Source organism: Colius striatus, chromosome 11, assembly GCF_028858725.1.
Source record: "Colius striatus isolate bColStr4 chromosome 11, bColStr4.1.hap1, whole genome shotgun sequence".
Classification (NCBI taxonomy): domain Eukaryota; kingdom Metazoa; phylum Chordata; class Aves; order Coliiformes; family Coliidae; genus Colius; species Colius striatus.
The window spans coordinates 25,488,376-25,704,488 of record NC_084769.1 but is presented as its reverse complement, the minus strand read 5'-3'; the positions used below and the strand labels follow the sequence as shown (position 1 = coordinate 25,704,488).

At 40.2% G+C, this 216,113-nt stretch overlaps 3 protein-coding genes and 1 pseudogene across 9 annotated transcripts; 3 read left to right on the top strand and 1 right to left on the bottom strand.

Annotated features, from left to right (window-relative positions):
* Positions 1-9,898: 9,898 nt before the first annotated feature.
* Positions 9,899-24,109, bottom strand: RBM45 (RNA binding motif protein 45). Of its 3 annotated transcripts, none has more exons than XM_062005011.1 (10): positions 23,674-24,109; positions 22,091-22,213; positions 21,854-21,980; positions 20,554-20,664; positions 20,039-20,218; positions 18,995-19,124; positions 18,744-18,840; positions 18,239-18,405; positions 16,664-16,861; positions 9,899-12,520 (listed from the first exon to the last, which is right to left on the bottom strand). In XM_062005011.1, the coding sequence occupies exons 1-9, from the start codon at positions 24,049-24,051 to the stop codon at positions 16,669-16,671; spliced, it is 1,506 nt and encodes a 501-aa protein (XP_061860995.1). In that variant the 5' UTR covers positions 24,052-24,109; the 3' UTR covers positions 9,899-12,520; positions 16,664-16,668. The 3 variants fall into 3 exon arrangements, with proteins under 3 accessions (XP_061860995.1, XP_061860997.1, XP_061860996.1); XM_062005013.1 differs by having other exon boundaries at positions 18,239-18,402; XM_062005012.1 differs by lacking the exon at positions 9,899-12,520 and having other exon boundaries at positions 16,299-16,861.
* A 6,274-nt stretch (positions 24,110-30,383) lies between these two features.
* LOC133626342 (cytochrome c, somatic-like) lies at positions 30,384-31,616 on the top strand (annotated as a pseudogene).
* Positions 31,617-36,197: 4,581 nt separating this feature from the next.
* On the top strand, positions 36,198-181,737 carry PDE11A (phosphodiesterase 11A). Of its 5 annotated transcripts, none has more exons than XM_062004893.1 (20): positions 36,198-37,371; positions 59,915-60,073; positions 101,192-101,281; positions 103,301-103,441; positions 106,949-107,013; positions 111,868-112,003; positions 114,359-114,434; positions 115,878-115,945; positions 116,286-116,378; positions 118,970-119,020; positions 140,212-140,358; positions 140,463-140,570; positions 145,647-145,756; positions 148,739-148,829; positions 151,838-151,938; positions 156,032-156,109; positions 157,477-157,540; positions 160,693-160,767; positions 163,363-163,446; positions 176,544-181,737. In XM_062004893.1, the coding sequence occupies exons 1-20, from the start codon at positions 36,556-36,558 to the stop codon at positions 176,703-176,705; spliced, it is 2,715 nt and encodes a 904-aa protein (XP_061860877.1). In that variant the 5' UTR covers positions 36,198-36,555; the 3' UTR covers positions 176,706-181,737. The 5 variants fall into 5 exon arrangements, with proteins under 5 accessions (XP_061860877.1, XP_061860880.1, XP_061860879.1 ...); XM_062004896.1 differs by having other exon boundaries at positions 163,383-163,446; positions 176,544-176,626; XM_062004895.1 differs by lacking the exon at positions 176,544-181,737 and adding an exon at positions 162,965-163,054 and having other exon boundaries at positions 163,363-163,418.
* A 2,023-nt stretch (positions 181,738-183,760) lies between these two features.
* LOC104562922 (intraflagellar transport protein 70B) lies at positions 183,761-186,326 on the top strand. Its single transcript, XM_010209206.2, has one exon. The coding sequence runs from the start codon at positions 183,828-183,830 to the stop codon at positions 185,823-185,825; it is 1,998 nt and encodes a 665-aa protein (XP_010207508.2). The 5' UTR covers positions 183,761-183,827; the 3' UTR covers positions 185,826-186,326.
* The last annotated feature ends 29,787 nt before the right edge of the window (positions 186,327-216,113 follow it).

Genomic DNA, 216,113 nt, shown 5'->3' with positions numbered 1-216,113 from the left:
CGCGGCGTCAGCACAGAGCAAGGCCGTCAGCAACTGCCCTAAGATTGGTCCCTACATTGGCTTGATAACATAAGTATGGTACCTGACATCGCATCACACTGTCCCCCTCCCCGCAGCTTTCATTGCATTAGCTGATTTGGTCTTTGTCATCCAATAATGGGAGGTTGTTGAAAAAAAAAAAAACCCAAAACCCAACACATTGCATTATATTACTGTTTAAATCTGTCAGACACATTACTCCCTTAGTTTAAGCTGTATTAGCTTTCTTTTTTCTCTTTTATTTTTTTCCCTATAGATCCTCTATTACATCTTTCATGTCATCCTCCATAGCACAGGCACTCCATTGGAAATGGGAAGCTGAACTGTTTTGTGCAGAAAAGCTGCTGTCACCCTTCTGTGGAGGAGACAAGTTGCAGACTCACCTACCTGGTTAATGACTCACCTCTGGCACCCAAGTCCTTTTGCTCTCCCTGTTCCCAGGGCTGGCATGCTGGCCTGTCCTCAGGGGATGGCTCTGAGGCCTCTCTTAACAGACTGGACTTCTCCTAGCTGTCCTATTTAAAGCCTCCAATTTAGCTCTGCCGTCTGGTTTGTGGTAACAAGATGGGAAAGCAATATCTTGTTGTCCACGAAAATCAGTTGAGATCTCTGGAGAGCTGGACGTCACTGCCAGCAAAATTTCAACAGGGGAAGAGGGAAAAATAGCAAATTCCTTAAAAAAGTAGAGACATTTACAAGATTCTAAAAATCTGATTTCGACCCTATACTATTCACTAAGCAAAGACAAAAATTCTGTGTGATTCTGTTTCTCAAACTGACAGTTCCAGATTGGGCAGCACTGTTGTGCAGCAAAGGATCATTCTGGGGACCCTGGCATACAAAAAGCCATGGCTGTTTTCCTGTCAAAGCAGACCTCCAGAGAAGATTCCCTTGACACAGTGCAGCTTTTAGGATAAGTTTCTCAGAAAAAGAATACTTTATTCTTTCAGCTGAACCTGAAAGTCTCATTCTGAATGTCGTTGAATAAAGTTAGGGAGCTCATTAAGTAACACACTTTGTTATTTTTGGTGCTCAGTTTCCAAGAGCTGAAGCAGGAAAAACATTAAGTGGGATTTTGGGAGGTGTCAGTTTTCATATAAATTCCATGGAAAGATTCAGTAACAAGCCATGTACCCTATGGAAAGCTTAATAATATCAGTAGCATAGTCACTTATTTTTCACCTAAAATAAGTATTAGGAGATAAAGCACGAAACTCTCAATTGTGTTTTAAAGACACCATTCAACACCACCATTACTCATTTCAGTCAAGAGGCCACTCAGCATCTGTGACCTGAAAATGCAAACCACAAAGAAATTGGAGAAAACTGTGTTGGTAATGAGCTGACCTGTTTCTTAACTTATTCTCTAACATTCTCTGATGATCATGATACCAAATTCCTAAGTGACTATTCCACAGAGATTTTTAATGTATTTTATTTAATTTTATATTTATTTCATTTATTTTACCAATTCTCCTACACTTAAACTAAGTAGTAAAAAAATGTAGAAAGGCAGTTTAAATGTTTTGTTTAAATGATACAGTTATGTTACATTATGGTGGATGACAAAATGCTAGTAAAGTGTATGCACACACAGATACCCTCCTCATTTTCTAAGGGCTTTTCTATGTAAAACTTTAGTCCTGAAAGAAGCCATAATTTGGATGGATTCCTGTGGACATTTCTTGGATAACTGCAGAAGATTATAACTATATAACTTCAGAAACACTGGCAAAAAAAGCTAATATAAGCTCATCCTATGCAGTCTTACAGAAAACCTTTTGAAAAATCAGTGTGTTACCCAATGACATGAGAATTTTTTTTCACTGATTGTTACAAATTACACCATTGTGAGCAAAGGTTTGAAATGTTGATGAAATGCTGAGGTAAGAAAGTAAACATGGGAGAGGAGCTATATTCTATTTTGTCCATCCTAGAATTTGACCTATCTTTCTCAAGTTTTGTCTCGTTAGTAGTTGGGAGGCATGTTCTCCAAAAGAAAGCTATATAGTTTGATTGTCCATGCAAAGGTAAAGCCCCCATGGGTTAAACCTGCAAAGAAAGGTTTAACCTTTAAACCTTTAACCTGCTGCCTTTAAGATGGTCCACTCTTTAAGTTGGGCAGCAGGGAAGTTTACTAAACATAATATGAAATGTTTGCTTACCACCCATACACAGAGGATAAACAGATCTATGGACATTGAAAATATTTACTTACCAAATCTTGAGAAAATATTTTTATTTTCTTCTGTAGTGGCAATATTGTTGCTTCTTTACTACCATTCATTGTTAGGGTTTGTGTGTGTTTGACAAAATAGTACCCTTAGGCAAGGCATAGGTAGCAGGCACTTTGTTGTTTTGTTTTGTTTGTTTTTTGGGGGGTTTTTTTGTTTGGGTTTTTTTTGGTTTTTTTGCAAATTACATCCTGTCTTTTTTTACAAATGGATTCAAATCATGCAAAACTGTCAGAGTACAGCAGTACTAACCAGTAAACTGGAATTGTTTTGAATAATGAGGATAAGGTAGAGCACCACAGAGCATTAAAGAGTGTCTGATAATAAAACAAATTAAGCAGAGGAAGAACTCAGGAGGGAGTGGGAGGCTCATAGCTGGTGGGTGCTGTAAAGGCAGCAAAAGGCAAGTACCAATGAGGTGGAAACTGGATGTGCCCTGGAGTATGGGAGTGCCAAAGAACTGAAGGCTATCTCCAAGAACCAGAAAGAACAGCTGCCTTCAGGACCAACATTAGGTAACTCCATTCTGAGTAGGAAAACAGATCAATATCCTCTTTCTTTCACAGATACTGACCACTTAGTGCAACATTATTTGCTTTCTTCTTTGAGTCCTCCTTAGTGCTTAAATTTTAAGAATACTCTTGGCCAAGCTCTAGTGCACCTAAATAGCCTAAAATTACTTGTGTGAGAGCCAGGAATATTCAGAGTTTCCTGATCATGCAAAATTACTCATGGCAAGCAGAACAAATGCTGACTCTTGAGCAGTTGTAGGGGAATCTGACAGTGATGGAGCAATGAGACAACAGCTGAAAGTCTTGTGTCAATAACAGTAAACTAATGTAAACAGTAATGAAAATAATCCCAACTAAATATAAACAATAATAGGCCGTATATTAGCCTTTATCATTTGGAATCATTGTGAGTAGTTTTATGCAAACATTAGCTGAGTACAGAAGCAGTCCAAAAGGAAAACAGTGATAGAAATTACTCCAAAAGCAGATGAGAACAAAGTAGAACAGCTCATTACATCCCTATGTAAATCTCTTGTACACTTGAGTGCTGTATATAGTCTAGTTTCTTCACACAAAAATTCAGAACCATAAAATGCATGTACACAGCTAGAAGAATAAATGCAGAGGTATAGGAATACATTTGTGTGAGGAGATAACTTCTAGCTGGAGAACAGACTGTAAAAGGATTGTCTTCTGATCTATAAATTCCTAAATGATATGTAGGAAGCCTACAGGAAACATCACATGCTATTTTTCATCACACAAGACTTCAGGAAGACTCGGTAAACAAAAAAGTAGTGGTTTTAAAATGACGGCTGGGAAGAACTTTTCCATACAAAGTGTTATTAAACAGGATCGCTTGCTACTAGACACCACTATGGAATAAGAGACAAATGTTTTAAGCAGGGATATACAAATGAATGAAGGATAGCTGTAGCTGCTAAGCACAATAATTTCCTTTGCCATTCCTGCTTAACAGGTGCCTACCCAAAGCCTGCTGGGAGTCACCTGAGAAAAGCCATCCTTTATCTGCCCTGTTTCAAAGCTCTTCCGAGCACCAGTTTCCTGCCACTTGTGGAGAAGAGGACATCAGATTGAATGGACTTTCATGCTGGTCCTGTATGGCCACACAGTTGCTTTATTATTTTCTTTCTGCTCCATTAGGTGTCAGAAACCAAGGACAGGCAGCACCTCTAGGTATGGAAGCATACTCTTGCCTTTACCTATTTTCCCTGTGAGTAAAATCAGACTCTTGGTACATGATCTCGCCCTTTGGGTGCTTTTCCACTACCTTAAAGAGAATTTGGAAAAACTGTTTTTATCTTCTCAACATTCTGCTCTTCAGTTTCAATAGTGGTAACCCATATGCACTGATCACAGAATGGTAGGGCTTGGAAAGGGCCTTTAGAGATCATCTAGTCCAACCCCACTGCTCAAGCAGGTCCACCTAGATCAGGTCACACAGGAATGCATCCAGGAGGGTTTTGAAAACCTCCAGAGAAGGTGGTCAATTCGTTTCAGCATAATTTTTTTTTTTTGCTATCCTTTATACAAGACTGAGACAACACACAAGAGAAATCCTAAAGTGTAACAAAGATATGCACAGTACATAATGAAAATACTTTCCATATTCCTAGATCATCACAGGAATAAAATCTAAACTTTTCTCGGATATTCTGGAAGAGAAAAGGATAATGATTTCTTCTCATTGAAGAAACTCAAGGGGACATAAAGCATGCAGAGATGCTTTAAAACTCAAATTACTATCAGGTAGACATATGACATAGATAAACACAAACTTATTGGAAGAGTTTTATTAATAACATCCCAATTAAATACACAAAACTAGAAATCAGAAAAGCAAATCTGAAATGCAGTTTTTAAAGAAGAAGAAGAATCCCTGAAGACAAATATATGATGAATCAGCTGGAGTGGTTCAATCTCACATAAATAAAATCCATGTGGCTGATTGAGGGAAGATAGCTAGCTATACAGACTAAGATAAGTTTGGTTTGTATTTGATGTCACCAATTAATTGTAGTAATAAGATAGTAGTATTTCATTTATTTTTCCAAAGCAACAGATTTTCTGTTGTCTCTGTTATTTGTGACCTGTTGGGATGCACCCAAGAGTGCTGAGGAAGCTGGCTGATGTGGTTGCTAATGTGGTTCTCCATCATTTTTGAAAAATCATGGAAGACAGGCAAGGATTGGAGAAAGGCCAATGCCACTCCAGTCTTCGAAAAGGGAAGGAAAGAGAACTCAGGAAACTACAGGCTGGTCAGCCTCACCTCCATCCCTGGAAAGGTGATGGAATAACTCATCCTTAATGTTGTCACCAAACATATAAAGGAAAAGATGGTTATCAGGGGAGTCAACATGGATTCACCAATGACCAACCTGATAGCCTTCTATGAGAGTACAACTGGCTGGCTAGATGAGGGGAGAGCAGTGGATATTATCTACGTTGACTTCAGTAAGGCTTTTGACACTGTCTCACATAACATCCTCATCAGAAAGCTCAGGCAGTTTGGCTTGGATGAATGGACAGTGAGGTGGACTGAGAACTGGCTGAATGACAGAGCCCAGAGGGTGGTGATCAATGGCACAGAATCAAGTTGGAGGCCTGTGGCCAGTGAGTTTCCACAGGGATCGGTTCTGGGGCCAGTTTTGTTCAACATCTTCAACAACCTAGATGAGGGGACAGAGTGTACCCATCTTTGTATCCTCATCCTTTAAACATGCAAAGGAAAATCCTACCATGACACTTGTGTACAGATAACCTGTGTCAAAAATTCTGGCAATAATTTTAGTAGCTATTGTTATGGGGAAATGCTGCAAATTCTAGTTGTCCTCCAGCATTATTTTAACACAAGTGAATTCTGAATATAAGTTAATTCTGTGGGCCTGATTAAAAGTTAAAAATGTCAGTGGGTCAAGAAATAACAGTGCATGTTCTCCGATGATTTCATTTTGTTGTTTAAATATAACTCACTTCTGCTATCCTTAGCTGTAACAGATGCATTAGGATGGGGGTTTAGTGTGCCTAGGATGTGGACAATCAAAATTCTGATACTTCCAGCAATCTTACAATTTTTGTTTGTGAAGTTGCTTGTAATTTAAATTTCAGAACATATTTCCAGTATGTATTTGTATCTCCAATAGGAGTTTTGATGTTCACGTACCTGAATATGCTGTTAACATTGTACTGTATTTCTTAAACTGGCATCTGAAAGAGTTGCTCGTTAGCACTTTCCGAAGACAGAACTTGGTCAGAAGAGTTGGAAGAATTCCCAGGCTATCTTCTGTACTCCCATACTCAAGATTTGTAAACATTTTTTTCTAAATATAGCATAGGGTCTGGTCAGCAGTTAACTCTTCAGTCTTAGTAAGGTCTTGCAGATATTGAATGTTAGCATTATATTAAAACACTTCATGTTGGGTGAAGCTCCACCTTTTCAAGCTCCACAGAGTTTGCAGACTTTCAAGAAAAATTAATAAGAGAATTAAGGCTTGGGAGCAAGCAGATACATATTTTTAAAGTAAATGAAATAAAAGTATTATACCAATATTTAATTAATCTGATAATGGTGTGTATAGTTCAAAGCAACAGGCTCACCATCTATGAGATATGTGGTTTGTACACTACTGAAGTGTTATTTTCAAGCTGCGATTTACAACACTGATAAAGAACCAAGGCCATAAAGGCCATCATCCCTCTGAAGAGCTCCTCTTTAAAGCTTTCTTTAGAGCATTTCTAATCAAGCAGAGCAAGCAGCTGAACCTTGTTTTATGTTCAGCTGCACACTTCTCTCCCATCCCCAGCAGAGCTGCCTGACACAGAGCTGCCTCCTTTTGCCCCACCAGCTTCAGCGTCCAGAGCCGTCTGAAGCGTCTGGAACCACTTGGAATTTTTTTAGTGTAATACAATATCACACTGGCTGAAGGAGGCCTGATCCTGTCCATGACCCAAGCTTCTGCTCCTGTGCTCATCCCTGACAAAAGCAGAGGCTATGGATGAGCAACCTGATGCATATTTGGGCAGCAAGTTGTTCAGTGAACTCCAGACAGCTGAAACTGGGAGTTGGATGTCAACACAAGGGAAGGGAACATGGCCACCACCGCATAGCAGAGAGATGGAGAAATTACCCAGCAAGATAAAGGAGCTTAACAGAAAGCACCCACTTTTGAATAACAGATACTGCTTTAAAAGCAATTGTGGTGCCATAATATTCATTATGTGTGACAATGTATTTCAAAACAAAAGAGGAATGCGACACAAAAGTGATGTTACTTAAGATCATCATAAGGCCTTCTGTAGATCATTGTGATAGACATCCATCCAGAAGGCTCCAAATCCCTACATCCAACCTAATCTTAAAGTGTTTGACTTCCAAAGCATCACAATGTCTTTTCTATCTTGAGATATGATTCACTTGGATTATCCTGCTTTTTACAATATCTGAGTTGACTTTCCCTCAGGAATGCTCCCATGCTTTGCCTCTTATTAGGCTGTTTTCTGTTCTGTTGTCTGAAAATCAGAACTCCTTTTTTATCATCTCACTTATTTTGGGGATGTTTTTGTCCCTCTGTCCTGTTTTTCTTCCTAGTTCTTGCTCTTCATTTCACTAAATCTTTTACAGAGGAATCACACAATGCCAACGTGTTTTCAGGTGTCTCATGGCAAATTTCCATACTGGGCATGATAATTTTAAAGCTATTTGGTTACTCTTGCATTTGCAAAACTATAAAGCGCCTTGGGAACAGCAAGCAAAAAAAAAAAAAAATCAGAAACAGACCCGCGAGACTTGTGTGAGCAAAACCAGATCATTTGCGCTTGGAAACTCGGAGGGGAAGAGGAAACGGATGGTTTAACAAAATAACTCGTCGAAAAGATGCAAGTCAATAGGAGTCTGTCTTCTGTACATACCTTTAGATTAATGAATTATGTGATAATGATGAAAGTCGATTAAAGCATTTTAAACTGTCTCTGCAATTGCCGCAACTCCCGACACCCGATGGCACCCGCGGGCCGCTGCACCCTTTCGCCCCTCCCCCACCACGGCCTTTCGGCCGCTGCCGCCAGTCCGAAGACCAGCGCCCTCTGCTGGACCCGGCGGGCACCGCCGCGCTCTGCGGCGGGCACCCGCTGTCCCTCCGCTACCTGGACTCGGCAACACCGTTAACCCTCCTGCTTTCACGTATAATAGCTTCTCCCGGTTTATTTTGGAAAAAACTTACCGGCCCAACTGCAGTGCAGATATGCCGTTATCTGAAACGCTCAAAGGGAACCTTTGACAAAGTTTCAAGTGAATGTTTAACAAATAAAAATCGAAAGATTAGAGAAATGTTACAGTGAAAAGATGAAGTGGGTAGTTTTCCTGAACTACACCTATGCACATAATTGTGCGCTGGTTTTCACCATCAATAGCTTCCACTTACATATAATTATTCTCTCTTCTGTCTCTCACTTACTGCTACAGTATTTGAAAGAGTGTCTGGCATTACAGACAACAGATGGTATCTCTGTAGATAGAACATAAATTACATGACAAGAGCACCCTGCATCAGGAAACGGGTGGCTAACAGGAAGAAAGAGGAAGGATGCAAAGGAAATCCAATTCCATAGCACAGTGCAAACCTGGGCTCTGACCTCACGAGAGGTACTCTGATACTGGTTTGTACCACCAAAGGGCTCGAGTAGGAGTCTCAGGGCTCAGTGAGGGGAACTAATTGCAATCACAACATGCAGATGACATTCAGAATGCACAGCCTTCTTGAAAACAGCCTTTTTTTTTACTTAATGATCAGAAACACCCTAATGTAGACATTCAGGCAACATAAGCAAATTAGTGTCTTTTCTCCAGTTACTCAAACAAAAGGCTCCTCTGCTGACCAAGTGGTTATGACTCAATAAATGGATAAAATAAATTTCTACTGGGCATCATTTAGCATAATGTATGAAATCTGTATTACCTCATTTTCAATGGACAGAAGAGCCCCATTGAATGATAACAGAAACTGTGGCTGACAGAAACAGCTAAAATGTGAGTCACTTACAGACAAGCATACTAAATTCGAGTTACGAACATTAAAGCCCTAATACTGCAAAACAACACACACAAAACCAAAGTTTTGCCCAGTTCACTATTTTTTTTTCCTAGAAAAGCAGCTTGTCACTTCTCTGTAGTGCTATGTAACAACTTAAACAGGGAATAATAAATATCATAATCAAAAATTCTAGGGCACTTCAAAATAACAAAATATATTTACACAAACTAGTATTTAGCTGGAGACTAGTACATCAATGCATTCAGGGAAGACACTGAACTCTGAGGAGAGAAATAATGATTTTGCTTTTAAGGATTTATTTTTAAGTGTTACTGGAACACTACAAATGACTCCACGTGAGTCACCTCATAGACTGTTTCAATAATAACTAAAAGGGAAAGATACCACCTGCTTGCAGATTGGCTTCTTAGGGCATCTTGAAGCCTCAATACTGAAAATGGGGAGATTTCTTTCCTTTGAGTATCAGCCAAATTCTCTTCAGTTTAAGACCCAACTGAACAAGCAGGCGAGAAAGCTCTGTAGCCTGAAGCACAACTATCCACAGAGCACTGATCTTCCTTGTTCAAGGGAGCGTAGCGGCCCACTATTCCCACCAACATACAGTAATAAAAACAGAATTGAGAACAACTAGAAAATGGCACCATTATTTCAAGTTGTAAAAGGTATCTTTTAATCCTCTGTGTGTATTGAAAGCTCCCTCAATCAGCTATAAGGATCATTCTAATACGATTGTTCTCTTCCAACTTTGGTGGCCAAGCTCAGACACCAGTCACTTCATTTTGAAGTGTTTACACTCCTGAGGATGTTTACATCACCTAAACACACTCACAAACAATCTCTGGGCAAGAGTCAGAGGTAGGATTCCAGTTCTCTGGGCTCAATCATAAACCTGTTTTGTTCACTATGCAATTTCTGACATCTACAAATTAGGCAGGAATTTTACAGCCTGCTTGAACTGAGCAGCCCAGATTCAATCTCCTTCTTAGTGCTGAATGAAACAATTGCTCTTGGGGAAAAATGCTGCTGGTGAGTCATCAAGGACTGCATCATAACATGTCCTAGGGGAATGGAGAGAAGGCAAAGGAGGTTTCTTAGGCAACCTTTATTCTGCAATGTCCTCATGTTTAAGCATTTGAATTCTAACATTCCTTTAACATAAGAAACAATATTGCTTTGTGGGTTTTTTTAAAATACAGTTTCTGGCACTTTAAATTTAAACTTTGGAAGCAACTGCAGTGACAACACTTATTTTCATATACCCTCATTAATGCAAAAACCCCAATTTTATGGATACTTCTTTTTATAAAAAGCAGGCAATAAAGACAAGACAGTTGAATATGGCTGTATCTTGTATTAGGGCCCCATTTACTAAATGCTTCAAAATATTTTCTGTACAAGAAACATTATGTACACTACATGTATTATTCTAATCTCATTAATCCAACAGTAGGGAAAGTCACATGACATTATTAGCTGGCTAGTCTAGGTTTGTGCCCTATCAGTATTCTTAGCTGACTGTGAAGCCCTGAATGGCAAAGTTGTAAATTTTAAGTAGGCATATATTTCAATTGAAAAGATTGTATCAATCTTTCTGCTCCTTCTTCTTTCCCCTGACTCTCCAAATGCCAACCAAGGGCACTGCTTTAATGGGTACATATATTTTGCTGTTGGAAAACAATGGAGAAAATTAAACAGAGTTTTGCTTACATCTTTCAGCTACTTAAAATTGGAGTTATTTTCAAATACCTTCTTGATTCCTCCTTCTCTTTCAAAAACAAAGAAACAAAAAAACAGGCTGTCCTGGGTAAAAAACACAGCTTAAACTAATGAAGATACACAACACAAAAATCACTACTTATACGATGCTGTGCTTCTGCACTCAGTATTGAGATTGGTAAGGTACAGGTCTTGGAGCATCATAAAAGGTGGTTGCAAGGAAATTTTCCTGGTTAGAAGTAGAGATTTTAGAACAAGGGGCTGGAGAAACAGAAGGTTAAGATCATGGAAGAGGAGGATGATCCTGGAGCTCAGTGAACTGCATAGAAATCAATGCCAAAGGCTGCTCAAGGACAGTGGCCAGCAGGACCCAAGACTGGTGAGCGAGGAGCTGTGCAGCACAAATGGAACTTTTGCTCAACCCTCCCGACACCAGCAGTATCTGAACTAGTAAGGGAACCTAAAGCTACATGAAACTAACACTGCTGAGAGGGGATGGAGAAAAGCAGGTAAGTGTATGAAATCAGTCAGGATAAAAGCTCAAATCTTGTTGGTCCTTAAGTAAACTCCACTAACCAGATTACTATGGTCTAGCATTCACTCTGTCTCCCCAGGACCAAATCCCCCTTATCAGTGTAATTAACTGTCACATTAAAATTGCATACATTGGCCATGTCTACTCTGAAACCCACTTCACTATTCCATGCCTGGTAACTCAAGAGAGTAAGACATGCATTCTCACCCCTATCTTCCTGTGAGCTCCTGGAAGGAAATCTTCCTTAAGGTGCTCAGAGCCAGAGCAAGTTACCAGGATGCTCCACTGTCTCTCTCCATACTGATGATCAAGGGACCAGGATGCGAGACTCTGGGAAGCAGGATGCGAGACTCTGGGAAGCAGGATGCATGCTTGTGCTCTAGAGTGCATACAACTAGAATTTATAAATTTTCTCTGTATAAATTACTTTAATAACCAAGATATTTTCAATTTAACAAGTACTGTTTAGGAATACACAGAAAAGTATTTAGCATTTGAAAATTATCTGTGCAAATACTTATTCAAACTTCATTTAATCTTCATTTACTCTTCATCAATGCTGAAAACCTGCTGAAGCTGCTAAATTCTTAAATTCTTATTTAAACAATATATGCATATTTGCATTGAAAGCTTCTTAAAAAAAACCCACAAAAACACACTAAAAAAAGAAAAAAAAACAACCCTGAAGACCAAAAGAATCTCCAACCCTCCAAAACAAAAAGACAGTCATAGACTCCATACTTTCCCAGCAGTTATAACCAAAAGATCCCAGGATAAGAGAAGATAAATGTAAGTAGCTCTAAGTCTGACCCACAGTCAAATGTCCTTTTCACTAAACAGCATACAAACTTTTTGGCCAAAATCAACAAAATATTTAAGAATGTGCTTGAAAAATTGTCATGATTACAGTTATTTTCTTAAATCTAGCTTAATACTGTCAAGGATTGCTAGCAGTTTTTTTAAGAGTTACTTCATTTTCTTTGCAGTTACTGCTGTACTTTTGTATTCAATGCAATTTAGATCATCAAAATGTCTTTTATTCTAACAGTTATAATCTGAATATAATCAATTAAACAGTTAAACCACAAAACGCTGTCTCCTTTATTTCCTCCATCATTGTAATTTCCATCTTAGAGGAGGAATTCAGTTAAACACAAGAGAGAGGTTTCTGTTATACAAGATCAGACTACTACAAGAACATCCACCAATTCACAATTTTTAATGCCTAGATAATTTTCAAAACTATTATGTCTGCATTTTCAAAACCAGAAAGTACCATATATATGGATATCAGCTAAATAAATTAAAAAAAAAAAAAAAAGCTGTCACTGTCCACAGGAACCATGTCTAGTCACGTTTTCAGTCAGTCAGTCAGCCAGTCAGATAGCTGAGGGTCATGTCATTATTTAGTTTCTGTAGAAAAAACACAAGTACAAAAATAGTATCAAAAAGCAATGTACCTATTTTTAGTTTATTATACATGTAACAAAAACATAATTGTTACAACAGCATATAAGTAAAGTCTTTATTATTTAGAAGAATAACATTAAGATTTTATATATGTTTCTCTTGACTTAAAGTACCTCGTTTTCTGAGCAGTGTGTGAAACCCATACATTTTTCTGCAGTATACTGTTGATACAAAACATGGTTAACTTTTTTAAATTCTGGAGTATATTTCAGCTACAACACAATTACTTTAAAAAAAAAAAGTTTTTTACAGATTAATCAAATATACATGTTAAACTTCACTATTTTAATGAAGTTCTAACTAAAAAATGAATGCATCAGTGACTCAAGGGTTCTTCAGGACAAAGATAAAATACAACAATAAACAAACATTTCATGACAGAATGTTTTTCAACTTAGTAACTAAATAGTTATTTAAAACCAACATGAAACATTTTCAGAAGGGGAAAAATGCCACAAATCTCTGGTGCAAATGAAAAGCCACTCAATCAGTGACGATTACTGAGAGCCACAGAACTCAGCTGCAGAGATTTGTGTTTGGTTCTAACATAGTGCTAGTTAGAAGCTCTGCTTTCTGGGCACCACTTGAAAGCTTTGTGAAAAATGTTTGGAGTGGCTTTGGGTTTGTTGGGGTTGGGATTTTTTTTGGGGTGGGGACAGGGGTGATGGTATTTAAATAGAACTGTTAGGCTGCAATGAAGAGATTAACTGGAATTCTACAATACATTCTTCTGAGAGATATAAAATTCTTTCCTTCCTCTTCTGAGTGACATAATTCACACAACAAGCATCAGACAACTGCCGTGAGAATGTACAAAAAATATACTCAAAGCAGTGCAAAACCCTGAGTATATAGCACAAGCTGGTCAACATCAGTAACACTACGACAGCTTCTGCTTTCAGCACCTGGCTAAAGTAGGAATCATAGTTGTATTCTCAAGCCTATACTGACTCCCAGCAAGAAAGTTTAAAGAGATTATTTCAACCATTAATACTTAGTGTAAGAAGGCAGAACCTCACTCCCCTCAAAAAAAAAAAAAAACCAAAAACAACCAAAAAACCTTACATTAGAACTTAAAAGTGGTTAACAGAACCTTATTGGTCAGTATTTCCATGATTTTCCTGCTACTTTTAACTACTTATATACACAACTGAATTTTCAGGACTGGGAGAGCCAAAGACTGTAAAGTTCATTAGATGAATTAGAGTACTAATACACACACTCAAATTCTCCTGATAAACAAAGGCTATTGTAAGACTGCCCTTAGGATCAAAAGTTTACATTGTAAATGGTGGATGTCAGGAGGTTGGGACATCCCTTTTTTCTGTAATAGCTAGCAACAGGACAAGTGGTAACGCGATGAAGCTGGAACATAAAAAGTTCCATTTAAATATAAGAAAAAACTATTTTACTGCGAGGGTGAGGGAGCAGTGGCACAGGCTGCCCACAGGGGTTGTGTAGTCTCCTTCCTTGGAGGTCTTCAAGACCTGCCTGGACACGTTCCTATGCGACCTCATCCAGGTGAACCTGCTTCTGCAGGGGGCTTGGACTGGATGATCTCTAAAGGTCCCTTCCAATCCCTACCATTCTATGACCATTATCAGTGGCATATCATTACCACAAAACATTTTTAAGAAACAACTTTTGTAAGTTATATTTTTAAAAAATTGTTTATGTAAAAAAATCTATTTGGGATTAAAAAAGTCAGATAAAAATTATGTTGAAATAATAAATATTTCAAAATAAATATTTCAAATTTAATTAAGCAATTGCATTTGCTTTCTTTTCATATAGATTGTATTTAATTCACAATCTTATATAGAAAAGATTATTGCAGAAATCCAGTCACATGGTTCGAGATAAAAGGCAATACAACAGACTTAAAGGTTTTTCTTAAAGAGGCAATGACTTCCTTAAGTGTATATACATAGAAGTTTTAGCTAAGATTATTTCCTCCAGCTAAAATTCAAGAATAATCACATCTCACATCTTAAAACAAAAAATCACAGTATTTCAGAGGTAGAGACAGTTCTATCTATGCACGTGTTTATGTGCATTACCTGCACAACTTAAAGCTTCAACTGAAAGCAAAATATAAGTCTCTGAACTGCTGCAAAACCTTTTTTCCTCAGAATCAGGAACTTGATGTACAGGATGTAACAAGAGTTTATTAGTTGATGCTTATGGCCTGTGAAACTTGGCTGAGCTCCTGGAGTAAATTTATAAAGCTGGAACTTTGCATATGTAAGAAGATGTTTCTTCAACTGTGACCTTATTTTCCCCAATTTCTAACTAGGCAAAATGGCACAACAGCAAATGTGTACATCTGATCTCCACCTTGTAAGGCAGTTCAAGTTTCTAAATAGTCAATAATAGGTATATATTTAGAATTATCAAACATCATTTGAAATACAAAGTAAGTTTTAGCCTTCTGAAAATCCCATTTGTTGACCAACTGCACCATTTGTCAGCTAGAGACCTGGTATCTCCTCAAAAATCGCACTGGAAAAATGTGTGCACACACATATGTGAATTTAAAAAAAAGAAGAGTCAAGTTTAGACTGACAATCAGAACAGAACCTCTCTGTCCTCTCAATTTACCCTTCTTAGAAACAAAGAAAGAAAAAGTAAGAATAAAACATCTTTCTAATTTTGGATGCAGATTATATCTACACTTTTCTAGTAACAGTTAGCATTTCATCACACTTCCCATCATTTTTTTTTCCTGTAGTAACCAATAAGCTGGCCTTTTATTATTGGAAATTAAAGTCACATTAAAAACAATCAAAACCTTTGTCCAAAGATAAAAGCATAGGTACAAGTTACTCAAAATTGCGTTCACCAGAGCTGCTGATTTTAAAATGTTTCAAATTATTTTTAGCTATATTTAATGCAGAAAAAGAATACTCAAAATCCCTTTTTTAAAAAATAAGAGCAAGTTGTGTATAAAGACTAAGGGCCACCTTTAGCAACTGTTGCTTCTCAAAAATAACAACATGAAAGTCTGGGGAAAAAAGGAGGAAAATAACATTGTGAGCAAAATCTTAATTGGTCTTTACAACAAAGAGGATCTACACAAACAAAGGTACGGAGAGTGAAGCTTAGAAATAAAATACTGATGTAAAGAGAGTCAGGATTTCATATGATGTTTTCTGAATGAGTTAAAGCAGAACTGTATGGCCCCACAAAGCTAATACAGTTATTGAAATTATCTGGAAGCTACAGTAATATGTGGAAGTTATTCTGTAGAAAACAGGGCTTAGCCTTTCCTCCCCCAACTATATTTCTCTATCAATAACAGTCTAACGTTAAAAAAAAAAATCATATTTTTAATTACTATAATTTGAATCACACAAGTGTTTTTAAAAAAGTCCCTGAACTCTATAAAACCTCTCCAGGAGCTCAGCCAAGTTTCACAGGCCAGAAGCATCAACTAATAAACTCTCCAACTAATTATCTTAAACAGACACCTCAGTCCCTCCACAACAGATTCTGCAATATTTTCTTCCCTATCACACATTCCAGTTATAGTTGATTTCTGAGAATCCAGATGACCCAAATACCTCAAAACCTTTGGTTTCACCTGGTAACCTCCCCAACATCCTTTTTATATACCCTTTCCTTCCTCTGCCCTTTGAAGGGCTGAACTCTGCATCCTTACCCAACACCATTGTGAGGGCATGTATTTTTAATGAAAGAAAGACACAAACACAAGCTGATCTCAGTTCCATTGTTTATTTTTGCATAGTCTTTTCAATGTTAACTGACACTCTTATGTACATAAAATTAACATATTTAATATATATGAATATCCAGATTAATTTTAACCAATTGGTTCATATTTGTTCAAAAAAAATACAAAAATAGACTTTTACCCAGATAAAGTGTATGTGTGCATATAAAAGTGTACACATACCCATATATACACACACACACGTGTATGCACACACAAAAATTAATTTTCAAGTTATTAGCTAAAAATGAAGTTTATCATACATGATCCCATCTAACTTCAAAATACTTTGCCTATTGCTATTTCAAGTAGATGAACTCCACTTTAAGTAACAACTCAGACTGGGTACTCACCCTGATCAGTAAGTTCTCTGTCGTTTGTTGGACTCCTCTGTAGGTGAGTCTGCCAATCTTACTTTAAGCCTGACACCGTTCACAATCTTGCCATGCAACGCAGTTATAGCATCACTGGCACTTGCTCTGTCTGCAAATTTTGCATAGGCCACATTTTTTCCAGCCACAAGGTAAACTTTTATCAAGTGTCCAAATCGACTGGAGGGAATAAAAAAAAAAAAGATAATTTACATTTTTTGCTGCAACATGGAAAATAATTATGCAACACCAAGTTTACAGAATTTGGTAGCTGCAAAAACTACACTCTCATGGGTATGCCACACTTTCCTGAGATGTCCTCTTTGAAAACTCCCAATTCTCATATACTCTTCTCTATAATGCCAGACAGGAATAGAAACATACCGAAAAGTTCATAGGCAGTGTTTTCTATGGAATATTCCCATTCATCCACAAGCACCAGTGATTTATCTCTTACTTAAATGAATATGTAAAGCTAATCAATACCATAGTCTCCAAACACTATGTAGCATTCAAAAAACTCCATAAAAACAAAAAAAATCCCCAAAACCTCAAACCAACCAAATATACACACAAATCATCAGATAATTTAGAGGTTAAAATTGCATCTCACTTAAATGAACTTGCTCAGTTGTGATTTATCTTTGAAAAGGTCTCACTGAAATGACTCAGAACAGCTAATGCTTTCAGGAGAATCCCATATTTCCAAGTCCTCATGAGACTCTTAGGCAGTTGCCTAAAAAAAATGTTTTTAAAATATCCATTACATAAGTGTCAGGGCTAGGATACATTGTCTTTTTCTTCTCCAGTAACTGATTTTAAAAATCCAGTATATCAAATAAGTACAGTTTTAAATTCCACACAAGTGTACACTGCATCTTTTCCTTAGTGCTTCGAAAATATTTTGGCTTTCCAAAGATTTACTGCAAATGCCAGCTATCAGAAAAGAGGAAATGTCTTTTTCTTCAGTATACTAAAAAAAAAAAATAATGTGGAGAATACCTGAACTATAGACTTGTTTTAAATAGGGAAAAAACTGTCTCTTAAATCTTTGCTCCTCTTATGGAGTTAATGTGAAAAGACAGATGAAATAGTGTCAATAAGATCCAAAACATTAAAGTGTCTCAGGTTGTATCAGAAAAAAGCCTCCCTACATTTACTTTCCTAGGTTACTGTGGGAATTTATCAAAATACTTAAATTCCTTACAGAAACGTGTACATGCCAAATAAATCCAGCTACTAGAATCAGATGTACTACCTTTTTGGGTAAAAAAAAAATGTTAAGACATTAGACATTTTACTTCAGATTACATTAATCAATAATAAAGCTGCTGTACTGACAACATTGTGTCTATGCCTCAAGGTGAATTGTGCTACACACCTCTTTCAAAAGTAAATGTTACCTACTGGTCACTTACTACTTACTGATCATTGTGCACTGTCATTTATGGAAAGAGTTTTCAAGACGACAATCTTCTTTATTTTCAACACTTATTTTTAAATAAGTCATGGTTATTTTTCATATTAGACAACAGTCATTTGTAAGCTGAGTCTTACCAGAACACATCCTCCAGTACATTTACAGGTAAAGGATGGGGATGAAAAAGTATGAAAAGCCTTTCCTTCACAGAAGTATCAGGTGGAACTTTTTTTTTCAGTGGTGGAAGTATGGCATCTGTTTGCGGCTGAATTAACTGTGAGCCACAAGTTCCTCCAAACGTCTGCTGAAATAAGGGTAGGGGGGAAAAAGGAAGTAAAAAAACTAACTCATGTGGGAAGAAAAAGTAATTTTTCCCTTTTAACAATTTTTGTCCCCATCATAGGACATAAACAGGCTCTGCTAGCTCTCAATTAATTTGCTTACTTATTTAATTAAATCAGGTAAGAAATTCAAGTAAAGTCAGGCACGCTTACAGTGAATAAAAATGTACAAATCAACTACAGGTATATCTTAAAAATGTAGTTTCTGAAACAGTTACAGAAGAAAGTGAACAGTATAGGTCTTTACTGACATACAATCCAGAAGAATATTAACAGTATCCATTATATTGCATTAACTTACAGGAGGTGTTCTGTACTGCTGAACAATTGCATTGTTATTCCGTAACACAGATGACACGTGAGCTGTTACCAACTGTGTTGCCATTTTTCTGATAAGGCTGCAAGCAGAAGTGATAATAAAGTACTTTAAAGGAAGAGCTAAGTTACTGTAATCTCAAATACAGTAAGAGAAAAGAAGTTTTAACAAACATTTAAAAGTATTTCCTTTACTTTCCAGAACACAATACTCTATCTCTGCATATGGGTACTTACTCTGAGCTATCACTCCCATCTTCCAGGAAAATGACAGTTAATCTATTTCCAGGAGGATACTCAAAACCATGTAATTTATACTTGGCATATATGGCTGAGGCAGCAGTACTGTACTGAATCACAGCGTACCCTGCAAATACAGTGCATGCAGTTTCAGTATGATATGGGTAAACACTAACAACAAACTATGCTTTTACAAAGTAATATGACTAAACCGCTCATTAAACACTGATGACACAAAATTCTTAAGTCTTTTTACCACGTATCACATTAAGTAATAGCAACATCAGTAGCATTTGTAAAGAAAACTTCAGTGGAATTAACTAGTGACAGATCATCTATATTTATGCTGATGTGAAAAGCTAGTAGTAGAGTGAAAATGTGCCTTCTCTAACCCTGAATTAGAAACACACACAGTTTCATTTTTAAAATGCAGTTCTCTCATCAACAGTGAGCTACAGGTATTGTAAAGGTAGAATTTAAGTCTCTGAATCATTTCCACTTGAAGCTTCTTGGAGAAGAGACCTCTTTCACAATTTTCTCAGCAACAGCAAAACAAGGCAAACCTAAACAATCTTTCCAATACAAAACATGATTTGCTTTGGAATGATTTAACTCAGCTTACTGATGTGAGCTTCTAAGCACAGACACACATACCCTCATTTCAAGATGAAAACTCAAAAAAAACTGTTTAGAGAACAGATTTAAACTACATGTCTAATAACTTTTGAAACTTCTCCATTTTCTCTGCCAAAAATTATTCATTTCATTGGACCAAAAAAAACACTTCTCGTGGTTTTGATTCTGTCCTTCTTGAGATTCTATTATCTGAAAATAAAGGTATTTAAGGCCATCTGTAAGCAAGGGTTCAAACAAATGCAGAATTTTGGCACTTATGCATCAGTGATAGCAGCTGCCATTGATACATGAAACATTAATTCTTTCCAGTAAGTGTACTGCATTTTGCAACACAAAATCCCAAGTATAATTAAAAGGCATACTCTTCACAGAAAGAAAAAAAAGTCTTTCTGTACTTTTACTTACCACTATTGGTATGAGGATCTCGCTGAACATCACAATATTCCAGTCCCGGAACTAGATCAAAGAGGGCAAAAAGCTGCTCCTGGACAAAGGGAAGCCGTGACACCACTGACAGACGTTTAGAGACTGACTCCTGAATTCTGCTCTCATTTTTTTCAAACCCACAAAACTCTGGGTGTCCACCTGAAGAATCAACATAAAAATAAATAATTCGAGTCATCACACTAGCATACCTTTATTTACTACATATTTTTCATCTTTTTTTTTAAAGCAATCTAATTCAATTCTATACTCAAGGCAACATGTTTATTTCATCAATGCAGGTCACAAATAATTAGTCAACTAGAGCTAAGTGAGCTGTAAAAATACAGAAATTAAATGTTTCGATCATTTCTAACTCTTAACATCCAATCTACTATTTGAGCTTCTGTTAACTTCCCTTCTTGCAAGCTGCATTCTTACTTTGTGACCATACTCAAGACTACAAGTCATTTTTAGTATAAAAAGCTGTGACTTACAAAACAGAAGTGTATTTCCTCTTGGTTCTTGCCTCGTATTATTACTATAATAATCATGTTCAAAAGACTCAGATGACTTATTTTTAGGTTCGGCCAAAATGGCCCTGTAGCCTGAAAGAAACAGCCACACATAGACCAGATCTTCATTCTGCAGGTACCGTATTTAGAAACATATTATTCAGTAAACCCAGTAAGTGCTTGCTTTAAGAAAATACTATATAACTCCTCAAGTTTGCTGTAATTGTGTGAAAGTTAACAGCTTCCACATGGAATGACTCCTAGTCACAAGTTCAGCACAACAAAGTCTACTTGCTGCGAGTGACTGAAGCAATGACATGAACTTCTGTGCTATAACAGCAGTTTAGATATGTTTTGCACTGATCTAGCTTTTGTTTTTATGAAAAGAAATAGGTATTACTCTCAGGCTATCCAACTAATTTCATTTTAACCTCAAAACAAAATAAAATTTAACTGCTAAGACTCATATTCCTATGCGAGAATTGTCACAAATGTATTTTTTTGTAGCACCACTGATGAGAAATACAATGTAGAGCTACCACATATATTACTGGAGAAAAAATGAAACACACAAGAATAACAAAAACAACCCAACCACACCCACAGACCAAGTTGCTTCATATTTGTGATTAAGCAAACTTCAACAGGAGATTAGACTGAAAGGCTGCTGTTAGGTTTCTCCATAGCCTTTCTTCCGGATAAGGACGGTCCACTCCCTCTGTCTCTTCTCACAAGTCACACGTTACAGCCCCTGATGACATTGATGGCCTTCCACCCTACTCACTCAAATTCACTAACACATTTTTGGTACTACAGCATAAGTGGTAAATGGTTAGCATTAAACAACACCAAACAAACAAAAACTCCCAAACTTCAATTAGGATTAATTTGATCTTAAATAAATGTAAGCATAAAAGATAAAAGAATCCCTACAGATTAACAAATATTTAATATAAATTCTTTTTTTATCAAATACACACGATTAAAAAATGCATATTGCCAGAAATACACTGAAGTTGTGTTTTCCTATGTATGAAGCCTACATTGAAGGCCAATAATGCATGAAAGAAAATCTGTTGTACTGATCTTACTTACAGTTTGGTCCTGCAAGAATGTAATCAGGTAACTATTCTTAACAAATGTTAAGAATATTACTTTTTGAACTTGGTTTCAAGATATGATAAATAATTTATCTGAAAAACAACCCTAACAAGTAAAGGTACATTAATGATGATACAACACTTATTGTGAAAAACTTGAGAGAACTCAGTAAGATTCTTACTTCGATCACACTCTTCAATTGCTCGGGCCGCTTGCGATGGTTTTAAATACCTCACATAGCCCAAACCTTTACTTTCTCCAGTAGTCTTGTTTTTAATAATGCTGCAATATTCAATGTCTCCATACATCTAGAACAATTAAAAAGTATATTAATTTACAGTATTTGAAAATGCCTTAAAGTTCCCTGTGTTAAGCCCTTCTGATAAATTAAGACAAAGGCAATTTGAAATAACAATACCTTAAACTTCTCTCGCAGATCTTCCTCTGTATAAGATTTTGGTATCATAACAAAGATTCGTGTAAGCTCCTCATCTTCAACATCTCGGTGGCTTCCAGACGCTCTTGACTGTGCGATAAACACCTAATGAGATAATTACATAGACATTAAGTACCGGAGAAAGGGTCTTAACCACATTATCAATTTATTAAGACTTCTTAAACTATTTTATTTGCATTTATCTTTAACATAACCTAGTTTTCTTAACACGGAAAAAATAACATCTCTGATCACGGATGCACCTGTGACAAAAGATCTTCAAAATGGTTTCTCAAATAGGACAGAGACCAGTACAAGTTCTCATTGGAGATAATGAAGAATATCAAAGTCTGATTCAGTAATATTGCCAGTGTCACAGGTGGCATTACTGCAATAGGCCTTGTATAGCAGCAGCAACAAAAAATAAGCAAGCAGGCAAACAAAACAGCCTAATAGCTTATTAAAACCTTGTAATTGCTCACTGCTCTGTTGAGCTGAAGTCAACAGGGCTAGTGCTCTAAGAAGGACTGTAATTGCCCACAACTGTTAAAATCCTTTTTAAAATCTTTGAAATAATTGTACCTCAGAAGACAATTTAAAAAATCCACAATAAAAAACACCCAAACAAGTAAATCCAAATCAATCAAATAAGAAAAATAAAAACAACCATCAAAGTAAGTCTCTTATGCAGAAGTAGCAACTAATTTCACAAAGTTCTAATTTTTTTTCTAAGATTAAGCAATACAACTCTGATCTTTTGGTTGCTAATGGTAAGTTCCTCAGAAAAGATTTTACTGACTCAACTGCATTTTCAAACGAAACATGCGGAATCTTCTTTCACTGTTCAAAGTCACTCCTATCTTCTTAGCACTTGAGGAACATGAAAAGAAGTGGACGAAACCTGACAGTTCCATAGATTTAAAAAAACCCCACAGAATTGTGTTGAAAAACTGTACACAAGCTACAACACCAATATATGCTTAGAGACCTCTATTCACATCGATTTTGCTTAGAAAACTTGAAATATACCAGTTTTGTATCTTTCACTGAGACTCCCTCAAGGTTAAAACAAACCAAAAACCAGTCTCTAATGTCCAGGTACTGCATGTTCCCCAGGCCTGCTGCAGCTTAAGGCACAGGTGGGATGTTCAGGCCAGGGTGGCACCCACTGCGGCTCCTCCCGAAAAGCATCGCTAAGCCTGTAAGCCCCACAGCCGAAACCGCCCCGGGTTTGACCCACGAGGGTGAGAGCATCAGCAGCTGCGAAAACAGGCCGCGTGTCTGACGCTCTCTGCAGCAGCTCCTGCCCCCGCCCGGCAAGCCGGCCCGCTCGCTGCGGGTTCTCCCGGCGAGCCTCGGCCCCGCCGCTCCCTCCCTACCTAGGGGCTTCCCCTTGCCCCTTCGCACACCTTCGAGCGGCGAGCTCTCGGCGCGGCGGCCGCGGCTCATCGCCCTTCGCGCCCGCCATGCCGGGAAGGGAGGGGGGTGCCGCGCGCCGGGCTCCTCTCGCTCTGTCGCCACCAGCCCCACTCCTCGGCAGGAAGCGGGCGGCGCGGCGCCGGTACCTTGATGGGTTTGGTGTCTGGGACCAGGCTGCGGCCGTGCATTTCCTCCATCGCCCGGCAGGCCTGCGAGCTGCGAGCGAACTTGATGAAGGCGATGCCCCGTGACTCGTTGGTGCGCTTGTCCCGCAGGAGCCAGATGTTCTGGATGTCTCCGAAGGGGGCGAAGCGCTCCCGGATCACTGCCTCCCCCGTGTCCTTGCCCAGCACCACGAAGATGCGGCTGTTGGGCGGCTCATCCAGGCACTCGGCCGAGAGGCGGCAGCCACTGCCCTCCTCCATAGCGGCGCCGCCAGACTCGCGAGCCACCGGGGACCGCTGGCTTTTCTCGGAGGCTGGCGGGGAAAGACCACTGCGGCCTTTGCGCCGGGGAGACAACATGTCCTCCGCCGCCGCCTCCTCCCCCGCCACGCCGGCCGCGCCTCTCTCACCTCCCCGCGCCCAGTCAGGGCCGCGGCTGCTCCCGCGGCGGGCGGAGTCTCCCAGCAGCTCCACGCCCAGCCCTCGGACTGGGCTCCGCAGCGCCTGTAGCCGGCCTGTCTGCCGAGCACGGTCGGGGCGGGCTGCTCGGCCTGCTCTGTATCGGCGTGCCGGCCCTGAAAACAGCAGCACCCGCCCCACGGCAGCGGGCGGGGGTGTGAGACCAAGCGGAGAGGGATTGGGGGCTGGTGGCGAAGAGACGCGCTCCCGGGCTCCCCCTCTTCCCGGGGGCAGTGTCTCAGAGACGCCGGCCAGGAGAAACCTCCGGAGGTCGGCGGGGCCACTTCGTGCAAGGCGATCGGCAGCTGGCTGCCCCGGGCCGGGTCCAGACGGCTGTCGAATGTCTCCTAGGATAGAGACTCCACAACCTGTGCCGGTGCCCTGTCGTCTTTACTGTAGAAAAAAAAGCCAAAGTGTTTCCCGATGTTCAGATGGAACCTCCTGTGTTTCAGCTTGTGCCCTTTGCCTCTGGTCCTGTCCCTGGGCACCACTGACAAGACTATGGATACATTTTCTTCATTCCATCCCTTCAGCTATTTAGACACACTTGATGAGGTCTCCTCTGATCTTTCTCTTGAGCTTTCTCTTCTCTGGGCTAAATATTCCCAGTCCTCTCAGCCTTTCCTCGTAGAAGAGATGCTCCACTCTCTTGGTCACTTCATGGCACTTTGCTGAACTCTCTCCATTATGTCCATGTCTCTCATACTGGGGAGCCCAGAGGTGAACATGGTACTCCATGTAGAGGGAATGAGTCACTTCCTTTGTCCTGCTGCTGATATCCTCCTAATGTAAACTAGGATACCAGTAGCCTTCTTGGCCACAACAGTGGATTGCTGGCTCATGTTCACTTTGTTGTCTGCCACAATGCCAAAGTCCTTTTATGCCAAGCTGCTTTCAGTCAGTTACCACTCTATGTGCTGGTGCATGGGGCTGTTGCTTCCCAAGTGCAGCACTCTGCACTTCCCCTTGTTGAACTTCTTGATGCCTCTGTCAGACTATTCTCCAACCTGTCAGGTCCATCTGAATGGCAGCATTGGCCTCTGGCATATTGACCATTCCTCGCAGTTTTGTACTCAGTGTCACTATTTCCCTAACACACTTCTGCTACAATAATTTATTTTCAAGAGTCCTCCTTCAACCAGAGACTCATTACACTACATGGTGACCCACCTCCTTTGAAACAGACCTATTGTCATAGAGTTCCTCTATGAAGAAAACATTTTAAAGGCCTTCACTGATACAGGCAGCAGTGGGGCTTAACGTGCATCTTGTGAACTCCCAGGATACATAGACCCAAGCAATTCAGTGTATTTTGTGGGAAAGAAACACAAAAAATATCTAGGAAAAATAACTTTCTGTATGAGAATAAGCATGTAGCTAATAAAATGTGAAGACCGCAATGTTATCATAAAGATCATCCCATCTTTAATAGTTTAATGTTTAAAAATGAAGAATTCCTCAGCTGAACACAAGAGCTGTCAGTGCCCTAGGTTGCAGTGGCCCTGACCACTGCAGATCAAGGGGTTAGTGGTCCAAGGTATGGTTACCCTGGCCAGGCAGGGCCTTGGGCTGTGCTGAGTTGTGCCTTCAGGCCACACCATGCTGCATGTACCCCTTGTCCACAGAATAAACTCAGCCAGCTTGTTGTTACAGAGGAGCCTGCAGACAGCTCACGCTTGGTACTGGCAATCACACCTCCCACTTGGCCTTGCCTTTATCTCACGGAGTAGCAAGGTCTTGTGAAAGCCTAGTTTCTGTTTTGACTGTAGAAATGACAGAGCTGTTTCCTTTTAAGAAAATCTTCTAAAAGCTTATAAAAGACTGAGAGGGGAGAATCTCTGATATGGAGGAGGTTTACACACCATGCTGTGTGTGGGCCCGTGGTCTGCACAATGCTCCACCACCTGGGCCTCCCACAATCTAAAGAGACATGAGATCATCTATGCCCTTCTGTTAGCATTGTAAGTAAGTACCATTGCAGATGATACATTACAGAGTTTAAGTGCCATTACTTACTCATGAAGGACTCATAATGGACCAACATCTCCTGGTGCAAGGTGGAATTAAATGAAGAAATTGGGTGATTGAGGTGTGCACGTTCTTTCTGTGGTTTTCCATAAGCAAATTAAATACAGAGAAATCCCCCCTCTTGTAGACACATGCAGATGTCGTCAAGTGTGTACCTACAAAGTTTTGTGGAGGCAAGGTCTGGTGATCTGAATATCTGGAGGCAGTATTTTAAGCACTGTGCAGTCCTCGGAAGTAGCATCTTTGAGGGGGGTTAAGTGGTGTCCTGTTTTGGGAATGTAATGTAGAAAGCTGGTGAGTATTTTTAGAGCAACATACTTTGGACATACTGGTTGGGTTTGGTTCCATGCAAAGGAATATTTTTTAAAATCTAGTAAGCTGTTTCTTTGCACACCAGTAGGAAGTCTTCAGAGAAAAGCAAGCACTCAGCTAAAAGCACATTAGGAACAGTGTTTTAGGGCTAAAAGGTGACATTTCTTCGAGCACTGAACTCTGCACACATTTTTCCCCAACTCCTGGTCACCATTTTTTCCTGGCACTGCAAAGTGAAGCAATGACAGGGTCACACCACCACTCACAGTGAAAAGCAATTATTTCTGCATGGGGAACATGCCTTCAGAGGGAGGGTGACATGACACTGCCATGTCCAGCCTTCCCCAGGTGTTGGGTTGGGACCACTGGCATACTAGCATTGACACCCGACACCTCCCGCTCCCATCAGAAAGAATGGCATGATCCCCAATCCTGCCCTGTGGGCCTGCAAGGAACTATCAGGAGAGAAGGTGCTGAGTTGCTCTCTGCAACTACACACCGCTTTGATAACACCTGCTTTATGGCAAGCAGCGGTGTTCTGGTTTAGCAAGGAGCAGCTTTTGGCTTAGTAACAGGGGGAGCGGGTTGCAGTGAAGACCCGGTAAAGAGTTGGCGGCCTCTCCCCCGGCTCCTGGGTTCAGACCCACCTCCGGCCCGGCTGGGCCAATCTGGCGCCTCTGCCAGCACTATTTAGGGGACGGGAATTTGGAATGCGAGTCAGGAGGTGTAAGAGTGATACAAGATGGAGGTGACCATGCAGGCCCTTCAGCCAGAGAAGGAGGAAGGAAGGAGAAGCAATAGACCAGAGACCCCTCTGCAAGCCGTGGCGAGAATGCAGCTGTGCCCCTGCAACCTGTGGAGATCCATGGCAGGACTGAGAGTTACCAGCAGCTCCATGTGAGTGAGCCTGGACAGGCGAGGGACTGTGTGGGGAGATGGCCACGGCCCAGGCCGTGTTGGAGAGCCTGCACGCCGCAGAGCAGCCCCTCACGAGAGGCAGAGAGGAGCTGAAGCCTTTGGAATAAGTGCACGTTGGAGCAGCCCGTGCAGGGCTGCCATGCGTGTGAGTTACCCCACGGACTCGCAGGGAGGACTGGTGTGGAGTTCACCCGTCCTGAGGAGGGACAAACGGCAGAAGCTATCAGGAACAGACTAACTGAAACCCCCACTGCCTGCCCCCCAAATCGTTCGGGGGGGACAGGGTAAAAACTCCGGGATCAGGGCTCTGAGCCCGGGAAGAGGGGAGGTGTGGCAAGAAGGTGTTCTTAAAAAGGCTGGTTGGACTCTTCATTAATGTATTACTCTGTTGTTTCATTTTGGTTATGTTTTGGGTTTTTGGGGGTATGTTTTAGTTGATGTTGCATTAAATTGGTTTTTTTTCTGTTTTCTTCCCCAAACCGAGTGGCCTGGTCTGTTTTGTCCTGAACCTTAAGCGGCAATTAAGCTCTCCCTGCCCTTGAGCAATTCTCAGCCACTTCGGTACTTGAGGCTAATCGTGGTCTTTGTTCCCTGATGGGCCTAAACCACTCATGGGGCTTCAGAGGGGTAGCCAATGCCCAGGTGTCAACAGCAAGTAGCGAAGTGGACAGTGGACGTGTTTTTCATGCCCTCAAGGTCCAAAAGGTGCTCTACTCTCCTTCATGCCCTGGCAGACATGGGCCTGAGGGCAGACTGTGATCTGTGATCTTTACCCTTACCATAGATGTAGCTCTAGAAGAGCATTCAAAGAACTTAAACTTACATTAACCTCCAAAGATAAGAATAACAAATTCTCTAATTCTGTACATCTTAAAGATGCAGCAAAAAACACTGGGGTGCTTTTTCCCAGCTCTAAATTGGATAACTTCATATTCATAGAATCATAGAATGGTAGGAGTTGAAAGAGACCTTTAGAGATCATCTAGTCTTGTCCTGTTGCTAGATACCATCGAAAAAAGGGATGTCCCAACCTCCTGACACCCACCATTTAGATATTTGTAAATATTAATGAGATCCCCTCTCACTCTCCACTTTCCTAGACTAAACAGCCCCAGTTCCTGCAGTCTTTCCTCATAAGGAAGATGTTCCAGTCCCCTGATCATCTTGGTGGCCCTATGCCTGATTCTTTCCAGAAGTTATCTGTCCCTCTTGAGCTGAGGAGCCCAGAACTGGACACAGGACTCCAGAAGAGGCCTCACCAGGGCAGAGTAGAGAGGGAGAAGTACCTCCCTTCACCTGCTAGCAACCCTCTTCTTGATGCATCCCAGGATGCCATTGGCCTTGGCCACAAGGGCACATTGCTGGCTCATGTTCAGTTTGTTATCAACCAGGACTCACAGATTTCTCGCTGCAGAGCTGCTCTCCAGCAGGTCAACCCCCAGCCTGTACTGGTGCATGGGGTTGTTCCTCATGAGTTCCAAGACTCTGCACTTGCCCCTGCTGAACCTCTTCTTTGCCCAGCTCTCAAGCCAGCTGAGATCCTGCTGAATGGCAGCTGAATCAGCCAGTCCTCCAAGTTTGGTGTCATCAGTGAACTTGCTGAGGGTACACTCTGTGCCCTCATCCAGGTCATTGATGAAGATGTTGAACAAGACTGGCCCCAGAACCGACCCCTGTGGAAACCCACTGGCCATGGGCCTCCAACTTGATTCTGTGCTATTGATCACCACCCTCTGGGCTCTGTCATTCAGCCAGCTCTTGATCCACCTCACTGTCCACTCATCCAAGCCAAACTGCCTGAGCTTTCTGATGAGGATGTTATGGGAGACAGTGTCAAAAGCCTTGCTGAAGTCAAGGTAGATGACATCAGCTGCTCTCCCCTCATCTAGCCAGCCAGTTGTACTCTCATAGAAGGCTATCAAGTTGGTCAACCAGGATTTCCACTTGGTGAATCCATGTTGACTCCCCCGATAACCATCTTTTCCTTTATATGTTTGGTGACAGCATTAAGGATGAGTTATTCCATCACCTTTCCAGGGATGGAGGTGAGGCTGACCAGCCTGTAGTTTCCTGGGTTGTCCTTCCTGCTTTTTTTGAAGACTGGAGTGGCATTGGCCTTTCTCCAGTCCTTAGGCACCTTGCCTGTCTTCCGTGATTGTTCAAAAATAATGGGAGAACCACATTAGCAACCACATCAGCCAGCTTCCTCAGCACTCTTGGATGCATCCCATCAGGACCCATTGATTTATGAGCCTTAAGCTTGGCCAACAAATCTTTAACCGCTTCCTCTACCCAGGGAAATCCTCTGCTGTCCAGGCCATCCTACTGTCCTTGATGGACTGGGCTTCCCAAGGGCTGGCCTTGGCTGTAAAGATCAAAGCAAAGAAGGCATTTAGTAGTTTTGCCTTCTCTGCATCCTCTGTCATCAGGGCACCCTCTGTTTTCAGAAAGGAGCCAACATCCCCCCTATTCTTCCTTTTGCTGCTGATGTACCTGAAAAACCCCTTCTTGTTTTCCTTTACTTTCCTGGCCAAGTTTAATTCTAAAAGGGCTTTAACCTTCCTGGTTGCACCCCTGCATGCTCTGGCAAAGTTCCTACACTCTTCCCAATAAACCAGGCTCTGTTCCCACCTCTTATAGATGGCTGCTTTCTTCCTGAATTGTCCCAGCAGATCTTTGTTCATCCATGGAGGCCTCTTGCCTCCTTTTCCCACCTTTTTTTTTTTCTGCTTCATAACCACTGACAGCCAGATCATGTTAAGAAATCATGCAGCTTAACAGTCTTACAAACTTACCTTTACAGTTAAATTCACATAAAATTTTCATTCCTTTGCAACACATTATGTTTTATCACCATGCAAGGCAGAAATATTTTATAAAACTGTAGATGGAGATTGTAAATGTGACCAACAACTGGGAACTTTCCTGTAATATCAAATTTCCCGTATTTTTTAAGATTTTTTATGCAGATCAAAATGGGTGATGTTGAAAAAGGCAAGAAGATCTTTACTCAGAAACGTTCTCAGTGTTGAACATCGTTCAACAAAGTTGAGAAACAACGGAAAACACAAGGCAGAACCAAATATATGCAGTTTCTTTGGACATAGAACAGGACAAGTTGCAGGATTTTCTTACTCAGGCAAACAAGAACAAAGGTAAAATGAACAGGTGATGTGGATGCAGTGTTGGAGGGGATATATATGAAAAAAACAGTTCCTCTTTAGAGGTACAGTAGGAAAACTTACAAGGAGTTACTCTCACAACCATCTACTTTGCATTACTGCAGCTGAACCTGATCTGTAGCTTCAGAAACAAAAATCCTTGGCCCCTATATATAAATAAATATGTATTGTCTCCTATATATAAAGAAATGTTACCAAAATTCACCACTCCATGTCAAAAAATATATAGCTTTCCCAGAACTTTGTAGTATCAATGGGTATATTTTCATTTCTCTTTCTTGCGTGTTTTTAGATTTTGTTTGCTGGTCACTACCCTCTACTGGCATCGTAGTGTGCTGCAGTTGTTTTGCTTAGAATACTTGACTATCTTGACCTAATAGTAAGCTATGACTTGAGTCTTTCATACACACAGGCTTGAAAAGCAGTGCAAAAACTAAGAAGAGAAAACCATTCTGTATGGGTTTCACTCTTACACTATTTGAAAAGAAATTGTATTATTTGTAAACAAATTATAAGAAGTAAGATATTAATTACAAATACAGTCATGCGGTTTGTTCTGGTGCTTCAGAACAGTCTGACTTCTTAATTTTTCTGTGATTCCTAGGAAATGCTTTGTGACATTGCCTTTATACTGGGACTTTTTTAATATAAAACATTGTCAACATTTATTAACTGTTTCTCATTTAAAAAAGTGACCAAATCATACAGATGTTAGTACAGGTTTTTAAATTAAATACAATAAAGTGGTATCTAAATCCACTTTAGACAACAGGAAGAGTCAACTCTGGAGGACAGAAGAGAAACTTCAACATATTGCTACAGGTTTTCAGGAGTTTTGGTTCTGGTTTTCAGGAGTTGTCTGGACTCAGAATATACTGATAGAGTATTTGGCGAATCCTAAGAAATATAAAAATTCTTTCTGCTGGGATTAAAAAGCAGAGTAAAAGAGCTGATCTTATTGCATACTTGAAAAAAAGCCACTTCATGAAATATTGCTGCAGCAGCTGGAATGTCAGTGAAAATTGACTAACTCCTACATGAAGTTTTAGTATTTTTATGTTAATTATTCATTGGGGACTGACCTTAGCAAAATCAAATAAGGATATGTCTTAAGGTACCATGTCCTAATAAACAACATTGGGAGGTGAGCATTATTGTTATATATTTCATAGACCTTTGTGGTGTATATGACAGATGGGCTGTTCCTTTCTACAGGGAGGTCTGAGAGCCCAATTCTGTAACTAGTTATCAAAAGACCCATAGAAAATAATATTCAATTGTGTCAATGTAAGTAAGAAAGTGCTTGTAAGTATTAGAACTAACAATTAAGTTTTTCTTGCTAAAAAAAATCTTCATCATTATCATCTGTGAAGGAAAGTACCATACGTATAGATAATAAAGCACAATGTTATATTAACAGAACATTATATAAGGGTGATGGAAGTGGAATATCAAGAATATCAGTTATTTTCAGGGGACAAGTAACCTATCAGTAGTCATGTTGACCTAAAAGAATCTTGTGCAGATACCCAAAAAGCCATGACCTTTTTTGGTTTAAAAATATAACCCTACTCCTGGTACTGATAGTGTTCTTTTGTGTATTAAAAAACTATAATCACCCACTGGTCATTTTTCAGAGTTGTGGATTTTTTTCTCCATTTGAGGCTAATATATTAAAGTATCCTTATCATCTAATATGTAGAATGAATGAAGGCTAACTAGCTCAAGCAAATGATAGCAGCAGATATTTTCACCAGTACTACCGAAGAAGGTTATAAAGTCCTCCTAAAACCTCCCCATGAACCTCTACCACTTAAATAATTATTTAAAATTTAATTCTCTGTTTACACAAATGTAATAGAATAAAACATGCTTTACTCAAGCAAGGTTTCCTCATGTCATTGTATAAGAGAGCATTAGTATAAAACTAATTTGCTCTAGCATCTACACCCATTTATCGATAGTGTTCCAATGCCTACCCACCAGCATCTTTAACACAGTGTCTTACAGAGCTCCATAGAGCTGAACTGCAGGTTTAAAGTAATGGAAAGAGTGAGAGTCGGGTAAAAAGTTCTGTGATACCATTGGATGAGTACCTGCTTTTTTTTTTTTTTCTTTTGTGCTGTAGCTATCAGATACTTCCTCCTTTTAGTCTGTCAGGACCTATTCTGTTGACTGTTTAGACAATTAAAGCACCTGCTTGAATGACAAAAAATTTCTCAAGTGCTTTTCTCAATTGCAATTTCCTAGTAGTGAAACACAGTCCACCTGAGAAGTACATTGACATTTCTCCCTGTGATTCTTTCAGGGCATCTCTGTATCTTTGTACCTGAGGAGACCTGATGAGACTGGCTAACGCCTGCCCGGCTGAGTTAGCACTGTGCATCCACACTGACAAAAGGTGCATCATACACATGATACATCAGATAAAAGTCACCTGTACTTCACTGCAGCATACCCACAGAATTACGAAGGCAGCACAATCCCATGGCTCTGATAAAATCCATTTTCCTTTTTGTCTCTCCCATGAAAGACTGCAACTAATTCATCTCAGGCCCACACATGAAGCTGCAGTCTAGTGTACAGAGCACTTGGTTTGTGCACCTTGCAAACAGAGATATAGTTTGACATGTTCCAGAACACACAGAGACAAAAGTTTTTCTCCTAACATCCTTCAATGCACAGCAGGCCAGCCTCCTGAAGCAGATTTTACCATAACAGAATGTCAAAAGGCTGCACAGATTACAGAACTGACAGACCACTGTGATCATCTTTGTCATATTTTGCCTTCAAAAGAGAGGATTCTAGTTAATACACAGATTTGGGGCTGCAAAGTCCTTTATGATTAAGGCATTACAGTAAATTGTTTGCTATGTATTTTATGCAATGAAGACAATACTGCTTTTACTTCCTTCAGTCTTGACTCTCCCATTTGGGAGACTGTCAACATGCAGATTTCTGCTCTAATCAAAACCCATGCATAAAATCCCAGCAAATAAACTAAAGATGCCATAAGACTGTTTGAACAAATGGTAAGGAAAGACCTTGTTTATAGCTAGGCTTAGGGAAATTACTAAATTGCTTGAAGTGTTTACATACAAAACTGCTACACAGTAACCATTTTATAGTAAACACTGGTGTGAGTGCTCAGAGCAAACTTTACTATGGTGAGAAGGTAAGAATTACTTGACAAAGCAAGTCCTGGCATAAGCTGCCCAGAGAAGTCTTCTCTGGAGGTTTTTAAAATGCACCTGAATGTGTTACTGTGTAACCTGATCAAGGAGAACATGCTTTAGAAGTAGGGTTGGGCTGGATGATCTCTAGAGGCTCTTCCAACCCTTAACATTCTTTATTATTTGCATACAATTACTTCACCTGTGTGCAGATGCCCAAGGTCCTTGCTTGGGAGCTCAGGATACGTGCCTGCCATGCTTTCAGCAGCTTACGCAGTTTGTGTAAGTGGAGTCTTTTTGCCAGTGCTGCAAAACTGCAAATGCCATTAGAAAGGCCATACAGCAATTAATGGCTTTGGGCAAGCAGGTGCCCTTTGAAGGTGATGGTGACGCAAGTGCCAGCAGCTGAGGACAGCTCGGCAGCGGCACAGGCCGCAGAGTATGGATGAGTGCCAATAGCGTGAATGCCGTGAGAAGCAAGGGTGGCACCTCCGCTGTGTCCTCCCTAGGGCAGGGCCTCTGTCGACAACGTGGCAGTCACTGGCATGGGCTAAGCTGTTGTGCCTTCTGCCGCCCGTGAAATCCCTTCACTTTACAGCCCTGGCACTGTGTCAGCCCTGCAGCTTCAGAGTATTTCAGTCGTCCTTGCCCTTACACTCGCACGACCGAGCTACCTCTGCGGAGAGAGCTTCCTTAGAGGTGCAAGCAGCTCGGGGACGGCGTTCTCCGACGTCTCTGCTTTCTGCCCCCTGGCCCAGCACACCGCTCCCGCGCAGCCCCGTCCGGCGGCGGCGGCCGCGGCACCAGCGACACGGCGCGGCTGCGGGGCCTACCCCGCCAATGCGCACGGCCGCGGCAACCCAGGGCCAGCCGGGCCACCTCCCCCCCGGCCCCGAAACGGCAGGGCTGCCGCTGTGGGCCGTGCTCCCCTAGTCCTCGTTGTCTGCGCGCCTGCGCGCCCCCTCCGCCTGCCCGAGCGACTAGCAGATGCCGTCGGTGGGGAGATTTCTGAATGGCGAGCCGGCCTCCTGCGGCAGCTTCGTCCGCGGCGGGGGCAGACAGCGGAGCGGAGCGAAGGGCGGGCAGGGGCACGGAGCTCTGCTGCAGCGACCCGGGGCCAGCGGCTGCGAGGGAGATGCTGCCCAGCCTGCAGCAACGCAGGCACCCAGGCCGGGAGGGCTAAATCCTTTGTCTGACGCTTCCTATGCAGTCTCGGGGCTGCGGGAGCTACAGCACTTGCACGGAACTCTTCCTTAGCCTCGACTGCTGCGGGAGAAGTGGCAGCCCTTTGAGCACGCACGTAGCTCTCCCTTCCCGACTAACACCCACTCATCCGCTTGCACTATCCACACGCGTCCCGAAATCGCTCCCTCCTTGCAGGCTCTGCCCGGACCCCCGCGCCGGGAAAGGCTGCTGCAGGGACAGGGACAGGGTCGGAATCTCGTTTGGCTCGATCTGCCAGTGTGTTTCCCCAGCCACGCAGATTCCCATTCATGAATTTCTGAGGCTGCCTTCATTCAGTCTTTGGTGAGCGCATGAAAGACATTTTTCACGTGTTAAGATCCGTGACTCCAGTTTTTCAATCGCTTATGCGTAGGCATCGATTTAGCAATAAAACGTGCTCCACGTGCGCATAAAAATAACGGCGCTCCGTCTGCCTCGGTTGATGCGGCCGGTTTCCGTCTGGCAGCCGGTGCTGCAGAAGCGGGCACCCAAGAACGCCTGGGCACGCCCAGCCCCGAAGGAAAACGACTCTGGGGCAGAACGTCCCGGGTGCCTTCTGTGGCGGCGGACAGAAGCCCACTCTCTGCCCCGTTTACACAGCCACGCCGTGAAACGCCGCATGTGAAACGCCGAAAGTGTGCGCTGGGCAGAGCCAGGGCTCCGCACGGGAGAGGCTGCAGGCGTCTCGGCTCAGGGATTCAAGAAACGGAATTTATTTGGTCCTTCTGAAAGGGCTCTGGTTTTCTACCTGTCTCTTGAAGTATCAAAGGAGCACAAATACTGTTATAAATTAAACATGTTTAACGGGAGCGCTCGCGTTACCTTCCCCGCCTCCTCCCGCAGACCACGGGCGGGAGCCGCGGCTGGGCTTGCCCCATCCCTCCAGACGCAGACAAAAGGACCCTCCCTTTCCCGCCGCACACTCCCCCCATGCTCCTGAACGAGGCGCAGCTCTTCACTGTTCGGGGTTCCCCTGTCAGAGGACCCTGCGCGCCTCGCCCCTCATGCTCGCCCAGCCTCACTCTCGCGGAGGCTGCCGTGGTGGCTGCTGCCGGGCGGGCGGCGGTGCCTCCCCCTCCCGCTGCATCGGGGCTTGCCAGCCCTCCCTCCTCCCCGCCTGCCCCCCCGCCTCGGCTCACGCGTCCTCCCCTCCCTCCTCAGTGGTCCGCCGGCTGGGTTACGCAGCAGCCGCCGCCAGCACTGACAGCACTTGGCAGAAGGGGTTTGCCCGAGCGCTCGCGGAGCATCTCCAGAGGCGCGGCGGCAGCGCCTGCCTGGCTCACCGGGGGAGCCCGCTCGGCACCAGGGCCCGGGGCCAGAACCAGAGAAAAGCAGAGGGACGGGGAGCAGAAAAATATCTAGTATAATACGAATAATTATAATAAAGAGTGGCAGGCAGGAAAAGGAGGTCGCGGGGGGAAGAAGGGAGAAGGCACGTCTCTGAGAAGGGGCCCCTCGCCGGGGCCACTGGCAGTCCCCCGCGCCCCGGGACGGCCGTCAGCAGCATGTGGCGGGGCATGGCCACCGCGGGGACTCCCGCGGCTTGAGCCGCCCTCGCCGTCGGCACCATGGCGGCTGCCGCCGAAGCCGGCCTCGACGTGGCGGCGGTGGAAAGTTTCCTAGAAAGACACCCGGAGCTGGTGGAGAAGTGGCTGAAGAGGAAGAGCTCACTCCCTAAAGCACCTGCTGCCCCCACCGCCGGCCCGTCGGAGGAGCGGCGGAGCGGCAGCGGGCACGGCCCCGGTCCCGGCGGCGGCTGGGGCAGCGTGGGCGGCCCTGGCGGCCCCAGCCCCGGCGGCGGGGGGCTGCAGCGGCGAGCCTCCCAGAAAGAGCTGCGGAAGAGCTTCGCTCGCTCCAAGGCCATCCATGTCAACCTCACCTACGACGAGCACGTCCATGCCCGGGCGCAGGAGCCACTGAGCAGCGTGAGGCGGCGGGCCCTGCTGCGGAAAGCCAGCTCATTGCCCCCCACCACTGCCCACATCCTCAGCGCCCTGCTGGAGTCCCGCGTCAGCCTGCCTCAGTACCCTCCTACTGCCCTGGACTACAAGCGCTACCTCAAGGAGCACAACGAGCGCCAGTTCTTCCTGGAGCTGGTCAAGGACATCTCCAACGACCTGGACCTCACCAGTCTCAGCTACAAGATCCTCATCTTCGTTTGCCTCATGGTGGACGCCGACCGGGGCTCCCTCTTCCTCGTGGAGGGGGCCGCTGGTGGCAAGAAGAGCCTGGTCTCAAAGTTCTTTGACGTGCACGCCGGCACCCCGTTGCTGCCCTGCGGCTCCACCGAGAACAGCGACGAGGTGCAGGTGCCCTGGGGTAAGGGCATCATCGGCTACGTGGCAGAGCACGGAGAGACCGTCAACATCCCCGACGCCTACCAGGTAGGAGCCAGGCACGCTCCCCGCGCTCCTCTGCCCCCCCTGTCCCCTGGACCGCAGCGGCAGAGGCGCCTGCCAAGAAGCCCTGCCGGTGCCCAGCTATGCCTCCTCCCGGGGCATGCCTTCCACCGCTCAGCTCTACCTCTGCCAGAGCCATGCCTCCCGCTACCTTATCTCTCCTCGGGGTATCCCAGCCCTCCCCAGGGGTGTCTCTTCCGCCGGCCTGCCTCCCCCTCCGAGTGTCTCTACCTAGCGCCGGGGTGTCTCTGCCTTCGCCCTGCCACCCCCCAGCATGTCCCAGCCTCGCCCTGGTGTGTCCCTGCCGGGGCGGCAGCGCTGCCAGCATCGGGGCTCCGGGGGCCGCGCGTAGCGGTCACAGCCGTGCTCGCGGCAACTGTTGACCGGCGGGGGGACACAGCCGTGGAGGCAAGAGGGAAAGCCTCTACGGAGTAGCTGACAGAGCAAAAGTAGCCATAAAATCAGTATAGCAGTGCTTCGCAGGCATGGTAAGCGGCTTCCTGCGTTTTCAAAACGTATTTTGTAATCGGCTGAAGAAAAGTTAAAAAAAAAATGCTCGTGACAGTCCCAGTGATAACGTTCTTAAGTCTCTGCTTCAATCCACGGTCCCAGCCTGCCCGCTGCTGAACTAATCTCATTGCTTTCAAAGAGCACATATATTTTCACCTTTGCCTATGCCCACTCAGCGCACGTGGCATGTGTTTTCAGACTTATTTCTAGGAATGATGTAACGGTCCTGTTATTCCCCTACAAAGACTTTCTTCACCTTTTACGGAGGCTTCGGTGTGAATTGTGAAAATGTAGTCCTGGCTTCAAGGCAAAAATTCCCTTTGACTTAAGCAGGGACAGACGTGCCTCCGTCTGTGTGTGTTAATGCAAAACAGTGCATTCAGTTTACTAGCTCGAAATTTACCTCTCTCAGTCCTAGGAGCTATTTGTAGTGTTTCATAGTGTGAGACACTATCAGCAAGTTGAGGTTTTTGAGAAAATTTAGAACCACAGAGCAACAGATTTTCTAAATTACGATCTTAGAAAGCCATGGAAAGGTGGGAGATGCATGTCTTTAAGAATTTTAGAAATAACCATTGCCCAATGTCTAATTTTGATATAGAGTAATAGCCAAAACATTAAACAAAAAACGAATGATACTTTATAACAAACCATACAAACCATAGCAAACTTGAAGAAGATTGGGCTATTTTTGTTCAAAATACAAAAGAACTAGGGTAATTTTTGGGATTTATATTTATTTATTTGTCAAGTAGTGAAAAATACTAAGCACTTCACAGATGCAGACTGACAGAGGTTTCCAACACACAGAGTTCAAAGGAAATGAACAGAGCTTGGTGAATGTGCTGTAATATTCAGTCTAAAATGATTGAATGTCAGATCACTTGTTCAAAAATCTAAGCTTGCTTTCTTCCTTTGTTTTTCCTTTTCTCCTTTACATGTTTTCTCAGCATCTGAGTTTTTTCTTTCACTTCCAAAACTGTATTATTCCCAAAATATGTGCTGTTGGGAGTCAAGCAGAAGATAGTCTCAATAGTCCCAACTGGCTAAACAGATAAAGGACATCTGAGTTTGGCTGAGAAAGAGCTTGATGTCTCCTTTTAAGTCTGGATAGGCCCAGCCACCCTTTTTCTGAGGTGAAAATGCCACTGGAAAGACAGAGTGTTTTTCTAGTCCTAGAGGACTGTATTATTTTTCTTCAATGTTCGTTCACTTTGTGATCACTTCCCTGTGAAAAAGCCAAGCTACTTTAAACAGTTTATTGTCTGTTGCATTTGCAGAGAATCCATCCAGTTGCCATTCCCAGTATTATTTATATTATACATTTGTTTGGCTCCTATTAAAAATCTATTAAAATAATAAAAAAATATAATTAATTGTATATTTCAGCCAAAAGTACATTAGTTACAATGAAGGAGAAGGTTCTAAGCCAAATTCATCCAGTAATTATATCAATTGCAACTTCCCTTCTTTCAGTGGAGTTACTTTTGATTAGCTCTAGTGTGAAAGAAACTTAAGAATTTGCAACTTCAGTGAAAGTTTTGCTTGATAATAAAATGGAGTATCTCCTTTCTGATATGTTTCTGAGTTAGTACAGTTTATCTTCTCTTACCTGGCACATATATACCCATTGTACATCATTAAAAGGAGACCTTTATAGTTTAATAGTGTAAAGAGCCCTGTGGAAGCCCAGGTACATGAGCATAAAGAAGTGACCAATGTTCCATTTCAAATCATTGTAGTGCTCGCAATACAGCACTTAAAAAAATAATAAATATGACATTATGATTTTTGTTAGCATTCCCACTGATGGTGGAAGTGCTTAATCAACCATCAGGTATGAAAAAAAAAAGCACCACCAGGAAACTTTTTCAGTCTGACAAAGAGTTGGAGAAGAAGGGTTGACAGGACAGCACCATTTTGTCCAGTGAAGAGAGTTGTCTACATGGATGCTACCCATTTGGTAAGAAAAGTCCATATCTTAGATTAAAGTAATATCTCTAGGTTAAATTAAAGTTTTTTGGCTTGTTATTTAAATTAAAAAAATATTTAAAAAGAAATATATTCCCATAAAAGAAATAAAGATATTCCCATATCACCAGTTAGCTAGTCTATAGTATTGGGAAATTTGTTTTACTATCCTCCAGCCATGTTTATTTTCTCAGAGCCTGTTCAAATACCAATTGGAATTCTACCATTGACTTGTCCTGGTTTCAGCTGGAACAGAGTCAGTTTTTTCCCTAGTAGCTGCTACAGTGCTGTGCTTTGGCTTTGGTGCAAGAGTAATGTTGATAACACACTGATGTTTGAGTTGTTGCTTAGTGGTGCTTGTTCTAAGTGCTGGATTTTTCCATTTTCTATGCTCTGCCAGCAAGGAGATGCACAAGAGGCTGGGAGGGAGCATGGCCAGGTCAGCTCTCCCAAACTGGGGGGAATTAGTGGGGAGGGGTGGATTGCTGCTTGAGCATCAGCAAGTGCTGAGCAGCTGCATTGGGCATCACTTGTCTTTTCTTGGGTTTTATTTCTCTCTCAATTAATTTCATTATTTAATTTCATTGTTATTATATTCAGTCTCTATTATTAAACTGTTCTTAACCCATGAGTTTTACTTTTTTTGTTTCCGATTCTCCTCCTCATCCAAGCACAGTAGGTGTGGAGTAGGTGTGGTGGAGGTCAGCGAGCAGCTATGTGGTGCTTAATTGCTGGTTTGGGTTAAAATGAGACATGAGTACAAATCAGATTGCCTACTTGTATCATCAGCTACTGCTGACATTAATGAGACTTCATTGTGATCAACGCTACAGTTAAATCCCCCATGTCTTGTTATATGCTTTACACAGGCTGGCCCCTGGGCCGCTGCGCAAACTGATTGGTTTAGGAAATACTTGTAAATGACTTTCAGTGTAACCTTCAGAAATAGCATAAGTTTTCAATTTAATTTTTTTGTTCTAAAGATAGAAAATACTAAAAAATGAAATAAAAAAATAAGCTGTGGCTTTTCCACGATCCAGATGATCATCACTGAGTGTGACTTTCAAAACCTGCTCATGTAAGCAATCTTCCTTAATTCAGTAAACAGATACAAGGTTTTGAATGAATATTATTCATTGAAAACTGTGTAATAATCACTTTTTTAATACTGAACAGTAGATATATAACATCTCATGGTAATTTGTTTTATGAAGTTCAGTGATGACTGAAGAAACTTTTTGGAGGTTGACAGCATCTGAGAATTTTACAAATAGTGTATGGACAGGTTTAGGTGAATGTTTTATGACTGATTCAAAAGCTGCACAATTTCATTCACGTCATTAAAAGCTTTATTACAGTGCAAAGTAATGTGATAAGAGTCAGTTTATAAGTTTGTAAAATTTATGATCCAATCTGTAAGAGCACAACTGAGGATCTGACAACAGAAAAGGAATTAGACCCTTTCTTTGATTTTAGAAGCCAGTCTAAAAAGCTTTCTCCTGGAAGTAACCCTGTTGACTTGTAAATAAAACTCCTGATCAGTTTCAGTTTTAACATAAGGCCTTGGGTATTGTGACTTCTTATGTGAATAATGCCTTATGTCTTGAGCACATGTGTTGGAAGAATCTAGTCATACCATCAAGGAAATTTGGGACTTAAATGTCAGTTGACCTTCAAGCAAGCATAGATGTAGCTTTTGCAGTGACATATGAAGATTATTAAGCATATTGCAAGTACACAGGCAGAGAGGCCATTAAACCTTTATCAGCAGTTCTTATGAGTTGTTTAAAAATTTAAGGGTTTTTTCCTATTTAAAACTATGGATTTTAAATGTCATCCCTTCTTTTCACGTCTTCTATGATGTTTAGCTGAAATTACTAATAATTTAATTTTCTTTCCATATTTTAGAGTGGTATTTAAATAATGAAAAATTTAAATCACAAATAATATTGGATTATTGTTATGTCTTTAGCTGTGCAAAAATTGGGAGATAATTTGATAGCATCCCAGGTCCTTCTAACTAGTGAAAAAATGTCTTACTCCTTAGAATATTAAGCATACATCAAAAAGTAGTGAAAAATATGTTCTCCCATTTGCCAGTATCATCTGAATAAAGTTTATGTACATCTCTCATAAAGTTTTGAATTTTAAAAGTAGCTTTAAAAGACAGAAGAAAAAATGGCTTGCCAGATGGATGTCTTAATAAAGCGGAGAACAATGGGAGGAGAAACATTAAATAGAATCGTGTTAGGAGATGGGTATTCCTGAGTTGGAGACAGTTCCATAAAAGATGATCAGAAATTATTTTTTTATACAGTTTAAATTTTTAAAAAGAAAACTTAACTGCATTATTGGAACTAAAATTGGGCAAAAAGGAGAGACAAATCAACCTCTCTCCAGTTTGAACTCTCCTGTCATCTCTTTCACGCATAGGCCAAGTGTAATGTATTAGGTTAGTGGCTGGACTGTATTAGGTTTGTGGTCGGACTCAATCTTAAAGATCTTTTCCAACCGTAACAGTTCTATTATTCTAATGCACACACAGTTCTTTACAGTAAATTTTTAATATTGCTGAGCACCTAGGTACAGGCATAGATAGCATCTTTTCCAGCCCCTCCAGGTGAGCTGTGAGCATTCATTGTTTCCTGCTGTGCCAGGATGGCATTAAAAAGTTCCTGCTCAGGGATGCAAACCCTTCCACCTGTAAGCACCTGCTTGGGATTGGCTGTTAGTGTAGGAGGTCACGAACAGGCAGGAGCCACATTTCTTTACACAGGGTAGCTGTTGGTTATCATCAATATTAACAGTGCATCTCGTTCAATTTTAAAGAGCAGTTAAAGCATTAAAATCCTGGGTCACTGGAGGTTCAGTTCTGCAATTGGGAAGCTCCTAAGCACTGTTTTATTCAGCAGCACTTGAGCAGGAGACACCAACAATAGTCAGATTCATTTCAGTGCTGACTCTTAACAAGGACAGAGATTGCTCTTTAGAAAGCAGAGAGCATGAAACTTGGCAAGCAGAATAAACATTTTTTTAAAATTCTATTTGACACAGAAAAATGAGATAAAACAATTTTTGCTGTGCATTAAACATGACTAGGAAATACTGTAGAGAATGCAGGAGATAACTGCAACAGTAAAGAACTAAACTGATCTAATATGCTTTCCACAGAAGGACACTGCAGCCCATCACACAAAATTTAGGAAAACTTGAAATTTTAACTATAAGTCAGTAAACTGGTGAATGGATGTTGTAATTATGCTCAAATCTGCAACCCAGCAGAGACAAACACATCCTTCGCATCGCAGGGGCACTGGCTTGGGAGAAAGACATCTCCCTACAGAAGGCAGCACCTTCCTGTATCTCCACAGCAAAGAGCCCTCAGTGCAGTAGCTGAGGAGGTCTCCTCACCTATTGTCACCTCTTTTGCTCTGTTATGTCTTCTTCTCAGGGTACAGTTTCTGATTGATGTGTAAAATATCCTGAGGCCTTCCTGGGCTACACCACTACCTCTTGCATCAGGGATGTGTGGATGGGCACATGTCCAAATCTACCTGAGGACTCAAACACAGTTTTGTGTCTCCATGCTGCTGCTCAAGTGGATTGCCAGGACAGACAAGGCTGCGTAATGCAGTGTACACTGCTGCTGATATAACCTAGTATCTACATTCACTTGGAGCAGGTGAGGTTATCTCACCAGCCAGGCAGTGTCCTGTGCTCCAGGGCTGCCCAGCAATTACTCCATGAATCATAGAATCAATTTGGTTGGCCATCATTGAATCCAGCCACTAACCGTTACCTAGCCCATCACTAAACTGTGGTCCTCAGCAAGGATGGATACTGACTACCTGTGTGCTGCTCTAGGTGTGCCTGCACTGGCTGTCTCTTTGCTTGAAACGAGCAACAAGTGGGCTGGGGATGGCTGGGCAAAGAGTGCCCAGGTCGGTCTTATTTGTTGCAGGTCCCCGCAGCAGGGTGGCAAAGAGCTGAGAAGAGGGAATCTGCCCATAATCATGTATAATTAATTTTTCCTACAAAACATACTCTCAGTAGCCTGGTGCCTTTGGTTTCTCCCAAGGAGCAGCTGTAAGGCCTGGCTCTCCATTTCTCTCACCTGCATCAGGCCCCTGGGTTGTGGTCATGCAGAGCTTGAGTGGGAAGAGCTTTTTGATGAGCTGAAGTAGTTTTACTGCCTTCCTGTAAGACCATGTTTTGTTAGGCTGACAGACCTTAACTGGTCTATTGCTCAGCCAGTCCATGAGTTTGAAGAAAATAAACACTTAAAGGTTTTTGCCCCTCAGATGCTTGTAAAATTTCCTTGTGAAACTGGTGCCGCTGTGGCCTGTAATTTGCTTGTGGAAATACAAATATTTCATTAGAGTGTCTGTGAGATGAAATTGCAGGATTAAGCCATTCAGACTTTAGCTGAAATCATGTTACAAGCAAAAGCCTGAGCAAAGCTATTGTTTTGCTTGGCAAATGATTTTGCTGTGTTTGGTTTTCAGTTGTTTTAAACAAATTGATATCTTGTCATATTTCCAGTTGTATGCTATTGCATAGTTTTTCTATAGACTAGTGAACTTAAGCATGCATATGTACATCATTATGCAAGTTAATTTGTTTTACTTTTCTATAAAACCCCATTGAAAAACTATGAAATATAAGCAACTCAAGCTAATGGCTCATCAGAATTGTGTGTTAACAGGGTAACACCAGCTGTGCACAGTATGAGTTTAATATTTCTACAGTGCATTTTTAAAAGGAGTGTGGCTTAGTTAATAACACTACTGCTTTGTCACAATAAGATACTTTTAATTTATTATTCAAGAAACATCCTATACTGCTTCTGTAACACTCAGAGCTGTATGTTGTTCACCTGAGTAATTACCTGCAAGTGTTAGCCCTAAACTCATCCACAGACTTCTGTTGAAGCACCCAGGAGTCTTGTTGGTTTCTTTGCTCAGAGGACTATCAGCTTTTAATAGCCACCCTCTGTGTACATATATATATTTATATTTTATATAAATAATCATTAGTATTTAGGACATCAACACTAGGACGTGAAAGGAAGGTTGGAGTGAGATGGGAAGGAAGATGGACATAGTTGTGATTGGTTCCAGAGCAGAATGTCACTCAGGTCCAGTACAGAAGGGCACATAGAGCCACTGTAATTGATCTCTAAACATCTAAAATTAGAAGGAAAATATTTTTCTTTGTAAACATTTTTTTTTCTTTAATAGTGATACAAGCAGAGCAGAAGTACGCAGAAGCTGTCATATATAAGACCACAATTTGTTTTATTGTTTTGCTATTGGTGATCTAACAGGAGTTTGTTTGGAAGGAGGAAAACAAAAACCCAATGTGATGGGTCTGGATGGTCTCCTACAGAAGAACCTTTTCTGATATTTCTCTGTTGCTGATAAACTCAGACTATGAAGCGTGAAATGTGATTGTGCCTAATAGTTTGGCAGTCACACCTGCAAACATGCTAACACTTATAATGTTATTTACTCCTGTAAGAAAGTTTACCTATACTATTTTTCCCATTAATTTTTTGAAAGTCATAAGTAGACAATATGCATTCTTACTGATATCTATTGTCTAACTAATAAACAGTGGTCATAAAAGGATATAGATGATATAACACATTCCTACCAATAAAACTAAACAAAAAGGCCCAAACCACTGACATTGAACAAAAACCAGAAAGGTATTCATTTGCAATGATGCAATGCTAAAGTTTTTTTTGAGTTATTTTGGTTTAAGCCAGTTTTTATTTAGTTCAAACTATATATGGACTTATTTAGTTTTAAATTTGGAAAATAAGAATTTTTGAGGGTCAGTTTTTACTTTTAAAAGGAATTGTGTTTCAGGTGAAGGAATAGAGTTGGCTGACCTGTTTTGTGCTTTCTTATCTGTTTTATTTACTTTATCTTATAAGAAATATTGCTGTCATTACATAAATAGTCACAATATGATTGGACTGTGTGCTTATTGGGAGAATTAGGTTTGGGATGCTGGTGAATGGTACTAGTTTGTTCTGCTTGTGTTTCTGAGGCATTAGGGATTTGGGGGGAGTTGACAGGAATGGCTGCAGCAGTCCATATGTGAAAGTCTCTTCAGAGATTGCTTTATTGCTTGTTTTTTTTGTGTGAGTTTTTCCTGTATAAGGTTTTCCCTGTATCTACTGTACTGGGTTATTACTTGGTTTCTGTTTCCTGTTTATGTATAATGTAATTTATACCATATGTAATTTTTAGAAAACAGTATCTAGAACAGACTGAATGCTTTAATTTTTTAATTTATATTTAATTTTTTAATGTTGTGCTTTGAATCTACATAACTTGCTGTCTTCTGGATTGCTCTTTTTGTTTTCTATAGCAGTTTATGTATTATATACTCAAAGGAAGAGTGATTAAGAAATTTAGTAGGTCTCTTTCAACTTATATCTGTGAATGCAGGGGCTTCTGCAGGATGGCTTTCTATAAATTTAATCAAAAGTACATTAAATCATTTATCTATCCTATGCAGTTTAGTAGTACGGTGATAAACATATTCATCTTATTATCCATTTTTTATGCAACTTGTCTTACTCAATCAGTAATTTAAATACAATATATTCACAGAAATCTTGCTGCGTGTTTCTTCTTTTTTTTTTCCTGAGCTCTTCCTAAGGGAGAAAAAAAAAAAAACTATGCAGTGAACTGAGAGAGAACCCAGAGAGAGACCTGGGAGTCCTGATTGATAATAAGCTAAATATGAGCCAGCAATGTGCCCTCCTGGCCAAGAAGGCCAATGGCATCCTGGGATGCATCAGGAAGAGTGTGGCCAGCAGGTCAAGGGAAGTTCTTCTCCCTCTCTACTCTGCCCTGGTGAGGCCTCATCTGGAGTCCTGTGTCCAGTTCTGGGCTCCTCAGCTCAAGAGGGACAGGGAACTGCTGGAGAGAGGCCAGTGCAGGGCCACCAAGATGGTCAGGGGAATGGAACGTCTTTCATATGAAGAAAGGCTGCAGGAACTGGGGCTGTTTCGTCTGGAGGAGATTGAGGGGAGATCTTATTAACATTTATAAATATCTAAAGGATGGGTGTCAGGAGGTTGGGACATCCCTTTTTTCTATAGTAGCTAGCAACAGGACAAGGGGTAATGGGATGAAGCTGGAACACAAAAAGTTCCACTTAAATATAAGAAAAAAGTATTTCACTGTGAGGGTGATGGAGCACTGGCACAGGCTGCGCAGAGGGGTTGTGGAGTCTCCTTCCTTGGAGGTCTTGAAGACCCGCCTGGACATGGTCCTATGCAACCTGATTGAGGTGAACCTGCTTCTGCAGGGATTTGGACTAGATGATCTCTAAAGGTTACTTCCAACCCCTACCATTCTATGATTCTAATGGATTTTTGTCATTTTCTGTTTCTATCAATAAGACAGTTGACTTGATTATTTTGGGTTTTTTTTTTTAGTCCTTGCCCAATATCTGTGTAGCTCTCCTCAGATTTACAGACTAATCTTATTAAAACACATTAATCTGAAGGACATGATGTATAGGAGATGGACGATATTTGCTTAGGTTCTGATTCAAGTTGCTTGAAGACTCAGGTCTGTCAAGATAATGATTATCTTATGGGATCAGAGCTCATAGGCATGGCCAATATTCTTAGTTTTTAACTGATACGATAAAGGCGGGGGATCTGGAAAAGTGCATTTGAATATACCAACTCCCTGATAAGAATTCATGTTGCTTGCAACTGCACAGTTTCTAGCGTTTCTGTTCCTTAGATTCTTGATTACTTTCAAGTCATACTTTTAATGTTATCCTCACAGTTACAGGAACCAGAAACTTTTTTTTTAAAGGAAGTTGAGATTCAGATAATGTTGTGATTCCAGAACCTGACCAAAAAACTTGTCTATAGATGAATCTGATCTTTTATGAAAGAAAAGCATGATGATGTTTGATCTCATTCATTGACAATTTTAAATATGTCCAAAAAGAACCGGGACTGCAGTGTCACTGTACAGGCAGCTGAAATACCAGCACTTGGATGGATGAATCAAGCCTACTCTCTTCTGTCTTTTCTTGATTGAATACCACATTTTTCAGGGTAGTGTTTTCTCAAAGAAGAATTTACAATCAATAAATAACTTGAGACAAGGATAAGGTTTATCCTGTAGAATAGCTTTTCCTTGTTGGCAGTTCTGAAATTCCAGTTAAAAGTGCCTCAGTCTTTACATGTGGAATGTTTCTAGCATCTAGTAAATCTCATTATATAGAACCAAAGTAGTAAAACTATGTTTTTAGTAATGTTCCAGTCAGTGGAAGATTTGTAATTATTGAGTGTTCTTACATGAAACTGTACTGCCAGTACAGTTAAAATTACTATGAAGACTCTCTCTTAAAAGTATATCTTGTATCTGCTCTGTTTCTAGTTTCTGAATGTAAGTCTTGATTGTAGAAGAAACTTAAAAGCAAATGCTATGTATGTATCATCAACATTGATACTCCTTACTGCATGATGCAGATGAGGACCTTGTGCTGCGGACTGTTCTAACATGCAGGATAATACAGTTTGTATCTCAAAATGTGTGCAATCTGGCAGAGAGCTTCTCTATGATTTAGCAGCTTTGTTATCAGCTGCTAAACAGGCCTTCTTGCTCAAGTTTACTACCCTGTAAGGAGGGGTAGACGTAAATTTTGTACAAGCATCTCAGCCATCACAGTTCACACTTGGGCACTGAGGCTTTTATTGATGCTCTTAAATGTAGTAAAACCTCTGTTAGATCCTCCCACATACATCCTATTGTGACAATAAGTGATGGAATAAAGGAGGTGTGAAAATAACAGATTTGGAACATAATCTAAGTCATCCAGTCATTCAGTTCTCTTATGTATGCATTGCATGATTCAACAATATTAATGTTGCCAGAAACAGTATTTTATTTTGTTCACTTACATATCTTTTCTCATTTTATTGTCATTTCAGTTTTTCCCCGTGTACTCGGTTTTGAACAAAATTAGTAGAGCAGGGGTTGTCTCTTCATTAACAAAAAGCATGTTATCAGTATTTCAGCAACAATAGCTAATTCTAAACCATAGTAGTTCAGAAATTACCAGGAAGCAGTTAAGAAATTATATTTAATCATTGGTGTAGTGCAGTGTTATAACTGAACTGCATTTCATTTTCTTCTGTTGTAGAAGAACCATCTCTTTCTAGGCAGGATTCTAGTCAGTGCAGAACAGTTCAGCTTCCTTTGAAGCTGATATAGAAGTATGTGGAAGTATATTAGAAGTATGTGGAAAGATCATGAGATCAGGCAGGTCTGGGTCTTTGATGCTGTTATTAAAAAACATTCATCATAGGGATTCTAGTTCTCCTAAGCAAGTTTTTAGGCACAAACAATTTGAGGGACTCCATGTTAGTAATCTGGTCTTTATGGATGCAAAGACTGTTTAATAGGCTTCAGAGGCAGAAATAGGTCTAAGGAAGAACAACTCCTAGTGAAGTTGTAGAGTTGGAACAAAAGACAATAGTATAATAAAAAAAATCCCAAGAGTTTGATACTCGGTGGCAGAAGAGCACTCTAAAATGTTGGGATAAATTCCTTGTGGTTGAAAGGTATGAAAAGTTGCAGCAAGTAATAAAATAGCCAAATATATGTGTTAATCTTCATGATGAGTGAGTGTAGAGCATTTCTAAATCATGTCTCTAGAGGTGACCAGAACAATCTATTTCTATAGCGTCTGCAATCCACAATAGGGATATAAAAATAGAAATAAAAGTACCAGAAAAAAAAAAATCCATTTTTAGCATCAGACAAGATTTAATGAATTCTCCTTTTCTCACCACAATCAAACCTTATCTTAGATTAAGGACTGTATGGCTTGTTTCCATCAGACAAATATGGATATTATTTCACAGCCAATATTGCGTAAACTTTTGAGAACAAAAATTGTGCTCTTTTTTACAGAATAGCTCAGTTTCCTCGTATTAGGGAAGTCAGAACTGGCTGTAACCATTGTCTGCAGCATAAATGATAACTTCACCCTGGAAGAATGGAACTGTTGCCGGTAAACAGCACTAATACCCACCCTGTCTGATAGAATTGCTGTTGAAGACTATTCTTGACCAAGATGAACCAAAATGCTGTTAGCACTACCTCTTTTGAATTTTTCAGTCTCTTTTGAATCACTTTATAATCTGCAGTTAGAGTTGTACTGTTCTAGAGAATGATTTCTACACAGTGCCATGTAAACAAATGACCCATATTTAGTTCATTTCCTGTTAGTTTTTATCTGTCTACATTGAAAGTAATTTTCTGCTAATATATGGATTTTGCTCTCAGCTGTTGGCTTACTACAAATATTAATATATTTAAGAAGAACTTCAGACTGTTTGATGATGAAAAGTACTGTAAGCTCCTCTTACTGTTCTGGTAAACATAAAAAATTGTATGAAAAGATATTTAGTACATCTTTTAAACAGTTCTGTTTGTATAGACAGTAATCCTTCTCAAGAGGTAACCAGCTGTGTACATCATGGAGAAGAAGGTTAAACAAATTGCAAATCCAAACAATAAACTTTTTGAGTCAAGTCTTTAGCTAAGCTGTATGCTTAAGTAGGGACATTCCTGTACTTGGTTTTCCAGAAAGAGCTGAGGTTTTATTGTTTTTCCTTGAAAAAGCATTTGTACCTCATTGGAATATTAGCTCAAATAGCAAGTCTTATTCAATGTACTAAATTTAAAGTGCAAGAGACAGAAGTGGGACCAAACAGAGTCCCCGTCTACTCATCAGAGAAATTGTGAACATCTACAGAATATGAATGTGAAGTGTTATCATGGCCTGACATAAGTGTGTACGTATGGTCATGCTGCACACTCTAGATACCATTCTTCGCTGGGTGTCATTCAGTAGAAGTGTTCTATGAAGTGATTATTTTTTAAATAGTGATCCAATTAAGTTTGATCTCAAAATGTAATATTTTCACTCTGTATTTTTGCACTACTAATTGTGTTTTTGAAGATGATAGTTTACCATCTCTTACAACGTACTGCATTCTGAAATTTTTTAAAGCACCTGGGTTTTCGTGAAGACACAAGACACTACTTCTAGTGCTTTAGTGTAAAATGTGTCAGTTTTGAGGAAAGAATTGTCTAAATGCAACTAAAGTAAATTTTTTTATGCCCTGAGATTAACAGCACTGCTACTAAGACTTTAGTACCTAGAGGTATAAACACACTTTGCAGCACTGTGACTCAATATAGAATAGGAATGACAACAAGAAATGTGAAGCAAATCTAATTTTAATAAGATCTGGCTTTTGCACTGAAAAGTGAAGTTGCCTTTGAATGTGATGCAAGAATCTATTTCTTATGTGCAGCCCTCAATAAATATGTGTAACCCTAGACACATTTGATGCCTTAGGAAAAAAAAATTCCAAACCAAAATACTTGTTGCTGTTACTTCAAAGAGCATCTTGTTGTTAGTATCTCTGCTCTTCAACATATTTTATAAATGTGTTATTATTTGGTTATAAGAAATGGATTTTTGTCATTCAGTCGTAAGAGAGGTCAATATCTGGTCTGTATTTCTTTTGAGACAGTGCATGCTTTATGATCAATAGGATTACACTTAATATTTTTATTCAAGAATTAAATAACTAAAAATGTTCATAGTTAATGATGCATTAGCATTGTTCATAAAACATAATTGCAGGTGGATACATGGTGACTTCCCAGACAGGGATAGTCTAGAAAGTAGTATATACCAGATCTGTGTTGCTCCTTCCCCTCTCTGCATCCTCTGGTTAAGGTGACACAGGATTCCTTCCAGCTTGTTACTTTTTTCATAGAAACCCCAGCATCTGCATACTTCACACATTATAAAAGGATGTCTGATGGACTGCAGACAGCTCTTTCATTAGCATATGCCTTGGAGGAGCTTTGGGCCCTCACCAGTGCCTGCTTGGCCCATGTGGGTATGCACATCTTTGCTGGCAGGAAAGTTTGACAGCAACATCTTCATCAATGACCTGGATGAGGGCACAGAGTGTACCCTCAGCAAGTTCGCTGATGACACCAAACTGGGAGGACTGGCTGATTCACCAGAAGGCTGTGCTGCCATTCAGTGGGATCTCAACCAGCTTGAGAGTTGGGCAGAGAGGAACCTCATGAGGTTCAACAAGGACAAGTGCAGAGTCCTGCATCTGGGAAGGAACAACCCCATGCACCAGTACAGGCTGGGGATTGAACTGCTGGAGAGCAGCTCTGCAGAGAGAGAGCTGGGAGTCCTGGTTGATAATAAACTAAATATGAGCCAGCAATGTGCCCTCCTGGCCAAGAAGGCCAATGACATCCTGGGATGCATCAGGAAGAGTGTGTCCAGCAGGTCAAGGGAAGTTCTTCTCCCTCTCTACTCTGCCCTGGTGAGGCCTCATCTGGAGTCCTGTGTCCAGTTCTGGGCTCCTCAGCTCAGGAGGGACAGAGAACTGCTGGAGAGAGTCCAGTGCAGGGCCACCAAGATGATCAGGGGAATGGAACATTTTTCATATGAGGAAAGGCTGCGGGAACTGGGGCTGTTTAGTCTGGGGAAGAGGAGACTGAAGGGTAATCTTATTAACATTTATAAATATCTCAAGGGTGGGTGTCAGGAGGTTGGGACATCCCTTTTTTCTATAGTAGCTAGCAACAGGACAAGGGGTAATGGAATGAAGCTGGAACACAAAAAATTCCAATTAACTATAAGAAAAAAGTATTTCACTGTGAGGGTGACGGAGCCCTGGCACAGGCTGCCCAGAGGGGTTGTGGAGTCTCCTTCCTTGGAGGTCTTTGAAGACCCGCCTGGACATGTTTCTATGCGACCTGATCTAGATGACCCTGCTTCTGCAGGGATTTGGACTAGATGATCTCTAAAGATCCCTTCCAAACCTACCATTCTATGATTTCTATTATTTCTATGAATATAGAGAGACAGTGAAGCAAGCAGTATTAATTAAGGTTGAAGAAGCTGAAACTGCGAAGGAACATGTGGTGGGCAGGAACCAGACCATAACTTCAACTACTGATAGTTTCCATAGCTGTGAAACCTGTGAAAGCCACAAGCAAGATAGCTCTGACCATCTATGGCCTGTGACAAGACCTGTGTTGCTGTCACTGAGCTGAGGAGGACCTTATGCTCATAGATGGCCCTAGAGCCATAAAAAAGGCACATTCACAGTGCTGAGCTTTGAGTGTAAGGAGCTTGTGCTTTGTCAAGGCATAAAATATGTTTACACAGTCTCTATTGTAGGCACAGACGTAGCTTGGACCAGCCAGCTTGAATAAAGATGGTAGGGATAAGTTAATGCAGCTGGCATGCTACTTCAGAAACAGGTGCTGCAAGTTAATCAATTGGGCCCTGGGTGATCTCATGGGCAGAAGCAGCATATAAGGAGGTAGCTAGCAAAGGAAGGGTGGCTTTGGGTCAACTCTGGTGGTTGTACTGTGTTGCCCCTGTATGTCTCTGCACGTGCATTACTTAGACCCTCTACGTCTTTGAGTGAATATTGCTTGCTCAACAACAACATTTGGTGACCCCGACGTGATTTGCTGATCCTCGGCAGAAAGCACTTGGATTCCTGCTGGAAAAGGCAAGTGATCTGAGTAAACTGATATAATGGGAAAAATGCTAAGCAAAGAGGAAAATCCTATTGACACCCTCCAGCATATCCTTGCGGAAAAAGGATTCAATTATGAAAGAGAGCCTTTGCTAAGACTTGTAAGATGGGGATAGGAAGTAGGTCTCTTTGTTTCCCCCCAAGAAGTATATGAAAAGGGACACTGGGAAAACCTAGGAGACATGTTGAATAATGCTATTGGCTTGTGTAAATTGGTATCATCCATTATACACCAGCTAGAAGCTGAGCGTGCTGCCGCTGCTGCCATGAAAGCAGAAGCTGCTGCACCATCTGCATTCCCAGTAGATGCTAAAAGATTCTTTGGAGGTGGTGACTTTATAGTACCATCGGCTCCACCTCTAGAAGAAAATACTCAGAGACTCTTCGGAGGGGATAATGTCGTAATACCCTCGGCTCCACCTCTGGAAGAGGAGAGCATGGATGTGAGCCCACCTCCCCCAGAACCCCCTAGAGCACCGTTCCAGGAGCCGAATACACGCATTGCTTTTCCTCCCCTCCCACCCACCCTTCACCATCCCGCCCCATCCCATCCTTCTGCTATACCTGAAGGAGTACCTGACAGAGAACGAAAGGTATGTTTTACAAATGATACTGTGGATATGCCGTTGCCCCTGAGCTCATCAATCCCTGAGTGTATTCCTCTGCCATCATCACCCCCAACATCTAGTCAAGATCAACAAAGACAATTATTAAAGGAAGAGTTAATACAACATGGAGAAGATATGAAACACACTTTGGCCCAGTTGGAGGAACTGATAGAAAAACCAAAAGCAACAGCTAATCAACTGTTGGAACGAATTAATGAATTAACCAAAACAAAGATTAAAGTTTCATCCCCACAGGTACTCAGAGACCCTCGGCCAGATGACTATGATCCGGCTAAGAAATGGAGAGGCCTCATACGTGATGCAGTAATCGAAGGCGAATTTATTCCAAAAGCCTTTCCAGTAATAACAGCACAAAGAAAACGACAATGGGCACCTTTAGATTGGAAATTGGTAAGAGAAGGCCAGAAAGCGGTAATGCAATATGGCTTGTCCAACCCATACGTTCAAACGTTACTGGATCATATTTTCGCCAGTGGGTTAATGACTCCATTTGACTGCCGGAAGCTTGCAGAAACTTTCCTGAAGCCCACTCAGGTATTACTATGGGAGTCTGAATGGGAAAAAAGAGTTGATCTGACAGTGGTGGAAAACATGGACTTAAAACAGGGAGATCCGCGGCGAGTCGTCACAGCAGACATGATGCTGGGTAAAGGACCATTTGCTGATCCTCAGGTACAAGCCCGACTGCATGAAGCTATCTTGCAGCAAACACAGACAGTGGCTCGCCAAGCATTTAAGATTGTTCCTGATATGGGGGTGCCAGTTCCCTCATATACAACTATTATTCAAAAACCTAATGAGCCTTTCATGACCTTCTTAGACCGTCTAAGAGCAGCTCTGGATTGTATACCAAACATGTCGGCTGAAGTAAAGGCGGAAATAGGGTTACACGTAGCAGTTGCTAATGCTAACCATGACTGCACAAAGATCCTGCAGGCTCTCCCGCGGACAGCAACTTTGGTCGACATGATAGAAGCCTGCTCTAGGGTAGGATCGTCAGCACATTTAGCTGAGGCAATGGCAACAGCATTGAAACCTTTAGTTCAAGCCCACAAAGGAGATCAGAGGCCAAAGTGCTTTAACTGTGGAAAAATAGGACACGTGAAAAATCAATGTCGGTCCAGACCATTGGTATGGACAAACAGCTCTGCCAGGCCATCTGGGTCCAATGGCAGATTTCATGGCAATTGTTACAGATGTGGCAAGTTTGGCCATAGAGCCACGGAGTGCCGCTCTCGAGTGGCCAGGCATACAGTGCATAAGGGAAACGGGTTGACGAGCGCAAAAAGAGTGAGCGCGATGACACAAAAACGCCCTTCAACACCAAGAGCTGCCTGGATGGCCTCAGATCAGCCACTGCAGGAAGCGCAGGAGTGGATGTGGAAACAGCAGTAGATGTAACCATCCACAACACAGAGGTAACAATTATCTCCTCTAACGTTAATGGACCCCTTGGCTATGGTTTAAGTGCTTTACTTTTAGGACGGGCATCGGCCTCTCGACAGGGTATTTTTGTGCTCCCCGGTGTAATTGATGCAGACTATGAAGGAAATATTGGAATAATGGTTAAAGTTTGGCAGCCACCAGTTCATATACCTAAAGGAACTAAAATAGCGCAATTAGTTCCTTTCAGAGCTAAAGTTCCTTTCGCAGGAAGTCGTAAGCGTCGAGACGGTGGTTTTGGATCCACTGGAGTACCTGAGGTAAGACTGGCGGTGCCGCTTTCACAGGGAAAGCCCACTCAGACGGTTGTATTCCAACATCCAAATGGGGAACACATGGTTGGGTACAACACATTACTGGATACGGGAGCAGATGTTACTATTGTTCCATTATCCTATTGGCCAAAAAGCTGGCCTTTAGAGAATTTAGACACCCCTGTTGTTGGAGTAGGAGGAATACAGATGACAAAAATTAGCACAGACCTGATTTCGGTATGCATACAGGGCGAAGAGAATAGATGTGTGCAAATTAGGCCCTATGTAATGAATACTTCAGTTTGGCTTTTGGGTAGAGACGCCTTAAGCCAAATGGGCTTTCGTTTGTCAAATGAAAATTTTTAATGGCGGCCATTGATGGGCGACCAATCCTGAAGTTAACTTGGCTAACAGATAAACCAGTTTGGATTGATCAATGGCCGCTAAGCAAAGAAAAGCTCGCCCACGTTCATGAATTAGTAAATGAACAACTAGAGAAGGGTCATATTAAGCCATCCACCAGTCCATGGAATACACCAATTTTTACTATCCCTAAAAAATCAGGGAAGTGGAGGCTGTTACATGATTTAAGAGCTGTTAATGCAGTGATGCAGGACATGGGTGCTTTACAGCCAGGATTACCCTCTCCTGCAATGCTTCCAAAAGAATGGCCCCTGTTGGTGATTGACTTAAAGGACTGTTTTTTCACAATTCCCCTACATGAGGATGACAGTGAGAAGTTTGCCTTTACAGTACTATCGATTAACAAACAAGAGCCAGCAAAACGATATCAATGGACTGTTTTACCTCAGGGAATGAAGAACTCGCCAACTATTTGTCAAACTTATGTTGCCTGGGCGCTGGCACCTCTGCGTAAAAAATACCCTCGTGTCTTATTTTACCATTATATGGATGACATCTTGATTGCAGGAAAAGACCTGGACCAGCATCGCATTCTACAAGAAGTGAACCGGCAGTTAAGCAACTCCAGGTTGGTGATCGCGCCAGAGAAGGTACAAATGCACGCCTCTTGGAAATATTTAGGTAATATTATCACTGATGCTCGCATTTATCCTCAGAAGGTGGCAATTAAAACAGATATTGCTAACTTAACAGACGTTCAAAAGCTGATAGGTGATATCCAATGGGTCCAAACCATATGTGGTATCACAAATGAGGATCTTGTGCCACTAATGCCTTTGTTAAAGGGCTCAGTAGAGGCTGATAGTGCGCGAAAACTGTCTCGGCAGCAAATCCAAGCAATAGAAAAAATAGGAAGCAAGATAGTCAATTACAGTCATCGATATGATCCTGACTTGCCAATTAACATTGCTGTGATAAGTCAAAACCAGCATGTAATGGCAATCTTGATGCAATGGGATTCAGTAGCGAAAGACCCATTGAGGATCTTGGAGTGGATATTTTTGCCATATAATTTACAAAAAACAATTACCACGAGGCTTGAGGCAATTGCAAAAATAATAGTTAAGGCGAGGAAACGTCTGCTGGAAATAGCAGGGATTGAGGCAGACATTATTTTCGTTCCTCTCACAGATGAGTTCTTGAACTGGGCACTGCAACAATCTGATGAATTACAGTGGGCCTTATTGTCATATCCAGGAACTATAAATAATCATTATCCGGCCCATAAATTGTTTTCTGTTAAATTTCAAATGGAAGACCGGCCGTTGAGATCAGCAGGACCTGTTAAAGGCCTGACTGTTTTTACCGACGCCAGTAAGATCCAAGCCAAAGCAGGAGTGGTTTGGTGGGAAAATGGAAAATGGCAAAATCTAACTGTTCACTCCCCAGGCAGTTCAGTTCAACTGCTGGAACTGATGGCTGTAGTTAAAACTTTTGAGAAATGGTCAGACGTCCCATTAAACATCATCTCCGATTCCCTCTATGTGGTCGATGCTGTCACTCGATTAGAGAGAGCGCTGTTGAAAGAAATCTCTAATCAGAATTTGTATAACTTATTTCTGCGACTCTGGCATCAGATAAATGAACGGCAAACTGCTTATTGGACATATTCGAAGCCATTCGGGCTTAAAAGATGGCCTATCAGTTGGCAATGAAATTGTTGACAAGATAGTGGCAGCTCGTTTATTGATACCTACGGGGCCAATAATTGACACATTTTCTCAAGCCCGAAGATCGCACGATTTTTTTCATCAAAGTGCGAAAATGCTGGCGAAGCAGTTTGACCTGACCATATCAGACACTCAGGGTATTGTTTCCACGTGCCCTGCATGCCAGAATCAAATCGGCCTAGGAGTAGGAGTCAATCCCAGGGGTCTGGCACCATTAGGTATATGGCAATCAGGTATCACTGTCTATGCTCCTTTTGGGCGATTTAAACGTATACATGTCACTATTGATACTTATTCAGCCATGGTTTGGGCCACAGCCTTAACCAGTGACAGTTCTCGAGACGTCATAAGACATTGGAGGAGTTGCTTTGCTGTCCTTGGTGTTCCAAGAGAGATAAAAACCGATAATGGCTCGGGATACATAGCCAGTAAAACACGTAAGTTTCTAAACTTATGGGGTGTTAAACATACTACTGGAATCCCAGGAAATTCCACCGGTCAAGCCATTATTGAACGGACACATCAAACCTTAAAAGGCCTTCTAGAAAAACAAAAAACGGGGGAAGAGGGGGTGAGTCCTCAAGACAGACGAATGAAAGCCCTTTATACAATGAATCATCTCAGAATTGTGGCAAACCGGAATGAACCACCGGCATTAACACACTTTGCCCAAATGAGTCGGGATTTGGATTTTACTGACAAACCTAAAGTTTGGTATAAGAATCCCACTACTGGAGAGTGGCAAGGACCTGCAGATCTGTTAACGTGGGGAAGAGGCTATGCTCGTGTCATTACAGATCAAGGTCCCCGATGGATTCCGGCAAAATGGATCAAGCCACATCAACAGAAAGGACTTAACTGTAAGACCAATGGAAAAAACAATCTTGAGGAAAGAACCAAGTGATCCACCCTCAATCCATCACTCTGTTAAAATGTAAACACTCGCAACTGTGGCACCACGTACGCTGCTGTAAATTCCTTCAGCTATAAAAGAATTAAAGAACTTAAGATGACCAACAGATGAAGAGATACTTCCATCTTACTGATAATGCTCACAGATCAGCATGCTAAAGGATCTGAAGAAAAGTCCAGAACTACATCAGGAAAAAGAAATATCAGTGGAGCTACCAAGACCTCATCCCTTCCTGCCAGTGTGCGTCCCTCCTACCAACACATATCAGATTGTTTATTTTGACTTTATGGATTTCTGTATTGTATTGTTCAGCGATGTAGCTGTTATTGACCTTTTGTTGTAAACTCATGGCCATGGGTAAAAATATTTATGTTTTCTTCATGTACCTTTAATTTTGAAATGTGTTGCTAAAGGCTGGCTGGTTCAAAAAAGAAAAAGGGGGGAATTGTAGGCACAGACGTAGCTTGGACCAGCCAGCTTGAATAAAGATGGTAGGGATAAGTTAATGCAGCTGGCATGCTACTTCAGAAACAGGTGCTGCAAGTTAATCAATTGGGCCCTGGGTGATCTCATGGGCAGAAGCAGCATATAAGGAGGTAGCTAGCAAAGGAAGGGTGGCTTTGGGTCAACTCTGGTGGTTGTACTGTGTTGCCCCTGTACGTCTCTGCACGTGCATTACTTAGACCCTCTATGTCTTTGAGTGAATATTGCTTGCTCAACAACAACACTCTATCCCATTTTTTCTCTTCTCATATTTACATTTCTTTTATGTTTAACTTACATGTTTTCCTGGTAGCCTCTTTGCTAGTTATCCATTTGGGTAGGTCATTCTTCGAAATGGAGAATGTGTAAATGTGGGACTTCAGTGAATACAACCTTGTGTTGGTCTGCTAAGAATTATTTTTTCTTAACTGAGAAACAGCAACTGATAACAATGAGGTAATAGTAGAGGAGTAACAATGTAATGCTACTGAAACTACTACTGAAGACATTGAACATCAAGTACTTTCTGCCTGAATAAATCTTAAGTGTATGGCATGGATGTTAATACTTATTTTCCTTTGAAGGATCGTCGCTTTAATGATGAAATCGACAAACTGACTGGATACAAGACAAAGTCACTCTTGTGCATGCCCATAAGAAGCAGTGATGGAGAGATTATTGGTGTTGCCCAAGCAATAAATAAGAATCCTGGAGGTGCCCCCTTTTCTGATGATGATGAAAAAGTAAGAGAACCTTTTTTTTTATATTTTTTCTTCCATAATTTAGGAGAATGTATATTTTTGTTGTTCTTAACATAAATTGTGTATTTGTTCTGTAAATGTGGGAGGTCCTGTGACTGAAACTTCAACTTAATGGTCTCTAAGTCTTATATAGACTTTTTTTCATGTAGTAGATCTTAATGAGGGGAAAACTGTTGACAGAGACAAGTGATTTTAAGTTAATCACCTTTAACATTTAGAGTGTTGTGCATATTTTTCATTGTTTGAAACATTTTTTTTTGTGAGACTAAGAATACGAATAATGTCTGTAAGTGGCAGCATACTCTGATTTGCTGTCCTGTGGCAGTAATTAAAAACTGATTGCCTTTTTTAAGTTTTAATATGTGAAGGAACCTTTTGCAGTCCAGGTAGGACAATTTTTGCCAAGTGAAATATTAGTGAGTGTGTTAAAGTTATGAGAGAGTAAAAAAAGGAGTACTGATTATTTTATGCCTTGTATTAGTTATAATTTTTCTGCCAATAAAAAGTTATAAGCAAGTATTTATTGCTATTTTTATTAGATTATTTAGCATAGCACAACTTTGCTCACAAGTGGAGATCTTCCAGCAGTTACTCTTAACACCTATTTACACGTGAAGAGCCAGCTTGCTTGCTCCTTAGCACTGTTTGCTTTTGATGTTTTCCTTAAATCTGTTTCAACATTATATTATGATCTGATGTGCTCTTGAGCTGCTTATTGACTTCTTGTTAGGCTTCAAGCTTCAGATTCTCGTTAAGACTTAGCCATTTGGATCCCAGTTGAAAGACTTGAATTATCTATTTTCTTTAAAATAGTCTCAATAAATAAAAGGATAAATTAGGCCACCAGTAAGAATAGTTTGACAGACTAACAGCTCCCCAACTATGCATAATACTGTATAGCCAACTTTAAAAAAAACTTGTATAAATAATAAATGTGGTTACACCTCATACCAACACTATTAGTAATTTTCTGAAACTGGAAAAAATAGTTACAAGAACAAGACTTGTTGTCATCTGTAAGGATATCTGGCATCGTTTTTCCCTTTGATCTTTTCTTCTAAGCGTGTGTTGAGTTACAAGGAAGAAAAAGTCAGTCCTACCTCTGTTAGTATCACCTATTCTAGCACCACATTAACAATGACTTACCTCTTCTGTGAAAAGCTCATAAAAACCTTTTTCCATAAAAATAACTTTCTATTTTGGTTTCTATTTTGGTATCTGTATAACTGATTCAGCATAGTGATTTAGTTTGAATCAATCAACTTTAAAAATAACTCTCAATTTTCAGATGCCACTTTTTCAATGATGTCCCAGTAGTTAAATTGTTTCTTTGTAAGTTACCTAAACTTGTGTAACTGTTAGATTGCTTCTGAATTACTTTTGATTCTTGAAAATCTCAGATATTGATGTATTAGCATACCATACAAATCTGGCAGTGTATGCTACAATGGGTAGCTAAGTGCAAATTCTTTGAATAGGCTTTTCTTCTGCACTTTTTATTAGTACTCTCTGTGTCTGTGTGAAGGGAATTATTTTTAAAATGCAGCCTTTATAATGGATACCCCATTCAATTAGCATACATTCAACTAGGAAAACAACGTACACATGTGAATTGTGTATTTGCATAACCATGTTCATGCAAATATTTGATGCCAGTACTGAGACTGTGACACTTGCTTCCATTCAGTGACTGCTAAATATTACTTATAATGAGCAAGTCGTCCATACTTTAATTGCCATCTCTATATTATTAGCTGTTTAAATCACTGTTAGAATGATAAGCCTGTATATTAGAACTCTTCAAGAATATATTATATGATTTTAGACATATAGAGTTTATGGAAAAATGAGAATATTACCATTATCACACTCTGTAATAGATCTTAGATTTAATGAAGCCTGACAGTCCATGTGCTGTTATTTCCAAATCTGTGCTTTTGAGTTTCTTCACTCACTGATAACCTAGAAATCGTGTTATACCCCTGGGAAGCAAGAGAGCAGACACTTCCAGGAGAATGTCTTGCAGAATTGGCAAACAGACTTTTTTATTAAAATATCATCAAAAGTGATTGTGAGGAAAGAGAGCAAGAGAAAACTGGAAAATCTTTCCAGAATAAGAAAAGAGCCATCGGAGTATCGAGGTGGTTTGTGTAGAAAAATGAGATGAGGTGAGTAGCTGGCAAAAGACATTAATTCAGCTTTATGCTGATGTTACAGTTTCCAAGAATTAGAATGGTTAGAAAATGTAAGTTACTCTTCATCCTCCTTGCCTCCAAGTCCTCTCAAAGAAACATCAGTATCATTTAAGTCTGATTCTTGTTTGCAAGTGTCTATCCTATCTTAGTATTAAGCAATTAAAATAATCTGTTGGGGTTTTTTAGCAAAGCTGAAAGACTATATTGTATAATAAAATGTCACTTGGGGGCACCACTGTCTTCAGCCAGTAGGAAACAAAGAATTATGTTTTCAATTAAAATTAAGTAGATGCTAGCATCATTTTTATGTACTCTTAGTTATTTTCAGGAAGTTATGAGCAAATAAAATATTTAAGGTTTTAGGGGTTTTTAATGGTCCCAAGCTGTAACCAAGTTTATATTTTGTAGTATGTAAAATGGAGTATTAGATTTCAAAGTTTCTCTAGTTTTGTTTTTCGTGGCAAATTTTAGGTTTTTCTCTTACATCTCTGACCATGATGATAACACTACTGCAGTAATAATTAAGCAAAGTGATTTTTCCACAGGTAAGGGTTGTTTCCCACTGCAAAACTTCTTATCCCTTTTGGTATAATGGATGTTTCAGCAAATTCATTCTTTAAGTGTAGAAGTAGACTTGACAGCCACTGACATGAGGGAAAATGTTCTGTCTCACAATGTGTTTTATCTCCCCAACATTGGTGGCTCTGTTGAACAAACTGATTTCAGAGATTTCTAGTTTGAAAAAAACCAGTAATGGAATCTTATTATTCTTGTATAACAGTTGTCACTGTTACATTATGTGGTGTAGTTGCTAGCTTTTTAGAAAAATAGGCAGGTAATATACGTCTACATGTATTTTGCAAATGAAGATACCAGTTCATCTGCACAGACATCAAGTGGGAAGATTAAAAACCCAAAGTCCCGGAAGAACTGTGTCTTGCGTGCATTCCCAGTACTGTCCTGAAGATTCATTTAAGTATTTGCGCTGTTTGCTGGTGAGTCATACTTGTTCTAGGACTGTCGGGAACCTCATCCTAACAAGAGCTTGAGAGTCTGTAGTTCAGATTATTACATGCCCTGTACAATCTTCTGAGATGCAGTGTCAAAAGAAATCTGATACTCCATCAGAGAGGCTTAACAGCAGCAGCAGCTCCACTGTCACTTAAACTGGTATCCTGGTTCTCTCTGGCTTTGATGTCCTCCTATCATGAAAGTACTGAACTGACTGTGGGGAAACTACCTAGGGCAGCGAGCTTGAATTAAAACCTGCTGCTTTTCCTGAAAAGCAAGAGTTTCAATGCAGTGAGACCGCTCCTGGGAAGGGGAAGGAAGGACTGGATTTGGTTGTCTGTGGATAGTTTTATTAGTTTGATTCTGGTCTCAAGTTGCATCAGGGGAAGTTTAGATTGGATATTAGGAGGAACTTTTTCACTGAGACAGTTGTTAGGCACTGGAATGGGCTGCCCAGGAATGTGGTGGAGTCTCCTTCCCTGGAGATATCTAAAGACAGTTTAACAGGTAAAGCAAAAGCTGTGTGTGCAAACAAAGCAAAATGAGGAGTTCATTGGCTGCTTCGCATCAGCAGGCATCTGCCTGCTGTTCAGCCATCCCCAAGAAACTGGGATTCTATGAAATGTAATGGTTACTTGGGAATAAAAATGCCATAACTCTGAACATCTCTCCTCTTCCTGCTTCTTCCCCTAGCTTCATATGCTAAGCATGATGTCATATGGTATGGGATATTCCTGGGATCAGTTGGGGTCAGCTGTCCTGACCATGTCCCCTCCCATTTCATGTGGACCCCTAGCCTAGTCACTGGTGGAGTGCGAAGCAGAAAAGGCCTTGACAGTATAAGCACTACTCAGCAATAACGGAAACATCCCTGAATTATCAACACTGTTTCCAGCACAAATCCAAAACATAGTCCCACACTGGGTAGTACTATCGTGGCCAAAACCAGAACAAATTGGCATAATCCTCAAAGATATCATGTAGCCCATATGTTACTTACACCCCAATTCAAGAGACAAATTTGCTGAAAGAAGGCAGAAAATAACAAAGACATTTGAAGGACGAAGGTGCTGAAGTGCTACAACTCTGGGAAAACTCTAATGGTCTATTAGGCACAGTTCTAAAAAAAGTACCTGCTACACAAATTAAATCATAGCAACTGAATCCTCTTGCTAAGGAAGTTTAAAACAATTTGTCACAAGGATATTGGTTTGACATGACTGGTTCACAACCAGTAGCACCAAATGACTGCAGTGACAAATATTTGAATGGACTTCTTTCAGTCTTGCATACATTCAGTCATACTTTCAAGTTAAGCTGAAAGTCTAGATTTCCTTTTAATTACAGAACTCTTTAAGTCTCAAACACACACACACATATTTGTGTCAGTACCTCTGTTTTGACACTGGCAGTTAATATTTGAATTGGAACCTTTATCACTGAGGTATCAAAACACATCTTAGATGTCTCTTGCATACTATTTTAGCGAACTGTTTATACAAATATAAATATGTCCTTTCCCAGGATCAAGAGCTAATTTGTTGCAGTATGTGTATGGTATGTATTACCCTAAAGCCTTGATACCTATTTGAATCCTCTAGATGCTATCATAAAACAAATAAGCATGTTTTCAGATTTGGAATCAGGAAGGGTTTATCTATAGAACAGGTTAGTGAAGATTTTAATGTTTTGTTTTGGGTTTTTTTTTTTGTGGGGACTGGAGGGTTTTTTTCCTTGTATGATGGATGGGAGTGAGGAAGGTATCTGGATTCTTGCTACAATTGCCAGCAGGAATCTGAACTTGTTGGCTCTTCCCATATTTCCTTTGCTTCCATCGTCTTAATACACAGAGACTTGGGAAAAAAAAGCTCTTGCCTGAAAACCTAGTCTGCCATTTGGCTATTGATCGTAATATTTGACTCAGACCTCAATAAACAAAACCAAAGAATCTCTGCTGACTTCATGGGCTTATAAACATCAAACCCCTGTCTGTTTCTACCACAGGAGCATTTAATTAAATGCAGACCCCCAAATACATTTTATGGAGTTTAAATTCATCTGAGTCAGATCACTGTATAGAACTTTTGACTTCTGTATCCTTCTGCTGAGTGCAATTGGGCTCCAATAGGCTGAATGCAGTTTTTGTGGTAGACTGTGCCACTGATCAGATACGTCTCTGATATCTCTATTCATTACACATAAAGATGACTGCTTAATTCCTTTTTTAAACATTCACTGAAAGGTCAGAAAACTGGAGAGATTGTTATGCTCCCCACTCCCCTTTCCCACACCCTCCCCCCCGCCCAGCATAACAATGGTTAATATCCTTCAAGTTAATTGTTTTTCATAGGATATTTTTTTTTCAGCTACTTAGCGTCTGAAGTCAGTTCTGAGCTTGAAAAAGGTGATTAGATTTAGAAATAGTAGTCTGTCCTGGAAAATGAGCCATGAGATAGAATAAAACTTTAATATTTGTTGGGTGCCTGTGGTTGAAACAATCTGGTTGGCACACATAAATACCCTGTATTCAATTCTTCCCATGATAGACCTAAACTCTGTTCAGCTCTGCAAGAACTGTGTTGAATTTAACCATAGGATGGGAGTTGCTGTTTTTATGCACCCAAAGCTATGCACAGGTTATGTTAAATCTATCCAGTAAATGCATTAGCTGTTCTTTGTGTCTGTTTGATCAACTATTTCAAATAGATTAGAGAATCATCAGGGTAGCATTGTTGTTAGGTGACCTCTACAAGTGTGTAAGGACTTAAGATATTTTCTTTGTCTAAAACAGGCACACAGAGCCCTGAGCCTTTAACAGCCTGATGGTAATAGTGCTTTACAGCCTGAGTTAAGTTTTTTTACTGTTCTGTTTGGCAATTTGTGGAAGCAGCCTGATTTTCCTGGGAAATCACAGCCCTTTTCAGGTGTATGAAGGCATTAAGTATTTGTATCTACTGCAGCATTTGAGAACATGTTGCTGCTTTCCTTCATGCTTAGTTCAGTCTTGTTATAAAAACCTATAGTTGCAATTATTTTTATTAATTATGTCCCTGTTTGACAAAACTCCAGAGTAATTATGAGGATAAGTGATCCATTAGAGACATTAATTATGAAGCATTCAGTAATACCTTGGGTCTAAGTCTTACTAAGAGACTTCTGAGTCTCCCTGCAAATTCTGAAGCATAAAAATAGCCCTGGAGCTTGTGCTCTGTTTTCCTCTTTCATTGGTATTCACAAGGGGTTGCAGCAGGCCTGGAGAAAGGAGTCCAGATCTCTGCTGATCAAACACATGAAGAGACTTTGCAGGAAGACAGGTAATGCAACAAAATGCCACTATCATGGATACCTTTGTGCAACCATACTATGTTGTTAAGTAAGCAGCAGAGTAGTGTAAAAAAGCCAAGAATTCTGCAGTTATGGTGGTAATTTTCAGACACTTTGCTAACTGGAAGCTGTGACATTAATATTACTATTGTCTGTGGTTTTTTAGTACTGTGTTAACAGAATTTTCACTTAAATCCTTTGAATACCAAAACAAAAATAATAGAAGGGCTCAGGAGGATTAGAACTTTGTTTGGTTGATCTGTAAGCAGAAAAACAGCTGGCCATAAAATAGTTTGAGGCCTTTAATGTGTATTTATGTCACAGTGTAACTCTTAGGCACTGTCTATATAAGAGATTGATTGTCTATATAAGAGCTTGCTTTTTTGGAGAAAACTTGTGTTATTATATTACCTAAGGAATAAAGTTTTATGTTCAACTGTCTTCATTTTCTTGGTAAAACTCCTTTAAATCAACTTAGCTTATTTTGATCAAATGGCTCATTAGAAAAAATCTTGTTTACTTCAAGAGAAATCTACCCTCGGGCCTTGTTATGGAAGCTTGTAAGAGGAAACCTTTCTGGTTGAGAGCTGGTGAAGCCTTCATTTCTGATAGCTACTGGAGATACCTACTTCTGATACCTACTCTGTGGGCTGGATAAGGGGAGGACTTTGTCCCTAGTGAAGTGTCTTCTGAAATTCTGTCAGTCTGTTCAGTTCTCCATTGCTGTTCCTCCTAGTAACTTCAAGATTTTACATACTTTAAGAAAATAGCATTTCTCATCTCCTGTGAATTGCTTATCTTTCCTGAAGCAGAGTGAAATGTTCGTACAGCAGTTTCTGCCATCAAAAGTATTTCCCACTGGAATAGTGATGCTGAACCTGTCTGTAGTTATAGGTTACATGATAAGATACTGAAAACTGCTTAGCAAATAATTTTGCTAAAAATTAAGGCAACCTCTGACCTTCAACATGTTATTACAGACTTTATAAGAAAGTGTAATTAAAACAGTATTTTCCTTCTAGCACTGACTCGGTATGCCCTTGACCAAATCGCTTTACTGTGGTCTCTTTGGAAACATAATTCTAAAAATGACACTAGGTCGTTCCATATATGCCATCAGACTTTCCATTTCAAGTATTCTTAATTTGTAATAAGGACATTATTTTGAAGCCTTGTTGAATGCTTTCTTTGCATGCAGCATCTGTAATTGGGACAGATGTGATTACAAAGCACCAACACACTTTCAAAAATCAGTTTCATCTGTTTGTTTAATAATCTTAGCTTTACATATAATATTTCTCATCTCCATGAAAATTGTGCCACCCTTCTGTCTTTGACTTGCGAAAGTGTAACTGGTCTTCATTGATGAACTCTTGATTGTACGTTAGAAGAGACTCAGTCTTCCTCCATGCTGTCTTTGTAATTGCCAACCTAAGAAATTCATGTCTGCATCCCAACAGCTGGAGTATGTAAGCAACAATGTAGCTGTAATGCCTGCTAGGGATGCATAGGTATGCATTTGCCTAATAGCGGGGAAAATGGCTGGTTTAGTTTTTTGTGGCCACAGAATTAAACTCTTGTCCTCTTCTTTCATAGGAGTGTAAGAAAAGGTCACTGTCTAACCCAGTGACCTTTCTCTGTCAGCTGTTAAAAGCAAATGCCTGGGATGGAGCAAGCCCAAGATGGTATTTTTTTCACATTCTTCACCAGTTTTCTGTGATTTGCAGCTCAGGGTCAGACATGGTATCTCTGCATTTAATACCGCCCCAGGGTATTCTACTTACGAATTTATTCAAGCATTTCCTGAAGCAAGACAAACTTCTAGCTTTGACAACATCCTGCACATTTTGTCAACTGCCACATGACTTCCATAATTTCACGTTACTCCTCCTTGTTTTGCTTTTAGTGAGCACAGCAGTGAAGAGTCATTCCCTGTTCATTTTCATGACAATTGTTTTGCCCTAAAACCTCCAGCCTCTAAAAGATTAGAAGTTCCAACCTGGTGCAATAGTCTTTCCTGCATCTGCTTTGGTAGGAGGGATGCCTGCTCTCCAGAGCCCTGGGCAGTGCCTCCAGTCTGCTATGACAGCCAGTACTTTCCACGTCTGGAGAAGTGAAAGGCATTTGAGCCATTGTTTCTGTATACTCTAGCCTGAAATCCAAGAACTGCACTTTTCCTAATGTTTTAAAACTGTCTGTGTGGTACGCCCAGAAGGCTAGCCAGGGCAGGTCTTCTTTGCTTGTTAGCATCTTGATGTCACTACATTACCAGAACATTAAAAAAAAAGCAAAAAAAAAAAAAGCTTTGTTCATCATCTAACCTAGCCAGTCTGCTTTGCACATTGTTAATTTTAGCAAAACCTGTTACTGTTCTTATGAAAGATTCCAGAGCTCCCTGAATCGCTGTGGAGGATAGGAAGTGGTGTGTTTTTAATTAAAAAAAAAAAAAAAAACAAAAAACCCTGGCAAAACAGAAGAGACCTTGCAACAAAGCATGAAGAACACATCAGGTCAACAATGAAAGTTAGTCAACAAGATTAACAGTTACTGTGCAGCAAGATTACATGTTCCAGAGTAGAGCTGGCTGGAATTATGAAAGCTAAAGTAGTTTAACCAACTAATGATAATGATATAGCATCTCTTGCTTAGTTGACAAACACTAAACTAGGGTTAAAAACAATATAATGATTTTTTTTCAGTTAGATCATTGTTGGAACTGTCAGATAATTGAGCTACATTGTTCATAATCAGTGATTGGAGACTTCAGCAAGGAAATTATGCATTGTACTTCAGGTAACTCTTAACTGGGTAAGCAAACTGTGTTTAGAAAAATATTTCTTGAGAACAGCATAGTGATGCAAGCAGAGGCACCAGGAAGAACACTTCATTTGAAAGTGCTTTGTGAAAGCTGTGGAAAAGCTCCTTAATTGTCAATGCAGTCTGTGGAGAACCCTTTTACTTAGAATTTTTATCCACATACATTTTTAGTGAAACAAAAAATGACGCTTGTACTGGCAGCTGTCAAGGTTACAGTCTTTGGACAGAACTTGACTTGGATTTAACCTTAGTATTAATTTGCAGGCAATTTTCTATCTGTGTCGTAGAGTGGATAGAAACAAATCATAGTTTTGCTTTGGATGTGGGTATTTTCTTCAAATAGGCTTTTGCCGCATAAGACAGACTAGAGTTTTGTGATGCTGGTGTCATGGTTACAAGGCAAATTCAATGATAATAGCTGTCTGGCATGATAAAAACTCTCCAGTGTTGTGGCATGCTTTTGAAGTGGGAGGTGAGTGGAAATGGCCTGGAGCTGTAGTGGACAGAGCCCAGTGTGTAGGACTGTATTCTGGGGTTCCAGGTGTGGGGAGGGAAGTGTCAAGTGGTGGTGAAGTTGAGAAGATCTGAGAGGTGAGGATGTCCTGTCTGCAATGTGGTGAGGTATCTGCAGGGATGCCTTGTAGAACAGCAGGACCATCTGGAGCAGCCCTGCAGACTAGTCTTGCTGAGAAGAGTAGCTGTGAATATGGAACCACTTTCTGCAAAGGAGAAGAGGTTTTGAAAGAAAGAAGCTTGCCAAGACACGTTACCATAAACACAGCCTGAATTCTCCTTTTATGTTACATACAGTGGAAAACATGTTTAGTGTGGTTGGAAGGGGAATGTACTTGCTTCTGTGCTTCAAACACATAGTGTTTAGTATGTAGTGTCTGCTTGAAACACAAAGGTTTGTACTTTGCTCTAGCCTAGGGTTTCAAGACTTCTCCTTTAACTCAAGGCGTAGAGGCATAACCTTTTAATCCTGTATGTCCAGAAATTTTGGTTCTCAGTGATGGCAAGGGTTGTTGCTACCCTACTGGACATGCACAGCAGCTCAAGCTTGATAATGCACCTGTTACAAGGGTAACGTCTGATTTCTAGTCTCTTAAAGGATATTGAATAATTCTGAAATTCAAGAGGTTGGTAAGGTTTGACAGAGCATTAGAGATGTGCTTGGCTTGTAAAAGCTGAAGTCCACCTGCAGAAGTGTTAAACCAGAAGGCTGGCAAGAAGGTTCTCACTGTCAAATTAGAGTAACAACATACTGCATTTAATGGAAGTTTTGCAAAAACATGTAATGTAGAGTATAATATTCCTTGTAAATGGAGAGATGACCTCTGTTTTTGTGTGATCTTACAAATATCTGACAAAATCTGACCACAGTGATAAACTCAATAGCTGCTGCCAGCCCAATCAACTCATATACAAATGAGAGCATTTTATTTTTCTGAAGTGGGTTTCATGAAATGAACACACATAGGAAGCAGAGGCTATTCCAGTGAGATGGGGAAAAGTTTAGGCCATCATAAGAGCCTGTAGGAATGAGCTTGAGTGTTTCATGTGCTCAGCTATCAGTGTTGTGAAGTTGAAGTTGCTGTGTTGATGTTTACATTTGGAAGAATAAAGATAGGGGGAGTTTCTTGTTTTCTCTTACAGTTTTTCACATTCTCTAAACATTAGGTACCGCTTTTAGTGTAGAAATAGTGGAAAATAAGGGTAAGAAGCTTACTTTATAAGCCTCTGTGTTCTATGTAAAAGGAGGATTTAATGTATGTTAGTCATTAAATTGAATTCTTCCACTGGCTAACTACTCGGTGATCATCTTCCTCATTGATGTAATATTAAACTAGTATGTCCTGAACATTAAAATGTAATATTTCAATTATTGTTTCATGACATACTTTGACTTTTTCTTTTCATGAAATCTGAGCTAGAGATGAAGAATTTAGATTGATTCTAATTTAATTTATTCTAGTTTGCATGGCCTTCTGTTTTGCTTCTGCTGTCAGTTTTGTGGATTTTATGAGAATAGATATGTCAATTCAGATACTAAGATCTATTCTTGCTTATATAAAAATTAATTTAGATGTTACATGCTTGTAGAACGTGATATTGAAGCCGGAAATATTTACCTGTTAAAAATATCTATGAGATACTTTTTTGAAACAGAACCTGCTTTCCTGGAATAGTTGCTGTAATTCTGATGTGCTTAATCAGGCAGTGTGTGAATATGATTATGAAAGCTATGAAAGTGAGTATCAGGAACAATAACTGAATGTTGCCTGTCTGGATGCACGTTCTACCGTGGCAGAGTTACAGCAGCAGAATCATGATGGTTTTCTTTTTATAATGAAATTGTTTTGCATTTACTTTTCTCTTAATATTTTCCTTTTTTGAGTGAATCTGCATTCTGCTTTTCCTGGAGGACAGAGGTGTCTGCCTGACTGGCAGCAGCTGCTACTGCTGGGAATATGCTGTGCCTAATGATATGGTTGTCATGTCCCTTTTAGCCTAGCTTTGGGACTGCTGAATTAATACTTAAATTTGTGGTCTGATGATTGGTATTGTTGCACTAAACAGAGCTGCAGAGTGATACGTTATCACTTTCGTTTCCAATTACCATAAAAAAAAATCCCGAGAATAACATTCAGAAGCACATGCAGGAATGCAGGAGCTGTTATCTCTTTAAGACAGGTTTTTCATCAGGGAGAAGAGATGTGGAGGCTGGAAAGGACGGGTCTGGGGTGGGGCAGACCCAGCTGAGGGCACAGCAAGTGATGCAGAGAGCATCCTGCGCTCCGGCGTTTGAGCGTAGCACTCCTGTGCCACCAGTAAAGGGTCTCGCCCCCTCTAGCGGCTCGCATTCCTGCTTGGTTCTGATCATAATATAAAATTAAGTGAGCATATACAACTAGAGCAGTACCTCACAAAGATAAACTGTGTCTGTCCATTAGCTTAGTGTTTCTGGTGTTTTTAGTACTGGAAGATGTCAGCATCTTTTGTAAGCCTTAATTGGATATTAATCAAGTTCTCCATCTCCACGGTCCTTCAGCGTTTTCTGCAGCGTTTACTCGACTCCCCGTGAGCGCAGGCCGGCATTAGGCTCCGAGTGCTGCACTGTCCGGCTCAGGCAGGCGCTTGGGGCTCGCAGGCGGGGGCAGCAGGCCGCGGCGCGGCGGCCTGCTCGCACTGCCATCAGGTGGACGCCGGACAGTACGGCACCGGCGCTGGTGGAAGCCTGGCCGCCGTGTATCACGTCAAATTCTTAAGAAACCTGACTTCCCTTGCACGGCCGATTCTGACAACACCTGCAGACCTGCCCCCCTTCTGCCTGCAATAATAAAGAGCCGGAGGTAGGTCTCTAAGATCATGTGCTTACATGGGAAGAGAAATCAAGACTCTATAGTCTGCAGCTAACTTGTGATGAGAAGCTCATTTTGATATCAGTTTCCTTTTCACCTGTGGATAACTGAGACTTCATTTAATTTAGACTGAAGTACTCAAACATCAGTAACTGCCAAAACTGAAGTTTTGTTCACAACTGCATAGAATTTTCCATGGGTCATGCTCACTTTGTCAGCAACATTTTGCTGTTTCTTCTCCTGTGACATTGTATAGCCTCCGATCTTTTTTGCCTCCTGCTTTTTCAGTGTTATTCTGAATATGACAAGATGAGGACATAAGCAGATACAAAAATGGTCTCAGAGACCTAAAGCAAGAATTTCGTTGTACTTCAGGCATCTTCACTCAAAAATAGTTGTATGGCTACCTGATCCAAGAAATGCCTTGCATTCAGTGGCTACCTCCCGGCTCATCGATGAAGTTATCCAGTGTGTCTGCAGGCATTGATGCTCTAGTCTTGCCGCATCATCAATTATTAAAAATGGAACAACCTTGTCTTTTGTTAGATGGAGAAAGTAGCAGAACATTTTCCAAGAGGATACTTCTTTGATTATTTATAATTGTATCCCCTTTTGGATGTTTAAGGTAAATGTTTCCATGCTGATTTTTTTTTTTCCTCAGGTAGAAACTCCTTTGAACTTTGCCTTTTTTCTTTTAATTTGCTCAACATACATTCTTATGAAACTATTTTTGAAATTGTTTTTCTTTGTCTAGCTATTGCACACCAAAATTCTGGAAAGTCTTGACATTTGTTTGTGAGCTGACATACACATGGCTGGATCCACCTCACAGGTGCTGTGAGGAGCCAAATATGTCCATATGGTTTTTAAAAAAAGTAATTTTTAATTGTATTCTGAGAACTTTGTCATTCAGCTTTCTGGTTTATTGCTCATTATACACGTCTCATTTTTTTCTCTCACTTCAACAGTTGCATCATTCTTTCTGCAACACAGTGTGCCCTGTATATGAAGCCTGCCTTCCGTCAATGTATTCCCTTTTTAATATCTAGTCGTTATCCTTTTCCTAATGTCTGTTTTTTCTCCCTGCACTTTGTGCAGTTGGATGCCTTTGTGAAAGGAGTAAGAGCCTTGAGAGATTTGCTGTTTGGTAGACCTCAATGTCTGTCACTTCTCACTCAAGACACTGTACAGATCTGAAAAAGTAATTCCACAAGGTCTTTCAGTGTTAGAAGAACTTCTGCATATCCAAAGGACTACTATTGAGACTTTCTTATTTACTAAGCCTTTTTACCATTTTATTTTAGTGTTGTTTATAAATGTCTTTTGTTTTGCTATCCTGTCTGTTTTAATTTTTATTCACATAATACTGATTTATTTATGACTCATTTTTCTGCAATGCAAAGGGATTTATTTTCCTCACTTTTTAGCTTTCTTATCTTTGTCATGCAGGAATCTAATGATAGCAATGCAGATGAAAGATACAACACTGACAAAAACCCAACACAACAACCATAGACAGAGTAATAAGCTAATAAAGAGGAAAATTGAGTGTGGGAAGTACAGACGTGGTGACTATCCCTTGCCAAGACAGAGTGGACCACTTAAAGATAGATCAACTGAACGACTCCTCATCTGTTAAACAAAAGCAGAAACTAAAAAAGTGGAAGGATCCAACAGATAAAAAGATAAGTAGTAGCTCTGATCATGATAGCAGTAGTGGAGGACGTGCATCACAGCATCTCTGGTGGAGATAGACAACACAGAATGGTAGGTTATCTTCTGCTTTCCAGTCTAAATGATAGCATAGCTGAGGGACAGGTCATATACTCTTAAGCATTCAAGTAGAGGGAGTGTAATGTGGAGGAAAAGAAAGTAGAAAGAGGAGGGAAAGCAAACATAAAGAACCAACAGGCCAACCATGGTAAAAATTGAACTTGTATATAGGTTAACTTTATCTTGAAATAATATGCATAGCCTCAGGAATCTTAGTAAGATAATATTTTCTTTCACACCTCCCCTTTAAGAGGCAAAATTGGTGACAACATAATTTCAGTTTAGTCTTTTTGGAAATTAGGTTAGGAAATAAATGTTTCTCAACTTTTCTTGTCATGCTTTGGTCAGAACTAAGAGTTTCAGAAAGCATTTTTGCTAAATGCAAAAATATTTCAGGGTAATTTGGTTTCTGAGCTTGATTTTTAACAAAAATGCTTCTAACATCATCTGTTCCTTGACCTTTTATCCTTTAGCCATAGTTATCTGCTGCAGTGGTAACTCGAAGTTTCAGACAAGTGGTAACAAGGCTTCATGCAAGCTCAGGAAATTCTGCAGGAAGTCACCTCTTCATTCTTCCTTTTTTACTAGGAAAAAAAACCCCACAACCTTTTTACCAGCTTTGATTATCAGGGACATTAATGCCTTTTCCAGAACCCCGTATTTCAGATTTTTTTTGTGTTTTGTAAAGATGAGACTACTTCCTGCCCTAGGTTAAATTGGGAGGCTGAGGGGAAGGGTATATGAAAGGGAGAAATATTTGTCAAAAAGAGGCAATCCATAAAATAAAGAGATAGATTAGTCTGCTTAATTGGGTTGTCAAAGTGCTCTGGAATATTATATCTGCTTAAAAGAGTGAAATCAAAGGTAATAGTTCCAATATGGAAGCCAATGTGCTTTTAAGATCCTTAAGTATTTTCCTGCAAACCATTTAAACTGTTTAGCAAATACTACTGGTACTATACTTGTATTTCAGGAAGAATTTAAATAGTGCCATTTATTTTTTGGACAGTGCCTTGTTTATCCTGTGTTTGTTTCTTAGCTCTCTGAACTATTCTTATTAGCCACCATCTCCTCTCCTCCAGAGAACTGCTGCAAGGAGATCCTGAAGTTAACTCTTTGCTTGGTTATAATCACAGCGTCTATGTGGGATTCTTAGCCAGTTCAAGAAACTGTAGAAGTATCAAACTCTTCACCTCTGAAAACTAGACTAGGGCTGCAGATCAGGGTGGCTCAGGTAATCACAAAGTGGTAGCATTAGGCCAGAACTTGGACCTAATCTTTCCAGGGACAGAATGCTAAATAGATGCCTCTGTCACATTTGCATCAGTACAGTTGTATGTTAGTGGTTACAGTAGAGAGATCCTGATAGAGTTTTCCTTTCTGTCAAAAACATTATGCATTAAGGTTTAATACTTAAAAAACCCAACAAAAAAACCAACCAACCAAACACACAACAGTCCCACGAAACCACAAAAACACTGTATTGATGGTTTTTATTTGATGTTTACACAGGCCTACTTCTCAAGCCTGTCAGGGTCCCTCTGGATGGCCTCTCTTCTCTCCAGCATATTGATTGCACCACACAGCTTGGTGTCATTCACAGACTGGCTGAGGGTGCACTGCATCCTGCTGTACGTTTCACCAGTAAAGATGTTAAACAGCACTGGTCCCAATACTTACCCCTCCAAGAAGCTTTCACTTCTGTCTTCCACTGTCAGTTTTTTCCCCTTACCATGTGTTTTTTAAATAACTTTGTGCATTTTTTAAATTACTGATGGGAATAAGTATACCTCTATCAGGTTGTTAATATAGCCATCATAAATAATATCAAAATAACATTCAAAGTATCCTGCAACTGAGTCACACAACACACCAAATTTGTGGGCGATGAGGTTTTGTGGGTGATTGTAAGCCTTGATTATAAATTATCTATTTCCTTGCAACTTATACTGACTGGAGACGATACCAAGCACAGAGTTTGGTCCAAATATACAGTGCTTAGCTGAGAATCTATTCTAACTGGCAGAAGCATTATAAGGAGAGCTCAGCTTGGACGTAAAGGAATGAAAGGTTGTTTTAAATTTTCAAGATTTGGTACTCTGGAGGTACTTAATTGGCATTAGAACAAACTCAGCAAGCCTAATTTATTGCAGCTTCTCTAAGCTGTTTCTGCAGTCTGTAAGAGCTCCAAATACCACCTTGCACTCTGTACTACTGTCTTACCTGCTTACACATACAATTCTTATCCATCTCTGCCCGTCATCTCCTGTAATTTAAGGAGAAGAGGAGGTGTCTGTGGTCTCCTGAGTTGGGACTAGGGAAATAAGGGCAGAATTTGTCCCCTTTAACTAAAAATCTTTTCATTTGTGAGGAGCACTAAATAATTCTTTATGAGAAATGCAATTAGTTTTCTACATGAGGTTTTAATTCTCTGTGCCTTTCATTGAATTATAGAATGGTAGGGGTTGGAAGAGACCTTCAGAGATCATCTAGTCCAACTCTTCTGCAGAAGCAGGTCTACCTAGATCAGGTCAGGAACATGTCCAGGCAGGTCTTCATGACCTCCAGGGAAGGAGACTCCACAACCCCTCTGGGCAGCCTGTGCCAAGGCTCCATCACCCTCACAGTAAAATAGTTTTTTTGTTATGTTTAAATTGAACATTTTGTGTTTTGTCTTGAATGCTATTGAATTAAGACCCCAATTGTATTTTGTATTATGCAGGATAACACAAATAATTGGGTTCAATACCATTAGCTAGTTATATTAGCAACTGTATGAATGGGCAGCCACTTGCATCTACAGAGCTCTCATGCTCAGATTATAGACTTCTATGCAGCTTGAAGTAAATGAATGTAGTGTGTACAGCATAGTTGAAATCAAGGGATATTTTATGCAAGATGACTCACATCATAAAAGAAATGGAGACAATCACAACACTCTTCTTTTTCATGTCTAAAACAAGGAGAGCGCTTTCATTGGTTAACAGGATAGTAAGTATGTTATAAATGTGTGTATTGGTATTGTCAAGTGTTGGTTTAAATCTTCTTAAAGTTGGTAGCTTTAATCACTTTATTTGTTGATAGCCATGTGAAGCAATTAGGCTCCTTTATGGGACATAATGCTCAAGTCAACAGATGTCCACAAACTGATGTGCACTTGTCACAGCCCAAAACAGAGGTGCTTACATGCTATGTACGTACATAAGCAGAAATAACAGGTTTGTGGACAAACACTGGTGAGAAGTAGCAGAGCCCTGAGTTAGATGGGAAGAAAGTTTTTGTCTGAAGGCTAACTCAAAGAGAGTTAGCACCTAAAACAAAAATAATTCTCCAGCTTATTTTCTGCTTAGTTCAACGGAGTGAGACTTAATACACTTCTTACATAAAGTGACATTGCTTCAAAACAATATTTACTTCCTTAATCTAGTTCTTCTGTTAATGAAAGTGAAACTTTCAGTCTCAATTGGGTTAAATAGGCCTAAAAAGAGTATCAGTTCTTTTATCAAAATATAAATGTTAAATCTGTTTGCTCTCTGTGTTTAGTTTTCTCATGAACAGAAATAGCTCCTTCTCAGTGAAACGTGTCCTCTCCCAATTCATGTTTGAAGAATTACCCCACACGTTTCTAGAAGTAGCAGAAATGTTTGTGGTAGCCATTCATGATCTGACTTTTGTCTTCAGAAGTCCCAGAGGCATAAGATGACTGGTTGCTACCCTTTCACATTTCTCTTGCACTTATGGGAACACAGAAAATATACACAGAATATCAGTGTACTACTGGTGTTAATGTAATGCTGTTCCCATTATCTGCCTTCATACAGTGTGTGGGAAGGGAAAGATTTTTCTCATAAATATAAGAATTACTTATGAATTCAAGTGCAGCTTTTTTATTTTTGAGAATGTAAAGGGATGCTGAAAAAATCAGCAGGAAATTGATTTTTATATTCAAAATGAGGGTTTGTGGTATTTGTGTATTTATAGCAGTTAGTCTTCTAGCTCTGGTTTAGATGTTGGTAACAAGTCATGGCTGTTTAGTTACAGTAGAAGTGTAACACTTGTCATCACATAAATCACGTGCTTGCAGAATGACTTTGAAAGTCTGTGTTCATTGTCCAACATACTGGATGAAGTTCTGGTATAGAAACTTGACTTTATCACTCTTCATTTACTAACTGATCACATCTGGACATAGTAAGTCTTTACGGAGACATGTCCTCCCAAGGAGATGTAAGGGGAGTGTCACTGCTTCTCAGTCTCAGAGAAGGAAAATGTTAATGCTTATTCTCAGCTGCAGGACAAGGAGAAGGTCTGGCACTTCTAAAGCCAGAGACTGTGATCCACAATGGTAACTAGCACAGAAATGCTTGCAAAAATTTGTAATGCTTGCCCAGTGCCTTGGCGGTTTCTCAGTACAATACAACTTTAGGAGAAAAGCAAGAGCTGCTTGAGGAACAGGAAAAAAAAGCATTGTTCTTATGGACTTATCTCTGAAGAACTGAAACTTTTGTATTGGTATGTTGCAAAGGAAAAATCTGATTTTTAATATAGACTGATTGGGAAATTAACATTTTCTTCTCTGAACAAAAAACTATTCATTGTCACAAGAAATCCTCTACTAATGTTCACTTGGAAGCAGTAGGCTTGCAATAGGTCAGTGGTAGAGCTGGGCAAAAAATCACAACTTTGTTTACTTTTGTATCCTGGCTTCTGGAACTAACTTTCTCTTTCATTAATAAGAGATAAAATAATTGTATGCTGCTTCTGTTCTGAGTGAGATGGTCATATTGAAGGCAGCATTAAGTGCAGCTTGCATAAGGAAAAGTCAGTTGTTGAACTTGGTTAAAGAAAATGCCCCATACTAAATTTGACTTGTTATTTTTCTGTCTTTCAGATAATCATTCTAAAATAAGAGTGATGACAGCTTACACACATCTGAAACAGCACATGTCTAAACACAGCAGTTGGGCATTCTCTCCCACTCTATTGATGATTTTCTGGTAAACAGAGATGTGCATTAAATTATGCACTTTTACTTTTTATTCCTTAAGAAACTACAAATTCATTCTTGGTTTGACTAGCTTAGTCTTCTGAAACACAATATTACCACAAGTTAGGGTTGAGAAATTTCTCTCCTACTCAAATAGGCAGACCTCAAGAACAATTTAGAGGAAAAATTGCTCAATACCAAGGTATTAGAAGTAGACTGAGTCTGAGGTGACATAGAATAGCAAAAGCTACATCTGTTCTCCTCACCTATAAATTCCATAGGAAATGTGTAGATAAACTGACATTGATCACCTCATTTGATTCCCTCCTTTCCACCACCCTTTTTTTCCGTATGAGTATAAAACTACTGAAATGATTACTCCAACGTACTTTTGCTATATGATGTATCTGTGAGCAACATAGTAGCAACATGAAAGAATTTATTATTTATGCTTTTTGGAATTATTTTTAGTATAAATGTGGTGCCCACTGTGTGCTAGTTGAACACACTGCTTGTCTGACACAACTACACCTCTACAGGCATAGTTGATTGTGACACGGTTCAGTCCCAGCAACTGTGGAAATTTCATTGCAAAGTCTTTTCTTATGAGCCAAAGTAGCATCTCAAGACTCAAAATTCATCCTGAGATGCTGTTAGTGAGATAAAAGATAAACTGAGGGTGTATTTTGAAATATCTTTAAGGTAGAACTTGGTATAATTGAACTTTCTTATTGGAGAACTGTCACAGTTATAATTATTTTGATGATTAGTACATGCACATACTGAGGAGATTATTGTGTAGTACATAGATATCTTATTATATAATATATATTATTAAAATACATAATTATAATACAATGCATAACAATTTATGTTAATATGAAATGGTGAAATAATTTTATTTTGGTGTTGTTATTTATATTCTTAAAATACACATAGTGATCTGGTTTACTAGGGAGAAAACAGCTTTGTTTCAGCTTAATATACAACTTGAAGATCCTATTTTGAATTGTTTCTGAACAAAATCTGCATTTGTGAATGCACTCAGCTGAGGTGCTCATTTACAGCACTTTTTCTAGCAAGATGAGAATAGGAGAGTTTAAAAGACTATTTGAGTTCTTAGAAAACAAGTTTTTTGCTTTTAAGGGGACAGAGGGGGATTTATAAAACTGAATCAATAGAAATGAAAGAATGAATGCAAACTTTGGCTAAAGGACAAAATTTTGTATGTGTCATCCAGGTACGTTATAACAGTGGCTTAAAGGACTTAAAGGAATTAAATGAATGAGCTAAAGAAGAGTTTAAGTCTCCCATCAGTGTGGATGATGTTTCATGAATCTGCCCAGGGATAAAGATGGATAAATGGGAAAGAAGGAGTGTCAACACCAATGTGAAAAAATGGCTGGTTGTTTCCTTGTTAGGCAAGCACCTGAGAGAAATAGATTGAAAATGTGCGTGTTTTGGGGTTTTGTTTCCTGTTTGGTTTATTTTTCCCAGCATCTGAAATCAGATTTACAGTTTCTAATTAAAATTGTACTGTCTTCAGAATCAAGAATCTTTTTGCACAGGAAAAGGAACAGGACATTTTTTATTTAAGTGCCTCAGGCAATTTCTATAAGGGTATACAGCTTTTTGCTACTTTGGATTTGATAGTACTGGCACCATCTATTGGTCTTTTCCAGTGAAATCAATTTATACTTTGAATTCATTTTTTCAGAAACATTTTAAAATCCACTATCACATAGCTACTGGTAAATATTTGCTTAGGAAAAAAATACTGAGAATAACTTCTGTTTACCTGACTATATAGTATTTCGGGACAGAGTTGACCCATTCTTTCTTGGTCTGTTCCAGCTCTAGGAATAAAAAGAAGACCTTCTTTATTAAAAAAAAAAAAAAAATCACAACATCAAATCAACTAAAAATAAGATAGAACTTTTTGATAGGCGATAGCTAAATTGCAATTGTTTGTTCTGTAAGCAGAAATGTAGTCAGAAATAAAAGTTCTGAGAAGAGAATTAAACCAATATTAAAAAAATAAGTCAGAAAAGATGGAAAAATGATTGGGTGTAAGGGTTGCAACAAGACTGAGTGCCTTTAGAAAGATAATTTAAGCTAAGACTGGTAGTTTCGTAATCAGATAAGGTGAAAACACTGGACACTGGGAAAAATAGCTAAACTCCTACAGGGAAGGAATAGAAGCAAAAGGAGAGCAAATGTGGGCAGATGTGCAGTGAGTTGAATTTGAATTTCATTTTGCATCTATGTTTTAGTCCTACTCAAAGGTCAGAAACAAGGTGCATGACCAATGCACTTCCCTGATCATTCAGCCTTGACTTGGTTAGTATTCCTTGCTTGTTTAATGACAATTTCTGCAGTCAAAATTATAGATTAAAGAGCAAGTCTACTCAAATCCTAATCAAATCAAAGGACACTCAATGGCATCCTGGGGTGTATCAGAAGGGATATGGGTAGTAGGTTGAGAGAGGTTCTTCTCCCCCTCTACTCTGCCCCCATGAGACTGCATCTGGAACATTGTGTCTAGTTCTGGGCCCCTCAGTTCAAGGACAGGGAGCTGCTGAAGTTCAGTGCAGGGCCACAGAGATGATGAAGGGAGTGGAGAATCTCCCTTATGATAGAAGGCTGAGGGAGCTGGGGCTCTTTAGCTTGGAGAAGAGGTGACTGAAGGGTGACCTCATTAATGTTTACAAGGATGAGTGTCAGGAGGATGGAGCCAGGCTCTTCTCAGTGATGTCCAGTGATCGGACCAGGAGCAATGGGTACAAGCTGGAACATAAGAGGTTCCAAAGAAACATAAGGAGAAAACTGTGAGAGTGACGGAGCACTGGAATGGGCTGCCCATATGGGTTGTTGAGTCTCTGTCATGGTTTGACATGGAGCCGTTTCTGATAATGGGGAAGGGGCTGTAAAGATGGCTCCTGTAAGAAGTTGCTCAAAACTCTCCCCAGCTCTGAGCCAGACCCTCTTCTGGGGCTGAGCCAATTAGACACCTCCACAATCACTTTTTAAGAAGCCAGAAGGATTCTTCCTGTGCTTTTCTGTTCTGTCCTTCCTCCTTTTCTGGCTGGTGGTGGTGCAAGGAGTTGGAAGAGAGAGAGACCATAAGGACCCAAAGATCAGTGAGGGAAGAGAGGAGGAGATGTGCTGGAGCAGAGACTCCCGTGCATCCTGTGGAGAGAACTCGTGAAGCAGTGATTTGTTCGCACTTTAAGACCCTGCATCAGAGGCAGTGACTAACTTTGTTAAAGACCTCATGACAGGGGCAATGACTATGGCCAGAGGAGGCCACGTCCCATATGAGGGACCCCGTATCCACAGAAGCTATAACTGTGGGGAAGAACCCATGCCAGAGAAGTTCGTTAAGGACTGTATCCCCTGGGAGGGACCCTGTGTTGGAGCAGGGGAAGAATGCAAGGAGTCGTCCTCATCTGAGAAGACAGACGTAGCAGAGGCCATCTGCGAGAGACTGACCACATCTCCCATTCCCTACCCCTCTGAGCTGTTGAGAGGGGAGGAGGTAGAGATATCAGGAGCAGTGAGCTGGGCCTGGGAATAAAGGAGGGATGGGGAGGGAGATCTTAAAGTGCTGGTTGTCATTTTCTCATCATCCTGCTGTTTTTGCTTTTTGTTCTGTTCTGTTTCCTGTAGGTAATAGAATAAACTTTCCGTACTGTCTAAGTCCAGCAGTGGAGTCTGGTTTGCTCAAACCATAATTGGCAGTGAGCTTTCTCTGCCCTTGTCTCAATCCACAACAACCTTGATTATCTTTTTTTCCTCCCATCTTACTGGGGCCTCCACTGTCCTAAGGAGAGTGGGAGTAGATGGAGGGCAATGGGCAAGCGACTGTCGTGGTACTTCATTGCTGGCTGGGCAAAAGCACGACAGTCTCCTCTGGAGACATTCAAAACCCATCTGGACAAGTTTCTTTGTGACCTACTTTACAAGGTCCTGCTCTGGCAGAGGGATAGGACTGGGTCATCTTTAGAGGTATCTTCCAACCCTTAAGATTCAGTGATTCTGTGACACTATTATTTTCCTTTGGTTTTTTAATATAACATCTACAAGAGTGGAATAGCCTGTGCAATGACAGGACAGACCATTTTCATATTATTTCTGTACTTTAAAGACCAGTTACCCTTACTCAGTTTGTGAAGTATTTTATACTTTTTTGTACTACAGAATCAAACTAAGACCAAGTGAACTATGGTACAACTTAAAGCTTGCAACTGGAAGTGAAACTTTTTTTTTTTTTTTAATCTGTGTGCTCTGTAAATGTTTGAAATAGTTTGGCTCTAGAGTGAACTGTTAGTAGGTTGGCAGAAGTAAGCCCTTCACATCAGTAAATTTTCACCAAAGCAGAGAGTTGCATATTGATTTCTGAACACAACTCAGCTGCCTGAAATCAAATGCCCTCCAATCTGCAGTTCAACAGCCATATCAATGTTAATACCATAGCAGCTTTTCTTCTGAGGCACACAATGAAGTAAGTATACATAGGTATGTGTTGGGAAGAACATTGTGTGGCTGGAAGCAAAATGCACATCTGTATAAATAACTGTTATAGGCTTACTTATATACCTGATTTTCTACATAGTGGTGTGGATTTTTTTCCATTTAAACACAGGTTTTTTTAGATACACAGTCACTTTAATCCAAGATTAAAATACTCCATGATTTTCCGCTAAGGGGCAAGATGCTGTGTGCTTACTAGATGTAAGATTAACGTCTTTGAAAATTTACAGTGCAGCGGTTCACTGTTTTAGATCTCTGAGGATGTAACTCATCATATGGTTCATAATTGTTCTCACAGAGGGGTCATTTCGGCAGTTGTTCTTAACTGTTTCTTCTGTGCCCTTCACGAAATCACCCCAAAGAAAGGAAGACAAATGGGCTCATCTGAAGCTGTAGTAAAAACACTTCATGGCCAGTTGCAGAAGGAAGATAAAAAGATCTAATTGTTGCCAGTGCTGGTGCTTCTGCAGTCTTTACCAGCAAAAGACTCAGAGCACTGGGAAAGAGAGTCTGAAAGCAGAGACTGTAATGTGAGTATACTGTTTGTATACTTCCCTGAACCAGTGAGTGAGACAACTGCAGTTCTATAATCATAAGCTTGGGGTAACATATTTTTGCTTGAATAAAATATCTTTTTTTTTTATCTGCAGTGAACAGCAACACACAAGTCTTCAGATATAAACAGCCTGTATGGCAAATAATTTCTATACCTGTTGTGAGAGAAGATATGATGTTTTTCTGTTTCCAGGGTACCTCATAGATGTGTGATTGTGTTTATCTTGCAGCCAGGTGAAAAGCAGTGTTTCACCAGATCAGATCTACTACAGTCTGGAAGATAAAATTGACATATGGGTTTTATCAGACGAAAAACTGCGTCCAATTTTCATGGCATTCAAGAGGAGAGTAAATTCAGTGTCCACAAACTGTCTATGTTTCACAGGCAAGTGCTCTAGGTAAATCATGATCTGCATAGTTATACCACCAAAATTTGGCCCTGAAGTTCCAGTTTATAAATAACTTTGCCTAGAAATCAGATAGAAGCATGTGCAGGTGTGAGTCATTAGTGCAGGAGACACAATGATGTGTGGAAAAAGCATGGCTCCCATCCAAACCAGCCCACATGCTTTCATCAGCCCCTTGAAGTCTGCAGCACAGAAAAAAAAGAAAAAAAAAATCAGATTTTTCAAGTTAGGCTGCTATAGCCCACCCAGTCTTAAAACTCAAAGGTGCAGTAATACAGAACACAGTGCTTCTCCTGGTACTTTGTCGATTAGTCATGCTCAAAAGGCAGTTTTGGAAGACACTAACTTACCATCTGAGTTAATTATCACAATTTCAACTAAATGGATTAATATTCCCCACGTACACACAGAGACAAATGTGAGTTAAAGCTGCAGTCTGTAAGTCAGAACATGTAAATTTTAAGGAATTGGGGAGATACTGAAATTATTGCTTGGTTTTATTTTTAAAATGTCATGGGCTGAACCTGGAAACGATATAGGGAGGGGCATGGTGTGGTGATGGGGTTGGCAGAGTTAGGTTAGTGGTTGGGCTTGATGATCTTAAAGGTCTTTTCCAACCAAAATTATTATGTTGTTCTAATATTGACCTCTCTGATTACAGAGTTAATACAAACTCGAAGGAAGAAATCAACAAGCATCAAAAGAGCACTTACAAGAAGTTGCTGACTGTGGAAAGACTTCTAGGGAAAGAAAAAAATGAGGTTTTAGTTCAGGAGTATGCCTAACTTACTTTTAACTAGTCTTTACTAAAGACTCTGGGCAAAACAGTTTAGTTCAAAAAAGCTTCAAGTTATTTTTTTAAGCAAAGATTGAAGTCAGAAGTGGATTCTTTTAATTTAAAAACATTTGCATTCTAGAAATGGTATATTTTCAACATTGCACATTGAGTTGTTATTTATGATCATAAGTTGCACATGTTACTATCTACTGGACAATCTTTTTTCCCCATAGGTGTTCTTTTCTGCAGTTAAGTAAAGATAGAAACTTGAAGCACAAGTTTAGGTCACTTTCTCTAAAACTGCAGCTTTAGTTCTTACTTACGGGTACTATATATTATTCTTACGCACTGTCATTGAAATTGATGGTAGGATTCAGAGTTCTGTGCAGAGATGATCGCTTCCTTTCCTGTTTCTATTGGCTCATTCTTGTACATAGATTAAACAGTAAAATGTGAGATTTAGACATCCTGGTAGACATAAAACAGAGATATAGAGAAAGCAAGGAATGTCAAACCAATCAGGCCATATTAAAAATGACATAGTTCCACTGTAAATTCTGTAAATATTTATGTTCAGCTTCTTCTGACTGGCATCTGCCTGGAAAGGGTAAACTTCAACATCAGTCTGCCTTCTGTGAAATTGATATAGCCAGAGCTCATGAAAATGTCCTCAAGGCATCAACCACCTTTCCACATTTTTAAAGACAACAAAATTCAGTAAATTACAACTACATAAATAAAGTAAGATGTCAGAGGTATTGCTGCAGGCTCATAGTGGTGCAGGTGATAGCAATATTTGTCTCAGCTACTTTTCTGCTCTTATGGCTTTAAACTATGCTCGTCATGAAGAAGACGAGAGGTAACATAATTGCTCAACATTTGTGTAAATAGTTTTGTTTAAGAAACAGGAATTTTTCTGTACTTTGTGATGGTTTGTCAAAAGCTCATTTCATTTAAAGCTAATAAGAATTTGCATTTTTGTTCTTCCTTGGGGTTTAAGAAATGATTCTATTTTCTTGGTATTACATTGGTTTTCATCTCTTCCTAATTTGGTATGTATAACCTTAGACCACTGAGAATGGTTCTCTAGGTTTTCATAGGTAAGCTTCCCTACAGCAAGTTCTCTATCACTTTGCTTGGAAGCTGTGCTACAGATTGTATTATTACTATACACTGCTTTTAAAGGTTTGTAGAATATATTCACCTACTTCCTCATGTGAAACATTAACACTCACAAAGTGATAGGTAGAAATTACAATAGAAGTTGTGTTAGAAGTACTTTTATTCATATCTGAAAATGCTGTAATAAAAACTGATTCAGATTACCTAGCTGATATAATCAGATTCAAATAACAGTATTGTCAGGTGTGTTCAGTTGTATAATCAATTCTGGTAGAATAAGATTCTACACTTCAGCAGAAACATCCCTTTTTAAGAAAAAAATATATGGGTAAAAATGATACACTGAGAATACAGTGTATTCCTTGCAATTATTTTTCATCTTAAAAAATGGAAAGGTTAGCAAGAACAGCTTTCTCAGGAGCAATGCATAAAGAGTAGATAAGTGTCACCAGCATAAAGTGCATGACATTCAGTAACAGTGATATTAGTCACCAAATATACATAAAATAGGCAAATGTGGAACACCACCGTAAAATTTCCCAATGTCAAAGAGAAACTCATCAAAATAACTTAAGTAGATATATCAAAAATATGGTGTGATTATCTTGTGTTGTGATGTTTCTATATATCATAGAAGAAAGGGTTGAGGTACAGACTGGAAAGGAGGCATAAAATAATGTGGTGAAAGGAAGGGTCGGTTGTACCATACTTTGTCCTTCATGGGATATTTCGACTTCATTGCACATTTTTTTCTCTTTGGCGATGAAGTTTGTTTAGTCAAAGAAACACTAGAAATACTTTCCTTGACAAGCAGTAATGTAAAGGAATACAGTTGGTGTCCTGAGTCCCTGGCTTTCTTTTGAGCTGTCACTCAAATTCTGGATCTCACTTGCATAAGTAAACTTGCTTCCTATTTTGGTTCTACTTGAACAGAAGCCACCCTTTCCATCCCCTTTGGACTAATGCTGCAAACAGTGGGCAGTCAGAGAGGCTAAACTTATTCATACCAGGAACAATTTAACCTGGGAAGTCTAGTTGGTTTATGTGTTACATTCATGCCTTTGTATTCCAATTGTGGTTGTAGTCCAAAGGAGAGGCTTCCTGACATTGTCTTTAGTCAGGCAAGAACGCCTGCCTTGCTGAAAAAGGGGCTCAGCATGGCAAAAGATCAGACTTCTGCAGTAAGCTCTTCCAGCAACATTCTCTTTCTGTTAAAGTCCAATATGAAAACAAGTTATTGTTCAAGTAACTTTTTCTTCAAAAATCACAAAACCCCTTCTGAAGTATATGAGAGAAGAACCTGAATAAACAGTAGTATCACTGTGATCTCAATGCAGACTGTCATATACAGATGAGCTAAATTCTTTTTTTGGTTAAACTGCATGCAATATTTATGCAACAACAGGATGAAGTTTCACTCATGATTCAGAGCAACGTGTCCAGTTCTGAGCTTCCCAGTACAAGAGAGACATGTACATACTGGACAGAGTCCAACAAAGTAACACAAAGATGATTCAGGGACTGGAGCATCTCTCCTATGAATAAAGGCTGAGGGAGATGAGACTGTTTAGCAGAGACTACTCATGGCAGGGGAGTTTTATCTGTGTCATGGCTTGACATGACAGCCTTTTCTGGTAAGGGGGAAGGAGCTGTGAAGATGACTCCTGTAAGAAATTGCTCGCAACTCTCCCCAGCTCTGAGCCAGACCCACGTCTGGGGCTGAGCCAATTACATGCCTCCACGATCACTTTTTAAGAAGCTGGAAGGGGAGGTTTCTTCCTCCATCTTCTTTCCTTCTTCTGCCCCTTCTTTTTCTTCTGGCTGGTGGTGGTGCAAGGAGTAGGAACAGTGAGAGAAACAACCATGCGGACTCCCAAGATCAGTGATGAAAGAGAGGAGGAGATGTGCTGGAGCAGAGACTCCCCTGCATTCTATGGAGAGGACTGGTGAAGCTGAGATTTATTTTCATTTCTTTAAAGACCCCGCATCGGCGGTAGAGACTCATTTTGAAAATGAGCCCATATCAGGGACAGGGACTCATTTTGCTAAAGCTGACCCCGGACCAGGGGCAGCGATTCACTTCATTAAAGGCCCCGAGCCAGGGACAATGATTTTGGCCGGAGGAGGCCTTGTCCCGAGGGAGGGACCCAATATCCACAGCTTTGTGTCTACAGTTGTGTTGTATGAAAAATCAACTTTGAAGTGATACTTATTGCTCCTATGCCAATTTAAGGTTCTGGTCTGCAATTCTTTTTTTAACATTGAAAGTATCAGTATTCACTGCTCTCACTCAATACCAAGATCTTCCTGTCTCATGCAGTGACATTTATAACAGCTTTTAAAGCAATGTCTTCGGGCAGTCTGCCTCTCCTGATTCAGGCATAGTGGGAACCAGGAGCTTTTCCAAAATTTTGACAAATTTTTTCTCTGTGACCTTCTGCCTCCTCTCAGATAAGTCATTTCTCTTTCTCTGGCTCAGTTTTTGCATCTAGAAAAAAATTACAGCATGATATTTAGAAGGACTTTAGAATGTCACTGCTGTAAAACTTCCTTCATGGTATGCTAAAGTGCTTTGACATACTCAGATTTAAGGCACTGCAGAGCTTCCTGCCTTATGCAATGGCTGTGGTCTTCTGTGCCTAGGGATGGGCTTTTAGTGGCTCATCTTCAAATAAGAGAGAGCAGTCAGGCAGTAACAGCCCCTCTTGGTCTCACTGGAAAACATTACACAGGTAAAATGTCCTCTGTGAATCTTGTCATCCTGACTTTTGTTAAGGTGATTAAATAATTTACATGTGTCAAAGATAACTGATATTCAGCCTTCAAATGAGAGAAAGTTAATTGGTGGGTAGGAGTTCTTAACCTTTTGTGGTTCTGTTCATTCATGTTATTTCAGATGAAGTAAGAAAAGCTGCCTAGCACTTCTCTGTAAGATTTTCCTACAAAGGGTGGTGCCCTGACAACTTTCAAAACCAATGGATGGAAAGAGTAGACTAGACAAAGAAATGTCATCTGTAATTGTCAGGTTGATTTAATGGCCTTCTAACTGCAGGACATCACACAGACATGGTGCATACCTCCACCATCCAGATCTGATAGTCTTTGGTAGCCTTTGCAGTGAGGAGTTTCCATGGCTTTCAACTCTATTATCATACAGAAGCATGTTGGTTTACTGGTTATCAGGGGGAGTTAACATGGCTTCACCAACGGGAAATCCTGTTTGACCAACCTGAGAGCCTTCTATGAGTGCATAACCGGATGGCTAGATGAGGAGAGAGCAGCAGATGTCATCTACCTTGATTTCAGCAAGGCTTTTGACACTGTCTCCCACAACACGCTCATCAGAAAGCTCAGGCAGTGTGGCTCTGATGAGTGCAGTCCTAACTCAGGCTTCCTGCAAGGTGACTTTTCCTTTTAGTCAAGCCTGTTGTGCATTTGCCAGACTCTCAGGATTAGATGCTGAATGCCAAGTGTTGGGCTTACGCATGCTTATGCTAGCTTTCAGATACTCCTTGTGTCAGTGCTTTTTGTCTTTGACTACTACTCCTGCTCTTCCTCAGTTCACACACTTCTGATTTGAATAGAAACACTAATTGTTAACTTTTCCAACTGCTTCTTGTGTAACTTTTCTCTTCCTGTTGTCCCCTCTTTTCCTGATGGAAAACCTGGCTTAGTATGATGTGTTGAACAGCAGAGTGGCAAAGTGTTTGGTGGGACAGGGCTTATTACTGGGCATCACTGATTCAGGTGTGTGTAAAATAAGGGGAGATCTCCAGTGTAAATAGCTGAATTTTTACATATATGAAATAGAACACTGAATCCTAGAATAGCAGCTATTTTACATATATTTAAATTACTTTAGACTTCTTAGTTTTTAACAGAGATGTTTTCATGTTTCAGATTTATTTATTTAAATGCAACGGCATTTAAAATGAGATGCTCTGTGGAAATTTACAGTACAATTTATTGTCCTTCCTGCTTTATACTGAGTGCTAAATTCAATGCAATGTTTAAAAGTTTAAATATGTCTTACAGAATATTGCTAAAAATAGATTTATTAGCCACTGACAATGATTTTTTGTGTATGACATAATAATTCAGTGGGGCTTGTTCAGATTTTGTTTTGTTGAGCTTCACCTCCTGCTAGTGATGGCAAATATGAGTAATGTTTAGCTGTAAAGTGTCCAGGGCAAGAAACCTCAAAATATTTGCCAGACAAAAGGAAATGGGATTACTAGAGGTGTGTAGTTTTGACTGTATGAGCAGTTTTACAAGCATATTACTGATAATCATATTCAATGTGTTCATTTGTTTTCCCTGTTTAAAGATCTTCAGTGATCAGTAGGAAGAAGATGGGGTTTGTGCTGTAGCAACTGGAGGGCAGTAATGGAGGCCAGAAGGATGTCAAAAGCTAAGGCTGTACCCATTTAAGCTGCACTCCTGCCCTTTCCTGCCCCTCAGTCCTACATGCTATGGTCTGCCAGTGCTGTGACTTGTGAGAACAGTGACTTACATTGGATTCAGATTTTAAAACTGTAATTAAGTCAGCTCATACAGGATATTGGTGTTGTAATCTGTCTGGTGATGCAGTTATCTAGTTAGAACCTGTGCCAGTAATTACATGAGGCAGGCACACAAGCACAGAGTCAATGGCTGAAGAAATGCTCCTGTGGTCCTTTTCAGGTCATTTACAGCCACCAAAAGCTTCCAGAGTTGGATAGTGACCTTTATAGGACAGAAAAGCTGCCATATGTCTGTGAGCATTAGGGCATTTTAGTGGTACTGCATAAATAATAACCACATGCAAATAGAAACTAGAAAATCAAAAAGTTGTCATAGGCAAAAGAAAATTGGCCCAGGAGCCGCTGCAGATTCACTGATATAGGCAGGAGCTATATACCTTATTTGTATGCCCGTAATTCATGAGGTTTCTCTAGCAAGCGATTGTTCTGTCCATGCTTGAGGTGGAAAAATAATTTTGGAAAACATTTCTGTGGATCACAAACCTAGGCCACGATGAGATTTTACCAGAGGTGTAGATAGCCAGACAATGCACAGCTGGTGAAGGGCAATGGAGTTGCATGAATGCTTGCACTTAACCATTTTGCAATTGATTTTATTGTTTTCAGAATTCAATGGAATATTTGGTTCTCTGAACCTATTTTTAACACTTCAGGAAGTGTTTCAAAGGGGAACTGGCTTACCTGACCTGATTTTAAGTATGTCCACGAAACATTTATAGCTTTGAATGATAGCAAAGACATTTACTTTAAACAGACATTTTTTCTGTTTCTAGGAAGCCTATATTAGCTTGCTTACCTTCAGGCTTACCAAACAAGATTTGTAAAGGTAAGTGGCTCTTGTGGCCATTAAAGGAAACAACTGGACCAGAAAAGCATTTGCTGAGAGCTTAACCTGGCTTTTTTTGCCGGAGAGGGTACACGAGCCTTACTGAGAGGCTACTTTCTTCCATCAGGCATCAAAATTGTTTTCTTTTGTGACCACAGGCAGGCAGATGCTTCGAGTATGTCAGAAGCCGTGAGTTAGACTATATCTATTGGATGGTTATGGCAGTGGATGCTCTCAGAGGATGCCTAGCGTGGATAAAACTACATGTGGGGGAGGCAGAGTAAATGTTGTTGCATTTAGCTGTAGCTGAACTCAAGGCTTCTTTCAAGCCAGCAAGCATTTTACCTTTGTAGTGTGCTGCCATTGCAGCAACTGACTGTTTTTCATGAGTGGATGATAGCTTCTTGTATTGTCCGCGTGCATGCAGCTTCGTTGTCTGTATTGTTACCTGTCATTAAAAAACAAGAGAGCAAAAGATGTGATTGGGTTGGATGAGTGAATGGTGAGGTGGATTGAGAACTGTCTTTTTGACAGAGCCCAGAGGGTGGTGACCAACATCACAGAGTCAAATTGGAGGCTTATGGCCAGTGGGTTTCCACAGGGATCGGTTCTGGGGCCAGTCTTGTTCAACATCTTCATCAGCAACCTGGATGAGGGGACAGAGTGTACCCTCAGCAAGTTCCTTGATGACACCAGACTGAGAGGACTGGCTGATTCCCCAGAAGGCTGTGCTGCCATTCAATGGGATCCCAACCAGCTTGAGAGTTGGGCAGAGAGGAACCTCATAAGGTTCAACAAGGACGAAGTGTTGCTACACCTGGGGAGGAACAACCCCATGCACCAGTACAGGCTGGGGATTGACCTGCTGGAGAGCAGCTCTGCAGAGAGAGACCTGGGAGTCCTGGTTGATTATAAACTGAACATGAGCCAGCAATGTGGCCTCATGGCCAAGAAGGCCAATGGCACCCTGGGGTGCATCAAAAAGAGTGTGGCCAGCAGATCAGGGAGAGTCTCCTACGCCTCTGCTCTGCCCTGGTGAGGCCTCATTTGTAGTCCTGTGTCCAGTTCTGAGCTCCCTAGCTCAAGAGGGACAGAGAACTTCTGGAGAGAGTCCAGCACAGGGCCACCAAGATGATCAGGGGACTGGAGCATCTTCCTTAAGAGGAAAGACTGCAGGATCTGGGGCTGTTCAGCCTGGAGGAGACTGAGGAGGTATCTCATTAATATTTACAAGTATTTAAAAGGCAGCAGTTTTCTGTGGTGTCCAGTAATGGACAAAATCTGTGTCCTGGTTTAGGCCCATTAGGGAACAAAAGACTACGATTAGCCTCAAATATTAAAGACCTGTGGATTGCTAAAGGGCAGGGAGAGCTTAATTGCCACTTAAGGTTCAGACCAAAACAGACCAGGCTACTCGGCTTGGGGAGGAAAACAGAAAATAATTTAATGCAATACCAACTAAAACATAACCATAAAACCCCAAAACATAACCAAAATAAAACACAGAATGGTACAATGATAAAAGAGTCAAACCAGTCCTTTAAGACCACCTTCTCCCCACTCTAAACTTCCAGGCTCAGAGTCCTGATCCTGGTGTTTTTACCCCCTCGTCCCCTAACAGCCCAGAGGGGCAGGGAGTGGGGGTTTCAGTCAGTCTCTTCCTGAGATCTTCTGCTGTTGTCTCTCCTCAGGGCAGGTGGGCTCTGCCCCAGTCGTCCCTGCAGCTCCATGGGGTACCTCACACACACGGCAGCCCTGCATGAGCTGCTCTGATGTGCATTTATCCCAAAAGTTGCAGCTCCTTTCTGCCTCTCGTGTGGGGCTGCTCTGCGGCGCGCAGGCTCTCCAGCATGGCCTGTGCCATGGCCGTCTCCTCACACAGTCCCTCACCCGTCTGGGTGCACTCACACGAAGCTGCTGGTGGCTCTCAGTCCTGCCATGGCCCTGCATGGGTTGCAGGGATACAGCCTGTGTTCTCACCACGGCTTGCAGAGGGGTCCCTGGTCTGGTGCTCCTCCTTCCTTCCTCCTCCTCTGACTGTGGGGTCTGCGTGGTCACCTCCATCTTGTATCACTCTTACGCTTCCTAGCAGCACTTTGAATTCCCATCCCTAAATAGTGATGGCAGAGGTGCCAGATTGGCCCAGCCGGGCCGGACGTGAGTCTGAACCCAGGAGCTGGGGGAGAGTCCAAAAACTCTTTACTGGGTCTTCACTGCAACTCCCTCACCCTGTTACCAAGCAAAAGCTGCTCCTTGCTAAACCATGACAATCTGGAACACAAAAAGTTCCATTTAAACATAAGAAAAAGCTATTTCACTGTGAGGGTGAGGGAGCCCTGGCACAGGCTGCCCAGGGAGAGTGTGGAGTCTCCTTCCCTGGAGGTTTTCAAGATCCACCTGGACACGTTTCTGTGTGACCTGATCTAGGTGGACCTGCTTGAGCAGGGAGTTGGACTAGATGATCTCTAAAGGTCCCTTCTAACCCCTACTATTCTGTGATTGTGTGACTCTATGATACATTTAGATCTGTAGATGTGAACACCTATATTCCTAAATAGGGTAAGAAAAGTAGTATTTATTTCTGGTTTTGAGTGATGTAGAGTTTGTGCTTTTTGTGCGGGTAAGACAACACTGAGGCTATATACCTTCTTCCTGTGATGAGAAAATTTCAAAACTTATTTCCTATGAGACATCCAATTCTAGAAACTAGCCTTGTTTTGCACTTTTAAAATAGCCAGCAGGGGCTCTTCTTGGCTAACAAGGAAATGGTTTGCATGCTTCCTAAAGACCATTGTCCCTGAGCTGTAGGATGAAGGGAAAGGCCGAATCTCCCGAGAACATGTGTAGTGGCAAAACATGGACTGAGTGATGTTAGAAAATGGAATGATTGTGGAAAATTTTGATTGTTTTACTTCTGAAAGGACAAGGAGCTGTATTATATGTGTAAATTATCCACTTTTGTTTGGTGTTGTGACTAAGCTATTTTTATAGTGGTGTGGTGAACTCTTTCATTGTTAATCTGAATGAATATTACGAAGTTTGTGTGATGAATGTGGATTTTTGTGAGAATTCTTTAATATGTGATTCACAGAGGTGAGGGGTAGAATGTAGTGGTTTTGTGTGGTCAGGTTTTGGTAGTAGAGGGGTACAGGGGTGGCTTCTTTAAACAAGGAAGCTGCTAGAAGCTTCCCCTGTAGCTGATAGGGTCAGTGCCAGTCAATTCTATAAGATGGACCCACAGCTGACCTAGGCCTGGCCAATTAGTGACTGAGGTAACACCTCTGTGAATAAAGTATTTGAGAAGGGGAAGAAGTTGCTGTGCACTTGCTAAACATCAGCAGCAGCAGAATGGAGTGAGAATGTGAGAACAACATCTCCACAGACACTAAGGTCAGTGGAGAAGGAGGAGGAGGAGGTGACCAGGTACCAGAGGGGAGGTTCCTCTGCAACCTGTGAAGCCCCTGGTGAAGCAGGCCCTGGCTCTGCAGCCCATGAAGGCCACAGTGGAACAGAGATCCACCCATAGCCCATGGAAGACCTCATGCTGGAGCAGGTAGATGCCTGAAGGAAGCTGAGACCCCATGGGAAGCCTGTGCTGGAGCAAGTTGCTGGCAGGACCTGGAAGTCTGTGGAGAGAGGAGCCCATGATGGACCAGGTCTGCTGTCAAGACTTATGACCTTGTGAGGGACCCACACTGGAGCTGTTCCCTGAAGGACTGTTTTGCCCATGGATGAGACTCACATTGGGGCAGTTTGTGAAGAGCTACACCCTGTGGGAAGTGAATTGCAGTCTGTGGGAAGGACCCATGTTGGAGAAGTTCATGCAGGACTATCTCTGAAAACTGAGACAGAAGGGAAATGTGTCACATCTGAAGAAACTGAGGTGTTGTAGCATAGGTGTACAAATGCTGATGTGACTAGTCAACTATGCAAGCAGGTATGGAACTTTGGGCTATAAAATTGTGATTATGAAGACAAAACATATGGAAGACTCCTGAAATTCTGAGGGCAACTGATGTGCTTCATCAGGATTTCAGAACTGATGCCATTTAAAAACAAAAAAAGATCAAAAACCACACAGGTTTCAGCTTTCCTGTCCTAGCAATTTAATATTGCAGAATTTGGGAATGCTTTACGCTTTCAAATATCAAGGTACTGGTTCAGTTCTTATTGTGAATTTAAAGGTCTAACTGTGGGCATACAAGCTTGGAGATGTGTGGAGATACTAGAGCAGTGGGAATATATACCTCTGTGGGAAGGAAAGGGTAACTATGGTTAGGACAGTCATTTGGTCTTATCGGTGTAGTTTTGCAGAAGAGATACGTCATCTTCAGGACCTATCTGAATATGTGAGTTTCACGATTTAACATTAGAACTCCTAGTGCTTAGTAGTTGTATTTTAATACCTATAAGCCCATAATGAAATAGTAGTATTTAGAAATGAAAAAGTTATTAGAATTATAGAATAATTACAATTGGAAAAGACCTTTTAAGATCAAGTCCAACAACTAACCTAACAGTGCCAGGCCCATCACCAAACTAAACCAGATACCTCAACACCTCATCTATGCATCTTCTAAATATCTCCAGGGATGGAGACTTCACCAACTCACTGTGCAGCTAATTATGATGCTTAAAAACCCTCTCAGTGAAAAATTTCTCCCTAATGTCCAATCTAAACCTCCCTGGCACAACTTGGAACCCATTTCGTTGTGTCCTGTCATTCATTACTGGAGAGAGGAGATCGACCCCTACCTCAATACAACTCCCCTTCAAGTAGTTGTAGAGAGTGATCATGTCTTCTCTCAGCCTCTTCTTCTCTAGGCTAAACATCCCCAGCTCCCTCAGCCACTTTTCATCAGACTTGTTCTCCAGACCCTTCACCAGCTTATTGCCCATCCACACACTCCAGCACCTCAATGTCCTTCTTGTAGTGAGGGACCCAACACTGAACACGGTATTTGAGGTGTGACCACATATTAAACTGGTGCCTGGTACTTCACCTTCTTTTTGTAGAAGGTTTCTTGCCCTGGTGAAATATGTAACAATTTGTAAGTAGGCATAACTTTTTAGTATAGATATTCCACTGTGAATGTGTGAGGTCACTGTAGTTGCTACCAAAGCATGCAGTACTTGTTGGAAGGGGAAGACACAAACACACACACACACACACATATGCATGCACGCATGTGCACACAAATCCCGCCCCCCCCCCAAATCTCTTCCAGCATCTCAGCAGGTTCATTAGATTAGCTCAGACTGAACATCATTTTTATAAAATGTACTGTTACATATTTACTGATTTGTTTGTTAATATGCCACAAAGTACTGTGATGAATCATTACAACTAATCTTATTTGCCAAAATAAATTAATGAGGTATATCCGTTATAGCTGTGTTTTTGATGTTTTATATTCTATTTGCTTTCTTTGGAAATTGCTTTGTTTAATAATTCTGCAAGCTTTTTTCTTGTCATTAGTTCAAAATAGATGTGGACAGACATTTTCTTTTAGATATACTCCATTTTGCTCCAAAATATTTTTTTTAGTGGCCTTCAGTATAGCAAAGGGGAATTATTTTATGTCAATCAGAAGGGTATGTCAGGTGTTTTTCCATGAGTTTCACACCAATATTTTGTTCATTGCTGTAATGGAAACACATTGCATACTTAACTTTTGGACCAGGTGTTGGTGGTTTCTTTTCAAGTTCCAGCATCAGGTAAAACCTGTCCAGATGTTGGCTGGTAGAGGCAAGCTGTCCTGACCTGTCTAGTGCTGCAGAAAGAAAAACAGATGGGGAAAAAGAAAACAGCTCCTTAACAAGATCTTGTCTTGCTAAGGCAAACTAAAATAACAATGTCATTTATCTCTGTCATTTCCCATCACGTGCTGCTTAACAGTGTTTCTATGGCCAACCTTTCAATACTTTGTCCTTATAATAGAATTTAATTTTCTGCCCAATTTATTTGCTGTTCCCAAAAGTCAGTATTATATTACTGAAGCTTATTCATGTTGGAAAATTAATGTAATAAAATATGGATTATGTTTTATGCTCATTGTAAGTTACATCCTTCTGTTTAAGGAGAACTAGTAGTAATCATCAGGAATCTAAATAGAATTACAGTGCATTATGGTTCAGTGACGCAATATGTTTTTACCTTGGAGCACCAGAGGATTAGTAATTATATACCTATCACTTAAAAAGAGGGAAAAGAAAATATGTCCAGCTTATGGTATTACATGCCATTTCCTCAACTCTTTTCATTTTCTTTACATGTAAAAATTCCTAAAGTGAATCTGACATAACAATACCAGCTCCTTACTTTATGTGTCTAAGAGAGATAGAAGTTGACTATTACGTTACTCTATACTAGTATGGAGTGTCAACAGCCAAAGCATCACCATGTTGAAGGCGCTTGTAAAGCAGTCCTGCAGATTTAACTTCATAATTAGAAATGACAATATGATAACTGCTTTCTACTCCATTCTGCCATTTTGGTTAAGAAAAGCAACCTTATTTAAAAATCACTTACCATCAAAAATATCTTTATTCTTTGTTTATTCAATATTTTATTACAATTTGTATTACAATGATACATGCATTTTTTATGTATTAATGTATTTTTAAATATTATGATTATATGTAATTATATATGCATTACAATATATTTGTATTACAATTTGTATTTGTATTACAAAAGTGGTTTAGGTAGTGGGCACCCTTACTGTCCAAAAAGGACAAACTGGGAATGATGGTAAGCTTTTGTCAGTCATTTTTAGGTGTAAACGGGGATAACTGATTTATCTGTTATCAAAGAGTGGTTTCTCTCTAACTGACGGTTGGTTTTCATTTCTTTTTTTTTTCAATAGCTGTGGCCATTTTTTTCTTCTACTGATTATCTTAACTTGGTGTCTTCTTGTTAGTTGTACTGCAATTTACGCAATTAGTTTGAGTGATTTAAAGAATGACATAAGTCAGCAACTTTCCAGACTCTAGACATTTCATATACTAGTGCTTTAAGGACATTGATTTCAGTATAGAGTCAGTGCCCTCGAATTTTGGATTCCGAAGAGCACTTTTTACCAATATTGCAAAATTGTGTTTCCTTCTTGCTAAAAAAGACAGCATTGCTAGCTGGTTTTAGGATGGCTGAACTTTCATAAACTTCTTGTATGCTTTCCTTTGCCACAGATCACATTACATTTGGGAGTAGAGGTTCTGATGGGGAGATAATAAATACCAGTACTTACCTATTTTTATTAAGTAGAAATGTATCCAATTTCATATGATATATTCATAATTGCACTAAAGATCAGATTTTTCTCAGGTTGAAGTTTTTCTGCTCTATGTCTTGGCTGTGGTATTTAGTACTATTACAAGAAAATACAGATAGGTTTTTTTCTTTCATTTTAGAAATGAAAACTGAAATATGCAAAATTCTCCGAGAAGTTCTTATAAGAAAAGAACCTCTCTAGCAATTTGTTACACTCTTACTTTATTTTTCATGTGTTCTTGCCTGCAGATCTGGTGTGATAGTTGGCTAGTTTAATTACTGCCTCTTTGAGAGGATGAGCGTGTGCAGAGGCTATTGTATGTCATTTTCCTTCAGAGAGAAGAATCATGACAAGAGGACAAAAGCAGCGTGCAGATGAGCAGTACAAGTATATTTGTGTGCACCCCTAAAGTCTACTTTTATTCTGACAGAGTGGCAACTGACAAGTTGCAAGATTCAGAGGATCTGAAGATCCTTTTGGAAAACTCATCATTACTCAAACACAGATTAAGTAAATGTGTAACCAATGGAGTGTTTAAGGAAGATAAAGTACAACAGCAAGCAGTTGCTGTTGTTTCAGTTACTCTGGATGCTTACAATTTGTGTGGGTTCTTTTGTCAAATTGCATCAATTGCTCATCTGAGTTGGCAGCACTTTTCTAATTAAATGGAATTTCAAAGACAAATGCCACTTTCTTGATGCCCAAACGTGTCACAGAAGGGATGCTTCCAGTCATCAGACCAAAGAGAAGATAGGTTAGCTGCTGCAGCATTCCTTTGGCTGTGTAAACAGCAAAGTTGCCCAACCTAGGTAACTGACTTTGCAAACATGAAGACTGTTCAGCACCTGTAACGTTTACTTTATGTCTCAGGCATAAGCTGGGTAACTACTCAGCAGTGCAGCATGTTGCAGACTTGTTATCAGTATGTGACTTCAAAACACTTATATTACCGGACTTCAATGTATTGGTATCCCTGTGAAAGTGTCAGCCCTACAGGTATTCAAATATTTGGCTAGCCTAGTGTATTCATACCACACTGCTAGTCTAAAGTATGCCTAAAGTCAGAGCCGGCTGAAGTAATTTTGTGCACCTCAAAATATTTTCCCAGTCTTTTTTAATAGTGATGCATCAAGAGCCTGGTTTCTCAAGCATGTTCTTTAACCTTTTGGGGTTTTTTTCCCCTTCATCAAGAAGAGAATCAACCTTAGATCTGTTTGCTATGTTCTGTTGTGCTGGTATTCTCCAAAATCTACATCCTGTATAAATCAGCAGGAATTTGACTGAAGCATATTTTTTCTAGTGAAACTGTAGTGTCTGCAATAATTTAATGTAGTCTTCAGTAGACTTGAGAATCGGCAGTTTTCCAGGAAAGTTACAGAGATCCCTCACTGCTTGGACTTGGGAAATAAAATTCTTTCCTACTCATTCAATCTCTGTTCCATCCATTTTATGGGCATTGCCTATAATGATATTTTTTTTTATGTTTAGTGTTCTACTGAAGAGTGAGCCAAGACCCTGCTGGGACTTAGTGCCCAAGTTTATTTCTCTTTGTTAGTAACATGAGTGTCTAATTGTGGTTGTTTTTATTGACTAGGGGTTTCTTTTGATACCAGGTGATGCAGATGTATCTCCCTTTCTGTGGGATTGCCATATCCAATGCCCAGCTATTTGCAGCTTCAAGGAAGGAATATGACAGAAGCAGGGTAAGTAAAAATATATGTATTAGACCAATGTGAAATCTTAATCTTTTGTCCCTTCAGATTCCAGCTATGCATATGTGTTTGCTAAGCAGACAGTTTTAACTGATCATTTTTTAAAAATGCGTTTTCAACAGATCACAGTCTTGACTGAGGCATCAAGCAGAGAGTGTGGGAGGGAAATACGCTGCTGGTGGTAGCTGTTGTTTCATGATGTCAGTTCCATGTGCTGTAGTGCTGAAATGATTGTGTTTGTGACACAGACAGTGTAGGAGAGAGTGTTACTTTGGCAGAGATTCAAACTCTCATAAAATTCCAGTAGTATCAAACCTTTGCCATCCTCCTTAATTTGCAAGATTCAATTCATGTACAAGTAATGTGGATACATCTTTATAAAAGTAAACAAGAAAAAAACCTGTACATGAAGGATTTTGACAGCATGTGTCTACATAGATTCACTACTCACATTACTCATGATTGCTGGTGCCATGCATGAGTTGAGACGGGAGGCTCCAAAGAAGTGAAAATAATGCTGAATGCCATTTACTTCCCAGAGAAGTCTTTATTTTTTTAAGAAATAAAATGATGATTTGGAGGGGTTTTGAGTAATTGTTGTCTTTTTTTAAAATTCACCTTTCCTGCAGTGATGGGAAATTATATAGATATTATTATCATAGATCACTCTTCCAAAGATCCAATAGAAATGCCACAGTGTTTAACCTATTTTTACTTCACAGAACAGGGGGGACTGTAGGGGAGTGGGTCTGTGTATAGAGCATTGACATCTGTACATTTGGGATTTTGGTGCTTTCCATATATGTAAACTAGTGATTTGTAATTGTCACATTGGAAACAAACAATAGCTCTTTCTGATAGTGTATATATTTAATGATCATGAAGCATCTGAGCTTGTCTTCTCATCAGATCTGGCTACAGATCACTATATTTTGGGGTGGACATTTGGAGGAGACTTGAGGGAAAATTACATTTTTCTGCCAAAGATCTTTTTCTTTGATCTTCAAAAAAAACATTTATTTGGCTACATAGAGACTTAAAATTTGGTGCGTATTCCCAGCCTGCAGGAAACAATGATAGACTTTCGAGAAGTTGGTATTTAATCTTCTGAGGCAAGCACTCCGCAGAAAAATATTAGGAGCATTCTTATTCTTCATTAGAAAATTATAAATTCTGGTGGTTGGATACATCAGGAAACTGGATTAGAGATACAGATTCTTTGTTCCTTGTTGATGCTTCATCAATGTGAGACATAACAAATATCAGTGCCACTTGACAGCTTCATAGTGAACTGTACTTAATTGCATTTCTGACCTGTTAGTGCTCTTTAGCTTTGCCTAGTCCATGGCTGAAATTAGTCGGCAAATAGCACATGATGGACAAGCTCATACTTTGCCTTCACTCTCAGACTGGACATCAATTGTGGCAACTTCCAGTGACTGTGACCAACATTTTGCTAAGGACCACTGCATTAGGAGAGCTAAGATCACTAATGTTTATGTGCTTACTATATGGATGTTCTTAGTATTGGTCCCCTAAAGCAGAATAATGAAAGAAGCATGTTTCTTTGAACCCATGGTAAGAAAGAACATGACCTATTATTTTTGAAGTTGATGAAAAGAGATGCCATTAATTTTAAGACATTGTATTTGACACACGTTGTGTTAGTGGTAAAGACCGAATCGGATTGCTGTTGGAATATAGAGTATTGTGATTTTTTTTTTATTTCCAGCTTTGAACATATAGAATGGGTAATAAATGATTAAAATTAGTTTAAATACACCAGTAGATTCAATATAGCAAATCAAATAACTTGATCCATAGAGTGTGTTTGGAGTGTTGCACTACAGCCATTGTTTCATTTTTTAACCACGAGGAACTTTATTTGAATGAAAATTTCAATGGATCCTTCATATTAAAATCAGTCCCAGAGATTATGCCTCCTTTGCAATGTTCCATGTATTTATTAACTCTTCAAGAAATACAAGAGATTTTTGTCCTTGTATGCAGGCTTTACTGGAAGTAGTGAATGACCTCTTTGAGGAACAGACTGACTTAGAGAAAATTGTAAAGAAAATTATGCATCGGGCCCAAACTCTGCTGAAGTGTGAACGATGCTCAGTGTTACTTCTTGAAGATATTGAATCACCAGTAAGTATGGCTGCCCATTCAGCAGAAAGTTTTATATTTCGGTGGTGGAATAGCAGCTTTTATTGTGGTGAAGTTGATTCATATCATACATAAGTACTGGACAGCAAATATTCTTCCAGCACATCATTCTTAATTGTAAGTTAGGTACAGGTTGAATCTTTATCGATAGCACTGTTGTGAATTAACCCCAGTAGGTAACTAAGCTCCACACAGCCACTTGCTCATTTCCCCAGTCCAGTGGGATGGAAAGAGTAATTGAAAGGGTAAAAGTGTGAAAAGTTTTGCATTGAGATAAAGATAGTTCAGTCACTAATGCAAAAGCTATGTGCCACAAGCGAAGCAAAATAAGAAATTTGTATGCTACTTCCAGTTGTAAGGTCCCTCTTCCTCCAGCTTTATATGCTGAGCATGACATCCTGTGGTGTGGAATATCCTTTTGGTCAGCAGGGGTCAGCTGTCCCATCTGTATTCTCTCCCGTCTTATTGTGCATCCCTAAATCTACTATTCACAGGATAAGCAGGGTGAGAAACAGAGGAGGCCTTGACACTATGTACAGCACTGTTCAGCAATAATGAAAACATCTGTGTTAGCAGTGCTGTTTTCATCATAAATCTAAAACATGTCACCAATCAAACTACTATGAAGAAAATTAACAGTATCCCAGCCAAAACTAGTATAGCCAATTTTCAAAGGGAAACAGAAAGGTATATGATTCCTTCTGGTCATTTGAAGGTATTTAATGCAGTGTTTGCAAGTTGCTAATGGATCTGTCAGGCATGTCATCCAGATTATATATGCCATGATTCTCAGTTGTTGTGTGATGGAATTAGTGCTTACTACAGAGCTGCTAGGGCAGCTTTACTGAGAAATAAGGTGTTCCTGTAGTATGCTTAAAAACAGAAAAATGACCTGATTTTTTTAATCAAATACTTATTTGCTCAGTTCCTTTCTTTCATGGGATAATCACTAGAAGGAAAGAAAAATCCTGTCTGTAGCTTCATTGAGATTTACCTGGAATTTATGACCTCACTAATATTTTCAGGATAATGACTTATCAAATGGATGGTGCTTGCAAGCAGTTTCAGAATGAGAGTTACATCATAAACCAAATCTTTTGTTTTCATTTTTAGAACTAAACTTTTCTGCATACATTTCAAGTATTTTGAGACATCGTTGTTGACATTTCTACAGTGTTGATCCTTTTGCATCTGTCTATTGTTTAACTGTGGCAAACTGAAATGTTTACATAGTTTCTGTTCTAGTAGATAACATGTTATGTCTTTAATGAGACTAATGGTCCTTCAGCAATAACAGATGAAAATGAACTAATCAAGACTTTGTTAACTGACAATCCTGTGTATTCAGCAACCCAGTGGGGTTTACATCAATCTAATTTTTTTCACAGTAGTCTCAGTAGCTTCTGAACTTATCATCAATATTGTTTTATGAAATCCAGTATTTTAATGCAGAGGAACAGCAAGACAGTGAGGAGTGAACCTGCAAAACGGAGTTTTCTCAGCTACTTTTGGTGGCTACTACTCCATGGAATTTGTGCCTTTCTGAAAGTTTCCCACTCATGCTAGCTGTTGGCAGGGGTATGTTTAGGAATAGCTATGTTTGCACATTTTAACAAGTTTCAATAGATTTCAAAATGAATAATGAGAACCAGACTCAGTTCCTAAACAGTGAAAACACTATGGAAAGATAAATCCTCTTGTAATTTTGACCTAGAAAAATAAAACCAATTGGAAAAGATACATTTACACACAAATGTATAGTCACATACTTTAATAGGAGAAGCTTTTGAATTGAACAGGTGAAAATACGATTTTTAGCATTACTGAAGTATGTTTCTTTCTTGCTATCACCTTGTCCACTTGAGCAAGCAATAAGTATTTCACTGCAGGCCTCTATTAAGTTGAACAGCTGGATGTAAGCTATGTGAAATCATTTGTCAAGAGTTGTATTTCATGCACAGTTTTGACAAGGGTTTTTACTGGGACTTTGTAGTACTGCCATTCATAGTGTATGAGAGCCTCTTTAAAAAATGTTTATCATTTCTATGACTACTGTTATTAGTAGTAAAGTAAGTGACTCCCTTTATATTGGTAGCTCCCTTCAGTGTTTTCATGCTATTCAACACAAACTATCATACTTTCTACTGATTTGAGAAGTAGTTGAAGGATAAAAATGATGTCTTTAATATCGTTATTTTTTCTATCCAAGTATCTTTGGATTCACTGACTCTATAATTGGTTATTTGTTGCTGGGCTGTGATAAGTTTAAATGATTATCAGAGACAGCATCATAAGCTTCCGTATATAGTAGAAAAATAGCCCATTATTTTCTTTCCTGGAGGAAATATATGATTCTCATTTCATTTAAACTAATAGAAATTAAGTACTTTCAATAGAGTATGCTTTAACTTACACTAGTTCTCATAAAAGCAAGATCGAGGTTTGTATTTTGTTTATATAGGTTTTATAGAATTCAACGTTTCTAATTCCTTTTCTCTTTTTAGATGCCTCACATTTATTTTATAATTACAAGATACAGATCTACTACGTTCTTATGAAATCCTATTGTGTTTGCAAGTATAACATGATTTTTATTTTTCACAGAACAGTACATTGTGCTAGTAGCAGACTGTGGATGGCATTGTTCACTTCATTTTTCTGCTCTTGGTACTATTTCTACCTTTGAGCATGCAGAGTTTTTTCCCAAGCTGGAGTCAATGAGTTCCCATTCCTCCAGACCAAATTCTGAAATGTGTATAGCTAAGATACTCCGTTAAGCCTAAACTTTTTCTAAACAGTTATAAATCTTATGCTAATTTGTAGTGGGAAAATAGCATTCTTCCACCCACTTGGTCATTTTTACTAATGGCAGAACAGTTATTTTCCCAATTTCCTTGTGTTTCGGAGGACAAACCTATATATATATCAAAATATATCTCCATAGAGTAATTCAACGTTAAGCCACATCTGAAATATCATCATTTGCACATTGTGTGAAAAGGTTTACAATAGCGAACTGAAGTGGAAGGTGGGGGCCCACGCTAGCATCCAAAAGTGTTACCTGTGTCCCATTAGCCACTCTTGAGATGTTTCACTTATGTGCTATTGGCACATATGTTCAAGGAAAATTTGTTGCAATTAGTAATGCAAATGGGTGTCTCTGTTTGTTTTAATATATTAAAAAAGTGAAGTTTGGGTAAAGCTCCATTTCAATTCATAATTCAAAGGCCTTTGAAAGGAAGCATATATTGTTGCAGAAAATAGTTTTATGAAGGAATCTAAAGATATCATTTGATTTGATTTTGTTTGTTAGTGAACTGTGCACAGTGTGAATTTTGAACATGAATTCTCTATTGGGAAAATACAGATTGAATTTTTATTCCAAGGCCATTGGATAAAAATATGGTTTAAATATGGGAACCTTACATTACTGTTTTCTTACATATTTATTCATCTTGATAACAAGCTTAAGTTACTTTTTTTGGACAGGTGGTGAAATTTACAAAATCCTTTGAGTTGTTATCTCCAAAATGCAGTGCTGATACTGACAACAGGTTAGTGCTTATGTCTTCTATGGAGTGCATTACTTTGTTTTTCACATACTTTAAAATTTCCTTGATCACAGTTTTATTTTCTTACGGTATTTGGATAGTTTTGATGGAAGAATGTGAGCCTACAGTTTGTACTCAGACCAGACTCCTGCTTCAAATGGAGAATTTCTTGAATAACTGTACATGTCTCTATTTTTATACATACATGTGTATTTGTGCATATATATATATAGATGTATTTTTATATATGTATTTATTTAACATTGTATCAATCTCAGAGAGAAGCCAGGAAATAACTGATGACTTTTTATTATTGAACTTGCGAGGAACACACAAACCTTGTTTTACATAGTTACTGCTGAAGTAAAAATTGCAAAATTATTTTAGGCTTTGCTAAAGCCTCACAGTTTCCTTACAGTTGTGTCAAAAGGTTTCCAGTAAGAATTTATTTCTGCTTTTGTTGTCAAGTTGGAATGCCCAAGAACCTCAGAAAACACTTATTTCCTAGAAATTGTGTTCCTTTGACTAAATCTTACTTGGGAGTCCAGTCAAAATAGAAATACATGTTTTACTTAGTGGGATCTACATTTAAACATTGATAAAGGGCTAAATAGTAATAATAGCAAATAATAACTAGTAATAGAAGGAGCTGTTTGTCCATGTGGAGTTACTGTATAAATTCTTATAAAACAATACAACTGGTAGCAGTTCATATAACATCTCCTACGTACCAAATGAGTGAACACTCAGGACTATTGTGAAAATGTTTCTACCATTTTTCAGGGGTCAAAATCAGTGATTATCATATGCATTTTATGCAAATCAGTTCATACTGATTCTGAATTAGAGTTTTTCATATGAAATGTCAAACGCCTGACACATCAATAAACCTAGCCTTTTGTCTGACTTGCTACACATAGCTTAGCAAACTTGAAGGTTACTTTGTCCTTTGTGATATTTAAGCCCTTTAAGAAGCTTTAAAAAATATTTTAGGGTAAATTGCCTTCTTTTGTGCTTTGTTTCTTCACCTCCAGTGTGGCAAGAAACAAACACTTCTTTAAGGTGAATGTGTACATTGTATTCCAGATTACAAGAAGTCATAATTCTTAATGCTTTTCATGGACTGATCTCTCATTACAAAAACGGGTAGTGATATTTTTGTAACATGTGCAAGCTGACAGGAGAGCCCAGGGCCACACAGAAAGATGGGTGGAAGCTAAATCCAGTAGTTGTAAGGTGGGGGTGGTGAGACAAACAGAAAAGGAAAACAAATGATAAAAATTAAGAAAGTTTAAATATGAATAAATAATCTGTTGATTTATCTGGGAATCACAAGTTACTGTCATTGACAAAAAGTGTCAGAGAAGTACTTGGTCTTTCCTAGGTCAATCAAATGGGTGAAAATACATTACTTTTGTTCAGGGGCAGGACTATGAATCAAAGGATATGATTGTTATTCTTGTTTTTCTCAAACTTGATCTGTAGCCAGATTAGTCAAAACAATGTAGAATGGTGTCAAGATAACCAGGCTGCCTCATTTCTTGTTGCCATAGTTATTAGCACGTTACCAACAAAGCAAGTTGCAGTACCCTGCTCTGCATGTAGTCAAGTCAAAATTATTTTAACTTTAGCCTGAGACACAGGTAAACACACATGACTTGGTAACTAGTCTTCATAAGATGTATAAATGTGTATTTCTTTGCATTCTGATACGAACATTTATTGCTTTTTCTTTCATTTTTCATCGAGTGGAGAGAGAAGTTGCTTTTACAATACCAAGGTTAGATTGGCAAATATGATGTCATGTTTGGATCTAGAAGAGGCACAGCTTGAGTTATTGGCACTCTAGTGGGAAAATAAAGGTTATTTAGGATACAGAACAATGCTGTGAGCCCGTGACATTTTAGCATTTTTCTAGTAAGTCTTGCCCTTTTCATTCTACATTCTGCAGCCGTAACTGATGTAAAAGTCGTGAGACATTTCATATGAAAAAAAACCAGCAAGATGAGCTTCTTCATCATTACACCAGTGAAGATAAATATTATTTGAAATTTTAGTGGAAATCCAAAGAGATTATAGGCTTGAGAACAGCTCTAGTTATAAGCTAGACTGAAACAGATGTCTGAAAGTGAGAGAAATTTGAGGACAATATAACTTTTCATGTCCTAGCACACTTTCTTACACAGTTTTAGAAGAAATTCACTTTTCCTTTGCCCATCTTTCATCTGGCTAATAACTGTTTACCTGTTTAGTCCCTAAATATTTTAATGGAATACTCAAATTGGTTTTCTTTGCTGTTGCTTGTAAAGAAATACTTTGCAAGATGACACTTGGATTTATCTGTTCAGCTTGCAATTTTTCGGCACACACCATGATCAAGTTTGTTTATTATCCCTAATGGCACATTAATGCTCCCATTTTTGTCAGTCATTTTATTATTGAAATACAGGTTTGCCAAGTCTCCCAAATTTTCTCTCCTGAAAAAAGATTACATAAATCTTAGAATCCTTGAGGGTTCAGTTCCGAGGTATTCTAGATGAAGAAGAGCCTGAGGGGAGGTGCTCTGGGCATTTTTTTTTCCTGCACAGAAGTCATCTTGGAAGATAATGTAGCTGAGATGGCACTTCTCTAACCTGAGAACCAGTGGCAGCAGAAAGGTCAGCTGCCTGAGAAAGAGTGTGAGGTGTGTGGAAGAAAATACCTGTGCTCCTTCCCAATTGGGCTGGTGTGGAGAAAGTACTGAAATCCCTACTACTGGTCTTTTACCACCACTGTCCCTGGGATGATGTACACACAGCTATCAGCCTACCTCTGCTGTTCTAGTCCCAGGAGCTGAAAGGGTTCATGCTGCTGTTCACAGAATATTGAAGGTACCCATAGGTTTGGCTCTACCACTTCCCTACTGTACTTTCTGCCTTCCCAGTCAGGGAGGCTTTGGAGAAGAAAGCAAGGCAAGCAGCTGAATAAGGGAAGCCTGCAGCACTGCTTGGGGCTCTTGAGCTGGTTTTACTCTCCTACCTGGCATGCAGTCCTCCTGCTAGTGCATGGGCAAGGCACAGAGATGGTGGCATGCAGCTGAGCTGCCTGCACCTGTCCAGCAGGACTCACTCACAGCTTTGCATAGTTTGGAGAAAATTGTTGAGTATGACTTTTAGGTGGTTTTGAAGCATCCTGAGGTGCTGAGGATGGAAAGTGTACCAGCTGGCTGTGATTTGCATCAGAATTAATCATTGATATTTCCTCCTAGTGAAAGTTGAATATCTCTCTTCCAGAGTGTAGTTCTAAAGCATTTGCTAGGAATGGAGATAACATAGTATATAATGTACTTTTAAAACTTCTTCCTGTATTATATCTTGTTTTCTTGTATTTGACTTCATTTGCTGTTTAAAATGCTTAGCACCCACAATGCAGTCCTAATTTAAATTGTCTTATATTATAATGATAGTATCATCCAGATTTTAAAGTTATGAACTGAGAGCTATGCATTTTAAATTAGATTCTTATCATTAAGTATTTTTTTGCTTCTCAAACATTGATGTCCTGAAATAAATTTTAAAAATGAAAAATATCATTTTTTAAAATTAGCTCAGAAAGCATTATATTTCCTTAAAAGTTCCTGTCAAAGTATACACATGGCATTTATTAAAGGCACTCAAAATTCCTATCATAAATGAAAGATGATACATTTAGATTTGTGTAAATCATTATTATTATCTTTTTTCATAGTCTTTTAAGAATATTGAGTTTTCGTTAAAATGTGTGACTAAGTTGAATTACTCCCTAGAAAATCAATGCAGCCAACAAAAATCAATCCTTTTGCTTTGATTGAATCTTTCAAGCATTTTACGATGCTTCCTTCCTTCATTCATGTGCATTACTTTGAAGCTTCAAGTTATTGTAGTCTTCTGTATGTATGACTGCTCACAGTAACTTTTTTTCTAAGTAATGTTTCTCAGGTAGTGAAACTTGATCAGTTGTCTTCTCAAAACTAAGACAACATGCATTCAGTTATTCATACAGAAGCTACATCTTGCCAATGTCAAAATTCTGTCTGCAATAAGTCAATGAGAACTTTCCTGCTGATCAGATGAGGTATAAGGTGAGGACTTTAAGGTCTATGTTGATTTTGAGTTTTCTGTAGAAGCTGCACTGGAGTGTGGTGAGTTGAACCCATAGTTCTAGTGTCTTACTCTCATTTACTGACAGCTCTCTCGCCCCTCAATAATTATGTCAGAAGCTCAACCAGGAGAAAAAAAACAAAAGGGAGAATCTCCATGTGTTGGATGTCTACTTGAATCCACCTGCTGCAACACATTTAACATTATTGATTTTAAGATTTATTTCATGATGCCTTCTTCAGCTGTTCAGGTCTGGCACTTCAGACCAAAATTTTTAAAAATGACATTTCTCTTGACAGAAAAAATATAGCAAGTATGAATTACAAATACCTCTAGTTGTTAGATTAATTTGAAAAAATTAAAATCTTTAAATGATATACTTTCAGATAGTTCTACAGAAAATATTAATTAGAATTTGTTGCTTTTGATGAGCAGGGTTGTATCCCAGAGAAACTTGGAATATTATCCCACTGGATTCCTGTGTAGACACATTTCATTATTAAATGCTCTATTTACTTTATTTGGGAGACCAATGCTATTTTCAGTAGAAGCAGTTGTGTAGAGAATTTTCTACTTACCATTTCAATAAATACTAAAATATTGTTCCATAGCTAATATTTAGTAATCATTAATCACTGTGAATGATTCTACTGTTCCTGTGAATGTAACTGTAAGACATGCCAGACTCCCAAACAATGTTGACTATATTCTTTTCTTCCCTTGCTATGCCTTTTGATAGTTTCAAAGACAGCGTGGAGAAATCATCATCTTATTCTGACTGGTTAATAAATAATAGCATTGCTGAACTCGTAGCTTCCACAGGTCTCCCAGTGAACATCAGTGATGCCTATCAGGATCCTCGCTTTGATGCTGAAGTAAGAGATTTTTAGAAATACAAATATGCATCATATTTTTACCCTTGCAACTACTGTCACACAATTTTATTGTTATAGCCAAGTGGCTGTAGAGCATGTGAATATTTTGAATTATTTTTCCTATCTAATGTGTGTCCTCTGGTTTGCTAATGATGATTTTAGACAGTAAACACGTGTCACTGAATTAGTGTATGACTTTAGCCAGTTACTTAATCTGTCCATGATTCATTATCTGTTTATAAGTGATACCTTCTCCTAGCAAGTGCTTTGATATTTATGCAAACTGATTTTTATTGCTGAAAATTCCCCTGTTGGTGTTTAGTGTTAGTAGCACTATCGTTAGCTGGTGGGGTGGTTGGGACTGTACACACACACACAGTGTAAACAGAACCAGTATCTAGAGACAAATGTTGTTTGTGATCTAACTTAGCCAGCTAACCTTTTAACATGCACAGCTGGATTAGTTATTCTTCAAGATATATATCACTCCTAGTAAAATTTGTTTGTGTATCCTGAGGGATTCATTCTAACCTCAATTAGGAAGGTGTAGGTACAAACAAAAACATCTATGTATGCTTAACACCTAAATAAATGTAAGAGGCATATGGAGGGACAAAATCTTCACTGAATTTTGTCCAGTGAAATAGTATTACTCCAGGAACTTGGCGAACAGTTGGGCAGCACATTAATTCATGGTCAGCAAGCTTGCAAAACTTACAGCAATTGTGCTTGGAAGTGTCATATTGAGAGTTTGCTTGGTTCCAGTTTTTTTCCATGTGTCATTAAAAGGATTCTCTCTCAAAACAGCATAATTTGTCAATACGAGAAATAGAAGGAGCCTGCTGTAAAAGTGTACAAGAAAGCTGTGTTGATGCTAATCTGTTCAGAATTTCAAAAAGTACAATTAATGCCTGGGGCCTATTTCTTGCCAAAGAGATAGGCTAAAATAAAGCATGCCAATCTGTTTGCCGTTGTACTTTTAAAATATCACGTCCTGAATAATTCAACTCTCAATTGTTATGCAGTCAGTTCTTTCCAAGCTAGAAGCACTGCACAATTTATACAGAAAAAAGAAAACACTTAATACGAAAGGCAGTAGTTAATTTCTGTTGGTGAGTTCCTATGAAAATTTAATTTTTAAATTCAGTTGTTCCAATTATTTCTACAGACAGTCAAGTGTAGCAAGAGGAACATATTATCCCTTACGAGTTAGACAAAATCAAGCATACACTTGTAGTTATTAACAGAACTTCTGTTCTCTGCTTCTAAACACATTTTTTTCTCCCAGAACATTGTCATTTTCAAAGGTCGATGCTCAATGTAATTCACCAAGAATTTAAAGCCAAAATATTTTTCATCAAGTTGATTTTAAGATGTGCATCTTAAAATGTCAGTAGTTCCTCCACTCCCATGGATTTTAGGTGGCAGTATGAGTATGTACAAAAAAGCAGTACACCAGTAAAATCTGAGTTACATCTTTTGCTAGCTAGGAGTGCTAACAGTGATCCCAACCTGTCTCCAGTAAATTAATTTACTGCTGGTCTTTTACTTTTCTGTTAAGAGATTGCCTGTAGCACTGGCAGTTTTAGTAAGAGAATAGGAGAATCTCCTTTGAGTGGGCTCATCCTACTCTCTTTCTTTTGAAAAAAATACTTGCTTTTCTTCAGATTTTGCAGCAATGACCCTAAAGAAAAACATTTATTACCTGTGGGAAAGAGAGAATCAGTGACACAAAAATTAGCAACATTTTACACTATATTAGAAAACAGTAAATAAGTCAGGGAATTATCTTCAGAACTTTAGGACCTGCATAGAAAATCTGAAATCTTGGTTTTGACTCCACCCTTCTGATTTTTTCCTAGCTTGCACTTCTGCATGATTCTCTGCTTGCTCTTGCCTTTCTTCAGAAAATGCATATTTCCTGTAAGCCTCTTTTTATAGCTCCTTTAATAAATCCAATTTCAGAGTGACAATTGAGAAGAGTATTTCTAAGGCACACTTATTCAACAGAGGTCATCTCTACTAATCCACCAATATAAGCAAGCCGGGAATCATCTGGACATTGGGTCAATTGCAGTTTATCTTTAATTTCAAATCAAAGTCAAATAGTGTAAGCTTTCTGTGGCAAAGATGATGATGTTTGTATTTTCTTTGGGAATTTTTAGAATAATCTTTATGACTTTTGGTTAATCTTACTGTGAATGATGTTTTAGCAGATTTTTTTTGAGTGAGAGCTGATTAATGTGGAATGATATTTGTAAACATAAAGTTACTCCTGGACATTTTTATTACCAGAATGTAAAAGGCTGCAAATGGTACCTACTGCTAATGGAAGCTCCCATTTCTGTGTTTCAGGCTGATCAGATTTCTGGCTTTCACATAAGATCTGTTCTGTGTGTTCCTATATGGAATAGCAACCACCAAATAATTGGTAAGATCTTCTTCATGGCTGTGTCATTTTTCTGCTAATCTAAATTTAATTCTGTCTTTTTAATTCTATGTTCCCTTTTCTTCTTTTTCCCAGCTGAATATTGTTAAGAAGTTACGGTACCTAGGATGCATGCTAAGTATCCAAGAAGGAATGTTTTGACTTGGATACTGTATGGACTTTTTCAGCTTTCCCATTGTGTCATTGTTAAGTTATATATTGAAGCTTGAAGATTAAGGAGATGAAAACAGAAATTCTAACAATAACAGTGAAAAACATTTGATATGCTTTGATACTTTTCTTGGCTTTCCCTTTTTTGTACACAACTCAGGCAACTGTTTCTGCAGTCAATAAACAAGTAGTCATTTTCTTCTTAAATGATAAACTAGTCAGGGAAGACTAGTAATCTGGTAACCAGAGAGGCTGTGGCAGTGAGGTGTACTAGATCAGGACATCAGAGGGTTTTATTTCTTGTTTGATAGGATACTTCCTAGCTATGATACACCCACATTTGACTCTGATTTATTACCTGCTTTTGACACAAAAAGGAGCAGCACTTGTAAATAACAGTGTGAGATTCCTCTTAACTTTCCACAGAAAAATTCAAGTCAAAGTGATAGCAATTTAAACCAATGAGGCAGGACTTAGGTCTCAGTATGTTGTGGCTGTCAGTGAGAGCTGAGATCAGTAGTGCATTGCTGAAGGCACTCATTGCCATGCAGGATCAGCAGAGATGATGTGGGAATTCAGTGTTTTTAAAATATGGCTCATTGTTGTGAAGCATGTATTATCTTAAAGAAGTAGAAAGAAGCTGAACCCTTGACTGCTGATAGCTCGTACTTTATTTTTCTTTATTTTTATTTTTGTAGCTAAATGAAATATAATTGATTTGTTGCGTTAGAACTCAGTATTAATTCAGATAGAGCCAAGAGCTTTGAACACTTTTTCAAGAGTTTTGAGGAAATTATTCTCCTTTTTTTTATTGGTTCAATAGATTTATGGAACAGTAAAGAGAAAAAAAAAGGACATATTCTCAGGGGATGCTAAACCAACTAAGAGTTTAGGAATGAATGTACTGATTGAGGAAATTATATTAGTAACTCTAAGTTGCTGGGACAATTTACCCGATTGCTGTTAGCAAAGTGGTCAAGTTCTTTCCCAAAGAGATCTTTAACCTTTTGCAGAAAGCTTTGCAAGTAACTTTTAGATTTGGATTTATTGTACTTGGAGAGTGAGGAATAACAGATGAAAGTAATAAACCAAGTCCTGGAGTAAAAACCAATCAGATCTTTGCATGTTTATATCTGTTTAATAATTTTCAGAATAAATATTTACAGTTTTTCTTTTCAGTTTGACAGATGTGTTTTAAATGTTACCATTCAATAAAATATTCTGCATTGAGAAGTAATGAATTAAGATTAAATTTCATATTAACTCTTTCTAAAGGGGTAGCTCAAGTGTTGAACAGGCTTGATGGGAAACCCTTTGACGATGCTGACCAACGGCTATTTGAAGTAAGAGGAATTCAATTTTGTAGCAATAAATATTTTTCACCAGGATTTGGTATTTCTGAGTAATGCTGCTTAAGGCTACTCTAGGGAATATGTTGTCTGTATTTATGGTTTGACGTTAATTCTCAGAACTCCTCACTTAATAATACGGCATCCTAATTAAAACAAGTTGTTTGCCTGTTATCTTTCTGATTTTGCTGAGGCCAGTGACTTACCATCATGATTATTCTTAATATTGCTATGCATTTCTTTTTCATGATTAAGCTAGCATTCATCTTCCCCTTTCTGTTATAACTGAGTTGTAATTGGCTTTCTTTTCTTTTTTTTCTCTTCTTAATTTTAGGCTTTTGTTATTTTTTGTGGCCTGGGCATCAACAACACAATTATGTATGACCAAGTGAAGAAATCCTGGGCAAAACAATCTGTGGCTCTTGATGTATGTGTACATCTTAATGAAACCTTTTCTTGATAATTGTCACATGTAAAGGAATCTGCTGCTTCTGAATTTATTGTAGTTAGCATCATTTTTTATATCTACCTCTGCACCTCAAAGTGTTGTCTCATTTTAAGGTAATGCTGAAGGGAAACTTTCTCAGGGTACCTTTAGCTGTGGATCTCATGCACAGCATAGGTAATTTTGAACCTGGATATCTCATTTGATGCCTGTGTTTTTTAAATTGGAAGGGAGGACAGCAATGATGGAGAATCTAGTTTCTTACAGGTGTAAGTACAAGAATTAATCTAGGATAATCGAGATCGTAATCATATCTAATCACATGTGTTTTCTTGTCCATCTGTAACTGAAAATTCCTTAGAATTTTATATTTTAGATAGCTTGTAGTTTTTCTAGTGTTCTAAATTTTAAGTCAAACATAGTGTGAACAGGACAAAATTTTAAAGAAGTGATCGTGATTGTAGGGTTTTTTATGATCAAAATCAACCTCTGCTGAACTCTGTCCTGGTTTCGGTTGGGACAGAGTGAATTTTCTTCCTAGTTGCTGGTACAGTGCTGTGTTTCAAATTCAGTGTAATATTGTTGATAGCAACAGCTACACCATCAGTATGCTAAGTAGCGCTCATCCCAGGGACAGGAGTTTTTTCGGTTTCCCAGACTCTGCCAGCAAGCAAGTGCACAGAGACTGGGAGGGAGCATGGCCAGGATAGCTGACCTGAACTGGCCAAAGGGATATTCTATACCTTGGAATGAATGCTTCTCCTGGCCAGAAAACAAGCAGTGACAGGTATCACACTTGGATATATAGGATGAAAGTTAACGTAAAAGTTTGTTATTTACTATTGATATCAAGGAAATTTTAATTTCCCGATTTAAAATGCAACTTCTTTCTTTGATCTAAAAAAGACAAATAGCCATATAGATGGAATGAAAATTAGAGCTTTGATAAATGGTTTGATAAATGCTTCAGTGAAAAGTAATTCTTTCTATAAATGAGCAGCAACTCTTGATAATATTTGTATGAAATGGTTGAAGATATAGCAGAAAAGTACTTCATGGAAGAATCGTGCATGCTGAAGGACTGTGAATCAATTTTCCAGTAATAGAATACTTTAGTAATATTTATGTGTTTATCTAGGATGGCAGTGAGTGGCATTTGAAAGTAACATTGATAACAGATGTAAAAGGAATCCATTTTGTATATACCAAAATAAGACTCTTATCCAGATGTGGAGATACTACTTTTCATATAGAATTCTCATAAGATTGGCAAGTAAACAGAAGACCAAAATATAAATAAATGATGAGGAAAGGTTGACAGTAGGATGTCATACAGTACAGAAGCAGGCTATTAGTATTTTAATATATTAAGGATGCAAAATTTGTCAATGGTTAAAACACAAGAATAATAAATATTAAGGAAGACTGTGAAAATCTAGAGGGATATAATGAATGCAGATAAAGGAGAAGCTTCACAAGAATTTTGATATTAAGAATAATCTCTTACAGTATAAGACAGAATTTTACTAATCTTACAGATTTCTGAGAGAAGCTACAGTATAGCTGGACAGAAAAAGAGATACCAGAGGAAGGATGTGATGTGTAGCTACAGAAAGTAAAACACAAGATAGAATAAGTGAACCGATGTTTGTTATTTATTTTCTTATAGTGCAGGAATGATTTCCTGTTAGTGTAAAAGATGACACCTCTGAAATAGATATGGGTAAATACACCCTGAGACTTATTGCCACAAGGTATTGCAAGCTGAGGGCGTTTGAGATAGAGTTTAGGTATTTGTATGAGTAACGGAGACATTCATAGTTGGAAGCAAATTAAAAATGAGAAATCTATAGCAAAGCTTTAGCACATAAGCAGATCCACTGTTCCTGTGTGGTGAGGAGAACCTATCCTTGCCAGTAGTGCTCTGACTCTCTGAGCTACCTCATGGGCCAGCACCTGATCCAAGTGGTGTCAGGCCTTGGTGGGTCCAGTACACAAGATGGCTTTTCACCTCCTCGAGTGCTTGTGCAAAATTAGTATTGTCACATAAGGATATCACGTACTCCATGTAATACATGGATCCTTATAACTTATGAGATATGCAGTACTTTGTGCATTTCATTTGATGCTTTCATCTCTGGAATGGAACTTAACAGTGTCAAGCATAGCATAGACATACTAATTTGCATGCAGCAGTGTGCCACTAGCAAAGGAGTTTAAGCTTAACAGTATGCCTAAAGGCATTATTTAAAGTCTACAAATCTACTTCTGTTTTTATATTAAATTTTTTCTCTTTTAATTATGGAACTCTAGGAGAACAATGTAGGAATGCTTATAATATTAAATTACTTACTGTCCATGATTCCCTGTAAAATTCCCTGCGACATAAATGCCAAATGTGTACCTGATAGCCTCCAATTAGTTATTATATGCTGACATTTAGAACTGAATTACCATGCATAAATATTAATTAAATTTGTTTTAAACATCACTGATTAGACTGTACTACAGAGACCTATTATTTCTACTTGTCAAGTCTACAAAAATGCTTTTTCTCTTTTGTTCTGGAGCAGGTGTTATCTTATCATGCAACATGTTCGAAGGCAGAAGTTGATAAATTTAAGGTAAGGATTCAAGATTTTAATTATTTCTGAAAATATAACTGTAAATTAAAATGGATGTAGATTACATGAGAAAAAAATTGTACATTACAAGCAGAAAAATCATAATGATAACAATGATTTTTGAAGGATGGATTTATCTTAGGCTAGGAAGGTGGAAAAAAGTCTTTCAAATGATAAAGAGCTGCAGTGATGGATGCACAGTAGCAAAATACCATTGTCCCAGCACCAGCTGCTGGAACTGCACATCAGAGTGGGTTTGGTGGCCTTCTCAGCAAGAACCAGCATAGGGAAGTCATATCATAGTGAGATGTGGGGAAGAAACTGGAGAAAATGAGAGTAACTTGAGACTTTACATGTGTATATTGTGGAAGCTGTCCTGTGTTTACTAGAAAAACAGAGCATTCACTGTCAAAATTGAGCATAAGCTCAGAAGGCTGGATGTGAAGGTGAGAAATCCTTTTCTAACTTCTGTAAACACCCTGGGCAGAACTGTAAAGCAATATGTGGGGAACATGGCGTTGCTAGGGACCAATAATTGAATCCTGTCTTGCCCAGAGGTAGAGAGCAGACAGAACAGTGAGCTTGCTTTTTTGTCACTGCCAGCACTCCAGACCTGCTTTTGTGATAGGCTTTGTCTGTCCTTTTCTTCTTGAGGAAACACTAGGGAAACAGTGGCACTTTCCTTGGCTACTAGTGGACAATGTTGTGGAGAACCCCTCAAAGTTGTTTGTGGTGTTTGTCTTCTGTATGCAAAGTGAATTGGAGACTGTGGTGAGGTCTGGGAAGGAGATCTGGACTGTCGTGACCTCATACTGCTGACATTCTTTTCTGGGGCTCCCTGGCACCAGTAGGGTGGCTATTTAGACTCTTGGTTGCAATGTGATCTCTGGCTGTGGTGGAAGGGAGAAGCTGTGGATGATTTAGCAGAGCTGATACTGGGACTGGGGATGTGTAGCTATTGCTAGTTAGTTGATTAGCCCAGTTTATGGCAGTGCCTAAGAAATCTGTATCAATACGTGGCGATAAGGGTGTAATATTCTCCCTCCATTATAGTTATTGGTGCAGTTACCCACTCTTTTGTAAGCTGAGGATTCGATTACTGAATTACTGCTGGAATCAAACATGTTTCAAGATCATTCCAGCTCTATACCCAGCAGAAAATACTTTCATGTCTTCAAAGTTGTATTTAATGTTTGACCAAAAAAAAAAAACCTCACTGAACACGGTGTGAGAGCGGAAAGAAAGGGATAAAGGACCATAAATTTTTTTTTCAAATTTTTTTTGGTCTACCTTAATATAGGCACCTGTAATAGAGCTTCTGTGACTGACAAGATTCAACCAATATCTTTCTACATACCAATATCTTTCTACATATTGGTTGCTGTCAGCCATTGAAAAACAATTCTCCATCATGGTTTGTGTAGTTGAAATAAAAGCCTCCTATGTTACTTTTTAGACTTAGATACCAGTGTGACAAGGAGCTATTCTATTTGTTTTCCCAGCTGTCTTCGTTAATAGATTTTCCAAGTAAGGAATGTCTTGTCATTATCCATTTACCTGGAAGACATGTAGCTTTCCATTTCATTGTTAATCATAAGGAAAGGGGAAATAAAAAGCATTTATTCATTATAAGCCCTGATACATCCAGTTTTATAATGAACATGGATGAGAAAATGAGGAATACAACCAAGTTATACTTAAATTAAGCTGGGATTTCTTCTTCAGGGAAAAAAAAATCCTATATCCGGTTGTCTTGCTTTCAATTATTGACAAAATGAGTGCTGAGTTCTCTTTGTTAATGCTTTACACCTGTCCTGGTTTGAGCCAGGATAGAGTTAATTAATGGAGTAGTGGTTTTCTTCCCCTTTGCTCCAGCTGGGCTAAACCACAACACCACTGATTGTAAACAAAACAGCAAACACCTAGAGGGAACCAGTGTGTCTTGTGAGCCTTCAACAGAGAGCTCATCCCCAGAGAGGGCCATGTGTCTCTGGTATGAAATTGCACCCATCTACACCCTTGCAGAGGATTTACTTGCCGAGGTCTCCTGGGGAATCCTACCCTGAATTCATGCTCTTTTCTGTGTTCCTTATGTTGTTCTATTTTCTATAAGTCTTTTGTTGTATTAGGTTCATCTAGACTTGACTGACTAATAATCCCTCCCTCTGGAGCTAAAACTGATCCCTCTTCCCTTGTTGATTTATTGGCAGATGTCAGGGGAAATGTCTGTTATGATTTACCTGATGTGCTGATTCAGTCAGAAGAGTAATAAACATACATGATAGAAACATCTAAATGGGAGAGGTGCCAGTACTGGTTCTTGACTGACATGAGACCTAATAGTAATTAATGACTTGGGAATGACAATACATTTGAGTTGACAACTTTTCAATGTATTACCCCAAACACATTGTAACTGGACCCCAGCAGCCTGAAAATAATTGTATAGTCTTCCTCCTAGTTCAAGTAGTTTATTACCATCTTTGTCATCTTATTTCTTTATAGTCTTAATAAAATGTTTTTCCATTAATTTTTGTTTGCCTAGGATCTCAATAATATTCTGATACAAAATGATAAATTGTAAGTGTACTTTTTCTTTTGGCTTTTACCTGTGAATTAATTTTATTGCATTACAGAAAGCCTTGCAAGACTAGTTAAAGTTGATTTTTTGCTGTAAATTTTGTCCATAATTTTCTGAAGTTATTGGATAAATTCACAGATATATTTAGTATCTTTTTGAGAATTAAATGTAATCACCATGAGAAGTTTTTGTAAAATAAATGACATTATTTCTGTGGCTACTAGTCCTGTCTAAGACTTAATGGAACAAACCCACCTTTATAAGAGACTCTCAAGTTAAATACCAAATGCTAGGATGTGAAAAAGTGCAGAGCACTATCGGTTGTGGAACTGGAGGGAAATGCACGATAGGGAATGTAAGAGGAGTGTATGATAGTGGCCCATGTCATGCAATTGGCCCATTCCATATCTGACTCATACAATTGTCTAAAATCAAAACAGCAACACAGATTTATGTCAAACTTTTTTTTTTTGTTTGTCATTCATAAAATTGTGTTGTAATGTTCCCTCGGCCAACGTCCATCTATTTACTCATGGCAGTTAGTCTTTTGTATTGCATTTTCCGATAGGTTAAATGAAAACTTGCATTATCATGCAGTGTAAAATGGGTCATTTTTAATGAAAACAGTAGGTTTGTAAAATAGGGAAAAACATATGGAAGCTCAATTATTAGCATTTTCAGAACATGCAATTGCATCAGAATTATTAATCAGACATAACAGTGGGGTGTCTACAATTATTTCTGTATTTGGGATATGTGCTGTACTTCCAGATTCTAAGAAATAGGATGTGGTGTTTGTGAATGAGTCATAGGATTAAAATGAGTAACAAAACCATACAATTTACAGTAAGAATTGTACTGTCCATTGCCAGACTGTTTTATTTGCTGGTTTGTTTGGTTTTTTTTTTTTTAGATTTAGATTATGGTACTGTGGTAGGTCGATTTCTGATACCATTGCACTAGACATAGGAAAACAAATGAAACTTTGCTTTTTGTGGGCATTTGCAAAGAAAACAAAAAATCCACCTTGAATGCAGACATTTCTTGAATATCTGAGAATGTCAGCCTGAAGTCTTGAGCCTGATTTATCACAATGTTTCTCACCACTTGCATCTACATAATGACACTAAATTCAAAGTATATTTTGACAGGATAAGCTAAAGTAATGCACCAAAGAATTATACCCATATCAATATTCTTTTTATTTTTCTAAGAAATTAGGTATGATTTTAAAAACTGTGGTGACTTAATTCTCTTGTATTTTAGTCTTAGAAGACAATTCTAAGACTAAATTATAATTCTAATTTTCCTTCTGTATTAGTGCTAGTGTTTAGCTGTAAGCATTTGCATGATTGGAATAAAAAAAATTAAGACTAGTGAAGTCTGGTTAATCTAAGATTGATACTATCATGTAGCATCGTCCTTCAGTGGCAGATTCCTTCTCATTGACATGCTGGCTTTAGAAGCCTAAAAATAGTCGTCTTTTAGACAAATATAGAAAACCAAGATGCATGAGTAAGGAATACAGAACTATGGTCAGGACAGGATATTTATAGCAAAAGCTACAGACTTCTGAGACAGTAATGAGCAAGTCCTGTGACTTAGGAAGCAGTCCCACAAATACATCACCTTTAAATCAAACTAATATTGTTTGCAAATAGAATATGTAAACACTCTCCTATTAGGGGTAATATACAAGAAGCTGTTTTTAAGAAGCTAACCTAATTGTGCAGCTGTGAATGGTATAAGCCAGATCAATATTTAATGACTATGATGCATTATTTATAGCCCTATGAGATCTTCGGTTTTTTAGGTCAAACAGCACCAGGAGAGCTACGCAATGGAAAGTTATGTATCACCTGCTTTACAGAATCTTCAATTCAAAATGTAGTGTGAATAACAATTCCCCTATTTCTCAATTCCATAGCTGGAAGTATGGCTAGTTAAGACCTACCTCCATACAGGCAACTTTCAAAAATGTCTTTCAAAAATGAAGATATTTAACTAAACAACTATTGAAAAAGTTGAATCAGAAGGGAAACAACTTTTAGGAGTCGTACTGTATATGACAATGTGAACAGTTGAATCCTTGAAAGATGATGGATTTTAGTGAATTTAATACTTGGAGCACATTACACGTGTGACATAACAGTAACTTGTTATTCATGTCTTATTCTGTTACAGTTTTAAACCCATCTTTAAATGTGTAACAGTGGGTGGCACAATGAATTATTTTTTTAATTAATTAATTTTATATCCAACCTTTGTAAGGATTGGGAAAGCATTTCTAGGTTTTGTTATTCTCGCCATCTTTCAATTTGGAACTATTTTAGTTGCTTTTATGTTCAGGTAATTAAATAATTTGTAGTGGTTTATAATAATTATGTTATAGTCTTCGTCAGTAATTAAATTCCAGAAAGGCAAGCTGGCCTTTGTGTTTTGGACCACTTATGAAATATTTCCACTTAAATATGTGTAGCTAGAGGATGAGGTTTTCATGCATGGATGACACTGCCATTTTAGTCTGTTTGGTAACATGGGGTTTCCAAGGACCAAGGGCATATAATCGCACTGCAAAGTCAGTATTGCAAGCCATGGTCCCAGCCATGCCAGTGGTGAAACACACGCAGTTCTTTAGAGACCTACAATTCTGTGTTAAGTGCATGAAGTTGTCAAAAATACTTAAGCATGTGAACATTGTTCTCTAAGGCTAGTCAGATGGACTTTTGGGCTCCTCTTTGGCTGTCACAGGAGGGTATGTGCTGGCACCATCCTTCTCTCCAGTCCTATTACAGCTGTTCAGGTTTTGCTGAGAGTAGTTGTAGTGGTTTAGGCCCATCTGGGAACAAAGGACCATGATCAGCCGTAAGTACCAAGGGCCTTTGGAATGCCCTAAGGACACAAAGGTCTCAATTGCCAGTTATGGTCCTAGGCAATACAGACAAGACTACTCAATTTAGGGAAGAAAACATAAATTAATTTAGTCCACCACCAATGAAAAACATAAAACCCCGAAACATAACAGAAAGAAAACAACACAGAGTGGTACAATGATAAATAGCACAACCAGCCCTTTAAGACCACCTTCCCTCCACCCCTTCCCTCTCCCAGGCTCAGAGCCCTGATCGTGGTGTCTTTGTCTCCTCCTCCCATGAACAGCTCGGGTGAGGGAATGGGTCCCTCACAGGCTGGGTAGCCCTGCATGGGCCACTTCGATGTGTTCATGCTGAGTGCTGCAGCTCCTCTCTGCCTCCTGTGTGTGTCTCTGCGGCCCGCAGGCTCCCCAGCACAGCCTGCGCCATGGCTGCCTCCTCACACAGTCTCCTGCCCATCCAGGCGCACTCACACAGAGCTGCTGCTGGCTCTCAGTCCTGCCACTGCCCTCCATGGGTTGCAGGGGCACAGCTGCGTTCTTGCCACAGGTTGCAGAGGGGTCTCTGGTCTGTTGCTCCTCCTTCCTTCCTCCTTCTCTGACTGTGGCATCTTCATGGTCACCATCTTGTACTTTCTCCCAAGCACCTCAAATTTCCATCCTTAAATAGAGATGGCAGAGGCACTAGATTGGCCCAGCCGGGCTGGAGGTGGGTCTGAACCGCAGAGCCAGGGGAGCGTTTCTAGAACTGCTTACTGGGACCAGCACTGCAGCTCCCTCTCTCTGTTACCAAGCAAAAAACGCTCCACACAAACCCATGTCAGTAGTGACAATGGAGAAAACAATGAGAAACCTTGAGGGTAAACAGGGCTTAAGTGTTAGTATTGAGCTGTGTTGCCTTTTTCCCTCTTGAGAAATACACATGTTCACAAGATACAAGACACGGTTTATTTTCTCTGCTTTTCCACATGTACTTCACACTTTAGACATGACCTAAAGCACAGAGTTAAGAGTTTCATAATTCATGAAACTGAGATCTTTATTGTATTAAATTGTTTTGTACACTTTTACATGTGCCTATGACTTCAAGTTGTCATGGAAACAAGAAGTCAGGAACATATTGCATACATTGAAAATTATTAAAAAGGATAAATAATGATTAAAAATAAAATACGGGAGGTTTATACTAGTTGCTGAAATGTGAGGCTGTCATCTGTTGACATCAGGCTAGAGTTCTGTAGGTCAAAGATACATAAAACAATCTTAAATTTCAGTGGAAAGAGGCATTGACATGGATAAGAGGAGGAGGGAAAGATTGTTTATGGTCTTATACGGTGTTTAGGGCATCAAATGAAATCATCAAGGTAAAGATTTTAATATCAATTAAGATCTCTCTTTAACAAACATGTAGTTAAACTATACGACCTATCACCATAGATTTTAATGAGTTAAAACTGATAAATTAACAAAAGGAAAAAACAAGTGAGGACTGTTGAACAAAGATAGTCATCTCTGTCTCAGGAGATCTCCAAAGTGCAGCTCACCAAAGCTGAGAAGAGTGCACCAAGGAGCTAGATTTTCTTGGATCAAATAATCTTCCCTGCTGTTGGTCATTCTCACAGCTAATGTATAGGGCTTAGAAGGATATTTGGTTTGACACAATACAACTATTCTTATGTCATTAATCAGTGCCTTCTGACAGTACTGCTTGGGGAAAAAAATGAAAAAAGGAAACTACATTCTTTGTGTCACTTTTTATCACCCAGAAAATAGACTGTGCCTTCTATGATTAAAATGAAATGTGATTTGACTTGACCATTACTGCCATAAATCTAAGAAACTGCAGATACTAGAGTTTGATGAAAATTTACAAGTTTGCTGAATTGTTTGGTTTAGTTTGTTTTTGCCCCTGAAAGCATCTGTGGATTGTTCTGCTAAGCTATTCTTTGAATTCTTGTCTCAGTGTTAGGACCTGTGATTCTCAGATGCACTTTTAATGCTGCAGCTTTTCAAATATAGATATGGTTACCATCATGAAACCTCTTCTGGTGTGACAGGTTTTACTGAGAATGAAGCATATAAAAGAGCAATATGGCGGTTTGGCAGAGGGAGTTTTCATGAGATATTTTATCAAAGAGAAAGTAGGATGATTTCAGTGTGTCAGAGGCCTGAAGCACCTGTTTATGAATTTACTCTTGGAGCTGTCCTACTAGGCTACTGTCATACTACAGCATCCAGTAATTCTAAGTATAATTAATAGGGAAAGCTAATGATAATTCCGAATATGCTTTCAAAAATGTAAACATTCCGTTTTCTTGAAATTTGAGCATTTGAATTTACTGATTTTGTAGTTTATTAAGATGAGATTAAATTGCTGCTAAAGGTTACTGATAAGATTTCTCTTGTATTTCTATGATGACCGTATTCGTTATTTCCAGTTGAAAACATGGAACTCCCAGAGTGAAATGCTCGCTTCCCTCCAGCACAGATGAAATATAAATTTTCCAGGATGTTGTGAAGGAAGCTAGATGAAGACTACAATTTAATCAAATGAGCATGCCCAGACCATCTTTTGTTTTCATTTATGAGTTTAGCACAGGTCATTAAATGATTTTTTCAAGGGACAGGCTTAATTCAATAAGGAATAGGTTCTATTCAGTGTATTACATCAGGACGTAATGCAGCTGTCAATAAGGGACTTCCTGTAGAATTTTTTTAATATGCAAAGGCAAAAATTATTTATTCTGAAGTGTTTATGATGTACAGAAAAATCTCTGAATATATGTACACCACAGGTTAAAAAGAAAAAGCTGAAGGGTTATAATGAAAATTTGAAGAATCAAAATAGATATTCTGACTGCAAAGACACACAGTAACTAGAATATTAAATAATAAATGACTGTTTCTAAGATCAGCTACTTCATAGCTAGACCAGAGCTTACTTCTCCTTATTAAATACCTTAACAAGTAATAAACTTCAGTCATTGAAAATAAGAGAAAATTAAAATTACACACATGGTCAAAAACTTTGTACCACTTTTTAAAAAAGCCTCTGTAAAGCTGAAATAGATTTAAGTCTATTTAAATTTAGATTTAAATCTTAGATAATAATTATAAGAATTTCTGCTATATTCTATTATTTTACAGTACTAAAACCCCAGTCTAAGTAGTTTAAAATATCACTGACTTAAAGCCTTTAATAGTAGTTGTTTTTCAGTTTCTTAGTAATTATGCACACTGATACAGTGGTACTTCAACAACAGAAATTTTCAGCAGAGGAGTAATAAAACACTTATTAATTTACTCATACTAAAAAAACTGTGCTGCTACTTTGCTGCTCTCAAATACTGGACTTTGCTATTGATGTGGGGAGTTTTGTATTTCTTGCATCTGTTTTCATATCCAAACCCCACAATTGGTCCAGGACTTGAAATGCTTAGCATAATAAGTTAGAAATAGCAGTTGTTGAAGATACGGTGCTGCCTACAGTGAAGGTGAAATGATTTGTTATCCAACAGAGCTGTTGTCTATCCTTCAATCTGATCTAGTCATCATGCTTCACAAGAATCTCTTTTCAGCTGGAAAGCATCAAGGTATAACTAGAGTTCAACATTGCTACACCATTTAGACAATGACCATGCAAGAAGTGATAAGGCATAGACTACATTTAAAATGTTAAGCAAACCTGAGGAATATCTGATGAATTATTAAATAAAATCAACATTCATCAAATGATAAAGTAGTATGCTTCAGTGTGTGACAGACTTGGGAACGTATGTTTGGAAAAGCTTTCAAACAGGAAGAAATATCTAGCAAAGACTTGTGCACTTAAATTGGACCAGAATAATTGTTTAAAATCAGAGGATAAATGATGGCACTTTAGGAGTTCCTCACTGTGGGTTTATTATAGTTCTTTTGCCATCAATAAGGAGCAAATTATTCCCCATAGAGCTGATAGACATCCCTGGGACTAGTCCTGTATGTGACAGCTCACTGTTCTGAGACCTGCATTCCCAGACTGACCCAGTAAGACCATTGTACAGTTTGTTTTAGCAATTCTTGTAAGAATTCTTCAAAGAGATCCAGGAAAATGGCATAATATTTTAAATTTTAAATTATTCTTTATTTATCTGTTCTTGGCTTCCTTTTGTAGGCTCAGCAGACTGATAAGTTATAACTGAGAATTTTCTGGTTAAAAAATCAAGTTGCTTTTCACCAAATTTTATTTGGATAGAAATTTTCTAATTGACATTAATATTATCAATGTTGATTTCAAATTTAAACAAGTTCCTTAATAGTTGTATTGATTTTAAAACCAGGGGGGAAAAAATCTTCTGTTTTTCCTAACATATTTCATACAAAAGGAAAAAATACTTTTGTTTATTTCTGCCTCTGTATAGTGTCCTGGCTGCAAAAAGTTGTCATAAACATTTAGTGGTGTTGACTTTAAATTATTAATGCTAATACTTCTATAGGCTTTTTTAAAAAATGAAATATTTTACAAAAGGAAATATAAATGTCCCCCAAAGGAAAAGGCAGTGTCCTTTAAAGGCTTTTGACATTGCCAACGAGTTCATATTAGAGCTAGAACTTTTTTAGAATTAGAACTCCCGTAAGTGAAGAATGGGTAACAGACAAGAAAAGCTTTTCTGAGATGAATCTGTTTGGCCACTGGGTGCCATCCTTGCTCCACTCTAAGGCTGATCTCCTTGCAGCGTTTCTATTAAGCTGTAAAATCCTGAAAAAGGTAATACCAGTGTAATTCCACACCATCGTAATGTTTGTGTGTGTGCTTGTGGTAGAATGTCAGCAGCAGAGACAGCATGTCCTTGCATGAGTCACCAAGAGACTCTGGAGAAATATCCTCAGAGGTTCAACCATATTGTATCCACAGTCTCATATCCACCAATTTTTTTTTTTGCATTCCTCCACAGCTGGTAAGAGTGAGTCTGGACTGTAAGTCCCATTCCTACACACGAGTGTGTGAGTGTCTCTATACCTTTGCAGTATTAACTCAGGCTCTGGATGCATTTGAATGAAAAAAATTACTTGTTTTCTAGAACAGTTAATATTTGGATTTTCTAAGCTTGTGTCATCCAAGCAAAACTATATCTAGTATATGTTATGTAAAAAATATTTGTGATTACAGCCTTCTTGGGTTATTTGTTAAGCTGTTTCATTGTCTGCCTGAGGGATTCCTCTATTGTTTTAGTCTCAAAAGTCTCTTGTTTTAGCCTGGGCAAAATTCCAGACTGAGTAAATGTACTTTCTAATAGAGAAATTGTGTCAGCAATTCTGCATTTTTAGTCTTTCAAATTTAAAGTGTAAACATTTTAAATGTATGAGAAATAGACTGTAGCACTTCTTTTTCTTGCTGCAACTGTATGGAAAATGTGCAGATTGTACCCCAGGCAAAAACAGGAAACTGAATATTTTATGAGGCCATTTCTGTGAAGTGTTCCATCTTCTTGTGCTTTGCAAGAAGCTACACTGAGCTCTGAGCACACACAAAAATGCTGAGAACACCAGATACTCGTGTTTTCCAGTGCCTTTGTGATCCCTGGGTACATACAGCATCCTGTTTGGTGTGCTTAAGTAACTAAACTAACTCTGCACACTATGTTAACATGCAGCAGCATGTATTTTCTCTTGGCCGTGCAACAAGCTTATGGGCACACACAAAAACACCCCAATCCAAAACAACAAAAAATTATTTCTATTTATGGCCTTTATAAACTCTATTGTTAAAAATTCCAGGTATCTACTTGTGTTATTTATGCTTTCCTTGAAGGAAACCCATTGCTGTGGGTGGTGATAAGGTTGTAAGTGGTGTAACCACAGCAACGCCACAACAAATTGTGGCAAGAGCTGGTCTGTGGGTAGTGCCTGTCCCAGGGTCGCAAGGCAGAGACCTGGGAAAGACCTTGATGAACTGGATACTGTGGCACAGTAATGCAGCCCCAGTAGGTTTCTGTGTCCAGTTCCTTGGCTGACTCATTTTCGCTTGTCTGCACATTAACTACCTCTCTGAGTCTATGGTGGCACCCCACAGCTTGCCCTAAAATGGACTCAAGCAGATGGACCAGAGTTTCATACCTCCTTGGCTGATGCTGCGGCCCCACTGCAGCACCGTCTAAGCAAAGGATAAGATGTTGCATTCAAAACATTCATTTGGCAGATGCAAGGTGTCTAGGAGAAAAGGAACAGTTTTATTGGTCAAATATCAAAATGGCCAGTTAATGTGTATTAGAAGGTGTTCATTGAGAACCTTATGAATGACCAGAAACAAGTAGTTATGGTTGTGCTGCAGCCCTTCATCTCAAAGTAGTGATAGATAAATGCAACTTCTGTTTTAAGAAAATGTATAAAGCTGGTAATGTATAGGTAATAAGAGCTAAATAGAGGTAAGATTTAAATACCTATGAATTGTTTTTGTTGAAAGAGCAGGATCTGTACTTTTCTGTTGTTGTAAAATGTGGTGGTTGGGTTGTGAGTTGTATGTGAGCTAGAGCCCTGTGCTGCTGTGTGGGAGGATGCTCAGGCTTTCTCTGATGGCATGCTTTGTGGGATGAAGGGTGCATTGGAGGATGTACATTCTGCTGCAAGGAGAGGTGCTGGGCTCTGTGTTCACGGTCTGCCCTGCAGAAGCCTCACACAGGATAACCAAACTGCAGCAAGATGAAGCACTGGATTATGGGATTTTTTTTTCTGAAAATGCTCTTCTGGGTAGTCCTGGGTGCTCCTAGGTAGATTTATGGATTCAGAATAGGATGAGTGGATTTCTTTAAAACTTGCAATCAAAACTTGATGAAAATTCAGAAAAAGACAAAGATAAAATGTATTTTAAGGATGACTTAAATATTCTCTGTAGATTTTCTGTACATGTATGAAGTTTGAAGGTATTTTAATTATGATTTATTGTCTACCTGACAATATTTTGCTATAGCTGTCACTCTAGCAGATCTGAAGTAGGACTTTCTCCCCAGTGGAGCAGTAGCCCACTCATATATTTGCATAACTTTCACCACCAGTCACTGTACTGCCAGCTTGATTTGTTGCATGTGCTCAGAAAGAAAATTTTGATGGCTGTCAGGAACACCATCCAAGCACCACTGCTGTGCACTTCATCCATGGTGGCATGTGACCAGTGGTCCTGCAGATTGGCTTGAGTGCAGTGAGTGCTACTGGAGTACACTGGGATAGAAAAAAACAGTGCAATACCCACGTAGACACTATTGTGGCACTGATGGGGTTTCTGAGGTTTTATTGTTCGGGGTTTGGGGGGTGGGGCTAGTGTCTGTTCCCAGGCAATGCCTTCACTTCTTTCTAACATGCTCTCTCACATGTCCAGCTGAGAATTGCAAGGCACAATTTGGGCTGTTTGCCACCAAAATAATCAGTTCCTTCCTGTGCCTTTGCATCATGTCCTTGAGAAGAACTCTTCCACCCTTAGTCAGGTTGTTCCTCTTCTGGGTCTCCAAGGAAGCAGCTAGAGCCTCCCCTCCATTTCCTAGGTAGTCTTATGGAGGAGAAGAGAGCATAGGGATACCTTGTATCCCTATTCCCTCCCCTCTCAAATTCATAGGCATGAGGGGGTCAGTCCATATTACCCATTCTGCTCTTCATGGAAGCAACAAAGCTCACTCTCAGCCTACCAAAACCAACTAAAGCTGTCGTGGGAAATAGCAGCCTGCATGCTTGATGCTTTTGTATCACAGAGAAATATTTCCCCGAGGTTTGCTGCTTGTGTTTGTTTAAAATTCTGGGATGGAGACTGAATAGACCCTTTTGTATGAGCTTCTCATCTGCAGCAATGGTCATAAAAAGTTGACAGTTGCTAGCCTGTAGTATGTGACACACTGGTTATTTCTTAATCATCATAAGCCAGAAGGATGTTGAACACTCCCCCATGCACCTTGGGAGATCATTGTGTCAAATGTGCATGCCCTGTAAAACTCCAGTCCTAGGTTGCTGTGGTTATGGACTTTGGCCTTAAGAATAATAGATGCTCTGACCATTAATTGCTTCTAGTTTATGTCTCTGTTCTTTTAAAATAGAAATTTCTTGTTTCATTTATAGGCTGCCATATATTTTGTTTCTGTGTACTAGGAAAAACAAACTTTAACATCAAGGATTGATTTTTAGCAACATAAATAACATATTTTGTGTCTTTTCCATTATAGTTTGTAACACAATTTAAAATGTAATATTTTAATATTTGAAATTTATTGTTTTGTTTGATGGGTCCCAGTTTCAGAAGAGGCACGTCAAGACGGGATTGATTGGCTAATCAGAAGCATCTGAAATGCGTTGAGCTTTTTAGCTGTAATTTTAGGCTTACCTCTGGAAATAGCATGTGTAATGTTGCAATGACATATCTTCCCTTGCTCTTTTAAAAACAAAATTATATGAAGATAGATCTTTTCCTCGCGGTTTATACCAAAAGCAGAAACTAAATACTGTATTGTTGTCCTAAACCCATAGTGATGAAAAAAAAATTTCCTAAATGCTATATTTGATAGTGATATATTGCTTAATGGTTACATTTCTTGTTCTAAAAGAAGCAGCAGAATAAATAGCTTTCTTAATGCCATGAAGTTTCTCTTTTAATTAAAACAAATACCAGTATTCATACTAAACAGTAGTTTTGTCTGGTAAATGGTCAAATCAAATAAAACTTCTTGAAATAAGACTAAATGCAACTTTCTTTGTTCCACATTTCATATCTAAATTACATGTTATGCTGCTAATTTGGCAGCTGAGGATGAAGAAGTATGCACAACATACATGTTCTTCAGATGCAGATTTTGAAGCTGGATGCAATGGCAGCATTATTCTCAGTTTACAGATGTGAAACCTTGGCTAAAACGGTGAATGACCTTTTCCAGCAAAGGGCTCAGACATCTACTATGGGACTTTGGGCAGGGTGTGTGCATTTGATTTCATAGGTGCAACCCTATGCTTATCTGCTGGGTTACTTGCTGAGTGTAAAATACACACATTCTGTTCCAGGGACTGTGGATGTCTTTTACATCCGAACAGTTGTTGAATAAAACATTTGCAGAGTCTGGCACACAGGAACAGGGAGTCTGGTAGATCTAGTGGTTGAAAAGCATGTTTATATGGCAGTTTGAAGTGTCCTTATCTCATGTTTTCATCCACTTGCCTTCAGATGACTCCAAAGCCCCACTTCTGTCTCATTCCAGTCTCCAGTTGTGGTTATTTGACTATCCCTTCATAAAGCAACCTCATTCATAGCACTGGAATTTGGTGAACATTTTTGAAGGGCAAATAAAGTCGGAGTTTTTTTGACTCTGCTTTAGCAGGGGCATTAGACTAGCTGATCTCAAGCTCCTTTCCAACCTAAATGATTCTGAGCAATCTCATTCCTGAAAGCAGCAACAATCCCACTGTGATGATCACATTAAAAAAATATCATTAGAATAAAAATCTAGATGAGAATATGTGGGCACGTTTTAAGTCTCTTCCACACCTACTGCCTTTACTGTAAATATTATAAAATTACCTTTAAATGGTGCTTCCCTGCTTCTGCTGCAGTCAGTCATGGGAAAAGAGGTGCTAGCTCTTTGTGGGGGGCTGAGACATGCCATCCGCAGTCTGCAGCAACAGATGGAGGCCTTTAAAAGCTGGGTTGCTCTGGGCATTAAAACATCCCTGAGATGAAATATTTGAGTCTTTCCACTTTGGAGAGAGCAGGAAATACATCAGACTGGAATGTAACAGACTTGGTCTTCCACAGCTAATAAGTGCAAAATTTGCCCACTACTGCTAATAACTTACTATAAAGACACATTTTAAAAGATGCCTGAAGCTATAAATATAAGCAAGTATTTTAGAGGCCTTTATACATGGAAAAAAATCCCTTTACATATAAAAATCTTTGCCATTGCAAAATACCGTCTCCAATATGGCTTGGTAGAAAACGAAGAGATCTCCATTTTGCTGCCTCTGTGCAGGTTTTGATGATCAGCCTTTAACATTTATCAGTTCCAAATCATCTGAGAGTCTAGATGAAGAGATACTCAAAAGAGTAGTCATATTTTTTTTGTGTACATCATGTTGTCTGAAGCTCCAGTTCCACTATAGACCATAAATAAGGTCAGATCCTGACCCGTGATTCAAATTGACTCCTGGCTTCAGCAGTGCACTGGGAGCTGAGAGGCATGGCACATTGTTTTGCCATTCTTTTGCCACGTTGGGACATAGGTTTTAAGGGATATCTTTACACGTGTTTTAGCTATATTTAAGTTTCTTGTTGCTTTTTTTCTGTCAGCCTGTCAGTATTTTCTGATTAGGAAACCTTGCTAAGCATTCCATGTGTCATTGTCCATAGAGTTATATAGAAAGTGGACTATATATTCAGTAATGGAAGTTATTGTAACAGAATAGTTCTGATATCACATGGGTAAAAAGCTCAGCATACAAAATGGCAGAATGTGCTGAGTTTTTTTTAACAAAGCCATACTACTGTACTTACCAGTGGGTTTCAAAATGCTTTCCTTGCATGATAAGCACCGACGTCTTACCCACACAGGTAGTAAAACTGAAGTACAGAGAGTTTAAGCTGACACAGCAAAGTAGGATTTCAGTCCAGTGTTTTCTTTGTTCAGCCGGACTGCGTCCATGGTAGTGAGCATCTTGCAAGGAAAAAGAATGTGTTGTGAAGAACTTGACAGTTTCCTTATATCGAATTTTATCACATTATCAAATATGGATACCGAATAATATGCTATTAGAAGAGTTAGTACAAAATAATTTAGTAAGCCTTCCCTGTCAATCTGTGGAATGATATTTTTGTCCTCTCTTCTTAATATTAAAAGGGATTAAAAAACTGTGTTTTCATATAATGTGTACTGTTGAATTAAGTTACTACAGTCAGACCCTTGAGCTGTAGGTACTTTCTGTTTAAGAAATTCCTTAAGCTGCCTATTAATGTGTGCCAGTCTGTAGGAAATAAGGAGGATTATAACAAGATGAGACAAAATATAATCAACACCTTGAAATTGTCCTCTCTCCACCACTGACCCAGACTTTCATAACCAAATTCTGCTATAGGAGATTACTAAATATCCAAATAGTTATTTCATATTAGTTCCCAAATAGATACAGTTTTTCCCTACATAAGGAGTTACTTCTCTCTGGACTGTTTTTAGTGCTGACAGCATGTGACCTCTCTGTTGGTCTTCACTGGAGATACATGTGACTAGCTGGAACAAGGCTTTATCTTGATATTGCTTTCATGTATTGAAAACTAGACTTCCAACTCATACAGGAAATTTGGTTTGTAAAACTGTGTGGATTGTTAGGGAAATCCATAAAGTTTCTTCTCCATTTGGAAGGACCTGTAATGTGTTTCAAGATCTTAAAATAGCAAGACACCTATTGTGAGTTTATAGGAGCTATCACACCTACAAGTTATTCAGGACAGGAAGCTTGCCCCTTTTCCGTTAACTCATCTCCAAGGGATTATTCTTGGACTATTTAGAAGTATAAACCGATTTAAAGTTAATTTGTAAGAGGGTGTTTAATGATATGCTTTGCATATGTTTTCGCAATAGCAGCGTTGGCCATTACGAAGGTACTAGTGGTATACATCTGACACTGAAAGTAGGTTTAAAAGGAAAGCAATTTGCAGTAACATTAACCAAGCTGAATGTAAACCTCTCTCTCATTCAGGAAATATGTTCAGTAAGAGCAGCAGAAGTCTCCCCTTTTGCTTCTATTGATTGATTGTGATGGCTTTGTTCAGCCCTTACAGTGAGAGTGTTGTAAAATGCTCTGTGTATATGTGTGTGCTGATTATAGTGCATTTTTCTGACCTATATTTACACATACTGCCCAGAAGAAAAAATTGAGTATGAATAGTTATCTTCTATTGTTATCTTGTTGAATGCTAACAATAACAAAGAAACCATTTTATACAGCATATGTTTTATACATACTTCTAAAATTGTGAAATAGTTGCCTTCAGCAGCACTAAGGCATAAGCATTAAATAGCTTTTATTTCAAGTATTTATCCTTTCCAAGTTTCCCTAAGACTTTCACTCTTTAGTTTCCTAAAGTTTTTCTTAGGTTTTGTTCATCCACAGAAGCCTGAAAGGCTATTACTAATACCGAACCAGAAACATGGGCTGTCTTTTATAGTGGCCAGAATTGTGACTTGATTGTTAATAAAAGCCACTTTGGTATTCCATGTATTTGCAAGTATGATGGTCATTAATGACATGTGGTGATGGCTGATGTAAGGTAAGGCTCTACCAGTCGCTCATCTCCTCCCATCCACATATACCAAGCAGGCTGTGAAGTAATTTGCACTACAACAAAATGCAAGAGGGAAAGGAGAATCTTTCTCCAATCCTGAATTGACTACAAAGGCACTTTTCCTCCTTCTTTTATCTATCCCACCCCGCCTCATGTACATCTCAGTGTGGGGCAGCTGCAGACCCTGTCTTTATACTCTCATTCAGGAGCACAACATCCTCTTTTCCAAGCTGCCTACAAGTGGTGATAGTTTCTCAGTCTGGTAACTAATGAATTTGTACTTCATTAGGCAAGACCAGTTGCCTTCCATGTGTTAAGCACAACTGATGTTCATGGTTCCATTCAAGACAAATTTTTGCTTTAGTACCAGGGGGTATGGAGACGTGATCACAAGAGGCATGGCCAGCCTTAATTTACCATAAGGTCTCGAGGAGTCACGAGAATTTTTCTCAAGGATGAAGTGTGTTGAAATTGCTTGGTCCACAAGATAAAAAGACTCCAGAATATAATGTTCTCAATTGTTTTTAGAAATGGGAAATTGAACTTTAAAATGTTCTAAAGAAAGCAAGCCATTTAATTGATTCTAAATCACTGGGGTGCTTTAAAAAATAATTTCATTGTAACTTGAATTTTAATTGCCTGCCCCTTCCTCTTATTGTCATGATATTTTCATACCCTCTATTTTTCTGGAAGAGAGAGTGTTGTTATTGCTTTTAAGAAATCAACTGGAATTTGTCCTGCAGTGCAGCAAAATTTCAGGGATGGGTATGTTTTAATATTCTGTATTATGAATATTTTTTATATCTTTGTAATTAAAAAAATGAAGTTTTAATGACTGTTCTCCTATAAACCCTGGACTGCTGCATTTACAGCATAAGAAGCTGAGGACAGACAATGCCAGGTGCAAGCCAGAATATTGCTGCAGCCCCACAACATATCATTTTTTTAACATTATTCAAATCAGTCTCAACACTCATAATTCTGTTGTTTCCTTTATGACTGTTGTAAAGCAAATGGTTCTTTTATACAAATGTTATCTCCTGGCTATTAATTCAGCAGTTATTTTAGATTATGGCACTCCTGTTAAATTTAGGCATGTAAAACCTCATAAATATTTAAAAGTTTCAGACTGACATGGGAAGAAATTGGTTTTGACTTGCTTTGTTAATATCCTGTTGTTCAGTTTGTAATAGATTTGGAATATATTGTTATTTCTCCACTGTTTGACAAAGAGAAAAACAATTGTAGTTGAGCAACTGCTTTAAGTGTTCTCCCTTGAATTGTAACGGGCTGGTAAGTGTTTTGTTTCCAGTTTAAAAAAAGTCCAGGGAAAATATCTTCTTTCCTTTAAGAGGACAAAATCCAGGAAAATTTTAATCAAAGCCCACTCCAAAGTTAATGAAAATGCAGCAGTAGGTTTGTAAAGGTAGTTTTGATCAAACAATTTGAAGTATGTCTACTTACAATCGAGTGCTTCTGTTTCAACATCTCTGTTTCAACTTCTCTCTAAGGAACAAATGTGTAAGATGGACAAATGCATTTCTCCCCTCAGAAGCATTTTCTAGAGACTGTATTTGCTGTGCAATGAGTGTATGTGTAGACTGAATATTGGTATGCATCTTGAGTATCCCACAAAACTGAAGAATAACTGGATGACAAAAAAGTCACAGTTTTTGTAAGACCACTGAAGATCCGGAAGCACAGCCTCTGGGCCAGCGTTCCTGCTTCACACCTAACAATATTTTATTTCTCTTTTTACCTCCAAAGTAAATACATAGCTTTTCAGCCAGATATTAAAGGATATTAAGGTGTAACTCCTGTTGGGATCATCTAAAAGTATTTCAAATGCTTCAGTAATTACCCCCCAAAAAAAAAAAATTCTTGACAGCCTGGGTAAGTACACCAGCATAGTAACTGTGCAGTTAACAGAGCTTGCATCTCTGCCCACATGCTCCAGAGCTGCTTCAGTTGTGTCCTGGGATGACACTTGCCTTAATGGGTTTGTTGTGCTTCTGATGTCAGTTAGCCTCCCTGGCATAATACCATGACTTTTTGTGATATTGGTGTGCTTTATGGGGTGCTGAACTGAAAATACGTTTCTTCTAGTTAGCAAATAGGTTAACACTGCAATGTTATTACTATTTAATACTCTATATATCTATATAAATTATATTTTGTTTTATACTATTTTATGGCAGGTTTACATGATACAGCTAATCCAGCATAATCTCTGCATTAAGCAATTACCGAGGCAGCACTTTACCTTTGGACAGATGAAGCTTTTTACTTGCCAGTAACTTGTAGTTAGGGTGCAATATTTCAAAACATGAGCTTTCAAAAAGGAAACCATAAGGCGGTCACGTAGAAGCTGTAGCTGTGAAGGTAAACTTAAAGTTGCATGAACAAATTGATATTTTATGCAGTGAGTAGCTGGATGTGCCACACCAGCTGAGTCCATGTGATTTTTATCTAAGTCAGCGTGGTCTGGCTCATGGCCTGTGGGCTGGATCCAGCCCCTTTGTGAGGTTTCTACCTGACCCATCACCTTCTCACAGCGGGAGACAGGGAACAGATGCTTCTTCAGCAAATGCAGCTTCCTTCACCTGCCCCCCCTAGGGAGATGAGTGGCAAGTCCAAAGGCACATGAAGAAGGACAAACAAGCCCGCGAGGGTTGTCAGCACCTTGGCCTGGCTGCCGCAGGTGCTGCCACTGTGCCGGCCACAGCACATCTGTGTGTGCAATTGTTTGCAACAGCCAACACTCATTTACATGTTTTTGCATCCATTTGCTCATTGCTCTCCTAGAACAAAAGTCAGCTGTTATATGGACAAAGTAAAATGTAAGACTTGTTTATTGACTTACTACAGAATCAACATGTTGAAAATTATTTTTATTTTGCTTTGAAAAGTACTTCTGCTGGGCATTTCTCAAATAATTCTTTGTTTGTTTCTCTGACTGTGTAGAGAACAGTGTAAAGCAACGGGCACTTGTATGCCTACGAATGTAAAGACATTTGGATGAAGAAATTCTGCAGAGTGGTATATTTACTTTGCATTTCTGAATGGCAGCAATTAAAATTCCCAGCTGCTGGCTGTCCAGATGTTTCTTGCATTACAGCATTGTAATTTGCATTGGAATATATTGTGTTACTGCAGTAGCTGTAAAGTGGTCAACTCTCACAGTCTAAATTCTATATATGGGCTCCAGTTGGGATGGTGAGCGTATTTCCAGCTCACAACAGGTTCTTTTCCTTCCCACTGTTTCCCTACTCTGTTGGGCTGACACATCTGTATTTTCTCAGATGAAGACTTTATTGCTCAGAATTCAAATCAAGCAGGGAATGTATTCACAGGTCAGAACTGATGTATGGAGGGTTTCTTGTAAGAGTGATACAGGAAAATAAAAAAATCCAAGTTTTGAATTAGAAGTTTCCCATTCCCTTTGGCATTTTCAGGCAGCAAACATCCCTCTGGTGTCAGAGCTCGGCATTGACGACATCCATTTTGATGACTTCTCGCTTGATGTGGATGCCATGATTACTGCAGCCCTGAGGATGTTCATGGAACTTGGAATGGTTCAGAAATTTAAAATTGACTACGAGGTAAAATTTGCACTGTAGAGATATCTATTGCTTTTGTCTTGGTACAGGTCTGTCCACTTGTACACATTTAGTAGCCCTCGTGCAATGTGTGCTTTTCATTTCAGACGCTGTGTAGGTGGCTTTTGACAGTCAGGAAGAATTACCGAATGGTTTTGTATCACAACTGGAGGCATGCTTTCAATGTCTGCCAGCTCATGTTTGCCATGTTAACTGTAAGTATCCAGCTACAGACACAATCCCTAAGAGCTTTTACTGCCACATTGCCCTACCCATCTAAACATTTTTCAACATTTTATTTCTTTTCTAGTTATTATGATACCCATTCATTTCCATTAGAAATGCACAGGGAAGTTATTAAACTTGAGGCTGCACATACTTGGCAAAACCTTCTAGTGTTTTAGTAACAATGATATCAAAGGCACATTAAAGTGACTAAAACCAGATGGCAGTCTCGGAGTGAGCCAGTTAGTATAGATCTTGACCTTACAAAAATGTTTTTCTTTTGGAACTCTTTGATTTGACTTTTATTTCAGACTCTTAAATGGGGAAGAACAAAACCAAGAAAAATTGGAATCCCAGAAGTATTTATTATGTTGATATTTATTACCTTCTTATCCAACTTCATCTAAGTAGTTGTAGAAGGTCTTGTCTTAAAACATTTTATCTTCTAATGTAGTGATCTAAGTGAATCTTTTGTCTCCACTGGACACCATAACACTTTGGGTTTTATTAACATTTATCTCCATCACTACTGTAACTCCTTTCAGCATATAAGTAAATTCTGTTGAAAGTACCACTGCTCTTATACTCGCACTCTCTGCATACCCCACGGCAACCTCACTACATGAAATATTCTATGTTTGGCTAGTTAATTCTTGAATTGTAGTAATAAAAAGATCAGTGGCCCTGGATGTTTAATATTCTGCTTAATATGGCAAAAGGAAAGCAACACGTCTATACACACACAACACTTTTTGCTGTACTTTACACTTTGGATTTGCCTTATCTCCAAATTAAGAATTCAAGGTTTTCCATTTTTTTCTTCATGTTTGGTTTTAATTGTTAGAGTCTTCTAATGTGAACCTTACAGTGTCATATTATTAGCATTTATGCAAGTATTTATTTATCTGGGATGTCATGTGTGTTTGTTCCTTAATTTTGAATCAACAAATGTTTATGTTCTTGCTGCTGGCCGGTCTCTGTGGCATCTTTAGCACTGGACCCTGTCTGTGGAAGTGGAGACTCCACAGCCTGTGTGATTCGCAGCACACGTCAGTTCTGTGTTACATAGATTTGAGACAGTCCCTGGCCTGTTTCCTGCCTCCAGGACATGGCTGTCTTGTGGGGAGGTTCCCAGCTCTCCTCTTCCGTTTGGCATTGTCTCTGTGGCAGAACTTTGTGTGTCAGGTGAGGAAAAATACCCAACAAAAAGAGTATGGCATGCCCTAGCAGGTAGTACTAGATCTGTCCCAGGTAGGTGGATTTATTTCTGTGTTTCTGTGAGCATTTACGTAAGTTTAATGAAGGTTGGACTGTACACCGTGAGAGAAAGGAAATGGAGATGTTAAACAAGAGAGAGAGGTCACCTCTTCTGGGCATGGGGCTGTTTGGCTGAACAGAATGCATAGTGTTTTAGCAGGCACTTTCAGGTGATCTCCAATAAGACCCGAAGTAATGTGTGGGCACTGGTTGTTTTTCAGATTTTATAAACGTGACACGCGCTTTTTTTTTTTCAATTGTAGAAGAATAAAAGGCTTTTTACTCTGAAGAGTTAAGGGCAAAGTCAGGCGGCGGCATTCAGCCGGGAGTCGCTCCCTTTGGCCAGGCGCTGCCGCGGCTGCGAAGCCCGGAGCTCAGCCCGAGGGCCTCTAGGTGGAGCTCCGAGGCCGGGTTTTCGGCTGGCGCTTCCCTCGGCGGGAGCCGCTCTCCCAGCAGCCGCCCCCGGGCAGCGCTGGCAGCCAGCCGGCAGAACGTGGGCCCCTGCTGCTTCAGCAGCCACCCGCCCGCCCGTGAGGCCTCATCCATTAACGGCTTTCACCCTGGTTCTCAGAGCATGGTTACAGGATCCTTTTAGCCGACAGCACAGGGACACGACTGTCTGTGGGAGGTGATCCAGGATTTTCAAGACAAGCTTGTTTCAAGCTTTGCCCACATCCCTGGTAATAAACTGAACAAGCAATTCCACATGTAGGGCCAGACATGTGTGTCCACAGCATTGGACTGGCCACGCTTCCCACCTGACTTCACTGTGGCTCTGCCTGAGAACAGAATAGGTTCAGGTATATGATCTACTTGGGCAGCTCTCCCTTCCAGAAACAGGAAGGCTGATCTTGTGAAAAAAAAAGACAGGGAAGTCAAAATACTAGCACGAGCACTAGCTTTTACCGCATTTGTCTTGGAGGAGCTGTATGAGTTAGTACGTATGGGTTTTTTTCACTTGCAAAAAAAAGGAAAATGCTTTGACTACCAGAGAGGGGCCCTGTTGGTCAAGAAGGCACTGCTTTGTGCAGTTACTGCACCCTGTTTCCAATTTCTCCGTGATAGTCGACAATGTTGACTGCACCACAAATAGAAACCAATAGGTCTGGTTTAGGGCATTTTTAGGTAGGACATAATGTCTAACCTGTAATGCAGTAGTCTTTGATTGCCCACCCATGCTCCCATTGAATGCAGAAGGAAAATTCAACTGGGTTGAACAAGCCAAACAACAGAAATCAAACAAGCTTAAAGTAGTTGTTTCACTCTTGGATCGGCCTTCTGCACGTCTAAGACATGTTCCTGTGCATCTAAGTACGTATTTTCTCTCTCTGGTTAGAGACTGAACAATTGCAAGCCCAGTTCTGTGGGCAAGCTGTACCTCTGTATGGCCAAATATTCACCCAAATATGCTGAAGATCAGCAGTGGAGCAAGACTGCTTCTGTGAGTTAAGGACATCACATGACAGTGAAGCATAGGATCAAGACTAGACTTCATTATCAATGCCTCTGCCTGACACATTTCACATTAATACTCATTGCAAAAGGTAAAAATGAACAAGTAAGCAATACAGAATTTAAATCCCATCTGATGTGCTAATAACAAAACATATAAATGCAGGGCGAGGTATAATGAATGCAATTCATTCCCTCACATGAAAGAATGACCTCCATAACTCACAGGAGACTCTGCCACTCATGAGTTATGGGTCATTCCTTTTCTGGTGAAAATAAATTTTACTGCACCATCATCTATAGCCATGTATTTTTTCCTCTCTCTGTAAATTCAAAAAATGAGGAAATCCTCTGTTTTCTTTCATTATGTTTGAAGTAGATATTCCCTTAATGTAACATTGTTTTACATGAAATATTACTTGTTAAGTGCAATAGGCTATATTTCTCTCAACTGTTCAATGACAAGACTTTTGAGTAAATAAAATGCTGCATTTATTTTTGGGATACTGCTACTGTTAATAAATTCCTTAATCAGTTTTCCTGCATTTGCAATACAGGCTGAATCCCTGAGTTTAATCAGAGCTTGTATTATGCTAAAGAATATTTATTACAGCATGAATTTTATAGTGTAAAACTTGTATTTTAAGTTGTTTTGATTTAGCCATAAACATTTTCTCTAGATTGAAACTTGACCCATGGCATGTTGTCAGTTACAAACCTATTTTTGAATCCCTTTTTAAAAATAGGACATGATTATTATTTGTTTTATAAGAGCAATGTTTTAAAAATAAAAAGAGAGCACACTTTTTTTTAGATAATTTCTTCTTCCTGGGTAGCTGTTACTGAAACTAAAAAAAGCAGTGCTACTAACCTGAAAGGAATCTTTTTTTCTTCATACTTGATCATCTTTTCTGATGTGTAAACTTTGAGCACAATTATAGAGCTTTTGTAGCAAGTTCTGCACTTCCTCAATTCCAACTGAAATGCATTCCTGAGCACCTGAGAGAGCCCAGCTCCCTGTACTGCCTAAATATTAACCACAGCCACATTTCAGACTGTGAAAACAGAGGCTATTTGGATTTGAATGTGTATTTTTTTAAGTGGCATTTGTGGTTTTCAGGGTGAATAGCAGAGTTTTCATATGGTATTGCAGCAATTGACCGACATTTCTGAGTGGGCTGTAAGTTCCTACATCAAGTCCCACCGATATTGACTGTCTTTGTATCAGTTTACCCCCTTCTTGGTAGTGGGTGAAATTACATCCCATTGAAAACCAACAGAATTCAAGTTTCTTACAGCTGTTAGTGTTTCACCTTGGTTTGGTCTTTCAGTATAAATATATTTTATATTCCTTTTATATAATGCCTTTCATGCTAAGTAGATCATGTGGCTAATTGAGGAGTGTCATTGGAGAGTGACACGTATCATGATTTTCCAGCTCAGCAAGGCTTTTTTGCAGGTGATATGCCCTTTATGCTTCTGAAGAGTTGAAGAACCAGGTTGTTTCTGCCATGGGTAAAATGCACAGCACCAAAGAGGTGGTGTTCCATGCAAGCTCCTGTTCTCCTCCAGACAGAATCTGTGCAGCACACATGAGATTAGCAGTAACAGTAATGTTTCTTTTCTCACCTGAGGCAGTCTGAGCAGGAAAACTGCTATGGAAAGTATTCATAAGAAGTACAGTGGCAAAAAAAAGTTTCTAGGATCAGTTTCCCCATCCACATGAGTACATCTGGTCTGAGCTGTTCATGGGGAATTTTAATACATCTCTCCTAAATTCAAGTGGGTATCTGCAGCAGAAATACGCCATTTGAGACATTTCCTTTTTAAATCACGCCACTTCATTTCATGTGTCCAGATAACAAATTTCTTAATAGTTCATAACAGTTCCATAGAGAACTGGCTTCTTTGATTTAATATCTCAACTGTCTCTGATAGTAGGGATTGACCAAGATTGTTGTCTCGGGATTGAAAAAAAATCTTTTCTTCTCTGATAATAGTTTCAAAATTGAGTAAATTTTGGTATGTGTTTCTCTAATATGAAATTCCAGTTCCTGTCTTAGTGTGTAGTTACCCATGTTTTTCAGCTCATTTTGCCTTTACTGACTTCTAGGTAGTGAAGAACTGGCATGCTGGAAATGCAGCAGAGATAGTAACAGATCACTCCAAGGACGTAATATATTCTGCTAACCATCTCATATACAACAGGGAATATAATATGACAATAAAGAATTTATCTTCTCCTTACTGAAATGTTCATGGTATCAAAACAAAGTTGACTGTTGCTAGATGGACTAACATTACTTATCCCTTTTGCTAATGATAGCTACAGCTGTTTTTTTTTTTTCTGCCCTCAGACTGCAGGATTTCAGGAGATCCTAACTGAAATTGAAATTTTAGCTTTGATTGTGGGTTGCTTATGTCATGACCTTGACCACAGGGGAACCAACAATGCCTTCCAAGCCAAGTAAGTTTTGTAATTCTTATTACTGTAATTAGTTTTTCTTCCACAGAAGAGCAAAAGGTGACCAGGATGAAGAATGAAGCATTAATTTCAGACCTCCTAGGCCAAGGCCAAGTATTCTTGTTCTTGTTTGTAGTGAGGGACTGTCCATCCTTATAATTCTCTGTTCTTTTTTGTAATTGCTGGCTTTTCCTTTATATCAGGCTGTTGAACTGACATGACGTATTGAAAGGTGGTGCCAAAACTTGTTTGTTTCAGGCTTAGGTGCTATTTATTCCTGTATTCAACCCAGGAAATGCTGAAACTGTCTATATGGTTTGTTCTTGCTGGCTGGAATGCATGACATTAAGTAAAACTTTATTCAACTACTGAGAAGAAATAGGTAAAACTGAAATAATGATTTTACAAAAACTTTCACAGCAGTGTAAGCAAGCATACATAAAGTAATTCCTAGCTTATGAAGTGTGAAACCATTGCCATCATGCTGGAGCTCTGATGCATATCGTCAGCAGCAGGTGGCTGGAGTAGTTGCCTCAGCACGTAACCATCAGCTATGGAGCACACATCCTGGTCTGTAGAAATACCTCCTCCTTGGCCTGCTCCACATGCCAGAGGACACAGAGCCTGTCCAGAGACATACTGCCATTGGCAACAGGGGTAAGAGGGAGGGTGGGGGCGTTTGTTAGACATCCCCTGCAAGGAATGGCAAGTACCCACCAGAACACAAAGCAGGATCTAAGACAGATCACAATCACCTATGTGAAATCTTACTCTCCTGACCATTTTCAATTCTAGAAATAAAGTTTAGTGTATTCAAAATGCTTAAGACCTGACCTGATTCTGCAGCCCTGACTTGCCTGTGATTTTACTGTCCAAGCTGATGCTCTGAGATACGGTGAGGTAGAAGCACTGTGGTAGTTTGAGGTTTCTGGAAGGTTTGAGGGTACTTCCTCTTACTGTCATAGTAAGGGAACTCCCTTAAACAGTGTCAAATTCTTTCAAAAATCTGTTTTCCCTGAGAACAAGGGGAACAACAGGAAACACTGCCTGACAGCATGCCGGCCAAGCTGTGAAGTAAAGCTGTCAGACACTACAGCTTCTCTAAATCTCATGTTGTTTTCTCAACAGCCCAAGTCCTCTATAGTCAGAATATGAGACCTTGAGTCTCTCTTGTCCTGCAGTTCCCAGCATGCATTTGCAGCTTTATCTGTTCTGCATTACTGCCAATCCTCCAGTGTGACAGAGTAGTCAAATGGTTTTCTGAAGATATTTGAAACACCAAGTGATGTTGTTATTAGCCTATTTTGTCCTACCTTTTGCAGAAATGTCTATACCTGGGCAGCTGCGTTTCTGGGGGGCAAATTGCCTCAGTGATCATCACTCCAACTGATATTTCTGGTATTCACTAAGCTGCCATTTCCTGAGCTATTGGTGTTGCTGTACATTCTCAATGAAACAATGACACTGTCTGAATCTTCAATCACCATAGCAAGGAAAATCAATTGCAGTGTTCAAAAGTCAGAGCTCATGGTGCAAAGGTTACCGAGCACTGCTAGATGCCTTTTTGCAGCTGGGTCTTGAAGAGAATCAAAAAAGACTGGACAAATGGGAAGGGAGCTCAGCTGATTGATGTTTATGTTCCAAATTTACAAAAACGAGACCCAAGATTTACATCCTGACCATTTTAGGCTCTGATTAAATTAACCACTTCTCCACCGTAACATTACCCAACAATACCTCTTGTACTGATGGCTGAGTTAAAGGTAGAGGTTTCAGCATTAGGCTGCTATCACTTTTTTGACAACAGAGTACAAAGAGGAAACTACCATTTTATGACTCCAGAAGGAAATTGCTGAAGACATTTAACAAAAGCCGAGCATTACTACACATGTATAAAACATCCCTGAAAACAGAAGCTATAGTTTTCATTGTAACAGCAGCTATGATTTATTCTATCACTTGACATAAATTTAAGCATCACATTTTCCTATTTTGTCTTCAGTGTTCAGTGCTGCTGTTCTGTGTGATGAAAGTTCAAGAGGTATATGATGGAGGCAATATCACAGTTGTCTGAAATGGATCTGTTATATGTCTCAACACCACATTCTCTAGGGGTGATATTTCCTGGACATCCTTCTCTCTAATATAGCTGCTTCTGATAATTAAATATCTGGACAGTGCAGTTTTATAGTATATGCTCCTAGGAGACTCTTTCTGTTTGTCTCTATCTCTTACTCTCATTTCTTTGGAAAGAAAACCCATATTGTCACTTTAAACTGGGTCCCAGAAGTGAAATAATGGTGAACAGTAACTATTCTGACAATCCAGTTCTGTTTTCTGCACCCCCCAATGAGTTTCAATTTTATAATTGTATTCCACGCTTTTTTTTCTTTAAACTTAGAAAAACCTACCTGCTCTGTGCAGGCTGAAGCTAATTTTGTTGTAGTCAATAAACATGATGATAAAATATGTTCTAGAGAGATTATAAACTTCATATTCCCTGCTATCACTTGTGATTTTTTGTTTACCTTAGAATTTTACACACAGACAGAACCTCACTGCATTTGCAGTTGGTGTTTTGGTGTGTTTTGGTGTTTTATTACAAGAGTTGATAATCACTCATTGTAAGCCACCATGTTTGTTAAGAATTAAAAAGAAAAAGTAGCAGAACAGTCAGTTCTAGCTCAGCAACATTGCTGCAGTGGTGTGCCTGTGCTGTTGCATCACTGAGGTGCTTTGAAAGCTGCGTTACACAATTCCATGTAGTTGCAGGAAAATCTTTAGTCAGATGATGACATTTAGCAAAGTCTGGAACACAAATGCCTTGTATCTGTCTGTAAATTAGTATTTTGATCTTGTCAACTGTCTTAAGTGTGGTTGCTGAAATGGAGAGTGGGGCTATGTGTATTTGTTACTGAATTGTCTCTGAAACCTGCTTGGTAAGCAGACAAGCAGTATTTGTTGACTCCCCATGTTCTGTTTCAGGAGCGGATCAGCCCTAGCTCAGCTCTACGGCACCTCTGCTACCTTGGAGCACCACCATTTCAATCATGCTGTCATGATTCTCCAAAGTGAGGTACAAAAGCATTACTATTAATCTCACTGTAAGCTATTGGGCAGTTTCAGCTGGAGAAATACCACACACAGTACGTTTTTAATGCCCTCTCCTTGAGGAATTATTTATTGGTTACCACAAAGGTCACAACTAGCACAAAATTAAACAACTACAAATGCTGATCATAGAGCCCAGAGATTATATTTGTCTCAATCAGCTAGGTGCAAGGAGAACATATCCTAATCATATTGTCAGATTTTCTCAGCCTTCTTAAATATATCCTGCTCAATGGTTTACAAGAAGGCAAGAAAACCTCTTACCTTTCCCCACAGGTGTTGTATTCAGAGTATCACAGTCATCCTTTGCTCTACCAATTTAATGTCTTTTGACAGTCTTTCTCTGTAATCAGTATTTTCGTGATGATTTTGTGTAGTTTTATTAAATTACTTTTTAAAAAAACAGTAATATCCTGCTATCTAAAGTACACTAGTTGCTTTGCAGATATATGTAAAGACATAGTTCTTGCCTAGAATGGCTTATGCATACCAGTGTGCAGCATGTGCTACCACAGAGATGTCGTGAGAAAAGTAGAAGAATGGATAAAAAATCCTTTCAAAACAATGGACAGATTTTCTTAATTTACACGGATAGATTGTTGCAAAATGCATTCAGTATATATAAAAACAAACATTGTTCATGCAGCACAATTGGAGACTGTATGCCAGTCTGCAGTAACTTTTGAAGGGTATCTGGGAATGTCCTATGATCACAGACAAATGGGAACAGGATGATGACTTTACCTTTGTGTACAGTGCCACAGAGATTAGTCATGGGACTGTGGCTCTACTGTTCAGTTTCTCAGCATTATATTAAAAAAGAAGACATAGGAGAGCAGAACACCAGTATGAGACTTAGCTCAATCTGCTTAGCCTAGCTTATCTAAAAGGTGATACTTATAATTAAATACCTCCTTATACTGCCAGGGAAAGACATAAGAAAAAAAAATAGCTTTTGAAAGTGAAACAGACTGGTTCAGAATAGTAAAAAAAGGAAAGGTTTAGAGGTTGGTTTGTTGTTTGGTTGGTTGCTTTTTGTTTTGTTTTTTTTTAATAAAAATGAGATTGTTCAGCCTCTGGAACAAACTTTCCTGGGAAATAGTGATTTCTCTAGCTCATCATGACCAAATGTCTCTCTGAAGACAAGCTCAAGACATTGACAACTCTGTGGAAGTTTATAGCTCACCTGTCCAGATGGTTTTCTTTTTGTTTGCCAGCTAAAAAAGTCAAGAAGTCTGTGGAAAGAAAACAACCAAACAAACCCCAACCCTTTGCACCTGGAATCTATTCCAGCATCTTCAGAGATGTGAAATATTACTCAAAATGCAAGGTAGCTGCTTCTCCAGGTCCTCATTTCTAGGCCAGAAATTCCTACAGTATTTTTATCCCATAGACAGTAATTGCTAATGGAACAAAGCACCCCATAGTTTGGAATATGCGCAGATTTGGGTCCTCTAATCTACTTAAAGAAGCATCAACTTTCACCAGCCAAGCACTTGCTCTCCTCTCCCATGTAAAATGAAACTAGATTGTATCCTATCCACTGATGTTGATAGTCTGTCTTTGCTATCTAGAAGGTATATTGCATTATTTCTTTAGATTTTTATCATGTTGCACAAAGGAGCAGTTTATCATTCAGTTGTGACATGCTAACGGAAGTGATCCTGAGCTTTGTAGTGACATGGTTTTGTACATCATGAAACAGGTCAGGAAGGCACAAATGTTACAGAAAAACAGAGAGCTTAGTAAATTACCCTTGTTTGTAAGAATTACTGTTTTTCTGGTACATTTTACTTTATTTTCTTCTGAGTACTTTGATTTTTAAATTGTTTTTCATAAATAGGCTTTACATTCTCAAATCCTCTCAATATTTAGCTGAAAAGAATCATTTCACTGTCACAGAGAAGAGCATCCTTTATGCATGGCAATCGGATGAGCTATTAAAAAATACAATCTCTACTTGCAGACCTTATCTATGTCCTGAGACCATCATGGTTGTAAGAATCCTGTTGCTAGAAAATTTTTGCTTTAAGGGGCATTTTAATCTTCCTAAGCAGAAGATGGCAGTGCACACTGAATGCGTGCATTACAGTGCTAAATACCCCCAAAGTAAAACTCTGTTTAGCAAGATACTCATTGTTTCTATAGGTGAGTACAGAAAAATGAGTGTAGTACTTTTATTTTAATTTAATTCAATGTGAGTAATATAATAAAGACCACTACTTAAGCTTACACATAGAATTCTCCATTCATTTTGTTTCTCTCCAAGATTTCATAGAGACGGTATAGGATCTCTGTCCCTCTTAGTTTTCCAAAATTCAGTTACAAAAGGACCTTCCTGTTCACAAATAGCAATATTAATTAATTTGTTTTCTTTGATTCCAGACATTGAGCTCCTTTCAAATTCTTTAATCCACAGTCCCTTAAAAAGTTGCCCTTTGGACCTATGAAAGGCATTTAAACTACATACAGTTGTGGGGTTTTAGCCTGCACAAGCAACTGTAAGACAACACAGTAATAGACAGAGTGAGCAAATGGGCTGTTTTGAATGAAAAACTGGTTTATTGTCTTTGATTACTCTAACAACAGTTTGTGTGCCTGCAAGCAGCAGCCCAAATAAATCTATTAGGAGCGCAACTCAAAAGCTGCAATGCACAGCTCCCCAAAACATGTAATAAGAGGAAAGATTGAGATGTATCCATAGTTCTTCGCCATAAATGGAGTCTGTGCAGGGTCAGAGAGGCTATAGTTCCAGCAGAGTTTAGAAAAACGTACAAGGTGCTTGATCACAGTCATCAGCTCTCCCACCCCACTATAATCTCAGCAGTATTAACATTATTATTTTATTTTAGTTTTGCTATGGATCAGAAAAGGTCTCTGTTACAGGGAAACAGTAGACTGAAGAGTTAGAAAACCTTTTAAAAGTCTGTATTGATTGGTAGCCTTTTACCTCTTTTATCTCTTTCATTATAGGGTCACAACATCTTTGCTAACTTGTCCTCTAAGGACTACAGTGACCTTATGCAGCTTCTAAAGCAATCAATATTGGCAACAGACCTCACTCTGTATTTTGAGTAAGTATTGGCATTCCTTGTATTTGACAAATGAAAATTCGAAGAACTTACTCTAATGACCTATTAAATACCAATAAGGATATATAATATGAGAAATTAGTGTTTAGCCATGGTTGAAGATATTTAGTCTAATACTTACTATGTCTTAGGCTGATAGAAATATCTCATGTCCAAGTAAGTTTTGCTTTAATGTTTAACATGTCTGTATCAACAAAAAGCAAGTTAAGTGCTAGGCTTATACTTTAAAGCAGTCCTAGGAATCAGTTACACCTCAGTCCTGTAATTCTTCTGTCTCTACTGTGATGATTTCTTCAGGCACATAGAAAATCAACAACATTTAGAATTCTTTTCCACCAATTCAGAGTTTCTAAACGTGCATGCTAAGAAATATTGTATTTATTTATACATCCAGTTGCAGGGGTACCGGAAGCATACACACTGCTCCTTTCAAGAGAAATTATGAGTTTGGCTCATATGAGCATACGTCTTAAAAAGCTAAGTTCAAGAGAAGTATAATAGGATCCGTCTCATATAATTTTCTTCCTTTTCTTTGATTGCAAGTTAACCCTCTAAGTGGACTTCAAGTTGGTGCTAGTTCATATTTTGCAAATACTGTTAATTATCACCAAGCTCTTCCCAGTGAAAACGTGGGAGTATGCATGTAGTCAGAGGAGTCATGGTGTCACGGTCACTTTGCACTCAATTTTGTATCCTCCTCTCTGGCATATGCCTGTGGCTAACTTACAGGGAAAAGTGCTGTTGGATGTGCAGTTTCAGTGTACTGTCTTCCTTGTCTTGACAATAATTCATCCTAAAGGAATTTTAGGATGAAAGAGTGGCATTTAGTAATGTTTTTCTTAGGGTGGTATACCTATATCTGCCCCTCTTTTGTTTCCAGAAAACTTCAGGCAAAGTCTTTACCCTGAAATTGTCCAACTGTCTATATCAACGTTGTATCTTTACCTGTTAATTGTAAAAATACTAACTGGGATGCTGCAATGTTTGCTTTGTCTGTTTTTTCTCATTATTTGGTTATTGTGCTAAAGGCTGTTTCTAAACAGTACTGGCAGTAGATATGCTGACATTATTTCCTGCAAGTCTATTCTCAGAGAACTTGTATGAAGAAAGGGTTTGAGTGCATAGTTTTGTTACAAATAACTTCTAAATGTTACCCCATGAAGAAATTTCTGCTTGCTGACATGAAAATCTTGAGCAAGACAAATAAACCCTTTTAATCATAGCCTTTTTGAAGCTGTCTGTTAGGATAGCTCAGTATCTGGAGGATTGGTACAATGGGAAATTGCTGATAGCTTTGAGTGAGATACAAAGACCACAGGGATGCCTCAGTCTGGGTTCTTCTGTCTCACCACAAATAACAGGTGCGACAAAAATGTTTTGCACTGTCAAGACACGGATGAGTGGCAGAGACTGAGAGGGCAGCTGCCCTGGCATAAGCCCTATGAGATCCTGCGCAGCCAGAGAGAACCCGCAGCAGTGCCTTGGGAGAGAACCCAGTCCAGACTCCGACATGATGGAGCTCTCTTCCCTGCCTTAGGTTGAAAACCTACATGGTCAAGTCGTCTTTCTAGATTTAATACAGAGAAATAACGTCCAAAATGGGACATAGCTGAATTTCAAGATTATTCTTCCTGGCTTTCATAATGGATTTTTATGTGCTATGTGAATCAGAAGACTTAGCAAATGAGACCTCTCTACTCGGAAGCCTGCAAAGAATATTTTCCTCTTGTCTTATTATGATTCATTAGTTATGCCACTTCTGAAAGTGCTTGAAAGTCATTCCCTGGAAACATTAATGATTTACGCTTCCTAACACCATCCTATGTGAACAGATGTTTCTGCACAAGTACCTAACTTGTTTTTTCAGTTTGCTATGTCTTCAATGTTTTTGTAGAGAAGGAAATTATCATATCAGTATTCTCTGAATGCCTAAACTTAATGATCACAAAGTCAGCTACCAAAACAGCAACAAAACTCTGGGCAGATCAAGGCTTTATGACCTTTTCAAAAAACTGCTTTTCTACGAACAAACACAACTATTATATTCAGTGAAAGATCAGAGGGAAAATATATGTTTCTAGTAGATAAGCCAGAGAGGGACATTTTACAAGGACACGTAATGATAAGACAAGGGGTAATGGCTTTAAAGTGAAAGAGGATAGATTTAGATTAGGTGTTAGGAATAAATTCTTCACTGTAAGGGTGGCAAGGCACTGGAATAGGTTTTCCAAAGTGATTGTGGAATCTCCACCCCTGGAAGTGTTTAAGGTGAAGCTGGATGGGGCTTTGAGCAACCTGGTCTAGTGGAAAGTATCCCTGCCCATGGCAGGGGAGTTGGAACTGGATGATCTTTATGGTCTCTACCAACCCAAACCATTCTATATTTCTGTGATAATGATGCTAGTAGGTAATAAAACAAGCAAAAGAATGGAACTGAATTGAAATTTACAGAAAGTCACTGGAGCAATGAGCTGGGGCCAATTTCATGAGGTTCAACAAGGCCAAATGCTGGATCCTGCACTTGGGTCACAGCAACCACTGGCAATGCTACAATGGGGCAGAGTGGCTGGAAAGCTGTCCTGCAGAAAAGGACCTGGGCGTGTTAGTCAACAGTGAGCTGAACATGAGCCAGCAATGTGTCAAGAAGGCCAACAACATCCTGACTTGTAACAGAAATAGTGTGACCAGGAAAGGGATTATCCCTTTGTACTCAGTACTGTTGAGGTGACACCTTGAATACTGTGTTCAGTTCTGGGCCTCTCACTACAGGAAGGACATTGAGGTGCTGGAGTGTGTCCAGAGTTGGGCAATGAAGCTGATGAAGGGTCTGGAGCACAGGTCTGATGAGGAATGGCTGAGCTGGGGATGTTTAGCCTGGAGAAGAGGAGGCTGAGGGGAGACATGCTCACTCTCTACAACTACCTGAAGGGGAGTTGTAGTGACATGGGAGTCGAATGAATGATGGGACATGGGGAGATGGGTTCAAGTTGTGCCAAGGGAGGTTTAGATTGGACATTAGGAAGAACTTTTTTACCAAGAGGGTTATTAAGCATTGGAATGGGCTGCCCAGGGAGGTGGTGGAGTCACCATCTCTAGAGATATTTAAAAGACACATAGATGAGATGCTGAGGGATATGGTTTAGTTTAGTAATGGGCCTGGCAGTATGAGGTTAGTGGTTGGACTCGATGTTCTTAAAGGTCTTTTCCAGCTGTAATGATTCTAGAATTCTATGAGATGGGGCACTGGACTGTCACTCAGAACGTAGGTATTTGTTTTCCAGCTTTGATGCTAATATTTTGTGTCACTCTGGACAAGTTGCTCCATAATTTTGTACTTAAATATCCACCGTACCTGGGGCTGGGTCTATTTCATAGTCTAGTCACTGAGAGCAATAAGAGCTGCTTGGAGTCTCGGTGCCATAAAAAAAATACATACTATGATGAGTCAGAATTTTGGTACTTAAAGACACCACACAAGCATTAACATGTTGTGGCTAGTGTTTTGTCCATCTTTGAGGACATAGGCAAAATACTCCAGAAGACAAAGCATGAGACCAAGCAGGGAGACTTAGTATCTAGTCAATAAGAACTACTAACTCGAGACATCTTGCCATTTATGAGTCTCACTCTTGTTCTGTGTTTTGGATTGCGTGCCCTGATAAACCCTTTAGGATAAAGAAGTAAAAGAAGTAAAAACTTGTCCTTTTGTAAGGACAAGTAAAGAAAAGTGTGTGTGTGTATTTCAGGGGTGTTTCTATTGCCTGCCTATCCACTGCTGTAGTTGAACATATCATGCTTTCATGGAAGACTGAACATTTTGGTACAATTTATTTCCTTATCTGTGAAGACCATAAATACAATATTGGTTTTACTAGACAACTCTGACATTGATAACAGACATTTATAGAACAGGTTTGGAAATTAGTATGTTTCGCTTAAATAGACTGTCATGTAACAACTTTAACAATAATACATGAGGTGAAATGATTTCATATAATAGAGAGAACTGTGTTTCTACTGCAATGTTTCCTTGGAAGTGTCTTGTTTCCCTCTCTGATAATCTGTTTTGTTGCAGGAGACGAACGGAGTTTTTTGAACTTGTCAGTAAAGGTGGTTATGATTGGAATATAAAAGACCACCGAGAAATATTTCGGTGAGCACTGCTTATGTGAAAGTGTAGCCACATCTGTTTAAGGAATTTCATATATCATGGAGTGAAGACTTAGAGCAACAACAGAAGGCAGTTTATTTTAAAAACATGATCTATGATAAGAAATGTATGGTATGATTTCCAAACGTTACCAAACAGCAGAGATGTTAATCAGTGTGACCTCACCTTCTACATTACTATCTCTACCTTCACTCTCTGTCATGCTTTCTTCCCTTTCTCCTAGCCTCACCCATTACCACTCACTCCTTCTGCTCTTTCTCCAGAAAGCATCAATATTCAGCCTCAGGACACAAAGATGTTTCTTGTCCATTTCACCCTTCCTTTCTCCTCTCAGTTGTTTTCTTTCACTGGCCTTGCTTCAAGCTGCTCTTCTAATCTGTACCTGAGAATCTGCAGATACACAGTACTCTTCTACCTTAAGAATTATCTGGGCATGCATGTGATTGAAAACCTCAGACATTGTGGGTGATTCCAGTACACCATGCTTTTGAGACAATAAAATGTGTGCATTTGCATATGCATGACCGATTATGTCTCATTTTATCTGAAATTTCATTAAAATTCTGTTTCCTTTTGGTCTTTTGACCAAAATATTGGCCATTTTCTGTTTTCCATATCATTTGACTCATTCCTGATTTTAGATTCAGCCAATATATTTGATGCTTCATTTTTAGTGCCCTTGTTCTTCATTTAAACTTTCTTAAGACTTTTCTCTGCATCATGTACTGTACATAAACGCTTTCTACAGCTGAATGGTTTCTTTCTCCTAATGCATATAAAACATGGTTGTAGCTAGGTATTAAACTACAGTGGAACAGTATAGCTCATAGTAAATCTTAAATTTTTATTGTAGATGAGCAGGGGAAACTGCTTAAACAGTGTCTGGGATGCCTCCTGTGATTATAGGTTCTCCTGCCACAGCAGTCACTTACAAATAGGCATATAAATTAATCCCGTTTGCAGGTGTTATTATGTCATAATACTCTAACTTATATCATGTGAAGCACATGCTTTCTAGTAAGTTATAGGCATTAATGTAAGTAGCGTTAGAAGTATTGCAAAATTAGCAGTTACTCCCTTGCAGTATCATTTCTTTTCTAGTGTGCAATGCATAACACCAAAATTCATCATCTGTTGACCTGCAACACATTAGGCTTCCTATGCACAATTGTGATGTTAAAGCCATGCTGATGGCTCAGATTTCAAACATATCATTCTTTTCTGGAGGAAAAGAAGGTGCCAGGGCTGACATTTTATATATGTATTATTTATTTATGCATCCAGAGCAGAGTTGTTTAGAAACCCAACAAAGGTTGATTCACATTGTATTGTTCATTTCTGTTTTTCAGATCAATGCTAATGACAGCCTGTGACCTTGGAGCTGTGACCAAACCGTGGGAGATTTCAAGACAGGCAAGCCATGATTAATAGCAGGGCTGGGAGGAGGCGGGACTGGTGGGACAATATTCCCAGGGCCCTGGCTTACAAGGGACCAAAACTGGAATCAATTTACAGCGGTATTAATGCTATAAAAAAACAGCAGGGGGTTTCTGCAAGAAATGGTTTATTGCATAATCTTTTCATGCACACATGCTGGTGAGCAGCATGTAGATACCTGAAGAGATCTAGCTTTACACTCTTTCCTCTTATTAACCTTTTAAATCCATATCAGAAAAAGAATGGATTAAACAAAAGCATTAGCCACGTGTAGCTGCATTTACATGTTTTGCCCCAAAGTTTTTCTTAGCAGTAGCAGAATCTTCCCTCAGCAGATGAACTGCGAACTTTGATTAACATAAAATCTTCAGTATATATGCTAAGATAAATGTATTCATTTGCTCAATACTGATGGAAAAAGCTACAAGTGTAGTATAAAGCCTTTTTTAGGATCCTGTATTTAGAAACAAACAATTAAAATTCAGGCTTCTGCTGCTGAGTAGGCTCTTTAGAAATAAACATAAAACTTGGGTCCAGCTTTGACAAACAATTACAATGTGAGAAAGCAGCGGAGAATTTCAATTGGCTTAACAGCAAAGTGAGAATTATAAAGATGCAGTGAAAAAGAGAAGACAGACCAGAGAAATAGTGAGGCAGCAGCAGCCAGATTTCTTGGAGAAGGACAAGGAAGTAACAGAAGCTGAAAAGGACCTACAAAACTTACATAAACTCTATAAAAAAGCATTTATGTGGTGAGTGCTTCAGCTCAGCTTGCAGTTTTGTCAGATCAGTCTTTTTTTTTTTTGCTTGTATAAGCAGACTATGACAATAGTCCTAAGACTGCTACTCTGATGGACCAGAATATAGTCACCTCACATAGAAATCAAGGAAGTTGCTCATATCCTACAGTGGGAAAATGAATCACAAGATTTTTTCAGTGCCACCTTGCCACAGCTGCAGCATGTGCAATCCCTCCTCATTTTTCCTCTTTAACCCAGTTAGTGTCTCCGTTTTCCTTGACAGCCAAAATGTCAGGTAGGATCTGTTTTCTGTGTTGTCAAACTTTGAGCTGTGGTGCTGAACTAGTGCTGAAGTGTCTGGCAAACTGCTTTTGTTTTTTTTATCCTTATCACGTTTGAGATCTGTGGGTGAATGTTCTTCTGCAGGCTACTGTACAGGTTTACTTTATAGTGAAACATACAGTCTGGGATTGATTGAAACATTGCCTGGTTGAGCAGAGAGGCTAATAAATCCACAGAGGGAAAACAGGAAATATTTGGACTTCAATTTTGCCAAAAGAAAAGAAAAATGAAAAGTGAGGAAGAAAGAGATTAAAATAGATGAATCAAAGGGAATAAAGGCTACATGTAAGAAGGGAAAATTCAGGAAGAGAAGATAGACAAAAGACGACAGAGATGGATGCAAGGAGAACAAGATCAGAGTAGCAGCGAGGGACAGAGGTGGGACTAAGTCTTGATTATTTTTATCCAATACACTTGGCAAACCTTTAATTGCTGCTAAGTTGTTAAATTATTCCTCTATCTGGAGTATTGATCCAGAATTTTATTAGTACACTGGGATTACATTCATTATAAAGTTCCAAACTGTGCGCTAGTCTGGCTCAAGATTTAAGAGTACTTTATAGCATCACTTCACCTACTTCCAATTTATTTTGGTATGCCTTATTTCAACTGTAACAGGCTTAGGATTTGTGAATGTTAGCTACCATGCAGTTACTAGAGCAAGACATTTTGAGATTTTATGAACTGCAGGTTCTCTGCTTAGTTCATCCTCTTGTGCCTTGGCATTATGAAATAATTTCCTGGCTTGAAAACATTTGAAAACAATAAGCAAGCATGACAGGAGCTTTAGGGACTGAATGCTATCTTCAGTAGATTAGTTTCCCATTTTTGCATCTCATATGTCATATGTGCCCATCTTCAAAACTCTACGTGTGAGAAGAGTTCAGTATATAAAGGCTGTGGTATCAGGATTGCTTGCTGTTTGATTTCCTAAAATTCTTGTTGTTTCCATAACTAATTTTGGGTTCAAATCTTGTATTCTTCCGAGAAACACAAAATTCTGCTGTGAATAGAACATCTTTCTTCACAAAAGTCAGAAAGATGCATTCCAGCTTCCAACCCACCAGTTCTTCGTTTTTATTCAATATGATAAGGTTTGGCTGTTTGACCTGGGGCTATTTAGCTTAGAAAAGAGAAGACTAAGGAGGGATCTCATTAAGACTTACAGGTACTTAAAGGCTGGATTTCAAGAGGATGAGGAGACACTTTTTTCTGTTGTCTCCAGTGACAGGACTAGGGATTACAGACATAAGCTGGAACACAAAAAGTTTGACTTCAACACAAGGAAAAGCTTCTTCACTGTGAGAGTGATGGAGCACTGGCACAGGCTACCCAGGAGGGTGTGGAGTGTCCTTCTCTGGAGGTTTCCAAAGCCACCTGGACATGTTCCTCTGCAACACAATCAAGGTGAACCTGCTTTAGTAGGGGGTTGGACTAGATGATCTCCAGAGGTCTCTTCCAACCCTGACCACTCTGTGCACAACCTAAGTTCATATTTAGATATTCAGATCTTACAGTGGTGATAGTCATGGGGAAAAAAGTAAAGCCTAATAGGGAAGAAAGCCTTTGTGATTTCACATTAAATTAAGACAACAGAGGTTATCGATTAATTAAATTTCTCTAATAAATGGAGTTATTTATAAGGGCAACAGTCTTTAAGTACTCAGAGAACTCTTGCACGTTTTACAAAAAATGTTACAGGCAGAATTGTGGATGCCAACAAGAAGCTACAATTTTCTATGCTCTTCTCAGTGCATATAACTGCATTGAATGCTAACTCAACATTGCAATGTAATTCTTCCAGTCAAGACCCTGTCAAAAGGGGATAAGTGTGCCTACCAGTGGTTATTGCTGTTCATACCCTCATACTCCCTGTATACCCTGTCCTGAAAACTATACAAACATGTGCCTGACATTAGTCATGTAACTGGAGCTATTCACTTCTTTACAGTTAAGCACAATCTGAAGTCATGGTCTGAACAAGAACTCATTGCTTTAAAAATTATGTGGCAAGAACTCTAATCTTTATCATGATTTCTGTTGTAGGCAGCTGAGCTGGTAACCAGTGAGTTCTTTGAACAAGGAGACAGAGAAAGATCTGAACTCAAACTCACCCCTTCAGTAAGTTTTTATCACTTCTGTTACTGAGTTGAATAGGATAAGAAAATACCATTGGCTTCATTCATAAAAGCTAGCTGTGTTTTGTATTTCAAGAAAAATCTTGGAATAAATAAAAACTCTGTCCAGTAAAGACATGCATTTAGAGACATATATAAAAGCTCTCCAGTTAATTCAGTCACTTTTGCATTGAGCCCTTCTCCTCATTTTCTGTACCTATTCCCAAGGTTGTTGTTTGGGTTTTTTTTAAGCAACAGTTTCTAAACAACAATTGTCTTTAATACACAGTATTAAAAAATCACCACCTACATACGGAAATCAAAATTGTCAAATTTACTTTATGCTGAAGCTGTGAAATTTCACAATTTCAAGCTGTTATCAAATAACCCGTGTTATTTGATGCATCATATGCTGGAAAAGTGTATCACTAAATATAACACTGTGATTTAAAGGATATCTGGAGTGTAATATAGGCAGATGGGAAAAAAGTGACAAACCAGAACTATGAAAAAACCCATTTCATAAAGTTTCTTAGTGACCTATTTTAAGGGAAAGCCTTATCCAGGTTAAATACTTAAAAATGTTGAGAAGCCATTGTCTGGAGGCAAGAGGAGAAGGGCGACAGAAAGCATTCTGAAAAATTCAGCTTACAAGCCATTCAGAAATATGTTTATACTTGCAAAAATAAAACCACCACCACAGTAGCTCAGGCTTCTTCTCACTTTGGCAATACTCACACACAAGCTTATGGTGATGTAATGAAGTCAATAGTGTTAAAAAAGTTTGTAGCAAATAATGCTCAGATACAATTAATGGCTCTTCACTTTGTATATTGTTAGAGGATTGGACGTTAATGAATTTCTTCCTAATAGTAGTTCTGTGTGTACATCTTCTCAGAAAAAAATAGTAGCCTCAGTCCAGTAAGAAGAGTAATCAGTCAGTCATGGTATTCACAATTCCGAGACCAAATCTAGGCCTCCATAACTGCAAATACTCTTCCATATAAAATGGATATAAGTGTTTTTCCTACCTGGCACATGAACTTTGCAAAGTGTGTTTCTCATGCTAATGAAGCATAATAGGAAGTAAAGACAAAAAAAAGACAAAACCCAGAGCTTTCTTCTGGAAATCTGTATCCAAAAGCCTAGACAGGTGAAAAAGAAAAGTGTATTGCTCTAAATACCTTCAGCATTTCCTCCATCATAGGAACCCTTTCACTCTGTCTTTGGGCTCTACAGTCTACACCAAGAAATACTGTAATTTGTGGGCCACAAGTAGGATGCTCTGAAGCCACACAACTTGAAGGAAGATTTTCCTCTCTGTTTGACCCTTCACAATTTCAAAAACACCACAGTAAACTGATCTATGAAGTGTTTTATGTTGGGCAATAAGTCTAGTAAATCTTCACGAAGTTCGTCATCTCTAACTGTTGATGGCTAAAGAGTCAAGATCATGTGAAGTTTTACCACATTAATGAAGAACTTCTAAACAAATCAAATGCTGACGTATTTTATGACATCACTGTCACAAAACACCTAAATAAATTGCTGCTAGTTCAATAAGAGAGTTGTTAGCAAGATAATGTGATATTCTTTTATCTTAAAATTCAAGAATTTTTTTTTATGTGTTTACAACAATCTGCAAATGACAAGATTTTTCAAAATTATTCTAATAGGAAATGTAGAATTTTCCAAATTCAAACCCAAGATTCTCATTTAAGATCACAGAGTCCTTGAATCTTACCTCCTGGTCTTATTTAGATATGCTGCGTGATACCTATGTGTGTCAGAAGGACAAGACTACAAACTACAAGAATTTAACCAGGTATTTAATGTAATGCAGTATTTATAGTCAGGAGTTTCTAGAACGTGGAGAAGGAAAGTTTTCTCAAGAGACATCGACCTTGAGGAGACAGGCCCAGAAAAGCATTTTGTAAATGGTGTGGATAGGCCACTAGAAGGAGGGTTAAAATCCTATAGATGGAAAGCTAGTAATCTCAGGCAGAGTATGGAGGAAACTCAACTCACATTCAAATTGCAGAACTCAGTTCCTCTGTATCCTTTCAGCCAATAATTGAGCCTCTCTAATTTCCCTCTCTGGGGGGAGTGCAGTGAACAGTGAATTAGGCTGTTTCCAGAAGAACAAATTGATCATTACTCTCAAAATAGGTCTCTTCATTTCCCACCCTTTGGGTTCACAGACATGGCTGGTTCTGCAGAAAGGGTCTGTAACTGTTCATTTTGCTGAACTGGAAAACCATATGTGAGAAGAAGGAGATTCCTACCCAAAGGTATCTACTTTACATTCCTAAAGAAGGTTTCTTGCCAGCTCAACTCCAACTGTGGAGCATTTATTTTACATCACAGAATTATAAATTTCAAATACATTCAGCCTAAGAATTTTGAAACAGAATTGAAAATAACCAATTTATTTTTCATGCTGGACCAAGCAGTGGGAAGACTGCTGCAAAGATTGATTACAGTTTACAAAGTGTTCTGGTGGTGAGAATTTGATCATAGCTCCAAAGTGCTGGATGATATATCTGTAAAATACTGCAGTGTAATAAAGCATAACAGTTTTGTTCCCTTCTCAATTCAGGCCATTTTTGATCGGAACAGGAAAGACGAACTACCCAGGTTGCAGCTCGAGTGGATTGATAGCATCTGTATGCCATTGTATGAGGTAATTTTTACTTAATGATCCTGTGGAGTCCAGAGAAGATTGCTGTTGCCTCTCTAGAGAAAAAGATTTAGCTTACAGTGTGGCTGTGAAGGCTATCTAAACTCTTACTAGATTTCTTTGACTTTACTAAAAGTCTGAATTCTATGCAGAAATTTTCAGAATCCCTGAAGGTGGTGATACTGGTAAACATAAATCCTCTCCCAGTTATAAAAGCTGATAGGGCAACTGTTCCTTTTATTATATTTGAGACCAAGTGGCTGCCATCATGGTGAAGTGTGGAGTGCTCTGCAGAGAGGTGCCAGAGGATAGCCTTGGTAGGTGCTGCTGTCAAACCTGCCCAAATAAGTGTGACCCAAAGGGAAGTTTGTACTCCCTTCTGGCTCCTTTCCAAACTGTTAAGTGGCACTCCAGGCCAAGCTTTTAAGGTCAGTGACAAATGATTTGTGGTTTAACCTGCATGCTGTTTAACTTGGAGTTTTCGTCATGCTTCTACACGGACTGTACTTGGTATTAAGTGTACAAGCTCTCTGGTACTACTTTATTAAGGCTATAGATGACCAGAATAATTCCTCTCTCTTTTTGGGTCAAACCACCTTCAGAATTTTACTTGTGCAACATAAGCTCCACCATTTTTACATTTGTCTTTTATTTATGTAGAAAGCACTGCTACAGGGGTAGGGTAACAAATGGAAAAGAACACTAGAAAGTTAAACATCAATAACTGTCAACAAGTCTTCCTCCTACTCACTGAAACCACACAGATTGCCTTACGCCACTAAAGACTGATAGCTAGGCCATTGATATCTGAGAAAACCTGGTGTTGTTCTTACTAAGCATTTTTGGGGAACTGCAACAAGTTTTCTTCATTACTACTGCACTCTGAACTACCTCACATCCCCAGGCAGTGAATGGGTTAGTGATGATACAAAGACAAGAGCTGGGAATCCAGGTACAAGCTCCCATGTTAAGGTTAAACTGATGAGCTTGTGTCTGAATAGCTTCCCTACACACAAGCAAAAATTAATTGTCAGTTCTTTTTCATTTTGTAGACCAGATATGTCACCATTAGCATGAGATAAGAAGGATGATCTCCTTCCCCTGCTCTCTATAATTGGTGGCATCTGAGGCTGCCACTGTGGCAATAATGAAGTGACTGCCCTGCCACAAAGGCAACCCTGTTGTGTGAAAGGGACAACATGTGCTTGTGTCAACAGCAGGGTGGGCTACTGCTCTGCCAGGAGTCTCTTTCTTAGGTCAATCTTTGTCATAATGAAATAAACTAAAACTACAGCTTTCAAATTATTATGGCAAGGAAAGCACAGAAAAACAATATAAACCTGTATTTTAAAATGCCAAGAACATAGTGGACAATGGGGAAGCTGGTGAGTGGGACTGACTTTGGACAAAAATTGTTTAAAAATAATATTTCTTTCAATGTAAAGTCCATATGACACTAGAGTGCATATTATATCAGAATTCATGATTTATAAAAGCATCTGTAATCCAAAAATGTACAATAAAGCAGGAAGAATCAGCTCATCCTCTGCATAAGAAGACTACCTCTGAGTACTGAAGCTCTGGTTAGTTAGCTCCATCCTAGCAGGAGATCTCTGGGGAATATATTCACATCTGATTTCCCTGCTTTCTGCTTTCTTTGCGTCATGCTGTGCAGCTATTAGCCTGCTGCTCAACAACTTTAAAAAGAGACACCATCAAACCTGGAAGTCATTGCAGCACCAGCCTTAGGGGTAAACAGAAAACTTGATGTCATAGTATCACACTGCGGGAGATTCTCTCTCCAACGTGGAGCCAAGTTTAATTTTCATATCCAGCTTAATCAAACCTCAATACACATATCACATCACCAGCATATTCAGGCATTGTAAATCCTCCATTTAGGGATGGCTGAACAGTACAACTATGGCCAAGTCCCGGGTTTCTGGTTTTTTTTCTTTACAAATGCATTCTTTAAAATTCTAGACATTGTAATACATTGTAGGGACTGCATGTGGGGAGAGAATGGCTTACATCATTACAACTGCAATATAAAGATGTGGAGTGACAGCTGACAAATTAGTAAAATCTTAGCGGTACTTATATAGCTCACTAGCATAGTGCTTATAAAAAAAGGTATGTTTGGAATAAACATATGACACTCATTTTAATACCAGAATTACAACATTAAATCATAGAGAACAAAATCAAGGCTTCTGTGCATAGTTATTGCATGCTATAGTGATTACAAGTCCTGCAACCATTTGGGCAGATCTTAGCACCCAGAGCCTTGAAGGCAGCTCTGTGGAGCATGTGTGCATCCATACCAGCGCAGTTGCTACAGCAGGATCTAGTGCTGTGCTCTGTGTCATTTGGCACCCACGCAGTAGAGATGGTCCCAGAAACCAGTGAATGCTAGCAACTCCCATTAAAGTCAGACAGATCAGCAGAGCCCACTGAAATTTTTCCTACTCAAATTAGTTCCCAAGAGTAGGTTATTCTTGGCAATGGGGATGTCTGAAGTATGCAACACAGAAGGAACTTCACAGCCCGAACACCCAGGAGCAGTCTGACACCAGCCCAGTGCCACTGAGAGTACTGTAAAAAACTATTTCTTCTCCACAGTCCAAGCTTATGAGCTAGGCTGCATAACAGAGTGCCCATGGAGAGTGTTTCATACGTAAAAAAATATATAAACTTTGCAGAGTATCTTAGAGTGTCATGTCCTTGGTAGCGTTACTGCTTTTCTCTGAAACATTATTTCAGGCTTGATCAGTCTTCTTCTGGGGAGATTTGGCTCTACTTTTTCTCTATGCATCTGCATTTCCTTGAAGTAGATCAAGACATGCTACTTTGGCATGCAGTTCTTCTCCCAAGTAAAGCATAATGAAGTCTCCTTTATTAGGGAATGTGTATCACATCGCTCTGCTTACAGACTCAAACTGTTCTCTGAGTTTGGCCCCTTTGTGTGAGAAGCTTTACAAGTGACTAGCAAAGGACTAAGATCTGTGCAAATTCCATTAGCAATCATGTTTGACTGTCCTTGGAATGCCCATCTGACTCGGAAGTAGGTCAAAGATGTACAAAACATGCTACACAATAAGCTAACGTGAAGCTTGAAGCTGAATATAGATATACAACAATAGCTGAACTACCAAAAAAACCTCCGTAATTACACACAGCAAGATTTCCCATTCAGGTGTGTAAATCTAAAACCTTTATATGTTTGCTCTGTAAGCCTGATTCTGCTTTTGTTAAGCCATGGATCTGCTCCCTTGCTCTCTCCCACATCTGCTGCTCAATGTTGGAATCAGTCCACTTCCAATTTAAAAATACCTTAGTAATCAAATCTGTTTGCTTCACACTGAGGATCAAAGGTTTGTGAAGATAAAAGCTTCCCAATGTTCTGTTCATTGCTTTTTATTACACTTGGGACATAATAATTTTATTGAATTTACTTTTTTGATACTGTAGTGATCACTGATGAGAGTGTTTTTATGTGACAGTGGTGCTTTTGCCTTGAGTAGCAGAACAGCCATTCATTTACTCTGAAGTTCTGATTTCAGGGGCTTTTGTTACACTTCACTGCATCACATTTGCTCTTCATTCAAAAATGCCAGCAAGAAAAGCATTCATCAGTAGAGATGAGAGACAAGCTTATTAGAATAATAACTCATAAGGAAAAATGCATTTTGTTGAAACTGTAGTGCATTTCAAATCTGCTAATGTAGCTTCAGTATGAAGTAATCATCTCCTTTTTTTGTTAGAATATTGTGTAAAGCAGAAGCACGTGCAACTAAAGCAAAAAAGCTAAGATATCTCATTGAAAATAAAGCACAATGGCTACACTGTGTTCAACAGATAGAGAAAGTATATTGTACCTATTTGGACATCTGTGTTCGTGTAACTGGAAACAGAATTTTGACCGTTAAGACAAATTATCTCTTGGACCCTCCAGTAAATACATGCTAAGAGTTTCAACACTAACAGGTTTCTGTCCTGGACTCAGTGGTTTGTATATACCTAAAACAGGATCAGTCACAAAGTTTTCCCTACTCAGATTAGATTTCTCTGTGGGGAGCAGACAGAGTGGTAGAGTGAAGATCTTATTCTTTTTAATCATTATTTTTCTCACAAACAACTTCAAAGCTTCAGCAATTCACACCAAACAAAAGATGCTAACAGAAGCCCAGCTCTGTTCACAGCATTGTTCAGCAGAGACAGTAACACTATGAATAGCAGGGCCAAAGGCCATGCACTCTGCTTCTGGGCAGATAAATACATAGTCAGGTAGTCAGTGATGATGACAGCATCTGTTTAAATTTAAGGGAGTTGTCTTTGTGGAAGATAAAGAAGCTCACAGCTTTTACAACTTATGCGTGCCTGAGATTGCCCTGCTCACCTCTACCTTGGTGCTCCATTTTAGTGCTGTTTTTAGTGCTATTCAAGACTTTCTTGGGTTTAGAGAGCTTTAAATATATAATAGTATCTACAGAAGTGAGTTTGCATCACTCCATCCAGGATTCTAGGGGAATCTGGGAAGAGTAGAAACATTGGTTTAGCCTAGCATGTACTCTAAATGTTCTGGTTGGAATGTGGAGAGAGAGAGTGCTGCTTTATTGCATTGTCTGACATACTTGGAAAGAAATCTAATCTCTCTGTCTGCAGCTCCAAGAGATCTAATATGCCTGTCTTGCTACTGAAGACATTTTCTGGCCTTGTAATTAAGTCTGTCTTTAGACTATGATGATGTAACAGCAAAAGCATCTATTCTGCTTATAAGCATATATTAAAGGCACAGGGTGTCATAAATACATGCTCTACAAAGCGTAGAGAAAATACTTAGAAATCTCCAACAATCATGGCTACCTCTGTGCTGTGACTTGTCCAGTTCAAGAGTTGACTTTGACACCTGAATTGGAAGTTTATACACAATGTACAACATTTTTTTCCCCACAAGCATATACTTCAGTTGCAATTGTTAAGGCAGAAGATAAACCTTTGTCCTGATGCAGCCCTTCCTCAGTTACCACTTCTATCCCTTTCCCCCATTCGCTCAGTTACAATATTGCATAGGGAAATATCATACAAGAAACTCAGGGTTTGGACCACTCCTCTGGAAGTCCTGCTTGTCCAGAGTGGACTGTATGGAATGGCTTAGGCAAGACCCACGGGATGCAGCCAAAACAATGACTTTTTGCTTCAGTTGTTTCTCTCCTCTCTACACAGTCAGAACTGAAAAACTGTAAAAATTAGCTAGTGATGAAGAGTTTATCTGTATGAATATTTTGGAAATGGCTTGCTGCACCCACCATTCACCCATACTTGGGATTGTTGGTACAAAAGTCAGAGCACTGCAGTTCCTTTTCAAGTTTGCAACTGGTCATGTTCCCTGAAGTATGTTCACAATTTACCGAGAAGTGTAAAAAAGGGTAATCAGGACTAAGCTATTCAGGAAAACGTGTTCTCAGGAAGCAATAGGATCAGTTCTGTGTGATTCTCATTGAAATCAACTTTTCCTCTGTGACATGTTGAGGGCAGGGGAAGATAACTTGCAATAGATCCATAAAGGTACACACTTTCGGCAGGGCTTATTTCTAACATTTGATTTGGACACAGAGAGTGGGAGATAAGGTATCTGTGCCTCCTGGGACTCTGCCTGGCTGACAAGGATTAGTAAGGCATATAGGCTCAGTATGCAATAGGTGATACACTGTGGACTGAGACTGCACAGACATTGGCAGATCGTATTAGTCTCACTTTCTGTTGAAATCCAGGGGGTAATATTATCCAAGGAAGAGCAGGTGCAACATATTCTGCTGTGTTTGTAAGAAATTTACTTTAGAGGAAACTTAATCAGGCCAAATGCCAGTGCTGGGAGTAGTTGGTAGCTAAAAATTATGTTAGGAACAAGGATTTGTCCCAGAGAAAGGAGATTTTGGCACTGTACAAGGGTCTTTCTGTAGCCTTGAAATAGGAACTCAGCTAGGTTCATTGCCTTGTTGCCTGTCTACTAATGATGGATCTAAATGAGGCCACCAGGAATGACTTCTCTTGAACTTCCAGAAAACTCAGATACCATGATTGCATTACAACTTCCAGTAAACAGAACAAGCATCAGTGTTTTGCTTACCTCATGCCCTTAATCTAAGAGTCTGCTTTTTTAATACTACTACTGTACTAACAGAGAGAAAAGGTGAAGAAGAGTTGTACAAGAAAGAAAAAACAGGAAAAGAATAATGTTTTTATTTGCAGTTCTCTTGCAATTCGGTCCTTGTTTCACAGTGTAACATGGAAAGTCTTCATTTTGGTGCTTTCACAGCAGGGATTTTTGTGTCTATGATGATCATGAACACCTTTTTTACAATAGGCACGAAGACTGTGATCCTCTTTTGTTTCCTTAGAGCAGGCAAGGATTCATTTTGCTTTTGAATAGTAACATAACATTACTATTGCTTGATTTTTATAATTTGGTGAGATTAGTGATGAAGTATTGTATTAGTATCAACAATTTTAGGAACTTACAAGTTTTCTCAAATTGCTTAGAAGAAGAGACAGCAGAAACAAGTACATTTTCCTCTTCCAACAAGAGTACTTTGACTTAGGCAGTTATGCCAAAAAGGTCTTAACTGAAAAGGCAGGTCATCAACAAAGGTATTTGGGAGAAGATAGAAAAAACAAAGTTTGCTGTTGATTTTAGTGAAGGTAAGCTGCACTAAAGGCTTTCAGCCTGATCCCTGAAAAAAAAAAAAAAGTTAATAGTTCATAGTACTACAATTTTTTGTTTCTGTCTTGTTTGGAATCGCCTGCCCAATGTGTTGTTAAGGACATGCAGTCGTATATGGAAATGTATATAAAGATCTGAGGAAGTAGATTGAAAAGTTGGCAGATAAGGTAGAAGAGACAGCCAACAGAGGGAACTCAAATTGTTCAGCAAATCTGAAAGAAGATAAATGGATAATTTAACAGCCATTCAGTTTTCAAGAAAGACAAAGCACAAACTACATTGCATCAGAAAAGGACTAGAAATGATGATGGATGAAATGCTTCAAGTAAGTGTTTAACACAACAGAATCACAGTTGCCTGCAGAATTCCCAGCTGAGGGAAAATTCAAAGAACTAAATAAGGATACGAGACTGATACGGTTTGAAGAGTTTTTCAAAATCCATTTAATATAAAAGCAGAAGACATTGATCTGCTGCTTGGTTGAAATGTCGAAAGGAAAAGAAACATTCTGTCTCCTACATGCTTTAGACATAGAATCAAAACCATAAACAGTAGAATCAAATAAGGAGTTGTTTATGAAATAATAACTCTTCCCCTTCTGAGCAAACCCTTGGTTTCATGAAATTATTATGAACAGATGAATCATTTGCAACTATAGCAACACATCAGTTGAGCTACTTCAGTAGGTACCTAGTCCTTCGGTATTCCTCTTTCCCTTTGACAGCATAACATGCATGGTACTGGTGAGCACATTTGGCTCTGTACATTTTCCTCCCTGAAGTACCTCACACATTTTACTAGTGGAGAACCTTACTTTATAATAACCCCTCTATAATATGTCTATCTACTTACAACAAAGTGCAGTGTTATTCTTGCTAGTGTACTGATACCAGAAAGAAGCATAACACTAATTCGTGGTGGAAGAGCTAAACACTTGTGCATGTGTTAGATTCCTTTCTGGTCACAACTGGTTTCCTTCCACACTGCTAATAATTTCTTATAGATAAGCTAAAAGAAACTGCTGTTTTCTCTCATGGAAGTTAGTAGTGTATTCATTTAATCTAATTACATTTTTTAGGCATCAGAAAAAAAAACCTGGCAGAAATGCGAAAGCCCCTTTTCAGGAAGCCCTAGGACAAATAAACAAAGTGTCCTTCAACTCTGAGGAGACTGCAGTAATATTTTTTTCCCCCATGAACTCGGGCCCATCCCAAATACAGTATTCTTTCCTGTAATCTAATGATTAAATATAGTTTGGAATCAGTAGGGCAATTCCTGTACACACAGAGTCAAAGGTTCATAGAAGTGATACAGAGAATATATAGGGATTATCTTCTGTATTCTACATATGGAAGGAAGAATTTTAGCAGTCTTTTTGGTTTTAGCACAGAAATACTTTCAGGTTTTCAAAACAATTTCTGTCACGTAGTTATATTATGAAGATCAAATCTGTGGATGACTGCAGTACAGGTTCCCCTTTATCTGAACTAATCTGAAGTTCAAGGACTTTCAGATAGATGGCTCACCTTTGGCCTATGTATTCTCATGTGAAAGCCGCTTCAGCAAAACTCAGGAGTCCAATTCAGCTTTGCTGTAACTGGTCATGACTCCCTTGACTTCAGCAATGCTTCATATGCTTACACCAGGTCTGAATTTATCCCTGTGGCTTCTCGGTCACTAGTCCTCCCTTCCAACTCAGAAACTGCTCACATAATAAAAGTGATTCATTAGAAACTACTGGGTTCCAAAGTACAGTGAACACTGAGACCTATAACTTTTTGATATGTGCTCAGTTATAAAAATGAATTTATACAGTCTTATTCCATAAACTCACTTTACAAATATTAGACCCGCAACCATACTTCCCTGTGCTGTAATCTTGTCAAAGCTCATAAGTTAAGCAAGGTCAGAATTGGTCAATATTTGGATGAGAATCTCCAGGGGGGAAAAAAAAAAGGAAAAGTATATGCTCTGGAGGTCCTACAGTGTTTGTAAGTTAGGGCATACTGTGCTCCTCTTTAATAGAATTTGGTATTAGTCTTAGAATACAACAGAATGTCATTTTCACTTTTAGCAATAGTTTAGGCTCTGGCCACATCTATGCTGCAGCTTGACTGTTTCAGTGACCATCCTTTCCCAGAAGAGTCCTCTCCCTCACCACTACCCTTCAACTCAGAAGGTAGCTCCACCAACAAATGTCTCCACTGCTGCCCATTACCCTCTCCCTGAAGGAGTTTGTTGCTACTTCTACTATTTCTGCATTCTCTGTGTTTTTAACTAGAAAAATATACTTAAGGAATACATCTCTATACCAATAATAAAAAAACCCCTCTTCCCTCCTTTCCTTTTCCCATAAATAGCTTCCTCTGAGTATCTCATGCTCTTCCCTTTTTGAACTTTTCCTTCAGGCAGCCCTGCCACTCTCCTGGGTGCACACAATGTGTTGGTGAAGTGCCTTTAACCTTTTTTTGTACAGGAGGAGCTTATGTGTAAGAGAAGCTATCTATGCCTTGTGAAAGTATGCTGTGGGTATAGCAGTACATAGTAACAAAAGAGACCTAAATAATTGAAGGTGGTAAGAAAAACTGTGCTATAGAGTAACTTTCTGAGAAAAAGCTTAACCTCACATCTGAGGTAATATATGGATGCAGAATGGAATTGCAAACCTCTCTGGCTTTTCCTAGAGCTGGAGCACACAGCTGCCAGCATGACTGCTCTTCCAGCATGCTTTATCACTCTGCTGTTAAGAACAGCTTGTACAGTAAAGGGGATAAAATGGGAAATGTCACCAATCCTGTACCTTGTGCTGTGTATCAAGGCAGCTGCATTGCAGTGGAAGGACAAGTGGGCATTGAGGTGTTCCCTCACCCCCTACACATGGCACGGCTGGCTGCACCAAGGGAACACCTGGAAAATGGAGCCATGACATTACATGGTGGTACCCTGTGTCAGGCAGCTACTGCAGACCAAGCCACTTCCAACTACAGCAAATAATAAATTGGGCATTAAGAAGCTGGATACCAAATTAGATCACTAGCAAAGCTGTTTGTAAGAGGCATGCATCAAAAACAGTGGCATGGAGGAGCAGTATATCAAGGGGTTTGCTTGCAATAAAATGGGAAGTAAAATGTGCAGCCAGGAGGTAGAAAACCCTGACTAGGCTCCAGCCAAATAAACTTAAATAGCTTTGGGAATAAATTGGTGGTTTAATTCGGATCAGGAACAGGTGCTATGAATGTAATCCAGTAAATGGTCGAGAGCCTGCCAGAAGGGAGAGAAATGTGTTGCTTTTGAGGTAATTTCCCAGAAGCTTCATAAAAGAAAATTGATTACTGGAGTTTAATAATTAAAACAGGGCCAGATATATAGCAATCAAATGAGTTTTTAATTACATCTCAAGCAGAAATAAAATCCAATTTGTGTACTTTGTATCGGAAAAGTCCTACTGAAATGCTTCGGTAGCTGGAAAATATAAAATAAAAGCTAATTTCCATAGGAATTATAGTTTTTCGTTTAATTAAAAGACTAGATCACAATGAAAGAGCCCCAGAGTAAAAGGATATTAAATACAGAACCAGTGGTTCAAATCAAAAAAACATCAAATCAATGTCTGAATTAAGACATTTTACAGCCAAGTCCAAAATCTGCACTGTCGAGTATCCCTGATCTAAATTAGTGTGTATCAAATAAAGTTTCATTACATTACACTACATATTCTCTTAAGTATTCCATAGGATTAATTGCTTGTGTAATGGTAAAAAATGAAAAAATGGATATCAAAGACACGATTTATTCTTTCTTAAATACTCTTTTAATTTATTTCATCAAAGTTAATATTATTAGGTAACTATTCTTGCTGTTTACCTGGTAACCACTGTTGCACCTGGGTTATTAGACTTTGTAATATGCACTTAGGTATATATTTCAAAGAACTATATCTCTTTACTTTTGAATTTTAAATATGTTTACAGCTTATAACAGACTGTGATTACTATAGAACTGTGTGGGTTCTTCTTGAATCTGTTCCCAATCTAGCTGGGCTTCTGATTTCTGCTGTGGTCAATACAAAGCTAAGTGATCTAAGCAGCTCAAGCAGTCTCAGTCCTCCTGGCATTATCTGTGAGAGCTGTCTCCTACCATAAGAGCATGGCATGTGCCTAAGCCTGCAGGGACAAGCACAGCAGTAGGTCATGCCTAGACTTATGCATTTGCTCCTTGGCACTAAGACTGAAAACATTATGTCCTTGTGGTCAGTCTTAGCAAAAGAAAAAAAAAACAAACGCAAAACCAAAACAGTACAGAAGGGACACAGACATAGCTGAGAGCTGCACAGCCGCTCTGAGACAGTCTACCGTCCCAGTGACCTCTTTCTCCTCTATGTTGCCTGCAGCAGGTATAGGTTGTTGGTATAGCATTTATGACAGGAGCAGCGTGTGCTGCATTTTGTGCTCCCAGATCCTAGGGCTGACAGGATGCAGAATGCAATCTTTGTTCTTAGAGATGTTGGAAATATACTGATTTTTAAACACCGATTTTTAAAGTTTATTCTAACATGTAAATCAGGAAAATACTTCACAGAAACTTTCCGAGGATTTAAGAAACACCAGCAAGTTTAACTGTCAGTGCATGGTTACTGGCATTTCACAGAAAAGAACTCATAAGTTGCTATCAAGAGTTCAGTAACTAAGGTACTAACTCTAGACAATGAGTTAGCTGTAGTAATGCAGATGCTAATAGTAACAGCAGTGAGCTTTTCAGGTGCTTACAATGTATTACTGCCCCTCTGTTTTGGACTCTGACAAATCAAGTTTGAGGAGTACACAGTGATCTGAAATAATGAGCTAAGAATGGGGAGCGCTGAGGCTGGTGATGAGAATGTTACAAATACCACGGCCATTCTGTTAAATGAACGACCCTCACCATCCAGCAACACTATATGTGGCAGAGACTGCAGTAAACTGTGCCACTTACCCCAGGCCCAAGGCTGCAAAATTATCTGCCCAGTCTGTGCCACATTCTAAGAAAAACAATTTCAAGCAGATTTGCTTCAAGTTCCACACAAATCGTGTTCTTACTCATGGCGTGATTTTTCAAAGTGCTGAGCATTCATATTTCCTACTGAAGTCTACTGAAATTGCAAGTTTTCAGCACATCTTAAAATCAGACCATTAACCCTTAATTACCATATAATAGCTCAATTAAAAATCTACCAAGACTTACTCCAGTAGCTAACCAAGCTCCCATGGCTTGCACACTAGCTATAAAAATAATCCAGTTCTTTAGTAGTGTCTGGACTCTGGGGACCTTTTAAAGTAGCTGTTGTTAACCCTGCTATTTAAAGTAAATAAGGAAAATTGCAAAGATACCTGCTTCCCCTTTCCTTTCTTTTCCATAATTTTCTGTATTTTTTTCTGTCATTTTAGAAGAACAACTGTTGCTGTCTTCTCTGTCATTTTTTTCATCTTACACCAAACCCTTAATTCAAAAGACAAATAGGTTTTTTCCATGCTATCAGAGAATACATAATACCCAGTTCTCAGCAAAACCCACTTCTTGCTAATCAACAACGCTGCAAATGAATAATACTCCTCTGTCCTGAAAGGGCAAAATACACGACTGGTTAGGAGGTAACTGGTCCACCATTTCTTTACATTCAGGTGCTGCTGTTAATCAGGTTCTGTCTCTCTAATGGAGGGACAAAACTAAGTGAAGCATTTCTGGTCTTTCCACATAAGCATTTGATACTAAAGAGGGAAGTAAAACCAACTTCCAGCCAAGGTGTGCCGGAATTATACCATTTTGGGGCTGATTCAAAGCAAGCTGAAACCAGATAAAAGATTCTTACTGGGTTCTGTGTTATTTGGACTGGGGATGTAGAAAAGAGGTGCTGTCAGTGAAATCAAAAAAGAAAACTCTCTCTTATTTTTGAGCACACAGATAAGGAATTTTTTGCCAGCTTTGGAAAGCATAGTGCTGTTGAGGTCATCTACAGGAAATAAGAATCCAGCACTAGGGAGAATCAGAAGGTTAATTCAGCTTTATCCAACTTGTCATCCAACCTGAGATAGCCCCAGGCTCTCAGGGGGTGCCTCAGACTATCTTTAAAGACTACAAGAAAGCTAAAGCAGTTTAACAGCAGCTCTGCCACCTTATGTGCTTTTTGACATTGTTGGTGGCTCACTTAAAACCTCGTGGAAAAGGAAGATGAAAGAGATCTCAATGCGAACAATAATCTTTACCTACAGCTGGGGTTGAGGAGGGAGGGGGCACAGTGCAAATTAAACTCTTTTTACCCTGTTATTCCCAGGACTGTTCATCAAAGGAGTGCAAATAACTGTCAATAATTTTTCTCTCTTTTTTTTTAATGTTTTTCTAGTGTCTAGTGAAGCTGAATGTGAAACTGAAGCCAATGTTGGACTCCGTGGCAGTAAACAGAGGTAAATGGGAGGAGCTGCACCACAAAAGACTTCCTTCTCAGGCCGGATCCTCATCCTTCTTTTCCTCTAGCTTTACTGTGTCTGTCAAAGACATAAATTAAGCCTGTGAAATGTTAGTGTCGCTTTACGATAAGAGCTGTCTGAAAGGTTTTCATAAGCTTAGGCCCACCATTTTTTAGAGAAATGCTTTCACAGACATGCTTAATTGATTGGATATTATCTTGACAGCAGCATAGTTTGCTTTTACTGGGAGGCTTAGTGGGACTGAAAGGAAGGCCTACAGTGAGATTACATTGGTATCTGGAGCGACACAGAAGACTTAGCACAAGAAGCATTCATTCAGCTCCACTACATTTCAACTGCTGCTGTAAAAATCTCTAAAGCTGACAACAGACTGAAGTATAAGAACTTACAGCTTAATAAAATTAATAATACAGAGCAGAACTGGAATGCAAGCTGGCCAATTCATATGCAAGGAGCTGCAGGAAAACAGAATAGTATGTAATTACATTGTTGTTTTGCATCTCTTCAGTACATGTTATGAATCAATTATGCCTGCTCTTGTGATGTTCCTCTCTCACTCTTCCCTCCTCTTTTATTCCTGAATGTTTGAAAAGCCTGCTTTGTATTCTAAAGAGGTATTTTTTTACAAGAAGCTTCTTAGTGATTGATCAAGGTCTTTAGAATTGCCAACCTTTGCTACAATTAAAACCAAACTTTATTATCGTTAAAAACACCAACCTGTCCCTGCTCCCCTGAGAAATTCATGTTAACAATGCAGTGAATTTCTCAGCAAGGGAAAGTTTGCATAAAGGCAAAATAATGCATGTTAATTTTAGAGTATTGGGGTTTTTTTCTTTTAAAAATATTTTAACACATTCTTTTTTTAAATTTTTTGTTTGTTTGTTTTTAAATTACAGTGTCCCCTAAGGTAAAAGATTAATGGGCTTTAATGAAACTAGAATACAAATAAAAAAGGAAATCTGTTGCCTTGTGCTTCAGATTTATAGTACATTGAAACATGGACCAAGGATAAGTTTTTCTAGTATAAATGCCAGTTGAAATTAGTAGTTTTAAATGGTGGGAAGAAAGAATAACATCATACTGGACTGACTACCTCTTACTTCTCTTGCGGTTCTTTGAGTACAATTTGAGATGCTATTATTACAGCTAGCACAGCATTAGCCAAGGCTCACATGTAGATGTCTGCAGTAAGGGTGTTCATCAAAACCTAATCAAATATGATAGGTCACAAAGCCTAGTCTAGTTCTGCCTGATGATGCCAGTATTACCTGAAAGTTGCTCTTTCCATTAGTGCAAAGATCATTAGTGTAGAAAAACTGTGATCTGTGATTTCAGGGTGCTTTCTCTGCTGCATGACCAGACACAAGAGGAGTCATGTTGCAGTGCTTAGGAGTTCCCATTCACATGGAAAAAAACCCTTTGTAGTCCATGAAGAAGGGCAGCAAAAATTAAAGCTGAATTCAGCATAGTTTTACACCTGTGCCAAACTCCATTTACTTCAATGGAATTACTTTGAACTGGCACCACCTTAATGGAAATCAGAACGTGGCCCAGATGACTAGATGCTAAAAAGAGTTTTCCTCCTTTCTAAGGAAAGTGAGTGGTTAGGCATTTGAGAAGCTTACTAGTGTATCAGACAATGAAGCAGAAACAACAGATCTGCTGATCACTTCTTTAAAAGAAAAACACCAGAAAAAAAACCCCCTCTGTGCTACAAATAGCTGGATATTTCAGAACCATTGCAAGCCAATCTTGTTAGTATGAGGCAGAACCGCATCACTTTATCTAGCAGAAAGAAGCAGGGAAGGAGCAGAAATGCAGACTGCACAGCAGTGAATACAGGCACATAATGGAAATGTTTCCGCTATTATTTGACCACTTCTTTCTTCTCCAAATAAAGACGGAGGCAGGACGGCAAGCAGCAAGCCATACAAAACTTAAAACGCATACTTTATAGTGAAGCAGACACTAGCAACTGACACGGTGCTGCTAGCAGGTACACACAGCTTTCCTGAATTTTGGTATTGCATATTGCTAAGTATAACAAAATTTATGGCACATACCCTACAGCTTCCCCCAAGGTTGAGTCTCCCCTCATTTCCTCTCCTTTTTATTGGCTTCAGTGCACTGTTGCCCATGGCAACACCCACCGGCAGGGATGGGGATTCAGCAGCACCGCAACCTGACATACAGCTGAAGCTCTAACAATGTCAACCATCAATCAAGTGACTGTTTGTAATTGCCTCTATCTATTTCTCCTGTCTTTTGGTATCTTTGCTATTGTGGGTCAGAATTCAGAAACTGCTGACTAATGTTATGGTTCTGTTCTTCCATCACAAGGAAGAAAATGAGAGAGCACGGCTAGATCTTTATCAAATTGTTCTCCAGCAAAATGAAGCAGCGCTACTGAAACCAGAAGGGCACAGTGCTGCATCTCAGAATAGCATTTGTTCTCTCAAAGTGATAGACCACAGTCTTAAAAAAACCCGACCAACTAAAAAGTCTTACACTAATATATTTTCAGCACTTAGCTTAGGAATCAGCAAAAGACTTGCATTTTTGAGAGAAAGAGTCTTTGTGGAAGCACATAGTACAGTAAAGGAATATATTGCAAGTTTCTCCTATTTTAAGATGGTGGAAAACACTTCTTTAGCTAGTAGTAAAATCTTGATAGACAGAAATTGTATCTGTTTGTTTTTTGATAGGGAAACATTTTCCCAGTACTTCAGTTAGTTTTGCCAAACTCTTCTGGTATGTGCACAGGAGAGATGTCTGTGTACATTATAAAATGAGCATTCTCTGTCTTTTCCGTGTTTCCCTGCCCACTACACAAGAAGAGATCAAAGACTATTGAAGTCAGCTTCTATGACATGAATAAAACACAGGTCCACAAAAAGCAAGGACAAATTAGAGAGCCTGTGGAGAAGAGGACAGAGAACCCACTGTTACCCAGGACAGTGCTACTAAAGTGCTGCTCAGCCTTTCCCTGGAGGTGCCCAATAGATAAGTTATCACCTTTTTGTCCCAGTTGTTAGTGGAAATTTGGCCTTGATTGATGGCTCTAGCATTTACAGTTCCAGTGCTAATGTGCTAAGCACCTGGACCATCCTTAGGGTCACAGGGGCTTGTTCTCTCCCAAAGATGCTTTGAGCTGGTTCAATGGCAATGCTTTTTTTTCTAGATGTCCTATTAAGTAGTGGGAACTGCAGCCTGGATTCAGTCAGGTGTCTTGTCTCATGAATTGGAGGCCATGATGTCTCATGGGAGCCAACCAGCAGCCTTCACTTTATCAGCACAAAATTCCCAGAAGACCTAGATCTCCATCCCCATCCTTAAAGACAGTTCAGGCCACACAGTAATTCCACTCAGGACTCCCACCCATGAGACTACTTACCAAAATCAACCTTTCCTCACTGAGAAAAAAAAAAGGACAAATGCCCTGGGATTGCACAGGGTAACCAGGAAAGAGCCTGACATTTGAATCCTACTTGATTTGGAGCAGGCTTTTGAACTGCAGGTGCACCTTCCCCACTAGTCTGTGGGGAATCGCAAGGGTGGGCATGTCTCCTGCCCTCCCACTCAAGCCCCTTTCATGTGCTCAGCAAGGAGATGTGTACCTGCTGGGTACAGCCTCAGTTTTTGCTTCACTCTTGGAGGAGGCACAGAGCAGACAGGCTTTGGCGGAAATGCTCAGGAGGGGCTCATAGTTAAAGCCTCTCAAACTAAAGCACTACCCTGCAACATGACACTGTGACCCCACCAGAAAACCAGACACACTTCTACACGAGGAGTAGCTGAGGTAGAGGCTCTCCTGTGGTTCCAACAGAAGAGTTTCCCACCTCCCAAGAATGAGACATCTAAGAGGTGTCTTTGGCCGTAGTTCAGTTGGCAAAATCAGATAATTTCCCCTAAAAGTACCCTATCATTTTGCCTTTCTCCCAGTTTGGGACCTACAGGCAAAACAGAACAGCTTCATAACATGACCAAGACACAGAGCTCTGCCTCTGTCAAGAGGCAGTTTTGCTCCAGCTCCAAAGCAGAATCACACTTACATTGCTGGGCAGCAGTAGCACACAGCAGCTAAACCCAGCTGCCTCATGGCAATGGGACACTGAACGCCCCATACGGCTCTGCCACAGCCAGCCCTATTTGCAGAGCCAGGGATCTTACTGAGAAGGACGTTAGTATGTTTTGTGCCCTTCAGAAAATAACCATAGAGTAGACATGTATGTTTAATTTTAGCTCAGGTATTCCTTCAGATGGTGTCCCTGATACAGCAGCTCCATTTTTTTCTGGGCTGGTGACCTTGATAATTGCTCTTTATAGTGCCCTGCAATCTCATAATGTGCCTGTAGTAATCAAAGCCAATACTAGTATTCACAAATTATTTTTGAAAACTGCAACCAGCAGTGCCTAATGTCATTTGTAATATTTAGACAAATTAATCATAGTGGAAAAATAGGAGTGTTTCAGTCTACAGGCCAAATACTTATTTACCCATCATAAAATTAAAACAGTATCAGTTTTTCAGTTATTGATGGATTGTTTATGCACCAAGTGACATTTTAGGTTTATTTCAAGGTTACATACAACATCTTAACAGACACTTCCAATGCTTAGAATGTTCTGGGCAAGAAAACGTAGAGTAAGACAATTTTTTAAATGGCTTTGTCAAAGAAAATGAGATTTTTAAGAGTAAAACCACATGAAGGGTTTCTAACATAACAGTGAAACGGGAGATATAAACCAGCTGAAATGAGAGACCCCAGAGCTGTCCATCACTTGAATGTGCAAGTATTGGAATACATAGTGTATATTGCCTGTTACCTTTTCTTTCTTGGATTACTTTGTATTTAATTACCAATTTATAAGCATGTTGGACACTGCATCTTACTTCTGTGTGAGGAATACCATTACAAGCTTTGAACCTTTGCCCGTGGAAAAGAACTGACACATTCACAGAAATGTTGTGTGTATAAGGCAAGTGAATCCTACATCCTTTCAGAACATGTAACTTGAAGACTTTTGCATCCTTTTCTTTTTGGCATTTAAAGACCATTGCCCTCAGTGTTTTGCTTTGGTAGATCAAACAATGCTGATTCAGCTTTTTAAAGCATGTTTTTGAAATGGACAGCTTGGTTTTATTGGTCTCTCTAAAATAAATAATAAATCATTGTAATGGTTTGCTGTGATTTTTTTAAAAAAGTCTTTTTCTTTGAAACTACCTTGCTGGGATGAATCAGAGCATTATCTATGGGTTACCGAACTGTACAAATCAAAGAGCAGTGAAAACACACACGTGGGCATCTCAGATACTGTTTTTGAAACAGGACCTTGTAGTACTTGCTCCTGGGAGCAATCCAAGCTTCGCTGAATATACTTGGTACTAGTTTGGAATGACCGGAAACCAAATCTGCCTGGCAGTTGAAACAGAGCTATTCCCACATAGACATTACACAGGTTACACACACTGTGGTACTGCATGTGTCATTGTTCAGCAGAAATTCTGAGGCAGGAGCCGAGGGAAGAGAGGAACCCATCCGAAGACGTTTTTCATTTCAGAAAAGTTGTAAATATTTTCTTCCACTTTTAAAAAAAATCTGTGGGGAAGCTGGCAGATTGTGCTGAGGTACATACACTCTTCCTTCTGTCAGCCATGACAAACTTTGGAATCTGCCAGGCTGTAAAAGGCCTGTGTTCCAGGACCACACACTTAGCTTAGGGCCTGCTTTTACAGTGACACTTGCTGCTTAATAGAAATATTACACGACTTTTAGAAGTAAACTTCAGTTTTTATTCTTTATTCTTTCCAGCTGCATGAGACACAGAAACGGATCAAACATTCAGGTCAAGGCTGTTTTCAGGAGGTGCAGATTCATTGAGCCACTTTTTTGGAATCATTGTGAAACAGCTCATTCTCAGGAGACCGAAGCGCACAGGGGTGCAGAAAGCAGCTGGCAAACACACAGGCTGCAGGTTGCAATAAAAGCAGGCAGGGGGCAGAAAATGGCCAGCAAACACCAAGGCACTAGCTCGTCTCTCAGGCAGCAGCTCTTGTGTGCACCATGGCACTGCTGGACCACTCAGGCCACACCGAAGGCCACCACTAGCCCTTAGCCAGAGAAACTGATATCAGGTTTCAGAGGTTCCTCACTTATAGACCCTGCCTCATTTATAGATCCCTCTTCAGGTTCCTCAAGAGTTCTGCCTCTCCTCGTTTATAGACTCCAAGTCCCTATCCTAATATACTATTTCATACAAGCATGATTTGGACTTTTGAGTGATGAACGATGAGAGGATTACAAGCATGGGATATAAATATTTGTAAGGGCCACTGCCCACGTATCTGTTGCACAGACACCTGCGAGCAGGAGGCCTTCGAAATCAGGCCAAGGGAGGGAGCCTTAGCACAAGAAGACAGCTATGTTTTAGCTATAACTTGTGGGATCGAGCAGACAACTTCAAAACAGTTTCAGCAACGCCGCGGCGTCCAAAGTGCGATGGTTGCTTCATTTCTCTGTAAGGTATATAAAGAGTATTCTTTCCTTTTTCGGTGCGCACGTTAGGCAATGCACCCAGCGCTGCAATAAACCAACAGCGGCTTCCTAAACTATAAAACCCGGTCTGGAAACTGCTTGCCTGGTACAGATTCCGGCTAAAAAGAGGCGGGCAGGCGGCGGGTCACTAGCAGCATCAGCCAGCGCAGGGGCCGCAGCCGCTCGCAGCGAGGCGGGCCGGCAGCAGCACCGCCCGCCGCAGGGGCCGCAGCCGCTCGCAGCGAGGCGGGCCGGCAGCAGCACCGCCCGGCGCAGGGACCGGAGCCGCTCGCAGCGAGGCGGGTCGGCAGCAGCACCGCCCGGCGCAGGGCCCGCAGCCGCTCGCAGCGAGGCGGGCCGGCAGCAGCACCGCCCGGCGCAGGGGCCGCAGCCGCTCGCAGCGAGGCGGGCCGGCAGCAGCACCGCCCGGCGCAGGGGCCGCAGCCGCTCGCAGCGAGGCGGGCCGGCAGCAGCACCGCCCGGCGCAGGGGCCGCAGCCGCTCGCAGAGAGCGGCGGGGCGAGGCGGACCGAGAAGCGAGCGCAGCGGTAGCCGCTTCCGCTTCCTGGGAAGTGCTTCCGAGGCCGGGGAGTACCGGCAGCGCTTCAGCCGTTGCGGCGGCCGTTGCCATGGCAGCGCGGGGTCGGGCTTCCGCTGCCGCGCGATGGAGGCCGCGCAGGTGCCCGACGGGCAGTACACGGCCGTGGTGTACCGGCTGATCGGCGGCGGGCGGTACGCCGAGGCGGCGTTGCTGTTGAGCAACGAGCTGCATAAGAGCTGCCGCTCGCGGGGCGGCCTTTCGCTGCTGGGCTACTGCCAGTACCGCCTGCAGAACTTCAAGGCGGCGGCCGAGTTCTACGAGCAGCTGGTGGCCTTGCACCCGGAGCTGGACGCGTACCGGCTCTACCAGGCGCAGGCCCTCTACAAGGCCGGGCTGTACGCCGAGGCCCTGCGAGCCGCCAGTCCGCTGCTGGACCTCCCTGCCTACCAGGGCCGGGCCCTGCGCCTGCAGGCGGCCATCCTCTACGCCCAGGGCGACCTCCCGGCGGCCAAGAGCCTGGTGGAGGAGGCGCTGGCAGCCGCCACAGACAGCAGCTCCGGAGCAGCCGAGGACCCTTCAGAGAGGGCCAATGCCGAGGTCAGCTTGGGCTGCCTGCTGTACCGGGAGGGGCGGCACGAAGAGGCCAGTGTCAAGTTTGCCAGCGCCATGCAAGTGGTGGGCTACAGCCCCGAGCTGTGTTACAGCGTGGCGCTGTGCTACTACGCGGCCAAGCAGTACGCCCCTGCCCTCAAACACCTTGCTGATATCATCGAGTGCGGCATCCACCAGCACCCAGAGCTCAGTGTGGGCATGACCACTGAAGGCATCGATGTCCGTAGCGTGGGCAACACGCTGCTCCTGCACCGCACGGCCCTGGTGGAGGCCTTCAACCTCAAGGCAGCCATTGAGTATCAGCTGCATAACCTGGAGGCAGCCCAGGAGGCACTCACAGACATGCCACCGAGGGCCGAAAAGGAGCTGGACCCAGTCACGCTGCACAACCAAGCGCTGATGAACATGGACAGCCAGCCCACAGAAGGCTTTGAGAAACTGCGGTTTCTGCTGCTGCAGAACCCTTGTCCGCCAGAAACTTTTGGAAACTTGTTACTCCTCTATTGCAAGCATCAGTACTACAACCTAGCAGCTGATGTGCTGGCAGAGAATGCCCATCTGACCTACAAACTGCTCACACCTTACTTGTACAACTTCTTGGATGCCGTTATTACTAGTCAAACTGCCCCTGAGGAGGCTTTCCACAAGCTAGAAGATTCAGCAGGGATGCTGACTGAGCAGCTGAGAAAACTCATGAAGCAGGTGCAGGAAGCTAGGCAAAACTGGGATGATGAAGCTGTAAAAAAGGCAGTGAATGAGTATGATGACGCTCTGGATAAATATGTACCTGTCTTGATGGCCCAGGCAAAGATCTACTGGGACATGAAGAACTACGCAATGGTAGAAAAGATCTTCCGCAAATCAGTGGAGTTCTGTAACGAGCATGAAGTGTGGAAGCTCAATGTGGCTCACGTGCTCTTCATGCAGAACAAGTATAAAGAGGCCATCACCTTCTATGAGCCAATAGTGAAAAAGCACTATGACGACATTCTCCGTGTGAGTGCCATCGTGTTGGCTAACCTCTGCGTTTCCTACATCCTGACAAGCCAGAATGATGAAGCAGAGGAACTGATGAGGAACATCGAGAAGGAGGAAGAGCATCTGTCTCTTAATAATCCCAATAAAAACAGCTACCATCTTTGCATCGTCAACCTAGTCATTGGTACCCTCTACTGCGTGAAGGGAAACTACAACTTCGGTATTTCAAGGGTCATCAAAAGCCTGCAGCCATACAACAAAAAACTGAGCACTGATACGTGGTACTACGCCAAGCGGTGTTTCCTGTCCCTGCTGGAGAACATGTCCAAGCACATGGTCATGCTGCATGACAGCGTTATTCAAGACTGCATTCAGTTTCAGAAGCAATGTGAGCTGTATGGACGAAACATCCCAGCTGTCATTGAGCAACTTCTAGAAGAGAAGAGGATGCACAGTGGGAAAAACACAGTTACCTACGAAGCCAGGCTTTTGAGGGCACTGATGTATAAGATCATTGGGTGGACTGCATAAATGCTGTTTCCATACTGTAGGAATGAGAACTTTGTTCTATCCTTAAGCTTGTGAGGTGGTTCTCACCCTCCTGGTATGGGTCCATAGTGGTATAGGTTTTTCTTCATGGCTTACTTTTAAAGATTTTGTCCTGTATTTTAACAACATTCAGTGGAAAACAGGACATTTGCACCAAAATAACTCAGTAATCTGACACGTTACATACACTGTAAGAGGTGTTGACCAAGAACTTGCAGAAATATCATACAGCTTTCATCTGTAAAGTATTTTATCCTTCTGAGATGTGGATCAAGTTTCTTTTCATGGGCTGACAGTTGAAAATATTTTTTATTTAACACTTGAGCACAGAAATTGAAGAAACAGCTGTTCTGATTCTCTAATTTGTACCTGTGTCTGAAACATTTGTTTCGTATGCTCTTTTCCAAGGCATTTTTAGTATGTTACAGACCATGTTGATAGTATAATAAAGCACTGCAAAAAAATGGCTTAATAATAAAAAGTCAGCCCTACAAACATTAACATTGCTTTTTGTTAACTCGGTAATAACGCACAAGTGTTCTGGAAAATTGTGTATCTAATACAGGGGGCAGGAATACATGCCAAGAGGATATATTAGAGCAGTACCTCAGTTTAGGTCTACCCTTGCAGTAAAGTTCATTGTGACTGGATGTAACTGGCTTCAGAGACATTGACCATTGCTGCCCCTTTTGCTTCTGCAACCCCCAGGGTGTGTCCCCTTCCTCCTCTTCTCCCTCCCACCATCCCCTTAGCAGCTGCTGCCCTACTTGACCTGATTGCTAACAAGTGCTTAGTTGATAATGCAGTATCCATTTGCAGCCTGGTCTGTTCCTTTAATATAAATGCTATTCCTAGAATATACCACTCTCTGGTAAGAGACCTGTGAATGTGAAATTAAATTATATTATTTTCCGTATTTCTCAAAAAAAGCACATAACTTTCCATTTCATGCGAGGCTTACAGCTTCTGCCTTTAGGTGGAAGAAGTCCACTTCTCACTGTCTTCTGTGTGTTACTGTTTCTGTATCACCTGTCTGAAACCCTGTTTACTTGCTTAATTTCTTTACTTGGCATCACCATCACACTGGCATCAGACAGTGTATTTTTGCAAGAGCCTTCCCATGCCCTTTCAACCATATTGCGTGCTCCACTGCGACACCAGAATTCCTCTCTGTGTTTATGCGGTCTGTTTCTGTGCCCCATGGCTGCTCTCCTTGTTGTGTATTCTGCCTTCTGAAGCCACGCATGACCTGAAGTTTTTAAAATAAGGATCAAAGACCTGGGCATTAACTCATGTGCTTACTTTTGGTACTGGCTCCCCAAAGAGCTGTCACAGGGAAATTCTAGAATTGGGCTACATATCCGTAAAAATCCAGTTTCTGTGCTGTAGTTTGCCTGGAAAGAAAGAGGACAGCATTTTGTAAAGTTGCTTTACTATAAAGCAATAGAATACTTCTTCCTTCCATAGAGTTAGGATATACAGGAACTGAACAGGCCTGCAACCATTTCAACTGAATACAGAAAGGCAACTTTGCTATCTGCCATGAGAGAAACCTGTCAGGGTTGAGCATATGCTCTCTGCAGCTAAAGGAAACGTCTGCACCATAGATAATGTTACAGTGTACCCAAAATTTCCTATAACAGTAAAGTAAAATTGATTTAAACAAGTGTCTAAAATGGAAAAACATTCTAGAGAGGCTAGAGAGCAGGCAGGAGATGTGGCAAGGTGTCCTAGAGGGGCCTCCATAGCTCATGACTAGTCCATAAAGCCCCCGGCTAACGATGATATTAGATATTTCCCACAACTCCTTCCCCACAAAGAAAGCCGTGACTTCAGATCTGGTTCACCTCCATGAAGCACAGCAGTAGGCTATAAAGTATGTTTCTAATTTACAGTGGAGTTGTATTAGATATTATGCAGCATAAACAGCATGACCTTTAAAAAAGAAGTTTTTAAAAGTCACAGCACATAATGGCATGGGAAAGGCAGTAATGGGCGATGGCTTAGGGAGCATCAGCCCTTTCCTTCACATTCATTGTGCACATTCTGTAAAACTCAGTGGATATTTTTTTTAAAAAGCCACTTTCAGACTTGTGCCTATGCAAATGTTGAATGCACTGTAATGGACAGCAACGCAGAGACGTTTCCAGGGCTGACTGTTGGGTGACGTTCACATGCTCCATGCGTCCACATGTTTCCCTACAACCAGCGGGTGAGGCTCAGTGGGGCACTGCAGCCTGGATAGGCCGCACAAAGGCCTTCCTCTCCTCACTTTTCGTGGCCACACGGGTCCAGCGCGAATAAGCAGAGGTGACAGGGTTGGCCAGTCCTGGTACACACTTCCATAGTCCACTGGCCTCCCAGGAAGGCACGGGGCTCTAGGATGCAGGGTGGAAAGGGAGAACAGCTATGCCACCCATGAAAAAGAATCCCTGTGAAAGGAAACGGGGTTGTGTGAAATGAGGCTGTTTTAGAAGATACAGCTAGAGGGCAGTCAGCACGCCTGCAATTTGCTGCATCGCATTGCAACAGATCAGATGTACAAAAAAACTACTGGACAGTCTGGAGGAAAATATTAATAGCAGCATTTTCCCTGTTCTTCCCTTTTCCTTCTCTATTTTTATCTGCTTTTGCCCCCAGAAAACACTGTGCATCTAAAGAATCCAACATTTCTGAGCAGGTTCGGGGATGCTGAACACCATGATCCCCATGTGGAGAGGCCTCCTCTGCTGAAAGAAGGCGAAAAAGCAGCTGAAATTAGATGCAGCAGGAGGAGGCCTGGGGCAGGTGCTTCCTCTGCTGCATCAATGGATATTTCTGTGCAAGCTCTTCTCATCTCAGCTGTACTTCCCATCATGTCCACCACAGCCTCATCCTCAGCAACAGCCTCTCAGCCTTCCCATGGCTGCGGGCACCAGGGCAGATGCCCCAGCCCCCTGCCCCTCCTATGCCCAGAGGCACCAGGTCTTGGGGTCACAGAGCTGTCACCTTGTGCAGTGTAGGCGAGCCGCTTCCTCCCCGGGCGAGTATGCATTTATAGCACCTCCAACTGCAAACCACTTTGGTCATGAAAAATATAGAAATGTTACAACCAGTTTTATTACCATCATTGTACCATATTTAATGTTATCGCTATGTGACTTACACAGAAAATACATTGTTGAAGGAAAGCACGTTTTTATTTTAAGAAAAGGGCAAACACCAAGTAATGGTTTATGCTCCCTAGAAATACAGTGAAATCCACCTATCACAGTGCTCCAAGCCAGTACAGTTCTTTTGTTTTCATTTCAAAGACTGCAAACGGAAACCACTCCCCAGAAACACCTGACCATATTCCTGGGAGCTGCTGAGGACAAACAGCTGCAGATAAGCAGGTTCCTAAGTAAGAGCCTCTGCAGTTTTTGGTGGGAGCTGGGAGAAAGATGCCCTCAGCCTTCTGTCACTGCATCAGCACTCGCGAGACATGCAGCACAGGATGCCTCCCAGCACACCACTGCCATACTGAGGCTAATCTCTAGGACTTTGTCTGAACTGGGTCTCTTTTGCACCTTGTCCTTACAGTGCATCTTGTGACACTTCTGGTACTCAGACCTTACAAAACTTGCCACCTGTGTTGCAGGTGACACATAGCATTGTACTGCAGCAGGCAGACACTTTTTCCCCAGTTAGCCTTGCAGTACTTACAGTGCACACTGCAGGAGCAAGGGCAGCAGCCCTGTCTGTGCTGGCATGGAGCAGAGGAGGTAGGAAGGGCCCAAGATGTGATTTACTTCATGCCCCACCTTGAATCCCCTTGGCCCTCAAATCTCTGTAGTTAATCAAAAGTCTGCTGACACCACCAGCAGAGCAAATGAGGATGCCAGGGACACTTGTGATCAGCTCTGCAGTCAGAGCTGATCAGAAAACTTCAGTAATGGAGAAGTGTCAAGAGAGACATAAAAGATGAGACAAAGGAGCCATCCTCTTGTACCATTCCGGAAGGAGCATGATTAGAGTATTTTTTGGGGAAGTCGGGGGTGTTTCTACCAGGTGACCAAGCCCCATTAGAACATAGACAAGGAGAGGAATGTTATTGCTCTAAAAACAGTGAAGTTACATACAGGAATAAAAGCTCATTTGGACAGTCCATTCCACAATGTCTTGCTTACAACATGCTATTTTACATGCCTGAGTTCCAAACTTCCACTTATCCACACTAGCTTCAGCCTCCAGCAAAGGCATTGGAGTCTGGCCCTGACTGATCTTTGCAGATTTGGGACACCAATGTGATAATGTGGCTGTGTGGGCTGAAAGATAAGCACCAAAAGATCCATCTTCTCCTCTCTCCTCTCCCTAGGGCGCCTCATTCTTTATCTCCTTTTGCCCTTTCAGCAAACAAAACCTTCTCTGAATTTTGGGCCTCTGCTAAATCCTGCTGTCTTTATAAAGAATGAGTATGCCTGGGACAACACACATCTTCACATCATGACATGCTGTTCATACAGGAAAAAAAAAAAGATAAAACACAAGAATATCATCTGATTTACCAAGAATCAGTGCACAAAACAAATTTCCTGCAAAAAATCTTGGTGCAAAGAGCTGAGAAAGGATAGTAAAACACTACCTTCTTTTGCAAACACAGCAAGAGGCATCCCTAGGCTTTCCTTGCCCATCCCCCACATTCAAATGGCAGCCTCCAGTAGAGGAGGCTTCAGTGAGGTGCTGCCTGTGGCTGCTGAAGCTCCCATGGACTGGCAGCTCTCAGGAGCTGCTGGTTGGCTGCCCTTCCTGGGAAGGCAGAAATTAACCCAAATGGCATCCTGCGGGGTGGTGGAGGGGATTAATGCAAGTGGGGAAATGGCAACAAGCAAATTAGTGTTAAAATTCTCTGATCTTCAATCAGTTTGCTGATAATCATTAATATAAGGCCATCCAAGTGTACACACAGTCTTGTGAGACAGTGCAGAGAAACGCTGAGACATGATACGACAAAAGCTGTTTGGCAATCCTCTGCATCGTGTTTGGATGGTGCAACCTACCCATGAACTGCCAAGAAACATTTTCTAAATACAGTAAAAGAATCTGTCAGACCTGACAAACTTTTAGGCCTTACTTTCAGCAAAACAACTCTTTTTTTGGCTGATGCTTTTCCATTAAGTAGAAGAATTGAGACATTTGGACTAATTTTCCAAAGAACCTCTTGATTAGTATCATTTTCCTGGACCTTGTTAGAATTTAAACTATTACACCCCACTCACACAGCAGATCTTGCCAAATCAAACAGCTTCAGTCCAGAATGTTTCTATTTTAGGGGGTTTTCCCCTAAATTCAATATATTTTATGGCCTGAACTGGAGTCCAGGGAAGCCAGTTAGAAAGTTCTCATTAGCTTCAATGACCTTTAAATTGGCACCTTAGAAAATACCCATTTTCACAGACTGCTATTTCAAGCCATCCAAGAGCAGCTTCTTGAAAGTACTGAAATGCTACAACCCCAGGCCAATTCAGGGACAAAAAAACCCCTTGCTTCCACCCACATAAAATGCTGCTTATAAAACAGCAACCCCCATGTTTCCCATAGTGCAACCACTGCACGTTAAGACAACATCACTGTTGGCACAAGAGCTGAAAGTCATCTTGGGATTCTGATCCTCCTGCTGGACCCAGGCGGGCACAGCCTTTGCTGTCAGCCTACACAGCCGCTGTGGCTCTGGGCACTGGGCTGGGGCCTCCTGTCCATGTCGTGTAGGATTGACCCCAGCCAGCACAGCCCCAGCCCTGGGAGACACCTGCATCCTGATGGCCACTCCAGTAGGTACTGTCCAGAGAGGGAAATCGAAAATGAGGGCCAAATTTTCTTCTGGAGCATGAGAATCGTCACTTGGCACTGCAAACTTTTGGACTTCCCGGCACAAATTTACACACTTGCTCTGAACAGATTGAGCTCTGTGGTGCTTTTGTCCTCTGCTACACACAGACATCCACTTACCTAAGTTTCAGCCTTTCTTGCTGCTTACCTTCTCCTTCCACTCAACTCTGCTTCAAGGACCCTTGCCATCCTGTGTCACAAGCAGGGAACAGGTTGACTAACAGCTTTTTATGAGTCACTTTTATTTTATGGCTCCTTTTCCCGTGGGAGAGGGCAGAAGGAGCTGGCTAACACTCAGACCGGGTTGCACTGTTTTGTAAGACCTTTCTTCCAAATTAAAATTAACACAGCTCGAATTTTTCTGAACTGCATTTCTCCGGTGCCTCACAGAGCTCTTTGTGCCCTCCTCTGCTGATTCACGGCCGCGCGAACAAACGCAAGAGCTCTGACATGGTGTATCTGATTTTCTTGCTCTGCCAAGAGTATTTATCACCGCAGCTCCCATGCGGAGCGGCAGGGTCTGCCTCTCCATCAGAGCCGAGGGATGGGGCTTTCAGAGCGCACATAAATCCCCCGCAGAGCAGGTCAACGCGCATCACGTTTTTGAAACAAAGAGCGCCTCATCTTCCGATGTCTGTGAGACGGCCGCTGCTCCGGCCATCCCCATGGCCCCGCCGTAGCCGCCGCGGCACCGCGGCCCGCGCAGCCGCCGGGACGTGCGGCGCAGGTGCGGAGACAGCCCCACTGACTAACAGCGCCTGCTTGACCACCGGCGAGATCACCCCTTCCCCGGGCAGCAGCACACGCCTTTGTGTAACCCTCACGGGGACGCCGGGCGCTGCCCCCGCCGCGCTACAGAGGGTGCTGCTGCTCCAGGTTTGGCCGGCGGGGCATCTGCCCGGCCACCCCCCGCCCGCAGCTCTCGTTCCGGCACGCACGGAAGGGGAGCCGGGTCCCTTTACCCCCTGCCCACGGGAGTTCGACGCGCCTCCTGCTTGGAGAGAAGGGAGGGGAAAAAGGGGAGCCGCAAACGGATTGTGCAAGTCCTAGGGCAAGGAGATAACGGGTCCCGCAGGTCCGTGGGCATCCCCAGGAGCTCCCTGCTGCTGCTTTCCCCGTATTTACGAGGGGCAAAGCCGTGCCTGGCCTTTCAGTAAGGTTTCTACAGTGCCATCACCACGAGCCAGGGGCAGTTTTGGGTACTCGTGCACTGGGTGCCGGTGCCTTCACCCCAGAGTTGGGGGGCAATGCCGTCAGCCCCACAGCCCCTTGCAGGCACCTATAGCACCCTTATGTGGCTTGCACATTGGAGGAGAACCTTAAGGAGGACCTGTACTTATTTGCACAGTCCAGGGCACAACGCTGGCTACAACAGAGCTTCTCTGGACTTGTGCTGGTTTTACTGCAGGGAGCGTTTGTGTACAAGCAGGGGAGGACCTCTCCAGCAGCCTCTAACAAACTCTTACAATCGTGTGCAAGATAGACATCACCCTCTCTGCAGAGATGGGGAGCAGGCACAGCTTTTCCCAGAGTTAACGAGTGGCACCTTTTTTTTTCTGTCACATTTAAATGCCTCTTGGCCTGCTCCTGCCCAAGAATCAAATTGGGGTTTTAGGAGATATGAAATGCTGGATAATTGCAATGAAAGAATAAACAAAATATATAGCTGTTAGAGCAGGATGGAGTCTCTGGGAAGGGAGATGTGGGAGCCCTGCCCTCTGCCTTTGTGCTCAGTCCAGGGCTGAAAATGCAGAGATGCCTCCCTGATCTTGTGAAATGCCTGCAAGTGAGCATGTGTAATGTACTGTGAAATTTTGGTGACTTGCTAGGTTATAAAGCTGGTTATAGGAGAATTTAATAAAAAAGGAAAACTAGTTTATCTCTTTCTGATAATTTCTCTATGGCTTTAGGGTCTCATTCTGTCTTCCTCTCCGTGCCTGGAGAGGTAATCCTAATATTCAGCGTAAAATGTACAGATTCCCTAAAGGGAACTTGAAAGACAGCCTCTGCTTCAAATTCAAACCTGACAGTACATATCACATTAGGAGATCCCTTTTATCAGCAGGATATTCAGAAGGGATGAATGATTTACTCACATAATCTCTTAAACTTCCAGAGTCTAAAATAGAATTTATAGCATTTTTATCATTTGGACCTCAAAAAAAAAAAAAAAGTACAATTCCTCTATGACACCTGAAACCCTACTCATTGATTTTCTAGCTGATGAAATTTCAAAGGAACATGTTCTTCCTTGTGATGGAGTGACAGCAGGCCTCTGCCTTGGCTTTGATGTTTTCTCATGTTAGAAATCAGGTAATTCCTCCCTCAGGAGATGCATTGAACAGACATCTCTTCTCTCTTGCATTTGAAGCCACTGAGGATGTGTATTAGCCTCCCAGAATTTAAGGCCATTCTGAGTTTTGTGGAATTTATTTCTCTAATTTCCATTTGCCAAATAGATGTCTATTTACACCAGAAACAAAATGCTTTAATTCTGAGTTTTAACCAAAGTAATCGGCTTTGTCTGGATGGTGAAGAAAGTGACCTACGTGACAACACTTGCTTAATATTTCTGCCACGTAGCTACTACAGAAAAGTAAACCAAAAGTTGTCCGGGACATTTTGTTTCCCTTATTGAAATAGTTTTGTCTGACTGATAACGTTCTCCCTTTGTCTGATGATAATATAAGCGGCTCTGAGTCCTCATTTTGCATATCTTGTGGTACCAATAGAGTGGTATCACTTTATTATTATTACTATTATTATTATTATAATAGATATATTCTTGAATTAAACTGAGGGAAATGAGCCCAGAATGAGAATGCAAAACAGATTCTCATTTCCTGGTACTGTCATTTTGTTTGTTGTTTGAACCTAGAACCACTGAGTGTTCATCTGGGGTGAGAACTCATACAAAGAAATATGTAATACTGCTCGTAACTGTTTCTTCATTTGAACTTAAGGAGATGTCAGAAGCAGGGGGCAAATGAGTGTGGCTAGATTGGTAATCAACACATTAGAAGTACAAACCAGAGCTACAGAAGCTGCGATTTCATTTCAGCTGTCAGTGAAAGTGTGCTCAGCTTTCAGGAAAGTGTCTCTGTGAATGAATTTCCAGGAGATTGTCAGCAAACAGCAACGTGATTCCCTTTAGGGCTCTGTCACTCCCAATTGTCACCTCAGACCACGTTTCTATTAAACCCCATCCAGTGCTTCCGAGGGGGCAAGGGGATAACTTCAAGCCTTGCCACTACTGTCCTGTTTTACGGTTCTCCTGTGAGAGCTCCACACAAGCTGGTGATTTGCTCCGTCGGGATACCACTGACCTCCAGAAGGCAGCAGTCCTCACCAAACATTAAATTATGCTCACGCTTTACTCATTGCAAGCCCCAGTACTTCCATCCAATTCAGCAAAACACAGTCTGATTTACACCAGTGTAAGTGACAGCAAGATTTGGCCCCACGGAACAGGCTCTGTAAGGCCAGGTTCTCCACAGATATAAGTTACTGTGGCTCAGTTTGCATTCATAGTCCCAAATTTACTTCTTTCTATTTAGCATGTGGCCCAAGGTCAAGCTAAGAAAATATTTCACTGTCATAATTATTCCCATGAAAACCAGAGCACTTTGTATTTGGCAGCCAATGTCATTTCCTATGGCTTAAGAAGCTGGCATTAATTTCCTGACACTGAACAAAGACAGATTCATTTACATGTTCTCCCGACTGCTGTTTTCTTCACCTCCTGCCTTTGAACCCCTGCAATCTGATGCAGTCCTGGAGAAGCCTCCCTGGGCACTACTGTAGCACTAGCAATAACCACATCTCCATTTAATGAGGATTTGTGCCGAATTTCATTCAGCGGGAGTTTTACCTTCAAGCCTAGGGAGTAAGCCTGGTGACACCACCTCCTGAGAGCCCTTTACTCCTGTATTTTCTCCCCAAGAGCCTGCTCGTCCTTATTAGGCAGCAGAGGCAGGGATCTCACAGGTCAGTAATTTCAAGCCTGTGACTGCATGTCAGTAACTCCACAGCTGGATAATGCCATGCAGTTGTGCAGCCCTCAGGACCAGCTTAGTGCTTCTGATATAGACCTGCCAGGACCTTTCCTCTCCAAACATCCTGCTGTACAGTACAGCCTAGTGCAGAGCTCCCCAGGGAGAAACACTGCACCATTTCTCCCATGTGAAATGAAATTCAGGCTGGGAGCAGCCAAGCAGGAGTGCTGGCGGCAACGAGGGAGTTGGTGAGGCATAAAGGCCCTCACTGGGCAAATTGTCACAGGATAGGACACAGGTGAGAGACACCAGGGAAGGTGCCACGTCGGGGTTCAGCTGGGGCTCAGGGAGGGCTGCAGGGGAGCCAGAGCATCCTCCTGTGCCTCCAAGGGACCCAGGCCTCAGCTCTGCCTGCAAATGTAGTTGCTAACAGCCACCTCCTTTCTTCATCACACAATAATAAATATTTCAGTCCATGACACGTAGCTAATACCCTCAGATGATGTCGGCTTGCCTGGCTCCCCTGAAGCAATGAATATTTATACTAGCTAAGAACTGGCATACATTTCATATCCTCCTCATTATTTCTCAGAGTTATTTCTGTTTGTTTTCCCATAGCACTCAGTAGGCTGAGTGCCTTTTTCATGCAACATGGTCAGTTTTCACCATATTTTTTTATTTGTTCATATTTACACATCTTGAGTTCCCGTCACAAATTTAAACTGTGCAATGTCAAAATAACCTAAAGTGCATTTGACTCATCTTGATAAACAAAAAACCACAAACAACCCCCTAAAAACCCCCCAAAACCCCAAACCTGAAAAAAGAATATATTCAAGTCAGATAATTCTGCACATCCATGGCAACTACACGGGCATGGAAAAAGCACTGTGGACCCTCCCACACCCTGGCCAGGACTGCAGGACTTCAGTAAAATTTCCCATTTCTCAGGATATTAAGTTTGACTGCAAGGAAATCCAGACATCATGTAATCTCACTCCAGCATTGAAGTGGAGCTAATAAAGATACATAAAACATGCCACAGCCTGGAAGCTTGCTCAGAGACACACGTTTATGTTTCAAAATGAAGGCAAGTACAGTGAGGGTGCAATGGGGGCAGAAGAGCAAGGGAGGAAGATGAAACCATAGCATTAAAAGGCACAGACTATTGGAAAAAAACTAAAACTTTGATGAGTGGGGAAGGCCAAGTGCAAACTCAGGTTTTGATCACACATTTGTGCTGATGTTCAGTCGCTGCTGCATTCTGTGCACCCCTCCACTCCTTTGTCCCCGAGCAGAGCTCATCCTAGCTCTGAGTAGGGGCATGGCCTCCAGGATGGTGAGCAGCAGCTCTTCTCCTGCCACCAGTGATGGGGAAGCGGGACCTGAACCATTCAGGCATTGAGGCTGGGCTCTAAGCATGCAAATGGCTTATAATCTTTACACTCCCCCTGCCTTTTCCTTCTCTAGCAAAAGAACAGGTGTGAAGCAACTATAGATGAGCAACAGAGCCCTTGGGCCAAGATCTGTGTGGTGTGTAGGTACCTGAGCCTCACTATTTCAGCACGAGGTTCCCAAATACCTTTGGGAATCTGCCTTAGGGTATGGTGTGCTGAGACACCACCTGAAAGTGCACACCTTCACCAGGGGTACCTTGCTGCTGTCGCAAGGTTGCTTGTCCCTGTGGGGAGCAAGGATCTGGCCAGGCTCCAGCTCCTGGCACCAAGCAGCAGCATCCTGCTTTGGGCTTCAGAAACAGGATGCTGAGCTCAGTGAGCTGTGGGGGACACATTTTACGTGGCTTGTTGTGTTGTCCTTCTTAAACCTTCTCCCACCCTTGGGCTGTGGGTTTAAAACACACATGAAACACGAGCTGTGGTTAATGTAATCCTACACAAGTTCTGCTGTTACACACAACACTAGGGTCCCTCTCACCAAATCCAGCACCATCAGCTGTGGCAGTAAAACAAGGAGGTAAAACACAACCAAGATGAGGAGGGGCGATGCGGATTCCATTACACGGCCTAAGCTTATGGCACACAAGGAGAGGCCTCATGATGTGCTCAGAAAGCCTAAGAAGGTGTTGTCACACAGCTTGGGTGGACATATAGACCTGAGATGGGGCTGTACACAAGAGTAAACACACCCCGGACATGGGCCAGTGGAAGAGACAGAGGGATGAGAGGAGAGCAAGTTGAGCAAGGCAGCAGGGCAAAGTCTGGAGCACGGCGCAGCTGCTCCTGGTGGGCATTGCAGTGCGGGGGTTTCCCTTGACCTTGGGCAGCGCTTGTACAACATGCCACCTCAGGACAGGCCCCTAGACATATCTGGTCCCAACAACCTTCTAGCTATTTTCTGAAGGCTTATCTCCAATTGTAGTAGCTTTCATCATGCAGCAATGGCACTCACCTCAGTTTTTGTAGGGGTGTTACAGCAGAAGCTGACAGAGATGTTGGGAAACCTGATGATTTTAACAGAGTTTTGCAAGTTTTGTACCTCATGGCAGATTTGATATATTCTGTCCTCACAGTAAATAAATTTGTTTCCCTTGAATACCCCTTTCTGGTGCTATTCGCTTTGAAGCTGCACCCTTGTTTTTGGCCACTGATAGGAGCTGCTTGTGTCCTCCCTCTCTAGAAGGAAATTCTCAGCCAGACACAGGCAATGATTTGCTCATTTAGATGGGAAAAATGGGTGCAGAGTGCATAATTCAGCTCTGAATCATGATGTCCTAAGGATTTAGCAAGGAAATCTATTGACACATGAGCATTCAGGAGTTAAAATCATATAGTGAAGGGCATCTGGTGATTTTGCAGAGCTGGTGGCGGGAGCCAGGGTGAGGGGAATTCCCCTGGTGATTTGTAGTTTTGAGGAACTGTCAGGAATTTGATTTCTGGTCGCAGTCGTTTATTCCATCTTGTACTGTTCCCCCTCACCAGGCAAACTCATGCCTTCTGAAGAGGCCACAATGTGCAGTGCTTATTTTTACCGCATCACAGAAACATCTGACTTGGCTCTCTTGTTGTATTTTTAATGCTTGCCAATTCTAACACCTCAGATACGAAACTTTCAGACCGTCTTCTGCCTAGCTTTTGCTTTTTGGTTTGATTTTTCCCTAGCAACAGGATGTGCCCCAAAGTATTTCTGACTCCCATCTTACAAGCAAGAAGACCTTGGCTCTGTATGATATATACCCTAGTTAAAGTAAACAATAACATTCATATTTTCCTGTAGGCTGCACCAGAGCACTGGTCAACCATTCAGTAAGTAGCCCATATTTCTTATTGCAATTTATGGCCTTGAGATGGACAGGAGCTAATGTAAATGTCCTGAGCTTTTGTGAAGGATGGTGCAGAGCACATAATGGCTTTGTAGTCACCTATGCTGAGCAGATACACAGTTCACTGATCTGTTAAGCACTTTTGCGATCATGCAGCGTGTAAAAAAAATACTATGTACTTGTAAATGTCAAGCGGAGTTACTAGTATTTATAGAAAAGAAACTTTTACTATTTCCAGTTCTGTGAAGCAAATATGCTGTATACTTTAGGGTTCAGCTCGAGCAGCTCAGTACTTTCTGTGTGGATCAGATTTTTAAGGTCATAAATTGATTGAGATGACCCTGGTAATTCAACACTGCCTGGGTCTTTTAAAGCCCAAGGAAAGGCAAGTGGCATTTAACAGTGGGAAGGCAAGCAAAGCAAAGGGAATAAGGGGGGTTGTAATATGATAATAAAAACAAGGCATGCGCATTTCATCAGTTGGATTTCATAAAGAGCTTAATCTCGTAAACTCTCTTTTGCAAAATGTGCCTGGGTGTATGAATTTACAAGTTAGCTATGAGCACCAAACAACTCACTAACAGGACTTGCCAAATGCAGAATCAAGTCAAGTAAGAAGAGGAAAGATCAAGTCTGACAATAAACATGCGTTCTGGAAATCGTGACTCTCTAATTTAATGCACCACATGGAAGGCTTTGCATTTTAATTTATCAGTTTCTTTTTAATTGACCAAATTAATTATTTCCACCTTGCCACTTGGCAGGTAGGTCACTGTTCCTTTTCACAGCATTAATGAACTAATTCCGTCTTCCCCTTGTAATTAAAAGTGCAAGTTACAGAGATCACATTTATAAATTGGCTTGGTGCACAATAAAATTGACTCTTTATTAAATAAAATACAACATAATTTCCAATGTCAAAGTGGATTTTTTTTCTTTGCCACCAGAAAAAACAGGATAAGAAAAAAAAATCCCCATCAACATTGCACTTTTCAAGCAGTAATAAAAATGTGCAAAACAAGATTACCAGCTCACCCGTGAAAACCCACAAGTCCCCCTTGGGCACACCAAGCTCAACTACGAATGTAAAAGCCATTGAAAATTTCACATGATCAATGTTTTATGTTCTGATCGAGGTTTCTCATGACCAGGTCAAAAGGCAAGACATAGAAGTATCCTGCTAGGTTAGCTGGAGAGAATGTGCTGCAGCTGGCCCCTTGGCTTTAGCTGCTTGCTTTAACAGAGACTGGGAGAACATCAAGACTTGCTCACTGGAGTGGGCTGATTTGGAGTCTGATACACTTTCGAAAACTCCTCTCAATTCTTAACTTGCCCTGACAAATTGCTGTGCTTAAATAAAAGCTTTTCCTACCTTTGAATGCCATTGCCCAGTGAATATACAGTTAGATGCAGTTAGATCTCAGTGGTTGCACTGGCTAGAGATACACAGGATAAGATGTGAAAAATGGAACTGAAGTGGAAGGAAAAGGAAGCAGTAGGAGGCTTTGTGCAGGAATAGGGCTGGAAAGATACTACAAATGATTATCTGAAAACATTATTTTGCATTTCTAATGAATGCTCTACACTATCTTTTGAGTAGTGAATTTAGTTGTCTAAAGGACACCTATAGAAATTGCATTTCACAGTGGAGTCCACAGGTATACATTGTATCTATACACTCCCCCACCGATTTAAAACCCTCTCATGCATGTATATTTGTCCAGTCAGAGATGTCTATGATCTAACTGTAAGACATCCCCCCTGCCAATTATGAATATGTTAAATATGTTTCAGGAATAACATTAACAGTCTGTGTACCCATGAGTTCTTGTGCATGTGAGAAAAAAGGCAGAATCCTTGTTTTCTTATAAAATTCCTTGCCTTTCTCTGGTGGTCAGGGTAGCTATCACAGTGCTTGGAGAGGACACACAGTGAGGGAGAATTGCAAGGTTGACTGTAAAAACAGGAGGGAAACCAAAGGGATAGGAGAGGGTCAGGGGCTGCTGGAGAGCATTGGAAACTAGGATACTAGTGCTGGCCTGGGAAAATAAGCATCTCAGTTACCAGAATTACGGCAGTCAGAGTACCAATGTAGCAGAAAGCCTTTGTCCCTTTCTGCTCTGGCCTGTGCATCTGAAGCCCAGCTGTTACAAAGCCTTGGTTTTCTCTCTGCAAATTGCAGATTTTTTTTCCCCCGCAAAGAAACTTAAGGCAAATACTTAAACATATAAAACAGCCTTAGGACTCATTCTCTGTGCATCTGTGAGACTGAAATGAATTCAACAAGATTGTGAATAAAAATACAGCAACTGGTATTTCTAATTCCATTTCTCAGTGGAAAGCTTCTAGTAACAGCTAATAACTAAGTCATACTAATCAACCCAGTGACAAAACCTCTAAAGTATGTAATATAACATAGTTTCTGATTTTTTTTTAATGGAACCTACATGTTGCAATCTCCTACTCTACAGTCATAAAACTTTATAGTCTTCTCTTGTGTCTAGTGAGATTTCAGGTGTTTAACCACTGACTTCCACCCAAAGTCTGAAGCAACAATAATGTTATCCATGTGCTGCAGTAAATGAGCATTTCAGCTTAGCTGGCAGTGAGAGCTTTTACATATGCAGGCAGGCATAGGAGTCCAAGTTCTGCTCTCAGCCCGTGTAACTTCCCTGCAACATTCACAGTTGTCAGTAGAATTACTTCTGATTTACTTCAGCACATCCAAGGAAAGAATTTGGCCCGGTTTGTAAACATTTATGGAGAGAAACCTAGAAGACAGTGTCTGTTCTTGTTTAAAGCATATCAGGAATTAGAGTGTCGGTGAAGAAAAGCATGCAAGCCGTCATTGCAGCCAGCAGTGATGTTGCTATGGCACGCTGTCCTTGGGCTGTTCTTAAAATGCCTGGAAGTTTGATCCCTTGCCCACTGCCTGTGGGACTGAGGCATGTTAAAGTATTTATGTTAAATGACTTTTCAATTCAACTTCAACCCAGAGGCACCTCTGGAGAGACAGCAGTGGTGGAGCAGGGCCGGTGTATGGGAATCTGAAACAACTAAAGTTGTTTCATGCGCTCCTAGCACACCTCTGCCCGTGCACTGCCTTGTGTTACGTTGAAGCCTGGAAAGTTTAGTAATAAAAACGCAGCAGTTCAATTAAATAAACTCTCCAGGCATAAGAATTTAACAAAACTAGGGAGTCACCTAAAGTCATTACCAGTCCTGACTGGCCGTAGCTTTGTAATGATAGAGTCATTACAAATGACTATAATTTATTTTCCATGTCTTACCTTGTAAGAATGGTCAGGGGACCCTTCTAGCAAGCACACTGGCCACAGGGAAATCTTCCCTTTCTAAAGTTCTCCTCTTCTCCTACACTCTTGACTTCCTTTGGGGAGTAAGAGAGAGCAGCAACAGCATTCATAGTGCTATTATGTATTATTGCAGCCCCTGCTAGCACAGCCCCACTGAAAGGCCTAACAGTACTTTCAATAAAATAAATTAGGGGGTTTGGAATCTGATTACAAAGAATTGTTTGAGGCTGAAATTTTGTGTTCCAACACTAGAGTATGGCAAAACCAATAATAACTAAAAATAGATCTTGACAGTTTCAAGGTAACAATGCAGAGAGAAGGAAAATAGCTGAGCTGAAACTGCTCAATTTGGATTATGCAAAGCTCAGTTTTCTGTTTTCATAATTCAGTCCTAGATAGGGAATAACTGAACTCAAAAGAGCTGCCTTAAAATGCAAGGAATTTGTACCTTGAAATGTTCATTTGGATTTTACCTGCACCTCCCCGAGTTTACAAATTTCCCAAATTTCTCGGACTTACGCCACTAAAATTAACAAGTAGCTTGTATTTTTTCACCAAAGGTCTCTGGATGTTTTGAATAGGAGAAGCCCATGTCCTTCTTCCACCATATTACACTCATGTTATACCTCCAAGTATCAGCTCACTAAACACCATCAACGCACAAAACAAAGGCAACCTCACTTCAAATTGCTTCAAATGAGTAGTTTAAAATCCTTCCATATGGATGCACATTCTCCAAAGTGGCTTTTCACAGTCTGTGAGTCCCCATTGACTTCTTTGACACTAGCAAAGATCAGCCAAAGGCTGCAGCACACCACTACCACAACAGACGCAGGCAACTCCATCCGATTTCTTACTTACCCAATTGCATGACAGATCATTTTGGATAACTGCAAAATGCACCTACAGCTTTTCCCTCAAAAATAGCTTCTCCTGACCCTAGTTATCCACTCCTCAATTGTCACCACTCATTTCATTCCTGAGTAGGCCCTCAGTTGGGGCAAGGTGGAGTCACCAAGCCTGATGACAAGACAGAAATACTTACTCCAAAGCAACAAGGCACATTTCCCTGTTTGCCCCAAATACCAGGGAGTCAGTCTTTGTGCTCCAAGTTACATCACTGGAAACAGCCTCTGCTATGTCAAACTCACCTGAGGGAGAAGGGACAATGCACAAGGTACTTGCTAAGAAATTTAATTTCTCTTGCTCTCAGCAGCCTACATGGGCATCCTGGACTCAGAGAGGCAGCTGCCTCGTGGGCATACAAGGTCAGTAAAGGCTGAGTACAGTGCTTGCATGAACATGTTTGTGTGGTGTCAACAAACTCCATAAAACCAGGTTTCGGGATGTTGTTGGTGCAAACTGCCAGGCATCCTGTCATTTTCATTTAGCGGTGCTTTATTTCAGCCTAATGGAAGCGTAATCCCAATAATCCCAACAATCCCAATCCCAGAGAAAAAGACAACCCAAGATGGGGTGTAAGAGTAAAGCAGAAGGAGATTTAAAATGCACACTTGGCTTTTTCCTGAAGGGTAATCGCTTACAGTCCCTTGGTAAGAAAAATTAGAAAACACCGATGGAAAATGAAAATAAAACCAAAAAGCTAGCACACATCACAGATTTCTGGTGTTTACAGACCCTCTGATCCTAATTAGTCTGCCTGCAAATCTATAGAGAGTTCTTACAATTTTATTAGTCTGAGCTATCCTCACAACCGGCTCACTGTGCCCCCATAAAAGTACATTATGGTCTGGGCACAGTGAGGTAATTAGCAGAAGGATCCCTGCAGACAGGCTTGAAGTTACCTCTGCCAGCACAGAGTTTCTCACAGAATTTGCTATCCCAAGACCTTCCAGTTCTCCTCAAATTGCAGTTCTTACAGAGGAATAAAGATTTTGGTGAAAGTGGTTTTATTCTGCTCCCTAATACATCAGATGATCCCACATCTTTTCATCTGTCTTCTAGCACCGTGCACAGGCAGGACCTTTTTGAGAAGTCAGGCAGAAAAACACCGAGCTACTTCAGGTCCCACACAGATGCTGGAGCTCAAGAGTTGTTCATGCCTCTCACTAAGACTGGCAGAAATCTCCATTTTGTTTTCTTCCCAGGGTGCATTTTAATTAATGCAAGCACTGGGCCAGGCTGGAGCAGGGAGAAGAGGTGACAGAGGTGACCAGGAGGTGGTCAGGGAGGACTCAGCCCTTGCGGCGGAGGCCCTGGCATCTGGAGAGGAGCTTGTCAAATCAACAGGCACCATTGAAGGGAAACTTTGTGCTTAAGTGCAGTAGATATTTTAAAAGACTTTAATTCAAAAGTAAGGAAATCAAAATCTTTAGGCTCAGCATGGAAGCTATTTAAAAAATTCGAATATAATCATGGAGCACCAAACATTTTTTTTTAAAAAGTGTACGTGTGGGACAGAAGGCAAGAAAGTGTGGGGGGAAACAATAAAGTGGTTATATGGCAAGATATGGTTCAAGCCAAACAGGTGCCTTTCAAAAAATGAAAATCCAGCACAGCAGAAAGGGAATATGAACTAGAACAAATAAAATGTCAAGGCATGAAAGTTAGGAAGGCTGAAAGTGATTATGAATAACCAATAAAGACATAAAACCAAATTACTAGAAATTCTTTCAGCAAATCAGATGGTTTATCAGGGATTAGAACCAGCATTTCATAGTAAGCAGACAGCAGAGGAGCTTTTCTTCACATCAGGGAAAATTTAAAAGACACCTACTGCAGCTAATGCCTTACCCATTGTTAAACTGAGAAGCTGTCAAAAGAGTGGTTAACGAAACGGTCTGAAACACTAAACTGCATGGATGCATGCAGAAAGGCACGTTGCTTATAAACCACACTCCAAACACAAAAGGCTGAGATTTTCCCCTGTGGTTATTAGTGTTGCCATAGTAAGTAGAAGCATGTTTATTGGTGTGAACTGGAAAGGTTTGAGTGATAACACAGGGTGAGATAATTCATATTAGCACTCTCTCAATAGCACTTCTATCCAGGAGAGAATAATTGCCATCCAATATTGCTTTGCTGATCCAGAAGAGTAAAGCACAGGGTCCTTCAATGGGCAATCCACTGCCTGCTACAAATCCACTAAACAAGTGTCCAGAATGGCATTGTAAGTAATGTGTCGTAATATCACTCACCTTACTTCTTGCCTACTTTAGATAACAAATAAATACCTGACCTCAATATCCAGTCTGGAAAAGAAACCTGGTTACAAGATGTCTTAAATGTTGGCTTTTCCTAATTCTCGGCTTACATATGGCAGCATCAGTTTACTGTTAATTTATATGAATGTGGGCTCAGTCGCTGCATTGTTTATACTGTGTAGGGCTTAATGCATCTTCCATATCCCCTAGATGGTTTAGAAATAAAGCTATCACTTATCAACAATATTAAAAAAGCAATATGAATTCATAGATGGATAAAATCCTGCCAGACCTAGTCAGACAGGCATGCTCTATATCCATTGTCACTCTAATTTCAAATAAGGTGAAATGAAGTAAAGGTGAAACAGACACAGAACATTTGGTCTTCATATTTGAAGAAAATAGGAGTTTCTGTGTAACAAATTGAGGTCCCCATACTTGCAGCATTTGGATTGAGTTGTGGTGGCCACAAGGTGTGATTCAATTTGTTTTTAAATTCTGTTTTGCCACGCTGTAAATGCAGTCACTGCTACAGGTCTCCATAAAAATCAAAAGGTGGGGTGGGTAGGCAGACAAATAAGTAAAATATTCCCCTGGGATCTATAAATGCAGTGACTGTATTAAAAAAGCACTAAATATGAAAGCTATCAAAAAAAGAAGGGGCAGGGGGTGAAGCAAGAGGAAAGTGCTTGATAAAGCTATGTAAATGTTTAAGACTAGGCAGCTTGTACCTTCTATTTAGTTTCAGTGGAATTACAAGTCAAAACAATCTCTGTTGGTGGAGAGCACTGTCAGACCCACATACATTCAGCTCTGAAAACAAGATGGAGAGGGTTCAGCCGTGGGGACTCAGCTGTGGACCAACAGCTTCTTTCCTTGCTATATGGTCCCATAACGACCAACCAAGGCCAAGCTTAAAGTGATTTTTTTTTTTAATAACTTCATCCATTCAGCTTTTTTAAGCTTTTGAGGATTATTTTGAGGATAAATTTTGAGGATCTCCTCCAGGCAGAGGAGAGGGCATTAGAAGGATGCAATGGGTCACAGTAACTGTAATTAAGGTAATGGCTGAAATCAGAGTGGACAGGAAAGGACTACATAGGATTTTCTCATTTGGATCATTTGAGAAGAGGAAAGAGAAATGCATCCCTCTGTGCTTGGAACTAACCAAAATACTAAAGGATTTTACCTTATGTTGAAGAGTGATGAAAACATTAGCAGGAAGATTGTTTTTTAGTGGTCAAGGTTTCCACAAATTTTTTGGACTTATCTGTTAGCTATAAGTCCTCCTTAGAAACTCAAAAGCTCATTTGAAACAGAAAGCATTGCCAAGAAACAGCCTGCCCAGTTTTTGAAGCATCAGTGTTAGTTTTCCTGATCTGTGAAACACATTCATCAGCTCACACAGAATAAGTCAAATGCTTGGCATCACTTAAAAGTTGCTTGTATCTTGAAATAAGGGGAGAGTTATGTTTTGACAGATATGTGACTAAATTCTAGACTGTATAGAGGGTGAGGCTGTATACCCTACCTAGCCCTACATACAGATACACGTGCACACACCTCCTATATAGCCCGATACCAAATTTTCAAAGCTATTACCATGCAAGAGGGAAAGGCATCCATCCAGTAACAGGAATAGATGCATCAGAGAAACAATCCACTGTGGAAATACAAAGTCTAACCACAGAAGCACATTCTGATGCAGGGCTTATGTGTTATGTGCCGGGAACATCTGATAGGATGTAGATACAGCATTCAGGCTGCAAATAGCCCTGAAATGATCACTCTGGGAAGTCAAACTAGAGAACCAGGTATGGGACCAAAGGTGACAAAAGTCCTCACCTTTACTGTCATCCTGTGTAGAGAGTACAGCTCAGCAGCAAATCCCACACAGTTTGCACTCTGAAATAATTCATAAAGAACACGAAAAAATACATATTTTTAGCATGTTGCCGCTTCTGAGACACCTATGCATCAAAAGATTGAAGTCAGCTCCTATCGGTTTTTGAAGTAGTGGTTATAAATAGCATGAGATGTTCATGGAAGACCAGTCCTCCTGATTTGCAAGGCAGCTGGCCAAAATTACCACCATGGAAGAGAGGGACAAAAGAGTGATGGAGAATTCATTCCTTAATTGATGGGTCCCTTCAAATCAAAATGTCTTCTCATTGCAATTCCCCCTTTAAGACGTATAAAACTGACATTTTAGGTACATGCAGCTCCATTCTGCTGTTCCCAAGCTCGGCATTCTCAGCAGAAATTGCTTTTACCCAAGATATATTACTGAGGGGAAAAATAACTTCTTTACATAGAGACTTAATGAAAAATATTAACCATGAATTCTGCTGATTTGTTGAGCAATGCTGTGTTTTCATCAGCTAATTTAGTTGTGCAAAGCCTTCTGTATTAGAATTGGCCAAATCATAACAATGGCATTTCAAATGTGCACTATGTGTTTATAACTCTTGTGAGACACACTGTCCACTCCATTAAAAATTACAACCTTTGTAGTTATGCATGTTAAAGTATCAGTAATGAAATCTCATGGTTCATGGTGTAAGATGATCACTACAAGTGTCAGGAAGAAATTATTCCCCTAAGAGATGGCGTAGCAAGATATGTTTGTTGCCTTTGAATCATCACATGTTGTCAGTAATAGCATACTTGTGTGTTAGATCATCGATACAACAATTTGTCATAGCAAATTCTATCATCTGATGTTCAGCAAATCAGTCACTTTGTGACCAGCAAAGTATAAATCTGCTTTCACCACAAAGTAACCAGCACTAAATTTTGAGCCGGTGAGGAATGCAAGCCTGGCCCCAATGCAAGGTTTGAAGAAAGGAATTTACTTCTAGTACTGCCTAAAGCAAATCTCCAGATCTAAAAATCTCTTTATATTTTGGGGAGCCAAGATTTGCTACTCAGGCCTGATCTCTCTTGGCGTACTCTTAAGTTTTTTGTAACTCTTTAAAGCTCCCTAAATTAAGGAGGAATTATGCAAGGGCAACTATGTTGGAGCAATTTGTATGGCTGAATTAACTTCCCTTTGTCCCCTGCTTTTATGATAACTTAATTAAATAATTAAATTAAATATGGCAGAACCACCACTCCCTAAACAGACTAACACTATATAACAGCTAGAATTAGGCAGGGGAAGGATTGCTGACCCACTGGTCAGCAATTTAATACCTCACATTAGCCTTGTTTACCACTAATGAGCTTTTGGTAACTACAGGAATAGAGAGATAATCTATGGTTGATGGGATCCTTCCCAATAGATGAAGATAGCAATAACAAAGATGCGTGATTTTTGTTGCTGTAATACAGATGTTAAGTTTCTGGTGCCATATGTGAATTAATCCTACCATAAGTCTGGTATTTTCACTTCCTCAAAGAATATTTATAGGAGAAGAGACTCAGAACATTTTCTCTTCGGTAGATCTATCCCAGCACTCTGGAAATTACCCTTACAAAGCTGCCAGTTTTCTTAAAATTAAAATAGATTGCTAATTCCTGGAAGTGCCTTCAGAAGCAGCAGTTTATTACCTTGGCACTTCTCCCTCACACTGGCTGCTATTCAAAATCATCTTGGCACCAGAGTCCTGGCCTGGCTGCAGCTTCACATCACCTGGCATAAGTAGCCTGGAACCAGTCTTTTGAGATAAATGACCACTGTGCCAAATAGCAACATAAAACTGGACAATAAAATGTTTTCCCTTCAAGAAATAACTCCAATGCTATACAGCTTTGCTGTCCTCTCCTGCTGTCTCCCCAGAAGCTGTCTGAGCACTGCCTGCTCACAGCATGCACCCTTGCAGGGCTCCCTGCTCATCCAGACAAACGTGCTCGAGCATCCACGCAACAGCAAGGCCCCAAGCAGCCGTTCTTCTCCCAGACTCACATGAAGCGGAAAGGCAATATGGCTTGGTTTTCAGAAGACCCATGAAAAGGCTTTCAGCGCAGCACTGCCCTCCCGGCTTACTGCCAGCTGGCAGCCTGCTGCCCAAGCATCACCCCCACCCCTAGATCTTGGCCTCCATCACCTCCTGGCCCCCTGCACCAAGGGAAGGTCCTCTCCAAGTTTCTACATTCCAGCCATATTTGGAGTGGGAGGCAAGAAGTCGCCTGCTAATGTGCACTAAGCTCTCTTGTCTGCAGTTTTACAGTCTTTGGTGCAACTAGAAAAAAAAAAAGCAAAACCAAAAACCAAACAAATAATCACAGGTTTGGTATCACAGTGAAATGAGCAGAGAATACTCAGGCTATAACCCACAAAGACGACAAAACGCCCAGACAGATGCAAGGTTTGCCTCTGCTGAAACATTGATAGTGTCAGTCCTGGCCACATTATGCTGGTCTAGCAGAAAGTGCAGCATTGCCAGCCCCTGCCAGCTGAGTCTGGAGGCCATCTGTGGCCACCTATGGTCCTTTGGGCTGCTGCTGACTAGCAGGGCTAGCATCTACTGAAGCTTATCTCTGCTGTAGAGAACTGCAAAACCTTTCTGTCAGCCCACCCACGCTGGCCAGAGTTGGCAATTAAGTTGTTTATACAAAATGCTTTTTGATTAATGGTTAGAGACATAGAAACTGTAGCATATGTTGCACTCCATAAAAAATTGTAAGTCTGTCAGCCTTGTGGTGTGTCTGGCTGGGAAGCGGGGACAAAGATTTACTCCTTCTGTTATACCTTGCACCCCCACGTTGAAGCCTGAGCTCTCTCCATCCTTTCACCTATTACACTCTCCGCCAATTCAGAGAAGACATCTAAACATGGTCTCTGCAGCCAGCCCTGCCAGAGTGTCAGGGAGCACGGATAAGGTGGGATGTCTTCACACTGACAGATGGAGTGGTAAATCTTCAGCAGCACGGAGTGCTGGCCCAGGCATGGCTGGGACACCTGCTGTCAGTGCCCACGGAGGATCCCAGACAAGCCAATGGTCTCTCTTGCTCTTGGGAGAACTGAGGAAACGGTTTCCTTGCTCAAGGAGCTTTATACATGTGACTGAGCACCTGGTGCAGGTAAATGCTGAAAAGCAGTATTGCCATCTCTGATTTGTGGGAGTCTGCTACACCAGTTGTACTCAGCCAAAATCACACACCTACACCTGGTGCTCTCACATGCTGGCCTGGTAGTTATGTCTATCTGGAGAAAAGAGACAGCAGCCCTCACCTCAGGGAAAGCTCTCTGTGGTGCTACCACTGCTGAACCCAGGCCCACAGAAGGGGAGCCAGCACTCCCCACTCACTCAAACAATCTTGGTGGTCTTCTCAAGTCCTGTTTGAAGAGGTCATAAGTGAAGTGCTCTGAGAGGACATCCATCACATGTTCTAATTGCATCCCATTACTTGTGAGGTGTGAAGAGCAGTGCTGGATGTGTGACACCACAACAAACTGAGATCCTAAGATCTGGTGGAGAGGGTGAAGTCTGAGGTCTCAGCCCACTTATGTAAACCTAGCCTGATGGGTTTGTGCCCTCCCTTCATTGAAGGGAAGAAGGAAGCACTTGCAGAGAGGTACAGCGACATCCCACACCAACCTTAACAAACAGATCAGGTCTAGGAAGAAACAGGGCCATCTGCAAGAGAGTCTGTCGGATCTGGGGAGAGAGGACCACAAGACTTCTTCTCCTCAAGTAAGACAACTAAGACAAAATGGGAGGGCTCAGTGCAGGGAAAAGTGCAGGAGTCAGGTGAGAAAGCTCTGCTTTGTCATTATTGACTTTTTTTTCATATACGTCTTTTCTGAAAGTCTTTTTGCTGTGGACAGACTCTAATAATCTCCATGGCACCCTCACAAAGATACTTCTCTCTGAAAAGGGACTTGCATGCCAAAAAACTTGTCTGTTCTCCCCTCACAAATAAATGAAGGAGAGCTAATAAAATATATCACCTCTCTCTGCAAATTTTACCTCAGTTATAAATAACGCATTGGGCCAGATTCTCAGATGGCATAAATTCTGGGTTACTGAATCAAAGCTCAGTGAAGTTGCACTGATCTGGCCTATTGTCTACAGTGTAGATTAATAGAGGGATGGGACTCTAAACCAGGTATCTGTAGCCAAACCGCAATTTTAGACACTTCCTTGCCAGTTCCTTGTGCCTAGGGCCATAGATCACAGAAACTTAAATTACAGAACAAAATGTGAATGTATGGACAGCCCAAGAATGTTAATTTTTTGAGCAAATCCTTATGAACAGAAACAGAAGAAGCCTGAGAGGAAAAAAAGAAATAGCAAAATCTATTGATGCTAACAAATTCAAATATTACAATGAAGCTGGGACCATAGTGATTCTGTCCATTCTCTCATGCAGAACATTTGTTAGCAAACTACTGGCAACTCTGCTTCAGGATTCCACATGGCTGTATTTCTGAACAGCAGAAATCTCAACAAACTTCTCAGCCTAGATGTTCTGCTAGAACAGAAACAAAAGACAGTGAAAGCAATGGGATAGAGGTGAAGTCAAACAGCAAACAAACACACATATTCAAGCTTTAGTGTAGAGAGAGAGAATGAAATAAAAGCCCAAAGCAAACTATAATGTGCTCCAAGACACTTGACTACTCTGCCAGGGCCCATTAACGCCTTACAAGTGTAACTCGGCACTCACAGGAAGAATTATATTTTCATATAAAACAACAGAAAAACCAAGCTAAGTTCAACAAACCATCAAAAGGTAAATCAGAGTAGCTAACACAAGTCAGACTCAATTCTTTCTTTTTTTTTTTTTTAAAAGGAGAAAGCAGGGAGGCATCCCAGAGCTTTGGAAGGGTCAATCTGGAAAAAAATGATGGACAGTCCTTGTTTCAGAGCCACTTATCAGCATAGCTGCTCAGCTTGGACCTGTGCTTTTGTATGGGAAAGGCAACTTCTCATGAGAGAAATCTCCTGTTTGGGACTGTGTGCCTCAGTGGCAGTGGCACCACGGCATGGAGAGACACCAGGAGAACAAACCTAGAAGCCATTAGAAACTGAAGGACTCAGCAATAGAGGTGACATCCTGGGAGTGGGAGAGGTGGGGCAACCCCACAAGCTAATTTTTTTCCACTTCAGCTTTTTTATCAGGTGTTTTCTAAGAGAATGGGCCTTTCTGAGGTTGCAGCCTTGCATCTGACAGCTACAACTCTAATTTTTGCCTAGGTCAGCAATTATCAGAAAATGGCCCTGAATTGCACTGTTTGTACAGAGACTTGGAATGTCCTAGAGTTTGGGATCTTTGGAGCAGATCCTTTGGCTCAGCCCACAAGAGAGATAAAGGTAACTGTCAAAAGGGGAGCCAGTGAATTCATGTTTATAGTGAACTGCCCTGTGTGGGCTGAATTCACATCTGAGTTTGTCACAGACAGTTAGTTCATTACTCACAGCTGGGCTAGGGGCCCACCAAACACTTGAGTAGTGGCTGGCCTTTACCAAGTCCATTAAAAATGAACAGCAGTAATAAATACTCCTGTCGTCATGCCTCCAGAAAGCCCAAAGGTTAGACGAACTGGGAATCTTCCTTCTCCTTCTCTTACCGAAGTTCCTCCAGACCATGACAGACAGTGTAAAAGAACTGACTGAAGAAGCTTGCCAGCCCCAGCTGGTACTTTTCTAGGGTACCCTGACATAGTAGTGACCAGGTTGCTCAGTTTTTCTTATGAGACGTTATGATTGCTGTGTAGTATGCAAGCAACGGGAAGATGAACACAAAAACTTTGAAAGGCATTTACTCAGACTAAATAAAAAAAACCCATCGGGTTGCTAATTGTGATTAAAACTTCTGTGTTAAACACCTTAAACTCATTTCAGAAAACTGAAATAGCTTCAGACTGATATTTGGCTGCTGCATTATGGCAATAGCAAACTCTTGATAAGAACAGAGAAGTCCAGCAACTCTAAGTAAATACTCCATTGTCAACAACTTTCTTCTCCACATACAGACCTGCATCTCCTGGCTTTAAAGTGAGAGAGGCAATCTTTGATCTAGAGTCACATGAGATTTACTGTACTTCCAGACTGCTTTTGGCCAGTGCTGGAGAAGACAGAGGAGACAGACTGCTTTGTCCAGCATGGCTGGGAGGAGGCAACAGCAGCTTTATGGGTCAGTGAGTGCTTAGGGCACGGGACAAGAAGTGGGGCTGCTCCCTCTGCCAATGGGTATGTAGTCAGCTTTTACTGTAGCTCCACATGATAAGAACGTTGGAGTCTTTCTGAAGGCATTTGAGGAAGGAAACAGACCAAACTGCAGTCACGTAGCACTTACAGAAATGGGCGTGCCTGGGAAATGGGGCCAGAAATATCCCTTTTAGTCTAGGGTGGGCAATTAGAACATAATGATACCTGCATATGAAGGTAGGAGTTCATATTCCACTCCAAATGCCTATTGAGTTGTTATAGGCCTGACCCAGAGCCCACCGGGCAGGCCTCTGCTCCAGCCACTGCTCACTGCATTGACTTGATACATGCTAATATATCTTGTGCTTCTGGTTTACAAATTTTTTTGCCTTTTTTGTTTGTTTGGGTTTCTGTTTTTAGAGGGGAATTTATGTTTGTTTGTTTTTTTCAAGGAAGGAAAGAGGTAAAAGAAAAAAAGAGATAAGGTCATAAGCATTGCCAGTCTTTCCACTATAGATTTATATCACTCAACAGAGCTTACAGCTTTTATTCTTGTTAAGCTTTGGTCAGCACTCTTCTCTAAAAACAGTAATTTTGCATAGCAGTTAATTTTGATCCTGCTCAGATACTTTCAAATACAATTTTGAAAGAGAAAATCTAACTCCAGATCTCCCATGGGTGAGAATATGTTAGGCAATTTTTGCATGTTGTTTTACAAGTTAGTTTGCAGGTTTGAATTAACATGAGTGAAGAAAAAAGGTACTACCTTGCGTAGACTTATGAAAAACTCATCTCAGATACAAATCAGATAGAGGGTTTTTTCCAGCTAGCTGAGATTCAGAGATGATCTCAAGAACAGAGATATGCTTGCTCCTGAGTATACTGCTACAAAAAGTTTAGCACGTTCCAAGTTCAAGTTCAGCTCCAGGTCAGTATATCATGTTTCTCAGTGGTGTTAAGATCACCACTGCCTTACTGTGAACCCCAGCCCCTCCCGAGGCAGTTGTCCAGGCTCGTTCGTGATGCCCAGATTACCTTCTCTCCCAGTTTTGGCTTGTACATTTTTTATATTTGCACATCATTAATCCAGTTCTGTGAGAGATCAAGGAAAAAAAAAAAATCTAAATGGTCTCTTAATGCACCATCAGTTTGTAATCCAGGAAAAGAAAACAAAAAGAGAAAGGTCAGTGGTGCAGGACTGCAGGACTTTGCAAGTCATCAGCAAGGATATGGCAGAGGGTCACGGGGTTCTTTTCTCAGAGACACTGAGAATTGTTGCCATATGGAAATTGCTTAGGTATTTGGTGCAGTCCCTGGGAGAAAGGCTGATACTGTGGACACGCTGTGAGGCAAGGTCTGTGCTTGTATGTGGTCAACACCACAAATGTGTTGAATTGGTCATTTTTAAGTATCTCTATCTTTCTTATGAACTGTTCCATCTTCAAAACAAAACTTCCCCTCTTTGGTCCTGTCTATGAAATGCTCCATTTTATGCTCACATGTATACTTTTGCACACACATCTGAACTCTGCCCTGTTCAGCCACCCTGAGCCCTCACCAGCCCTGCCACTGCCTTCACTAGGGCTGGGTTAGCAGATGCTGTACAGTCAGAACTTGGGTGTTTTCATTATGGAGCTAGCCATGTGTTAAATTATGATTCCAAAGTTTTCTAATGTTAGAGCTACCAATCTGGCTTTTTTGTTTTGTTTATTTTAGTAGATGCAAATCACTGCAGAAGTGCAGCTCTGTACCAAAAAAAAATCCCATATAAGAAACATATACACAACCAAAATTAGTTGCGTCTGGCACACAGCGTGGACTTCACGAATACTGTGAATACTCGCATTCACCAGTTTTCCTAGGCACTTCTTGAACACTTAAATATATCTGTACTCACCATAACACTCAGCTTCATTCAGCTGAGTTCACATGCTTACTTTGCAAGTGATCTGTCTCTTTCATGACCAAAATCGCCACTGGTATGTCAGATGTATCTTTAAAAACATAACTGTGCAGGCCAAAATAGTCCAATTTCAAGCTTAGTTACATTCCTAAACTACATATTCTGATCCAAAAATCTTACTCAATATACATCTGTACCACTTTTCTTCAACTACCTTCATGTGCCAAATCTAGTGCAAAACTTGCTTGATCTTAAAAGAGAAACAAGTACATGTTGCACTAGACATTAATGTACTTAAATCACATTCAGTGAGCTTAAATTTGGGATAATGGTATTTCCTTCTTCAATGTTTTTTTCCGTATACAAAATGATTGTTATCAACATTGGCATTGTGAACTGTCTTAGCTTTTAATCTGTTTAAAACTTTATTGGTGCAGTCATATGAGGTAAGTAAATAATTTTTCACGAGCCTATAAAACATCATTAGTTTATTTTTTCATTGTGTCAGGTTGCACAAGTATCTCACAGTGCCTGTACATCTTCATGAGGATTTTATTATTTATTTTGATTTAGACTAAACTAAAATGAAGACCTGTCCCAAAGCTCTGCATTTCTCTGACAGTCTTTAAAATATACAGTAATAAAATTGAATTAACAGGCTCCCTCAG

Bases quoted from the DNA above. Each gene is read 5' to 3' on its own strand.
- RBM45 (XM_062005011.1), bottom strand. From the start codon at position 24,051: ATGTTGTCTCCCCGGCGCAAAGGCCGCAGTGGTCTTTCCCCGCCAGCC. The intron at 20,219-20,553 runs GTAAGTCACAGC...TTGATTCTTCAG, and splicing joins AGGAAATACACTTCTGTTTT to GTGGACACCCAGAGTTTTGT. The intron at 16,862-18,238 runs GTAAGACTCAGC...TATTCCCTCCAG, and splicing joins GTACTGGAGGATGTGTTCTG to TCGATTTGGACACTTGATAA.
- PDE11A (XM_062004893.1), top strand. From the start codon at position 36,556: ATGGCGGCTGCCGCCGAAGCCGGCCTCGACGTGGCGGCGGTGGAAAGT. The intron at 115,946-116,285 runs GTAAGAGGAATT...TCTTAATTTTAG, and splicing joins CTGACCAACGGCTATTTGAA to GCTTTTGTTATTTTTTGTGG. The intron at 140,571-145,646 runs GTAAGTATCCAG...TTCTGCCCTCAG, and splicing joins TCATGTTTGCCATGTTAACT to ACTGCAGGATTTCAGGAGAT.
- LOC104562922 (XM_010209206.2), top strand. From the start codon at position 183,828: ATGGAGGCCGCGCAGGTGCCCGACGGGCAGTACACGGCCGTGGTGTAC.